Source organism: Lepidothrix coronata, unplaced genomic scaffold (genome assembly GCF_001604755.1).
Source record: "Lepidothrix coronata isolate B3197 unplaced genomic scaffold, Lepidothrix_coronata-1.0 Scaffold17, whole genome shotgun sequence".
Taxonomy (NCBI): domain Eukaryota; kingdom Metazoa; phylum Chordata; class Aves; order Passeriformes; family Pipridae; genus Lepidothrix; species Lepidothrix coronata.
In genome coordinates this window covers 8,953,821-9,236,099 of record NW_016690197.1, presented here as the reverse complement: position 1 = coordinate 9,236,099, position 282,279 = coordinate 8,953,821, and the positions used below count along the sequence as shown (strand labels likewise).

Below are 282,279 nucleotides of genomic sequence, written 5' to 3'. Positions count from 1 at the left end.
CGCCCCAGCCCCGCCGGGCTGGTGGGCGCGCATGCGCATTGCGGCGGCGCTGTCCGTTCAGCACCACGCGGAGCCGGGACCCGCCGGACCCGCCGCTGCCGGTGAGCGACGACCCCGCTCCCGCCAGACCCCCCTGCCCCCGCCAGACCTCCCGGCCACCCTCCCGGCTCTCTGCTCTCCCAGCGGGCTATGCCACCCCTCGCCCGCCCGCAGGAGCGGCAGGACCCCCGGGGAAAGGCCGGTGCCTGGGGCTTACCGTCCTCACGGCGCCCCCGACCGGCAGCCGCTGGCCCCGCTCCCCCGCCGGTACCGGGCTACCCCCACCCACCCCGGGGCCGCCCGCGGCCCGCCCCCCCAGCCCGCATCCTCCCGCTTTGCCAGCCTACTCCCCCCGCCTCGCTCCCCGCCGGTGCCCCGCCCGCCCCTGCAGCCCTGGGGAGCGAGCGAGGTCCGGCCCCTCGCCCGCAGCCCCCGAGGGGAACTGGCCCGGGCTCCTGCCCGCGCGGTCGCCATAACAACTCCGCAGAAACAGACGCTGCTCTTCCCTCCCCGCTGCCGCTAGCGGAGCGGGCACCCCCCGCTGGTGCGGCACTCGCACACCACAGCCTCTACATGGCCCTGGGCAGGTGACCCCATCTCTGGCTCGGATCTGAGCCCTGCCGCCTTGTGCAGCATCAAGCTTCTGATCACTGCTGGCATAAGCACTATAAAAAAATCCACCTGGCAAAAGAGCAAGACCCACATACAGTGAACGAGTCCCAAATACCCGTTCCCGAGTTCCCTGGGAAGCAATAACCTGTCTATGCAACTTATTGTGCTCATTCCCTCACAAGGCGTAAGCTGGTTTGCAGAAAGGTTTTCTCTCCCCAGTGCCTGTCCTCTGGGGGAAGCTACCCACGCTGTCTACCCTGGACATGTGGCTCCCCGAGTTAGCACAGTACCTTTCTCACTTCCAGAAGGACAAACAATGCAGGGATTTTAAATTTTATATGGGAGTTGAGAGTGCCCCCGGCCATGTCCTTCCTTCCCCTGGAGTGGGGGCACTCTGTTCTTAAGTTCCTGCTGAGAAATGTGCCAGCTGGCAGTCCCTTAATATTCCCCCTCTAAGTGAATGCCTGTGGCTGAAGCTGGCTACAAGGAGGGGTTTTGAAATAGTGGTCTTGGTCTGCGGACAAGGTGAGGGAGCACCAGCGAGTGAGGGATTGCAATGCTCAATTACATCTGACCTTTGCTGAAGGCTTTCTGTGCCAAAACAGACCTGGCTGGGAGCCTCCAGCTTTTGTTGAGTCCTTGCTTGAAGGAACTGTGCTGTGGATTGCTTGTTATCCTTCCTGAGCAATATGTGTGGCAAGTGGGACCTGCTCTGCTCCCACACTTACCTCTGTTTATTTTTTTCATTTCATCTGATCCAGCTGGGCTGGCTGAGTCACTTCCGCAGGAGCCTGCTGGTAGCAGGGCTCAGAGGCAGGCAGAGAGTCAGCCTAGGCAGATTCTGGATACCACAATGAAGTTGGGAGGCACTGTTATTTTAGAGGCAGAAGTGAGACGTGGTTGCATTTGTTTCACCTCCATGGTATCCCAACCCTTTCCTGGCTTGTGCTGCACATGCAGAAGGAGAAGACTCTCCTACCTTTAAGATCTGGTGCCAAGGCAGAGCCTCAAGGTTTGGTTAGTGCAGAGCCATCTTCACTGAGACACTCACAGCACCACTGAGGAATCACGCTTAATCCAGCTCACTTCAGCCTGCTTGCAGGACAGCATTCACCGTGCCGGGCTGGAGGACTGCTGCCTCTCAGGCTGTACTGACTTTTTTTTCAGGTGCAGCTCTCAGGGTCAGCATTGCCCTGGGAAACAGTGAACAGCTCTTGGATCTTGCAGCCTGAAAACTGGTTTCCTGACTCACCACCACAGCAAGTGCGGTGGGGTGCTTATTCTGACAACCCTCTTTAGCTCTTGAGTTCAGTGCAGCCCTGATTTTGCTGTCTCAACAGTTAGAGAAGTGCAAGCAAGGTGGGGAAGAAAAGGGTAAACATGCCAGCTGTGTCAGGGTATAGCAAGGGTGACTGCCTCTGAAAGGGCAGGGCCTCCCCAGACACAAACCAGTCATTCAATACCTGCCCAATAGGGGCAACTGAGTCAGGCCCAGCCTCATGATCAACAGGCAGGGTCATGATGATGGGGCAGGGCTGAGGTCCATCTAGGACACCAACCTACAGGGGAGGGTCCAAATCAACAGTGCCCACAGCCTAACATAAGAACAGCTTAGCTAGGCTAAGCTGGAGACCAGTGCTCCTATAACACTTAATGGAAGATAAGAGCCCCAGGCTGCTCTTAAACAGAGCCACTGGGCCTATGGGCAGGAGTGGTGGAGGCTCCAGGGGTGGCTGGTTAGGGCCACTAAGGTTTATTAGTGTCCCGAGAGCCCTGAAAACTGTTGGCCTGTGGGGAATTGATAGGCAAGCAGGCAGGCTACAGCTACACCTTCTGAGGCGTATGTACTAGGTACTAGGAATTACGAACACTTCCCAGCTGTGAAATGTGAAATGTTCAGATTGTTCTCTTTCTTCTCACCAGTTGTTTGCAGACGCAGAAAGAGCATCAGAGACTGTTACTGTATTGTAGAGGTGTGTGCTGAGACACAGCTTTACACCATCGGGATGTCCAGTGAAGCCAGAAACTTAGGACTACAATGGTAAGGATCCCAAACCACTACTGGTTTTACACTCATGTCTGTAAAGATTTCCTGTATGCAGAGTGATTGTGATGTAGCTGTACAGCACTGAAGTACAGGGAGTGGGGGGTGTTACCCACTGTAGCTTCACAGTGAACGGACAGCTCCAAGCAGACAAGCTTGAAGAACCAGAGCTTTGTTCTGCTCTGCTCAGTCAAGATTTGCAGAAAGCTTCTGCCTTTCTTGTGGCATATGCTTTGCCTAAGGTGGGTCTGCATTTTTCTTGAGAGGTGCCTGTAAGTTTCCTTTTTAAGCTTCAGCAAGATGCACGTTTGTAGTTGAGCCATAATACCTCAAACTGTCTGCCAAAACAGCTTTGAGTTGGCCCTGATGAGTGCTGGGTCGTGACACCTGCAGTCCTTGCAGAGCAGCTGGGGAAGTGTATTGTACAGGTACCTTAAACAAGCAGGGGACACTGGTAAGGTCCGTGGCTCTCCTGTTATCCCAGTGACCGCTGATGTCCTGTGAGGGAAAGCAGGGCTCCTGCGTCAGGCCTTGAGCTGATCTGTAGTAATGAGAGACCAAGTTGAGCCCTGGGGGGAGGAAACAGATTAGCTCACAACAACTGCTGCTGCAGCTTTCTTGTGTATTCCTTGGAAACACAGGGTGCTAGCTGCTCTCAGAGCCAGAGCATGGCATCTTCATCCTCATGAACATCCCCTGAAGTGAACAGAGGCTTCAACCAGCCTCACTGCTGTGAGGCAGTGCTGGTGCTATCTGTGCTTCTGAAGAGTCTAGAGGAGGAGTTTGCTCTTCACCTCATCTTTTGGGAAACAGAGGTGAGATTTAGGAAATTGGGGCCTGAAGGGAGGGGAATCTTGTGCTTAGAAGAGCTCACCTCAAGTCAGGAATCCCAGTCTTTGGTTCCCAGAGATGCTCCTGATTTGCTGGCTATCATAGGCGAGTCTTCCCCACTCATGCCCCTTGACTTTTCCCTTGCACTGAAAATGCAGTTATTTCCATGTCAGAGGTGTTATAAGAGGTTGGTTGGGTTTCCTGAAGTCTGCTGGGGTCTCCAGAAGCTGGTGCTTATTTTTAGGAGATCAGTACGGTGCCAAGCCAATATTATTCCAATGTCCTAAGATCTATCACCTCATATGATGGCTTGGCATCTTGCTGGCTAAACACCTTTGTCCTTGCAAAGACTTTGGGGGCATTTCCTTTACAGTTTTCTACTAGTCTGAAGTGGGGCAAGAGATAAGATCTTGTCAAGGATACCAGTAGCTCTGCAGTGTTCACTCCTTTAAGATGTGAGAGCTAGATGAATGGAGAATCACAGAAGTTCAGTAAAGCCTCTCAACACTCTTTTTTCCTTGGACTCTCACCAGGTTCTTTCAAAGGATCTGGCTCCATCTTTTCTCTGGCTGCAAGATAAGTCTGACAGCCTCCATCACTCTCAAGGCTGGAGTAGACCACAGCTGGACTTCTTGGTTGCATGGGAAAAGGTGTTGAGCTCACAGGGCAAGTTCTGCTGTCAATGAGTGCTGAGATTGCACAGTGCCACCAGAAGCCAGTTTTAAGCCGGTGAAACAAGAACACATGATGACTTCTGTTCAGCTCTTCCCTGTACATGCCACCTTCCTCCTTCTCTTATTGAGAAAAGACTCTGACTATACAGTCAGGGCTGAAAAAAATAAATAGAAGCAAAGCAAGGCCAAGTTCTGCAAGTCATAGATGAAAGAGGAACATGCATGAGAAGCTACACACAAATGCAGGGTTGTTCTGCAGCATGAATCTACTGCATTCAAGCTTTCAGTGTGTCCTCTGCATGTATCTCCACACATCTCCATGATGGCAGGTTTTGCTCAGTTTTCTGGATATACTTGTAATTATATATAATGATCTTCTAGGGTTTCCACGCCTTTTACACAATTCTGTATATGCTATGTTCTCCCTGTGCTGGGTCAGGGTATGTGTCTGGAGCTTATTGTCTCCTTTCTGCATAAAATGCTCTGTATTCATTACTCTTACTTCCCCTGACACCCTTTCCCCATTTGAATCTTGAGGACGAAGGTGTGAGGAAGGGATCACATCTTACTGCTGCATAGATTAGCTGGAGAGCAGCTCTAGAGATGCTGCAGCACAAGGGTGTCCTGGAAGGCTACACCAGAGAAGTGTGATTTGGGTTGCTTCAGACTAAATTTGTCTCTTTGATGCAGTGACTCATCATGCTGAGGTAGGTCTGGTGAATGACCTACTGGCACCCAGGAATCTCTGTCTTTAGTGGAGAGCCCACCTCACCAGCCAGAAATCTCCTGCTTTCCTTCAAGACCATCTTTCCCTGAGCATCTTTTTACCAAGTGATACTCCCACACGATTGTTCCCCTAACTGCTGTGTAGGGAGATTATTTATGGCTCAAGTTGTGCTGAGGCCCCACCTCCCACGTCCCCAGGACAGGTTTTATCATGCTGTCATTTCTGTCTTCATCTTGACAGAGCAATGCTGGTGCAGGAGGAGGCCCACTCACTGTGCAGGTGCTGCCTGTCAGTGGGACAGAGTCTAAGGAGATTTCTGTAATAGCAGGTGTTCCTGGGGCATGACAGAAATATTTTGTTACAGGCCACTCTGAGGATCAGCGCACAGCTTTTGACACCATCTTTCTATACTTCTGCTCTTTCAAGTCTGTGCTCCTCCTGCGAGAGGGTGAGCACCAGGTAGTGAGCTGGGACACTGAGTAGGGCACTGGCGATTGGGCAGGCAGCAGCTATCCCTCACGTAGGCTTTAGTCTGCACGGGTTCGTCTCTCTGGTAAGACATTTTGCAGTCTTCTAGAGTGCCTTTCACTCTGAAAAATCCTGTTGTGGTCCCACATGACTGCCCCATACAGGGAAGCTGCAAGAGGCACAAAACAGTGCACTTGTGCTCTCCCCAGCTCCAGGCTTGGGCGGGGGGGGGGAGCTGCTGGCAGGATCTCCAGTGCTGTCTTTTTACCCTGACTAAGCTGTAAAGCAGCATTTGTATAACAGACTGTCAAGGGAGGCTTTTTTCACTGTTTATCCTTAACCACCAGTCTGGTGGAATAACAGATAAGTGCATCAGCCCATTAAAGACTTGGCTTATGCTGCAGTGGCTTTTTTAATATACAGCTAGGAAGTGGTTGGGTGTTGGCATCAGAGGCAGAAGGCATTAATTAGAGCCATGTAGTTAAGTCTAGGCCCTGAGGGAACACATGCAACCTAATTGGTTGCCCTGGAGCCCTCAATGCAGAGATGAGGGGAGTTCATCTTCCCTCGCCGTCACTGGGACTCATCTACTGCAGGGCTGGAGTTGCTATTTCCATGATACTTCCAGTGAGCCTGGTGAGGAGAACCCATCTGCTGATGGAGTGACTGCCCCCACTTGCTGGGCTACAGTGTGCCCTGAGTCTACAGTACACCTGCACTGACTTTGGCAGCAGTGGGGCAGAATATGCCCTTGTGCCCTTGTGCCTTAAGCACAAACTGCTCAGGAAACAGCTCTGACAGTCCCCCTAGGCTCAGAGGAGCAGCCCTGGGGTGCACTGGGATGTTTACCCCCAGTGGAACTCGAGCTGCAGCTGCAGGAGAGGCACCTTTCTGGAAACTGATCTGAAGCAGATGTCTCTTGCAGGCATCAGCCCCTCCTGGAGCCAACTGCGGGAAAGAGCTCTTGTCTACCTCCTCTTCACCTGAATTTTATCTAGATCTGTACAGTTGCTGGGACACTATGACATCTCAAGTTGATCTCTCCCAAGCAAGAAGTTAATCACTGATGACACCCACACCCTTCTGGCCTTTGGGGGTGAAAACCGGGTTGCAGGCTTACGAAGACAAGCCAATATTGCAATAGTTAGAAAACTCTTGAAAGCTGTTGCAGAGCCCAGAAGGCTGAAAAGGATGACATGGAGCTGAGTGGACTCTAATGCAGGAAGGATGTGGTACCTGCAGGCAAGGACTGGAGGTGATGAAGTACCCAAGTGACAGTAAAGAGAGTTCCTAGTGCACTGCACTCCTGGCTCTCTAGCTAAGCCCAGTGGACTGGGGTTGTGGGGTAGAGCGAGGGAGACTCCTTGTCCCCTTCTGTTATCTGCCAGAGGGGTTCTCTGCTCTTTCCTGTCCTGAACCATCTGGGGAGGGATTCACAGCAAGGAGGGATCAGGAGAGCCAGGGCTAAATCCTGCTCCAAGCAGGGCTTATGGCATTGCTGGCCAGACCCACATATGTGGGCACATCTTTCAGGAGTTGTAAGGCTGTGGGAAGGTGAGCAGGACGTGGTAGGGAGAGCAACAGCTACTGCTACTGCAGGGTAAATGGATGTTTTGGACAGAAATGTATTTTCTGTGGATGGTCTGGATTTCCACTCAGGATGGTAGGAAAGGACCTCTCTCTTACCTTCTGCAGCTCTCAGCAGGGCTGCCTGCAGGTGCTGAGAAGGCACAGACATGCCTTGTCCTGGTATGGACACACTGGGAAAGCTCTGAGCTCTTCCACTTGGTTAAATTTGTCACTCTAGCTGTGGCTTAGAGAAAAGCCTTCCCTCTCCCCGCCCTCCTGCCATCAAGAAGCTGCTGAAGGAATCAGGTCGTTGATCCCGCAGCAGTGAAGCCCCTAATTAGCCCAGCTTCTTGGAGTCTGTCAGGAAAGCCGACTATGTGTGAGGCAGCTCTGAGACCCACGGTCCTCAGTGTGGAGGAGAGGGGCCCTGCGCAGGCAGAAGTCTGGAGAAGGAGAAAATGGCAGCGCTTTGATGCATTAAATATGAAGAGAGCCTGCCCAGCCTGATGACTTCTCCCCATGTTCCCATGCCTGGAAGGGGAGAAGGAGACACACTTTCTGGGTGACAGTGGGCGCAGGTGGGCATGGAGCTGGGCTGGCGCCGCAGGCGGGGAAAGCAGCAAGGAGAGGGAGCTCTTCCCAAATTCCTCTTGCAGGCATTATGTACACGTGAAGCCCCAGCTCCCTTGGGCTTCTCCTCTCATACACATTTAATAATGATTGCTGGGCTGGGTAATAAATTGCTGTTTAATAGCAAATCGATCTGGCAACCTGTGTGAGCACAAGTGCTGGCTGCCAGTCCCAGCGGCTGCCATACACGGAGCCAGCACACTGGCAGCACAGTGGCCTGGAGCCCAGCTGCAGCACCTCTCACCTTGGTACCCAGCTGTCCCATATGAGCTCTACTCGCACATGCTGCTGGTGCCAGCAGAGCCCACACACAGAGGCAAGATACAAGTGATAGGTGTTTTTCCCCCCTTGTAGCTAGGAGTGGTTTCCTGAGATTGGCGTGTCTTTTACCATCCTGGGGGTGCTGTGACACTGTGATATCAAGTCTCTGGTGTTTTGAAACACCTTGGCACACGTGGCTGTGGTGTGCTTAAGGTGATGTCCTTTGGAGAGATAAATCCCTGGCACAGAGCCTATGCTCTAAGGCAAGGACCAGCAGCCTGGGGATGTTGGCCAGTGGCCTAGGCCCCATGGTAGCCTTTATCTTCTCATCCTTGTGGTTCCCAAGCAGTGGCGGAGCACATGGCAGCCTGTACCCTTTGGCACAGGGCACAACACACAGGGCTGTGCATACTCACGCATGAGGACTATGTGCCAGCGGCCCCATAGTAACTTGCACGCTGCTGAGCAGGGACATGCCTTGCATGGTGATATGCACAACGATGAGCGCAGATGTGCACACGAGGACACTGGAACACACACGGCAGCATACGGGGTCGCACTGCCAGCGCACGAGGTTCACACCGGCACAGGGGATGTGCACACCGGGCCGGGGATGTGGAGGATGCTACACGGAGGGGGTGGACCCACCCTGCCGCACAGGGGACCTGCACCCGGCGGCGGCGTGGATTCGGCGGTGGCTCCTCGTGTGCCGGTGCCACCGCGCGGGGCGGGGCGCGGCGCCCGGTGGGGGCTTCTCATTGGCTGTAGGGGCTGTCAGCGGGGCGGAGTGACAGCCGCGGGCCGGGATTAGCGCGGCGGGGAGCGGCGTGCTGCGGTCGGTGGCACCGTATCGGACCGTGCTGTGCTGTACCGCACCGCACCGCACCGCACGGTACGGTGCCCGACGGGCCGAGCCGGGCCGGGCCGGCGGCAGCGGGAGCAGCGGCGCGCAGCATGCGGCGGCGGCACTGCCGGTGAGGCGCGGGGAGCGGAGCGGGGCGGGGCGCGGAGGGGACCGGAGGCCGGAGCGGGGCGTTGGGGGAGCGGGGAAAGTTGCAGCAGTTGTTGCGGGGACCGGGGCGGCTCTGCGTCCCTCTGGCAGCGGTGACCGGCGGGCAGCGGCACGGGGCTGCGGTAGCACCGGAGGCACGGGGCGGGGCCGAGACCCCCCCGCCGCTGTCGCGGAGCGGCCCCGGTGTGCCGGTGCGGCGGGACGGGCGCGGGGCCGCTCCCCAGGCAGGGAGAGCGCGGCCGGCGGCTCCGCGGGGGGAGCGAGCAAGCGGGAGGCTCCGCAGGCTCCCCTGGCCGGGGGGGGCTCCCTCCTTATCCGGATGGATGTCACATCCACTCAGGGCTGATCCTGCCGAGACGGGAGGTGCCGGTCAAGGGAGGCCGGGCGGGGGGTGTCGGGGAATGAAGAGCATGCTCAGCCTTAGCTCAAAGGGGGGGCACGTCCCCTGCCAAAACACCTCATCACGAAGGGGTCCCCTGTTTACCCTACAAGCCCTCGGACCGCCAGGCACCCCGTTTCGGTCACCTCTGCATCCCCCGAAACTGCTCCGTGTCCCTCAGGAGGGTAGAGTCATCTCCCGGCGGCCATCCCGCCCTAGCCCCGTCAGGTGGCCCGGTAGCCACAGCCTGGTTTCGCCAACTACGGCCCGTCGTGTGAATTCAGTCCCCAGCCCTGCACCTCTTGCTTCCGTCCCATCTCTGTCCCGTTCTTTGCCCAATTCCCTCTCATCCTCCTCCAGCTCCTGCGCGTTGTCCCCTCACTCCTGTGGCGTGGGTGTGCTCTTCCCCCGCAGCGTAAGCAGTTCCTGCTGGCTGCTGCCTTCCCATCGCATCACTCCGCCAGGCAAGCGCCTGCATGGGGACCAGCCATCCCCTGTTGCACCGGGTGCGGCTCAAAGCGAGGGCCGAGAGGCATCCCTGGACATCCCTTTGGCCGCTAAGAAGGGACAGCCAGGAGGAACAAGTTTCTTGTGAGATGTTTTATTGAACAAATTAAATCCCCCACTGATGTGCAGCTCCCAGCTATCACACTACAGCTCCCAAGTTTTCCTCTTTGAATGCATGCCCAGGGTTGTCCAAGCAGACACCCTGTGAGCTTTCATTTGCAGGACTTCTCCTGCCTTTAGGCAGCGGGACCAGCAAGGCTTCCTCCAGCCCACTGGTGCTTTACAGCCCAACCCATTCATCACAGTGATTTAAAGAGCATCCGTTCAATGCACAACTGAAATCAGCAAGCAGGAAGCCTTAGCTCCATCACTGGTTTTTCATCACAGTTGCATTTGTGCCTTTTACCTTTCATTATTAAAGAAAAGCTCACTCCACTGGATGGTGTAGCCATCTGGCTTCGGTGGGTCAAAGGCAGGCATGGCCTTTACTCTGAATTTGATAATTCTTTAATAACCAGAATGACACTCTGCTTATCCTGTTTATTCTAGTAATAACTCACATGCATCGAGATAGGCTGTTTTTTGTAGATTTGTTATGCTACAGTGAATGCAAACTATTCCAAGTGATAAGTTTTTTCCTTGGCATGTGTGTCAGTCTGCATTGAGATAAAAAGTGGAATTTCATTTGAAATATATAAACCCCGCATCTTTATTATTTATCAGTTAACTTCAGCAACCTTGAATGTGAACACAACCATAACAGGAGAAAAAGATTTTAAAAACAGTAACTGATAAATTAAACACGAGAGTATGTTTTTGCAGTGAGTGAAGTAAAAGATTGCTGCTGCTCAGCAGGAGACAGATTTTTTAGCAATGTGATAGTGCAGATAGATGGGCGCCTGTCCCACAGGTGTGATTTGGGCTATTTTATTAAGAGTTATGTCTCTGCATCTTTGGAGCCTAAACACTGTGGAAAATTGAGCCCCACATCCTTTAGGAATTTAATCCTGTCTGGTTTGCACTCAGAAACAGGGAGAAGAAATTATGTTTTCCTGTTTGCAGCTGGCATTTGGTTTCTCACTTTCAAATGGTGAGAGTGCAGGACTTAGTATCTTGGCATCTGTCAGAAGGCAAATGCAGCCAAGCAGAATCTTCTCTGCACATTAAGAATTCGAAGAAACTCAGGGAAGGATAAGTACAAGTTTTAGCTCCACTGGAAAAAAGAAAAATGTCACCAGCGGGGCTGATGGGGGCACTGGGTCCTGCCTTCCTCTGCAGCCACCCACCCATTGCTGTGGGGTGTCTGGCCCCACCTCTGGGTAAATGGTCTCTGGGCAGAGACAGGCAGGCAAGTGAGCTGTATGCAGGGCAGGCATGCCTTGTTCCCCCAGGCTGGGATTGTCTGTAACCACTGCTTTTTGGATCTACTGGTGTTGACAGCTCTGTCTGCGCCACCAGTAGTGGCTGCGGCATGTGCTGGTGTGACACAGTTTAAACCCAGGCTGACCTCCAAAGAGAGAGGCTCCTTGCCCTTGCTGCTCATGTTAAACTCATTGAGCAAGTGTAATTGGAGGAAGTCTCAGTGATCCAGTATATAATTTTTTTCCCCCTTCTTGAAGTGATTTTAGTAGGCTATAGGCTGTGGGTAGTAAATATATTCAGCCTAAAGCAGGATAAATGAAACCCATTTTATAGTGTGCTCTCACTGTGTCTGGGGTGCTGATCTGTGGGGTAAGTGTCTGAGCACCCTGGCACCCTGGGGAGAAAGCACACACTCTGGGTGCCTGGGGCCAAGCAAGGGACTGCCAGTGTCCCTGCGGTGGTGCCGGTGTAATGCCCTCAATGAACCTTGCCGGCTTCTTGCAGCAGGAGGGGATTTGCCGGGGGCTGTGTCACCTGGAGCATCTCTTGCTCCTGCCGCAAGGACAGGGCCACTTTGGCTTGTCCTCTCTGTGGCCACAGACTCTTTCTTGTGCCTTCCCTTCCCTAACCATCTCTCCTCGCCCTTGTTTCAGGGCTACCTGAGGATGCATCACCTCTCAACTCAGACATCTCAGGGGTGCCGGGAACCTGCCTTGCTGTGTCTGTGCCACCCTGCTGGGCTCCAGACCTGACACCTCTGTGCCCTCTTCCAGCAGGATGGCCCAAGCGGGGGGACCTGTCCGCTTCCACCCCGAGGAGGGCTGTGCTGCCTCACCCCCGCCATTTGCCCACAGGGTGAGCCGGCGGCCCTGGCTGGCGGGGGGGAGCCTCGAGGCTGGGCGGCACAGCCCCCCGCCCTGCCTCACCCCCAACCTCAACGCCGGCCGCCTCCACCTGCTGCGCAAGGGCCTGGCACCTGATACCCGCCGCTGCCCCCTCGGCCTGTACAGCAGCACCGGCTCCTTGGCCCGCAGGCCAGCTGAGGCGGCACCCTTTGGCAATGGGAGCTGCCCGGGCACAGGGCGACTGACTGCCCCCTGCACCCCACGGCGGGGCCGGCCTGGCCCAGCCATCGCCTCCCTGGGCAGACGCAGCCCACCAGTGGCGGAAACCCCAGAGGGACACAGCTCTGTTGTCACCTTCCGCTTCATTGAGAAGGCCAGTGTGCGGACCCTGGGGAGCCCGACAACGCCCCATGTCCGCTGGGAGAATGGCCCCTACAGCCTCAGCCGCAGCCTGGAGCTCACTGGGGACATGGGATCCCCCCAACCCCAGACCCTGCCCCAGGAGCGGCTCCTGCACACACTGAAGTTGGAGGCTTCCGCATCTGACCCGCTCCTGGCCGGGGACAGGACCCCAGGGGGGACACGTCCCTGTGGGAAGGAGTTCTGTGCCATCAACACCAGCTGCCTCTGCCGATCCCTCACCAATGGGCTGCCAGAGGAATTCCCTACATTCTCCAGAAGCCCCCTGAAGCCAGAGCCCCGTTCCCAAGTAGGTACCGGGGTACCCCACAGCGGGTGTGGGGCTCTGCCCTGGGGATCCATTGTCCACTCATCGCTCTTCCCTCTGCAGGGCAACGCTTGGCTGTACCCCCGGCAGAGCTCGGCCCATGCCCAGCGCATTGCCAAGGCCAAGTGGGAATTCTTCTATGGCTCCTCAGATGCCCCAAAGACAGGTAAGAAGTTGGAGGGGGATGCCCTTGGCTGCACCCACCCCTCCTTTGCAAGTCTGTATTGCTACCAGAACTCTCCCTGGGGCTGCCCATCCCTCGGGGCTTTTCAGCACCCACGGGAAAGCCAAGATTGGCCAGTCTGTGTCCTTCTGGGGCCAGATCCTACACACACCAACCTCCCTGCAGAGTCCCCTGTGGCCATGCAAAGGAGATGACACAGAGCCCATGGCTGCCTCTGCAGAAGGGCTTTTGGGTTCAGATGGGGGCTAAAGGCTGGCTGCGGATGCACTAGCCCTGACAGCAGCCTGTCTCTGCCTCTCACACTCTTTTTTCTTCTGCCTCCCCGTCACTGTTCCCCAGTGCACATCACATAGTGGAGTCACCGTCCCTGGAGGTGTTCAAGAAATGATTGGACATGGCACTTAATGCTGTGATTTAGTTGACATGCTGAAAAAGTTGGGAGGTTTTGATGTTGGTAGGAGGATCAAAGGTCGGACTCAATGATCTTGGAGGTCTTTTCCAACCTTAATAATTCTATGACATGTATCATGAATGACACATGAGTTCTTGGTGTGTGTGTCTGTGTGATGCTGCAGGAGTGGCTCCTCAGAGCTCTCCAGTGCAGCTCCCCATCACTCTGAATGCTTGGGCCTTCCTTGCAGGCTCTTCTGCCCCTGACTCCACGCCCTTGGCTGAGTCCCCCCACAAGTCTGTCTCCCCACTGCCTGCTAAGCCACCAGTGTCAGTACCTGAGCACAGCCTGAGCCACGTGGAAGTGGAGATAGAAGTGTCTCCTCTGGGCAGCCAGAAGCCTGGCTCCTGTGAGACTGGGATTATAAGGAGGACAGTGAAGTACTCCGAGACAGATTTGGACACTGTTCCACTGAGGTGCTATCGTGAAACCAACATCGATGATATCCTGGCCGAGAAGGAAGAAGTGGATTCAGCAATTGAGAGCCAGAAGGACAGTGAGAGCAACCCAAGCTTTGGGGGCACTCCAGGCAGAAGGAACAGCACACCAGAGGAGCCCCCCACCCCAGGCACTGGCTGCTTGAAGGATGGGCTGCGGGACAGGGACATGGACGAGGACAATGAGGTGTTTGCAACAATGAAGAAGGAGAATAGAGAAAGGTGAGGCTCTGCATGAGGGCAAAAAGTTCCTCTTACCCTCCTTATTATATCCTGCATGGCAAAATGGGCTCTGCCAAAAAGTGTCTGACACAAAAATCCCATTAGCTCCATGCAAGCTTTGTGTGTGGGTGAGATGGGATTCCTGGATTTCACCACAGGGACTGGGACTGGGGCTGGGACGGGGCCCTCACTGAACTATGGAAAGAGTAAGGCAGCACAGGTGATCCAGCCCTGTGCACTAGGCTCACCCCTGGGTGAGCCCTTGCAGCTCAGGTTGCCTGGCTGAGTCAAAGCTTCCCACCAGGTTAATTACATTCTGCCCCAGTGCTGCCAGGTGCTGGGGTGATGGTGTCAGGGTACCTGAGCACAGGTCGTGTCCTGCAGCTGCTCTGGACTGGCAGGTGCTGCCGTACTATCCTACCCTCCACATATGACTGTGCTTCCGTGGTGGGAGCGGTCCCATTTGCTTGGCCTCAGTAGGTATTTGCCATGTTTGGGAAAGAGTAGGGTGCATTTGCATTTGGATGCAAAAAGCTTTTTCTTGCCTTTTGTATGGTTTTTCACACGTGTGGCAAAACACCCTGTGCTGGGAGGCTGATGGAGTGGGCGATAACAAGGTTATCGTTCAGTTGCCTGCCCCTGGGCAGCAAGTGTGCTCCGAGCTGCTGTCTGCCCACTGCCAGGCATGGGCAACCAGGACCTATGAGACATGGCCCTTTGGCCTGGTGGCATGAGACTGCCCATGGAGGTTTCTCTGGAGTGGTGGTTTGGCCGTGAGAAATGACGAACATCACCTGCTCCAGAGCACTGTGTGGGACAGACACCTGGAGGGGAAAGGCCCTGGCTGGGAGTAGTAGATGCCTGTGCAGGCAGCGGCAGCCAAGGTCGTCTCCTGACATGTATTGTCAAAGAGTCTTGAGTGAGGTGAGAAGTCTCAGCATCATCAGCAATTGCTCCATGGGAGTTGGGAGAGGTTTCATCTGTGAAGCACAAAACCAGGGTGATGCCTGGGGTGCCGTGTGGCAGCATGCACTCACCCAGCTGTGCAAAAGGTAGATGGGGGGCATATAGATGGAAAAAAAGGAAAAGGGAGGTTTTGATATTGGCAGGAGGAAAAAAAAATGACAATATACCCCTCAGTGGTGCTGCTGCACTGGGAAGAAAAAAATGAAGGTGCTTGGCCGATAAAGAGGGAAGGTGTACATGCCAAGGGGAGCTGAGTTCCTGTTGAGCTGAGTTCCTCTGTTGGAGGGGACAGATACATCTCTTCCTGCCACCTGCCCTGTTCTCAAAACATTTGAATTCTAGAGAAAAGCTGAAAATAAGCCATTGGTAATGTACTTTTTTTTTTTTTCCAAAAGACGTTTTAAGTAAAATGTAAAGTTATTACCACTGCAAGCGAGTTCTTCAAGTTGCTGTAACAATTATCTTGCATAGTGGTATTTTTTTTCCAAATATGTTCTAGGCTACTACAAGTTGTGTGAGCTGTAAGCCTAGACCTGCTTTTTGTCCTCTGAGGCACCCTACTGTAGTTCCCCAGGTAGTGCTGAATGCTTGGATGTGTCCTTAAATGCATTGTTGCTCCTAAAAGATGATGCTCCTGGTATAATTACCAATGTGTAAATAGTGATGTCACGTTCATTTTGCTCGGCTTCTTTGTAGACCAGTGGGGTGCTTTTGCTTTGCAGCCCACTGAATATTCCTCTGGTAGGTGCAGACCCTGTGGGCAGTGTCTTGAAAATTATGAGGCTCAAATTGCGAGCTTGTTCAGTCCCTGCATCACAGCCCTGGATTTTTGCTTACACACTGTTTTGAGCTCTGCAGCTGCAGTCCTCATCCCTGTTTACCAGTCACCAGTATTGATATTTTCTACTTCAAGCTTTCTGCTTTGCTTGCTCACAGGAGCAGTGAAGCTGGGGCAATGAAGGAGCCCCCCCCGACTCCCTGGACCTGGCACCATTCAGCTGCTGCAGGAGGTGCTGAACCTCAAGCCTGTCTTGGTAGCTGGGAAGGGCCAACCTTACAAAATTATTGAAGCACTTTTGGATGCTGATTTTCAGTAGATATGTACATCTGTTTGACTGTCTAGCTCTAAGTATTTAGCACCCTCTGCAAGGGGAACTTTGGCTTGGTACTACCTTGTTGTACTTAGTATTCTGGCCAAAGGTCAGAGCCTTCTTTGGTGGTTTACCCTCCCAAACTAAGAGAGCATGCTAATAGCAAAAATAATCCAACACCAAATCAAACAAGGCATGAAAATCAATGGAAAAAATGGTGTCTTCTTCCAGCACATCTACTCTCTGAATATATTTAAAGTCAGATCTACTGACTAATGACTAGTCTAAGCCTTTACTGTCTTTATTCCCACTAGTCCCTGAGAGCCAAGACCTGTCAGTGAGAGCAGGCTCAATTCCCTTCCTCCCTGAGCATCAGCAGACGTGCTGGCTAAGCTGTAAGAAGAGCCTGGCTTGGCCCACAGTGTGGGTGCCTTGGGCTGATAAGAGAGAAGAGGCTTTGCTACGGGGTGCCCTGGTCTCCTGAGAGCACAGAGGGCTGATGGGAGGCAGTGATGCTTTTTCTCCCTGCAAGTAGAACAGCTTTGCCCAGGAAAGCCCTTAGATCTGCTGCTTGGGGAGCCTTTCCAGAGCTTTTGTGCTCACTGCTTAGTGGCAAAAAAATAGCTGCAGGGCAAGCCTTGTTGGAGATTAAAAAGATGGTTATGGCCTCAATTTCATCAAACGTTGAAGTAGATGCTTAACCTGCCTCAGTAGCCACTCTGCTGTGTTTTGCTGAGGTTGAGCCTCTGTCTCAGTCCAAACTCGCCATGGAGCCACTGATCGGGGTGATGCTCCTGCATCACATGGGCTTGGTCTGGAGGGGGGATGCTTGGGGTGATGTTGGCAGGCACCTGGCAGTGAGCAGGAGAGACGCCTGCAACTCTTGGGGAAGGACTGAAGACAGTGTGATGGCGTGGATGTGGCAGGGGAGTGTGGACAGTCAGGAGGAGACTGCAGTGCCTGTGGTCAGTACCTGTGCCTGAGCATGGGTCAGAGTTAGGACACTGAGCCCTAAGAGCAGGCTGCTGCCATGCTGGAGGAGTGCAAAGGAGCCTTTGGGGAGTGCAGGGAGCTGCTGGGGCTGGTCTGTATGTGAGCTTTTCTCAGAGAGGAATAAAACAAGGAGCTGCTTGATGGTGCTGTACGGTTTTACCTTCTCTGAACTGAGCGAAGATCCCCACACAGCGCCTGCTGTGCCTGTGCAGGCTGGAGGAGTGGAGCACGATGGGGGCAGTCAGCAGTCTGGAGGGTCATAGGAGCATTTGGCAGAGAGTGAAAAACACTGAGGGCCAGAGGAGAGATTTTCCCCTCTTCTTCCCCTCACCAGGGACAGCACAGCTCTGCAGCACCAGACAGGGAGGGCAGAATGAGTCCCTTCCCCTCCATCAGCCATCAGATGCAACTGGAGAAACCCGGTTGCTCAGATCCCCGTGGTCCCTATATGCAAACCTTTGCCTGAGGTGCTGCTGGCTTTGGCACTTACATGCAGTGCAGTAGAACCATCAGCCCCCAGCATCCGCTTCCTCTCTGTATCTGCCTGGCCCTCTTCTAAGGAAGGCTCACTGCTCCTCCCACACCAGCTCATGGCTGGAAACCTATTTGATCTCCCGCTGCCCGTCACCCTTGCACAAATGCTCAATTACAGCTTCTTAATCTCCTTCTTTCCTCTGCTCCTCCCAGCTGTGTTTGTCTGGCTTGGTGTCAGTGCACTGGCCATTCCTGGGGGACCGGAGCAGAGTGTGGAGGGGCTGGGTAGCACAACAGGAGCTGATGAAACATCCAGGTCTGAGCAGGCAGCATTGCGCATATGCTCCTGTGACTAGATCCTTCTGGAGCTGAATGGCTTTGTGCTTGATATTTTGAGGTGGAAAGATTGCTTCCAGAGCTTGGATGGTGTGGACAAAACCAGCTGTAGTTTTTTTGTGGCTTGGTGGCAATATACTTGATCACAAGAATGAGTCCAGCTCCCTCTCCTGGGAACAAGATTCCTTCCGTCTGCTGGCATTGTCTTCCCTGGCACAGCCCAGTCACCCTCTTTGTGGATTTGAGGTGCAAAACAGTCAGCAGCATTAGCTTGGTTTAATAGCATGCAGCTGGGTGTGGGGGATGGTGAATGCACATTCACATCCATAAAACATATCTGCAGATGTTAAAGAGGTCTCTTCTGCCTTGTCCTGCCAGAAAGCCGTCCCAGAGGTGGCTGCTCCTGGGGCTTCTACAGGAATGGTAAGAGTGTCAAGTGGTGCTGCACAGCCAGGGAAATGCTGGTGGATGGGCAAGATCAGCCTGGACCCTGCCTTGCTTACCTGTGTCTGGCTTTGCTGCACTTCTCTTGAAGCCAGCTGGCACTCTGGGGGAGTCAAGCTGCCAGCTCTTGGCCTGCTGAAGTAATCAGGGTGAGATTTTTGAGCAGCATGTGAAGGCTAATGAATGAAAATCATTTGGTGTGTGTAACAGCAACACATCTTCTGAGCCCTCTGTATGAAGCTGTTTGTTCATAACAAATGTTATGACAGGCTGGAGCAGTTCCTCTCCTTTAATCAGAGGAGAGAGTGGCATAACAAGTGCTTTTCCGCTGCTTTAATATAATGATAGCGGCTTATGAGTAAAGTAGGCTTTTAGGGCTGTGTTTGTGCTTGTACAGCTGAAGCATTGATGTTCCCTGGGTTGGAAATGTCCCTGTTGTCACGTGCTCAGATGGGTGGGTAGGCTGCACTTCACCTCATTTTCAGGGCTCCAGGGTTTAGAAACTTCTGTGTTGGGCTGGACCCAGACCAGCATTGGAGACAGGCTTGGCCTTTCTGTGGGGCTGACAAGATGATGAGCCAAGACCAAGCCTGGCATCTAGGACATGGGGCAATTCAGATCCCCAAGCCCAGAAATGGGTGTGAGGCTCCCTCTGTACTGCCTAGGGAAACCTGGGGCTCAGTATCGCTTTGTGCTCAGTCCCACATGTCTCCTGGGACTCAACATCACCTTATGATGGGTCCAAGACATCTTCTGGAACCAGCAGCAGACCTTGCAGATGGGTGTTGGTCATGCTCTGTGACCATAGTGCAGTGTTCATGGAAGAAAGTGTCACACTGTGCTGAGCAGCTTCAGGAGGAGCCTTCTGGGTGGTGGAAGCTCTGAAGGCTCATGAAAAATTCAGGCACTTCCAGATTTGGTTGGAAATGGAGCTGAACCACATCCTGCTTCTGGTGCTTGAGCCCTTTATTGGATCTAAGCTCAAGCCAAGTGATTGGGAGCAGTAGCCATCTCATAAGCTTCTTATGAGGATGAGCCACTGAAGGAACAAAAATCTGTGGCTCATTAAAGGAGAAGCATATGGCTGGAGGGAGGCCAGCCCAGTCCCTCTTCCCATGATGTCTTGGGCAGGTGAGGCATTTCCTTGATGGTCTACAGATGTTCAGAAGAGATTTCTGCCCTCCTCAGTTTCCTTTTGGAGCAGCATGTGGGCTTTTGTTTCAGGGCCTTGATCCCTTGCTCCTCAATGACCAGTTCTTCTCACTTTCTTTCCCTCTAGGATCATGGATCGAGACACACAGGGTATGCTCAAGTCTCCAGTGCCCTTCCTACTAGGGCACAGCCTCTCCAAGGATGGCATGGACTCTTTCAGCAAGCATTTTGAGACCATCATGGAGTCCCATCGAGCCAAAGGCACATCTTACACCAGCCTGGACTCCATTGACATCCTTTCCTCCCCAGCCCGCACCCATGGGACCTTTTTCACTTTTGACCTCCCAACTCTCACCCCAGAAATACAGGGACAAATCCGAGACAGCGCCAAGCTGATTGAGGAGAACTTTGCTCCTCTGGCTCATTTGGAGCCAGACTCTGGGACCAGTTCAGCCACAGATGCCCCCTGGACAGAGAGGGAGGAGGAGCGGGGGAGAAGACGGAAGGGTGCTCGGCACAGCCCTTGCCACTCAGTGGACAGCTTTGGTACTCCCTTGGCCTCCAACACAAGGTGAGTGACCAAAATTGCTTGCTGTCCAGCTGGACCACTACAGCTTGATGTGGAGCCTAATGCTGAGGTCTGTTTTGCAGCCAGAGTCTGACTTGTGTTGTTGGGAAAGTGTCAGGACTGTGTGTGGTGGATTTTCTGGGCAGCGGCTGATCAAGCCAGTGATCACCATGGTGTTGTGGTAGGCGTGTTGATGGGAACACAACTCCTTTTTCATTTTTGCCAGCTTTTTAGGTGCAAGAGGGCTGTAAGGTTTCCTCCAGCCAAGCAAGCAGGGAGTCCCAGGACTTCAATCCTGTGGTGGTTTCCATTGCAGGACAGTCCAGCATCCATGGTGGCTCTGGGGAGAGGCCAGTCAGAATTTAACTACCAGTAGAAATCTGACAGCCTTTCCCTACTGGGGGCTGTATCCCTTGCCATCTGAGTAGCAGCCTCTTGTTTCTTGAGCTGTTGTCCTGGCCTCCTGAACCCCCTCAGCCTTGTTTATTTTGGGAGATGAAGGGCAGAGATGAGCACAGCCCACCAGAGGCTCCCTGTACATTGCTCCAAACCTGCGTGCACCTGGGCTCAGGATGGCTGCCCCTTGCCTGGGGAGATCTCTGGTGGAGTGGGCTGGGGGAGCTCAGCCCCACCACTTCCAACCTGTCCCTATGTAAGTCCACGTCCAGACTGAGACACCTTCCTGCACTCCTCCCTCTTCCAGCAAGGTCTTGTGCTGAAGCACTTGTGATGTGGCAGTTTGATAGGCTGCATCTTTTCCACACTCATCTGGGGTGTGGACAGGTCTGGCTTGGATGTCAGATCCAGTCCAGTGGTGGCTATTGGAGTACCTGGTGTCTCATTCATGCCAGTGCTGACCTTCCTGTTTTCATTGCCTCCCTGCAAGGTCTCTCTGCTCAGTGACCTTTCTTGCAATGCCAGAGCATCCTGAATCCCTCATCTACTTTCTAGGCTTAGGCTTTGGTCTTTTCACCACCAAACTGATGTGACTCCTGGTCACAGTCTGTGCCATCCTTGTAAGGCTGGGTTTGTGCTGTAAAACCGGTCATGTCTGGGAGATACAAGGCAGTGAAGGGTGGCGGTATCCAGCCGTGGTGAGCGCTCTCTGCAGGAAGAATTGCTTCCTATTCCTCTGTCAAGGCAAGGGACTGAAACAGAGCACCCTGGAGAAACTGAGAGGACAGTATCTGACTTACTGTCCGTGGGATGCCATTGTAACACAGCAACAGCGCCACAGGGGCACAGGGAGATGTGAGGGTGCAAAGACGCAGCTAGCAGCAGGGATGACAATGAGGTGGCTTAACAGAGGTTATTCCTCCCTGGTTTATAGTCAGTGGAGCCCAGAGCATGCTGACAGTGCTGAGGACTCTGCAGCACTGTGCTTCCCTCCTAGCTCAGGCTTCAGAGCAGTGCTGGGCACAGGCTGTGGAGGGGTATGGTGTATCCCCCAAGCTGCCCTATATCTTTTCTGAGCCCACCTTTGCTGAACCTCTTGTCTTCTCCTCTTCCAACAGGACTACCTTTGGTGGCAGGGGAACGTAGGGTAAACCCAGCTGCAGGCCCCACTGTGCTCCCTGAACTGGGGACTCCAAGGCTTGGTCTTCCCATTGTACCATAAGCTCACTTCTGTTACACGTGCATGCAGAGTCCCAGGCAGCTATCCTTCCCCATTTAGAAACAATTCCCTTGGTTATCAGTAGGTCCCTGCATAGTTCTTAATTTTATCCAGTTCAGGCCCTGTTTCTTGCCAATCTCCTAGGCTACAGATGATGTTCAGACCCACCACGCTGCCCTGCAGCAGGTGAGCCAGTGCCCTGGCTCCATTAGAGGCTGCAGGAAAGATGATGAGAAATGAGATGTGGGAGAACAGAACCCAGCAAGGAGCAGCCCAGCTCTCTGCTCCCTGGTGTGGAGTGAGCCTCCCCTCATAGTCCCCATAGGCAATGGGGAGAGAGGCAGGTGTGGTTGGGATTTGCCATCTTGTGCAGTGGAAAGGAGTGGAGATTGGGACTGGGAACAGGAACTAGGCTGAGAAGGCATGTGGCACCAGGGTCTGAGACAGCCCATCATCTGCAGAGTCAGTACTCAGGACATAGGGCTTTCTGGCAAGGGAGAAGTCCAAGAAGTTTCCTCTTCCACATCACTGGTGCCATCAACTTTCTAGACTCTGAGTGGAGCCGACCACAAAGCTGAAGCTTCCCACTTAGTTTGAGGAAGAAGTGTCTGTGCTGATTGCTCAAAGGTTCTCGTGGGCTGGAACCAGCAGATCCTGATGTCTGGCAAGGCTGATCTTCTCAAGCAGAGAGTATCCTTGTAATGCTCCCAATAAGGGGTAGTTAATGGAAATTGCTGAGGAAAACTAAAGAACCTCTGCAGCCATTGTAATGCAACATTACCCATGCCAGCAGGGCCAGAGCAAGGCATTAGCCACTGCCCAGAGTCACTGCAGAGTCACAAGCAGTATAGACTGGCTGCCACCAGTGCAGATGAGACCTTGGGCAGGGGGACTCTGCGGTGGAGACTGTGCTTTACACTGTCTGTCAGTCTCAGGGTTGCCAGAGGTGCTTCAGGCTGCAGGGCTTTGGTATGAGTGATGTGGTGACTGGTGATGAACACCAGTGGGTCTGGACCTGTGCTGACCTGCAGTTGTCCTCCTTGTGCCCCCCAAAATCTTCGGTGTTCATTGTTGCAATGCTTGGGGTTGGGGTCTGGGCTGGAGATGGCCCTGCATCCTGTGACTTTTTGCCTCTCTTGGTGTCAGGGATGGCCAAGTCGGTGATGCCCTTGCATTGCTGGGGAAGTGTGGTGTCCCCTGCAGCCCATGGCCTTGGTTCACACAGCCTTGTTGCTCATGCCAAGGCTCTGGTGTCCCTCGGCACACAATAGTCTGAGACCACGCTTTTATCTTGACCTTGTATGCAGAAAGTATGTCTAAGTGCAGACCCAGAGACGCCTCCCTGGGTGCTGGGATGCGTGCACCTACTGCAGCAGGCTAGATTGAAAGGGAGGGAGCAGTGGCTGAACACCCTTGCCGTCCACCCCACCCCCCCCCGCGGGGCACCCCACAGTGGTGGGCACACCCCAGCATGGGGTAGAGGCTCTGTGAGTCGTTTATCACCCCATTTGGGCAGGAGGTGAAGGTGTGCATGTCCCCCACTCTGGCTGAGCAGAGGGCTGCAGTTAAAGCAGTCTGTTCCTATGGCTATGACATTGACCCACAGAGCATGTGTGGAGGCATAGCCCCCAAGGGCTGGGGGGGTCCCTCCGGACAGGCGAGGCTGGCCAGGGACAGATGCAGTGCTGGTGAGATGTCAGGGCAGGAGCCGGGACAACCCTGGGGACTGCAGGGAGTCGCTTCTGCGGTGGCAGCCAGACTTCTGCAACTGCAGGTCCAAATTGCAAGACTTGGCCAAGCTGCCAGGTGCAGGCAGGTGCCCAGAAGATCACCTGGCTTGCCCAGTCCTGTACACGGGCAGCCAGGGCTGCCGGCCCACAGGCAAGGCAACGCAGGCTCTGGGGCATCAGCACCGAAGGGATGTAAATGGGCAAACTGCATCTCTCTGGGAGTGTAAGCCCCCTGAAATCCAGCTGCCCAACTTCCATCCCACTCCCCTGGAGCCAGCCTTGGCCCGGGCACAGCCGTGCCGGTCCCTGAGGGGTGCCCGCGGAGGGAGGGGACGTGACACACCCCCCGAGCGGGGCAGGCTCTGCCGGGACCTCATCGGGGCACGCCTGCTGTGGGACAGGAGGAAGGGCAGGCAGGAGAGGCAGCATCGAAGACGGGGCTGCAAACCGCCTGGGGAAAAGGGCCAAGCAGCACGGCGAGGGGCAGCACTGCGAGGGGCAGCACTCCCGGAGCCTCGCTAGAGGGAGAGCTCATCCTTGGAGCTGCGGCTGCGTGGGAGCAGCGGGGAGCCCGCGGGGCTGGGGCTGCCCCGGGCGGAGGATGCGCCGCCACTCGGAGCTGCGTCCCTGCCAGACCGCGGCCGCTGGCGAGTGCTGGAGCGCGGGGCTTGCCAGACAGCTCCGCTGCTGTTCTTTATAAGGTCCCTTTTGTTACTGCAGCGGTCGGGGAGCCGGTGCCCCTCCCGGGGCCAGCGCAGGTCTGTCATCTGCCTGGGCTCCCAGGTGGCACTGGGCAAACTGGTGAGATGGTGCCCAGAAGGGCTATGCCCAGTTTGGGGCCCCGTGGGGTGGATTCAAGGTGTGATGCTAGAGGTTGAGGGGTGAGAGCTGAGCAGAGAAAGGAGGGCAATGAGGAAAGCATGGAGATAGGGGAAGGAAGGTATGGGATGGGCTGGAGTGGGAACACAGTAGAGGAATAAGGCTAGAGAACAGGATGAAGAGGTCTCACCACAAGCATTGGCACAGCAAGAAATTAAGCACAAGCCTTGGGGGGGTTTCCCCCATGCATTTCCATGTTAAACCATGAAGGCCAGCAGGAGCCAGGACATAGGATGCATTAGCCCTCCATGGCATAGAGGATGGGGACAGTGGATCCCAGGGATGGCAGTCTGCCTGCAGAGGCAGGAGCAGCAGCACATACCTGTGGGATGCAGCCCCATGTGTTAGGTGTTAATTCAAGTTTTCAGATCTGACTCAGAGCCCCTAGGCTGGGCTTGGCCCAAGAGTCTGTGTCATGGATTGAGGTGGCTGGGTTTTTGGTAGTGGGGGGGGGCTACATAGGGTGGCTTTGATTAGAGACCCAGGTTTTCCTGCACTGACCCCATGGCATCTGTGTCTCTAAAAGAGAAGACAACCCTTCACCCAGCAGGTGAGTAACTGGATTTTAAGGCTCTCAGCTGGCTCCAGAAATTGTTTGGTGGGATTGCAGTGTCAGTCCCTGTCCTCTGCAGGAGTGGTTGTGCCCCTCACAAGAGGAGCTGGTGGGATGGGGTGATGGAGGACAGGTAGACATCTCCAGAGAGGGCTAGTGCTGCAGAGGAGGTTCTGGAAGTCTGCAGAGAAACAGGACTGAGGAGGGGCACAGCTGCCCAAAGTTCAGTCCTACATGGATCTGTCAGCAGTAACACTGGTGGGTACTGCGCTGGCTGGGTGATTTGAGGACCATGTTGGACTCAGCAGCTGCCAGAAAGCAGCACCAGCCCCGCCTATGGTTAGAGGCTGGCCTGGCTGACCTTCAAGTGTCCTCCCAGCCCTAACTTCAATTCTGCGAGGAATGAACCAGCCCAGATCTTGGCTGTCATAAATCAAAGTCGCTCCACTGAGACCGATGGAGGGAGCTGCGTTTATTTAGCTCAGCCAAAGATCCGGTCTGGTACATTCTTAGCAGCAACATTAGGCAGGCTGGGTTCACTTGGCGGAGGCATTGGGCATCTAGCCCTGCATGTGGGGCTTTGGGAACTGAGAGCAGAGTGCTGCTCTGCCCTATGCATGTCTCTTGTGGACTTGCACCAGGCTCCTTGCCTTGTCCCTTCATGGTGCAGGATGAAACCAGCCTCATCTGAGGAGCAAGAGGCATTTGGATTGCGGTTGAAGGTCTTGCGTTTCCTACAGCAGGTGTCTCACCTGGAAATGTGGCAGGCAGGATCTGGACAGCCTAGGAGCTCAGCTGAGCACCCCCAGCTGAAACCAATGACTACTGGTCCCAGCCTGTTTCCAGGGAGTCTCTCCTCTCCAGCTCCCAGGGACAGATTGTTGGTGCAGGAAGGATCCCACCATGCAGGTACAGTGTGGGAAGAGTTCCACCATGCAGATACATTGCTGCTGGCAGCCAGGAGCTGGAGGTCAGCTCCCAGTCCTAGTTTTGCAGAGCTAGTGCCTTATGGCTGCTTCACATCCAGGGGAGAAGATTTGCTCCTGGTTGGTGGCAACCATGTGGTGCTGAGTGAGTTTAGTTGATGGTGTCAAGGTGGAGAGGATATCAGGACTCTTGCAGTGACACAGTGCATTGCAGCCAGGGAATGTGCTGTAGTCTGTGCTGCTGGGCTCCAGGATGTTGGCCAGAGGAGAAGTATGGGGGTAAGATGATGAACCAGCTCCAGGAAAGAAAGGAGTGTTTAGCCCTGAGAAGGAACATTTGGGCCCTGGACAAGCATCTGGCCTGGGAAAAGGAGTGTGTGTGGTGTGGTGGCCCTGAGCAGGACCATGGTCCTGCAGCAGCTCCCCAGGGCTGGAAACACAACGTGGTCCTTCTGCTGAGCTAGAGTGGGAGGTGGTCAGTGAAGAGCCTCTGTCCCAGGGCAAGCCCTGATCTGGACTACGTGCCTTCCTTGCAGAGCCCCCCAGAAGTGCCTCGCTGTGGCTGACATAGCGTGTCAGGGGACTTGGGCTCTCTAGCAAACACCTCTGAGGTGACAGGAGGACCTGTGCTCCAGATGACGTGAGTGGTGGCAGCGGGGAGAGGGATGAGCCAGCACTGGGTCTGCTCGGGCATGACTTATCTCAGTCTGAGGATACTTGTGCAATACCGAAGTTGATCTTTGTTCCTTAAGTGTGTACCTAATGTAAAAACTATTATCTCAGTGTTTCTTCAAGCCAAACTAGAATGTCACTTTACAAAGTACAGTAAAACAACCACCCTGAGACATTAGCTCATTGGCAAGAAAATTAGCATCATCTCAATTGCCTGAGACATGGACATGTCTCTTGCTCTGGTCTCCATTTGCTTGAGGATTGGCCTCTTGGTTTTCTCTCTGTTAAGCTGCACATTCTCCAAGCCAGCTGGGGCATTGAGTGGTGACAGACAGGTGCCACAAGGGGGGCACTCTGAGTCTATTGAGGCTGAGTGTCCATATTTAACAGCATGAGAGTGGCTTGAGTGATGGAAGAAAACCTATTTCATGGCACGATTGGGTTGTGCCTCATTCTGAGAGCAAGGTTATGTTTTATGATGTAAAACCCCAGATCAGTGTGGGGACTTGGTGAAGGAGGGAACAGCGGATCCCGCTGGTAGAGCTACTTTGAGACTCAAGCCTTGAGATCACTGCAAGCCCATTACAAGAAGCAAGGCAAGAATTGCAGTCACAGGTTGGGAGCCTGCAGGGACATAGAGGTTTTGAAAGACAAGACAGATTTTGTAAGTGGCCCCATGCCTGGATGCTCAGCACTAGGTAGAAAAGCTGAGGACCACAGATTGGGAAGAGAGGTCATGGGGGAAGACTGAGAGCTCTGGGTTTGTCCCTGGGGGCTTCAGGAACCAGCCATGTGAGGGAGGACAACTCTCAGGCAGGACGGGTGAGGTCCAAAAGCATACCAGGAGTTTTAATGATGGTGGTTGAGAAGAATTAAAAGATCTTCAGAGGGTGACTGAGCAGCCTCCTGCTCTGGAGGTACAATTGGGGCACGGGTGGCTTTGAGTTTTGTAGCTCAGCCTCTGGCTGGAAAAGCACCATTGGAGCCGCTGGGCTGGGAAGGGAACGGTGCCTGTGCCCTTGTGATAGCAGATGAAGAATTTTAGCAAAAAATATAGTCATCGCAGCCCATGGCTGGCAGGTGCCAGTTGCTGGAATGAATTCATCTCCTCTGCTTCTGGGAAGAAAAGAGCCTGTGACCTCTATCCTTGGTTGAGGTCACAGTGACTGCAGCCACACAAGGAGCTGAAGTGGGCCCGAGGTGTGTGCCCAGCACTGGCCCAGCAGCACCCAGCCTGTTCTGCTGTCGAGCACTCAAGTCAGCTTTGGCTCTGCCAGACAGTGTAGGCACAGCTGGAGGGCAGCAGGCACCAGGGCCCATGCCAGCTGCACCTTTGGATGTGGCTCTGTTTTGGGAGAAGAGTTTTTTAGGCAGGTTGGAGGTTTGCACACAGGATGGGGTGTGCTGGTGATGCAGACAGGGATGCTGGAAGCTGCCTGCCCAGCACAGCTCCTCAGAGCAGGTGGACTCAGACCTGGTGAGCTGCTAGTGACCTTGTGACCAATCTCGTGGCTGCTTCCCCCAGGATGGCATGGGGTGATGGATAGGCTCCCTGGAGAGGACTGAAGCCAAGTGGGCACAGATCTGCCCTGGGCCACCCATCCACATCTTACCATAATCACCGCCTGGTGCTGCTGAGCTCAGCAGTGGTCCGAGCAAAGTGCATCTCCCCAAGGACTTGCAGAATGTTGGAGTTGCTTTTGCCAGGGAAGTGCCTGACCCACAGGTTTGAGTGCAGTGCAACTTCCCCCACTGCACATCAGCTGGGGGAGCCCCCCAGGACGCTAACACGCCTGTCAGTGCTGTGGAGGGCTCCCCTGGGATAGGCAGCACTGAGCAGAAAGGAGGCTTGTCCTTCTTGAAAGAAGCAGAGCCTCAAGGAGATTGGCCTGGGTAATTGGCTCAGGAGAGCAGGCCTCTTAAAACTCAATTAGAGACTTTTAAAAATAAATCAGACTGGAACATTGCAAGGGCTGCCAGAAAATTTGGGCGAGGTCAGAGTTGCTTAACGTTCCTTGTTGATTAGATTCAACCAGCTTTTAGTTGGGATAACTTCTGCATGTCTGAGTCAGATTGCTTTGGGGGCCAAGCCAAGAGTGTCTCCTAACGTGGCCATTTAAGGCATGGTGGGCTGAGAGCTGATGGGTAGCCTGGAGAAGACAGTACACTCCACTGTGAGCTGGGAGGCCAGGGGGGGTTTCCTTCATCTTCATGCTCTGCCTCAGCTTTGCCGTCTGTGTAGTGCTTTGAAGTGAGTGAGTGGGAAAAGGTGAACGAAGAAATTACAGTTGTCTTGTCTCGGGTAGAAACTGTGCTTGAGAGCAGCACGAGGAGTTTGTCCAGATTAAAAAACGAGTGTGGATCTGTAGGACAGCATGTGATGTGCACATGTTTCTGCTCCAAGTCTCCACTACAGCTGAGCTTGGCAGAGCCTGAGCCCACACATACAGTTTCACAGGCTCAAGAGTGGGGGACTTTGGAGCAGTTGTACATCCAGTTTGGATGTGGATTTGGGTGTCTTGATCCTGTCATCTGTCACTGGAGCTGTTCCATCACCCCACCTCTCCTCCAGCTGCATCCCCAAACCTTCCTTTAGCTCCCAGTCCCAACCTTGGAGTGTGTCTGACCAGTGTTGTTCATTCTGGGTCCCAGCAGTGAGTAGTGAGTCTCCAAAGCAGGGTGAGGAATCTGCATTTCCTGAGAAGCTGAACAAGCAGAGGATCTGTAGGCAGGCTAATGTGGAGTGCCCCTTTCCATTGCAGTGACCACCCCCAGAGCCAGCTGGTTTCAGACTCGGAGTCGGAGATGGACAGCGTGGAGCATCTGGTCCTGGGCAGCACGGACACCCTTTCCAATGGGCACAAGGCTGACCTGGAGGCTGCCAAACGCCTGGCCAAGAGGCTCTACAACCTGGATGGCTTTAAAAAAGCAGATGTGGCTCGCCACTTGGGGAAGAAGTACGTGTGGGTATTAGCAAGGAATGTTCCGTTGTGCAAGGGTCTCACCCACAGCTGCTGCCCTTGCGGGGTGCCAGGCTGGCAGGGAACAGCTGGCAGGCCCTCACAGCCCACTCCCCATGACTGCTACATCTGCAGCAGGTGTTACCTCTGAAGGTCTTAAAACCTAAGAGACATCCAGATTTTGGTACCTTTCTATCATGACTGCATCTTGGATGCTTCAGTAGGGGGTTAGGGTAGGGGGATGGCTAGCTGACCTCTCGTGGGCCCTTCCAGCTCTAGTTTTTCCATTTTCTCTTACATACCCAGTATTCCTGTTGGATTTGTGGGTGACTTCTCCGAGTTTCATGGGATTGTGGGGTGTGTCTGTCCTCAGCACACCGTCTGCAACCCTGGGGAGTTCCCAGCCTCCTAGAATCCACCCAACTCCTGTGTGCCTTTGGCTGTCCCCACAGTTTAGTTGATCCCACTCTTACTCTCCCCCTTTTCTGTTTCAGCAATGAGTTCAGCAGGATGGTGGCAGGGGAATATCTGAAGTTCTTCGTGTTCACGGGGATGAGCCTGGACCAGGCTCTCAGGTCAGAGCTGAGTGTATGTACATGTGCATGTGTGTGGTGGCCACCAGAGTGAGGTCCCAACAGACCGTGCCCTCTACAGCTCTGCAACCACACAGAGATCTGCACAAGCAGGCTGAACCCATGACTCCCCAGCTGGAGATCCTCTTACGTCTTAAACAGGAGAGGGTGCTTCCCAAGGTGATCTCTCAGCCACACAATCAAGAAAGAGCATCCCCAGTCTTAACTCAATGGTCAGTGCAGTCGGATGACAGTCAGGTTCACCTAGGCCTGGCTTTTCAGGTCTTGAACTCGAATCCTTCTGTTGTTACCCCCACCTCCTTTCCCGGTGTAGCTCCTGGGACTGGCTGTAGGTCTCTGCAATGTGCCAGCAGGATATGGTGCTGTGGGTTTGGAGGAGAGTCCCACAGTGGGTTGGGAGGGAGGGATGTGAAACAGTGGGGCTTCATCCAGCACACGGTGGGGGGTCTCCAAACCAGAAAGAACAGTTCCATTCCTGCGCAAGGGGCATTGGAGAAACTGCTGGTGGGCTTCATGTGTGACCAACACTGCTGCTGCTTTTTCAGGTCCTTTCTAAAAGAGCTGGCCTTGATGGGAGAGACGCAAGAGAGAGAGCGAGTGCTGGCTCATTTTTCGCAGCGCTATTATGAGTGTAATCCCAATGCCATCCCTTCAGAAGGTAAGAAACTGTACATGTCTGTGTGTGTATTTCAAGGGAGTCTGTGTGTTTGTCAGCTCAGTCGAGATGCTCAAACTGAAACTAGAGAGCAAACTGAGAGCCTATAATGACACCTTAGAAGATAGCCCTGGTTACGGAGATGTCATTTCCCTCAAATGACAGCTGCTTAGATTTTTTTTTTTAAGTCTGCTTTGGTTGGATGATGCATAATTAGGACTCAAACCATCCTTACTTCTGACCTTGAGCAGATTAGCACAGGAAGCAAGAGATGGCCCTCCTCACCAAATAGACCTCAGCTCTCAGACCCTCAGCTCAGGGAATATCCAAGTGAGAAAACTCATGTACCTGGCACTTGGGGAGCACAGATACTCACTTTGTACTGTTTCATGTCTTTGCATCTCTCCTGTGTGTGCTCACTTGCTGAGTCTGCTCTGGGTTGGCTCTGGGACAGGTGAGGTTTGGGTTGCCTGGCTGGCAGAGGGCTGTGCTGGTCCTATCTTGCCATGCTAGTAGCTCTGCAGGATTAGCTACAGCATCACTGCCTGGCTGTAGGGGCTGCAGAGTTGGAAGGGAATTTGTATGCTCAGGTTTGGGGCCAGCTTTAATTCAGCGACCTCCTACCTACTTGCCCTCACGCTGTCATCACTACACTGACTGCTGTGTGCTCCTTGTGCCCGGGGCAGGAGGAAGGGGCTCAGGCCTATTTTGGAGGCTCAGAGCCCCCGTGCCCTGCCTGAGATGCCAAGGGTCTGGAGCACCAGCTGCAGGGCTGAGCTGGGGGCTCTAATTCCTGTCCTGTGCTTGTGCTGCAGATGGAGCCCACACCCTCACCTGTGCCCTGATGCTGTTAAACACAGATCTGCATGGACATGTAAGTTAACACTGCCACTGTCCCAGTCTGTCCCCTGTCTGAGCCCATCACCCTGAACCATAGGTGCTGGGGCAAGAGCGAGGACTTGCAAGGACAGAGCCACGTGAGCAGAAGGCATGGGACCCTGGGTCTGCAAGCACTGGTCACCCTTAATGTGTCTGGTGAGGAGAGAGGAGACAGGCTGAATGAGAGGAGGAGCTGGTGAAGGAGAGAGGGTGGCTTTGGGGGAGACTTGATGAGCTGGAAAATGTAGAGGTGGGATGAGGACAGAAGAGAAAAGTGGACAGGGAGGGAAGGTGGGAATGAGACTCCAAAACCAGCTGCCATCGGGAGTGGGGAGACTATTTCAAATTCTTGGAGTCTGTGTAAAGACAGCAGCTTCCCCATACCTGCAAGCAGCCTCCCTGATACCTGGCTGGTCCCTCACCCCTCTGCAGAGATGGGTGTCTGTTCCTGGGCTGTGGGACCTGCTCCAGCCACTATTGATCTCTGTCCCAAAGGTAACCCCCACATTTCTCTCCCCCTGGTTCCCCCAGAATATTGGGAAGAGAATGTCCTGCTCTGACTTCATTGGCAACTTGGAGGGACTCAATGGAGGCACTGACTTCCCCAAGGATTTGCTCAAGGTAAATTCAATTGTTCTCGCTGGCCAGCCAAGCAGGAGGAGCAAAAGTGAGAGCTTTGGGCTGGATCACATGGGGATACTATGAATCACACTTGGATCACACTGGGATGCTATGAATGCAAGATGCATTAACATGCAAGAACAGTGGTGGTCCCTGGGCCTACAGTTTTCCCCCTGCCTTGCTGAGAGGAACATGGGCTGTCCTGTTTCCCCAGAGGAACACCGGAGCTCTGGTTGGGATCCTGATTCCCTCACTGCTCTTGCTGTGCCGGTATCACAGGCAAGGGAGCCTACTCTCACAGACGTGGGGCAACTTGCTAAGGTTGGTTTGCCCAACTGCAGCCATCCTTCATGGCATCATCACAGTGGTACTCAGCCCTTTCTGACTCCCTGAAGCACTGGAGCCCAAAGCTTTGGCCAGGCCCTGGGACTGAAGCCATCTCTGGTGGTAGAGGTGACATGGGCAAGGCATGGAAGTGGGGATGGTGGGCTGCAGGTTAAAGTCTCGAAGCTGGGAACTCACCACACTGGTGTGACTGAGGGTATCCTGCCTTCTCCCTGCCTAACCCTAATCCCAGAGGGACTTGGCCAGGGAGGGCAGTGTTAAGCAAGCACCTCTGGCCTTGGACTGCTGTCCTTCTCTGGCATCGCCTGTTCTCAGGAGTGTGTTCTGCGCTGCTGTCTCCCTGTCTTAGACCCTGGGAATAGGCTTAGATCCCATGGGGTCTGCCAGGCAGAAACCGTTGCTGTTGGTGAAGCGCTACAGTTGGAAAATACTCATGATGTGGAAAATGGGTTCCCACAGGGTGCTGGAGCCACAATGGGGGGAGGTGGTTGAGGAAAAAAGGCAACAGAGGGTGAAAAGCTGAGCTCCCTTTTCAGCCTCTGTGGGTCTATTCCTGGCTGTGTCGCTCACCCCATCATTAAGGGGTTACCAGCAGTTCTCAGTAGGGCTGTCCTCCCTCTCAGCCCACGCTTCGCCAGTAAAAGGAGTTACTCAGGAAAAATTCTCCTATCATTTTAAACCCACCTCCAGAAAAGGCTTTAAGCACCCAAAATGGATGGAAACATCCAAAATGTGGACCCTGAACCCCTGCCCTTCAGTGCTGCTGCACTTTGGAGTATCCAAGCTCCACAGACCCCTTAGTGCATGCCCTTTTCAGCCCCTGGTGCCCCACAGTGGGCTACCTGCACTTGAGGCATTGCCCTATTCCTGTTAAACTTCACCCCTAAAAGTACCAGCAGTTTAAACACGTGAGATCAAGTTACCCGTCAGATCACTGGGAAATAGGATAGTGAGGAAGTGCCACAAAGCTACAGGCTTTCTCTTATAGGCAGGGGCCAAGACCTTTGCTGGGTGTAAGGGAGTGGGGGAGGCTGCAGTGCTGCAGCACAGCCCCGCACAGCTCTGCCCGCGGCCCAGCAGCTGGGAGGCTGCTCTGCTAAAAATGGCCTGTTCCCTCTGCAGCTGCGGTGCTTCCCACCGCCGCTTTTCAGCCGCCTCTGTACAGGAGCCATGCTGGGAAGGGGGAGTAAAAGGCAGTGTGAGAAACCTCACATGGGGCAGGCTGCAGCTCCTCACCTGAAACACCATTCCACTTGGGGAACCTCCTGCCTGTGCAAGGCGGAGTGGGGCCGCAGGGCAGGTGAGATGGGGAAAGTACTGTTGGCTTGTGCCAGGGGGAGGACTGGCAAGGAGGGCTTGTGCCTCTCTTGGGCAGCCTTTGCCAGGGTCAACCAGAGAAGACCCTCTTTCCCTTCTGCCCAGTGCTTTTGGCTGCTTGGTGCTCTGGTCCCCACACAGGCTGAAGGAGCAGACAAATGGGGACAGGCTCACTAGCCCTGTTACCCTGGGTAGGATGCTGCCTCCTTGGCAGACCTAGCTGGCGGGCTGTGCTTGGGGACTGAGGCTCCTGTGCAGGCGTGCCACACAGCTGTCTGGCTAATTTTAGTGCTCCAGGAGCACACGCATTTCCTAAGGGTAGCAGGAGAGAGGAAGGGCTGGCAGGCTTTGCAGAAGCTTCCCAAAGCTCAAGGCTAGGTCTTGGGCAGCTCCAGCAGCACAGAAGAAAGGTCCTGGGGGCTCTTCCAAGCCTGCCTAGGTAGATAGTGCAGGCTGCTACAGCACGAACTTCGAAGCTGGAGGGCTGGAAGTGGCTGTCATCCACAGGGAATCTCACCACCCGGGAATGGGGGCAGCAAGACAGGACCTAGGTGGCTGCAGGGGCACAAGGCTGCTGTCCCCTTTGACTCTGGGGACACCATCAGGAATAGACCCACAGGGAGCCTAAGCACTCCTCTTGTCTCTGGCTGCAGGGGGAGTCCCAAGACAAACACAGCGTGATGCCTGAGAGCTTGTGGCAGCTTGAGTCAGATGAGAACTTTATCTGCTACTAGCTAATACATGTAAACAATCCCAGTTTTATGCAGAAGCAGTGAAAACACTTTAAGAGCTTTCACAGCTGAGCACCACATCCCCCTCACTGACAGTGCTTCACCATACCGTGCACAGCACTGCTGCTGGAGCTAAGGCAGTGATGCCTTACTGGCACTGCTGCTGGAAACCCTTTCCTGTGGCTCTGGAAGCTCCTCTGGAGAACTATACTCTGCAGAAACGGCTGCCCTCCCTCCCTCAGGCATGGAGCCATGCCAGGGATATAAGAACCCATGTAATGCCATGCCTGAAGATGCCCGCATCTGCAGGCTTGGACCTGAACTCCTGTGGCCGTATGAAGGCACTGCCCATTCAGAAGGAAGGAGGTGAAGCAGGTCATCCTGGAATTAGTGGTATTTTGGTTAGCTCTTGAGATGTTGCTTTTCTCTTGACAGTGCGATTTTAGCCCAGGCCCCCTGGGGTTTCACTCACTGTTGCTGGTTGTCTGTTATATTTCAGATGTGGATTTGACCTTTACAAGATTGATCACTTTGTGGAGCCTTAGCTCATCCCCATCTTCCTTACTCTTTTAGTTTAACCTTGTGCTTTACTGGCTGGCAGAAAAGCAGTAGGACTAAATCAGGCCCCATTTCTCCCCGTCACTGCTTAGCAATTGCAGGAATGAGGCAAATCTGTGCTGCCTTCCAGCCTAGAAGCCCAGAGCACGTCACAGATGTTAATGAATTAAGCCTGACAATGCAGTCGGGTCCTCGGGGGAGGAAGGTAGGATGGGCCCCCACCTTCCAGCTTGGAGGCACAACAGCAGGGCTCAGACGCTCAGAGTGCTGGGTAAGTGATTAGCAATGTGGGAAGAAAGCCCTGGCTCCCACCTCTGAGCTATAATCACAGAAACGCTTGCTCAGTCTAATCCCTTGGGCTATTTTTTTTTTTCTGTTTCCCCTGGGAGCAATATGCCGCCCTGCCCTGGCTCCCTTGGCTCCCCTGGCTCCCCCCAGCCTCAGGGGCAGCCCAACATATCTGATGTGCCAGGCACCCATGCCCCCTCCCTCACAAGTTGTGCCCAGTGATCCTATGCCAAGCAGTTAGGATAGAGTGGAAAATTTCCCCCTCTCCACTGGCTGCCTCTCCTGCTCAGTCAAGCCTAACTAAATTACGCATCGATCCTCGCCTTCTGCAAGGATGCCCAGCTCTTTGCATCTTCACAGGAGCAGCTGCCTGAAGCATCTCCGTCCTGCCTGTAACCAGCTGGGTGGCTCTAGCTACTGCCTGACCTGGGAGGGACAGGCAGGAGTGTTAAGCTTGGGGTGGGCACTGAAGATGGAAGGTCTGAGCACATCTCCACTGGGCCCATCTCCTACCAGCTTTATAGGTCTCTGGGGTGGACAGGGCTGCAGCAGCAGCTCTGAAGCCTGCCCAGATGGAACCGAGTGGAGATGCCACCCAGCCCCTGGAGCCCAGGAGATGCCACCACCGCAGCCCCACAAGAGCCCAGGAGGGTCCAGCCACCTGCTGGACCTCCGCGGAGAGGAGGCAGGGACGGCCAGCTGATGCAGCGGGGGCAGCTCCATCAACTCGCGTGGCATTAGCACCAGGGATGCTGTCCCCGCGAGTGGGATCTGTCCCCGCGGGTGGGATGCCGTCCCCCCGGATGCGATCTATCCCCGCGGGTGGGATGTGTCCCCGCGGGTGAGATGCCGTCCCCGCGGGTGGGATGTGTCCCCGCGGGTGAGATGCCGTCCCCGCGGGTGGGGTGCCTGCCGCCAGCCCCTCGGCTCGGCCCGGCCCGGCCCGGCCGGTTGCCGCGGGTCGCCATTGGCTGCGGCGGGCGGGGCGGGGCGGGCCCGCCTCTGTCGGGAGCCGCCGCCGAGCCCGGCCCGGCCCGGCCCCGCTTCAACAGGCGGCGGCGGCGGAGCGGCCGCGGCGGCAGGGCAGGGCCGGGCAGGGCAGGGCAGGGCAGGGCCGCCGGGCGTCCCGCCGGGCGCCCCGCCGCCCCCCGCCGCCGGCGGCAGGATGATCGGCGTCAACAGCATCAACAGCAGCGCGGGGCGCATGCGGTCCCGCTCCATGTGCTCGGTGCGCTACGGGCGCAACTACCGCGGCGCGGAGACCTTCTGCTACGGCTGGCCCCAGCGCTCCCGCACTCTCAAGCCGGTGCTCTACACCGACCTGGTGGTCAGCCGCCTCCAGAACCGTCGCAAGAAGAAGCCGGTAAGCGGCGGGCCGGGGGAGCGGGTGGCTCCGCGGAGGGATGCGCAGCGCTCTGCGCCCCGGCGGGGACATGGGCAGGCGGACGTGCCCGGACAGCCGCCGTCCTGCCCGCTGGAAGAGCCTCAGCCCTGGTATGGATGTAGCGATCAGCCAGCCCCATCTCCCTCTCCTGCCTGCTTTCTGCGGAGCCGGGCCCCCACCAGCCCGCCCCTCCGCCCGAGGATCCCCTCCCCAGCCCTGCCGTCCTTCCCGCATCCGACCCCGAGCACAGGGGTTGCGGGAGCGCGGCAAGACCTGGGTGACATTGCGCCGCTTACCGTGGTCTGACAGCAACGCTTGCTCGAAAACATCGCTGCAAGAGGAATCCAGGACAGAGCCGTACCGCTGGGACCAGCCCTCCAGCTTAGCATAAGTGACAAGCTCTGCGGGCTCCCTGCCAAGGGTTGAGCTGCGCCGTGCCGTGCCGTGCCAGCCCGGCCAGGGCAGACTGGCACCCAGCTGGGCGGCGGGGAAAGCCGCAAGGCAGCGCGGAGGGACAGCGCCGCAGCCCCGGCTCCCAGCCGAGCGGAGCTGGAGAGAAAGGAGTGGCAGCCTGGACAAAAAAGGGCTTTTTACTGCCAAGAGCTTGCTCGCTGTGAGCCGACATCCGTTTTGGAGATGTTAGGCTGGTGCGCATCGGTCCTGGGTGGGAAGAAGCGAACAGGCTGTCTCTGGGCGCGTCCTGCCTCGGTTGGGTGCCTTGCTCTGGTGTAGCAGCGGGAGAAGAGTCTACATCGTCCCCCTCCTCTCAGGCAGGTTAGGGCAGAGCAGGCAGGGGTACCCCAGAGCTACCTGGGCCGCCCCCGTGGCCAGAACAAACCCGGTGGGGCCATCGGGGCCGTGCCGAGCCGCGATGCTGTCATAGCGCAGTACGGTCTGGGGGCAGCATTAAGTTGTGACGCACTCGGTTGGAAACATGCAGTTGGGAGATGCTCGGTCGCTGCTTCCCGCGCTGTGGGGCTGTGCTGGGAGGGATAGAGGGGTCTGCTGTCCTGGGAGTAATAGTTGCCTGGGCAAGGAAGGTTTTAAATATTTTAAAAGAGATTGGTGCAGCTTAGATGTTACTGAGTTGAAAGTATGGGGCTGGGATAGGCAGCTGTCCATTACTGACTGCAGCAGGGTGGAAGGTGATGCACAGGACACTGTCCCAGTGGCAGCCTATTCTACAGGGAAAAAAGTCTGTTCCCAAGTCACTCTGCTCTGTGCACACTGGAGCCCCTCTGCAGTGGAGGGGAGGAGGGACACACGGGATGTGCGCAGCAGGGGCTGGTGTGTGCCAGGTGATGAGTTGTTCTTGAGCATGGGTTGTGCGTGCTGTAGAGGCAGTGACGGTGTAGGGGGGGCTGCCAAGGTGAATTAGTGACCCAACATAGGTACAGTTCCATCTAACGTACAGCCCTGATCTGACCCTGCTGTTTGTATCTGCAGAGCTGGGGGGGTCTGTGTGCTTGGGGGACCTCACAGAGCTTTGTGGCTGGGTGTAGAGAAGATATTTTGCTAAGGAAAAGTTGGGGAAAGCCAGCAATTGACCTCTCGTATTGAAATGCTGCCATGCACAGAGAGAGGGAGAATGACTGCAGGGAGGGTGTTTGGTGGCTGTGAAGTCTGTCTTGAAGAATGTCATGCACCCGTGGATGGTCACAGGTCTGGCAAGAGGAAGGGGAGCCTTGACATGCACAGGGCATCTTGCTGCGCAGAGAGCTGAGCACTGTGTTGTTTAGCACAGGAACTAGCAGAGTGGAAAGGGACTGTGTCTGTAAGAGTTATGATGCATAAAAGAGGCACTCCAGATAGGGTTAAACCCTTTATCCAGATGCCTAAATTTCTGCATTAACCTTCATCTGTTACTTGAGTGCTGGGTTACAGCCCTCAGTACAATCCTGTGCCAAAGCTGTGTCCAGGCCAGCTTGTTACCCAGCTCCCCAAACCACCACTGAATCTTGTCTCTAGTCTGGTCTGAGCTGAGGAGTTGAAGGGGGCTGTCTTCTCCTTGCCCTGCTCACATAGGGCTGTCCCCAGCAGGGCTGGCACTATGGCTGGGCCGGAGCATCAGAGCCACCTGCCTCTTGCCCAGTGCAGCCCCTCACCTCTCCTTGAGACATTTGCTATAGCAGGACTCCAGGACATCCTCTCAGCCTGCTTTTTGGGAGTGAGGGCACCAAAGAAAGATGTTGTTGATTCAGTTAGAAATCCCACTGGGACAGTATATTCCTAGGTCTCTTCAGTATTGCGCATGTCTAGGGCAGAGCTGGCTGGCTGGCCTGGCATGCTGCAGCAGTGAGCTCATAACCCAACAATGGCAAAAAACCCCAATCATGCTTGGGGTCGTCCATAGTGGCATTTGGCCAGTGCCCAGCTTTCTCTTGGGCAGTGCTTGCAAGCGCAGAGATACCAAAAGGTGCTGTCCATTCGGCCCAGGAGGAATCAAACCACAGAGCAAAGAGAACCTGGAGAGAGGGACCTGCTGGTTTAGTGTCTCTGGTCTCTGCTGACATGGTTGTGAGTTAGGCTTCAGGAGCCTGCATATCCTGTGCTTCCCCAGCAGAAACAGTCTGTACACCAAAGAGCACAGAGTTCAGTGGACTGACGGGCAGTTGTTCTGGTACAGTACCAGAACAGCAGGGTGGGCATTGTGGCTGGAGTGCATCTTCTCAGCTAAGACCTGGGCTGAGTCCACCAGCTTTGTTCTGAGATCGGTGTTGGCTGGGGTTGGCGTTTAGCCAAGCAGAGTCTTGGCAGGATTTAAGTGTAGACATAAAGCTTTGCATTGTCCTCTCAATCCCCACAGTCTCCCTATTTGCTTCTCACTGTTTCCCTGCACAGGAGTGCTGAGCAAGCCCTGCTCCCTGACTCTGAGTTGGGGTACTTGGCAGCCCCTGCTGGACACGGGCTTGGTGGCATGCTGTCAGGGCTTGTAGCAGGGCAGCTGGAGCTTTTGAAAGCCGCAAGGCTGTTCAGCCTTTGAATTACTCGCCGACAGAGCCCAGGTTTTTGTAATGCAGTACTCTGCCAGGCTGTTATCCGGCAATGTGCCATCCAGAATTACTCCTCGAGCATCTTCTGGTATCACTTCATTCACTCTGCATTTAGCAGCAATCCTCCTGCAAGCCCTGCATGGGGCTGGGGTCCTCTCCAGTGTTGCACCTTGCCCTGCCCTCCAAAATCCCAGCTCAGCTGGCTCACATCTCCCTTCCTTGGGGGCAGGGAGATGACACCTCTCTGTATTGCCACTGAGCCAGGTAGAAGCCAAGCCATGTGTCCCATTCTGCCCACTCTTTCCAAGGTGCTTTTCTGCCATTTCCAGTCCCCACTTCTTTGTGCCGTTTTTTTTAGTCTCCTTTTTGTGTCCATTGGTTTTCGGCATTTTTCAGCTGCATCCGTGGCAGTGAGTAAGATCCCTTCCCTTCTGTTTCCCATGGTGACTCCTTATCATCTACATTGCTCTGAGATGCCTGCTTACCCCCCTGCTCCACTCCCAGGTTATGTTCTGCAAGGCTTTGGATTGTTTTTTTCCCTCCAGGCTCTTCTTTAAGTCTCTCTTCTCCTCTTGCTACCAGCCCACTGATGGGTACCTCCTGCTCACAACTCAGCATCCTGCCCCTCCAACACTGGGGCTGTGTGAATGGGGCTGGAGTCAAATTTTCTCTCAGGCTCTGAGGCCATAACCCTTCTATAGGCATCCTGCCTTCCCAGGAGACAACTGAACCCTAGTTTCTGCCTGCTAGACTAGGACAATCCCTTCCCTCCTCTGAGAAACAAACTGGTGCTATTGCCAGCATTTCCTCAGCAGGAAAGTGCAAGAGGAGCTACGTTCCTGCTCCGTCCTGGCTGCTGTGCCTCTTGGGAGTGATGGATGTCCCTTCCCCAGACACCGCTGGGGCCTGTGTGCTGGCCAGCATTCCTAGGCTCCTACACGCCTCCAGTTGTACTTTCTCAGCCACCAGCAAGATCTCTCAGCAGCAGTCTCCAGCCCAGTGATGGATGTTGACAGCTGCATGAACAGCCTGTGCAAGACTCAATTATTTTCCTCCGAGGATGATGCCTTCCAGATCGTGCTCCAAGGCCCTCTGTGAGCACTGTGTTGAAACCCTCTCTGGAGCCTCCCTGATTGCAGAACTGGCTTGCACCCAGCTTGGACCGAACAAACACTTGGGAGCAGGGCCCTGGAGCATCCTGCTGCAGGCAGGCTTGTCTTGCTCCTGTGCTGAAGTACGGGCATTGGGTCCTGCTTTGTTCAGCTTGGTGGTGTTTGGGTCCCCAAGGAAGGAAAGGTCCTTGAGGGTGCTGGGGAGGGGTAGGGCCAGGCCACAACCACTCCAAGCAGCAACAGCCTACCCTGCCTTGACCAGCCACAAGGTCCTCTGGGGGCCTCATGAATGACAGCATGCCAGGGTCTCTGCCAGTGCCATGCTGAAGTCTGTCCCAAAGCTGAAGTGTGCTCCTGCGAGAGCAATGCATTGCTGGGGAGTGCTGGGTGCTGCCATGAGCCCATCTCTGCTAGCCCAGGGCAGGTAGCTGACAGCAGCAGGGTTGCTGGCTATGGTCTGTTGTGTCATGAAGCTGCTGAGGGCCCTGGAGCAGACTGAGGTCCCACTGAGCGGGGTGAAGGCAAGGACCATCAAAGTCCATCCCAAAAGCTTGCTCTCCTTGGACTCAGGCCTCCTGAATGCTGTTGCTTTTACCAGCCTGGAACACCTTGTAGTGGGGAGAAACAGCTTTCCCAAGCACTTGGAAATGTTTGATGTGCCTCACCATTATGCTGCTAATGCTGTGGCACTGTCACAGGGAGGTAGAGTGGAAGGGAAAGAAAGGAGAAAATGCCAGGCCCATCCCCAGCACCATGCCTGGGATGTGCTTGGGGTTGCAGGTCCCATGGTGCCCAGGAGAAGCAGTATCTACAGTGATGTCATTAGCCCTAAAACAAGGTCCACCAGCTAGTCCAGCCAGGACAGGGCTGGATCAGGACAAACTGACGGGGGATTACCTTAACCTCCAGTACCCTTGAGCCAGTCTGGTGCGCCTTCTCTGTTCCCTGGAGCAGCCCCCCATCTTGGCACCACTCTCCTGCTGACCCCCCCGCTCTTCTCTCTGCAGGCACTGTACGGCTCCATCAAGAACGAGAAGCTGCAGTGGGCCATGTAAGTACCCCCACGGGAGGTGCTGCCGCCCGGCGCTGGGCAGGCAGTGAGGCCACCCAGCCCCAGAGGCCCCACGAACCATGATGCTGCAGTGCAGGTGCCCCCGTGATGATTTGGGAAGGAGAGGGAGCTTGGGATGGACTGGGCTGGGGCTGCAACACCTTTCCCAGCATGCTGAGAAAAAGCCAGCTGAGGCCAGCTTCCTGTGGCTTTGGTGTGGATTTGTGTCTTGGTGGCCATGCCCGTGGTGGGAGTAGGCAGGCTCTGGGGGTGCTGTGGCTGTGCCGGGGCCCCTCAGGGTGCCCGCACCCTCGCCCACAGCTGCCATCTCCAGCAGCAGAAGCGGCAGCGCCTGCGCTGCAGGGATTAATCAGCCCAGTGGTACCCAGCGCTGAGCGATGCACTCGGCCGCTGCCATGGAGACGCCGGCAGATGCTGAGGGGTTTAATTAGCAGCGAGTGGCTGAGGGAGGGGGGAGGCAGCAGCTCTGGGCTCCCACATCTTCGTGCAGGCTGGGGGGAGCAGCACCAGTGCAGCCTGCCCACAGCGAGGGGCCGTGGCCTGGTGGGAGAGAGCTGCCTACATACTGCCCACGCCTGCTCCTGCCCTCAACTGGTACTGCCCGAGGCCTTCCCACCACAGTCTCCCTGCACCCCTTCACTTCTGGCTTGGGGCCCCATAGTCTGGCTGCCACCCTGAAGGTGAGGGGACCACAGCCTGGGTCTCTCTTTGTGGGTCAGTTCCATTCTAAACCCTTCTTCCGACCAGCTGGTGACCTGTAAGCCTGTACACCATGGCCTGGGGAGTCCTGGTAATGCCAAGCCCTGGGGTGCTGCTCCTCCATGGCTCCTGGCTTACCAACCTGGCTGGTGTCAGTCCCATCCCTGGCCAAAAAAAGGGCTCCTCATTCCCTGGGGCAGGCAGGTGCCCCACCCTGAATTGGCAGCAGACACCGCAATGCCCTGTCTTTTGAGGGGCCAGGCATCACCTCAGCTGCCTAGAGGGACAGGGGCACATGGGCATGGCTGGGTTTGGGATGCTCACCAGTGGTGGTGGGAGACTGCTCATCCTGGCCTGCTTCTCCTGGCTTCCCTTTCAGAAGCCAGGCCTAAAGTTGGAACAGCCAGTGGGGAACTTGGTATTTGCTGTCCCCAGCAAAGTAACAAACTCTTTCCCCACCCAAATTTGTGATTGTCAGAGATGAGGAGGAGCTGAGAAAGTCCCTCTCGGAACTGGCAGACCCCAACCCAAAATCCATCAAGCGCATCAGCAGCTGCAGTAACCCCTTTCTGGACTTCTCCCAGGACTCCAGCATTGCCACCTACAAGCACGGGCTGTTAGTCCGCAAGATCCATGCTGATCCTGACTGCAAGAAAAGTAGGTGCCGGGGAGCCCGTGGGAGGCACTTGGGGCAAGAGGGCACCAGTGAGCTCTAGAAACTAAACAGAGCTAAGCAGGGCGGGAGTCACTGTATGATGTCTAATGGTAGCAGGTAGCATCATGCCAGGCTTCAGCATCAGCCCCCTGTGTCCTCTCTGTCTGTATGTGCCAGGCATAATTCAGCCCTCAGGCTGGGGAGCTGGAAAGCTTCTCCCTGCCCATTTGCCCCCACCATCAGGGCCAGGCAGAGGCCAAGCAGACGGGCAGAGCAGCCCCTGCCCAAAGCACTGGAAAAGGCTCAGGCAGGGAGGTGGGCTGGGGTGGGATTCCCGGGGTGCCACAGGATTGCAGGGATGGAGGAAGGTGTCCTGTGCTGTGATAAACAAGACACACAGTAGGCTGCTGCTGGTTGGGCACTGCCAGGCATGTTCACCGTATTCCCAATAAAATCCCCTCTAAGCCCTGGCCATCTAATGCCGCCTAGATCTGATTAGATGCAGCCGCCCTCCAAAGCCAGCATTACCTGGCAGGCAGCACCGCCTCGTCCCCCGCCCTGAGCGGGGAGGCAGTGGTGCATCCTAGCACAAGCAGCGAGGCGGGAGCGCAGCGGGCTGGCCCCGGGAGGCGGCAGGCGGCCCCCTGCCAGCAGCACCATCTGCCAGCCACGCGGCCGGCACGGGCTCAGGTGCGCGGGGACAGTCCTGGCGTGCTGCCCGTCCCGGGGGTGGGGGGACGTGCGTCGTGGCAGAGCCGGCTGGAGGAAGATGGGGGTTGCCTTCCCCCCACTAAATGCCGAGGATGATGTCTGAGCTGCTCTCTCCTCCCCGGCAGCACCCCGAGGGAAGCGAGGCTGGAAGCCCTTCCATGCCATCCTGAAGGGGATGATTCTCTACCTGCAGAAGGTAGGCGGCAGCAGAGCCACCTGTGTTGGCACCAGGGAGAGGGATTGTCTCCAGCCCAGGGGGTGGGTCATGGCAGTCTCCACAGCTGTGAGAGGGGCTCCAGGAAACAGCATTGCAAACCATAGCCTAAGCAAACTTGGCACCATGCATGCTTGAGCCATTGCTTGGGGATCTGGTGGCATCCCTGTTCCCAGGGTGGCTCAGCCTGAGCAGTGAAAGCAGCTGCTGACTGAGAGCCCTGCATGCAGGGGGCTTGGCTGGGGAGTCAGGGGGCAGTGGGGTCTTTGCCCTGGGTGGGAGGTTGGGCTGGACATCCAGTTCCCTGCAGGCATACATGCTGCCCAGCTGTGGGCAGTGGGGAACAGCCCCTGTGTTATTGCCAAGCCAATGCACCCAGGTTGTGCAGCCTCTCCCCAGGGGGGTAGGATGAGTTGGAAGCAGAGCCCGCAGCTGGCTGGTGGAGGGTGGTCTCTAAGACCTGCCACTGCCAGTGCTAATCTGCAGTACCTGAAACCTCACAGAGCTGACTCATGGTGGGCTGCATCCCTGAGCTGGCTCTGAAACTCCCCATGATTTGCAGGAGGAGTATAAGCCAGGGAAGGCGCTGGCAGAAGAGGAGCTGAAGAATGCTATTAGCATCCACCATTCGCTTGCCACGCGGGCGTCTGACTACAGCAAGCGACCCAATGTCTTCTACCTCAGGACAGCTGACTGGAGAGTCTTCCTCTTCCAAGCACAGTGAGTCCCTCAGGATCACTGGCTGGGCCCCACGCTGGGACGCAAGGGCTCGTCTGACTGGGGGGTAGGGTGGGGCTTAGGGCCACGTTGCTCTCTCCTGTCTTGGCCCTTTCTGGAAGGAAAGGGACCCGGTGTCAGTGCTGAGCTTTGCTCAGCTTCTCTTCTTCTTACCCTGCTGGGCACAGGATTGCTGGGGGCAGAGTCCCGGGTGCCATGGCTGGCCAGGGCCAGGTCTCGGGGACTTGGATCTTGTCTGCAGGGCAGATCTCTCTGTCTTTGGCACAGACAGCCCATCTGTGGTATGGCTTTTTTCCTTAGGAACCCGGAACAGATGCACTCGTGGATCACACGCATCAATGTGGTGGCAGCCATGTTCTCTGCGCCCCCTTTCCCCGCAGCCATTGGCTCCCAGAAGAAGTTCAGCCGCCCGCTGCTGCCCAGCTCGTGCACCAGGCTGTCCCAGGTGGGCCATGGTGTGGGACAAACCCCCTGGGTCTCCCAGTGGCACTTTCCCCTGTGGAGGGACCTGTGTGGTGCCATGCTCCCCACTGCCTCCCAGTGAGGTGCAGGGCCGAGGGATTCACAGAGCAAAGGGGTACTGAGGTTGTGGGCAGACAGTGAGGTCTTGTTCCCGGCAGTGGGGACCGGAGTCAAGCAATAGTTAGACCATGGAAGAGAACATGGTCCCACACCACAACCTGCAGGGTCCTGCCAGGGACCTTGAAAGGCAACTGGCTGGGGGGATTAGCTGGCACTCGTGCATGCCAGGGCAGATATTCATAGAGCAGAAAGGATTTAAAAAAACCACCAGCCTAGTTTTAGAGGGATTAAATTCTTCTGCTTTAAGACTGCAGTCAGCCCCTCCACAAGGTGAGAGCAGACAGCCCCCAAGGGCCTATGATTTTGCCTGCCATTTAGAAAAAAAAAATCAAACCCAGGAACAGCAGCTGAGATCTTGGCTGGACCTATAAGGGGAAAAACCTATTCTGTCCCTGGCCAGCTCACACTACCAGGGGGATAGACCAAGGCACTGACATGGTGTCACCCTTCCTCAGGAGGAGCAGGTGAAGAACCACGAGACCAAGTTCAAGACAATGTCAGCAGAGCTGCTGGAGCATCGCTCCTCACTGCCTGAGAAGAAGGTGAAGGGCAAGGAGTATGAGGAGCTAAAGCAGAAGGAAGAGTACCTGGAGTTTGAGGTGAGCTGGGAGATACCCCCCTCTACCCTCAGGCCCTCTGCCCCTGCCTGCTTGGCCGTTCTGAGCGATGGGTCCAACCCATCCCTGTCAGATGAATTGCACTGTGTCATTGCCACGGTCACAAGCATTCCCCTGCCCTGGGATGCTGGCTGGGATGGGTGGGGCCACGAGCACCCCCTGACATGGGGATGCTGTGCAGGGGACAGTACCCAGCTTGCCAACCTCTCTCTCTGCTGCACTGTGCCTCCCAGAAATCCCGCTATGGCACCTACGCCATGCTGCTGCGGGCTAAGCTGAAGGCTGGCTCCGAGGACCTGGCAGCATTTGAGTCCACCCTGTTTGACACAGCGGGTGGGGAGGATGATGGCCTGAAAAAGTCCCGCTCCAGCCCCTCGCTCAACGCAGAGCCCTCCAGCACGGCCACCAAGGTGAAGCGCAATGTCTCAGAGCGCACTGGCCGCCCCAGCCACCCCCAGAAGTCCTAAGGGAGGGGCATCAGCCGCCTGCGCTGCAGCTCCATTCCTGCCCCCCCAGCAGGGGGGTGGAGGCCGTGTGCCTGCCGAGACCCTGCATGTGTCCGTCTGTTTGCGGCACAAGCTAGAGGGGGTGACAGCCCTTCTGCAGCCGCCAGCACCAGCCATGCAGGGCCACGGCCCATCCACCGGAGATGATGGCAGAGCAGGACAGTCCCTGGTCCTTGCCTGCAGGAGCTGCCCGCACCATCGGCCCCATCAGACTTGTTCCTGCCCCTCCTTGTCCTGCATTTGGCTGCAGGACCTACTCTTCTGCCCCGGGAAAGGGGAACAACTGAAACCCACCTGCTGGCCTCAATTCTTCAATGGTTTTAAAAAAAAAAAAGACAAAATTGCAGCAAAACGAAGCCAGCGGCTGCTTCTTCTCCAGCTCCGTCGTGCCATGGGGGTAGATGGGAGGGGGCCAGTCCTAACCTGTCCCCTCTTCTGGGGCTGGTGGCCAGGGAAGCCAGGGCAATGGCACCTGGTCCCCTCCCTGCCACCTCAGTCACCTCTGCACCCTCCCCGCTTTCTTACAACTTTTGAACAGTTTTTGTGATACAGTTTTGCACTTTTTAGTACCAGATTGAGCTGACCACCAGGGAGGTTTTTTTGGGGCTACTTTTGATGCTTTTTGAGAACTGTTTAAAAAAAAAAAAACAAACAGAAACTCAGCCATTTCCTGTAGGCACTGCATTCTGGGGAAAAGAGGCTTTTACAAGGACCTGGGGCAATCCAGCTCCTCCCTGCCCTGCAGCAAGCTGAGCATGGGCTCCTGTGTGTGCTGCTGCTGCCTGCTTCCCCAGCTCCACTTTGGCACCAGCAACCCTTTGGGGAAACAGCCTTGTGGCTGCCAGCAACAAGGAGGCAGCCTTGGGATGGCAGCACTCATTGCTGCACTTGTGGCTGCATGGGATGCTGATGGGCCGGTGCTTCATGAACCCCATTCCCCCTTGGCAGTCTGGACAGGCCCTGTTTGCCATCTGGGAGTGATCATCGTCCTTGGGGCATGTTGGGCAGCAGTGTATAAGTACTCCCAGTGGGGCAGTGACCCCTGGAGCCAGGGCTGACATGTGGGTCCCCACTGCCCTATGGGTCTGGCACAGGCTGGAGCCAGTTTTCCTTCCCACACCTCTTCTCCAATGCATGGCCAAGGCCTCAGAGGCTGCCAGGAAAGCCTGGTCTGCAGCACTGCAAGGTCCTCAGGCTGCAGCAGCAGTGGTGCAGCCCCTTCCTCACCCACGGGCTCCCTCCTTGCCAAGGAGTGGGGCAGGCTGGGGTGGCCTCCACCACTCCAGGGTGGGCTGAAGGATGCTTGTCCAGAGCAAGGTGCAGGTGATGAAGCATGGCTTCAGGATTGTCCAGAAAGGGGTCTGGGGACAGCAGAAGGGCTGTGAGCAGGGGCACACACGCAGTTCTCGGCTGCCTGGGACCTGGCTGGTTTCAGCACTGACTTTGCGAATGTGTCAAACTTTTTATTCTGCTCTTTTGAGTCTATTGCAAAAACAAAACAAAACAAAACAAACAAACAAAAACAAAACAAAACAAAACAAAACAAAAAAAAAAAAAAAAAACAAACAAAAAAAAAACAAAAAAAAACAAAACAAAAAAAAAAAAGAAAAAAAAAGAAAAAATCCACCCTTGCCCCAGGTGGCTCAGGGGGAAAAAAAACCTTTGTACAGCTTCTCTCGGTTACTGAAGTAAAACTCGCTCTTCACTTCTTGTGTGTGCTGTGGTTTCTTCCCCACAGTTGGGAATAGCCCTGGCACAGAGGGATGCTGAGAAGGGGCTGGCAGCTGTCTCCTTGCTGCCAGACTCCCAGACCGAGGCAGAGTTCAGGAGGGTTAGTGCCCACTGACTCACGGCTGGGGCTGGAGAGAGGGAGGGCAAAGGCTAATGGAAACTGTGTATTTTTATTTAGAAGAGGGACCATTAAATAAGAGCAGAAAGGGGCAGGAGCCGGCTGCGTCCCATCCCCCTCAGTCCATGCAGCCGGGACCCCAAGTCCAGAAGGCACTTGTGTGGGCAAGGCAGAGGGCAGTGTGTGGGCACAGGGGCTACTGGCTCCTCAGTGCACCTGTGGCTGCTGGCTAGGGGGCAGCTCACCCCCCGGCTTCAAGGCCAACGTGGGCTTCTGCTCCTCCTCCACCGACTCACTGCCGTAGGCACTGTCTTCCTTCAGCTCTGCAAAGGAATTCCCAGGTGCTCTTAGCGATGGGGCATCAGGGAGGCAGCAGAGACACCCTCTGCCCGCCCAGCCCATGCTCTCTGTACCTGTGCTTTGCAGCTTCTCCAGTGCCTCAGTTTTGTGGAGCATCCTCACGGCGTTGTGGAGCCCCATAGAGTCCAATGCCTCCAGCAGTCCCCCCAGGCTGCCGCCTGCCAGCTGTGGAAAGAGGGCTCTGAGTGGGGCCGATGGCTGGGCAGGCAGGCGGGACAGGGGCACCTCAGCCAGGCACTGACCTCGTAACTGCGCAGGAGGCTGACGCTGGGCGAGGGGGTGTCCTTGTAGGTCTCCACGAGGCTGCAGAGCCCCAGGCGCTTGGCCAGCTCGATCCAGTCTGACCCACTGCAGTCCTGGTTCAGCAGCTGCTCCAGCCCCTGCAGTGCTTCACTGTCCAGTGACAGGACCTTCCCTGCACAGGAGAGGTGCCTCCATCTCATGCTGCCCATCCTTGCCCCCAGGAGGGTGCTGCCCTGCCTGTGTGAGGTGCTTTCGGGAGGAAAAGGGCTACTCACCTGGCTGGGGAGCGGTAGGCAGCTCCGCCTTGGGCCCCTGCTGGGAGGCCTGCAGCAGTATCTCCCGCACCTGCAGACAGACACAGAGATGTCAGCATCCCATAAAGCACTGCCCAAATCCCCCATCACCTCCTCACGCTATGGATCTCCCCAGGACACGGAGGGGCACCAGCATCCTCACAGGAGCATCTCCTGGAGCTCTGCCCCATCCATGCCATGGCCCACACAGAAATGCTCCCTGGGAGTTTGTCCCATGGCGTCACACACCTTCTGGCTCCGAGTCAGGTCCAGGGATGTGTGGCAGCGGCGCTGCCTGTGCCCTGCCTGCCAGTGCCCCTGCATGGGGAGCTTGGGGTTGGTGCTGTGCTCTGCAGCCAGGGCTGGCTCCCCCAGCTCCATGGCCAGCTCCTGCTCCTCGGGGTCAGTGTCCGTGTCGCTGCTGGCCTCTGATGAGGATAGGCTCATGGGCTCGTCATTCTCACACAGAACATCTGCCCCTGTTAGGGAAGGGTGGAATGAGCTCCCAGAAGGGAAGGTGGGCCTAGGGGTCTGCCCTGTGCCTGGCACCCCTCAGCACAGGCAGCCAGGGCTATCGAGAGGGAAGGGAAAAGAGAAAGGGCAATGACTTACCAGCTTTGAGGAGCAGTTTGGTGAGGGTAGGGGAGCCCAGGCCAGCAGCCAGGTGCAGGGGGGTGTTCCCAGCGAAAGTCCGGCTGTTGACATCTGCTCCCAGCTAACAAGAAAGGTGAGAGGCCATGATGATGGGCTGCCTAGGCACTTCTCCTCCTACATTCTGTTACCTGAAGACCTCAGGGGAGCCCCCACTTCTGCCAGGGCCCTGTAGGAGCTGCACCCCATCCCTGTCCCACAGCCACCACCACACCAGCCGCCCCCACACCTTTTTCACCAGGTGGGTAGCCATGTTCAGGTTCTCCATCTCCACAGCCAGGTGCAGTGGGGTCCTCCCGCTTTGCCTCTCCGCTGCATTCACGTCTGCTCCCGTCCTGACCAGCAGGTCCAGGCAGGCCAAACTCTTTGCCTTCACAGCCAAGTGCACAGGCAGGAGGCCTGAAAGATGGGGAGAGACTCAGAAGCTTTCTTGCAAAGCCCATGACGGCACCGATGGCGCTGCTCATCGTCCCTCAACCCCACTCACCATGGAAATTGGGCAGGCGGAGCAGGTAAGGGGCAGCCGAGCCCAGGTGGGCCAGCAGTGTCTTCAGCATCTCTTCATCGCCAGCCTGGAGCGCCAGGTGCAGCAGGGAATTGCCGTAGCGGTCCAGCAAGGTTGGGTCAGCGCGGGCTTGCAGCAGGAGCTGGACCACTTGGGGCTGCTTGGTGATGACTGCCAGATGCAGCGGCGTCTGCAGGACAGCAGCACACCCTCAGCAGCGCTCACAAGAGGAGCCAAGTCCTGCACCATCGTTCTCTCCAGTGTGGCTGCAACCTTGCTCAGATCTGCAGCCTCCCCTCAGCAGGAGCAGCAACAGGAGCCTCCAGGGTTGGGAAACAGGAGTGAGGAACTACTCCCAGCTAGAGGAGAACTGGCTGCTCTGCAAAACGTACCTGTTGCAGGTTATTAGAGATGTTGATGATCTGCTGGCTGGGGATGCTAACAATGACCTCGATCAGCTGCTTGATCACAGCTGTCTGCTCATGGATAATAGCGAGGTGCAAAGGCCTGAAAAGAGAGTAGAGTGGTCCCTAGCTCAGCTCCATGCTTCTCCAGGTACTCCATGCCACACCCAGAGCCCCCATAATGGCTCTAATGCCCAACAAAGCCCCCACACTCTCCCTCCAAATCCCTTGTGTGCTCACGTGTCTCCATTCTCGTCCTGTGATGCGGCCAGGTGCCTCTGCACTGCCAGCAGCATACGGGGGTCAGCAGTGACCGAGTAGTCGAGCAGGGCATGGGCATTGCGACGGGCTAGTGCCAGCATCCAGAGCTGGTACAGCTGGGCTGGGGGGCAAAGCAGGATGTCACCTCCAGGAGCAGCAGCCCCATCCATCCACCCTCCTGTATCCCCCAGGAGTGGAGAGCAGCACCCCAAAAGACCCCCAACCCATGCCTCCTCTCCTGAGTGATGTCCCCCAGTCCCCCCTCAAGCTCAGCCCCTCCTACCATGCTTCTGCAGCTCCTTGCAGTATGTGCTCTCTGTGGGTGCCTGCCTGTCGCTCCCGGGCCCCTCTGCCTCGGGGCCCTTCATCTGCACACCCCCCTGGTAGCTCCCCACAGGGTGGGGTCCAGGTGAGTAGATGCTGTTGTAGGGCAGCCCAGGAGAGTAGGGGAAGCTGAGGTTGCCACCTGCAGAGCAAGCAGGAGGACAAGTGAGCAGAGGGGAGCAGCAAGCCCCAAGGGTCGGGCCTTAGCCACCCAGGCAGGGAGGGGGAAAAGGCATCCCCACTCACCTCCTCCAGAGCCAAAGCCTCCGGCACCCCCGCCAGCACCCCCCATGTGTGAGCCCCCACCAAAGTGCTGGGGAAACTGAGGCAGGACTTTCTTGCGTTTCCTCTCCACTTCTTCCTTGTCTGCAGGGAGAGAGGGGCAGCGAGGTGAGGGGCAGACCCCGTGGCAAGAGACATGCTAGCATGCCTGGGGGGTGCTCACCTTCCACCACCGGGTAGTAGGTGAACTGCTTGGAGTCGCTCACGTCTCCTCCCCGTTTCCGCTTCAGCTGCAGGAAGACGGTGACAGGACGGTCGATCTTGGGCTTGTGGTAGGGGGGTGTGCGGAAGACAATGGCATACTGTGGGCAGGACACATGGATATGAGGTCCTGCTCATCCTTGGAGGTGGGGACAGGGCACCTGTACCCCACAGGGCACCTGTCTACCTTGGAGCACAGCAGGACACTCCCTGTCTCCCCTGTACCTGTTTGTGCACATCTGTGGGGGAAAAGTCCCCAAAAGCCTGCCAGCCGTTCTCGTCATCCTCGTAGAAACGCACCTCGATGTCATCTGGGGAGAGAAGGGAGCTGGCAGCGCCTGTCTCCTTGCCCCAGTCAGGCTCCAGGAACACAGACCCCTGGCCACCCAGGGGCCCCAGATCTCTCCTGCCACAGCCCCTCCAGCAGGTTTCGGCTGGAGGCAATGGCTTTTACCTTTCTGAACTTTATCACACAGCAAGTAGACTTCGTCCCCTCCCCGCACGGAGCCTGCTGTCTTATCCATTCGTGAGATCTTCAGGTTGGAAGCTCCTGGGGACTCTGCAGAGCAAGAGGAGGTGTTCAGAGCCACTGTGCAGACAGAGCATCCCTCACCTCCTTACCCCACCCTGCCCCGTACCCTCCCCAGGCTGGCCCCATGCTCACTGCTGTCGTGGATGGGGTCTGAGATGACAGGCTGGAGGGCCAGCGTGAAGTTCCCGCTGCTGTCACGGAGGTAGGCGGTGAAGCGCAACCGCACGATGCTCAGGTCCATCACCTTCTTCAGCTCCTTTGCCTCCAGCTCGATCTCACGCAGCTCCGCTTCTGCCAGGGCAGGGCGAGATACCGTCAGGCTGGGTGGGGGGATGGTGCTCCAGGTCCCCCCACCCACACACTCCAGCCCCATGCTAACCCCAGCCCCCCTGCTGTCACCCCGTGGGGCCGAGTTCTGCTGAGTCCCCAGGCTGCCCTCACCCGTCAGCAGATGGCTCCTGTTACGCATCTTCTGCTGCTTCAGCTTTTCCTTCATGATCTCCATCATATTCTTCTTGGTGACATGGAGCACACCCAGGTTGCTGAACCTGAAGAAGAGGGAACCCCCTGGGAACTCGGAGTGTCAGGGCTGGGAGTAGCCAGCCCAAAGGGGTAGTCTCCTGCAGCTGGGAAGGAGCTGAGCAAAGCACAGAGCAGTGCCACTCAGCAATGAGTCAATATGTGTGGGGCAGAAGAGGAGCAACCACAGAGGACAGGAAAGGAGCCAGGAAACTCTGGGCTCCACAGGTGACAAGTCCAAAGGGTTGTCAAAGACAAGACCAGAGGGACTGAAAGCCAGAGGAATGGAAACAGGACCAAGCCGAGCCAGAGCTGGACATATAAGAGCAACTGCAGTGGTTGCTGAATAACCCCATGATTCAGGCTGGCTTCAAAAGTCATCTGCAAAGCTGGGGAGCTGCAACCCAAGGACAGAAGCCCAAAATAAGGTGCATGTGCCAAAACCTAGATCTAGGCAAAATGCTCAGGGAACAGAGCTGTAACAATGAACTTGTCTAAACACACTCCTGGCCCCATCCAGCAAACCCAGCTCCAGCGTGCACTAACTCCCACCCTGTCCCCATCTCGTAAGCTGCAGGCAGCACCCACAGCCACCTCACAAAGGCAAGAGACCACCCCGGGTCCCCTCACACATACTGAGCTGTCATGTCCTTGGGTCCCACGATCGTGACACAGTTGCCAGCCTCGTTGCACTGCTTGCCCACCAGGCTGTGGGCATGTACACGAGGAGGGTCACTGTGCGTCACCAAGTCTACCTCGATCCGGGCCATCCCTGTGTAGTTGCAGATCTGCAGGGAGAAAGGAGATAGGTACAATATACCAGGAGTTTGCAGGACTCTCCACAAATCCCCTCCCCATAGCCACCAACCCTCTTGCCACAGCCCTCTCATCCCTCCAGTGCTGTGAGACACAAAGAGCTAATTATAAATTTCCTGTCCTTCCTTCAAGGCTCCCTCCTGGTGCTCGTGCACTGCTGGCTGAAGGTGCTGTTCCATCCCCTCCCCAGGGCAGCGCTCACCTTGACTGTGGGATAGGTCTTGCGCCCTTTCTCACTGGATGCTCCTGGCAGCCCCCCATGTGAAGGGCCCTCACAGCCGTACCGAAACCGGAAACCCCGCTGCGGAGGCAAAGAGAGGGTCAGCCAAGGGGGGCCAAAACCTGATGCCATGAGAGCAGGGGCTGACAGTTACACCCTGGGTGACATCCTTACCTGCTTTGGCTGCTCAATAATGACGAGGTAGGGACCTTCTACTGGAGAACAGAAAGGAGATGTACCAATGAGAAACATGGGATAACCAAAGTCCATGTTTCCCGCAAGGATGCTGGAGGTATGGGGACAGTACTGAAAGCGAGGTGACCCCTGTCTGTCCCATGAGGGTACTGAAGGCCCCCAGCCCCTCTGCTGTCATAGCGCAGCTGGGAGCAGCAGTCAGAGCAGTAGGGAGAGGAGGGGAAGGCCAGAGGATGCCCTGTCACATGGGGAGCAGGGACCATGAGGAGGTCACAGCTTAAGCTGGTAGTCCCTGGTAGACTGAGCAGCAGGGCCCATCCCGGTGGCACAGGACAGGGATTCCCAGCCAGCTCACAGTGGGGCCAGTAAGGATAAAGACTGTGGTGCTGCTGGGAACTAAGAGGTGTGAGTCAGCCTGCTGGGAAAACCCATTGCAGCTGGGGACCCCTGGAAGGGCACAGCCAGAGGGGCCCTTACCCGTCTCAATCAGGGGCTCCTTCTGCTCCATCATGTGGGAACCAAAACTGAAGTCATCGTACTCAAGCCCATCCAGGCACTGGGTGATGGGAGGGAAAATTCAGTGTGATGAGTGTGTTGGGGCTGGAATCCCCAGCTGCTCTGGAGAGTTGGCACAGACCCCCATCTCCCACCTTGGGCAGGTGATGGCAGTCTGGCACAGACCCCCATCAGGGCAGGAACAGATCCCCTGTCCCTCCCTGGGAAGAGGGGCGGGCAGGAGCAGATCCCTCACTGCCCATTCCGGGGGCACCAGCAGATCCCCTTTACCCACCCTGGAGGCTGACACAGACCTCCCATCTCCTACCCCAGAGGCAGGCACAGATCCCCACCTCCCACCCCACCCGTGGGGTCGGGCACTGCTCCCTGCCCAGCTACGGGACCGGGACCAGGCAGCGACACCCCCCTGGGCCGACCCGATCCGATCCGTGCCGCACTCACGGGCTGGAACTGCTCGTCCATGTCGGCGCGGGGCCGGCCGCCGGCCTGCGGGGAGAGGGGGGTTGAGCGGGTACCGGGGCTGCAGGAAGGCACTGCCGCTCCGGAAAGTCCCTAGAAACCCCGCCGAGCCGGGAAATGACGGGCCCGCGCGTCACCGCCCCGCCCCGCCGCGGCCGGGACACGGGGCACGGCCCGGGCACGGGGCACAGGGCAGGGGACACGGGGCTCGGCCGGGGCTCGGCACGGCCCTGCACGGCCCTGCACGGCTCGGAGCGCGGCCGCTCCTGCGCCCGCCGGCGGCCGCCCGGGGCTGTGGGACGAGCCGTCCCCTCGCCGCCTGGGGATTTTGGACTCGGAGCCCCGGGCGGGCTGGAAAATCCCGGAGCACGCCCGCCCGCCTCCCCCGGCCATCCTCGCCCGGGCGCTCCCTTGCAGCCCCGGAGCGCCACATGTCCCGAGTTTTCCCCCGGGAGCACGGAGGGATTTGGCCCTGCCGTCCCTGGCCGCCTGCCCCGCTACAGGCGCCGGTCCCCGCCGGGCAGCCATCGGCCCTTCCCCGGCAAGACTTGCAGTACAACACGGCTGAAACCACTCGCCCGCACCACAAAGCCCGGCAATAGCTCCTGGGTCCCCCAAGGTCCCAACACCACAACATCCCACCCCGATGATGTGCCTCCGGCCCAGGGATGTCTCCTCCAAGACCCTCTGAACTCAAACAGGAGCAGCCGTCCCAAAGCGCTGCCCCCAAGCTTGCTGGTCTCCCCCTGGCCAGGGGAAGCTCTCCAGAACTCTGCAGACCAAAGCCGGCACATGGCAGTCCCTTTCCAGGCACTCAAAGGGGTGCTTTCCCTCTCCCCCAGTTTCCACTTACACGGCAGCTCCTGCATCCATCCCACGGAGGTGGCCTGTGAGAGGCATTCGCTATCCGTGTTCCCATTCCCTCCTTTCCGCTTGGGAACATCTGCCTTCAAAGTGGAAGCGGCAGCCCCAGAGCTCCCTGTGGGAGCATATCCCACCACCCCAGCACTCAGCACTGCACGCTCCCCACCGACCCCAAGGCACTGCCAGCAGAAGGGGCCCTTCCTTGCCGCCCACGACGCTTGCACCCTCCTACTCACCGGGGAGGAAGAGGCTGGTCTCAACAACCCGTCCAGCCCCAGCATCGCCACAGGGACTGCGAGTACCACAGACAGGGGTTCCACTGGTGTCAAGGTCTGCCTGACCACGGAAAACCACCGGTGACTTCTAGCAAAGGGGCAGGATCAGAGCAGAGCCTCCGAGCACGCTCTCTTGCTCCACATTTCTTCTCACTAACCAATGAAAAGAAGAAAAAAGGCAAAAAAGCCCCTGTATCTGACTCCACGGTGCCCTCATACCATGAATTTCTGAATCAGTGGTTGCTGCAGGTCCCGCTCAGGGGATTTTGGGTGTGTGGGAGAAGAGGGGAAGGAAGGGGATTGTTCAACTCGTGCGTGACTCATATTCTTCAGAAGCTGAACAGAATCTTTTCAAGGAGATTTTTCAGCCACTCAAGTCCTCCAAAGGGGCTGTCCTGTGACCCCAGGCCTGAGGTTTCCCCTGGCTGGCCTGCCACCTGAGCCCTGGTGAGCTCCTGCAGCCCCTGCCCTGCCAGCCTGTGGGATGCATCCCAGACAGCAATGCAGCCTGGGACATGGAGTCTGAGGACCTGCAGGTGCAGCAGAGGGTGCAAGGAGGGAGAAGGTAGAGATCCAGCACTGCAAAATGAGGCAGGACCTTCCTCCTGCCATTCTGCAGGAGCTTCAAAAGGCCTAGGAACATGGACACAACCCCCCACTGGCCTGTGGGAAGCAGCACACCCTCCCTGCTGTTGGGATCCCACCCGTCATACCACCTGGGCAGCTTCAGCCTGCCACACCAGCCAGCCACCCCATCTGCTGGCACAGATTTTACAGAGAGGTGAAGAAAGGGACAAACATCCTTCCTCAGTGTGCTGGGAACAGCCACCTCGAACTCTACCTGCTGAGCCCAGCTGGGGGAACCCAGGCCTGAAGATGCTGGATAAGAACAAATTGTGCCCTTTGGATAGCACAGCTCCCCTTCTCCAGTGCCATCAGCCTCATCCCCTCTTGAGGGGTTTTCACAGCACACTCATTGCTGCCCAGGATACTTCCACTTGTTGCAGCAGACAGCATGACTGGGATGTCACAGAGTTGTGCCTGCATCTCCCCAGCCTGCACAGCTCTGGCTCTCTCGGGAGGTTGCTGGCCATATCCCTGCACACTGTGTGCTGGAGGAAGCCCACCTTGCAGCAGAGATGGTGTCATCACCTGCTTCTTTGTTCCTGGAAAAGCAACCTTAGACCTACTCTCAAGTAAGTCCTGCCTTCTGTGCCAAGCAGCCATGCCAGGACTCGGGGTTTCCCCTAGGAATGTAACACACCCAGCTTTTATCCCCCACACATCCCAGAAGGGAACCCATCTCTCCTTCCTCCATCAGTAGCATCCCCTGGTCTGTGTTACCCAGCACATCTGAGCTGGAGCATGATCTTGAACTGCAGCCCCCATTTGCTAATTCCTCCCCATCTTCACACCTTCCTAGGGCTCAGGAAGGATTCTCTGGGCATTGCTGGGAATGGGGGAAAAGAGCAGCAACCCAGAGGCAAGGCACTGCGAGGCACTGCGAGGCACAGCACCAGTGCCTGGCCCCGGAGCACAGCAGTGCCACAGCACCCTTGCCAGACAGCACAGCCTCCCTTGTGCCAGCCAGACTGCTTCAATTAAGGGCCAGCTGCTGGCAAGCAGCGTGAGCTAAAGCCATTCTTCCATGCCTGCAGCTCCTTGAACGTGACCTAGTAACGCAGGTGCTATTTTCTTTCCTCCCATGACAGTCGGCTGACTTGCAGAGCTGATGCCCCGCAGGCAGGAGGGAAATATACGTCAGTCTATCTGAGGCGAGAGTGTTTAGTAGCCATGGGAAAGAGTGCTCCAGAAATGCAGGAGGCAGCACGAGTGCAGCCCTGCTCCAAACTGCCCTAGTGTACAGCTGACATGTTCCAGCCACCCAGCTGGCTGCTCCTCTAACATACGATTCCCTGTGCATTTTGTTTCCCTTGGGGTCTGCTAACACCTGAAAAAGATGGCCCTAAATACCTGGCCTTGCTTTCTGCACAAATCCTGTGCTCTGCTCCATCCTAGGTGTCCCAACAGCTACTGGTAAGGGGCTGGCAGGAGGCTGCTGAGTCTCTCCTACTGTTTACAAGGACTTTGCTCTGAGACCCTTCCTGGAAATGAGGTCCTTAATGTGCAAGCACAGCAGAGAGAAATCCCCTCTCCCTGAAAGCTGTCCAAGCCTTCCCCTCCCAACAGCCTGCCTTCGAGCACTGAAGCCATTTGTATCTCTCTGCATAAAACGCCTTTACTCTCTTTGTGGCTATCAAGTTGGTTTTGGCAAACCCCAGCCACCCACTGATCTTCTGGTTTTCTCCTCTAGGGCCTGTAAATCAGCTCCTTTGCTGTTGTGTTATGAACCATCGCTCCAGTTGTACATCTGTGTGCCCTCAGAGAACTCCTCTCAGTGACAACCCAGCGTTTGCCATCTCTCACTCTCTCTGGTTTCCACTCTACCCACAATACCACTACCGTGTTGGCATTCACGTCTCCATTTGGGGTAGATCTTGCTGAGCCTGCGGGCATGGATCTCTTCCCCTCGGAGCAGGCAGGAAGCCAGCCCCGCTCCAGCGCAACAGGGGCAAGAGAGAGAGCAGCTCAACATGCAAGAGAGAGAGCAGCGGGATAGGGCAGAACTCACTGGCAACATAGAAACAGGAAAATAAGCAACTTCCCCACCGCCAGGGAAACGGGTGTAAACGCCAGCGCTGGGACCTGCTGCCTCCCCCCCACTCCAAGAGAGCAGCTTTCTCTCTCCATCCTGAATCTTCCCAACTTCCCCTACCCCAGCGAGCCCCATGGTCGGTCCAGAGGAAGCCAGGGACCGGCGTGGCTGCCGGGGCGAGAAGGAGGCCCAGGAGCGGCCGAGGGCCCTTCTGCAAGGATGGGCAGCCCTGGCAAAGGAACTTTAAACCTCTGGACTGCTCAGTTCCCTTTCCCTGGGAACCCTTCTCCCGCTGGCGCAGGCAGCCCTGCCCGCTGCCGCTCGGGCGCATCCCCCCGGCACCTCCAGATACCCCCACCCCGGCCCGGCCGCTTACCTTCATCCCAGCCCCAGCCCAGCCGTCGCGCCCCGGCCGCGGTACCGGGAAAGTCCCGTCCTGACTCCGCCTCCCGGGGCTTCCCGGGCCCGGCTCCGCCCGGCGGGACAGCGGCAGGGCGGGCCGGGGGACCCCCGAGGGGACAGGCAGCTCCAGGCTGCTGCATCCCGTCGAAACCGCCCGTCCCTCTCGGGTCAGGGCACCGAGCCCCGGGCTCACGGCTGTCCCCTGAGACCCGCAGGGCCACTCACCCCGTTCCCAAAGCCAGCTGCTACCGCGGCGGGGAAGGACCATCTCTCTCGCCCATGGCTGATTTTCACTTTTATTATTGTAAATTCACTGTTGTCTTTATATATTTTTTTAAAAAATATATTAGATATAAAAGTCAGAAATGCTCCTCTTTGAACTACATATACTGGTGGATTTACAGGCCGGTTTGGAAAGGTGGGCAAATAGGCAAGCCCAACCTGATCAATGCGCACAGCAGCAGCAGCAAATGCCCCTCTCCAGGGACAAGGGAAAATTTATATATATATATATATATGGGTGTATATATATATATATACATGTTTTTAGATCTATACACACACAACACACACACACAGAGCACTCATACCCCTCAACACCCCACGCCCCTGCGCAGGACACCCCGGGCTGCAGCCTGAGGATGCTGGGACTGAGCAGGATGGGCTCCCACCAGGCAGGTGCTGGCCAAGGCACCAGTGGACGGATTTGGGAGTCCTGGCAGAACAGGGCATGCGTTTATCTGTTCCTACAGAAGTGCCTCCCCTTTCTATGCCTGTGCTCCCTGGGTGGGAGGGCTGGTGGCCGCCCACCCCGGACTGGGACGCTCCCTCATGGGACAGCTTCAGTTGGCAGCGGTACAGGGGGGCAAATCTGCTGCTCTGCAGGCACAGTGTCTTGGTATGATGGTAAATTCAGACTCACTTCCCAAATTAGCTGGGAGCACGGGAATGCCATGACCCAGGAGGTGAAACTTGCCTCAGCAATTCTCAAAGCTGAAAAAAATGACAGGAAAGTCATCAACTGAAGGCAAGGAAGGCCCTGAGCAGCAAGAGCTCGAGAGGCCAGCGAGGCCAGCTAGGGCTGCGGGTGTCATCCTGTGGCAGTGCGAGGCACTGCCTCCACCCAGGAAGCCAGGCAGGGAGGGACCCCCTGCTGCCGTTCTCACTGGGGGTGCAGACAGACCGGCACTGCCATAACTTCCCAAGGAAGGGAAAAGGCACTCTGGGTTTTTGGCTCCTCTGACAGTCATACTTGGCAGGCTTGCTCTGCTGAATCTTCCCTGTGGAGGAGGGAAGAACAGAGATCTCCCTCCCTCCCAGCATACCAGGCTTGTGTGGTGAGGGAAGAGTGAGCCCCCTGTTCCTGCACATCGCTTACAGAAGGGGGCCTCTATGGTTGCCTGCAGCAGCCCCTGACTCAGACAAGGCTACCCCAGAGGCTCTGGGGCAGATCCTGGCTCTGTTGATAGCACGAGGTTGGCATCTCTGCACCCCAACAGTGCCCCCAAATCCTGTGGGCAGAGAGGGGGCAGCTCCTGCACGGGCACCAGCTGCCAGAGGAGTCCTGGACACAGCTCCTGCCAAGAGTGGAGGGCACCGCATGCCCACACGTGCACACACACACACACACACACACACACACACACACACACACAAGCACACCAAGGCAGCTGGGGTCTCAGAGACATTCAAGGTGGGGAGTTACTGTCAGAGCCCAGTTTGGGAGTCTCCACTGTGAGCTGCCTCCTGTGGGGGTCAGGCCATAGCCAAGCCCTCCACGTGGCTGTGGATGTGGGCCGTGCTGGACACGCTGCTCTCGTCTTTGTAACTTTTGGGAGCCCGGCTGGCTTTCAGCAGGACCAGGAAGGTGTCTGTGGAGATGGCCCCAAACTCAAAGGTGAATGTGCCGTAGAAGACCAGGACATCGATGATGAACATCCACTCACACAGTGCAGCCACGTGCTGCAGCACAAAGCTCTCCTGGATGAAGAACACACCGCCTGAGGGTATCTCAGTCAAGGAAAGCACAGATGGACACCAACCACCTCATGGAGGACCATGTCCCATTGCCACCGCATGCTGGGGTGGCTGTGAGTACCCACCCTTGCAGGAAATGCACCGCCACTCCTAAAACCCAGAAACCCAGCAGCACGAGGGCCCTAGCATGGGTGAGGCTGTGGCACACATGCCCAAACCAGCCTCAGTAAATCATGGGACTGATGCCAGGCTGGGATTTTCTGAAAAGGCCAAGGCAGGAGGAACTCAGGCTGCACTTCTCAGTGCAAGCCAGGTGCCCAGATGCCTCACCCTCCCCACACCCCTTGTCTCTTCCTCAAGCCAGGCTGACACTCCCCATCCTCCTGCAGGATGCCATCAAAGATGATCAGCACTCCATCCCCTAGGTAATGGGTTTTGGGCTGCTCATCCCAGCCCTGCAGCACCTCCTGTCCCTCTGTGCTGCAGGCTGGCCCATGCCAGGGAAGGGGCCTGCTCCTGCTTCTCCACGTCCTACTGCTGCCAGAGTTTCTTTATCCTTCTCTCATCCTCACCAAGGATCTCTAGGGAAATTTACTGCCAGAGCCACTGTGGGTGAGGGGAGAAGGCATCCCCCAACCCTCCAGGTGAAGCCTCCAGCAGTATGGTGCCTTCTGCCAGTGAGACCAAGATCTGTGAGAGCTGCAGAGGCAGGGACCTGACCTGTACAGTGTAGAGCCCTCTGCTCACTCCCCCCATCCCATCAGGAGAGATCCCAACCCTTTCCCCACACTGTCCACACCACAGCTCACTGCTTTCCCACTGCTAGTCCCCAGTCCTTACAGAGCAGGATGGCCACAGCAGATGGGCACCAGTCCTGTCTCCCTTGTCCTTACGTGCCCTTCCTGTCCCTCCCAGCTGGCATGGCCCTGCGGCACTCCTACCCTTCCCAGCTCCTTGCCTGATTCCCAGCCTGCCTGCCTGCTGCTGTGACAGAGCGAGACTCTCTGATATGTGCCAGGCCTGCCAGCACCCCCCAGTTTCCTCTTTGTGCTGCTGCTCACCTCAGCCAGACCCCAGCCAGCCTCTTTGGGACCCACGGACACTGGATGTTTTTTACCCTTCCTGCCCAATAACCACCACCTTGTTTCCCAGTTTATCCCCACCCTCAGTCCCAAACAAGCTCCTGGCTCCTTGGCCACACACTCAGGACCATTCTTCGAGCCCCAGTTCACCTGACACCGTGCCCTCCCTCCCTGCTACAGTGTTTGCAAACCCCAGTGCCTCCTCACCAAGCCCTGCCTCATCCTCATGGGCAGGTTGGCTTATGGGTGCCAGAGAGCCCTGGCTGGCAGAGGTGTTGCCATGCACCCACCCAGCACCTGCACAGAGTACTTTTGTACTCAGCTTTGGTCATACAGGTAACCCAGACACTTTGCTCAACATACCTTTGTCTCATGAAAAAAAAACCATCAGTTAACCAGCCCTGGCTTATGTGGAACTGGAGCCTGCAGTGGTGGCTGGGCTGCAGCAGCCAGGGCAGGGCTGGTTTGGGGCATCCTAGCACCCCAAAAAATGCCCACCAGCATCCCTTCCCCTCCTCAGCCCCTTCCCAGCCCTGAGACTGCTGCTCATCCAGCCTATACCTGCAGAGAGCTACCCACCCTCAGTCCCCTGCCCAGCCCCTCTCCTGGCACCATGCCTCACTGCCAGAGAAAAGGATGGAGAACACGGGGTGCATAACCCACCATGAGAAACACCTTTCACCAGCCCATCCCCAAACTTCTTCCCACACCTTCAAGATACTGAAGACGAGGGTGACAAAGGCCACAGTGGTGAGGATGCTTCGTAAGTGGCCAGTCCAGTACTGCCCTCGGGTTTTGGCCATGCGGTACGTGAGGATGGACTGCAGGAGCAGGAACAGCATGCTGGTGGGAAAGGCCACCCCTGCCCCAATGTAGTGCAGCACCTTGGCGTGATCCACCTGTGGGGAAGAGACCATCAGTGCTGGCACCCTGGGACACTGCCTGGCACAACACGGCTCTGCTCCAGGGGTTGGGCTCCTGCCCAGGTAGGGGTGCAGGCAGTGCCAGGAGCAAGTCCAGGCAGCTCACCCTGTGCCTGACTCCTGGCTGAAGAGCAGATTTGTACCCAGTATCTGCTGCTGGGATCTCAAAGCACTTTGTTTCTTTCATCTGTGGGCCAGCAGCCCTGCTGTGCCCAGGAGCAGGAGCTGCCCTCTGCCCTGAGAGGCATCTGGGGCCACCTGCACTGCCCCCCACGAGGGTCACAGCCCAGTGCTGCTGAGCCACAGCTGGGGCACGAGGGGGATCGAGGCCAGCAAGCCTCTCCTGTGGCTGGCGCCGGCAGCAGCCTCCTGCCAAGCAGGAGGGACCGGCTGCCGCAGGCAGTGGGCAGGCAGCTGCCGGGAGGCTGGTGCCTGGCAGTGTAGGCAGGGGCTGAGTGCTGCTGTGTGCTGCCAAGCCTGGGCTCACTTTGGTCATTGCCAGCACAGACTCTGTCCCGGCAGTTACCTGGCATCACCCCTGAACAGGAGCATCGGCAGCTTGGCACGGTCCTCAGCCCGACTGGCACGTCCCTGGCCCTGCACATGCCCATGGAGGGGACAGACCTTGGAGAGGGTCTCAGGTAAGGGTTAAACCAAACCCAGCAGCTTAATCTGGACCTGAACTATGAACACACTAGCAAAGAGGACTCCCATCACTCTGGGAAGCACAGCGCTAACCCAGCAGAGCGGAAGGATTGCACAAACAGAAACCACCACCAAACCACCCCAAACCCTACCCTGCTGAGCACTGCCACTGCCCTGCTCCAGCCAAGGCCCTCTCCCACCCTCCTGCCCATGGGGACTCCCAAGAAGATGCCTTACCTGGAAATTGCCAACCATGGTGAGGCCGGCAGCGCAGACCCAGCCAGTGGCCAGCCCCAGGGTGTTGAGGAGGGATGGCCCCAGGCGCTCCAGGATGTGGGCGTAGCGCAGCAGTCCCACCAGGATGACTGCAGGAGGGAGACACAGCTCCATCACATGCTGCTGCCTGCGGCCTCCCTCATCCCATTCCTGCCCCATGCTGGGGGTTTGTGCTGCAGGGCAGCCCACTCCCAGCCCCACTCCCCTGGCAGCCAGCACTTACCCATGAAGGAGCCCAGGCTGCAGATGAGGCTGAAGAAGCAGCTCTCGGGAGGCAGGGTGCCACATTTGCTGTGGGGACAAAGCAAGACCCAGGGAGCCCTCAGACAGGGAGCACTTGGCTGTGCGCTTGCTCCCCCCTCCCCAAAATACTCTCCTGGGTTGTCCTGGAGGGGTCCCAGAGCGGCTCTGCCCTGTGCTCCCACTCTGCAGCTGCTCACCTGACAAGGGGGATGTGATCCAGAGTGCAGCAGGAGCTGGGGCCGTCCATGTCACACGACTGATTGTAATTCCTGCCGGCAGCAAAGGGACAGGTTAGGAGAGCAGAGATGCTGCCTGGGACCCTCCTGTCTCCTGCCCACTAGCCCTGCAAGGGCAGCAGAGCTGCTCCCCAGTGAGCACAGCTCGACCCCAGGGATGTGCCCGCATCCTGTGTCAAGCCCCTCTAGGGAGCAACCACTGCCCAACAGGGTCCTCTGGTAGCATCACATCTGGGCTTCCACAGCCTATCCCCTGCCTCTGGCTTTGCTGTCCACCCGTAGCCCCTGTCTGTGAGGAAGAAGCCATGGTGGGGCAGAGGGCTGCACACCCTGTTGAGTGCACAGGCCAGGGTGCTGGGCTCAGGGGCTTCTGGTGGGAGCATCCACCTGCAAGCACCATCACATATCCCTGGGGTGGGAGCTGCTGATGAAGCTGGGCATGCAGTTACCAACAGCTCCAGGTTTGCAGGGGCCAGGTAAGAACACTGAGCTGTGTGGGGAAATGCACAAGCACTCCTGGGACCCGTACCAGGTGCCACCCGTACCAGGGAGGGAGAGAGTGACCTGTGAGGAGCTGGGAGGTGTTGCCTGAGGGAGGACATGACCAAAGCCAGCTGCCCGACACACCAGGAGGGCATCCCCCCAGGGGCCTGTTAGCAGCCCCCAGTACTGCCAGGCTGGGGCAGGGCTCTGGTGCTCCCACCCACTGCAGCTCCCTGGGAGTGTCTCCTGCGCCCACAGACCCCGTGAACATGGGGACCCTGAGCTCTTTATCAGCCTGAGACACCTTCCTGTACCACAACTGCTGCCTGCAACCCTGACCAAATTCCCACCATGGGCGTACACGCCCCCTCACCCTCACAGCTCTCCCAGGAGCTGGCACACATTCGGAGGTTTTTTGGGTGCCCCTTTGCAGCAGCATCACCCAGGCATCCAGCACCTCTACCTGGAATGGCTGAGTAGGATCCCCCTCCTCACACCACAGGCAGGGAGCCTGTGGTGTCCTGTGTTCCAAAGGGTTCAGATACCTCCAGCCCAGTGATGGAGATGGGAGCTGTGGGGGACCAGCCCTTCCCTATCCCTGTCCCAGCCTGACTATCCGCCACCTCCGGCCGTGCAGCAAGCGCACGGTTAAAAAATCCTTTCTGGAAAGGGCTGGGCTGGGCTCTGATGTTTTTTCAGTCTCCTCAGTTTACTGGTGGCTTTGTTTTCCAACCACTAAACCCAGGCAAGGCATGGAGCCCCACGGCCTCCTCAAATGCTGCTCTTGGGGCCGTGTTTGGTTTGGGAGGATTTTTTTTATTATTATTTTGTTTAAAGAGAGCAGCCTGAGGCCGGGAAGCATTATTCATCATTAAGGGCTGGCTGTGTGGCGGAGACAACCCGACACACACATTCTTCCCAGGGCAGAATCAGCCATCAGGCAGGAAATGGCAGCAGGTTTTTTTTTTTTCCCCTTCTTCAAACACTTTAGCAAGAATTAAACTAACATGGATCTCTCTGGGCAGATTTTTAAGGCGACACAGCAAGCCAAAAACCCTGCAGAAGTTGCCAAGAGACCAAACAGGGTTTCTTTTCCCAGTCCCTGCCTTCTCCACGCCTTGTCCCCCATATGGGGGAGCTGCAGGCAGCTCTGCTCATGGGGTGTCCAGGCGCCGCGGGGCCATCCCATCCCCCTGGCACTGCCAGATTTAGCCTCAAGCAAGCAAGTCGCAACCTTTTCCATGGAGACACACGGCCCTCTGTAATTCCCTGACCACTTATTTTCATACTTTCTCCACGCTGTGTTTTTTCAATGGCCTCCTTCTCTCTGCCTGGTTTGCAGCAGGGCTGGACTGTTCACCGGAGCAGCTGTAACCGCATGCGAGCCTGGGCAGGGGAGAGAGGGCAGTCCAACCCTGACAGTAGCTAGTCCCCCCAAAGCAGTTCTGCTCCTGAAAGCTACTGTGCCAGACAGAAAGCTACTGCCTACTGTGCCAGACAGGAGGCACATGCCCTGGGGCATTTGCACCCCATCGCTGTCACCAACCTGTCTGCTGAGGGTGAAGGTGGCTCTGAGTCATATTTAATGCTCCCACCTCTCCTGTCATCCCCAGCCCCATCCCCGGGTCAGCCTGATCCCCAACCCCCCTTTCAGCACAGGGATGGTGCAGGGGGTAGCTCAACTACCCAGTGGTCTGGCACAGAGTGGCACAGTTCAAGTGGGACAGGTCTGGAGGGGACCCGGCATTACAAAGCCTTTAACTGAGCCAGTGTGTGCCAAAGAGCCCCTGCCTCCCCCCAGGCCTTACCAGTTGTGGACAGGGCAGATGTGGTTGTTGGAGAGTGCCATGGCATATCTGGGGGAGAGACAACAACAGGGTTACTGCAGCCACCTGCCTCCCTGCACCCCTGCTCTCTGCCAGCACCCGGACCAGCCCCAGGGACCAGCTGAGGGAGCAGAGGATAAAAGTCCTCACTGCCTGGCAGGGCCAGCACTCATCCTACAGCACCTCCCAGCTTTACAAAGCAGGGAAAAGGAAAACAAGTGCATGAGCCCAGCATACGCTCTGTGGAGCTCCCGCTGCTGGGAGCATGTCCCCCTGCCTTGTACCCCCATCCCTGCTGAGAGCCACCTCCTGCTCCAGCTCAGTGCAGATGCTTCTGTGGGGCCTCTTCACCTTCATGCTGCTGTCTCTTAGGGACTGCTCTGCCACGGAGCCCCCGCCCTGGTACTGGGGCTCTCCACCAGCCCACAGCTGTGCCAGCTGTCACCTGATGGCTCTGCTGTGCTTCCCCCAGCTCCTGGCTGGCTAGTGCTGGAGCTGTAAATAGTCTGGATAAGTAGCTGGTGCATTGGCAGGGCATTTCGAGCAGATCAGCTCCATCAAGCACTTCACTGTGGAGTCACCCCTGCATCTCAGTCAGCATAACAAGGGGCTCATGAAACACATCCGGCTTCACCTCAGGGGTGCTCAGCCCTGTGGCTGCCCCAGCCATCAAGGAGCCCTCCTGCCCAGCAGCCACAGCAGCAGGCAGCACCATGCTGTTCAGATCACAGCCGTAAAGAGCTCAGGTTAAAAACAAGCCCCGACACCAATACGAAAACCCCTATCCTGCCCGAGCTGGCCACATAAAGCTGGGTTGCAAAAAGGGTGTTCCCACAAGAGAGGCAAAGAGCAGGACAACTGGGGGGATCCAAGGGGCAGCACTCTCCAGCAGATCCCTCACCCAGCTACTTCCCAGATCTCACCCAAGCACTCAGTACTCATCCCAGACCTCCATACCCTCCTGGAAGGGGGCAATTAGCCAACCGAAGCACAAACAGCACTGTCCTCTCCCAGAGGGATGTGCCCCTGCCTACCCTGTTCCTTCTCATGGCTCTGAATCCCAGGCATAGCTGATGAGCCCCCGTGTGGGCCACGCTCTCCACAGGCAACTGCTCGACCTCTTGCTGGTACTGCACTTGTGAGGGACACAGCATCAGGGGCTGCAGGACATGTCTGGTGCCAGGAAAAGGGCCTAAGAGGGCCACTCCCAGGGCAGCTCTGGCTGTGAGGACCATAAAGCAGCCACCCCCACCAGTGCTGCTCCACGCAGGAGGGGCATCTGCCCCTCAGGGTCACTCACAGGAGACAGACAGTGCTTTACACTGTGTCCAAGGGAAAAACTTGGAGCACAAGTTCCTTGCACCAGGGTCAGCATTCGGCTTTGTTGAAGGAGGACAGGGGATACCAAAGGGGGAAACACTTGGAGGGACCTGTAGGGTTATGGGGTGCATTTGCACCCTGGAAAGTCCCACCATCAATACTGAGGCTCTCCGTGCCTTTGGGAAAAATCCCTCATCCATTGCCCATCAGTGCTGAGGCCCGAGAAGGGGACTAGTGGGGTGGACTAATGCTGCTCACCCATGGGACACAGCCTCTGCCCCCAGCACAAGGCCCTTCCATCCATGGGATGGGTGCCCACGTACTGGCCTCGGCGCTGCAGGAGTTGGGCTGGTGGCACGGCTCCCAAAGCTGTTCCTGTGCCACCTGAGCATCAGCCGCACTCACGCCGGGACAGGGGCGCGCGACTCCACGGGATGTCAGGGATGTAAGGCCAGGGAGGCACACACCAGAGCTGCTGCAGGGGGCGCGGGGACCACGCAGGGCAGCTGCGCGGGTTCAGGGAGGTGTGGGAGCCAGGGAGTGTCCCGAAGTGCCCCAACTTGATGGGGGCCAGCGGCGCCCCGCAACCTCCTGCCTCGCACCATCCCACCCTGAAGTATCCTCCGGCCCCCCAGCCCACAGCATCCCGCAGCCCGGGCGCCCCCGGCCCCGCCGCCCGTGAGAGGGGGGCTGGCGGCGGCCCCGCGGCACTCACACGATCCACATCCCGGTGATGGTGAAGGCAGGCAGCGTGACGGGCAGGATCCCCCAGGCCGGCATCCTGGAGCCGGGCATGCCCCGCCGAGCTACGGGCGAGCGGGGCCGCCGGCAGAGCCTCCCTGCTCCCTCCTGCTGCCGGGCCGCCGCCGGGCCGCGCTCCCCATGGGCGGCGGGGCCGGGGCCGGGCCGGGCTGGCGGGCGGAGCGGGGTCCGGCCGTGCGGAGCGGCGCCGGGACAGCCCAGGCCGGCCCCGCCCCGGGGCAGCGCGGGTCCCGCTCGGCGGCAGCGCAGGGCCGGGCCCGCCCCGTCCGGCGGCGCGGGGAGCGGGACGGGCCGGCGCGGCCCCGGCGCCACGTGGCGGCCGCGCTGCCGGCCCGGGGGAGGGGGGCAGCGCAGGGGAGGGGGGCCCTGGGGAAGGCAGCCGACAGCCGGCGAGCAGGACGGCACGGAGCCTGGAACACCGGGCTCTGTGGGGCGGGCAGCCCCAGAGCGCGGTCGGCTGAGCGGTGGCGGTGGCGAGGGAGAGGTTCTTGTGGAGCCGAGAGCAGGGCAGGCACCGCTTAGCAGCGAACAGCCTCCCCGGGAGCCGGGGCCCGGAACAGCCTTTGCCAAGGCAGCGGCAGCCGGCTTTAGGGCTGGGGGCTCGCCCCCCTCCCGCTCCAGGTGATGCTGTCGCTGCCAGAACACCAGTCCTGGACCCGCGTCCGTGAAACTGGGCTCCTCCTGAGAGCGTGGCCCAAAGGCACTGTCACAGGGTGACGTAGGAGGTACCGCGACAGGTAGGGGCCAGGCAGAGAAGACCTCGCTCGGTTAACATGGGGCTCAGCCTTCCCTCCTGAGTACAAGGCTCTGTTCGCACCCCGACATTGACTGACCTTGTGCTCTCACTAAATGGCTACTGACACCTCGCATGCCTACACACTGGCAGCCACTGCCTGCCCACGCACTCCCGATCCGGTTAGCCTGACCTCTCTGTTCCCAGACACTTCCTATAACAAGGGATTCAGCTTAGCAGCCAACCGCCAACGCTGCTGCCCAGAGAAATTTACATTTTCTTACACGGAAAACTTGAGGAAGCATAACTTCCCTTGGCAAAGGAGCAGGGCTGTGGCAAGGTCACAGTAGCCCCATTTCCCTGTCGGGAACTCAGCAATAACCCGCCCTCATGGCTGCTTGCAGGCATGTATTTGCAAGTCCCAAAACATCCTGCATAGCCAAAGGGTGTTCACACCCCTCGGGCCCGGAGTGTCTGGTGCTCATAAAGGCTACACTTTCCCACTCCTGCAGAGAGGAGCTGCCTGGGAACAGCGCCGGCCCTGGCCTGTGTGGGAGGGGACCTCTGGCTGCCCACCACCTCGCCCCGGCCAGGGTGCTGGTTACACAACCGGAGGAGCAGTACTGCACACTGGGACTTGTAGTCCTGGGGGATTTCATCTTCCTCTGCATTGACTCGCACTCCAAGCAGCCTCCTCACAGGCCCAGCGGCTCTCCTTGCTGTTCAGCCCATCAGTTCCCCGACCCTTCGGGGCAGGAGTTGCGCTCCAGAACTTTGCTCCCTAGCCGGTTGTGCTCCCAAAGCTGCCCCGTGCATTCCTGTCCACCAGCGGGCAGCAGGCCTGCCCTGCTTCTCCCGGCAGCCCCCCCAGCACATGGATAGATGGCAGTGGGAACAATGCCGGCTGGCAACATTGGCAGGGCTCGGATCACTCCCTGGCCACAGGCGAGCGGCACAAGCCCCGTCAGGCTGCCTGTCATGCAGGGGGGCCAAGACAGCAGGGCACCGGGGCTTCAGGATATGTCAGGCTCCATAAGAGAGCCTGATTCTTCCAGAGATGTTCAACAGCTGGCGTTTATAGGGGTGAGGGTAACTTCTAAAAAAGCCAGCTCACTGTTGAAAGATACTCCATGGAAATCTTTCTTACAGACCAGGTCATTTAAATATGCTCAGATTCAGTTTTTAAATTGAAACTAAAAGCAACAGTGCTTGTGTTTCACAAGTTTCAATGCCAAATGTATGCCAGGGCTTATCATTCCATAGGGCTTCTCACACTAGGAAACTTCATACCAATGAGGAAAACTGACACATGCTAAATTCCAATACTTACTCATAATCTGTTTTAGCAGTAGAAATTCTTGGTGTACACTGCAACAGGAGAGGTAGGTAAATCCAAACTACAGTGATGTCTGTGCAGCCTCCTCTGGAAAATAGTGAGTCAGACTCGTAAAAATGAGAAAGAAGTCTAAGAATAGAGAAAGTATATGCTGGAACAAACATGAAGGATAGTGTGTGAACACTACTCCTCACCAACAGTCATTAGTAGTATGATTGGCTTTTATGTAATTTAAGTTACAAGTAGAGTTCAAGAAACTTATCAATAAACGTGTATCACAGCACACACTACCTGTCAGTTGATTCTGATATTTCGGTTCAACACTTTCCCCATTCTTTCTTTCTCTGTAATATGAAACCTTGATATTGCAAAATCCAACCAACGTTCAAAGATCTTTTTTTTTGGTTTTCCAGTCCATTCTTATTTACAGTCTAGTAAAAAATGTTTAAAGTGCACTTCCGTCTGTCTTTCCAGTCAACATTCCTTCCATTCCAGTCCCACTTCCTGCAGTTTCCTCGTGTGGCTTTTGCTTTCTGAATTAAGATGTTATGCTCTCAGTAGAAACTGGGTTTGCAAACACAGTTTAAAACATACCATGTGCCCAAAACAGGTATCTGAAGGCAGCTGGCAAAACTGAGCTTTACTATCAGCTGACACCACTCCAAAAAGTCAGAGGACCACCTGGGGATCAGAGGGCAGCAGTGCTGACATTGAGGCACTTGACAATTGAGCAATGGTTTACAAAGAGTAATCATCTGAAACTTTAAGCAAGCAGAAAAACAGAGCTGTAAATAGAAGTGGAGGCTCGGAAAGAAAAGACAGAGAGGGGACTGGATACAGAAGGGCCATGGGCAGCACAAGGACTAAAATACATGAATGAAAACATCTAAGGGCTGGAAGGACACAATCTAGAAGCAGTGGAGGGTGAGGGAGAGAAGGTTGTGGCAGCAAAAATATTCCAGGAATGGTGGAAATGGGGTGAGGGAACCAGGATTTAATAACAGGACTTTCCTAGTATGGACATTACTCTTCCATTATGCAATATTTAGACCTTTCCTCATGCAATTCAAACAAACTCCCAAGTTTTTAACCCCCTTATCAAGTCTGTAGGAGTCTCTTGGAATCCTTGTGATAGGGAAGGCATTGGTGCCTCAGGCAGCTCTAAGGACACTGTAGCACCGTATGGATCTTGCCACAAAACAAAGTAGAAAATATCAGGAGGGAAGTGTGGTTGTCCATATCCATGGCAAGCACTAGCCCAGGAGGAGCCCAGGATCTCTTATGCTCTCTCCAACTCCAACTCCTGTCTCTGGAAATGAGGATTTCTTCCTCATCAGAGAATTGCCAAAGTCAGGTGAGTTGTCACCGAGGTTATGTACTGGCTGCGTGGCCAGATGCGCAGAGCACCTGGTCCTCAGCCCTGGTCTCGGCTCTCAGTCCTGGTGGTGCGTGAGCACGCACCAATGTAACACCAGAAATTTTACAGACAACATGGAACTGTCGTCTTCTGCAAGAGCAATCTCGCTGCTAAAGCTCTGCTTTGTCCATGATGGGAACCACTCCTGCTTAGCCCCTTGATGGCCAATCTCCACTGCAGCCCCCTCATGAGTTGACCAGTTGTTAGGACAAGTCCCCTCGTGCTCTCCACAGACAGAGCGCTCTGTTGCAGGATCCTGGTATGTGGAACCAGGGCACAGTACCCTGACAAGTAAACTCCATTTTGCCCAAAGCTGTGAGCCACAGTTGTATGACAAAGGAGTGCAACACTGGAGCATTCATTTACAGGATGTATTTATTACACTGTAAAAAGTCCATTGGATTTGTAGCCATTTACTCTGTATGTACACAGTCATATTCCCACCCCAACCGCAGGTTCCTCTCCATACAGGACACACTGGGTTGGAGTCCCACCCATGCCCCTCCCAGTCACCAGGGGGATTTCCAAGATTGAAATTATTGAGAATTTAGCCAGCTAGTCGAGGGAGGAGGAGGGGGAACGGTGATGCAGCATTTGCCAGGCAGCCAGCTCTGCTCTGGCCACAAGGAGGGGGAAGAGCAGGATGTCCTTGCTGCAAGGCGGAAGCACAAGAATGACTACCAGGGCCTCGGCTGCAGGGGTGTCCTGGGGGGAGAAGGATGTGCGATCCCAACAACTAGAAGATGCACAAGGGTGAAATCTGTGCAGAGCCTCCAAGAGAAACCACTGCAGACTTGCTGGGCATCTGTCAGCAGGTGCCACAGATCCCCAATCTTCTCTAGCTGAAGAGGATGTTCTCCTAAGGAAGGGGGCTGGTCACCAAGAGGACAGTGTAGCAAGTGGCGAACAACACATTGCTGCTGTGTTGGAGTGGCCCCCAAGTGCTGTGTGAGAGATGGCCATGGTGCTCTGCTCTCAGCATTTCCTTCTCATTTACTCAACTATGCAGAGCATTCTGGATTTGCTCTCTCCAACCAGAAAGCCTGATTGTATCACAGGAGGAGGGAGGAAAGCCATGCTGCCCCTATCAGACTCCCCTGCTGCCTATTCCATATCTGGCATGGGGATTGCTGTCATCTGTGGTGTTGCAGAAGGAAAGCATGTGCCTACAGCAGGCAAGAAGCCCTATGTAGCAAACTGGGAGCTGCACTGTAAGCAATCCACATTTCTAACAAAATTCTTTACCTGCTGAACTCAGGCATGCCCAGAGCCCAGACAAAGCAGTGCAATCAGAGGAGTGAGCAGTAAAGCTAGGGAATGGCTGGGGAATTGCCCAGGGACTGGACTGAATAATCTTGAGAGGCAGCCCTGTACTGCAGCTCCTCTCTGGCATGACATCAATAACTTTCCCCTCTTTACCAGATGAACTGGTGGCAGCTTGGTCCCAGGCTGCTGGGTGTGAGTGTTGCCTGGCCCCTGAGATTGCAAAGGCAGGAAGGTCAGTGGAACTGGGCACCCCTTCAAGAAGACAGGAATTTGTAGGCAGATTTCTAGGTGATGCCACAAGAAGGGAGCAGGATCGAATATGCTCCATTGTGGCAGCAGCCCTTCTGCTCAGGTTAGCATCATCTAAAACAAACATGCCCACTACCAGAGAAATTGGCCAGCATCCTCCACCCACAGAGCCTCCTCAGCAGACAGTTCTCAGACACCCTCAAACTAATTGACTTCAGAGGTTGTCATGGGGTCAGTGGGCCGTGGAGTAGCTAAGAGGGGAACAGGAGAGGTGGCTTCAATTAGGGCTGGGTTGAGAATGATTGGAAGAGTCATAGGTGGCACTCCAACCTGCAGGGGAGATGCAAGAGGCTGCAGGATGAGTGGTGGCTGTGCTGTCGTAGGAGGTATGTCCGTAACGGGGCTTGTCTTTGTTGAAGCTGATGCTGGGAAAGAAGGAGAGGCAGAGGTGCTGATGGTGGGTGAGGCAGGTGCAGTGGGTCTCTCGGACTCTAGAAATAGGAAGAGACAAAATACGTCGTTACACAGGACCTGACAAAGTCACCTATTAGTTGAAAACTAAGCAGGGCTCAAGATCAACTCAGGGGCCTTTTGAGACTTGCCCCTTCATATGAGGTCGTGAGGAGCAGGGGCCAATCACAGGCATTCTGCCCACCCCAACAACCTCAGCAAGAAGGCCAAAAGCTATCCATCTGGAAGCACAACAGTTCAAAACACTAGAGGCCTGGTCACCCTAGATCATGCTAAAGCAAGGAAAAGCAGATCCATGCCACCATGCTGGGAACATGATTCCAGAAAAAAGAAAACAGGACTTACCACTGGCACCCAGTTCACAAGGCTTCTCCAAAGGAGCCAGGTGGGTGGTTGATCTCACATCCCCCACAGGAGAAGGGGGCAGGGCAGACACTATTGATTTCTGATGCTGCTGCTCCACTGGTATGTTCAGGACAGGATCTAGGAAGACAAAACATGCAGTGAGACCACACACCAGTTTGCTCACTCCTGGTACCCTCAATTTGCCCTTCTTGTGCCAAGCTCCCACAGCCTCCTGCAACTATCATTTCATCAGCTTCCAGGCACTATGGCAGCTGCGTGCTGGACAAGGTGCAAGCACTGGTCCAAACCTGTTTTCTTAAAATTTCCCAGTCCCTTGTACCTTGGATGACTGTCTGTTTGAAGAGCTCATCCCGCAGCCGAGGTAAGAAACAGTCAATGCGCTCCCAAGTGATCTCCCAGAGATCTGAGTATCCTGTCCGTGAATCAGCGCTGTGGAATATCCCAGCTGTATCCATTACGAGCAGCATATTCTTCAGAGACTCTGGAATGGCCTCCAGCTATAATCAGAGACACTCCTCAGGACACAAAGAATGGACATACAGCAATAAACAAAAGCTCAAAACAGCTGATGGGCTGCCTTGGAAACAGAGGCCAAGGTGAGAAATCATGGAACAAAATGGTTTGGGAAGGATTAAAAGGTTAAAAAAAACCCAAAAAATGCATCAAACCAAAACACCTTTCAAATTCAGAAGGTTAAAAGTGGTGAATGGTTGTCCAAAGCACTGCAGCACCACATTCAGCACCTTACCAGTAAGTCACTAGAGCCAGCATGCATGTACTTGTCCATAAAGTCTAGGATTGTGAGCCACAGGGCAGCAAAGGTGGTCAGTGAGAGCAGTGGGGAGAGATGCTGTAGGAACACCTAGGAAAAAACACAACTCCTGTCAACAATATGAGGGATGCTGCTCACATCTTGCAAATCCGGATTGCCTGTCCTTGTGGCAGGCTGGGAGCATGCACAGGCCTGGCCTGAGGGTGCCACAGGCCTCCACTCTTCTGAGCTGCACATGTGGAGGACTGGATCTTGTCTCCTTTGTGAGAGGCCCCTGCAGTCTGCATCACCATGTCTTCCAGCCCATCCAGACTCTGCCTCAGGTCAGAACTATCAGCTTGTGACATGCATCATTTCACCATGAGAACACACTGTCTTCAACTAATGTTGGGTGAAATACTTCTCTCTCTCTCCATTATAAAGTAATAAACTCTTTCCTGACAACTTTTCCAAGCCTAGGATCATGGATACAGTTCTGGAAAGAAGGCAGTTCCAGTAACAGAAGCTCATGGAGAAGCCCAGCACTAAAGACAGTCAAACTATCACCCTGAACCTATCCAGATCAGAGATGCTGAGAAGCAATCACAGCAAGGGTTTTCTTGAGCTTTCAGGCAGCAGAAGTGTGCTCACCTTGGACAGTAGTGTTGAGGCTCTCATCCTAGTTTCTTCCATCCCACCAACATCAGCTGGGCTAATGTTCTCAAGTAGCTTGGTTAGCAGTGGGAACAGCACCTGTTGGATCAGACACATGGATGTTTTAGAGCTGAAAAATGACTGATGAGATTTGCCCAGACAACCTTACAGAAAGGAGCTGGATTTGGGGACTGATGGTTTCCAGACAGAGACCATGAGAGAAGCAATGGGAAGTGGACATGAGTGGATCCACTTCAGTACTCCAAAAGGCTCTGTCAGAAACCTAAGCAGAAAGGAACTTTTCACAAGACCACAGTAAGGATCGTCTTGCTGCTGTGGTGAACCAGCTGCTGAAGAAGAATACCATTCTTCCACTCCTGCACACAGGTTTGTTCTTCATAACAATACTTTCCTGCCTACATGCCCAGCCCAGCCAGGAGGTTACCTTGTTGAAGCAGGACTCCCATTCCAGGGCATCCAGGGCCTGCAGGTCATGTACCAGGAGGGCCCGCTGCAAGTAAGTGAGTGCTTGCATCCGTATCTGGCGTCGGGCATCACAACACAGCCAGGCAATACCTGCAAGAGAGAGATTCAGGGAAAAGCCCACAGTGAAAGTGTCACATCCCTACTTTCCCAGTCTAGGGTAAAAAGTCTAATGAAGATCTGGGGGGAAAAAAAGTAAACTTGTTCCAGGCCACAGACTGGAAATCTACTGTCAGATCCAGAAACATGCTGGCAGCTAACTCATGCTAAAGATATCATTCAAAATCTGATCCAAATACTTTTTCAATTACAAGAGACTCTAAAAACAACCTCTGCCTGCCTTCTGCAGTTAGTTCTTGGCTCATCAACTTTCCTGCCATTATTTTGGAAATGTCTCTACTTGCTCTCATCACCAGCTTTACCCTGTAGCAAAGGACACCAGCAGTTGGACCACAGTGTTCGGGAATCCGCTGTGATTTTCCTGGCCGCCGTCTCCAGGTGTCGCTGCTCCTCCGCCCAGGAGCTGTAAATGCCGGCTGCTCGCGTGTGCAAGGTGTGCATGAGGTCCAGGAGCTGCAAGTACACAGCACGGTAAGAAACACACAGGACTTAAAAATCTGAAGCAACTCTGATCTCTGCTCTTCTCCAAACCAATGCTAAAAGGCTCACAGCTACTCAACCCTGCTTTCTGTATGTACCTACTCATGCACAGCTACAGAGATGGTGGCAGGCCCTGCTGTCTGTGCCCTCCTGAAGTGGTCAAGTGCCAGGCATTCAACAAGATTTGTTTCAGTTCAGTAGGCATGTCAATCCCATCTTTGAGAACCACCACTCCAGTCATGCCAAAAGGAAGAAGGGACTCTTTCCTGGCATAGAGCATTGACTCTCCCAGGCAGAGGGATAAACCCAGCGATTCAGCTATGCTGTCCAGAAACAACTCTCTGCAACTTTTTTTTTTAACAAAAAGGCATGAAGCATATGCAAAGTTCTCTCAGAACAGCTCCGTATGGGCACATGACAGCACTGTTTACTAATGAACTGAGGCCCAACAGCCTGACAGTCAGCAGGCCTGTGCCTTCACACCTTTCAAGTACCAGCCAGAGAGAAATTACTCCCTTAGCCCAGTCCTCTCTACTTGAAATCCCAGTGCTTCAGCCCACAGGGCTTTCCCCTTTCCACAAGCTCTGATACCCTGCCAGACTCCCTGCTAATCCTACATGAACCTTATGCCTCCAAATGCCCTTGGATTCACATCCATCTTACCTACTACAGTGATTCACAGCTTCAGACCTCCTCCTTGCTTTCCAGAGGACCTCTCCCTCCACTGCTATCCTGCTTTTGCCCGTACAAATTGCAGTCTTCCTCTTTCACTGCAGAACCACACATTGCCACCAGAGCCACCCTCTAATCCACTGTCATCCAGTGCCCACTAACCCAACGTGCAGCCCTCCCTTGCCCCATAAAGAATCCCAGTGATTACCTAGCAAAGCCCTAAGTATGGGAAAGGAGAGGAGGAAATCCTTGCTATACTTACGTCCTGACTAACCTGTAAAGACACAGTGTGGTAGCTGGCAGGGATGCTCTCATCCTCATCCTCATCACTGTGTGTGTGTGCCTGGTGCTGGCTCAAGACCCGGGATCGCCGTGTGGAGCTCTCCTTTGGCTTTTTTTTTAACCGACTGGATTTACTGTCATACCTGTGGCTCTTCCCTCTCTTTTCCTGGGACTTGTACCCTAGAAAGTAAAAGGCAGCAACATATCATATACACAGTCCACCACAAAATTTTCTGCCTTTCAACACATAGAGCAGCCACCTTTTGATATCCCCAGCAGAGGGCCCTGTCCTGTGAAATGACCACTACCTGCTTGTAGAGAGGACCCAGCACCCCTCAGGGACAACCTTCAAACAAGAGCTGATACTGCTACCTCCATATCAACTCCAGACCTCGCCTCCATCCCAGGGAAGAGGATAAAAATAAGGTCCCTGCTGTTAGCAGGAGCCAGGACACTCTTCTCATAGAAACCATTTTCTGGGGGTTGGGGACTCATTCCTTGACAATATACTTCACACTTCTTGCTGACTGGCCACCCTAAGCCCAGTCCTGACTGTCAAGTGAAGGGCCATCTCACCCCCATTCAAGCTCGCCTCCACGAAGATCCGTATCGTTTTGACGCACAGCTCGAAGTTCTCAGGTGTGACATGGGCAGCATCTCGCACGATGAATGACAGGGACTCCACACATTTCATGAGAGACTTCGTGTCATGTGGGCCCAAATCCAGCCCCACAGTCAGGCTGTACTGGTTGACGAGAGGAGATGGACCCAGCCTGCTGAGCCCAGCAGTGGATCTGGAGGTGTCGATGTCATCTTTCCCCACCTGCAGGGCACAGCAAGAGGGTAGCAGGAGAGGGTAGCACAGCAAGTAGCACCTCATGCACCTACTGAAAGGGCCTTTCTTCTGAAGTCAACAGATAATGGTTCTGTAGGGTCCATTTCCCTTTCTTCCTCATTTGCCTCCAACCTTTCTCCTCTCCATCTGTATTTCTCCCCATCCTCCCTTTATATTATCAGCTCACCTTAGCACTCTTTTCTACTGTCTTATTCTTTCTCCCCCTATCACAACCTCTGCTCACAGCCATGCTAGGAGTAGTCTTCTCTGGGCACCAGAAGCCCACTTGCTACTCACCACCAGCCAGCCACTGTTCATGACATCCACATCTGTCACCGAGCGATGCATCTTGCCAGGCTTCCCATGGTCTGTGTACACCTCTGAATCAGAGGTGTAGCCACGGTCCAGGCTCATGTCACTGGGATGATAGGAGGAGACCTCGCTGTCTGACTGAGCACCTGCAAAACAAAAGGCATGGGATTTAGATCACAGCCAAATCAAGAACTTGCAAGAGTAGCTGTGGATAAGGCAGAAGCAATCCAGATTAGTCAGATCAGCATCAGCCAGGAACGACTAGTGGGCCCTGGAAGAAACCAGCCCAGGCTTCTCTTCCTGTGAGACCTGTTTCTCCCCTGTAGGCATGTTTTGCTTTCTCCTCCAGAGGGAAGGAGCTTTCCATCCTCTCCTGTGTCATTTGTCAGCCCGACTGTGGATTTAAAAAGGGCAGAAGTCCAATACTTCAACCCTGAGGGAAGAATCAGATGTACCGTAAACTTTATCAACTACCAGAGGTGCTAAGTTCAGCCAAGACAAGTCCAAAAACACAGCATGGGATTACATGACTCACGTAGGAATACATGACCCCTCTGGGGACACTCAGCTCCACACTAACACTGGTCAGATTTTTCTCATGAACAGCAATCTACATTAGCATGTTCCACACCTGTCAGATCTACCTTCCCTGACATTTAAATTTCACATGCCCCAACACAGAAGTCTTTGCAATGGACAAATTAAAGTTACTGATATAATGTTATTTAGAAGGAAAAACCTCATTCTCTCCATCATTCCACACTATCTAGAAACTCACCAACAGACAGACAGACTTGCTGTGAACACAGTGCACCAAACATTTTCAGGAGGTAAAGAGGACTAATGTTCTGATGTGCAAGGTGCCAAGTTAAGCAGTTTGCTCTATCAGCAAGGACAGAAGCAGTAAAAAAAAAACAAACAAGAGAGAGATGGGAGAAGACAGCCCAACATTAACCCAGAAGGCAAATGCCATAAGTGTTTTACAAAACTGTGTTTCTCCCATCTGTCTAGCATAAAGCATAAGGATCTAGCAAGAAGTTCTAGAAAGAAAACAAAGCCTTCTGGAAAAATCTTTTCTTGCTCTTTGCTTTAGAAGTCTGAAGATATCAGTCTCAAATACATTGCCAGCTGGCTAAAGCAAAACAGAACAATTTGTGGAAAAGACCATCTTTTTAACACAGTCAAGAGAAGTGGGAAACGGTGGGTTGGTCTTGTGGGAATGGTTCAGGCACTGTTAATACAAATGGATTTGGAAATATAATTTTAAATAACAACTCCCTTTATGAGATCCTTAAAATGGGGACAGAAAGGAGTCAGTCCCACAAAAGAAGCAAGTATGACAGGAGCAGCAGCTGGGTTTACATTACATGCCCAGATGAGAGATTATAGTACCCAAGGCACCAGAACACAACCAGCAGAAAATGCTCCTTGGGTAGATCAAAGACCTTCTACAGCTGCTACAACTGATATCAGTTTTCCTCCCACTGCTCCCCCAGGGACTAGCACCTGGATTGCTGCTCACTGAGTAGGAAGAGACGGCAGAGTAGAGACAGGGACAGACCATGAGGTAGGAGTGAACAGCAGGTGCTGGTCTTTAATCTTGCTAATGTAGTTTAATATCAGCTTTGTTTTCTTGCAGTCCCCTTTGCTAATTGAAAAGCTCGAGGAAGCAGCTGCTTATCTGGCAGGCAGGCATCAGATTTCCTAGCAAAAGCTGGCCTGTCTTACCTGTGTCGTTATCTGCCCTTGCTGTAACCTGCAGGGCTGCAGGCGGCTTCACCCCAGACCCGATACACTCCAGGAGGGTGAAGAGTGTGTACCAGTCATCCCCAGAGTGAATGTTGGCAGCATTGGTCTTCAAGAGTTCATGGAGGCCGTAGGCAACCTCATGGCTAACTCTGGACAGCACATTTGGCTTCATCATAAGTAGGATACGTAACGAGAGGAGAACCTGGCCAGAGGAGAGGAGAATAACAGACCCTATTACTTACACTCCATTCTCCAACAAGGTACCCCTTCATTTATTTAGAGCTACTTACAACTGCTTTTTGTTGTCATCTGCAGCACAGAAAGTTAAATATGGGTCCACCTAATAGCAGCTGGTTTCCTGTGTTGCCAGGTGTGGCCACAAAACGCCCCCAGTAACTGCATTTCAAAAATCTCTTACCTGTGCACTGATTTCTTCTCGACGGAGGAGTCGAATGGCCAGTCTCAGCAGCCCCACCACTGCCCTCTCCACCAAGAAGCAGAACTCCATGGCATGGACACAGAGATGATACAGGTGGTCTCGGACAGTCTGCCAGACACAGGTCACACGGTCCCTAGCAACAACAAGGAGGAGGCAAAGGGTAGGATGAAGGAAAGTGAGACAAGTAGGATCCAGCTACCTCTCCCAGAACTCTAGTCAACCCAGTATTTAATATAAATGAAAAACTCCAGGTAGGAGATATAAGAATAGACACAGCAAAGCCGTCAAATTTCTTACTCATTACTTGCAAAGCAATCAGGTGGGAGAATTCTCCCTCTGGAATTTAGTTTATATTCTTCAGATTTCAGAATATCAAGCAATAATTCATGAGCTAACAGCCATTCTGTTTGCACATGCTAGAGTAGAATTGTTAAGCCCTGAAATTACAGCCACATGCTGCTTCAGCTGGCAAACCAAACACATAAGGAACTCATTCCCTGGACCCAGGCAGCAGCTGCAGTGAAGCAGGGATGCTACAGTGAATGTGCATGTATTTCAAGGTCGTACCTATTCTCTAGAACAATCCGCAGAAGCATCTCCAAGCAGAAGGCTGCATCCTCTTCATCATATGTCTCCTCATCAGGAGTCACAGAGATTAGAGCCTGGAAGAGCCAGGAAATTTTTGTGAATCACAAGCTCCCAGAAATGGGGGACCAACAGGTGAGGACCAACAGAATGCGTTGAGTCTGGGCAAAACTGCACTCCCCTGTCTGGTGAGGTCATGCACAGTCTATCAAAAATGCACTGGATAGAGGTCAAGCTAAATATATTGAAAAAATATATCTTTTTCATTATGCAAGATGCAGTATCCAGCAGCTTCTTTCTAATAACATGTGAAGCACAGAAAAAGGAGACATACGTAGGAATGACTACAAATACTGGAGCTATTTCTCTCAAGCTTGCATATGAAGGGAGAATTCCTGACATAATGGGAGTAGGAGCAAAATATTCCCCCAGAACAGAAATTACACTCTCCCAAGGAGATGAGCTACTCTAGCCCAAAGGCTAATGAGTCCAGTCTTATTACATTTCCCACAGCAGCCAGGTACCACACTATCTAGGGTCACATGGTCAAATATTTCTGTACAGCTCTGGCCACTAGAGTGGCATTTTAGAATGCTCTCATTAGGTACACAGCAGACCAGAAACTATGAAAAACTTTAAGCTCCTACACAGAATTACACATACTTTCAAACACTTGCCAAGAGTCCTCAAGGCTTTTAGAATGCATTCCACAATTTAATGTTTTCTTCTACTACCAACTTGTGTCTGCCAGCACAGAAGTTACTTTTAACAGCTGAACTAATGATTCGTTTCATATCCCAAATAGTTTCAAGACCTCCTCTGGGGACAGAGGAGCTAGGTGAGTACACGGCACATATCCATGATCATGCATAGCATACTTGTTCTATCACTAGTCCAGTCCCCTGCCCAGTATCTCCCTCACCTTCATGAGCTCCTGGAGGGATTCCAGTTGGAGAAATTTGCTTTCTGTGATCAACTTCTCAGGATCACATTGCTGCAAAAGACAGAAAAGAGGACTGTGCATCTGGAGAGTGTGGATGGCATACAAACAGATCCTCCAGAAACACATCATGTTCACAGAAAAGATACAGATAGTGGCTTTAACACAGTTAACTGGACAAAAACTCCTGCCAACTAGTTCACTGTTTAACATCAATTACTTTTAGCAGACCTGATCTGTGCTACACAGATTTTGATAGATAACTCCTCTAAGTCCACACACTGGTCAACTGCCAGGTTCAGATTTTGTTGGCACCATATGCTTTAACACTGTCTTGGAAAAGATTAGTTGTTTGAGAAGTCATTAATTTGTCTTCAAATATAGGACTATGATGCCAAGGGCAGATCTCAGCCTCTTGTGGGGAATCATTCCTGTTTTCATGTGTACACAGCAGCACATAAGACCATTTAGCTGACAATCCAGATATGCTTATCCATAGTTTCTTACAGTTCCCAAGTTACCTGTTGCCTGCAATACTGTCTAGCAGCATGTATATTTATGCTTCTGTGGCCTGTTACCCACATAGTACTGTCACCAAGAAAAAAAGCAGGTTGTTCTGCAGCCTGTATGTTACCTTTATGCATTCCAAAGCCGCTCGCTTTGCCTCCTGTGTTTCCGTAGATGGCCCTCTCATACCAGATTGCTCTGTCCCACTGAGGGTGAGCCAGCTAACAAAACTCAGTACTGTTGATTCACCACTGCAAATCAGAGGAGACCAGCATCAGCAAGAAAACAAGAGACCATGTTATTTTCCACCTTTGGTACCAAAAAGACTGCCTGGGACATCTACACCACTCACCGGTTAGATGGTGTCTCCTCACGTTGCAGATAGATTTTGCCATTAGGATCCACAAAGTCTTCAACCTGGAATACAGACCATGACGTGCATATGACCAATTATCCACCTCTTTGTAGCCTTCCCCCCCCACCCTGTGATGTTCCTCTTAGTGATGAAACACTACACCGAACTGCAGTATATGCAGTCAAACCAGCTCTTCGCTCCCCTAGCCCGTCGGTAAAGTGTCACTCTCATCTGGCAACACAAATGCTGTGCTTTAATACTTCATACCTATAAGCATGTCCCTCTTCACACAACACTCAAAATGTGTTCAAGTAAAATAAATGTTGGAATTTCTCAAATCCAATGTTTTTGTAAAATGAGAAAAAATGAAACCCTATGAAAGAAGCTTCACGTAACTCAAGCACTACACCCTTCACAGGCTTCCAAGCTCTGTACACACTTTACCAAAGCCAGGCCTTCACAAGAGCCTCCTCTTGGAACTGGCTCTATGAAAAGCCAGCTTCCCGCTCCTCTAACTCTTCAATTATTACCTCCACCATGGCCTTGGGCAGCAGCTCTGCTCGGAAAAGCTGTAGCATGGCCTCCATGATGTTTTTCCAGCCCTCTCGCAGAATGTCACCATGGCGATGGGCCAAGTGAAACACAGTCTTTGCTGCAATATGGGCCTTGGGATTACTTCCAAAAACAGTGGGCAGGTTCTCAATAGACTGCAGGAAAGAAGAGGCGGTGGCAATCAGTCAGAAAGAGATGCTTTCTTTTCAACAAAAATTAGGGCATATGCTTCAGAATTGGTTATGGGAAAGACAACAATTCTCTGTATGATGCTTGGATAACTCCTCAGCTCATATTCACTTTGCACAAAAACAAGGACAAGATGGGTTACCTGCTACAAGCTGAATCACTGAACCACCTAGACATACGCTCCCCAAGAATGACAACAACACAGAACATTTTGAAAGTACTTGCTGAAAATTCACTAATTATCCTGCTACAGGAACTCATTTCAGGATCAATGCCTTCTACAAAAAGTACTACATTTCCTCTGGAAGCAGCAACTACACTGCCCTGCTGTTAGAGAAGGAAACCAGGGCCAAAAGCATTTCTGACTCACAAAGTTAATCCTATCACTACTTAACAGCAAGATACAAGTAAGGTGATGGATCCTGACATACAGTCTCTGCTAATAATTGCTGGATCACACATCCTCACAATCCGTTCAACGCACTCACAGCTTTTCAAAATATAAGAAGTGTGCTATGTCATTGCAACCAAGCAAGCGTATGCTGCCAAAACAAGAAAAAACCTAGCAATCGTGAGCTATTATCAGACATTAACATGCTCCATGTTTCTGCAGTTACTTAAGGTCATTGCATTATTCCTTTTGACAAGAGATGGGCTTTGCTGTTCTCTTGCTTATGTGGACAAAATCCATACTTACTCCCCCATCAAGAATGGAAGTGAAGATATGAGATAGGATGGATTGACTCTCTCAATCTCGGATCTGAAGTTCAGAAAAACTAGCTCTTGCTTCAGCCAAACTGCTGGCCAAACTGTTATCAAAATGGGTCTTTGATCTAGAGGCAAACTCCATTAGAAGTCTAATCTGAAAATCTGGCAGAAATGTGACAACCAACTTGGTTGTCTGTTGGTATGAGGAAACCATATGAACACATACATCCCTGGAGTTTCAGAGTGCAAACAGCAATATGCCTGATTTTGCACTGTGCTAACAAGCCACAACCACTGAATTAAAACACACACACGTTTTGCTACTACTTATTCACTGAGTCAGTATGAATCTTAACTGTGGATCATGAAGAGGGGCACTTGTTCTCCTTAAATCACTTAATCCCCCTCCATGTTCCTTTCATTCCTCTTCTTTCAAACCAAAGTGGCCATGCATAGCAAATGCATTGCGTGGAGAAGATGCCTGCTCACCAGGATGATCTGACCTGGGAAGTGCTGAGCAGCTAAGTGACACTTTGATGTTCTCCTTTGTTTCCTAACAGCCGCTCTTTGCTTTGTCTACTCAGTCCTCTGAAGAAGGCCCCTCCTTCTCCTTTTCCACCAGACTGTCTTTAAAGTATTTCTTCAGTAGTCCTATTCCACTACTGTCTCCAATCCTTATAGGAATTTAGGACAGCAGAAAGTAATTGGTGTACTTGGAATCTGGCCAAAGATAAGAACTCAGCCTTCTGCAAGTCCAGAAGTCCTTTATTCTATGCCATCACCAAAAGACATGCTTGCTTAATTTACACAGACCTCAAACTGCTCCAGATTCCAGTCTCACAACTAGATAGGATGCAGCTGGCAATAGTTGGTGCATCTGAGGGCTTAGTCTAGTTGCTTCTACTGTGTAAATCTGTGTCAAACTGTTGTTTCCTGGCAGACATTCCTCTGCTTGTGTTATCTATTGGTAGTCTTGAGGTCTGGTATGCCTGGAGAGGATCAAGTATTGCATCTTTACTGTTGTGAGCTGTGGAGGAAGAGAGAATCTAAAACAACCCCGCTGCTTAGGATTTGTCTTTTAATAGTCAAACCAGTACTTTTTCACTGTTACAAATGCCAGAATGCAAGTGATACAAAACACTTGGCCCAAACCATTCCATTTCCCTGCAACCTAATTCCATCAACTGCATGAATTTGCAGGACTGTTCCCTTTCTCCTATCCCTTTAAGGGAGTTAAAAAATTCACCTGTCTTGGCCTTTTTACTCCCATGCTTTCAGTCTTGAATCATCTTGCTTCCCTTATGTGTGGCAATTCTGTTCTGCTCACTGTGGGTCTTGTGCTGGTTCTGAGAGCAATGCTGTGAGATTCTTTGGGAGTTTTGACCCTTTACAGGAGTTGCTGTCAACTTCTTAGTAAAAAACATGGTCTGCCATACACTGTCTATCAAACACCTTGAGGAAAAACAGGCTGCTGCTGTAACACACAAATAGATTTGGGCAACAAAAGCTTACACCAACCACTGCATCTCGAATTTATTCTCACAGTATAACCCAGGGAAATGGTCTTTAGGGCTTGCCAAAAGTGGGGCAGGCAGCCGATTTTATTACCAGACTCCACACACTAACTGACAATTCAAAGCATTTGTTTTTCTAATCTCTTTGTGCTTATGCTGTGAATCCACATACAGCCCCTACACTTTGGAAGTACAGCTCACAAAACAGTCCCTCTTGGCACTGCATAAGCCCTTTAACTAAATAGTCAGTATCTGAAATGTATAAACTTCCTTGGGATCACAGGGAGATTTGTCTCCTCACATCAAGCAGGTGCAATAAACACTTCTACATCAAAGCATTCTGTTTCTGCATAAACTGCCACTTGTGAGCGAGTAGAAGGAAATTTGCATATCTGAACCTGTCCTATGGCAGTCTCACTTCACTACACACTTTCCATTGCTTCCTCCAGAAACTCTAGGCAGGGGCTGATAGATACCTACAGATACCGCGATAACTAAAATAAGCAACTATTACTGGCTTAACACAGGAAGAGAGCTCCGATATACTGGAAGTCACGCTTCTTTCCCCTCCTTGAAAACTTACCTCACTGCTGAGGGCTGTAAACTTGCAGAGAGAAATGATGAGATTGTCAAACACATCGCTAAGGCCATAGTGGGCAGAAATCATTGCACATTTCCTGGAGAAAGAAGAAAACAGAAAATAATGTACTAAGCACAGAGGAGTCTGTCTGCAGGACAGCTAATCAGAGACCCTCATTCTTGACATTTTAGACCTTCCTCTCCACCTACCTACTCATAATGAATGCTGATGTATAGAAGTCTACTATTATCCTTCAAATAATCTCAATGCTTACCCATAGATCCTCATATTTGCCTGTGCTGATGCACGGATCACTTCAAAAAAGTGAGTCTAAACAGATAGACCACTTCCACCTGAGCATTATACCCAGTCTCTTGACCTAAGAGAGAGTTGCTGGGATTGGTAGTAGTGTTCAAGGTCTAGTTCCAAGAGATCATGGCTACAGTAGTGCATTAACAGTACTTAAGGCATTATTTGGTCTGGATCTAAGCATGACCAAAGATTGTTCCAATAGAGTTACTCATAGATGTCAAGTTTTTTGAATACTGGTCAGCTGGGAAAGAAAAAAATCCCCCATATCATTCAACCACAGCCATGACCTCATATACATGAAAGGTTTTGTTCATATACAGAGGTTTTGCCAACATCACTGTGCAAGTTAAGAGTGACTTCCCCCCTCCCCCAATTCTGAACAGCTCAACTATGTCAGTAGGTCTTTTAAATGCAACCATGTTGCAGTTTAAAAATATGTATCCCAGGTACTTTGATTTATTACAACACCACAGTCAAGCCAAACAGTGAGTGGCAACCAAGAGAGGGATGAATCGATACAAATGACAGAACAAAACTAAAGGACCGTAGGTCACAATAAAATGCTTTTCAATTGCTAGGAAAAGTAACAGTTGACATTCACTGTGACGGCTCCAGCACATAAACAGGAGACAATGGCCACACTTGTACTCTTCTGGGTCTTCACGAATGCAAGAGTTACCTGAAACCAGAAATAGCCTTCTGGATTATTGTTTCTTCTAAGCTCTTGTCAAAAACATAAGAAAGTGCTGCAATGGTTGGCCCCCATGTCATGGTGAAGAGATCATGGTCATAGCTTCCAGGAGGCACATGGAGAAATATTCCCTCATCAGTGGCACCACGATGTAGCAGGACATTCCAGATATAGTTTTCCTTCACCAGGCCCGTCTGTTCTTCTGGCATCACTATCTCATCATTTCTACAATGTAGAAAGGCAGAAAGGTTGAATTTTTCATTCTGAGCCAAACCTAACATTTACGCCTTTTTATTACTTGGTCCCAGAGATAAGCGATACCTATTCTGGAACAATTTTGCTAGCTCCTGAAACATTCTCTTCAAGCTTCCCTGCTTCTCCTGTCCCTCTTTGATATCTTGAATATAAAGTCTGGTGGCTCTCAGAAGCACCCAGCAGTAACAGTGTATGGACAGTATTAAGAAGCATCTACCAAACCCTACAAGTGCAAAATGCAACACAAACTGCAGTTAAATGATGAAAAATTTTGAACAGCACACTGGCATAGCTTCAACCCCATCCCAGCTCTCACTGTGTTAGAGTGCTCTCCCTATCTCATTATACTCAGACAAAAGAAAAATTGTTATGTCGCTGCAGTCACAGTCAAGAGTATCTTGTAAAAGACTAATGAAAATATTCATATTATGCAAAAATCAAATATTAGAAAGCCAAGTAGTATAAAATTAAAGATAAAACAAGAAGTCAAATGTATGATGGGTGATTTATAACCAGGGTACCACAGCTCCTTAATCTAACTTGGATAAAGCTACACAGTAATAAAATAATTATGATTAATGCCAAGTACTGCTTGCAATCACAGGTTAAAATATATCAAGCCTAAATACATACTCCCTAGACTCAGGTAACATTGCACAAGAGAAAATCCTCTGCAAATGACCAACTAATTGAACAAGAGTCTCAAAGCCACTAAGAATAGTAGATTGCAGTCAATTTGGAAAGTAAAAGCCTTTCTGCAGCAATCAAAAAACAATGTCCTTTACTGCCAAAGAAGCAATTTTCATGTGCTAATGACAACTATAAAAAATGCTCTTGATTTATGCATAAGTAATAAGCTCTTCTCAGTTTCAGGTGCTGGCATATTTTGACAAGAGCTATTAAAACTGAGATTATATAGGAAAGTAAGTTTGCAGTCAACAGCTTATTTTTTCTAAGAACTCATATTTGATTAATATTAACAGAAGCAAGTGAATGGGTTTACTTGGAAAGTCTCAGGACGTGAAATTGTGCTCAAAACTGAAATGCTGAGATCCTGAACAGATCATATACTACTTCATACAGATTTCAGTCTGATTTTTCCCCCCCCAATAGTACAAAGAAAACAAAAAGTTCCTCAATCTCAACTATGACACTGGGGCAGTCTGTCTGAGATGGAGCAATACTGAAATTAAATACCAATTGTTTTAGTCACAGAACATACTGAAACAGCTCATGTATCTGGTGAAGGGGGGATAAAGGGGAATAGACTGGGACAGAGGCACTAGGCAACAGAACAATATGAGGATACTCTCAGGTAACTATTCAAAACATTAAGGACATCCTCAGGGAAGAGAAGCCAATCAAAACTAGAGTTTTATTTGAAAGTTAGAGCTATCTCTTGAAGAACTTCTAGATATTCAGTATAGGCAGCAATCCCACCTTCCTGGAGAAGGCTCAAAAGGGAGGGTCAGCCTAATCACACTGCCCTGCTTCCAGCACAAGCTACTGCAGACAGAAATCAACAGAGTCAGTCACATCCTGTCTCCTCCGAGATGTAATCCGCTCAGCTTCGAACTGGCTGGGCTTTGATTTACTGATAGGCTAGATTTTTAATCTATTATTGAAGCTTAGTGCCCAAAGCCAGTCTGTGCACAAAAGGGTCTCAACCACCAGGAATTCTCCTCAAATATTGGTCAGTGTGTCAAGAGCTTTAGGGGTGGCAGAAGAGACTGATGCAGATAGCAGCCTCATGTGAAGAGCTCAAAAGCAGAATATATTAAACTGAGACCTGGACACATTATGTCAGGGCACCAGTGCAGTCCTGGGGATGAGATACTATCTCTCAAACCACATAAAAAGTTCTAAAAGAGTCTAAAGGCTTGGTCTGGAGAACAGAGCCTTCTTAGATACAGCATTCCATATGTGCTGGTCTTGCTCAGCTGTTCTTTTCCGTTTTCATAGAAGTAACATATTTTCTAACTTTATCTTAAGCTCTGTGGATTAAAATACCATGGAAAAAATCCAAAGATACAAATCCAAGTGTAATTGCTGTGACAGGCTTGTTACTACAGCCCCACATGGAGCTGGAATTTGGTCTGAGGCAAACAGGCACATGACTGGTGAGTTGCTTTCCATACTCTCCAGATATCTCACAGACCCAACAACTCTAGTTTGTATGCTCTCTGCATACAAGGAAATGACAGATTAATTCTTACTTGATGGCATGATACATGTCTTCCAGTATGTCCTGTTCAAAGTCTTTGCCTCCATTCACACCTTTCAGGTTCTTCCGAAACTCCTGAAAAAAGTTACACCAATGTCAATTCCTAGTATCTCCAATTTAAAACTCTTTGGCTAGGATCAGTACTCCACTTGTTTTTCATGGGGCCCGAATGAGATTTTCCTACATTCTTCAACATGCAGCCTCAAAATTTAAAGACTAAATGCTATTCTTAGAGGGAGTAGTGTCCAGCAACTCCTGTCTATGCTCACAAGGAAAGAACAGAGACACAACATAACACATGCTTAGCTAACGCTGGACATCAGAATGACAGGATTGACACTCACAAGACTCAAACTCTCTAGAAGCCCACAGCAGTACAACAATCTTACTATGTCTTCGTATACAGTTTGCTCACACAAACAAAAGCCTATTGATAAACACAGTAAGTTGTCTGCTAAGCTCATATTTCTTCAGGTTGCCCCTTGTCCACGACTCCCCACTCAAACTATACTCAACTTTGGTGCTGCACTCCAGCTTACTGTGTACCTGAGTGAAGAATGCCAAGCAAAAAAAGAGAATGCCATTAAGATAAAAAGAGTCACTACACTGTTACTAAAACCAGAGAAGACAGATGCCTAGCAGTGGTAGCACCCACCTCCAGAGTCATTGGGACGTTCTGCTTGCGGACATTGTGGTTGTGCTGGTCAGTGTTCAGCATAATAACTGCATAGGCCAGGGCAAAGCAGGCATCACTATTAGCAAATGGGGACCCGTTTGATTTCTGAAAGGCAAATATATGCACAAATTAGTCCTACAGGAGCAATGATACCAGTGACCAAGACAGCCATTTTCCTAACAGTACTGAATCATCTCTGGGACAAACAAAAATCCCAGGCTCTGGCTCCAGCTTCCAAAAAGCACCCCAGAAATCTATTTGCCACCGCCACCTCCTACAAAATAGCTGCTGCTTGCAGGGCACAGTAAGCTTATATAGGCAGATTGATCTGACATGTCCATCATGGCAAGCAGATGGTCACAGAAAAATACAGTTTTGAGCTTTCTGCCCACCAAGTACACACCCTCCAATGTTCTGTGAAGGCTTCTAACAGTCTCTGGATTACAGGAGCCTCTCCTGGTAATCTAAAGGCCTCTAGATAAAGTCGTAAAGCTTCATCCAGTCTTAAACCTTGGAAGCTGAAAGTCCTGCAAAAAGAATAAAATACAATGAGAAGCTGAAACAGGATGGGAAAGGTAAGATAATCTTACTGATTACAGTCTTATTTGTTCAGACAGTAAACAGAAGAGAGTGAGAAGAAAATAAATATACCATGAATGGGCAAAAAACAATAAAAGAGTCAACAATCCAACAATCCTAATCCTGATTATGTATGTAATTATCTGTCCAGTCTTCACAGAGACTGCCCTGATGAAAGGAGCTTGAATATCATACTATTATATGTATCTAAGGTGTTACCATATGCAAGAATTATGGCAGGCAGTACACAGAACCAAGTGATATAAATCCAATGCCTCCAGGAACTACTGTCCTATTGCTTTTTTTAAATTATTCTTAACTTTCACCCCTTCCTGACTAAAGAGATACAGAAAGATACTCACCCAACAAAGCTTTCCAGTAAGTCTATGTTCTTGCGGTCACTCACAAATTCCCCAATCATTTTTTTGTCAAGGCGAGGATTTTCCCGTAGCCACCTGGCCACTTCATTGTTGTCGATGGGGGTGGCAAGAAGGTTTTTCTCCTGCAGAAACTGTATCCCTTTCTTTGGCTTTTGGTTGAACTGCTCTGTGCCTGTTATCAGGAGCTGAAAGAGACATTCTGATAATTACAGCTTGAAGTGCATTTCTTACTTTAGATTGTTTTTAGCATTTGAACCAAAAACAAAATAGAAGAAAGATCAGTTTCAGCATGATCAAATTCACTGTACTGTGTAATCCAGGAAAAAGGCTAACCAAAAACAGAAAACCTGCATTCATCACAAGGATTCACTATCAAATAATTCTGGACAAAGCAAGCACGAGCTGCCATCTTTGAAAAGCTTTAACGTTTACCCAAGCAACAAGCTCTGCTATTCCAAATGCCTCACCTGCTCTAGTATGTAAACAGAGCAGATGAAGGTCTCTGATGAACCCTAGACACGTGGCAAGATCAACCCTACCCAGCTGCAAAGCAGCACTGCTCTATTGCCCTCTCCTGCCCACTTTGGCTCCAGGCTCTTGTAACTCTACCTTGCCACCAGGAGACATACAGCAAGAATCCTTGGCACTTATTCAGCAGGTGCAATGACAAAGTGCTGCAAAAGCTTAAACTAAGAACCAGAAAACATTCTGCAAGTGAGACACCGTCCCAAGAACATCTGGTATTCCAGCCTGACAAAGTTACCTCTAGGGTGGGAAGAGCAGGTGTTTTTGACTTTGAAGGGAAGTCAGCTACTCTGCCCTGCTAGGAAGCTAGGCTATACCACAGTGTAATAAAACAACTGACTAAGAAAGGGTTAACTGAATGTTCTTGGTGGTGTTCAGAAAAACCAAAAGCACAAACAATGGTATGAACTTTACTAAGGAACCAGAATAAATGTCAGTTCCCTGTTAGCTCCTATCACGATCAAACCGCTAGCAATGACCTAGTGAACTAAATTCGTGACCATCATGATTACTAGCTCCCCTGGCTTTCTCAGTACCACAGAAGCCACCAGCCCTCTGCTTTCTGCTTCCCCTGCCTGTGTGAACATACTCAAAATTGCAGTGAAACACAGATCCTGAAATAGCATGGAGTGTACAAGGACCCGGTGAGGACATAACAAAAGAATAACCATGTGCTGCCCTGGTCTAATAGGCCTGAAGGGACTGTATGACACTGGCAGCATTTCTGTTTAGCTGTAAATCCTGTAATCCAAGTCCTAGGGTATTCTGTGGACTGGCTAAGTCCATAGACTTCTTTAAAACCACTTGAAAGGAGACCAGACTGCTGGCAGTTTGCACTGCATTTATAATCATGTCATTCCTGTGCTTCTGAGCTCCTGGTCATTGCCTTTGGAAAAATCAAAGAAAACTTTCTGTTTGATGCATAATTTGTTTTCTGCTTTTATTTAGCTTTTTTCCTCCTTTCAGCTGTGGTAGTGTTCAGTACTTTAGAGGTTAAAGGAAGTAGAACGTGCTGGTGCCATGTCAGTGTCAGCATTACTAAAGCTCAGTGTTTAGTGTGCCCTGTTTCCAAGGTCAGAAAACAATTTTCCCTAGGCAAACTCAGAGATTTATGAACATCTTGCTTCCCTCTACTCTTGATTTCTTCTAACTTTTCCAGCACGGTAAAGCTAGAGTATCACCAAAGGTTTTCATTTAGGGCAGTGGAAGCACCATGCAAGCTCCCTTCTCAACAGTGGACTTCCACAGAGTCCATCAGCAAAGCTGCTATGAAAGCAAGATTTAACGCAAAGCAAAGGATTACAAATGAAACCGTAGCTAAACCAACATTAATTTCTTAGAAATTTATTAATGCCAAAACTCGGTGGTTCATTTGAACACTGTGCTGACAATCATTTCCCCCCACGGTTGTGGCTGAGCAAGGCAGTTATCATTATCCCACTGCAGCACCGTGTTGTAGGTAAAGAAACAATTTCCCAAGTACTGCAGCAAACCTCCTAGACAGAAACCAACGCTTTAAATTACACACAGATCCAGAGACTGCCAGAGTGGATCACAAAGCATAGGTTGGGCAGTAGAAAGAGATCTGTTGCATTTTCTTCAGTATTTTTGTTTAAGTAAGTTTAAACAAATACAACCACCAATTCCTTATAATAATGTGAAATAAAACCACCTTTGCTGGAGAGAGAAGCGAGAAGTCCTTTAGTCAGATACAAGTAAAAAACCTTTCTCTTTATCACCAATAAATCCTTCAAAGACATTAATTTCTTTTCCACTATATCATCTGGTTCCTTACCCCACAACTACTATGGCCAGTCATGTTTCATCCAGAATATGTGTCATTTTCATATTGAAATTTAGCAATCACTCACATCTGAGATAACCTTCCTCATGTATATGTTGTGCAAAGAGAACAAAGTCTGTACAAAGAACATATGTGAATGGAAAAAGACCCAACAAACCCAGAACAGAAACCCCCAAACAATCCCATGTAACCCATAGGAACTTTAGATGAAGCAGGACAGTACCTGATGTTTGACACAACACAGCAGATAAATACAAAGCCATTTAGTATGGAGCACCATTGTCAACACTAGACCTAGACTGGACCCACTCAGGGAATGGTAAAGTTGTACAAAGTTTAGACTGTAACTTGGATTAATGAGGTTCAAGGAAATGGACATCTGAAAACAAGGAATGGCTTTGCCACAATCATGACAATCTTTTTGGTCCTTCTTATGACAAAGCAAACACAGGAACAAGCAAATTAGAATAGCAGACTAGTTAATTTCTACCACAGGCCTCTTGGTACACTCCCCATTTACAGCTTTGATAAAGACTAGTGAACCTGTCCTTTTTGATGAAAGTATCTGATTGTCATTGTATAACACAAACTAGATCCAGAAACTTTCCCACCCAGAAATCAGATGGACCTAGCTTACAAACTGTGCCACAAAATTTCCCCAACACCTCTTGCAACCTTTAGCACAACTAAACCATAACAGGTAATAATCACTGCTGTCTCTGCAGTGCAGTGGGATTTTCAGTGACTGACTCTGTAATTCTGATCAGCAGAGACCAGAACCCAAAACTTCTGAGATATGAACAGTCATGCAAAGCCCACACGTGAGGGAAAATAAAGAGAACACTCAAAGATCCACTTGTAGTACATTTCAAATCATACCTTCTTTTTGTTCTTAATCTGCATAAGTTCCTGAGGGCTTGGAAGGATGCAAGAAAATCGAGTAGGCTTCCTGGGGATACTCTTCTCAGCTAGAAAGACAAAGTGTCATTACAGTCAAACCTACCCCCAGAGTAGCACTCAGGCATGAAATGTCCCACAATAGCTTTCAGTTATGGAGTTTTGCTGCAATGTGCTGTCCTGCAAATGGCAGTCACACTCCTATTTAATTACTAAATTCCTCCCACCCACATTTTTTCAACATAATTACATAGCAGCTTCTTGTCCCAGACAATTTCACACATCCCCAGGATTTAATTTTCTGGCTATTTTGACTACCTACACTACCGATTCCCTGGAAAGCCCCTAAATGCCTTCAAAACACTAAGTACTGGTATGAATTTCACACACTTTTGCCCCAGAGTGACCCACCAGATCTAACCCCTCCCATAAGAAATGCCAGTTAGTAGGCATATACAGTCCACATAAAAGAAACAAATGTTCACCATATAGTTTCTTCTGATTTTGAACACAACAGCTACAGTGGTCTACAGCATAGCAGAACTGGTCAGCAAATGTCAGGACCATTCTTAGCATATACACAGTCAGGGTACTGTGTCAGGGTACTGCAGAGACTATTACCTGCCTCACTTCCTCCTTCCAGTTCTGTGCAGCTCTCCTTCATCTGGTCAGCCATAAGGCATCCACTCGTGGGAGGACATGCCCCAGCTGTCTCTGAGACTGCACTGGAAGATTTTCTCTCACTGAATACTCTCTCAATACCTGTAGAAGTTAAAAAAAACCCCAACAAATGAACAAGCAAGCAAACAAAAATAACAAAAATCTCCAAACCCAAATGAAAAACCCACAGAGAAATAAACCCATAAGCCAAGAAAAAAAAGCCAGCAACAGAGAAATAAGGAATTGATCACTCAAAACTGAATATGTGCTTATTCAAAGGAGTTCCTGCCAGTAACTGTGACTTTGCAGTATCCTTAGAATTTTGCCTACACGAATTCCAAGGCATAGTCTCATTCTGTTGGCCTTTATATAAAGCTCACATGAGCGGTGTATTTTAATATCTGTAAATTTTACAAATAGCAAGGTATATATATATATACCTTGTGTAGTTATAAAACATGCAACAGGAAGACTGAAAACATGTATTTAAGCAGTTTACTATGTCAGCAACCAAAATGAGATCTCCAAGTTTAGCACAGGACTAAGCTTAATATTAAAATATTAGAAAAAGGGGTCTTACTATTGCTTGTTTCTTTAGTACTGTTGATGGTTTCTGGGCTGAGTTTGACAACTTCCTTCTCTTGTTGATGAATGTTACTCAGCACTTTGGCCTGGCAATGTGCTTCAGTGCTATCTATCACTGTCAGCAATGCTTCCAGAGACAGCAGATGAACAGTATACAGCTGTCCAGAAACTGGGAAGGCATTCTGGGAAATAACATGTCAGTATTAGTCAACTTTTGTGCCTCTCTCACCATAACAGGGAAAGAAAGTCTCCCCCCACAGCTTGGCAAAGCCCAAAGAATAGAACAGAACACCCTAAGCTTTTCATCCTAAGCTTTCTAGCACGTAGTTAATAGTTTATTTGCTCTGACATTATTTTAAAGCACCATGGCTATTCTTTTCTCTTCTGCCTCCAAATATTAAATGGCCTTGTTCATCCCTACAGCCTACTCACCCTGGATCTTTTGACCACTCCCATTCTTAAGTCCTGCATCTGTGCTCACCCTTGCCCTGTGGCTGCCCCTCCCTTCCCCAGCCACGGTTCAGCACCTTGGAGAGCAGCTTGGTGAGCTCCTCGAAGAGGTTGGCGCAGTAGTAGTCACAGTCATAGTTAATATACAGCTCGGTCACGAAACTGGGAATCCTCCACAGCTGAACGATGGCTTCCAAAGCCATCTCCTTCATTTCATAGGGCATCTTTGGGTTTTCCACAGTGATTATTTCCATCAGCTTCTTGATATACATCTGGCAAAAACACAGGGCAGCCCAGTTTAAGGAAAGAAAAAAGAAAGCAGGGCAGTGAATAGCTTTGAGGACTACCGAAAGAGATTTAAGCTTCATCTTCCCACATAACATTCCACCTTTAATGATGGCTCATTCCGAAGGAGGTTGTAAAAAGGTTTCAAGTAGTTCTACCATTTGGTGCACCTGGATTTCCTGTTCTAAAAAAACCAGTATGAAGGCAGGCAGCATAGTACACCAGTCTCAAAGACATCAGATTATCCAACAAGAAATGGCCTATACAGCCTATCCATAATACACTGAATCATTTATACAAAGGTCAGCTGACACTTAGACAGTATCTTATGGCCTAGCTATATGCATTCAACTGAAGGCCAATAAACTATTACTGGGCACCCAATGATATTCAAAAAACTCACCTCCAGCTGGAATTTCAGATGCTCTCTCATGCTCTCAAAGAGAAGAAAGCACACCCTGAGGGAAGCTGCGTACAGATTGAGCCTTTCAACACTCAGCAGCTGAACAAGAAACAAAAAACCCTTTAAAAATTACAAAGGCAAGTCATCACGTGCTATAAGTAGCAGTACTGTGGCACTGCAGGTATCACCTGCAATCGACCAGAGATCTACACATTGCCTCCCATAGCAATAGTATTTCAAAAAACAACCCCTTGTTCAATCTCCTGGTCTCACTTTTTGCTAGTGAGGATGAACATGCTTAATTCTCTTCTGCATGTGGTAATACTTTTCCTACTACAACTTTGTTCTTTTGCCAAGTCCACAGAGCCTGTTAGTGGTAAAGGAACATGGGAGAGAACCTGCCTCCGAGATGGCCCCTGTGCAGTTAACAACCTGGTACTACAAAAGTTCGACCTACAATTAAACTGGTAACTTGCATCCATAATTACCTCAAAACCAATTATATCAAAACACTGTGTTATCCCACAGTAACAGTTCGTTCAAATCACCTTCATCCTTCCAGGCCCTGGTCTGCAGAAAATAGTACATGACAATCTCTCTGGCTTTGCAGCAGCACTATTCAGTGCAATTCAGAACTCTCATTGCAGTGCAGCAGAGAGCTTGTTTGAAGACTGAGACCCGCCAAACCTCATAATGCTAAATTTCAATAAACTATTTGATGCAAATTAGTATCTGACTGCCCAGTGCCATATGCCAAGCTTGCATGAGCCAGACTCACTTGAAACAGATGCCGGCACAACTCCTCCTTCACAAGTCCCAAGAGGGACTGGCAGTTTGCAATGGGTGCTGACTCCAGGGCAACAGTTAGCAGCTGCAGCCCCATGTGGATCATCACCTCAGAGTTGTGGCGGTCGTGAGGGTTGGTGAGGGAGATAAGAAAGCGGAACAGTTCTCTAATACATGGTAACCCATATGGGACCAGAGCTGCTCCTAAAGGAAAAGCAGAGATTAGCAGTCTTAACTTTGGGTTTGCTTTTGCAGGTGCCTAGCAAGTGTTAAAAATTGAATTGTTACAGACTTGCTAAGGAATAGGAGCTTATCACCCTCTTAGCATAAAGTGAAACAGAATAGTGGAAAGGAGACAGGACTTTAGCAGCACTGCCCACCTCTTACCTTCTTTCTGGGAAGACTGAGTAAAACGTACTCCCCGGGGATTTACATAGTCCATGTCATGAACTGAGGCAGAGTCAGAATGTTCTGCTACAGATGTGCACTCCTCTAGGACCTCAGGGATAGACTCAACAGAAGCTGATTGGATCTTCTCCTCCCTCAGACTTTCGTTCTTCATTGAGAACAGTCATTTGAGAAAGAAACAAAACAAGAGTTAACAAGTACTAGATAAGTTAAAAAAAAAAAAGGTTTATATGTTTACAGTTAATTTGGAACTATTACAACAACATAGGTCACTAACGGAAGAGGATCTGACAAACAAAATTTAAGAGAAAAGAAAGCCTCTAGATAATCTGCAACCCTCTCTACCCTTTCACTTACATCTAGCTCTTATATGTTTTACATAACTCTAGGTTGCAAGACTAAGGACTTGACCTTAAAAATACTCCTATAACCTATCAGTTCTTACTGCCCCTGAGGTTAGAATTTGGCTTTTTTGTTTTAATTTCAGCACAGTACTTCTGTTTATGCCTTCCTAGCATTTTTACCATTCAAAGTATCTGCAGCTCTAATCCATCTTCTCAATATTATTACTGCTGTGGGGGGAAGTGATTATGCTGGGAGTTGAAACTTTTCTTGAGAAGTTATAACCACATACCTGGAGTTCGGGCTGATTTTGATTTTCAGTGACTTTGGCCTCGTTTGAAGGCATTCCTGCATGAAGTCCCAAAGAAGCGACTTGATCCAAGTCTGTCAGGTCTTCCTTGGAAGTTGTCTGGGAGGACAACTCCAAACCACTGTCTGTAACGGGGCTGACTGCAGATGAAACGTTTTCTGAGCTTCCAGAGGAGCTGGGAGAAGGAGCATCTATGAAAGCAACTCCACTTCCTGAGGAGAAACAGAAGCAAAGAGATCACTATTACTCTTTCCGTCAACCACAAATTCATATATTAAATACAGCAACAAAGAATTACTTTCATACTACTTCCCACTACAAAAGGTCTCAGTTATGCACTAATGTATATGACACAGATAAACTAAGATCTCTTTTGCTCGGTATTAATGAATTACACAGATGAACAGGTGAGATACTAGCAGTTCTCCAAATTAAAACACAATAGTTGGACTTTAACACTCAGCAAATAAGGAAAATCACATAGTTAGCTAAAGGGTGCAGAGGATTTACATAACTAAGAAGGAATCCGAAACTACTCCAGTACTTTCCTTCAAAGTGAGAGTTTTAAGTTAAATCTATGGCACAAGCTATTTCTTTAATTCTCCCTAAACAAAGGAAATTGCAATAGCATTCAAATGGGTCTGAAATGGAGCAGTGAAAAATTTTTACTATTTCTAAATATGAGACAGTGCTCCAAGAATCTAAGTTTTCCTTTTGAAGAAATTCACATATTTGGAGCTCTCACTGTTCTGAGGAGAACTTAAAAAAATATTTAAACCACAAATATTTAAAAAAGAGAAGATATAGTGCAGACCACAGTAATAAAGGCACAAACCAGAGCTATGAATTTAAGCATGAAATGTGTATAGTTTTGCACAGTGGTGTTTTATCACTGACTTGATTTTTGGAAATGTCTTGAATAAGTAGCAGATTGTTACTTGATTTTTAAGAAATGTATGACCCGTTTTGCAATCTTTTCTTCTTCACCTGCTAAGCCAGGATTCCGGCTTAAAAAGCACCATTAATGTATTACCTAACACTACAAGGTTAGAGTTAATGACACGTTTTGTAAAACAACTCAACTTACCCTCTGAAATGTTACAGGAGTTAAAATGCTCTTTGACAGATTTTAATACCTATTTGAAAATTTAAATACAATGATGATGTATGTAGAGATAAGTTCTCATCTGCATGGATGTTCTGACTTATAGGCAATTTGATCATATTTATTATTTCCTTAGTTTTCACTAATCATGCAGTAGTGTAAAACATACTTTGGATCTTTCACACTACATAGTTTCCTGTGATGAAGTAAGTGTCAGAACTACATCTTTTACATAGCTATTGTTTCTATTTTCCTGTCTGCTTTCTTTCACTGGTAATGTTTATGTCTGACCATCAAACTGTAGAGTGCATAAGAGACAGAGTACTTTGCAGCCAGAGGGACTCATTTATCCAGAGCAGAGTTTACAAAGTTATAACTATTTAGTCTATTCCTACACAACAATAAGATACGGAAGCCCCCAACATTACATCCTTAAGCTCACAGCACTAGTCACATATGGTAACACTTCTGCAGGCTGAATCAAAGCACGTGAATAAGGATTCAGGCATATACCCATTAGTTTTCTGCACACAATCCCCTTTCAGGTACTTTTGCTGTTTCCTCTGTTTTTTCCCTATATAACTCTTCAAGCCTCCTTACCACATCAAGGCCTCTATTCTTCCCGTAACAGTCATAAGCACAACCCCTATTTTCCTGTCCCTTAATGAGTGTAGCCTTTATTCAAATTACAGGGACTGTGTGTGTGCACTTTCACTCTTCACATCAGTAGTGAGAGGTATGTTCATTCTCTCATCTTTGACACCTAAGATGCTAAACATCCCTTAGTTCTACCTATATATCTTCCACAGTCACACTTTGCTCTTCCCTCTTTAGCACCACACTCACACCCTTTGGTAAACACTTCGGGAACATGGGAAGGAACATGCCACTTAAGTTAGCAATCTCCTACTAAAGGAAACCTCCTCAGCTCCATTTCCCTTACAGAATCACAGAATCGATTAGGCTGGAAAAGAACTGAGATCATCAAGTCTGACTGAACAAAACCATGTCAACTAGACCATGGCACTAAGTGCCACATCCAGTTTTTCCATAAACACCTCCAGGGACGGTAACTCCACCAACTGCCTGGGCAGTCCATTCCAATGTTTAATCACCCTTTCTGTGAAGAAATTGTTCCCCATATCCAGCCTAAACTTGCCCTGGAGCGGCTTAACACTATGTTCTCCTGTCCTGTTGCTAGTTGTCCTAAGGTCTCCTGTTGCCAGCATTCCTGTTCTCAATCTCTTCCACATATCCAGTGCATCCTCCCACTCCTCTCACCGCATGGCTGTCCATAACCTCAGCCACCTCTGCAGGTGCCCATTCCCTTTTGTACAAACTACCCTCATGAGGTATGCTGAAGGCAGATAAATGCTATCAAGTTATCCACAGGACCATGCCTTCCTCCAGCAATATGTATTTCCTGAAAACGCTTTCTCCTGGACCTGAAAAGCTATGATATGCTTTATTGCTACAGTCACTGAGAACTAATAGAAAAAAACTAATGCAAAACAACATGTTAAGAGAAATGCAATAAAGACAGATTCAAAAAAAGCTCTAGGACTGATGCTGTCTTGTCTCTCGAAACAGATTTCAACTTACCTGTGCTATTACTAGCATTGCCTGCTGACTGTTCTGTTGCAGGAGAGACCTTAGTTACATGTCGAGGAGGCCTTGGTGATCTCTTCTGCTTTTTCCATTTTGATGATTCACTCATTCCTCCAGCTCTCATTTTCAACTGAAAACCAATAATCATTAAGAATATCAGTATTGCAAAACCACATAACATAATGGATTACCCAAGCCAACCCACAAAGGCTATCTCAAAATCCTCAAAGTCAGGCAATAGCACTTAAATATATCACACAAATTAATCAGCACCTCAAAATCATGCAAACCAGCCCCTGACTCCCCACATATTAGCCAACAGTCCATGCCTGAATCAAGAGATAATTTACTGCAGTTACTCTGCTATAACATATATTTAACAGTTCAATTATGACAGCACTTCCATTTCCCTATCAGTATCTCCCAGCTTTGAATTAGGATAAAGAATTCTCTTGGAACTACAGGCACATCACAAATCTCTTCGCTTTAGCCAAAGCTTCCAGACTTCCAAAGGGCATCAATTAACGTATCTAAGTTAGGTTTGACACTCAACTAAAATTTCACCATCTATATATCAAGCTGAGAATGAAGCCCAAGCGCCCAGTCCCACGCTGCAGTCTGCAGCTCTGTCACTGATCTCTTGCCTCATTCACTCTTCATCTTTGTAGCAATGCCACATTCACTTTCCTCCAGATATCCTTCACTACTAACAAGTATTTCTCTAACACTTCACTGGCTGCTGGTGCATGTCACATTGCAAATACCACCCTAGAGATTTAGAAACAAACCTTATTCTGCTTTCACCTGCCTTCTGTCATTATTCTTCTTCAGATCTAAATCTAATCTAACTCTTGGCATCCTTCTTGACCAGGATCCTACTTCTAGTTCGCATACAGATATTTGATTGGACAAACAATGACACAGCAGGAGCAGTGCAGACTGTGTGGCACTTGCTGCAGAGTGCTGTCATTTCAGGCTTGCAGATGCTCCAGAAGTTCCTAAAACAGTATGATATTTATTTACATGGCTAAAGGTAACGGCAAGCCTGAAAACAGGTTCCTTATAAGGTAAGTTCCTCCAAGTGCAGGATAGCACCTACTCCTGTGTTTGGTAGCTGCAGTCAGCTTTTCTGATGCTGTCAGACTTCTTCAGTTTGGGTGCAAGTTTAAGCACTGATTAGGCACCTTGCATGTAGTGGAAACTATTCAGCAAGTTTCAGTACCGGTCCCTATTTGGTATTCTACTTTGTAAATTTATCACAGTTAAGTTTTATTTTAGGCTATAATATTCCTTATTTCTTATATTCCTAGAATCAGATTTCAATTATAGAGAAGACAGTTATATTCCTTAGTATCTTCCTTTTCCTGCAACTTGCCTCCTTTCAGCTACTACTTCTCTTAAATGCCAATAAACCTCCTAGGATCCACTACTGGTTTTCCTTCACTTTCCATTTTCCAGGTAGAATTCTAACTTGCTTTATGGGGCCTTGGCTTGTAATTCTTCTCATTTAAACAAAGCTTGTGAAAATGTTATGTCCCAGTGCAGTAAACCCTTTGTGTAACTTTTCTTTGCACCAAACTGTATTTGTTTTATGACTAATCCCCACGTTTTAGCTATGCTACAGTTTCCTTGAGCGTGTTAATTAACAGATTCAGAATTACTTTGCTGCTTGTTGTTTCTTCCAAATTTTGCAGCAACAATCTTCTTCTGAAAAACACTCATGTGACAAGCACATAGCTAAAAATAAAATTTGGTAGATTTCAAAATGTTTTACAATGCTTATGGATCACAATCCTGTCATATAAAAACTGTCAGCTCTCTCATCTTTCCTATTTACTACTTCATAGGGCTATATAAAATATGCGTTATCTTTGATTCTTGCCAATTTCTAAAATCTCTCTGAGTCTTAGATATTAAGTTTTATTCACTAAAGCCTTAACTTGCAAATTAGATCAGATAGTTTTATCTATCAACTATTCTAGAAATAGCCATATTATTTTTTTCTCCCTTTTCAGGAACTTATAAATTAAGATTTGAAGATTTATGGTTCATTGTACCAAACTACTTCAAGTAGGAAGAAAACCCGGAAGCATTACTGTTAAACCCATTAAAGTCTGTTTCACAGAATTTCAAAACAAAAGACTTTGCTTCTAGCTACTAAATCCTGTTGCCATTATTTGCCAGGTTAAAAGTTACTTGCAGCAGGATGCAAAACCGAATCAGCAAAATGGAGGCAAGATACTGATAAGGGCTACCCATGTCGGCACCACTCCTTTTTACCCTCAAGTCATGCTCTTGAGAAACACGTAACTTTTGGACCATTCTATCAGAAGATTCAAGCTGACAGTTTAATTAATATTTCTAATCTCCTCTTTCACACAGCACCAAATACCATCTCAGTTCAACACTAGTCCTTTCAAAAAAGCACTTTTTCTCAGACACAAAATCCACTCTTAGTGATTGTCCTGTGCTTTGTTTTAACCCTCAAGATTCCTCCTCTTGAGGTTCGTAAGATAAAGGCCCACCTGTCATCATCTTGATGAATCTGTGCCATCTTTCAGAGACTGAGTTACAACAACTTCACATAGATGGGAAAGCTTTTTCCCCAGCACACAATATGACTCACTTGATTTTTTAAAGAATTTAATCAAAGTATAAAGCATTTAGACCAGAATCTAAATTTATTTGAGCTTTTTAGGTGGTTTTTTTTTCTTGTTGTAGTGTTTTTTGGGGTGTTGATTAGGGGTTTTTTGGGGGGAGGAGGAAGGTGAGATTACCCAATAGATCTTCTCCATCTCACACCATCCAGTACTCCACAATCTACACAAACAGGTATCTTTTTATTAGAATTACCTAGGACTACCTCCCATATAATTTTGCCCTCCCTCCTTTTTTTTTTTTTTTCAGTTTTGCTTCTTCTTTCACTCCATTGTAGCAAACCATTGCATAGATTTAAAAAATTTGAAAAAGCAAACAGAAATGCTTAATCGAAATGTTTCATTGTCAAGAGGCTATATCCTATTCTAACAAATAAACACTGAGTTTGGGAATTCTAAAACAATGCATGTATCAAAGGACAGCAAAGTAACATCTTTCTTCCTGGATTTTGTTTTGAATTAAAAGGTAACAATCCCGTGACTCCTTGCTTTTAACATTTGTACAAAAAATGTAAAAAATACTTCTATGGTTTGCCTTTGACTAAAGGAACTATTTTTAAAGCAGTTTTTACCTTAAATTTCAAGGCATTTCCTGATTTCGCTAGAAAGCTTGGTTGTATTGTTAACAGGATGAGATCTTAAACCCAAAGTTGCCTTCTCGACTAAATGCAGCAGCTAAATAGCATTTAATAGATCATTAACATATCCTGAATCTTAAACATAATCTAAAACTCTCCTTCCCTCTCCAATGCTCAGTGATATTATAGTTGCATTAGTTTTCTAATTATCAATGTCCTTGAAATTAGATTAAGCTTGTACTTTTGACAGTAAAAACTACCTGAAGTTAGTATTTAAAAAATATTCTTTAAAAATCAGAGTATAGAGGGAGCTCAGAGCTACTGTTCTTTCATCTGGGAACGCAATACAAATTCAATTACATTTATATGAGTTACCTTTGGATAGAGAAATGTACACAAAATTTCAAAAGAAAAAAATTAGAAGATTCCAAATGCTTCCTTTGATAGATGAGGTTTTAACAATAAAACCCTGGCTAAGGTCTAGGAAGGTGAAGAAAAATGTAATACTAGAAGATTCTTTTTAAAGGGTCTGTGAATCTCATTTTTCTACAAGTCACCTTACCTGTACTCGTTTGTTTTTCCATAAGATACTGTAAGCCTCAAGAGAAAAGGGCAGGGGCCAATGATTAGTAATTAAAGTGATTATACTAAAACATGAGCTCATTCTAGATGCAGCATGGAACTGGTCAGCACACCAAGTAGCGTTCAAGACACAAAAGCATGCAGAGAGAACGCAGTCCACGATCCAAGTCCTGGAGACACCGATGCAGTCCAGTCATCTCACTTACATACATACCTGTACTGCAACAACTAATGAAGGTTATTTGGTGAAATGCATTTATGCATCTTAGGCAACTATGAACACAGTCCACCCCCAAAATATCTGAAAACTCAGATTTAGGTTCCTCGTGACCCACTGCAGAACCCAATGTTCTATTGCAAAGGGAAACATTTCGTAGCATTTTCTTCTTCTGTGTAACTCTGCATAAATCTGGAAGTCTTCAGCCACTGTCTTTTCAAACTATGCTGTTTGGATAACTATTTTGTCCTAGACACAGGACAAAGAACGGCATTTCTAAATATTCTGTTCAACTCTATTTGGACCAAATAATATTAATGGCAGACAAGAACTAAAGCTACATTAACTTTATGAACCAACATGGAAAACTGAGAAGGGTCCCATCTAAGTTAGTTTTTCAGGGTTTCTATAACTGGTCCAAACCCAATAATCTGCAGGCTACAGTAATTCTTTAGAAGTATTTTTTGGGGGAATTAGCAGGGATTAACACATTTTGTAAATCAGTTCAGCCCCACTCATACCCCATTAACAAATACTGTGCTGGGAAACAAAGTTAATTTCAGGAGAAACGTGGCCCAAAATGTTTAAAATGTACAGCAGTTTCTTTCAAAAAAGCTTTAGAGAGCATTGAACTCTGTGGCTCTGTACCAAGTAACAAAGCTCAGAGATTCACCTTGAATAAAAAATTTTAAGGCATGCTTGGTCAACAGACTCCTCAGGTATATTTGCTACATCTATAACCAAGATGAACAGCTAGGATACGCAACACTTGAGACTTCAGTGACCAATCTACACTTTTTAATGTTTCTTTTCTTTGGTTTTTCACTGTCAAATCTCACCCATGCCCTCCCACTCCTTCAGAGGATGCCGTGAGGGTATTGTAGGTGGCACTCACCAAGACACTGAATGCTTCAGTAAAACAAGGGTCTCTCCCTCCCAAGCCTGCCCCAGCTGCAGCCACAACACTGCAAAGCAACCATGGCATGCACTGTCCCCAAAAGCCATGCTGTGTCAAATGAGTGGAGGAAGATTCGCTGCACACAACGTCACTATCTCTCAAGTGGTGTTTACAAGAGAAGGAAGAGGGGAATAAGGTAAGAAGGGAGAAGGGAGAGAGAGACCTTCAGGTTCTTAAAGAGCAATACCCTCTCTAATTGGTTCAGAGCTTTGGCCTGTTCCCCACTACTTAGCTCCAGTTTGTTGAGGAGACATGGAGAAATCTGTGAAAGATAGGCAAATGCATGGTTTAAACAAAGCAAAATAAACCCAACGAGAAGAATAACCTGGCAGAGTGCAAGGCTGCAGGGTAAACTCCTGGCATGCACAGCGAAGAGACAGTACAAGGAACTGCACAGAACACAACAGAGCATCACTTAACCGAGCTGGGAGCAGCCATCACTCGGTAAGGGTAGCGTAGCCTTCCTAAATTCAGTCACCTTCACTTTTCACCTGTGCACAGACCATGACAAAGTCTAATACCTGCAGTACATTAGCCTGATCTCTTTTAGCTTTCCTTAGGCCAGCCTATCATCATCACAAATCCTGTGACTGTTCTCCCACAGCAAGGGAAAACAAGCAGTCATTAGGTACATACAAGAATTAAAGCCCCAGGCTAGTTTCAGATTCCTACAGCCAAGCATTCAATCTCTCAAAACACTGCTATACTGGCTCTAAAATGTACATTTACCTATGTTGCCCCTTTTCTCAACTCATTAAAATAAAAACAGAGTGGAAGTTATAAAAAGTATATTCAGCATTAAGTTCAGACAGTTATTTCTTCTCTAGCAATCTTCTCATCCTGTTGCTTTCAACAGTAGAATCCTTTACATTTATTGACATTCTTCATATGGAGGATAAAGAATACAGAAGTAGATATGGAGGTTCCTCAAGAGGACCTCCCTCCATCTAAGAAATTATTACATTAATAATCATATAAGGTCATGGTATTCATGGTATTTGAAATACTGAATCCAGCTGTTAAAACCCTCACTGTATTGAGTAAGATTGTGGCATTATAACCTCAGAAAATTGTGCATTTAGGAAAAGGAAGATAAAAAAAGAGTCTACTTCGATTTGTCTGCTAATAGATGGCATTGACCATGTGAACTAAGGTTTTCACTACACAGTGTACTGAAATCCACCAAAGCTTTTTCTGCAATAGCCCAATTTCATAATGCTTTCGTGCTGTTTCACCAGCCTCCAAAAGTTCCTTTCTACACACAAGGAACTGGACAAATATATCCCGAGAGCTCAGTATTAGACCTGCAGTGAATGAAGAATGAAGAGAAAGAAGCTGGAGAGAGAGCAGAAGACAGCAAATAACTAGACAATGTCACCATCAGGTCCCATAATTTGCTGGGGTTTTCTAGCCCAGAGCAGCTGATGGCTGTTCCCAGAATCCAGACTGTCTCACTTAGGCAGCAATATCATTAACAAGATTTGCTACTGGGCTTAATCCCACAGAATTAATGAAGCTATGTCCATTTATGCGGTTAAACATGCTCTTTCAGTGAACTAGGGACTTGCAGGAACAAAGAAATACAAGTGTGAAAACAAACAATATAGAGAGGAGCGCAAGCCCAAGACATGAGCAGAACAGTCAACACAGTGCTGAGTCTTACCTTCTTCATGTTCGTTCCCATGTAGCTTTTAGGCTCTTCCTTAAACTGAGGCAACCTGAAATGTAAAGAACAAGCCAAAATACATAAGCTTACTTGGGTTAACAAGAAGGGGAAAGAAACAGGCTGGTCTTTCCAGCAGATACTGCAGATACTAGAAAAACAAAATCAGGTTTTCTCCACAAAAAGAGATGCTCCTAGTTTGTTTTCCTGACAAAATCTGCTGAGGGTAAAAAACCCACACAAGTATGAGAGGTGCTTTGCATGCTATTACTACTAATGGCAGTTTTTCTATATTGATTTTCATGTCATGTAAGTACAGTTTATTTTCCTTTAGGGTGTTTTCAGCAGTGGACTAATTACATTTGTTCAAAACAAGTTTCTCTGATGCTGCTGAAAACAACTGCTGAGCCAGTGTCATCCACAGCAGGACTCTTGCAGTGTACATGTTATTACTAGTCATGGAAATTGTTTTCTTTGAGTTTGTAGAAACCCCAGTAGTTGTCTTCTGTTCTGCATCATATAAACACAATTGTGGCGCACAGTGGGTATAAGTTTAAGCTGAATGCTTTGACATAAGCAGTTCCCATCTCAGAATGATGCAGACTGCCCTCAAATGTTCTACCAAGTGACAACTCATACAGCTCTACAACTCCACACACTCTGCTCTCCCTTCTGTTCCTTTACTACAGTTCTATCTTTACTTGCTAAGGGGGAAAAAAGCCTTAGAGCACAGCTTTGGCTGTTTCTTTTTCTGGAAAGCAAGATGACCAAACCACCCCTGCAGTTGCCGCCTCTGCCTTGCTTCTCTACCCCTGTCCACAGGCACAGATGGTGGCGGTGTCTCTAAGACTTATCAAGAAGGATAGAGGAGAGGATACACAGTAAGTAATGAATAAGCACCAAGTAAAATTCACATATGTATTTTGAGAAAAAGTAATGTGGTCTCTCCTCTGTGAAGAGATTGATTCTGACTCTGTCCCACATTCATCCAGTGCACTGCATGCTGCAGGGTGCCCAGAGGAGAAAAAAACCTGAGCTCCCACTGGAATCAAGTGTGACAATGGAAAAAAAACATGATACGACTCTTTTCAGAAGCTGCCAGTTTTACTACAATCCTTTTCTCCTAGAAGTATTTCTGTATCTGCACATTTCCTTTTTACAATACCCAGAGAAAGTCTATGATTATTTCACTATTTAGAGAAACAGCTTTGAAGCTAAATAACTTAATTGAGTTCAAAAGAAGTAATCTTAATGACCTGAAGGGGGCTGAAAAGGGCAGAACATTTGTCCAGGACACATGACTTCAAGAGTTTAAAATTCTCTTTGACATGTGAGGTCAAAGCTCTCATCTTGAAATCAACATGTGGCTATTCAACACTATTTCTATTCTGAAGAGAGCTATATTTTTTAGAGCACTTTTTTTCAGTGAAGTTTGCATTCTCTGTCCTCAAACTGGTTCTCTATCCTAAAGCTCTTCATTACTTGGCTGTCCATCTCTCCTCAAAGGACACCTCAAACCAGGCAACCTTCTCTACCTCTGTCTCCCTGCAGTCTGACAGGGTCACCCAAGAGAAAAGTGCCAAATCCTTCATCCCCTTCCACCTCTAAATAATGACCATTTTGGATGATTTTTCTGAGGGCCCTTAAGTGGAAGTGTGGAATCCTTCTGTCCTTAGAGGGCCATCTTGGCAATGCTGAGGCAAACACAAGCAGGTTTACCTTGTGAAGAGCAGCTGCACCATGTCGACCAGAGTGTGCTCTGCAGATTTTCTCAATAACTCTGCGAAGACAAAAACAAATAACACAGGTGTCATTACTCAGTGTGATATTATCAAGAGGCTTCTTCAAGCAGACTCCCCTCCGAGTCTTGTTTACAGAGATTACGGCAAATTTATTAAAACCAGCTCCAACACCGCATTGCTGCAAATGGTCACGGCATCACACGGTGGCGCCACACAGCTGGGGAAAAGAGCAGCCCAAAGTTGCACGGTGAGCGCCTTACAAATTTTCCATGAAGTTGTAGAAAGACACAATAATATAAGGCTCAGCAGCTTTCCATGGATGCATCTTCTACAACAGAACTAGTTAATGCTGAGGAAAACCTGATCATTTCTTAGGTGCAGAAGCGTGAGCAAACCTACCGCTGAGTCTCATTTCGAAGCATATGCGGAAACAGGACTGCATGATCTCACACACGGATTCATTGGTGAGGTGGGCTCCCACTGGAGTGAGCAACAAGGTCCTTAACACCTGCAAAGAACAGCACCCGTATGTACCACAGTGCAATGACACTCGCATGCATTTCCAAGAGAAGGTTGGTTTCCTCGAGAAAGACTGCCGTGAGCAGAAAACCTAAGGGTTCTCCAGGACTCATTTCAAACTGAATGCTGTGCACAAGAAGCCCATTAGGAGACAAGAATGATCTCCTGACCCACTTCTAAAAGAGGCCTGATATGCTGCATGCTACCCAATATTTAAATTGAGGAACTAGGTATCTGCTCAAAAGTACACAGACAAAAGAGGTATACAGTTCATAGGTTTGTCTCTACAAAGATCTTTTCTCAAAAATAAATTTCAGAGCTCCATATGCTTAATTTACTCCCCACTAGCACAGACCATGCACAAGGTAGGATTATCAACACTACCACATTATCAAGCCTCTAATTTTAAAATCATTTAATTTAAGCTTTTAATTATTTTCATTTGGAAAAGCTTTTACCACAGGTATATGAGCCATCTGTTTAAAAATAAAGTCTGTCACTAAGCTCCTACAGAGTCAAAACACTGCTCCCTCCTCTTCATCTCCATGTAACAGGATATGTTCCACAACAGGCAGCAACCATTATGGTAATTACCATTTCTCTCCACTTACCTGTAGGATTTTCATCAAGACAACCTCATCGCTCGCATGATCTGTGCCCACAAATCGGGCATGAGTGACAGCATCTGCCATGTTCTCCATACCCTCTGCTGTGCCCTCATGGCTGGGATCTGAATAACAGAATAAAAATATGTGTCAGGAAACAGCCACCTACAGCCTACCACCTCTGTGGGGAGACATCTACACGGAGATACTGTGTGGCCTTCTGCTTCCTTAATTTGTGTGACTTGCAGGGAGTTGACCCTACAAGAGCAAAACTCATGTCCCAGTAGCAGAAAGGTTTTATAACTGGGAGCTTTCAGAAACACTTTATTAAGTTTTTCTATATTTGTAAAAAAATGTAACCTAACAGAGAAAATAATTAGAATTCAGTTGTTACTGGTTCTGTATGTTATTAGATATTAACTTCTAAGATTGTGTCCTGTTCCCTAATCTATACCACAATCAGCTGTTAAACACATTCAGTTCCTCCTTGGGGATAAAGAAAAAAAAAGCGCTTAAACATAGGGAACCTAAAATTTACTCTCATGATGAGAAAATGCCAAACAGGTTCCACTAGATTGAGAAGGGAAAATTGTTTCTTGTTCTACATCCCTCCCAAGGAATAAAAGCTGGGAAGGAATGGACCAGTAGCTTTCCCCAGAGAAAACAGCAGACAGACAGAATCACAGTTGAGGTATCAGAGTTGCAGGCCTCCCACTTCAATCACTCATCAAGGCTCCTTCTCTCTGTTTCAGTCTTTTGTAGCTACAAACAATGGTGCAGTTGAGAGAATATTTAGGATGAGATTGTTGTTAGTAACTGTATCTTGTGCTACATTACAGTGGCTTCAGAAAAGCTGCCTCTGGCTTTGATTTCATTCGCACTTAAAAATATGGCACTGGGCAAGAATCTTGATACCCTCTTACCTAAACAGTCATTAGACAAGAAAGGAGACAACCTAAACACGGTTAATACCTCATTAATTGGCAATGGGGCCTCTTGAACTCCAGCAAGAATAAAGCTGACAAAGGAATCAAGCAAGACCTTGTATGCTTTGCAGAGAAGCTTTGCAGACTCCCTCTTTGACTCCGTTAACATTCACACCTAGGAAGGGCTAAGCCCTAGTTATTAAAGAAAGCTGCCTTTATTGTGGTCAAAACAGAGCAGCCTCCACCATGCTGTGGGGATTCTGAGGGGCTGCAGAATAAGGAACTTCTAACAGCGCATAAAACTAAATTGTCATCAGTGTACTTCAGAATCCCATAAATCTGCATAGGAACAGCACTTCACCATCTATTACACATTCCTATTAAGAGCAGAGCTTATCTACTTTTGACATAGTTCACACACACATCTTGCATGGTTGAGAGTGAATTCCTCTCCTGGTTTGCTAGGCAAACCTCACTGATCTATCAAGGAGTCTGTTCTAAGACCAGCTGGTCTTTTTTTACCTGGTTCAGCAGCATGACCCAACAGGATACCAAACTGATATAGGGAAGCATTTGGTAAGAGGCCTGGTTGTCAAAGGCAGTTCTCTGTGTACCTTCAATAATGGCTTATAATCCTGTTAGAAGCTACCACTTTTCTACCAGAGGCAGTAAAATCGGTCAGATGTTGGTGTCTCATGCACTCTTATTCATAAAAGGAAATAACAGCTTAAACCACCGATGGTGATGTAGGACCATTCTGAATCGTCTTAATTAAATTAGGCAAAGACCAGCGGTGTTACAATGCCAGCACCTACGTTAGCATTACTGGTAACCAATCTCAGCAACTACAGTGGAAAGCAGCCAAGTGGGAATCAAGAGGAAAAAGCCACTTGCTGCAGAAAAGGCTCCCACAGACAGAACGCACAGATTCACTTCACTGTCACCTCTTCTAGTAGGTGTGAGTTGCTCGAAGCTTAGGGATACATTTAGTTGTAGTTATGGATAAATAGTATGTGTGAAAAGGAAATGCAAGCAAGTTGCACATATGCTTCTTTAACAGATCTATGAGTACTGCTTCACTGTTCTAGCCCCTACCTTCAACACCTCTCTCTCAACACACATCACGCCTGACTACTTCAGCTCTGGCTCCCTGCAACAGCACTGCAAATTCAGGTCAATTTATAAAGCCTCTTGAGTTCAATTAAAAGCACAGATACTTCTACTTGCAGAAACAAGATACAGAAAAAAATCAACCCGTTTCTTTGTTCCCTTGTGAGAAAACAGTACAGAAAGATATGTCGATGTCTGCTCAGAATCACTAACAAAAAGAAGTTTGTATGAGCAAAACACCAGTTTCAAAATTGCCACCTACAATGCAAAGATCTAGAGACCCCATCTAGATATACACATTTTATATGGGGTGCAGTCTTACAACAGGTGGGCAAAAGAACAAGCAGAAATCAGAAAATCCAGGCTCCAGGAAAGCCAGAAGGCTGTTCAGTATTACCTTTAATGGAACTAAAATAAATCACCAAGGAGACAGAGAAGGTAGACAGGAGAACAAGCTTTAAACTCCCTAAACAGCAAGTCATCTCACTGGAAGCTGAGCAACAACTACTTACTTACAGACACACAGTTTTCAGGAACATCCAGGAAAGCTAACTTAAGAAATAGAGCCAGAAGTTGCTGTGGACACACTGTGACAATAAAAAGAGCACACACCTTTTCTGAGGAAAATACAGAAAACCCCAGTTCTGAAATTTAGCCCCTAGTCTTCCAATAGCTAAAGTTTGAACTCATCAAATAGGCTGACAGCTCACTAGCTACTGCAAAACTGCTGAGTAAGGAAATAACTAATCTGAGGGATAAAAATCAATGGGAGTTTAGTATTGTCACACAGTTTTCTAGTACTTTAAAAGTTACTATGTAATTTATCTACTAAAACTCCTGTAAAAGCAGTACTTAGAGCAGAGGATAATCACTGTAAGGGTAACTATTCCTACTAAAACGGTGGATATCAAGTCGTTTTATCTAATTGAGCTGGGATTGCACAGTATACTATTACTGAATTTGCAATTCAGACTACTAGAGATCAGAAGTCTCAAAGCCTACTCAAGAATTATTCTTTTCTAACTGGTTTTAAAATATACCCTTCAGCAATATTGGTCTAAAAAGGAGACAGATAACTACCTGCTGACGTGTGACAGAACAAGAAAAACAATGAGACTGCACAAGGATTAGCAATTAAATACTTTGGAAATGGGAAAAGAAAGCCATTTTAAACATAGATATTTATCAGAGGAGTTTGGCCCTTTCACTGCAGCCTGGTTTTTGACCCAGCATGTACAGCAAAAGCCAACCACTCACAAAACAGACAGAGCTAATGTCACTTTTTTAAAAAGTGCTGTTTTCACCTGTCAGTTACACAGCCCCAAAATGCACCACAAGTATCTGCCACACTGCAATTTCCCCACCGTGGTTGTGCCAGCATCCTTCTCTCTTTCTTGTCCCATATAGTTTGAAACAGATTTGTATATTAAAAACAGTTTTAAGCTTTTACTATCTTTAGGCAAACAGTCTTTAGACTACCTTTAGTCTCATATTACAAAAAAGAAATTATAAGACCAAAAAGCTTTAATTTAACAACACAACCCTAGCCAGATGTTCAGTCAGCACCACTAATCCCAGCCTCACTGGTATCTGGAGCAGCACAAAGGACAAGGTTGCTCTGAATGTCACCTGAAGCAACAACGAAGGTCTCAGATTACAGGTTCTGTTCCACAAAAAAGCCAGGCAGAGAGGCTTTTCCACTGTCTGCTACAAAGACACACAGTCACCAACAGTTACAGGGATGCACCCTCGCTGGAGTGACCCAATTAATATTCTAAAAAACAAGTAGCTAGAGAAAGGTTACAAATTCTTAACCACATTTTTTCCTGTTTCTGCCTCAAATCAAGTATTTATAGATGGTTGCCTGTGCAGACATTTGCCTGGACAGCTGATACAAGCCTGATGTTCTGATCCCATATAGAGCATAAAAGCCTAGACGAAGAGTCCATCCCTCCTTCTAATGCTGAAAAGTCATATATTTTGCATTGTTGCTTAATCCTTCAGAGGCACATGTTTTACAGGCTTATTTGTGAAGATTTCTTCATTGTCCTAGGAAGTTACGTCATATTGCATCATTCTAGTTATATTTTTGCCACTTAATTATATCAAATGCTGTCCAAAAATTGATGTCTAAATACACTATATTTTCAATCAACTCTTAACATCTTTTTCCTGAAAGTCTCCATTTTTGCTCATTTTAATTCTGTGTCTTTCCCACAAAAGTGGTTTGCATGTACATAAACCCCTTTCTTTCTCTAACTTCCTAACTTGAAATAATGAAATATTTAAAACAACAGTACCAAAAATTCCATGGTGTTCACTTACAATGTGAGGGAGAAAAAGAACTGAGAAATCTGAACTTGGGGGGAAAGAATACTGGTAAAATGATTTTCTTCAAATGAGACTATGTATAAACAAACATAGATAAATTTTGTAATTCACACAGGTATGATCAGAAAGTACTGACAGAACTTACAGAGAAAAATCGAGCACCACTAACAACAGGATGACACACTGATGGCAGACAGAAAGCCAGCTAATGAGTTACAAGCCAGCTGAGCCATGGGAACTGACCACATGCACATTATTAGCTTTTCACAGATACAAAGGAGAATGTGCAGATTTGAAAGTGGCAGCAGCAAAACTGTCTCTGCCATGACAACTCTGGCAAGTGAAGAGTACTGGCACACCACTGGATAAGGTCTGGGACCAGGCAAAAAACCATCCTCACTCTAGAGCAGAAATATTAGTCCACAAAACTAAATAAATCCTACTGTGTTTCTGTATGTTACAACATTGTAATCCAAGCTGGTATTGTCCCCTCCCTGCGCCTCTTGCTCGGATGGCATTAAAAAGCAGCTGTGCCCAGCACAGTCCTGCAGCAAGCCATAAGCACACACAGCAGTCAGGGCAGACTAGAAGCTTTGGCTCCATCTCCAGACATTCTGTAGCAACATGAAAGATCAGCCAGTTTGATATTAAGAAACTGCAGATGCCTATTTCCCCAGTGTAAATGACAATTTTCCTATTCCCCCGATCTCCACGCTAAGACTGCAAGCATGTATCCTGGCCAAAGACACAGCTCACAGAGATACATTTGGCTGGCATTTTGGTAAATCCCAGGAAGTCACATAACATACCTATTAGTGCATATGAGAGGAACTTATTCACAGAGGTGAGAGCCAATCCAGTTATGGGACCTGTAGTGTCTTCAGAACGGATGACTTCCAGAAAAGGTCGAAGAAAGACATTGGGTTCAATTTCAGATAGCTCTGTAAAATAAAAAGAATTTTAAAGAGACATTAAATTAGACTTCATTCATTAGGATTAATTTTCTCTTTAAGAATCTACAGCAAGTTTCATCTCAGAGGAAAAAGGCCTGCTCTAGCTTACTTTTAGAAGGCTGGTGGGAAGGTCAGTGCTGCTTTTAAATATATACACACACAAACGCACATATATGTATATGTATATATATATATATTTTAAAAGCAATGGCTTGTGAAGTTCAGTTTCTTATGATCTTCAAAACAGCCTTCTGAAGCCTTCTAAAGTCTGATTGTATGAACACTGTAAATGCTACAGAGGCCACTGCTGCCTAAATTCATGTTTTAATTCATTGGGAGACACAGTTGCATTTTCCTATTACTCCTTAACTGTGTGATCCCATGAACTATCTCTGCCCCATCTCCTGCCATTTCTGTAACATCCTACTACAGATACAGCCTCATGCTCATTACATGCAAAGTACAAATGAACAACCACCAGGTTGGTTGAAACTCTTGCAGCTCTTTGCTTGAATACAAATTGCATTTCTGCAACACCAAATGTTTGCTTGGCAAAGACAGGAAAACTCCACAAGAGAAACTAATTTAAAAACTCTTCTGTCTTATTCTCAGAATACTCAGAATATTCTCGGAAATATATAAGCCTCTCAACCAAAGAAGTAAAAGGGGCACTCTTCTCTACTTGCTGCTTTGGACAAGAAGGATCCCCTCTAAAACTGCAGTACAAAAAGGCAAATGCACTGAGCTGTTGAGCTGGAGAAAAAACAACTAACAAGCTTCCTAAACTTTCCAAGACGATCAAGGGACACTTTGGGAATGAAAAAGAAATACAAAAGAGAAGAACCATAACTAGGAAAATTGATCAAAAAACAAACAAATCAAAAAACCAAACCAAGCCAAAATCCAAACCCAACCAAATAAAACACAAGGAATCAAGATAAGAGGAGCCCTGGGGGGGGGGATTTAGGAGAAAAAGCATTAAAAAGCAGGTGAAAGGAACCACAACACAGCCAGCACACAAGCATAGAAGAATGTATTAAAAGTAACCTGGATAATTCTGAGACCAGAAATATGTAAGTACAACACTTGGCTCAACTTGCTGAAACCTACCTTTTATTCCTAGTAAAAGTTAACAAGTCTAATGGCTAATAATGTGACAGGATCACTTGCATTTATACCATCGATAATCAAATATTGCACTTATCTGTCATAGGAGCTTCTTTGAGGCAGAGAAAAAAAAGACCGTACTTCCTGAATCCTTAGAAAAGCTGTTGCTTTTCCATCTACTAACATAATTCAATTATTTTACTGAGGAAAAGAAAAAAACCCTTATTCTAAGATAAGAGAAATTCCATTTTATCATATTGAAAAGCCTTAAGCATCAAAATAAAGAGCCTATCAGAAAGCGTGTTAATGTAAGTGTGACTATTGTAAGGAAGCAAAGGAGGAAGAACAATGCAGAGGTTTTTGTTTTAAATAGTTAAGAGCACAGAGAAGTACATCAAAGTGCTGTTAACTAAAGCAAAACTGCAATTAAAAAAAGGGATGCAATCTCTTACCTTTCAGCCATCAGTTCAAATAAGGCCAACACCACTAACTTGTGAGAGGTTAAAAGGAACCTGATGATTCAATCTTTCTGGCTTAAGAACAACTCCCCCAATTTGTCAGATAATATCCTGGTGTGACATTACAATTGTGTCACCTCTCAATAGCTCATGGACATGCAGAGGATCGTAAGACACGCTTTCATCGATGTTTATTTAAGTGTGCTTTATAGAACACTTGTCTGGTTACAACCCCTTGGACAACATTAAATATAGTAAGACTACTAGAGATCAAAACTCAAATTCTTCTTCCCCAAAACTGATCCTTTCTATAGAACAGACCACAATCCTGTCAATTCCTCCAGCCTCCTTCAAACCAGTGAGTCCAAGGATGAAAAAGCTGCACTTTGATTAGAAAGAAAAAAATAGGACTTCAGCAGATGTACATCGGTGCATGTGTAGAACGAGGCAATGAAGACAAACTTGCCAGCAGAGGATGTATAGGGTACCACACTAGCCATTAACACATTTTTGGGGACAAGAAATAGATATTTTCTTTATAAGAGCAGGGTGAGTTTGAGGTTTTTACTTTCAATAAAGTTGTGAATCTTGATGTGGTTAAAGATTCGATTCCCCTGTAGTCTCACTGAAATTCCCAACTTACGTGAAAATCACAAAATGGCTTGTCATAATTAGGATTTAATTTAGGCACATACCATTAATTATGCAGCAACTCTGGCCAGCTTCCCTGATATTCAGAGATTCCAGCTTTTATGGTAACACAGCATTTTACATTAAGCTCACTGAAATGGACTGTGTGTGCTGTAAAACTATTTAGAGTGGAGAGTTGGTGCTGTGTTATTGGAAAAAAAAATATACCAGACAAGAAGAGAGCATTTTTAGTGCAGGACTTACTCACTAAAGGACTACTGCCTGAAAGATCTAAATTTCAGTGAAACACCAATGACACTGCTAATTGCTTGCATCTGAAGAATATTCACTTGATTACTACAATGAGCTCTTCTTACCAGAGGCATTTGCAGGCATTGAGGACCTACAGGAGTCACCAGATCCCTTTTCAAAGCAGAACTTAATCTTGGTAGTGGTGCTTCCTTCAATGGGAAGTTTGGGAGCACAGAAAACCACTCATACTGTAGCTACTCTTGCTGTTACCTCTCATTGGCTGAAAAAGGTTCAGCTCTGAAAGTGGCACTAAAGCTACCTAGAAGTTTTTAACCAAGTAACAGTTTTGCAAAGAAGCCAGTAAATCAAAGATAAATCCTTTTCTTTTAACTCAATCCTGTTGAGCTAGCTCAGTGAAGTTAGTTCAGTAGCTCTTTCCCCAAAAGGCTTTCTTAGCTTTGTACATGGAACATGGCAGTGCCCAGGACCAACCTGCCAGCCCTTTTGGATCAATAACTACAACTGCAAGGTGCACTCCATGCTAGCTTTTCTACCACAGCTCAAGTTTAATCTAGAGCACAGAACCAATTAGCACTCTTTTCACAATACTTTGGTAAGGGGGAACCACAGCCTTTAGAGGGAATTGTTCTGCCCAGCAGTTAAACTTCATGAAGGAGATATTACAGGAAGTCTTGCCATCACCTAACAGTTTGAGCAATGCCATCTCTCCTGAAAATATCTAAGAACCTCAGTAACAGCAGTAAAATCAATTCTTACTTTAATAATTCCTTTGACAAAACAAAGGCTATATAAGATAAATATTAAATGTTTGGAGGGACAACTCCAATGTTGTTTTATAACAACATTAAAAAAAAAAAGCAGCTCTGAATTTTCAACTCTGATTCTTGCTCTGCCAGATTCAAGTTCAGGCATTACAAGTGAGGAAAGCATAACCAGTGAGAGAATTGAGAATTGTCAATAGAGAGGTTTCTCCAAGTATGTTTTCTTTTCTAGCAAGAGACATTTCTCAGCATTTGAACTGGAAAATATGGGATGGTTCTCTGCTTAGGTAACCACTTTCAACTTTGAGGAAAAAACCCAACCAAACAAAAAACCCACCTGAAAACCCACAACCCTGCAAGAATGATTTCAACCAAGGTTATTACAAGAGTTAAAACTGAACAAGTGTCCACAAGGAGAACAAAATTTCACAAGGGGCTCCTATACAAGCTGCCTCCTTTGCAATCTACTCAAATTAAAACATGATTCAGTCTTACATGCAGAGCCTGGTCTGTTTTGGGGACCAGCTGGAAAGCGCTTCCCATTTTCACACAGGTCCCTTCAACGAAATTTCAGGGAAGCAGAGACCAGCATCAGCATCACACCCAGAAATCCTCAGCTAGCCCAAAGCAGAGTATGGAGATTAAGAAGAAGGGAAAGAGTATCTTAAGTAGCATATCAGAAAGCCAGCTCTTCAGGCTGGCTATTTTAATGAGGACAGAATTTCTTTGAGACCACAGTGCTTTCTCATTCGTCCTATGGATTATTTGCACTTAGACACACATGTCTATAAAGATATTTAAACAACTAATTCATGTTTGAGCACCTAACTCCCATTTCAGCAATCCCATCCAGCCGTTCTGGCACTTCAGCAAACAAGCTGCATCAGACCTCCGGCGTCCCCTTTCTCCTGAAGAACAGGAGCAGGTCCCCTCGGAAGAGTTTTCTTATTGTTAGCACACTGTTGGCACATTCCTGATCTAAAAAGCTCACATAAGCTGCTTTCTCTGGCAGTTCAACTCTTCACTCCTGAATGACTCTTATCAGGATCGGCTATGCGTTCCGAATCAGAGTAAATGAACAAGAAAAAATTGTTTATGACAAGTTATTTCAACATCATTTGTCCCGAGGACAGGCAACTGCAACCCAAACCACATGACCTGGACTCCTCTTATGCAGCAGCTGTTGGCCTTTGACGCCCAGCCTTCAGAAAGGCTGTCTCAGTTGTATCCCACGCACCTCTCCAATGCAGACGAGCTCAGACAAGAGCAATGCTTCAAGCATGTGCTATTACATTCTCTGCTTACATATTGAACTGCAAAATGAACAGGCATTCTCTTTTCTTAAGGTGAGAAAAAGACAAAAATAACACTGTAACGGAGCAGAAATCCAGCTCTTCAGGACTTCTGCCTTGGGGTTCAATGAATTTATGTCACAGAAAACTGAGGTACCAGAAAGTGCTTCCTGGCTCATCCTCAAACCCACTTTCTGCAAACACTGTCATTCTGGCCTACATGATATGCACTTGAACTCTCTGTTCACCTAACACCAAAACATTTTGTCTTTTCACTTGAGGGAGAGAAGCCCCTGCAGTCTGTCTCAGCAAGTCAGAGTGAATAAGTTACAAGTAAAAAGGACAAAACTGTACTTGCCTTTTAAAACCAACTAAAAGTACTGAGTGGCCATACTGCAGAGCTCTGCAGAGCTTGAATTTGCTTTACATAGAGTAAGCTAGGTAACAGGCACAGAACAGTACATGCATACTGGTACTAGGTGCAAAACTACAATTACAGCAGCTCTATGGCCAAGAATGGAGGAGGAGCATGTTTTTCGCAACTCTGAAAAGAATTCTCTGGACTGACTGGAGCACATGCCACCCTGCTCCTGCAATGGAAGACACACTCTGGCTACTTCTAGCTAGCAAGTTTAGTCTGACATTTAACTCCAGTTCAATAACAGCCAATCAATGTTGGTTAACAAGTGTGAAAAAGCTAAACTAGATGATCCTGAGCTTATGTTCTCCTCTGCACAGTCCTGGTACAGTGTTTCAAGTGAAAAGAATCCTTTAAGGTGTCTCCCCTACAAGGGGTTTTTATTATTGTTTCGGTCTTGTTTTTCTTACAAGTTCTAGACCAGCCCTTGCAGCACAGTGCAATATGTAGCACATTGGTAGAGATTTTCTGATCTGAAAGGAGAACAGATGGCCGTAGATATAGTCTGACCCAGCAGCTAATGTGATGAGAGCAAGCTCAAGTTCTACTTCCTGAAAATAATTATGGCAATGTCCACTAAACTTATAAACAAGAGGTCACCAAAAAGTAACCACCAGACATTCGATCCAGGTTCCCCAAAATATCATTGTCTTCTCCCAACCTAAGCTCTTAATAGATGAAGAGAACAGGATTCTGCCAGCTAGGGAGAAGCTGAGGAGCCCAAAGCTTACATCTGAGTTTCCAGAACACATAAATACTGTAGACTATTTGACAAAGATGCAGAGATTGCACAACACAGCATACATACCAAGGGGATGTGTAGAAGCAACCTTTGTGTATCTCTGAAATCAGTACTTCACTATAATAAGCAATATCAAAAGCTTTATGTATGATAGAAGTAAATGTAAGCTGAAAAATCAAGGCTATTCAGGCCAATGAAGGAGAAGGGTGAATTAACTACAATCCTTTTCAGTATGTCTGTAAAATATACTCTTCAAAGCTAATGCCCTCTGAATTAAACTGGTCATTCAGGGGCCCAGGCCCACCATATCAAGAGGGAAACAGTGCCATTCACAGCCTCACATGAATGCAAGGCTAGAATTACAAATGCAGTTTGACAAGGGGAACCCAGAGCTGTCAAGCCTGTTCTGTTTGCCTAATTTCATTACAATGGCACAAATGCTTTCATTTGTCACACTCCAGCTTCATGTGTTTATCTCCCTTTCATTAAACATGACTTTAACAAATGATTGTTCCATAGTGCCAAGATCTCAAGCACTCCTCAGAACTGAGATTTTTATTTTGGGGAAGGATGACAGAATGCATACTGAGCATTTGACTCTTCACATCTTCTGGTCAGGGCAGCATAAACTCAACCAAAATACCATCTCCTATAGGAATTATTTACATCTACTAGTGAAGCAGAAGCACTGACAGTGGCACCAGTGTCAGCCACTAGTTATTAGGGGTTTCATCTAATGCCATGCTTCAAATTCAACTCTTCTGACTGACCATTAAAAACCCCTGGGCATTTTTTCATAAGCAGGTAACCTAGAGTATCTTCAGCCAAAACTACACTGTAAACTCCAGTTACATCTCCACTGTTACTTTAAGGGCTTTTCATCCAGTTGTAATATTCTGTTCTAGCATGATATTATGAGAAGTAGAAGATACTCACTTCAATCACAAGGAAAGCAAATGCCATCAATGGGAAGTATAGAGCTACACAAGGGGCAAGCTTTCATGGTTTCTATTCAGATGGGCTTAAAACTACAGACACAACTACTTGCTTCACCTTGAATTTTTAACGCCAGCCATGCAGACTGCTGAGTGTTGGGATACGAGGTTATTTCAGAAGTTGAAGTTGTTTAATTCTGCCCTTAATTCTTAGCACTGAGGAGACAGCAGAGATGGGTATAATCACGTCTTGACAAACTTTTTTCTGAGCTATGGTTTATATGTATTGGTCAGAGGTTGTATTCAAAAGACTGCTTCAAAAAAGGAATAGGTCTTAAAGCAAACTGATGGGTAATTTAGTATAGCAAGGTTGAAGGTCATCAGGAGATGATCTTGCTACAAATCCTAGAGTATTTCCTCCCATCCTGTGACCTGAACACCTCTGAAAGGACATAACTAATTCAGATGAAAGGCAACAAATCAATTAACTGTACATAGTAAAAGCCCACTGTTTCCCAATTGGTCTCTTATGAGTGTTTTGTGCCAGTATGAAGAGTAATAAGTGTAATTTCAATGTTAATCCATCTTTGTTTTTGTGAAACTTTTCCTCCTACATCATAGTAGAGGATGAGCACTAGAGCACCACTTCATTATGCTAGCACATTCCACAGTATGACTATACACATACAACAGAAATAAGCAAATTCAGAACTACTTAAATAATTTTATTATCTCCCTTACAGGGAAGGTGACCACTCTCAGGGAAAGGAGATGGGGGAATACACCTGACCTGAGCCTCTGACAGGTTCTGAAATATAGAACTACTTTTGTGGCTTTTACAGACAGACACAGCTCTAAACTGCTCATGCCAATTGTAATGGCACTTAATGCTACTCCAGAAAACTGAACTTCCTGATGGTCTACAAAAACTGATTGGAGATCTTATTCCTTTCCAAAGGGTTTTTTTTTTTCCTGTGTAAGTTGCTTAACATGAAGCTCTGAACAGCTTTCAGGGGAGAAAAATCAACCTTCTCATACACCCTCAGTGAGCTAAATCTCAACAAGCTTCTCTGGTAACTGGAAGATTAACATCTACTCTTAAAATAAAAAATGAAAAATCAAACAAAACTATCCCATTAACAACGGGGTGAGTTAAATGCAGGCAAGCTTCATCTTTTGTCTCGGTTCAGAACCAGATGAAATAGTTTCAAAAGATTTCTTGCAGAAAATCACAATGCACATGACAACAGCCAGTTCTTGTGATGAACCTGCACCAGCTCTGAGCTTCAGAACCCACAGGCACTCCTCCAAGCCAATGACATTAAACTCTAAATGAAATTACTAAACCAGAATAAACCAAACCGAAAAGCAGCCATCCCATGACAAATTCATCTACCCTTGACCAAACGCTGATAGTTATTGATCTGCTACGGTTGTGAATTAGGGCCAGGTTTCCCAAGGTTCCCTTCTAATACGAGGAAGAGAGCGTGGCCACTCTAACAAGACAGACTAGGCTAAATGAAACCTATGGGGAATTGCACACTACCAAGTCCAGAGGATGGACTGATCCGTTCATCTTACTGACAGCACAAGTTTGATGTATGTCAAGTTTAAGCAACCTTCTTCCTCTCTAAAAGAAATTGGCACATGTTGAAGAAAGAGCAATTAGGTTGTGACACTCTACAGAACTCTATTCTGTCTCTGGACTTGCTTCACTGTGATATTTTACATGTCTTGCACGGTACCAGGCCCAAACTAAGTAGGCAATTTAAAAGCCCAGGAGAAATTAAAACTTCTTCCCTGGTATTTTAAAGCACAGTAATTCTCCACAGCTTTGTGTGCCTACCATGCTATGAATAGAGCTCTCATTGCAAATTCACCACGTTGTGAAAAGGAAAGCTTCACTATTTCTAGGAAGCTGGAGAAAAAGATTACAGTTTTATCATCAATTAGCTGTCTGGATGTTACTCGGTTCTCTTTACCCTTTCCTCAAGGGAAGCCCATGAGAGCAAAGGGGAAAAATTAAAAGGAAATTGAAGAACAACAAATCCCAAACAAACCAAGACATTTCTTGTGTTGCCAGAGAATCTAAAAAGCATCAGTGAGACAGACAAAATCCAAAGAATGAAATGAAGAAAAGCCAAGAGGAAAGACAATCTTTTAATGACAAAAATCTCTCACAGGTTTAATGTACCTTGCTGTTATGATTTACACAAATTCTTCTGTTCAACCTGAACTAATCTAGGAGACATTGTGCCTCGCCATGTTATTATCAGAAAGTGAAATTCTCAAGTGCTAATGGCAAAATACAACTGCCCAGAGCTCAAAAACTCACATATTAAGTTCCCACAGATGCAAAATGGGAGACTCAGGGAGAGCATGATGTGAAACTCATGGGGATATTAGTTTCAAACCTAGAGGAGTAGAAAGAGAACAGAAGCAAAAGGGAGACGAGACTGGCCTGGTGGCAGTTAATCCAACTGCTGCCTTAAGACATTCCAATAGTAAAAACATTAAGCAACTTTTTTTTTCCCCCACAGCAATAATTGAAGCAATCAGTAACCTGTGCACACACATACACAAGCTGAAATTCAGACTGCCTACACTAAAAAGCAGCTCAATTCCTAGTATGATGACAAGTGAGTATTATGTTCTTGCAAACGGACTGGAGAAAGAAACCAATTTCTGCATACTGCAATGTGCTGAGCAGTCTACTGATACAAGGTACTGATGGTACATGAAAAGAAGCAGAAAGCTGAGTTTTAACACCCATTTGCAGTTGTTGCATCTCAAGAGATCTGTGAATACCATTCAACTTCAGTTATCACCATTTAGGATATATTTTAAGATAGGCATCACGGAAACAATATTACATCAGTCCCTAGCTCCATTAAATACACTTTTTTCCATGCCCTGGAATCACGCGTCAGCTATAAAACAATAAAATGTCTGTAAAGAATCAAAATCACCTAAAAATCTATGTGAAGAAATGAAGGGATTCCACACATTCATAAGAAGTTTGTTGCCCTTATTGCAGCCTGGACAGAGAAATACACAAGCAATTACTTTCTCTACTACTTGGGGGCCTATGCATTATACTTCACTATACTTGAACATGAAGACAGTAATTCAGCCTCCATTAACACATCTTATTAATTACTAGGGTCAAAGGACCACCCGAAAGGTCAGAGGTGGAAAAGTACATTTTGACTCCTATTCCACCTGCTTCTCAGATTCAGAGGCTCTATTACACCTAGTTAAATAGAGTTTCCCTTCAGCAGAAAAAAAAGGTACATGTAGTTCTGAATTATTCCTTTTCCAAGCAGGAGGACTTTGGTGCCATTTGGAGTTGAACCTGAACTAGCTGTTCCTCCAGCAAGAGATGATCTTTGTTGGCGAGGTCGATAATTTCTATTGTTAAACCAAAGCTAGGATTGTTTTGGTCAAGTAAACTTGCCAAGAACACTTTTTTCATACAGCCTATAAGATTAAATATTATTGATTGTGTTCCACTTGCACTGTCTCAAGAAGCTGGTGTGACAGAAACGAAAGAATTTTAGGATTTTCAGATTTCACATTGTGCCCCACCTCCAGTTCTATAAACTTACCCGGGATTCTGATGTGATTTCCATCAGGAGGTCTAAATAATGCTATAAATCCTAGGTATGCTACTATTTCAGAACACACACAAGTACAGGTAGGCTATGAATGCAACTATTTCTAACATGATACTCTGAAACACTAGACTGTGTCAAAGCTCCCTCTGCAACATCTTTGGCCAATGAACAGTTGCAGTTCAGGACAAAATTTTTCTGCTCTCATCTCTAACATTCCCAATTAAAAAAGTTTCCAAAGTTTTTCAGGGCAGAAAGAGTCCATGTACTGACAGTTCGTATCTCTCCTGGGAAGACTGAAAACACCAACTAAGGAATGAGGTACAGTATGGCTTGACATGAGCAGCCCATGGTCCTGCTCTCTATTACATCAGCCTCTCTGAAGCAGTCATTTAGCAGATGAAGGACGCCTGGCATCCTGAGAAGCAATCCTGTTTAAGGAGTATGAGTAACTCCTTGGTATACAGGCCACTGGCACTAACCTTAGAAACAGAACACTGGCCTCTAAGAAAGTGCCAAATAGATCTATTTTAGTCCATTGCTAATGGTTTTGATCTAGTAGATGCTAGACAGAAGAAACAACTTCTGAGTGGTTCAGAAGCTCAGCTGAGTGATCCTGATAAAGGCCATCGCTGACTACATGCTGTCCAGCAAGACTGACCTAAAAGTGACAGCACAGCGCAAAACTTCAACACACGGATAAACACAGCTGTTTGTTCAGGCCAGCCCACGGTTCACACACTTACACAGGCTTCTTCAATCCCTCTCTTGTCCCCTTAGGGCACAACACAGCCTGGCTCTCGAACTGGAATACACAACACACACTGAACAGGTCAGTGGACACAACTTTGCTTTAACCTCTCACCCCTGGCATTTCTGCTACCACGACCTCTGGAATAGAACAATTATACTTCAACAGTACTTGTTCCCAAGACGTGGTAAAAAGCCAAAGAGAGAAGAATTTCCTTTTGATTTTCAAGCTTAGACCTCCAGAATTTGCTCTGACAGGATATAAACACATATACAAATAAACTGACCATCAAGTGGTAGGAAGATCTTTGATGACAGATAGGCAAATCAGTCTACTCTCAGCCTCTGCCACTCATCTCCTCTTCATGCTCTTCATCTCTGCTTCAAACTCCTCATACGAAAAAGGAACATATTTCACCTTAACTGCCATGCCACTAGAATACCTTGATATATTATCAAAACCAGCAACTCCAAAAAACAGAAATAGCAATCCAATAAAAGCTTCCTGCTCTATCCCATGTTTCCCCAAAACTAAAAGTTAACTAAAACTCTTGGTGAAAAAAAGCTATTTTTCAAGTTGATATTTAAGTTAGGAAAATATGACAAGCACTGTAAAACACCAGTTAAGATCAAAATAATCTTTATAATTTATCAAATAGAAAACCAGTAGTTGAGTTTGTGAAATATCAAGGAAATTAACAGGGACAACCTGGGGGGAAATCCAGAAACAACTTGGCAGTGCTTGGCCACTCATTTTTGGGATGTCAGTGTTAATGAACTTGATAAAAAAAAGGCTACCTAATTTTCAGAGGAGCACATCATTTTCAGAGGAGCAGTTGAACTGCTAGTAACTTCTCACGGCCTTGTCAGAATGAAACCACTTCACACACAGCAGCATTTTGTTCAGCTTTGAGGCCAGTGCTTAAAATCAGAAAGTGACTCTAGGTAACAGAAGGACTTCGAGGGCCCTTCCAAAAACTTGGGATGAAATCCCAAAGCTCTGGGAGAGCAAGGCAAGCACCTGTTTTCCTGAACAGTTGATTTTTTTATGCTGCATACTTTACACAGAAGCTGCATTATTCTGGAGAAGCTGCATTCCAGCCAAAAGTGCACAGTTAATGTTTTTTGCAGCCCCCAGCTTCCAGTGATGGATGACCATTTTATAATGAAATACTTTATGCTCAATCAACTTACAAATAACGGATGTTTTATCACACTGAATTAAAAAGAATTTTTTAACCAAAAAAAAAAAAAGGAAAAAAAAAGAAGAAACAGACAAGAGGATCAGTGATGAGCAGAGGCAAAAGTTATTCCTGTTAAGGGTGAGTAAAAACATCCAGCTGATGTTTCACTTTAACTCTTTCACTGCTTTCCAACAACAAGTGGAAACGATGCACAAGGTAGTATTTGCCCTGAAAAGACCTACACATAAGTTCTGTTCCAGATCATCGAGACATGAGACTTGAAGGCTTCTACAAAAACTATTTGATCCATGACATCTCAATTAGGTTTCCAAAAACCTAAGGCTAATAACTAAGCACTGTCTGAAGATAAACCTTTCAAAGTGCTTTAATCTCTCATGCCCATTCAGCATTCCCAAAACCATTCCTCAGACAACCTCTAATCAGCTGTGGGGCTTTCTCCTCCTGCACTTCCACCTGTTAGTGCTGAGTGATACCCAGAGAAGTAAATGTCTTGTACTCAAAAGACTACTGCAATTCCTAGACCAAGTTTTGGAACCAAACATCCAAATTCAACTGATAATCTTAATCACGACTCAGAGGTTGCTGTTATACCACAACTGTTACTGTTGTTACACACTACAGGTCAAGAAATCCCAGAGCTTACAGGGCTATATCTGGATTAACAGAAGCCCTTTAAAAAGCCCACAGCAGAAGCATTCATTGTGCCTTTTCCCCCAAACAGCACACAAAAAAGCCTCTAAGCCACTCCAAACATGCCAGATCATATGAGAATGAAGAGACAAGCTTACGCTTTTAGGAAAAGCATCTCTTCTAACAGGAATAAAGCAATGCAGGAGTGCAGAAGAGTATGAGATGCAGCGGACACAAGCTACAAGGGGAACACCAACTAGATATTGTGAAAGATACTTTCTAAAGAAGGGTGTTCAAACACCAGAACAGTCTGCTCAGAGAAGCTGTAGAAGCTCCATTCCTGGAAATATTCAGAATTCAGCTGGCTTTAACTCTGAACACAATCTCACTTCTGAGCTGGTCCAGCTTTCAGCAGGGCATCGGAGCAGATATCTCCAGAGGTCTCTTCCTACCTAAATTATTTAAATTCTGCCTTGTCCTTATCAGAAACAAAAAGCTCTCTCTGATACTGTACATTTAGCCCCTCTAACATTCACTGAATGAAGAGCTTCCCTTCCCAGATCTTCTACTAGTTAGTAGCAGCAATAATTAAATACCAAGTAGGAGCTTGTTCCAGAATTATCCCTAGAAAACACTAATGAATTTCTAAATCGGTTTTCTAAACAGAGGCTGCAGACTCAGGCTGTAACTGATCTGGAAAAAGACAAACCAAACCAAACCACAAAAAAACAAACACACACACCCCCTAGTTTACCAAATTTGGAAACTTTGATAAAACTAGTAGAAATAGAGCATGTTGTTCCTGTTTTCCCTAAAAAAATACCACTTCTGCTGCAGATATTAACATCAATAAACAAACAGCACCCTGGCCCAGAGTCACAACTTCAGATCTAAAACAAGTCACAATGCTACCACCTCAAGCCCCATTAAGTTCAAAGTTAATTTATGGAGCTTTCACACCACTATTTGAAGCACTACAAATATTAATCTGTCCAAGATTTTAGTCACAAAATCCATTCTCCTCCCCTCCCCATTCCTCAGCTGAAGGCTGGCACTCAATGAATCAGACCAAAGGGAGAATAGAGTTTCCAGCACCTGCTTCAGCTTTTAAGTTTCCAATTGAAACTGCTGTGATCTGGCAGCAGGCAGTCTGGAGATGTCATTTTGCTGCTCTGTGAATGACTGAATCACAGTACAAAAAGAATCCAAATAGAGAAATGAGTGAAAAGAGCAGCAGTGGGCAAAGGAAGCCACAACATAACTTAATATGACCAAAGAGAAAGAGCAGCTGAAGACAGTGGGCTCCAAAGTACCATGTCCCCTCTACAACCGAGTACCTTATTCACCCTCTGTCTGCCTCATGATGTTACTGTGGGCAATGCTGAGAATGCACTACTTCCCACATTTCTGACAACGCTCCTTCAAAGAATGGTGTAAAATATGACTCAACACTGATTTATGACTTGGAAACACTTTACTACTAGACATTATAGACTATGGTTGTTTACCACAGTAAGATTTAAAATCTAGAAATACAGATTCCTGCTGCTGAGAAGCTTCTTTCTTTTACAGAAGGATGCACAGATAACTCAAAATATAATTCCATATATGCTTCTCTAGTGCAGAGAAACAATGTCAAACACATTTATTCTTCATTATAATAGGCTTCCAAAAACTGTAAAATAAACCTGCAAGCAGATTCCTTTCACAGAGAGGAAATGTTCTCACTCTCAGAAAAAACTCTGCTTAAAAGAAAGGCACTCCCTTTTGCCTTGGTCAATACAGCATCTGTACCATCTCCCTCAGGAATGTAATTTAGGCCTAGGAGTTAGAATGGCAAAACTCCTAAGATGAATGCAGCTTTACTGGGGTCCGAACTTTTACAACAGTATGGCAGCCCTCACATCAGATAAGCTGCACTTTCAGACTACTGGCAGCAGTGTAACTTCAGTTTAGTTTTGCCACTAGCATAGGACAAAAAATGGAGGGGTGCAGGGACTGTATAGCAAGTTTGCAAAAATACGGTTGTCTCAGTTGTTTTAAAGAAACTAAAAAAAACCAAAATAAAATCCTCTACATACGTCCCATCAACACCCAGCCTTACTTAACCTTATTCCCTTCTCCAATATGACCACTGAGAACTAATTCTTCTTCCAGCTCTCAAGGCTTCCTTGGTCACAGCAACTGTTCTCTGAAATCTCCCAAAATGCTGGAGAGGCAGAAAAAAGAGTGAAGAAAGGGTTAACCCACAGCTGGGAGAAAGTTTCCCTGGAAAATTAGAACACATGCTGTGGCTGTGACTAAATTTCACACTGGTTCTGTCGAGCACAAACATCCACAACTGTGTGCATTTGGGAGAGTAGGAGAAAATGAAATGCTCCTTATATATTAGCTTCACCTGCTAGGTTCCTTCAAATGGATAATGACATACTCAAGGGACCAGCAGAATCCTTCAGACTCACTTCTCATTTCAAGCAGAGATGAGGTTCTGGGGGGAAATGGAAGGAAGCAATCCTTCCCTTACCTGCTCCCACATTTTTTGGAACATACGGGAAAACCAATCCCATAGTCTGGCAGAGATAATTCCACTGTTTAAGACTAGATGTGTCAGCACAGAAGTCACCTAAGTCGACACTTAAGACATCTGTGCCATTCAAGTACATATAAAGAGGAATTGTACAGAGTGAACAGGGAAGAGTATGTGCATGTGCAAACACACGTGGATTTTAAAGATCAACTGATTATTTTATAAACAAACAGGCAGCACTTGGCTGATCAGACATAACTACAAAGGGAAGATGAAGAATTATCAAGATCAACCAGCACAGAACCACAGAAAGGTTTTGATTGGAAGAGTTCTCTGGAGGTCACTTACTCCAAACTCCTGCTCCTTCAAAGGACGGCTCTGGAGTTCTAAGGGAGTTCTCTTCCAATGAAATTAACCAAGACTCCAAGTAAAACAGACGTGATTCATCTCTAAATCATATCACATGAAAATAAGCTTATTTACTTAGGCTGAATTACAATCAGGTGTTTGCTTATTCTTTTACATATAATGACTTGTACTTCCTGTCCCAACCAGCAATAGATCAATATAGCAATGTATATTTGCACCTAATCTTTGAATTTCACAGATTATAGAACTGTAGCTAGACCCTAGAGGCCCTGATGATACATTCCTCTCTGTTTCAGAGAAGAGGAGCACCTAGAAGCTGGCACTGTTCACTGGATATTGTTAGACATTGGCTAAGAAACTGATAAAAAGATTTCTTTCACACACTATGGCAAACAAACCCCTTAAAAGATCCCTGTGTGCCAATCATGAACTTGATTATAAACAGGACAGAGTGCAAGTTCAGATTCAGGGGTGTGGGTGGGTAACTTCTAATAATTCAAAGTATCTTGATGTGCAGTCCCCATCCCTGAAGATATTAAAAAGCTGCCTGGCCACAGTCCTGAGTGACCAGCTCTGCACAGCCCTGCTTAAGCAGGGGAATTGACTGTGTGACCCCTGGAGGTCCCTTCCAGCCTCAGCAATTCTGCAATCCTTGCAGATCCAAAGAGAATCCTGTGATTACTTATTAGCATATCAAACTGCAGTCCTTATTCTTTCACTTACATGCGTGAATGATGATCGCTGTGGCTGCCTAACAAGACAGACTTCAGAAGATACCAGAACTTTTAGTTCAAGGTTTCAATATTTATTATTACCTCTGCCACCTGGGAAAGCTGCTGAAGTGTGTTTGATTTGGGGTGTGGTTCATTTTAATTTCAGGGATTTCAGGCACTAAAGACAACTCTTAGAAAGAAGAAAATGGAACTTGTCTTAACTATCTAAACCACCTTAACAATTTCCTCCTTCAATAACTATTATCTTCAGTGACCTTGTGGGAAGCAGTTTCTTATATTTTCCGGTTCTCCATGAAAGTGTAAGCAGCTGCCTTACTTATAAAAAAGCCAGATTCTTTTATTAAACAAAATTATTAAAACAAAACAAGAAATTATATTTTTATATTTGCTTTTAATTCTAAATACTTTTATTCAGAACACTATAGCTCATTTATTAACTGAATTTACAGGCATTCATTTGCCTTAGAAAATCTTTGGTGGGGAAATATCAGACCCCTTTAGAAATATCAGACCCTTTACATTTCACTTTTTTCTATACAAATTAATTGTATGATTGCATTCTAACAGAATTCAGCTGAGTTACCCCTGCTCTAACTGTACTAATAGTCACTAAGCCATGCTGTTACTCATTGCATAGTTCACAAAACGACTCTTCTTCCTCACTGTATTCTAAATAGCTCCTGCAGCCACAGAACAAACATCAGCATATACAAATATGCACTTTTTGGACAGCAAGCAAAGAGAATAAAACAAAGCAATTTTCACAGACTAACAGAAATAACAACTGCAGTCTATTTAAATTAAAAATTTCTGAGTTAAGCATCTAACTCAGAAATAATTTAACTAACGTAAGAACAGCCACCAGGTAAGATAACAAAAAACCCTCTCTAACTCCTCATTATTAGGCTTTTTAGAGCTATGTTCTGCTCTATATTAAAATTTTAATTCTAATAAGGCCTAGCAGTTTCATAGCTTTCTAGTATCTTTTCAGAGTAACAGTCAACTCAGCAATGCAGAAGACATGAGACTTATAGGAGGATCCACACATCCTCTGACATACTGGAATCTCACTGTCTTCAAAACAAATCTTTTGCACTGTCATTTTAGCCACTGAAGAGCTGTAGCAGTGCTAGGGAAGGGGCTTGGGGTGAAGGTACCTCAAAGTCAGAAAGGAAAAAACCGTGAATATCAGAAATCTATTACTATTACTCAGTAAAATCCAAAATCTAGATAAAATATGACAACATAAATCGATTTGATAAATTATTAACAGGACAACAATTACTTTGACAATCTTATATTTCTGTATCAGACAATCTTATTTCAGAACCAATGACAATATATAACAAAAAAACCCCAAATGTACAAGATCAAAACACACATTTCAGCAAGCTTCATATTTAGCATACTTAGAATTTCCTTAGCTACAACCAGATTTATTCTATCAGAAATTGTATATGGTCTCTGAAGAGCTAGTGCATGACCTTGCATCCCTTATGAGAAGTCACAGCTGTATTCCCACATTGACTGATAAAGACAACTGAACAGGCAAGGAAGTCCCATCCCATCCTTGAAACAGGTCAGACATTTAAACTCATCTCACTAAAAAAATTATTTGCTGCCATTATAATTAAGCATCTCTGGCTTTCTATTACATGGTTCAAAACAAAATGAATCACGCTTAAAGTGCCAGACAACTTCGTACTTGGATCCCAAACGACAAAAGTTATCCCCTTTCAAAGGCTAACATCCTAGCAACGCAGGTCTCAGTCTGGCCAGAATTGGGCTAGGTCTCAAAGAAAATTCAATTCAAAACCATAACTCTTTGAAATTGGGCAGAAATGACAGGTACAGAAGTTTTATAAAAAAAAAAAAAAAGGTAAGAATATGCAGGTACTGTGGAAGCAGCACAGGTGGTTAGAAAGGTTATAAAACTCAGGAGCAGGAAGAAGCAAAAAAAATCTTGGAAAAACTTAACAGTTAACATGACCAGTGTATCAGACTGATACTTTGAGCAACAGGCTGGCCCACAGTTGGTCAATAATACCTGTCCCATTGCACAGAACAACTAATCTGTCAAACACTAGTGCAATACAAAACAGATATCTTCCAAATCTGTGCCCAGGTAAGCATTTCAACTTGAAATGCAACTTTCTGTTCTTACTAATATTGAAGAAGTCAGTAGGACAAACCGCAAGTCTTCCTTCCACAGATATAATTCCTCTTCAGTTCAAGTAGTCTTTAAACATAGAACCCCATTTCTTTTTCTGAAAATTTAAGTGAAAAATAAAATATACTACTAAATCATTTCTGAATTTGTGTCAGGTACAGCACAGCAAGCTGCCTCTCCAGCCTGCAGTTCTGGTTTAAAAAATCTGTCCTTTTGCACCACATTCTGGGAAAGATAATCTGTCCATAACCTAGTTTACTTCCCAACCTGTTAAAAGCTACTGGTCCAGCCATGTTGGGTCTATATTTTCATCCTTTCTCCATGAGTGAGCTAGTGAAAGTATCTCAAAGAAACAGTCTCACAGAAAGCTTCACATTTTGTGGTTTTAACTAAAAAGATTTTAAATGCAAAGAGCAAATGATAGGCATAAAGAGCTTAAAATCTTTGCATACAGATTTTAATCTTTTCTTGCCAGCTTTTACATGGCTACTTCAGCTCACACAAAGGTTTCTTAGAGGATAAGTAAAGAAACGCGTATTGTTCACAATGCAGTGTCTTGCAGACTGTCAGCTTTAATAGTCACTGATTGGACTGAACTTAGATAATTTCCTAAACTCTCACAATTTTCTACCTCCAGCATCTAGAAACTGATAAATGTTACCTTTGATCTCTCTTCCCTACCATGTCAAAATGGGCATGTCACCAGGGCTAAGGTCAGGAAGTCATCCCTTTAGAACTATATACACAGACACTTCTTGCCCAGATCACTGTTTTTTGCTCAATTTCTTTAAACAATCCTTTCTTAATCAAAACTACTAAATAACCCATTAAAAACAATTCCACAGAGACATATGTGGAATTGCACATATGTGAATATCATGCATATATGGAAAAAACCCAGCTATTTTTCCAAACTGTTGCAACAGGACCCTCTGTTATTTTGAAATAGCAGGTTAATGATCATTAGCTTAGTACTAATTAACTGTCTTCTTATTCTACACCTTGAGTGTTTGCAGAGGGAATGTTAACTGGCACCCTGCATTGGGAGGATCAGAGCAGACAACAAAGAGGGTCTGCCATCTCCTCACAGCACAGAAAGGAGGGTGAGGAATTTCTGCTGTTGAGTGCAGCATATAAATGTATCCGCTCTTTCCCCGTTCTCTTAATTCCATTTTTTAAGCCTAATTTAGGCTGCAGTTACTTCTTGGCACATGTTGCGTCCAGCTAGAAAAATCATTACTACTAATCCAAAAAAGGTAAACTCCACTGAGCCGTATGATAAGTATCCCTTGCACTCCTGTTTCTTCCTAGCCTGTCCCGCAATTGTGTCCCAATCTGCCAGCATTAACACAGATACACAGCGGTATTTATTTGATGCCTATTCCACCAAGCTGTATTCACACTAAATCCTCCATGTGTATTTAATAAATCACACTAGTTAGGTGGGCAGGATTAGTTCCAAGTCACCTAATGACTATATCATGAGCTGCAGTATTAAAGGGATTAATATTAATCTTAGCCATTTCAATTCACTGCGAGAGGCCAGTCCCCGCTCCAACAGAAGCCGCAGCAGGCAGTGCAAGAAATTCTAAACAAGAGCATGAAGATTAATGAGGGCTTCCTCATTCTGCCTGTGAGTCTTCTCTACCAGGATACAAGGCAGCGAATCCCCAGCAAAGACAGGCTCATAAATAAACACACAACACCACAAATACTTTGAGCAGCTGAGCCCGGCACAGAGTTGTTTTCACTCGCTATCTGCTTCTCCTGTAACCCACACCTCCAAGCACACTCAGGAATTTGAAAGGCTTGCACAGCGGCCGATTTGTTTTCTTTCACATAAAAGCACACACCTCATTACTCATAATAAATTACTCATTTTAAACGAGCTTGTGGAACCAACAGCTAAAATGAGCTGTGTTCCGAGAGGATGAGAGCAGCAGGGGAATTTGAAAGGGTAACTCATTGCACTGAGGTTAAAAAGGATGTCAGACTCCAACAGATTTGACCTGCTTTATTCTTTGCAAGAACAATCATTACAAGCAGAAGGAGTTCTTAAAAATTGAGAGAATGCCCTTTCTGAAGTGTTCATGTTAAACTGAAGCATAACAATGGACTGATACAAACTGATCTTCTGACAGAGTGCTGCACTCCATAGCACCAGCAAAGATCCCACGTAAGGGTCTTGGCCTCATCGTCACTCACATGGAAGAATATAAAGTCTAATAATTAGAATAAAAATTCCAGAAGTTCAATATTGGTCTATTGCAAATTTAGATGTAGTTGAGTGTTGAAAACAAAGTAGCTTTTTACAGTTCACAGTTAATTCAGAGCGCCACAGAATGTACAAGAGTCAGTCAAACAGCTGCATCCTGGAGACTAGCTGGAAAAAACATCAGATGAAAAAAGGGGGAGTTGAGTCAGCAATATTTTCTGCCCTCACTGAAAAACTCTAGACCCTCAAAAAAATAAAAGTCAGAGATCAGTTTAAACTGGAGCATAGGCCTGTCACAAGCTATTAACAGCTCAGCAGGTCCTCCAGGCACAACAGCAGCCTCCAAAACTCAGTGTGGATATAGTGCTGAGCTGAATACAGTACATGCATTTGGAAGCAAGTGGCTCACAACCAACGGAACAGAAAAGAACCACTGCATTAAACATGATAGAGAAAAAGTCTTCAGCTTGTGTTACACTAGCATGTAAGTGATGAGAGGGAGTGGTGCCAGTTTATCCAAGTTTATACAGTAAATGTGAGCAAACAGACCAAAAGTGGAGCCACATCACATACAGATGAGCAGATAGGAAGGGATCCATTAAGCGCACTGCCCAACCCTTCCAGAGGCAGAATGGAGCAGATGGTCTTGACATTTTCTGTATTTGTAAACAATCTGCTGTTTTTTCATGAGAAATCTCTAGCAGCAAGGAAGTGCACAGCTCACACTCTTACACCTGTATGTCTTGTTTGTTTTGGGGAGTTGTTTGCTTTGAAGGAAAGGACACAGAAGGAAAATTCAAGATTCAACAAGGTGCAATGTGCACAAGTTTTATACTCCATTAGCCCTCAGCAATCAAACAGCTCAAGAACCCATGCACTTTTTAAAAGGTAAAGGTATGCTACAGGCCATGCATGTAAAAACTATTATAGATGTTAGAGGAAGGATTTTGTGTAGGGGCCATGCTATTTTGGAATGAATGGAACATTTTACATTCCAAATGCACATTCAGATATAGGCAGACCCTTGAACATATTTTTTAGGACAAGTAACCAGAAGACAATACAGCCACATAGATGTTTAAATGTTTTTAACTCTAGAATGGTTGATGTAAAAACTGACATATATTGAGTTTGATACTTAAACCCTCACAAAACTAAACTCTCAATCTCATGATTCAAAATTATTATTAAAAACAGCAAAACAAAAAAGTCTGAAGGTTTTAGGTTCACATTAAGCTATCTACAAACACCATTACAGTTAGTCCAACAACAAAGTAATATCTGCCAAACTTCTAAGACTGCAAGAGTCTAGAGCACTTGATGTTTTCATCTATGCACACCCTTAATACTGAATGTGCAGACTCCCAGGCAGAATACCAGCCAAAAGAAACAAAGTAGTAAACCTTATACTCTTGTGACCAAATGGGAGTCATTAGTCATCTTTGCAGATTTACTCTAGTCCAATCTGAAATAAGTACTCAAAAACTGTAGTAGCTCACTTATAAATTCTATTTCTGGTTCTCTTAAAGAAGGCAGTCTTCATCAAATCTACTTTTAGCAGCCGGGTTTCAGTCTAAGACAGCCATCCAGCTTGCAGCTTGCTGTTTGACCCATGAAAGATCTACCTCTGGTAACTTAGCTGACAATGCTGCGAGCAAAAAACTAGTGTTCTTCTAAGTTTCACTTCTAGAAGTTTTTGGTCTTTATAAACCAAAAATAACTGAATACTATTATACATTAAACAGCTTTTAAGTTGTTTGTTTTCTGTGGTTTTAGGGTTTGGGGAGAGGAGTATCTTTTAAAAGCAGAAAGCAAGCTATTGAAAATAGAGCCTTCTAAACTCAAACTCCACGTACTGCTGTGAAGAAGACAATCTGTAACTTTCACCTTATTTTACAAAACCAATAAAAGCAAACTCTTCTTACGGCTTCAGAAGGGGGGTAGATGGAAGGGTATTTTTAGTGCTTTGGCAGGGACAAAGACAGTCCCAGTACCAGACATTCTTGTAGTGCTAACAGGCTGCAAAACCCTCATACGAAAGATGCTATTCAGACCTGTGGACACTGTATAAATATAGGCGTATGTGAGAACTATTTCTGTGCACGATAGCAAATTTTTCCTCCCCATGGAGTCCTCTATAGATGAAGCCATTCTGCCTGCTGCTGTGTCCACAGTCCATTCTGCACACAAGGTCAGGCCCATCCAGTGGAGCTGCATCAGTCTCCTGGAATGCTGAAGTCCACATATTTGCCATTCAACATGAAAACTGCTTTTCAAGTTCAATCAGCTATAAATGTTGCTTTGTTTTAATTTTCCACTGAACTTCCTGGAACCCATTATCAGACTGTCAGGGATGTATATTTAGCAATGGCAACACGGCCTCTTTGCCGCTGCCCCACTGCTCATGTCACCTCCAATAAACAGAAAAACAATCCACCAGCAAATGACATTTTTTGCAGGCTATTTACCGCCAGCATGAGGTAGTGGGTAAAACTGAAAGTGCACGGGGAAGCCTTCATCCATTTAATAAAAAAAAAAAAAAATCATCAAGTGATTCCTAAGGAGAGAGACAAAAGGGAACATTAATTTACCACTTACACATGAGTCTCATCTACTGCCTTGAGCTAATACCCACAAGGCTCTTAGTCTAAGTGAAAAATGTTTGCGGAGAAAACCTGACTCAGTGAAAATACTTGCCTCCTACACCTCTAAATTTCAGAATGCTTTTAAATGGTCATGCATGAATTGACTGTATTTGCATAAATGATTATTCTTATATAGTACTGCTCAGGTACTAGAGCTTAAAAACAATAAAACCATAGAATGGTTTGAGTTGGAAGGGACTTTAAAGATCATCTTGTTCCAACCCCTCTGCCAAGGGCAGGGACACCTTTCACTAGACCAGATTGCTCCAAGCCCCATCCAACCTGACCTTGAATATTTCCAGAGACTAGGCATCCACAACAACTCTAGGCAACCTGCCCCAGTGCCTCACCATCCTCATAGTGAAGAATTTCTTCCTTATATCTAATCTAAACCTGCCCTCTGTCAGTTTGAAGCCATTGCCCCTTGTCCTATCACTACATGACCTTGTAAAAGTCCCTCTACAGCTCTCTTGTAGTCCCTTTAGGTACTGGAAGGGCTATAAGTTCTCCCCAGAGCTTTCTGTTCTCCAGGCTGAACAACCCCAACTCTCTCAGCCTGTCTTCATAGGAGAGGTGCTCAAGCCCTCTGACCATCTTTATGGTCTCCTCTGGACTCACTCCAACAGGTCTGTGTGTTTCTTATGTCGAGGACTCCAGAGCTGGACGCAGCACTCCAGATGGGGTCTCAGCAGAGCAGAGCAGACAGGGAGAATCACCTCTCTTGACCAGCTGACCACACTGGTTTTGGTGCCGCTCAGGACACAGCTGGCTTTCTGGGCTGCAGGCGCATGTTCCCCAGGTCATGTCAAGTTTCTCATCAACCAATGCCCCAAGTCCTTCTCCTCAGGGCTCCTCTCAATCCACTCTCCCGAGGGCTTGTATTTGTGCTTGGATTGCCTCAATCCAGGTGCAGGACCTTGCACTTGGCTTTGTTGAATTTCATGAGGTTCACACCGGCCCACCTCCCAAGGTCTGTCAAGGTCCCTCTGGATGGGTGTTAAGTGGAATCTTCACTGGACCAGCATGTATTCTCAAATATGACAGATAATGGTTTAGCCACTTCATCTGCCAGTTACCACAGGACCTGTGGATGCACCTCACCAGGTCCCATGAACTTGTGCACCTTCAGGTTCTTTAGTTGGTCTTGAACCCGATCTTCTCCTACAGCGGGCAGTTCTTCATTCTACCAGTCCCTGCCTTTGCCTCCTGCAGCTTGGGCACTGTGATTGAAGACTGAGGCAAAGAAGTCCTGGAGTACCTCAGCCTTCTCCATACTCATGGTAATCAGGTCTCCTATTTCCTTCCAGAGAGAGCCCCCATTTTCCCTAGTCTTCCTTTTATATTTACAGAAGCTTTTCTTATTGCCCTTGACATCCCTGGCCATATTTAATTCCACCAGAGTTTTAACTTTCCTAACCTGATCTCTGCTCCTTGGACAACTTCTCTGCATTCCTCCCAGGATACCTGTCCTTGCTTCCACCCTCTGTAGGCTTTGTTTTTGTGTTTAAGTGTCCAGGAGCTCCTTGTTCATCCATGCAGGCCTCCTGGCCTTTTTGCCTGAATTTCTCCTTGTTGGGATGCATTGCTCCTGAGCTTGGAGGATGCAATTCTTGACTATTAAACAGGTTTCTTGGGCTCCTCTTCCCTGCAGGGCTTTATCCCATTGTACTCTACCAAGTAGACCCCTGAAGAGGCCGAACTCTGCATTCCTGAAGTCCAGCCCAGTAAGCTTCCTGTGCACCCTCCTCGCTGCCCTAAGGATCCTGAACTCTACCACTGCATGGTCACTGCAGCCAAGGCTGCCCTTGAGCTTCATATTTCCTACCAGGTCCACCTTGTTGGTGAGTACAAGGTCTAGTATAGCACCTCCCCTTGTTGGCTTCTCTATCACTTGGAGAAGGAAGTTATCATCAAGGCACTCAAGGAACCCCCTGGATTACTTATACCTGGCTGTGTTGTCCCTCCAACAGATATTGGAGTGGTTGAAGTCCTCCATGAGGACCAGAACTTGTGAACGTGAGGCTGCTCCTGACTACAGAGGGCTTCATCTGCTCAGTCTTGGTTGGGTGGCCTGTAGCAGACCCCACTGTAATGTCATCTGTCCCTGCCCTCCCTTTAATCCTGACCCATAAGCTCTTGGTTGGCTCCTCATCCATTTGCAGGCAGAGCTCCATGCACTCCAGCTGGTCACTGACATGGAGGGCAATACACCCTCCTCGTCTCCTGTGGCTGTCCTTCCTCAAGAGCCTGTATCCTTCCATTCCAACACTGCAGCAGAGGAACCATCCCACTATGTCTCTGTGGTGCCAGTAGGATCACAGCCCTGCAGGTCTAAAATCCTAGTAGAAAATTAAGATAATGAAGTCTGGTTCACCTCCCTGATGAGACATTGCCTCAAAGAGAAGGGTTCTCACTCCTGTTTTGCAAAATAAATTTAACATCATCTATCTCTCTCAAAAGAAACAAGACATCAGCAACTGGGAAAGCAACATAGATACAAAACTCAAACAGCTAATGGACTGCAGTATATTGTTAGGATCTTTTATGATAGATTGCATGTTACATGAAGAAATGAGGAAAATAATAGTAATTCAAAGCATTTCACATGGAAAAGGAAGTCTGATTCAAGAAATCAGAAAATCACCAAATCAAAGTATTGAAACCCCTTGATATAACTAACATATGCATGTGACTCTAGAGTGTGAACCGTTAGTCTAGCCTTCCATTCTTCTATTTATGGCAATCTTGACATGAGACTTGAAAGAAATACTTCTTTAAGCCTGTAGAGATGCATAAAGCCAAGCTCTGAGATTTTACCTGTCTGTAGAGCTATTCACAAGGTTCTGCACTGGAAAAAAAATGTAAATTTCTAGTCTGTATGAACAACCAAAGGTTTAGGTAACCAATAACTGAAAAGTAATGAATTAAAAATTCTATCTTTCTCCACAATTTTGAGTACTTTGAATACCACATTAGTCAGAAATGTATCAAAAATTTCTATAAAATTTGGTACATGAATTCCAGAATTACAATTCTTGCATGCTGAAACATGTCAATTTTTAAATTAGTTTATTAAAAGACTTTTTACCAACACTATGAGCACAGATAAATCAAAAGGCATATAGTGAGGGAGTGCCACCTGTCAACTGTAAGTACAGGCACTCTCTTTTCCTTTCTCCCCTACTCAGTTGCTCCATGACACTTCTCAAGGATCCTCACTCAAACCAAGGGGCATCCTTCAAAATGCACACATAAAATTAAATCCATATGACAAATAATATGAAAAAGGGCAAGAAAGAAAAAGTTGCAACAAAAGAGAACAATGTAAAAGAAAAACAGCTGTCCAGCCACCCCAAGGCCATCAGTTGGCAGCCGTAAGACAGTGACCACCAAAACTTGTCCTTTTTCACCTGCAAAACCTTTGCAACAGAAAAGGCCAGCCAGCAAAGTTTTTAGAACAGTACACTGAACTCCTTCTCCCAAGGTTCTCTACAAATGGGAATTGTGGCCGCACAATTACCAGACAACCGAGAAAGAAAACATATACAACAGCTTAAAGCAAAATTTGTATAACATCTTAATACACCAAACAACTCGGCAGCCTCCTGCCATAAACAGCAATAGGTAGAAACTAATTAACAAAACATCTTTTTTACTAAAGCTAACAGTCATTTTACATTTACTGCCTGTTCTTCAGAGACTGGAACATCTTCCCTCTATTTTCTGTCAGACTTAATTATGGACAAATCAACAAAATTTAAAAAGCAATAGCAGCAAAATTTATTGCCTGAGGTCACTTAAGTGAATAAAATATAACCTATTAGACAAGAAAAAAAATACCTACACTTGTGAATTGTATAACAGTGAACTAAAAGACAAAAGTCTATTTAAGACTGGACCAAGAAAATTGTCATCATCTAGGGATTGTGATAAACTTCTCCCTAAAAGCAAGCTCTTGTGACACCTAGATGTTAGTTCTGCTATACTTGCTTTACATACTTCATCTAAAAAGAATAATGACTGATTTTTGCTAAAGAAGGAGGCTGAATATTAGGAATAAAACCCTAAGACTCAAGCTGAGGACTCCGAGCCTGGTAATTGCATTAACAGGTAAAGAATGACTCGGTGCTGAGAATATCTTACAAGCAAGTATCTAACACCAGGGAGATGTACACAGAGTCAATGGCCATCCATTTTCTCAACAGACAGTTGAGCATGGCAGACTTTTCCACCTCTAAAAACATCCTAAGAAAGACTGTAATAAATGTCTAGCTGCAAGTACCCTAAAGACGGAAGAATTAGATGAAACAGCCATTAAACATTAAATTATCGATAAATGAAAACCCCACAAGCCTAAACACAAATATTCATCAGCTTAATTTTAAGCAAATACCCAGATGTTCTCAGAACAAGGGTAATATAATGTAATCTCCTCAGGGCTTAAATTTATGACTTTACACAGCACCTGGGATGATCAGCCCTAATTTCTAACCGGGTTCTTTGAATGTTGTAACATTAAGTCCTACAAACATCCATCAAAAACATATACAACACAGCACAGGAAGACCCTTGTAAACATTCAGACTCAGTGCAGCCAGATCAGTCCATGGAAATTCTACATGAACTCTGAGTGGAATCTCTTTCCACCTTTCAAATAATTTATAGCTTAATGTCAGCTAAACATAGTAACTAATCCCATTTATCCACTGAAAGTAAATTCTTGGCTGCTCTTCCAATGTCATTGCAGACATTGCTGTCAATCCCCAAACTGTGGCCTACCCAATCAAAATGTCAGCACTTACCTGCTGCTCAACACTTCAGACACATGGGCTGTCATATCAGTCAGTGACTGATCAGGCGCAGAAATCAGATAGAGCTTTCTCTTGACAACCAGATATGATCAGAGTACGAGTTACGCATCAGTCTCCGAAGCCTAACCAATGCATGCTCAAGTTAGTAGAAGGCAGCTTTACTGTTTATGACATACCTGCCATCATCTCTGCAAATCCTTAGGGAGAACAGGCCAGTGAGAACAGCAATAGGTGCAAAAAACAACCCCCTCCTCCTTTTCTGTGTGTGATTAAGTCCAAAAATGCTAAACAGCCATTCCAGGGAGCAAAAGTTCTCTGCATACTCACAGAAGTAGTAAAAAACACAAGGATAAAGACTGACCACCTTAAGGCTGAATACCCACTACAAAGTCTAAATCCAGCAGTGAAGAAAGGAGTCATTCTTGAAGTAAGACTGGTCTTTCTTCAATGCATTTTAATTTTTAAACCAAGTGCAATCTATCAACTGAAAAACGACAGCAGAAACAAAATGGTATCACTCATCTTACAGAGGCTACTGAGTAGCTGAGAAAGAATTTTAATTTATACCTGTGTTTTTGGAGGTTCAGAAGGCAGTCCTGAAATTTAAATCTTGCACGTGCATCTTTTTTTTTTTAGCCACCTCTTTCCTTGACATTGACTGCATATGAATTTAGAATTTATATTTAGTATTTTAGATGCTTCCAGCATCTTGTGTTGTGTACTGTTTCTGTCTTTGCCAGGTAGGCCTCCACAGAAGTCTTCTGGCATGCTCATCTAGCGGGAAGAAGACACAGTCATCTTGTCAAGATGCCGTTCGCTCAAGGAGTCCACAGCCCCAAGGCAACACTGAGCAAATGCTGGTGAGGAGGTCTGACACTGCGCTATTTCTAGCTCACACCAATGACTTCGACACAAGCAACATGGCCCAACAAAACAGGTCCAGCCATTCCAGTACTAAGTTTATCAGTAATAATGTCAAAGCTCCACAAAACTTTTCTTCCCGTCACAAGTGCAAAAAGCCTATGCCGGTATGACCTTAGATTGTTTTTAGCTCATGAGTTAAGTTTGCCCAGTGCTGTCATCTTCTAATACAGAGCATGAGCCGGACAGCAGGAAATGACTGCAGAAGCCACAGCTGTTGCAGAGCCCAGTCTTCATCTTCCAGCCATGAGAACTACTCTATTTCCTTCTTTGATCAACATGCCCAATGACTAAAAACGGATTGTGGCCCAAACCTGCTAATAAAGAAATTTCCACCATTCCCATCACTACTTCAAAGGCAGAGAAAGTCTATAAAAGAACTGTTACTTCTCTATCCATCTGCTTAGGACCTGAAGTACTTAGAGACTATGCTGTTCTAGCATTGTGCATTCACAACACTATACCAACAAACCATGTTCAAAAGGCTCAGAAAAAATCAGTACAGTCCAACAGAACAGAATACAGATTAATACCTATTCCTTATAACAGAAATGTTTTAGAATAGAAGGAACTGACTGCAAATCCATACTGCCATGAAGACTTGATGCCGTTGGGAGTAATAAGATTATTAAAGGCTTTCTAGCCCATATTCAAAAAGAAAAGTTACTAAATTCCTCTGCCCACAACTCTCTTCCAGTTCTTTTCTCTACTTGAAGAAAATTACAATCTCAGAGAAAGAGGGGAGTAGAGAAGCACAGATGTCTGAACTTCATTCTAATTTCCTATTCTTAGTTCTCTATTTGGTTAAGTTAAAACATAAAATGAAAGAGAAAAGCAAAAACCGACAGTAAGGAAATCTTTCATTTCAGTGTACTTCAACAAGCCACATGTAAAAAGCTAGCTTTGCAGTTTGACACCTCATTAGATCTACAAGAAACACAGATATAATTCCTCAGGGTGTGTACAACAGAGTTCCTGAAGAACCCAGGAAGGTTAATTCTGTGTTTCAATACCTGTATCTGTAAAGCGGCAGCAATGTTTCCTGTCTCCTGCTCTGTGCCACTTTTAACTGAAACATTTATCCATGCTCTATGCTTAAAAACAACTGGCCTAACCATATTTGGAGTTTCTGAGAGCTATCAAAGTACAGATAATATTATTAAAACAAATACCTTAAAGCAGTAGCTCACACTTTAATCAATAGAATACAATTAGTAAACAGATTCCTGTGAACTATTTTCATTGAAATCCCTGTTGAATACCGTTCTGCATCCATTACAAACCTGTAACTGCTGCTTTTGATTCCAATGTATTATAACCAATAGTTTGAGAACAAATGGACTCCACTATATTGGAAACTATTCAACCCCTTAGCTTGAGTAGCATATGACGACTTTCTCCCAGAAGATGAATTCCTTTTCTATATAGTCCCTTCCTCCAAAAGCATATATGGAGAAATAACTGTTTTCATAAGGGAAACTTCCTCACAGTTAAGTAATTACTTAAAACAAAAAATCTAGGGAAAAAAAAATCCTTACCACTCCATGTACATTACTTTTATTCAAGTATATCCTCCAGTAACAGTAACTGTCTAATTTCTCCCTGATTATTCTGCTCCCATTAGCCTATAAAAATCTGCAGCTGAACCACAGTATGAGCAATAATTAGTCCCATATCAGAGCAATATTACTTCATGATTCAGAAACAGAACTACTTGGATATATGGCAAAGAAGTAGAATATCTGTTTCCCAGTTCCAGTTAAATCCCTCTAAGTATTCAAGAAGAGGAGGCATTCAGTCCTTTTTGCAAACAGTGGACATCAGAGGAAAGCATTAATGTACAAGTTGATGACCCACCAATATCTACTCAATCATCCCTTCTCTAAGCGAGAGGAAGGGATACAACCTAATGAATAAGAATGAGACATTCATTAGGGTTTTGTTTACACATTATTATTCAATACTAACGTTCAAAATGAACTATGATAAACAGAAGAAAGGTAATCTATACGTGGTATTATGCAGAAAAGCTGCTGTGCTTTAAAATCACCTTCTGCCTTAAAACAAATTAACATTTAAAGTATGGATGAATTTTTACTGGGGAGTAAAGTGATTGCTTACAGAAAGGGCTCAGGGTGGGGGGAATTACTTGCACACAATACAACAATAGTGCAAAGATAACACAAAACTGGGTATTTATTTTCATGCATAAATAAACATATTATTGTAGTACCCTCTGCATGACTTGCATTTGAACATCTAATTTAACAATAATCTTTAAAAACTCTACGAAGAGTGGAAAAAACAACACCTGTAGAATTCTAATTCGGGGGCAAAAGTACATACTTATCTTCACTTTTACATATTGTCCTTCATCTCACACTTTTCCCTTCATTTACTTAGTCTGCCTACCAATACATGTTCAGTGCTAGAAAACACCTTATCAACACTACAGACTAGAATGAAAATGTATTTCTATTGCCTGCAGGCTGCACACAGGCAAACCACTGACTCTGCCTAGCAAAAAAAAATAAAAATTAAATTAGGAAGGTACCCTTAATCAGTACCAGGACTGCTGGCCTCAGCCTCTCTTCTCTCTCCTCCACTTCATAATGCCTATTATCTAACTGAAAAGGAAAACTCTGATCCTAATGGTTTCTGACACCTGATGAGAATAAAGAAACACAAAGGGACCTGGTGATGTGTTATTTAACGCATGACTGTTTTAATAGGGCTGTCTAATTTTTGGAGGCACAGGGCCCATATCCAATGCCCCTCACAGCAACCCATCAGCTATTTGCCACATTCCATTCACCACATCACATGATTGCGTTACTGGCAGTTCCTGAAGGTTAGTTTAATCAACTTTTGTATACTACGATAATTTCCTGGGTTAGAAAAGGTTAATTAGAGGCAGAACTGAGAGCATAACAATTTGCTGTATTTCAACATTATGAAATTTTTACCGTTCACAAAAAATCTCAGAACTATGTATGAATTACAACCACTTACACAGTATTACTGTATTTTTCAACCTTGTGTCTCTCAATGGGTTACACGTTGGTGTCTTTAGTCTTATTTTCTCAAATGTGAAATTTAAGACACAGACTGACACGGTAGGTTTTCCAGTTTGCATTCCTCTAAATATCAATTCATTTAAATATCTTGTTGCTGGGTATATCCAAGGCCTTTAAACCAACTTGAAATTTCTGCATAGGAGTCAGCTGCACAGGGAGAGCAATTGATGCCTCCAGTGCTGTAACAGATTACCTCCACTGCTGTATCCATCCACATCTCACGCTGCATAAATTTCAGATCACTACAGGGTAATTTCTTTTTCAAAATCTATTTTTGCCATTTATGTCTAGGTTAGCTAGATTCCCTATTATCAATTTGGAAAAAGTAATCTTCCATTAAATCTCAACTCAGCTCAAGACAAAACCCTTACATCTCCATTTTTAACTAATTCCAGTGTAAAGAAGCTTACTGATAAATCCTCAGAAATCCCATTCTATACTTGTTACCCTACACATTCACAGACAACATACTGAATTTATTGGCACAAAGGAAACCAACTAAATCCTAGCCTTCATTTTAAAACTTAGCTTTAAGGAGGAAATTGCAGTTAGTATTTTTCCTGACAAAGCTGGCATGCTACAATTACTTGGGGTTGAAGTGGGAAGGTAGCATTAGTGTATCAGACAATTTTTTAACTTGCAATGGTAAGGCAGTAAAATAAGTACTTTGCTGACACAAACTGGTCTCATATTTCAGTTTTTAAACTGGTTTTTCCTACACCTAAAAGCAGATTAAATATAAGTGCCATCCAGAACCAGGGGATACACAACACAGCAAACAGCCACATCCAGGGAAGTAGCCAGCCAAGGTTAAAATGTGTTACAGAAGAACAGTGATCCTGTTTCACCACTGCTTCATCAACCACCATCAGAATTACCACCACACTCTGGTTTATACTTCCACCAAAGCCCCTGCAGCAGACCAATTGCTGAGCAATTGCCATTCAGCCTCTTGCAAACCCTACTGGTCAGAGTTAATCCAGCAATACAGGCTGCTGTTCAGAAGCTGGTTTTGTATCCTACACAATGCTTCTGTCAACACTCCAAAGACCCGAAACCTGATTAATTACATTTGCCTGGGACCCTCCATCCACCCAGCATATTGTTGAACGCTGTTGAAGCAGGGCAACAGTTGCAACCTCCTTCACCCCAGGCATAAACCAAACTTGTCATTCCCCGTTTAAAGTGCCATTAACTGGCCAGATTTACAGCTCCTAACCAGCCGCTTGGAGGCAGCTCATTGTAATGACTGCTACTAATCACTACAATTTGCCCCAAGACACGTGGAAACTTGAGAGTCTTTTCCTCCTTCCAGACTGGGATACACCAATAACAACATTTCATCCCAAAAGACTACCTCTCTGCTTCCAGCCACAGGTCACTTCAAAGCCCACACGAGGACCAAAACTGCATGTTTCTGGTAACACGAGCAGCAGCGGGAATTACGCTATCATTCCAATAATTTGATTTATGCATAGAAACTAAATGCTCAGTTATTAAAAAGCCTAAATGAAAAAAAACCAAACAGAACAACAAACAAACCAACCCACAAACTGCTCCCCCCCGCAATAAACCCCAAACATTTAAAAATGAGACCTTCAGTACTACATGGCTGGCTTAAAAGAAAATTCACTACTACCCTTTCTACATCTGGCCATTTATCAGCCTATGAATCCTGGAACAACACCCTTTAAACAAGAATTTACACCACATTTTTCTTTACAGACATGTATTACTAACAACAGAAAGGATCCATCAATGTGATTCAATATTCAAAAAGGAACAGAAAAATACAAGCTGTCCTTCAAACGCCTTCAATAGATGCAAGACATCTTCAAACAGGTAAGAGAAGTGACCAGGATGAAGGTGGAGATGAGTCACATCAGGCAGCCTGTGTAGTTACTTGAACACCAAGAAAACCTTCCCATCAGTCTTTCAAAGGGCAGTGGGTGGGAGTGTAATCCCAAACATTTTCCAAGAAAAAGAACAGGAAAAAATTACTCAAAAGAGATAAATTAAGTATGCATCTCACTGAAAGTGCATCCCACTTTCTAACAAATTAACAGATTAATCCCTTATTCTTCCAGACAGCCCATTATCCATGTAGAAATCTTCTTCTCTCCCATGGCTTATTTCAAGCCACATCTGGCCTATATTATTGGCACAATCAAGACTCTGCAGGCCAGGTTATCCATATAAAAGGCAATTACCTCTTGCTTTTTTTAAATTTTATTCATGCCTTTTTAGTTAGCTGTTACCTTAATGCCTGCCAAATGGCCTTCCCTATCACTCTGCTGAGCTCCAGAAAGTTGGGTGGACCACATCTAAATTGATCATTGAAAAGAAAAAAAGAAAAGCTTCTGAGATACCAAAGGCTCTTACTGCAGTCACCTAGGAGGGGACAAGCTTTATGCCCTTTACTTCTCTTCCATCTCATTCTGACTGATTAACCACGACCTGGTGTTTAAAATTGCTGCTTGGGTCAAACCCTTCTGAAGGCCTGGCTCATCTATAAAGCAACAAGGTTAACCTTCAACGGATTCCATTACAGTCCCTACAGCTATTCTAGCAATGTTGTTTGAACACGCTTCCTCCACAGACCAAGTCTTTTTCCAAGGTGGTGTTAGCTGCCTTGTAATTTTGAGAAAGCAGACTATGTCCTTCTCTTCAGCCCCCATACACAACCCTTCCCATCCAGGACAATATGGAACACAACACAGGTTTTGCCTGCTCCAAGAAGGAGGGGTAGAAACACAGAAGGACAGTCACTAAGCACAGTGAAAAACAGGTTTCCTTTTGCTGGTGTTGAGCTCAAGTCATCCTTGCCCACCATTATTTCACTTAGCAGCCAAAAGCCATTTGCACAGTAGAGCTGATGAGTTAGCACATTATTATAAGTGGTTGCCAAAATAGTTCTCTATTAGCCAGCATTTAAGCAGACCTTGCTTGGCTAGCAGACAGCGTAATAAAATAGTCTTGACCATCACCCTTCTGCTTCAGAGCACCGAGCTCAAGAACTAAATAGTATTCTAGCATTGAGGCCAGTCAGAGTCAAGACCTTTTTTCTAAACAGCAGCAAGCAGGCACAGCCTCAGAGGTCGGTCCCTAGGGCTCCAAAACAACTGTTTGCCACTCTCATCATGACACTGAGAACTTTGCAAGAAATAAGCAGTTAAGTTTGCACCTACTAGGCAATTTACATTTAACCCAGTGCAGAAACTCTTGGCTAGCTGCAGAACATCTCCAGAAAAGTGTCTTTGCAATAGCTTTAAAAAATATATATTAAATTAATATTTAATATTAAAGCAACCTAATAGTAATCTGTGCTAAAATATTCAAATTTTTTCTTTATTTTTCCCTAGCACCAGATCACAGTCTAACTATTTCTGCTATCTCAGGCATGTTAAATCCAGTAAACATGCTAAGTCATGAAAACAGCTCTGTAAACTCTCCTTCGTGGCCCATACTTGTGCATCAATACACAAAAAGCACACAGAAAAAGCATCCTTGAAGATATCTACACCGTGTCACTAGCAGTGATGGAAAGGAACTGTCAGATACAGGTTCTGAATATACTGCATACCTGCACTGTGTGAGTGTGTATATTGTATTGGCACAATTCAGCATGATGGAAGTTAACAAAACACCTTTGTACATAATGCTACACAAAACATGCTATGTAAGCAGAATGACTTCTGGACATCTAACAATCTATACCATAAATTTACATAAACGTAGTTACAGTGGTTATAGAACACAGTTCTTAGTCCCAGATAGCACAGATGTGCTGACAGATGTAAACAGCATAGGTAAAATTCAGTAGCAGACAGACTAGCTCTGGAGAATCCTGCTGTGATGAAATAAGCACTAAAGATTCTGCCCAGCCTAGACTTTGCAGCTGTCTGCTCCACCTTCCTCCAGAATTATCAACTGCTACAATAGACTTAAACAAATCAAACATATGGCCACTCCACAGCCATCTCAGTATGAAATCCACCAGATGATAAAAAGGTACAACCCCTGACCATTCTCCCAATCTGTTAACACAGATTTTTTTTTTAATGGGTAATTACACAACAAAAATTCCACCCTGCCAGCATAGCAGTTTGCTAATCGGAATGGTTTACAATATTGTATAAAACACCACAGTATGACTTCCCAGATCTCATCTGCCAACTGTTTTAGTCTACAGAAGTTATTCCGGGTAAGAAAAAGGACTTCCCACTCCTAAACTTTTTCTCTTCACCCACACCGAAGAAAGGCAAAGATGAGGACTTTACAGCTACTGAATGATGCCTATAACTAGCTCTTCAGGGAGCAAATCACTGTCAGTCATCCCTATAGAAAGGGGATACCTAGTCTTCATTCACACCCCAAAGATCAACAGCACACAACATGGCTTTTTCAAAGCTGAGTGGCATATAAAACCAAAATAAAAATAGCTTCAAGAGGATTTAACACTGGAGACTCTGTTAGTTCATTGACTGGATCAGAACAGCAAAGGCTCAAAAATTTTGCTGTTTCACCAGAAGAGACTAGTGCTAGATGAGCATGATCAGACACACAGCTCTTCAGTCTTAAGCCCTACACCCAGGAGCACCCAGGACAAGATGCAGGACACAGCTCTGCAGCTCAGAGGACCAGCCACCCTGTGAAGGCAGCCCACTCAATGACACAAAGAGATGAAATTTCTACCATGCACTCCCTGTGCAGTGCCAAAGGTTAATATTCAGATGGCAAGTTCGGTTTCAAAGAGATGCATCTCTGAATTGAATTTAGGTTCAGAAGGCTAGTACTGAGCTCTATGTGCTTCTGAATCCTGGGGTAACTCTTGCTCACTAAACACTGGTATTTGTATGAATAAAAATGAAGGGATTTAACAAATCTTGTTCCTGCACACAGTTGTCAAAAAAATCTGACCTTTAGAACAAGAAAAAGAGGGGGGATTTAAAGGTTTAAAGAGGAGGCAGTGGCTGCCTGATGTATAACAAACCTCTGAAAAATTATGAAGCAGTGAAAATCCCCTACAGGTCCCAACAAAATGTGTCCAATTTGCATTCCTGCAAGCCTTCCATACACACCACTCTTTGCCTGTGTGTACACAGGCAAATAAATCCCTAGGAATAATACAACTGGGACCTGAATCTGATCTCTGATATATTATTGCTCCAGAGCTCCATTCCAACCTTCACAAACGGCTTTTTTTTGTTCCAGATAACTAAATCAAAGCAGTCCTGATAAGCTTTCAAAGCAGGGAATGTGAGGAATGGTTTAATGAATGTTACAACTCAACCTATTACAGACTACAGAGCATTACAGAAGAAGAGAGGAGAAAAAAAGGCACATGACACTCATGTCTGGAGTCTCATAAATTCAAATCCAGAAGAACCTGCCTTTCTAAGTCCCTTTACGTTAAGCCCAACAAAAACTCAGTGCTAACTGTACAAAGGGACAAAAAGAATGGGAAGTGAGAAGAACTGTGTTGGACAAATATTGTTTTCCTATTGAAAAGTTACATTAGTTTTAACTTTGACACAGAAAGATAAGACTCTTAATGGCTTACATGGGAACAGACCAGCACAAAAAAAAGCATAAACAGAAAGTAACAGCAAAAGAGAAAAAGGGAACATAAGTCAAGGAAAACAAGGCTAAAAAATTTTGGAAAAGCATGCCCTTTTTGCAAAGCAGCTTCTGTGGCATTTACATTGCCCCTAAGTGCTGTTTGTGCACTACAAGAAACTCAGGCAGCTTCTTCACATATAAAACTTCACCTATGTGTACACACGGTACACTTGAAATGTCTGTAACCTGGTCCCAAGTTCTGTCTTGTTTTCACTGCTTTAGCTGTCTCTAAGCATTAAATCATTCTTCTCCCAAAACCAAAAATAAGGTTGCAGCATAAATATTTTACAACAGCCTGTTGTAGCTAATAAAGTTCTGTGCAGCTGAAGTTTGTGTGCTCGGACTGAAAGATTAAGTTAAGCTAATACTTCAGGTGATTTTCAAAAAGTGAAATTTCAGCTCAGAACACAGCAGAGACTAAAGTATTTCATGAAGGCAATGATCAATTCCCTTCCCATATAACTTACCACCTAGAAGGTGTTCATGAGGAGGTCCAGAACAAAGTAATTATGCTCCCATTTAGATAACATATACCTACATGTTCCTGTTTTCTCCTTTCATCATCTTATTATGTGCATTCTTGTCCCAGAATTAGTAGTTAAAACAGTAAAATAGTTTAAAGGTTTCAAATGAAACAACTATCTTCATACAATTAAATAGCGGATATTATCAGAACAGATTGGCAATTCAGCATTTACTCTCATAAATAAGGCTTAAATACCATAAGCTTTCAGTATTACCTAGACAGTTGTAACTGAATTGTAGAATGCAGAATAGTTATACTTACAGAGATTAAACGCTTCCTATTTACATGACAACACCTAGCAACACAGCTAGATCAGAGTTACAAGTAATTCTACAGCCATCCTGAATAAATCATCACGCAGACACATCCAGAGCAAAGCCATTCTTACCATGGAACAGTGGTCCTAGAACAAAATCCCTGCAGAAAAAGCTCCTGTAGAAGAGTTTCAAGTATTCTAGTCGCTTTCCTCAAAGCAGCAGGTCCAAAACCTTCTATAACTATTCCAGAATTGCAGTCTCTCTGCAGTTTTCTGGTTTTTACTTATTGCTGAATCTTTCTCTCTTTCCTTCCGATTTCATCTAGTACAAATTACATACTATTATTCTTCCTGCTTCACATCTAATCAACACTTGATTCTCTTGCAATGTTGCAGAGCACTCCATGCAAGAAGTATGTAATGACTAGCAGTAAGCAACAGAAATGTGTACATTTTCTACTTCTTTATTTAGTAACCTTCTTATTAACATATCAAAGAAAATGCATTGCTTGTCCTGAACTACATATACTTGGGCTTTCTGTTTCACAGAATCATAGAATATTCTGACTTGGAAGGGACTCATCAGGATCACAAAGTCCAACTCCTGCCCCTGCACAGGTCAGCACCAAGAATCACACCATGTGGCTGAGAGCGTTGTCCAAATGCTTCTTGAACTGTCAGGCCTGGTGCTGTGACCACTGCCCTGGGGAGCCTGTTCCAGTGCCCAACCATACTCTGGGTGAAGAGCCTTTTTCTAACATTTAACCTAAACCTACCCTGACACAACTTCAGGCCATTCCCTTGGGTCTTGTCACTGGTCACCACAAGGAAGTTGTAACTGCAGTGAGGTCTCCCCTCAGTCTCCTCTTCTCCAGGCTGAACACATTAAGTGCCCTCAGCTGCTCCTCATACGGCTTCCCCTCAAGGCCCTTCACCATCTTCATTGCCCTCCTTTGGACACTCTCTAAGAGCTTAATATCTTTCTTATATTGTGGTGCCCAACACTGCCACAATATTCAAGGAGAGGCCACCCCAGTGCAGAGCAGAGCAGGACAATCCCCTCCCTTGACCAGCTGACGATGCTTTGCCTGATGCCCCCCAGGACAGGGTTGGCCCTCCTGGCTGCCAGGGCACTGCTGACTCATATTCAACTCGCCATCGACCAGGACCCACAGGTCCTCTTCCATGGCACTGCTTTCCAGCATCTCATTCCCCAGTTTGCAGGAACATCCAGGGTTTCCCCGATCATCTCTTTATGTTCAGAAACATTGTTTATGGAAAATACTAATACACCACTACCCTATTTCTCATGCTTATTCAAACTGATACCCCTCTCATGTACCTCCCAGTACTATTCCATATTTCATTGCACACAATACCTTAAAATTTCAAAGCTCTTTACAAATAATTACCTTGTGCTTTGGTCCTTCGAGATTTCTCTCAAATTTATGTAACTGCAATTCTTTTTAATGCAACAGTCTGATTTTTTAACACACTTTTAATGCACTGTAGACAATTTCAGCTTCTTGCTTTGAGTTCAGAGCAGAACTCTGCCATTTTAAAACAAAATATAAATGTTCGGGGAAGAAACAACACCCTTTTATTCAATGCTGGTAGACATATAAGGAAAGATAATATATTCTGAACATATGTTAGGCTTGATTTAGTTTCTGTTGCTAGATACCTGATTAAAAAGTCATTTGTTGCCATACATATTGACAGCTGATGCACAAAAAAACAAACAAAAGTGTACCGGTACCAGATGATCACACAACACAGATGTCCTTTGATGTGAAATTTCACCTGTAACATGAAGTTCAGCCCTTTCAGTTTTATTCCAGGGTGAGACAGGCAAAGGAAAAATAAAATGGAATAGAGACCTGGATTAAAAGGGCATTGAGGAACAGCATCTGAGCTGCCTGAAAAGAAACAGAGACTTCTAAGGGACAGACTTCAAATCTCAATTGCTGGAAGCTGGAACACCTGGAATAAGAGGCATTCATGCAGGCAACAGTAAGATAAACACAAATTATTTTTGTTTAATGTACTGGTTCCTCTGCTTAAGTTTCCATTGCAAAAGGCCTAGGCAAGCCAGGTATGTTATGTAACATAACTAGTGAATGGTAACAAGTCTTGAGTTGGCACTGTGAATGTGAAACGACGAGGTTTTATCCCTGCCTACATTATGACAGAGTATTTGGACATAGTACCATCAGAAGAAATAATGAAGTAACCCTGAGGGCTTAGAAATATTTTTGAAGGACACTGTACACTGACAAAACAGTTTACTTAGTCAAGCAGGTTTTACTCAAAACGCACAGAATATCATCTCTTATCCTACTGCTAGGAACAACAAAGTTTTTGGACAACTCTAGTCTGAATCAGTAGCATCCTCCAGCAAACTACTAATTTTTTCCTAAACACCACAGAAAATTCCAACATCAGTTAAGCTCTTCAGACATCCAAGGATCAGAATTGAAGCTTACTATATGGAAATTTATGAGACAGTTTTTAGAACAGACTTCTTGCTCAGTGAAAATGTTAGCATTCATGTAACACTTTTAAAAACTACAGTTATTTACCCCCAATGTCCTTGGACACAAATTCTCTGCCTCCACATTCGTGTGGTATGCTGTGCACCTGTTGGCTGCTCACCCCACCCCAGACACAGTCACATCACAGGGCAGCAGACTGAGCAGTGTGAAGCAGTGTGTAAACCCCTCAGGACAAGCAACAGAATCAGTAACCAACCACAGGCAGCTATCATGCACAAAATTGTCAGGGTTTCCATCTTCCATAAATTCTCGAGCAAGCAGAAGAAAACAGCTCACTGCATTAAGAATATGCTGCAAATGGTACAGACTCCAATCTGTCATCATCTCCAACTTCCCTTGATAAATTTCAAACAGTCTGTAATTTACTGTTACATTTTCTACTGGTTTCATCTGTCAAGATTTTAACTGTCACTGTCCATGATTATGCCTTTCTGTATAAAATAGAGCCTATGCCCTTTTATGCTTGTATAGACTTCTGTAGGCCACTCTCTAATGCAGTTGGTTCAATTTTCTCCACAAACAGTATAATTTGTGTTGAGAATTGAATCAATATCACAATACTTCAAGAAGCTTTATGACTTTGCCAATCAGCTTTTACTGGAGCAAAGCCTTCTGATTGGCTTCTTCTATCCCTCCTCATCATCTACATATCAACTGCCAATAAAGACAAGAATTTTAGAATATGGGTTATCAGCCCACTTTCAAGGAGGGTGTTGGTGGTTTTTTGTTTGTTTTCTGGAACCATGTGGGCTAGAAACAATTTTGCACCTAAGCAAAAGTCAGGTTTCTTCAGTATAACCATGTCCTGAAACTCTGGGAGTTACTTTTCACATTTGATGTCCCTGCCTCTTTTCAAAGAGAGTTTAAACTAGGACAAAGTGTGTGCCACTACTATTTAAACACCATAGGAAATACTGGTATCAGTTCTCTATAGCTGCTCCTACTGATTTTACCATTTCTAGTAACACTCCCACCACAGGAGTTTATGACAACAGAAAACAGCAAGTATGTCAGAGCCTGCTGTTACCTTAGTTATGCTAAAGAAATAGGTATGTCTCAGAAATATAGGAAATCGTTATTCAGACAACAGACAGACAGCACTTCCTTTCCCAGAACAATCCGTCTCCTGCCCTGACAACCCATTCCTGCTATATTTACCAGACCAAATTTTGCCAGTGATATATTTCCAGATGCACTTGAGCCACATGTCCCTGTCAGTCAGATCAAGCACAGAGGAATCTGAGCAGAGAACAGCTCCTAGAAATCACTAGATGTTAATCCATGCTTCCTCTCTTGCTTGCCTGTAGAGTTAAAGGAGACAAAATGTGTAAAGCATTATTCCCGGTTTATTTTGGAAGCAGGGACAAGAGGTATGTCATTTGATACAGCTATTTACTTCATCTGCTTTCTTTATGGCTGACAGAGACACCTGAACAGTAAAAAAAAAAAAAAAATTAAAAAATGTGAAACATGAAGTTAAAAATAACTGCTGTTTCAACCAATTAATACTGGATATCTAGCAAGAAATTGTAAGACTATCTAAAAAATTCTCAGTGTTAAATAAGAAGCTTACTGCTTTAATCTGCCACGGGAGAACCAATTCCTCGTCCAGAAAAAAACGAACAGTGCCATCTTTGCTAGAGAAAAGCAACAGACATCAATTCTAGATTTCAGATAGTTCAATTTAAGAATGCTGATCAGGTAAAATTATTTGAGTTGTGGTGCAATAAGATCAGGATCTAATGATCTGAGCTAAGCTACTTCACTATTTTAAGTTATATTCTTCCTATGTTCTACCATATACTTCTGACCTCACACTATCTCTTCCAACCCTAACTACACAGCTAGGTTCTCTCATGTTCATAATTTTATAAAACACTTAACACATGACTTCTGAGCATTATCTTGGCTCTTGCTGAATTTCTCCCTGAGATCCTTTGAGCAAAGGAACAAACTCTCTTCCCCACTCCCACCTCCATATTGTTAAAAGATGCTCTTCACAGCTCCTACATTGATCAATATTGCTTCAACTCCGAAGTGCATTTTTTGAGATTAGAGCATTGCGGGAAAAACAAACCAACCCACCCCAACCTCCCACCCGCCAAAAAAAAACCTAAGAAAAAAAATCCACCAAAAACCCCCCACAGAACACCAGAGTCACCTCTCAGAATCTGACTAGCAAGAAGACTTTGTCATCACATTGGTGGCCAGTCAGTGGAACCAAGGTATTTCTTAGTTCTAGGTACTATGAGTCTTCCAGAGAGGGCAATGGGAGCTAAACCAGCGATGTAAGAGAAGGAGGTGAACAGAGCAGCTGAAAGGATTTTAAATTGTAAATATCCTTCCTTTGGCTCCCTCCTCCCCTTTTCTGGAAAGCGCAGACAGGCAGTTTCAACCTTTCCATCGTTTATTTAACTGGCTTAACAGAGGGTCCTAACAGGTCACAAATAAGCTTTTTAAATAAAAAGTACAAGTTGAAATCAACTGTGGATATATCAAAACTCATGGCCAGGCCAATTTTATACTCAAGGTGGAATTACAAACCACTGTAGCCTTCTTTTAATAGCAGATTCACATAACAAGACTTCTTCAAGTAGCTGGATGCAGATAGAGGTTCTTCAGAACAAAAGCACTTTGACCCATTCTTCTAAAACAAACAAACAGGCAAACACACACCTAGGTTTGTATTCAAAACTAGTATTGCTTAAGCACAAGTGCATCCTTTAAAACAGTCTAGATTATTTTCGTTACAGCATTAAAACTTGAAAATGTTTTTGCTAGAGAGATTGTTCCTGCTGCCTTAAACCCCGTACAGTTTGCACATTTTCTGGTATCCTTTCCTTTTCAAATCTGCAACACTTTACAAGCATGTGACTGGCACATCATACAAGAGTAGTGGAGACAAGCACGACAAGAAAGAAAATGAGCACCTTCTGGGTAGAATCGAAAGATATTAAAAAAAATGCTGGCCATGGCTGAGAAGGATCAAGAGAAATGTGGGCAAAATATGAACTGCATTACATGTTAGAGTTTATTAGCAGCCTCATACAGCTGCTCAAATTCAGGCATCTAATACAGAGATGTGAACAGCTGGTACCATCACCTGCTGTTCCTGCAGAGTGAAAGGGAGCGTGTGACCTTCCGCTGCTCCACATGGGTCTTGTGCATGTGAACAAGTACCAGTAAGGGCTGAGAAACTCCATAGCATAAGGAACTGACATCCAGAAAGAAACTACAATTTAAAGGCAGCTGAATGAGAATGAACTTCACATTCAGATTTTTAATGGATTGTTAATAAAAGTGAAGGGAGAAATTGTTTGCAAAATGCAGGTTCATGTTGCCTGTGACACAATGCTTTAATAGTCTATTACCAAACAACCACTAAATTAAGCATTCCAGGATGTCTGTGATGATCTCCCTTTTCCTCATTATTTAATAATATATTTCTTCAGCAATTTGTTTTCTCTGAAGAAAATGTTTTTTCCAATTCTTGAACTACCATTCAGCTACTGTTAAGTGTTTTTCTATTGCTTTCTACGGTGTCTCAACATTTTCATTTCTTCCTCTCCTGTGTTTCCAACACTCTTGGCAAAGCCCTTTCCCCAAGAAAACATTAGGGTTTTTTATTTACCAATCATGCATATTTCTTCCCTTATGTTGTTAATGAAACAGAAGCCTTCATGATGAAAGTATTCAGTTTCCTGTACTACACAAAGAAGTTACATGCTTTCAGAAAATTGTTGTTTAGAACTTATCTCTTTGCCAAATCAAATTCAGTACTCCTGTTTCAACTAAAAGAGTCTCTTTCTGTTGACCATATTTTAACAGACTGGTAAATATCTGAGCACACATATTTCCTACACCTTTGTGTTCATCATCAACAACGCCACCAAAGAAAATATTCCCAGGACTGTGTTCTGCCACTCCCTGTACCAACCTAATCACATCTGAAGTGCTAACTCTGCTGAGGCAGAATGTATTTAATAGAGAGAAGTACAGAAGTAAAATATGATAGTGTTTGTTAGATTTTAAGTTCAACCGAATATATTTGCACTTCAGATAGATAAACCTTTTCTTTTCAGTAAGAGCTGAATATGTAAAGAAAAACATGGTATTTCTGAATGACAAACCCGTCATTCAGACTGAAGTGAAAACCAGCTAATGATGTCTCCTCTATGCTGTCATGACAGTCATATTCATTATTACAGAACTATTACAGGCCACTATAAAGTGTCTAATCCCACTCTGAAGAACATCCAAGTTGCTAAGTGCAGTTACTAAAGATGCTTACATAAGCAAGCATATTTTACCACTGTCACTTGTTTTATTTCTAGAATAAAGCTCCTCCCCTAGGCTATAGCCAGAACTAACAGACCATTCTCTTTCAATATGCCGTGATCAAGGTAACAACCACATCTTTATTTATTTCAACAATTCCTCATGTTTACAACTTGCCACTTGAATTATTCAGGCAGTTAATCAGGCAGTAAATGGAATCTAATTCAACAGCCACTTTGCAGACTTCATCACTGTATCAAGAAAAATTACAATTTCACGAAAAGTAATAGGGCACAAAGACATCTTAATAAAATACTTCCTCCCAGAATCAAGCTAAACATGATTAAAAGTGAAAAGCATTGTTTTGAAGTATCTCATCTCATTTACATAGCACATGCTTTGACAATTATTTACAGTCATGCAAGCACTCAGACTCCTGCACCAAGCAAAGGCAGCTTACACTTTCTGAAAGACTGCTCTGTTTATAACTTACTGCTTCAGTATGTCTATATGTTTCAGCTTATTGCTACAAGGATAGAACTGGAAAACAGAACTTCTGAAGTGCTTATATTAGGCTACAGATAGAGTATCAAACAATCGAAGAACTACCCTCACTGAAGAATTTAACATATTCAGCTAACAAGCATTAATGAAGTGCACCCCTTGAGTATTCTAATTGTGTAATTGCAATTACAGTGCAAAATACATTAAAATAAGCTATTTATCAATCTATTCATTTTAACAGGATAGCTAAAGCCAGTGTCACCCCAAAGTTTAGTTCTATTGCATGTATGTGCAAGCTCTCATCTACCATACTTTATTTTCACATTTCTACCCATCTCACATTGGAGTTTTTTTGTCATAATGTCTTGCCTATTCCTCAACTGTCACATAACTATACACCTGCTCTTTCACAACACGTTGAATACAGCGAGAGTTTGAACTGGCAAGTTTTAACTTCCCAACTGCACCATGCAAAAAGCACAGACATACTAATTTCAGAAAGTTCAAGCGATGGGGAATCTATGTCTATCAGTGCCCTTAAACTAAACAAAAAATGTCCATACATAATTAGGAGTTCAAAGCAAGAGCAGGTTGCTCAAACACTTCCAATGGCATTTCCAAGTCACATGGATACAGTGCATCATAAAATACTAATGCAGATCTATCAATATTCTACAATGACCACTTGATAAATGTTCCCTCTCAAGATGGTTTTTTTATTTCCTACAATTTTGGGATGACATGTACTGATTCACTGTCCCTAATATATTCACATATATTTAACCCATGATTTAGCCTTCCTCACTCTAACAAAACCACAGATTTCCATTCACTCCCAAAGTTTTTCCCCAGAAAGTATCTGTTGATACAATCAACAAACTCATCCAGGACACTTCCATCTCTCTCTTCTCAGAATCCATCATATCACAAAACCTCAGACCCTACCTTTAAGCCACTGTATTGTAGACTTCATATGTCAAAATTTCTTTTTTTTGTAGCTTTTGTAGTTGCTGAAAAGCAAGTTAAAATCATATCATCTAAAATAACTGTATGAAGAGGACTGTATGAAGTTGTAAGTTTTCTCTCTCTTTCCTGGACAAATCTGCTGTCTTATATAATTTTCTATAGGCAAATTACAAAAGCCAGATCTTGACTATCTATCTGACATTTTTTTAAGAACTTACAATGAGAAGGTCCATAACATGTTGGAAAACTATTTTTTTTCCTGATTTAAAGAAAAACAACAACAACAAACAACAACAACAAAAAAAACACACAAAAAAACAAACACAAACTAAAAATAACCCTTCAGCAGTAGCCTATTCCACAACAATCAGGCAGCTAACAAGCTAGATTCAGTTACCTTAAAAAGCTCTTGCAAGTTTACCTCAAATGGGCAACCCAGCAACTGCACATCCCTCACTATTAACATTCCCCAACAAATCAATTTCCTATTTTAATAATAATGTTCTCTATTAGTCTCCTACTTCTACACTTATTTTTTATTCCCTGCTGTTCGACCTCTCTTTTTGCTGGCTTTTTTTTCTTCCATACTAATTGTTGAGAGAAGCAGTACTTTATCACAAAACCCTGCACTATTTCTGAAAAAAAAAGGACATTTTATCCAACTGTATCTTCTTTCAAACCTCTCTTTGAAACTCACACCTCGGTATAAACCATATCAGGGATCAGCCAAAGACAGCCTGTTTGAAGAACAGGTAATTGTTAAGAAAAATCCTCAAGTGTTTAACAACTTTGTATACTTAATGACTTCTCTCTGCTGCTACCCTCTCAAGCTACAAACTCTTTGAGATGAGGAATACTTCAGTATGTTTCTTGTGTATGCATGATGAACACTTCTTGGCAGTCCTATTACCTATTATGCAACTATATAAATATGCACCTGCACTTCCTGACACAAGTTATTGCTTCTTTGAAGTGAATCACCTTTGAGGCACTATTTTTAACAGGTTAGATGGCAGCAGTTCAGTGAGAAGACAGTTAAAAGAAGGAAAGGTGGCAGAAGAGCTATATATTTAATAAACTACTAGAATTCAGAAATTTCATGTACACTTCTACTTGCAGAGGGTTTTTATGGTAATTCAAATAGCCTTAACATCTCTTAATTGGCCACAATTCCTTTACACTACTCTTGACCAAAACAAAGACATCACCATCAAAAAAACTTGATATAAAACCTCCATGACTGACTTAAGAGGAATCTTAGCTTCTACAGAGCATCTGGTACTGCCTTTCCACCAAATCAAACTGCAATTTATTGCCCTCTAATGTATGTATATTAAGCCATTTCCTTTATGGCTCCACTTTACTCAGACGCAGTAACTGAAGGAAATAATGGAGTGCCCAACAAGTGGGAAAGTAATTGCTCAACAAGCGTGGAACAAGAGAGAGTCAGTTGCACACCACACACATGTGGCAGCTCTTCAGAGCCCAGCCCTGCACTGGTAACAGAAGGCTGGTGTTACAGAACAAGCCCACTGTGGGAACTCTTCCAAGCAAAAGCCAGGAGCGCTTGTCCATCTAAACCCTTGGGTCCTTAAGGATTAAGTGCCAGGAAACAATTCCTTCCAACAGCACCACCTCCTGCCTGTACCTGCCAGTCATTAGCCATGCACAGAAGGATGACTTTTAAGCTTCAAGCAAAGTCTTAAAAGTACACTCAAAGAACTTGAGTTGAAAGGATGCTTAGGTGGTATCATAAGGGTGGTTGCACTGGGCTGCAGAAGGGACGTTAGGAGACATACAGAAATACCTCGTGTGAAGACCATCTTACTGGGCTGATTGGTTTTTTTTTGCTCTAGATATTTCTAAATTCACTCAATTTCTTTTGAATTTATTCAGTAAGTTTCTTACTCAGAAATACAAAATAAAAGATTAACACAAGAGCTAAAAAGTTATCAAATTAAGGATGCTACACAACCACAGCTGTTATTCCTTTTTGCCTGTTCAGTCTGAAGTTATAAATCTCTCAGCTATAAGCTTCCCCTTCTCATGAGTCCCAGTTTCATCCAGTAACCTGTGTTGAAGGGCTCAGTGTACAATTCTACAGAATCATTTAGAGTGACACCATCCACACCTTATTCCTCACACACTGAATAAATGCTGTCCTGCACACAACAGAAAAGCCTTGAAAAAGGTTGTGGTGCTTGTCTTCATGCATCTATAAGCTTCACAAATACCAACAGTTATTCTTCATCACGGACATTCTTCCTTTATAAATAAACAAAATTTTAACATGACAATTCTGGTGTTAGTTTCGGGCTTGAGATGTTCACATCCCAGGTCTCTCACTGCAGCTACCATTCTTAGAGCACATCAGTGTAACTCCAGGAAAATCACTGAGAAAGTAAAGTACAAAGTAAGCAAGCACCTGGGAAAAGTCTGGTTTATAACACCAAGAAAATCTATGCCAAAAATATCAACAGAAACATACTCCCTGAGGAAAATTCAAACACCTCAGCCATAAGATGGTAATTTCACTCATTTGATGCTACAATGAGATTAAAAAGATTAGTCTCACTCAAAGAGAATATCTGGAACTACCTGCAGCTTCAAAGCAAAAATACTGCATTGGTTTACGTTCTCTGTACACTTGGAAGGATGCCTGCGTTCATAAAGACTAGAAACTTGCTTTTAAAATAACAACTTTTACTGTATTGCCTGAATACAATTGGCAAAAATGATGTCTGGATTCAATCTGTAATCAAAGCATCAAATCAAGGCTGTCACCCTAATCTTCATATTTCTTATAGTAGGAAGGTGAGAGAAAACATGAAGAGAAATAAATTACCACTTCTGTACACTGTGTCAGGTCATTCAATATGGACTAAAGTTGTATTGCCCTTCACTAATCAAAATGAGGTTGAGTTGAAGTTATGGAAGAAAACTTAACTCTGTCAATTTTACTCTTTCCATTCTTCTTAAAAAATTTACAGAGAATGCAAAAAAAAGCTAAATGCTAGCCTGAATTGCTTGGTCTTCCAAAATACCAAGTTAATATGTACAGATACCTCTTATTTAAAAAAAAAAATTCTTTTTATTTTTTTTTGTTATCACAAGAACAGATATAATCTAGGAGACCAGTGAGTCTTCTGGATCTTTTATAGGAACCTGATATGCAACAGAAAAAAAGCTTAGGTGATTTTTTTTTTTAATGTCTGGTCTAGATAACATTGCAATCCTTCAATGCAAACAATGGGAGAAATATCACAGCTTAAGGTTCATCAATATTTGTTATTTGCTAGTAACTCCAGGCACTTCCTACAGAAACTCGAGATATAAATAATAAATAAAATATGGTATTGCTGTTATCTGCAAAGGGCAAAGCAACAAGCATTGCAGATCTTTATGTATCACACATTCATATAATTTAATTCCAATAGTTCCTTATAAAAAGACCCAAACATGATTTTTTTCTGATTTCTTAACTTGAATAGGCCAGAATGAACATCTCATATTTTATTCAAAAGCACTTCAACAGCATTGAGAACAGGCCACACATTTATATTTACCACTGATTTACTATTTCTTAAAACTAGATCTTTCAGAAAAAGTTCAGGCATTAATCCCAAAATAGGATAAAATCCCTGTACTTTTTTATATAACTGCCAGATTTTCACAAAAAACTGAGTTTCCAGAGCTTAGACATGAGAAAATGAGTGTGCAATCAAGTCTACATACCAGAAAACTGATGGCTACAGTAACAAGTATATTAAGTCAGTACACTGGGCAAAGGTTCTCTTACGGTTACAGTCATTTGACCTTTAGCCAGCTCTTAATGCCCCAGCCAACCCTCTAAAGATGGAGATTTGCAGCAGCTTCTTGTCTGAAATAAGCCATGAAAAGATTCTTCTGAACCCACTGTACAAGCATTCATTTAAAATGTCATGAATGTGCATGAAATCAGAGTGCTTCTAACAGCTTACTTTGCAGCTTCTGTTTAAATGCACTAACTCTGAACCACCACAGGATAAAAGGACTCAAACCTTCCAGTCTGGCACTCATGGACCTAAAATATACACAAGCACCTCTTCACAGGTGTGTTTACCTAGTTTAAACCTTATTTAAATAGACTCTTGATGCACACACTTTCCACAAACACCTGCTTCTCCCACTGCAGTGATGACTTGTAGAAGGCAGTTGTATTCAGTCTTGTCTGTCCTAAAGCCATCCTACACACCAGTAAGCAGTACTTCAGGCACAAAAATCCTGGTTACTGACTCATCCCCCTGGTCAAAGCAAAGCATGAATTCTGCAATGAGAAGAATGACTATAGAAGTATCTGCTCTTACCTCTACACCATACCAGAATGGTCTGAAGGCTTCAACAGCCACAGCAAGATTTAAGGAAACCCATTCCTCATCAAATCATGGAAAAGCAGGCTTTTAATTAACTCAAATTACCAGTCATTTGTGGTTATAAAGCATTACCCTGGTGAGCTCGAGAGCATCCTAAGTTGGAAGCACTCATGAGAGAGACAATGCTCAGTTACCACTGGATGTCAAAAGGAACCTTCCTTTTGTTGACCTAAATCCAAAACAAAACTGACAAAATGAACAAATATTTCAACATCCAGACACACTTTTCAAGATACTCTGCTCACTTTACAGAGCAGTCAAATGGAAGTTGTGGTGACAGTGGCCCTAAATCCAAACTCACAATCCAGGCTTTCATCAGTTTTAGAATAACCTTTGAAGATGTAGCTGTATTTTAATTTTGCATGCATGGACAAAGCTTGATAGTCACTGCTTCCATATGGTCATAACTCAGGACACTGACTTTTGCTTTTTCTAAGCACTAGAAATACAAGACACCACATCAAGCTTACGCTTACAGTGCTTATCTCAGTATAACAGGCATTCAGCTATTGAATTTGTCTTGGATTATCTTATGCATCACCCAAGACAACAGAACCTCTGTTTTTCTGTTTTTCAGGCAACTATTATCAACAATAACCAAAATATATGCAACCCATGAAAGTGTAAAAATGGCATCCAATAAACCAAATGACAGTGGATCAGAGCAGATATGTTGTTCATTTTCAAATTATTAAACTCCTTATAAATCTACATAAAATGAAGTTTCTCTGTTAGAATTTGAAAGAGAAACTTCATTCCACATAACTCAGGTCCAAAGCCCTTAGCTAGGTATGCTGAACTGTAGAACTAAAGTTACTCTTACCATAATGATGGGATTTTTTGTGCTGATCTTCTCTAGATGCTTCTTCCGAGAATCTATTTAGACCAATGGGATGGGATACCACTACTCAGTTGCAGGCAAGCTTTTACTGTTTTGGTAATCAAACAACACACTGTATGTAATTTAGTTACTCTGGGGGTGCAACACTTTGAAACAGGAATCTTTAGCTGCTGGGGGTATACGGTACATCTTCATACCCTTGACCAGGGTATTTCAGCATCACAGTCATGACAGAGTTAATACCCACTAGCTCAGAGGAGAACAAAAGGTACTCCACTGCAACATGCCTAACATTTACATTGCCTCTCTTTGCTCATTAAACAGGTTTTGGTTAAATAATGAACAAACTGTATTACAGACTCCGATGAGAATTCCAAAATTATAAATCAACTGGTAAAGCCCAGAGGAGAATGAAGGGAGTGGGAGGGAAGGAAGGATAATATTGACTAATATAAAGGGCGCAGCTTGACAGTGGATATTCCTGCCACACCTGATCAAACATGCTCCATGGGGGAGGGGAAGGGAGGGAGAGAGCAAGAGGGGAGATGGGACAAGGCAGCCTGAAATTTGCATCCGGAACAGATTAAAATGGGTTCTTGGGGGATTGAGAAAATACATAATATATATTACTATAAATGCAAAATTGTACTAAAAGCTAACTCAAATGTCAAAGATTACAGCTTGAATAAATTTAAATATAAAAGCAATGCGTTTCCATGAGCTAATGAAAGAGACATGAAAGGAAGGTCTAAGAGAAAAGAAAAACAAAAAAAAAAACCTACACCAAAAACCCCTAAGCTTGGACTTTTCATTGCCTGGAAGATGAGGCAGGAGATCCTCTACGGTTCAAGGTACTGCTTGGGAACCAGTCCATGTCTAAAACTGAAAAAAATGGAGCATAGCAATGATGTTCTATCTCGAGACACTAGTTGGTAAATAGCAGTCACTGAAGCTGAAATTACCTATTTAAAAGAATCCCATGTAGTCAAACCAACACGCTATCATCACCACATATAAGCAATTATTATCTCAGCAGAAACCACAATTACATGATGACTAATACTCAAAGGGAGTCTCTGAATCTCTCAGTACATTAAAATTTGCTTTCTCTAACATAAGTAGATAGTGAACTTGCGTTTTTCCCCCAACAAGTCAACAGCACATTGAATCTAGCTGCTCTAGATAAATGGCCAGTCCCTGACATTTACTTATACTGCATGTATTTGAGCATCCTGACATTCCCTGTTCCTGATGATGAGGAGAGATATTTGCAATAATGGCAAAGAACTTCAGGAGTCTTATTTTAAAGAAAATTTTACCTCATAGAAAGGTGAAAAGGAAAATTTCCTGCCAAAACACTTTTGGCAATGCATGCCTCTCTTACACAAGGTGAGTGAGCTAACAAAAAACCCCACAAATTTAAATCATCACGACCAGGTACAAGCATAACATCCAGAAGAAAGATACTATCCAGACATGCAATCTGTGCAGGAGTTTCCTAGGATGTCATGACCTGACAGAAAAGTCCTGCTCACAGCCAAGGGAAGTTCACCTGGCAAAGAAAAGTAAAGCACTACATCTACGGGAAGCCACAAAATAAGAGGGAATAAGGGTTCAGAACTGGTACATGTCCTCAGCACCTCTTGTCAGCACCTGGAAGCAGCACTACTGTACTTGTAGGGAGTACACCTTTTATGGGATTCCAGGCTCAGCACTGACACAAGAATGAGCATGCTTCACAAACAGAAACACAAAAAGTTCACTTCAAACATAGGTTGAATGCATTTCTGAATACCCACTGTAATAAAGGGACCAGAAATAAAGCTTACTTTCAAATACTACAATCAGTAAGACAAATCCTGGGAAGAACCATCAGAATGCCACGTGGAGGTCAGGACTAGCCTCACTCCCAGACTCTCAACATATAATTAGGTCACACTTAAACAATCACTCCTGAAACCACAAACACAGAAAATGTGGGGGGAAGGGGAGAAAGATGGGTTGTGAGAAAAAAAATGGTCAGAATACACACCACAGTCTTGTGTTCTACTTGTGTAATAAATATAGATTTCCAGTTCCTTTCAGTGCAGGTGATCACAATGTCAGTCTTTCACTTAAGAGATCCAAATAGAAAGCAAGGTCTGTGCTTCACTTTTTAGTGATAACACAATGAAAACCAACAAGGCAAAGAATGTGAGGACAAAACAAAAGGAATGCTACTTTCAAAGCAAATTTTTCCCATCATTCACAGATCAGAAAGCATAAACAAAGCACAAAAAAGCCATGCATGATAATACACTAGATTTCATATATTATTACAAGCTTCTGTATATTGAAGAAACATGCATGTTTATATAAAAATATGTGTGTGTATACACACACAAGTATATATATAGTCTCATATATATGTATCTCTATATTTACAGTAGTGGTAGCAGTGGTATTTATATGCTAGCTTACATTGGTATTATTTGTCTAAAAGCATATACATATTTCTTCTTTTCTTGTTATTCAATTAATGACCTCTGGATAGTGAGTAAGACAAATAAGTACACCTGTACATTTATTTGCATATATCCTAGCAGGTGCACATACCTGTTGATTTCTGTATAAGCTTACCTGTTATATTATTCAGCACTTCTTTTAAGTTGCTAAAGCTATGTAGCAGGGGATCCCTTTCTTCATCCTATAGATTATACATAGGAAGGAAGTAATTAATGAGGCAAACATATTCCTGAAGACAAATCTTTATAATGGGTCTGTTAAAGACCTCATAGTCATATTCCCAGAAGTACTGTGGTTTGAGTTTATCACTGTCAGCCCATTTACACCATCAAAACCAAGGGAAGCGTTTTTATTTTCCTGCTAGTGCTCCCCAGTATCATACAGCTCAAATGTCAAACTCTAGGTCCAGGACTAAGCATTCTGGTTCGGTTTTATTGCCCTTAGAAGTATTTCTGATTAGCCTTCTGCTGTTCAATAAATTTCACAGCAAATCTAACTCATACCATATTGAAATGGCTCATCTGGATTTGCTATAATGTTAATCTATGCAGATTGTAATGGGAGCAGCAACACAATGACATTTGGTGCCATTAAAATAACTTGAAGGAAGAATCACAGTGCAATATTTATATGAATTAGCTGCATCCCTTAGCCTTAGTCTATCTTTATGATATTAAAATGAGGAGGAGCAGCAGTTTCTCCAAGCTGTGTACGGCCGCACCCACACCTTCGACGGGGAGGCAGAAAAAGGGCCCTGCCCTTTGACAAACTGAAACCACTGGTGCTGGATGACAGCCATCTGCTACTCATGTGACATTCTCAAGTGCACCACACGCACACATTTGTACTGTGGCAGCCATAAACTGACCAATGCATCGTTAGACCTGGAAACACTATTAATGGCTTTTATCAAAGCAGGTTTGAATCTATTAACAGGTTTTGGTCAGGAATGCAGCTAGCAGCAACAACAGAGCTGAAAAAAGATAGTATGCCATATGAAAATTAAAAAATAACCTATATATAATGACTTCCTCAATTTTTTTCATTTTGTTTCATGGCTTTCATGATGAGGACTGTCTTCCCTAAGAAGGCACAAAAGATATATAAAAACATTGTGCTAAATCAAATAAAATCATATATATTTAAATTCCCTGACATACAAGGCAATAAAAGTCTGAATGACATGATTCCCATGTGGAATACAATGTGGAATACCCTTTTACAGGGTAAAAAGGTAGATTTCCAGCTTTGTAGCTCTTACAGTTGCTGGCACATGAGAAGTCAAAATGTCGAAAGTTATTCCAACTTTACTTACAAAAGTACTGTAACGACTGCTACAAAAATTGAGGTACTTTTCTAAAACCAAGTAGTTTCTGCCATAGGTATTTCTACTTGTTGCCACAGGTAGCAAAACTTCAAGGTAACTTACCAGATGGGTGTGAGTGCTCCATCGGGCATTACGCTTTATGGCTCCCACCACTGCGTTGATTTCACCTTGTACAATGTAAATGTTCTTATCCACCATCCTGACAATCCTGAAAATAAAGGTAATTCAAATTAATCTCCTGCCCCTCAGAATCATTGTCTTCCTTAGATGAAACATAAAGTTGGCCCTAGTCAAGAGGAGGCCTTCAACGACGCAAGAAACTCTCAGATCTTTTTTTTTGCGTACACAAAATACAAGTTATTACATACAACAAATACAGTTATTTCATCAAAAAGAAGACAAAAGGAAGACACTTTTCCACAGTGTGTTTTCAAGACCATGAGAGCCGACAGTTAGTTATAACAGGACATTTGTGATGCTAGAGACAACTTTGTCAAGGCACATTCCTCATTTTTTTCCAGTCCATGTAAGTTCACAGAAAGATAAAGTGCTGGGGTCCCAGGACAGACATCCATGACAATGCAATAACATGCGCATCTCCAGCACTTTGGCGAAGTCCCGTAGTTCCACATGGAACACAAAGCCAACCTTGTACTCTGTTAAATAAGCATCAGTGGCTTGAATAAGCTGGCCAGGGCAAAACTCTTTGGGACTTAAAACATTGACAAAATAAAGTAATTTATAACAGATGTTGATTTCACACTTGTGTCACAAAAAAAAAAAAAAAACTTTCAAGGAAGCAGACAAGTAAAAAGACACGGGTAAGACCCCACAAAGAAATGAGCAAAACCAGAGACAAAATTGGACGAAACGTATGAAGCAAAAGTGAGAAAGCTAAAGGCAGAAATCTATTTGCCTATTTACATCTAAATTGATGTACCCAGAGAGAGTCAGAAGAGGGGGAAAAAATTAAAAGCAAGAAATATTTCTAATAGTCTGAGGAAAAGAAACAAAGAGTGAATTACTATGGGACTGTTGTCTCTATACTAGCTATAGTCCAGATAGAGTCAAGCCTAAAGAAATGAGTAAGAATGGAAGGGAATAAACAGACACAACTGCTTATAAAGAATAAACAGGACTTATAAAGAGGCCAGAGAGTCAGATGATACTATGTCTGCAAATAAGAATGATTTAGTGAAATGGCAGCCAAGTAATGGTACTTTTTCAGAAGAATGAAAGAAAAATGAGGACTCCAGCTTAAAATCACAATGGGTCATCCATAGGGAAGCAAAAGACTCTACTTTTAACATAAAAGAATCAAGATGGAAAAAGTTGTTAAACTCAGTCCTTCCCNGGGTAAGACCCCACAAAGAAATGAGCAAAACCAGAGACAAAATTGGACGAAACATATGAAGCAAAAGTGAGAAAGCTAAAGGCAGAAATCTATTTGCCTATTTACATCTAAATTGATGTACCCAGAGAGAGTCAGAAGAGGGGGAAAAAATTAAAAGCAAGAAATATTTCTAATAGTCTGAGGAAAAGAAACAAAGAGTGAATTACTATGGGACTGTTGTCTCTATACTAGCTATAGTCCAGATAGAGTCAAGCCTAAAGAAATGAGTAAGAATGGAAGGGAATAAACAGACACAACTGCTTATAAAGAATAAACAGGACTTATAAAGAGGCCAGAGAGTCAGATGATACTATGTCTGCAAATAAGAATGATTTAGTGAAATGGCAGCCAAGTAATGGTACTTTTTCAGAAGAATGAAAGAAAAATGAGGACTCCAGCTTAAAATCACAATGGGTCATCCATAGAGAAGCAAAAGACTGAAAACAGATGAAACATTGACCATAACAGTTCAAATCAGACAGGCTCATTTAAAAGACTCAGCTGGGGAGGGGAAGCGGGGGGTAAAAAACCACAGAGAATATGAGAAGGATTTTTGCCCATGTAGCGAAAGCAAAGCTGGAAGGAAATTATTTTGGTGCATTACTCAAGACCTCAGAAAGACCACCACAGAAATTTCAGAACATACATCCTGGATTTGTCAGACTTCATATTAATTAACATGTTTGATGTATCAACAATGCTTCAAATACACAAATATCCTCTGAAAGAGATTAATTTGTTTCAGGACTCCATAAATAACAGAAAGAAGGCAAAGTATTATAAAATGATACCTTATCAAGGGATGGCATCGCATTTCTTACTTTGTTTTTTCACATGTTGGCAATAGAATGAATCATCTTACTGCAAAATTGTTTCTTACTTTGTTAGATTAATTATATATAATGGTATTTCCCAGTGTAAGGACAAAAATATTTTACAATATAAGAACAGTCATAACAGACCAGATCAGTACTCTATCTCATTCACTACTAGATGGTTCAGAAAAATAAACAAATGAACAAATGAGGACTCCAGCTAAAATCACAATGGGTCATCCATAGAGAAGCAAAAGACTCTACTTTTAACATAAAAGAATCAAGATGGAAAAAGTTGTTAAACTCAGTCCTTCCCAAATGATAAACACAAACCTACAACACACACCTTTTCCTTTTAACCCGCTGGGAAACTGAATGTCATGATCCTTTCAAGCAAGGGTGCAAGAAATCCTTGTTGCTTGGCAAGGCTCTCCTGACATATTAAAACCCTGCAAAACTTCAGGGGGTATTTTGGCACTTATGTCCTGTCATTGTCAACTACCTGAGAAGACTTGGTGAGAATGCACTCCTTTCCTCACTGCCCATTCCATTAAATATAACTTTATTCAAAAGTACAAGAATTCACTTTACACAGGCCAACAAACTCACTGGACCAGTGAAACCAAACCAACCTATCGTGCTGGGGATGCAAATTCACTCTCAGTCTCTGAACATCAGACATACAGCCCACTTCTCCACCAACACTGGGTAGAGATGGGGGAAATACTGCTTTATATTTAAGCTTTCAGTTAACAAAGCAATAGCACACACATTCCAAAGTAAACCACAGCGAAATACTCTCACTCATGCAAAAGACCTTTGCAACTGTGTGCTGGAGAAGGAAACAGAAAATAACTACAGAGTGGGCAGGAAAGCCAGACAACTGTTTCCAGAGAGATGCACCTTGGAAGCTAAGCCCACCAAAAGCACCATCTATCCCTGTAAAAATGTAAAAGTTTCTTTCAAGTAATGGATATAGCTTCACTAAACTCCACACTTCCCAAAGTTCTTCCCCTTTTAAACCATTAGATAATGTCTGTATGTGTTCCTTCAACTGTATCTTCACCACAAGCAACAACTGATCACACTTTGGAGCTCAGTATAAGTGTACAATATTGAAAGAAGCTTTAAGATTGAAATTAATGCTCTGAAGCGACAGAGAAAAAGTTACATGAATTACCAGACCAGCACTGAACAATCATTTGGGTTTAAGAGAGCATGGTAAGAGTCAAGCAAAACCATTAAATGTTTGCTCAACTTACAGAAAAAAAAATTCCTAACAGGAATTCGGGCTTAATATTACACAGATATGGTCTGAAAAATGGGATATTGTACAACTGTTGGTTGGATGGGCTAACAGAACTACTAATACTGCAGATCATTAAAACTTGTAAAGAACCTCCCTAGCAAAGGCATGGTTCTGTCACCTCTTGATGTCTTCAGATCAAGATCAGACACCTTTCTTGAAAGCAATCTTTAATGTAACACAAGATAGTGCACTCAGTACAGAAACAAGTGGTTTCAGTTCTGTGGTCTTGAGTTAGGTAAAAAAAACCAGGAAAAGTACCTATCAAATTTCAAATGCTTTTTAGCTCCTTAACCCTTGAGTTAGTCCTACATAAACTCCTCTTTATTGCTCATGATAGGTTCACTCATTTGCTTAAAGCTGCAGACCAGTCCTCAGGTTGGCTCCTACACAGAACTTCAGCATTTAGAATGACAGCTCCAAACCAAGACAACGAGTTGCCCTGTTGGCACTTATAGTGGGAACACTGTAAGTAGGAAAAGGTCGATGGCTAAGCATGTCATAAAAGAACAAAAGTTCACATTCATAACCTTCTCAAAACCTTCAGCAATGTTCTATGGATAATAATTATCACTATTCTGAGATTTCTGAAAAGCATCACTTGTAAAATCTTCATATGAAAACAGCAACAAGATTTACATCTGAAAACGTTATCTCGCATGTGCACTGAGCATTCCATTGCTTAACCTTGGAACATGCTACCCCAAAACACCCCAGAATACAGGAACCCAAATTATTCCTGAGTATTACCATAGGCAGCCTTGGGTAGAGTTTTAGGAAACACTCCCTCCTCTACAGAGAAACGACCATAATTCTTCTGGAAACAAGCAAGAGTTAGCATCAGAAGTGGTAAAGTCTCTGAGACCTCCAACAAGTCACTTCTTCCTATCACTAACTTTAGCCTTCAGCTATGGCAAGCGACTGACTCGGTGAAACTACTCCAGTAAATAACAGTAATGAAAAACAACATAATCACAACATATGCAAGAAAGGTAGTATTTCAAAGTAAGCTTCTGCTGGCCTAAATTTGCACTGTTTATGACAATGTATGAATAATCTATGCAGTCTCTGACCTAGATGTGGCCACTCAAGTCCTGATAAAATACACTGCTACCAAAACACACAACCACGAATCACAAACAACTCTGCTTATCTCACAGCTAGCTAGGTTACCCAGAAGGCCAGCTGATAAGGAAAAGGCCCTCTTCTTCCTTCTAAACCGCATGTGGAAGGTACATGAACCTCTATTGGGAAATTTAACTTACTTGGGTTTTTCATGTAGTAACTACTCTGCAATAAGCATCACAGGCAGCAAAAGTTCAGAGAACTTAGGATGTTTCTCCAAAGGCTAGCTCCCAAGGCCTGGACAAAAGTGACATAAAAGCAATAATTTGTAAGTATGGAAAGGAATGTGCAGTCCAGTGGTGCCATAATTCTGGGCAATTAAGATAAACAGCAGCAACAAGGCACTGGTGGCACATCAGAAAGGGATGTGGGACAAGCTCCTCTACAAGCCTTCACAGTCAGCTGCAACAGTGAGATGGGCCTGGGAATCAAGCAGAAAAGGCAACTCACATTTTTCTGTCAAAACTGCATAGTAAACTCAAAACGTAAGGTTAATTGGCAAGGGGCATTTTCTTTCTTCCAGCTACTTCATACTGTTGAGACGAGAAACATGCCACCAGCTGAACTTCTAACATACACGCTAAGTGAGCTCTGAGCTTTCCCCTGCAGCAGAAAAAGGTTCTGACCGTATGCAGGGAAAGGCCCGTTTCTACTGATTTTATGCATCGAGCCCCCTGGGCGCACGGTGAGCGGAGCCTGTGCAGGTGCAGCGCACACCGGGCACCTCCCTCCGGCCCGGCCCGGCGCCCTGACCCCGCTCCTCCCTGACACCCGCACACCGCGGCAGTCGTGGCCGGGGGGCCCGTCCGCCCCCGCCCCGTGGGCACCGCCACGCGTGTCAGCCCCGGCCCGGGGCGGGGGGCGGCCGCCACCCCCACCCCATCCCCGCCCGCCCCTGGGGCTGCCCCGCGCCCGTCCCCGCCCCACGCCGGCCCCGCACGGCTCCCCCGCCGCCGCGTCCTTCCCGCCCACTCCCGCGTCGCGACAGCATCGCGACAGACGGTCGCTGCCCGGCACTGACCCCCGCATCCAAAATGGCGGCGCCTGCTCCCCGCGGCGGCGGCCGCTTCACATAACCGGGCGGGCGGGCGGCAGCGCGGGCGGGAGGGCTCGGCCCCCGCTCTGTCCGCCCTTCCCTCCCTCCCTCCCGGCGGCGGCGGTCGCGGCGAGGCCGCGTAGCGCGGGGTCCCGAGGCACGGGCAGGGACACCGGCACTGCTCCCTCGCACTGACGTGGAAACGGGCGCACCGTGACCTGCTGCCTGGTTACTGCGTCGACGGACAGCTCGTGCAGCCAATCCGCGCGCGGTGCGTCGCGTAGCGCCTCGAGGAGCCCAATGAGAACACGGTCTGGAAGGGAGGGGGCGGGTCCTACGGTGACAGCGGCAGCGAGCCAATGAGAGGTGGCAGGATAGAGCCGGCGGGCACGCTGGCCAATCGCGGCGCGATGCGGCGTCGCAGCCGCGCCCGGGCCGGCGCAGACAGGGCGGCCGGGCGGAAGGCGGCGGGAGGGTGCCCGCGCAAAGCACTGTGGGCCGGGCCGCCCTCCCGGCGGAGGGCGGGTGTTGGTACCGGGGTGGGACTGCGGGGCTGGAGGAGCGACAGTGGCGGGACTGCGCGGCATGTGAGGGAAACCAGCCGCGGGACTGCACAGTCTGTGCAGAGAAGCAGGGCCTCTCCACCGTGCTTTGCGAGTATTTCCCAATTTGCTCTACAGTATTTCCCAATTTGCTCTACAGTATTTCCCAATTTGCTCCTCCTCTGGAGCAGTCTGGGAGGTGGTGCCCTGTGGGCAATTTGTTCCCTCCTAGACACCTCCCTGTGTCACAGCTCTGCTGTTCCTGTGCTGGAACAGCTCATCCAGACCAGGCCCTGAGGGAGCAGGCAGGAGAATTCCAAAGGACAAAGCAGAATGTGCAGCTGTTAGGAGAACTCGTGTGACAGCACCCAGAGGAACACACGCAGCCTCTCCCCTCTCCGCAGTCCTGCTCCCCAGTAACTCAAACCTGGACACAACTGATGCTTTGCTCCAGTTGGGCTACAAGCCCTGTGCTGTGGCCTCAGTTCATGCAGCCCAGTGAGCCTGGCAGACAGGGACCACAATGGAGTTAAACTGCTCTGTGAAGCCACTTTATTGGCCTGCTCTTTGCAGCAAGAGCAATCACAGCTTTGCAGCCATACAGCATCTGGCAGAATGAATTCTTGGTGCTGCTCCGACCATCTCAGCCACTGTCTATGTCTCTGCCCCTGTGTCAATGCAGTGTACTTTATCAGCAGTAATTTGCAGGGGTCACTCTGCTTGTTCAAGCCTCTGCCCACTGAACTTTTGACAGAAGACAGAAGGTCCTTACAGTTACCTACCAGTTTTATAGCTCTGGCATCTTCAGCCAGGTCAGCTTAGGGATCGGCTGTAGCAGGTGTTAGAGTGGTCAAAATAACAGCTACCCCAAAATCTTATATTCTGTAGGGAAAACACAAATCACTGGAGACAAAGGAAAGGTGAAAGGATCAAAAACTATTCATTCACTCTTCTTATCACAACTTCATCTGCTGCAGTGTGACTGAAAGAGGGAAGTTCTCAGACAAAGGCCTGAGGGAATGTCCAACAGGACTCTTCCCTGGCTGACCAAACCCAAATCTGAGGCTGACTCCAATGCCACCCTAAAAGATGGCCAGACACCATCAGAGCTGCCCAAATATTGCCTGATCAAGATTCAGTGTGTCTTAGACTGACACTGCCGTTATGTCCCAACTCTGACACCTGGAGGCCTGGGGACCTTCTTCAGCTGGATGTTACCTGACAGCAAGTAGAAGTCTTCGGATTTGGAAGTTTTAAGCTGTAATTGCATTAAGCAGACACATTCTGCAGAAGTAGAACAAAAAACAGCATCTCAGTGGGCTAAGTGTAGGTCCAGCCTCTGCTGCAGCCATGGTATGTGCAGTTTTCAGCTTGAGCTTCTCAGCTATAAAACAGTGAAATACACACTGTGCACAGATTGCAAATGCCACCTAAGCAATGAGTGAAGGTTGACAGAAGTTACTAGTTACTAGTGCTTTCTTCTTCCCTTTTGCCCTACTAAAGCCTACAGCAACCACTAAAGCTCTGGTGGTATTTGCCAGGCATTTGGAAATTCACAGGAGTTCATCATTGCCACTCCATCCATCTGCTCCATGCTCTGGAAAGGAGATTTTGGGGGATTTCAGGTGCTGACTTGACCATTGTACACAGCACAGCTCAGTCCAGGTCAGTCACAAAGGGTCTGGACCCCCTTCCATGCCTTCTTGCCCCTTCCAGTGCCAGCTGTGCAGCTCAGGCTCCTGCCCAGTCCAGTCTGGTGAATTGGACCCTGCTAAGGGTTTACTTATGGAAGCCTGTCACGGTGTTTGAAACCAAGCCAGGCAGGAGCCTTCTGCTTCACCCGACTGCATCTTAGTGCATTAATAAAGAGCAAACATTGCAATGTGCTTTGCATTTTTACTTACAATCCAGCACTGCATTGTCTGGAGAGAAAAACAATATGGCATAGCCCCGTGCTGCCTGGGGAGGGGAGAGTTCACTCGCACGCGCTACGGCACTGCGTTCGTCAGCCCTCAGACAGCCCAGCACCGCCCTGGCTGCACAGAAAATCTGCTGATGTGACAGTGCAGCACCAACACCCCCAGCCTGGCAGCAGTGGGGAAACCTGGTTTGCCTGGACTGCTTGATCCAGCAGCGTTTGAACAGAGCGGTGCACAGCTGTGGGCAAGTGCAAGCACTCTGCACCAAAGGATCCAGGCGTAGGACCAGGACACAGGATGGTCCGTTGTTCTTTATTCCCAAGATAATGTACTAGTTCTTATACACAGCATGAACCAAAGATCAGAAAAGCAATCTGTGCAAATCCCCCAGGTCCCTGCTATCTAGTCAGGGAAGCTGGGCTTTATCGTCACTGCAAAGATACAGCTTTTCAGCAGTTTCTGTCTTGGGTATTCCTCCTTAGCTGCAAACTCACTGACAATCATTCCCTCAGGCCTTGCCCAGGTACCTGGTCAGCTCACCTGCTTTTATCTGAGATACCTGAGCAGCCAGCCCCTTGCAAAGAGCAGTGTCTCCATAGGGCACACCAACTGCCTGCCTTTGATGAGCCTGTCAGAAAGCCATGGTGCCAACTACCTGTGCCTCTGCAATCGGCACCAACCTTGTACAGTCCATTATTCTTGCTCAGCCCCTACCAGTTCACAACCATCTTCAGAGCCCAGATATCAGACCCATGGGCACTTGCAACACAGAAATTTTCCAGCAGGTTAAGTAGTCTGACAGAGGCTGAACTTCTCCCCCTCCTCTTGGAGGCTTTTGCTGTTTCTCAGAGGCTTAGTAAGGTCTCCAGAAAAGGAGCAGAAAGAGGGAGTTGTCTTAGAAGGTACAAGCAGTTGTCATGGCTAGAAACTACTTGCAGCCATTCTCCCCAGAGTTAAGCATCCCAAAAACGCTACTGAATGCAGAGCACAGTGTTTCCGAGCAGCTGCTCCTTTCTAGAGCAAGCTCAGGTAGAGGCTAGCCCAAAGCCAGCTGAAGGCTCTCCAAAGGAAAACTGATGTGCTGCATCTGGCACAACCTGCACTCAGGCTAGGACCTACAACTGAAGCAACTGAAGCAAAATTGAAACAATCAGAAGTATTAAACCCCTTCTGTGTAAACTATACAAACTATAAAAAAACTCTACTGCAGCCTCCTAAGGCTAAAATACCCTGCCAGCTGTTCTACATAGCCCGTGTCTCTGGAACACTCCTGCACTTCCCAGTGACATGAAATGCTCCTGATGAACTTCCCAATGTTTTCATTGCCTCTTCTTGGCCAAGGCAAGCCATGCCTTTTTGGCAGGAGCACCCCAGGCTCAGTTAGTCATATCTTCGTCACCTCTTGGCTAGACTACAACTACATAATACACCTGGGCATGAAGCCCACAGTGCTTGGCAAATGCCAAATAGAAGAGTAGACTGCAGTGGGAGCCCTGGCTGCCACAAGTGCATCAAACCTTACCTCTGCTCCCTAGATCACCTTCTGGCATGAAAGACAAGCCAAATTCAAGCCCGAGTCCCAATCTTTAAGGCATTTGATGGCATGGACCCAGCATGGCTGAAAGATCAGTTGAGACACAAAGATGGAAACCGTGATCAACAATCAACAACTCCGCCACTCTCCAAGAGCAGTGGACCCATCCAGCATGAGGACTGTGTTTTCCTGTGGCAGAGACAGGGTTTTCTCTGAGAACAAACTCTTCCCAGCTGGTGAAAAATGAAGGATGTCTAAGATGCTGAGTAATTCCCTCCTTTTGCGTATCCCATCTCTCTGCCAAGACATGGATCAAGTTCACTCTGGGTTTAGTTTGCTTTTTCTTTTCTTTTTCTTTTTTATTTTATATAAAACAGTAACATCTGTGTCCTGAACCCAGGTGAAGTTCTTGGTCTCTTCCTCAGCAATGAATTCTCCAGCTGGCAAGAGAAGATGCGCTACAGATAAGAGGTCTTGACACTAACCAGCAAGATCTACATTTCAATGACAAGCGCTAGAGCCCTCCCTCCCAAAGAGACCCTTCAGGGGTCAGTCCAGCAGTTGCATAGAAGATGCCTTAGTGACAGACTCCTACTGCAGGTCCCTGGATGGTCTAATCCAGCAGTCTTCACGCTGTGCTCCACAGGGAACAAACTTGTGACATAGTACCCAAGGGAAATAGCTAAAAATACATTTGTTTCATTATTACTTGTGAGTGTAAGCACTAACTTATTTGCTGCAGGCTACTGATGGTGAAAGGTTTGGAGGGAGAGGGAGGCAATTCAAAATAAGGTACCTTCATTGCTGCAGACCTTGCACAGGGTTTTCAGCTTCCCGGTGGCATGTGGTGATAGAGACAGACTGCCCCGTGGAAAGTGCTAGTGCTGTTACACTGTGTCTGCTTCTCTTGATGGAGACAAGCCTTTGCTGGGATGGATTAAAATCTGGGCTGGAAAAAGATGTGGTCTAGCTTGCTGTCATTTTTGGCAGACAAAAGAGCAGTAAGGCAAACACAAGCCCCAGATTACTACAATTAAAAAACCACGGTAATTTCTCATAAGTGTGTCAACATTTTGATTCCTTTTAAACTCTCTGTGTTTCTACTGAATTAACATATTTGTGCATGTTTTTGAACTGTAATCCATAATGCCTGTGTCTACCTAACCTCTCTTTACTTGTTGTGCTGCTTTGTGTGTATTTGTCTTCCCATGCATATCTATATGCCATGTTACGCATTTAGCAGGCTCCATAAATATGGCTGGTAAATCATCCAGGGTTAAAATTCACTTCTATTCTCACAACATTATTTCCTAATCTTTAAAATATGTCAGTGGAAGATCTTGATGGTGACCTTTGGCTTCATAAATCGGAGAGCAGGTTGACATGGGAATGACCTCAAGAAAATCAGACTGTAGAATCATGCATCCAGCTCCCTAAGAGCCTGGCAGGGATAAACCCTGGGCTCAGCATCCAGGGCAGGACGTAAAGACTAACCCCGGCTTCTACAAACTTTTCCCTGTAAACAGTGGGAGCAGTGTAAGCATGTTTAGAGTGAAATGTGTGTGCAAACACATTCAAGGCTTGCTGTAGCGGGAACAAGCACTTGGAGACATTCAGGGAGGGATCGCACCCTGTCCTCCTGCACCGGGATTTCGCCATGAACTTCAGTGGGAGCCCGGCTGGAGTCTAAGCTACAAGCAACGTTTGGGGTGCAAATCAACAAGCAACATTGGCGGGAAGGAGGGCGGTGTTCCCCGCACGGCCGACAGCCGCCGTGTCCGGTAGGAGCGGCACAGTATGGGCAGGGAAGCGCTTCTCGGTACCACCGAGAGCCGCAACAGTGCGTCCGGTAACTGGCCTATGATTAAGCCTCCCCTGCAACTGCTGCTCCATCGTGCAGGGGAACGCTTCCAGCAGCCGACTGCGGACTTGGTTTCCCCCAGAAACCTCTGGCTGGCTGGTGGCTCTAACTGCAAAGCCCGAACAGGCTCGCCGCGCCGGTACTGAGCGGAGCGGATGCTCAGCACAGGGTACCGGTGGCCGAGCACTGAAGGAGGCACGCGGTACCTGCAGCGACAGCAGCAGTGTATCAGTGCACACGCACATCTGTACCCTGCCCGAACAGCCCGGGTGGCAGCGCCGCAGCCCCGCGCGCGGGACCTGCCCCCGCACCCGCCCCGCCGCTCACCCTGCCCCGCTCGCCGGGACGGGGCGGGGCCAGTGCGGGGAGGGCGGGGCCTACCGCCCGCCTCGGCCAGTTCGAGAGCCGGGCTGCGCCCGTATGCAAATGAGGCACGGGACGATTGGTCGGCGCGGGCCGGGGGCGGGGCCGGGGCGGGCGGCGCTGGACGGGGCGGGCGGCGGCGGGCGCGCAGCTGGAATGGGGCGGGCGGGAGCGGGGCGCCCGGTGCAGCTGGCGGGGGGCGCCGGCCGCCCGCCATAAAGTGAATGGCCAGGGTGAATGGGAGGCAGTCGGCCGGCGCCCTCCGCCTCCGCCCTCCCCGTGAGCAGCGGGCCGGCAGCGAGGCGCAGAGTGGCCGGGCAGCCGGGAGGATTTACTTTCTGACAGCGGCAGAGCAGCCCGGGCCGCGGGGCGGGGGTCAGCTTCGCCGCTCTCTCAGGATTAAGACCGCCCAGCCGAGCACTCATCTGGAGCCGCTGTAAGTGCCTTTCCGTCCTCAGCCTTCCGGGCGGGCTTCTCCCCTTCTTTCTCCGTGAGCCCCTCCATGCTAGCCCGGCCGGCCGTAACCTTTTCGACGCTGGCACAGGGTAAGAGCATCCCCAGCGGGGCGGCTCGGCGTTCCCTGCCCGGCAGCACCGGGGCAGCCCCGCTCCCACGCGGGACCCGCCTTCCGTCGCCTCCCCGGGGGGCAAGGGGCGGCAGCCAGGTGCAAGCGGGCGGATCGTGCCCTGCCTTGCCGTCCAGAAGGGGTCCCGGGGCTGTGCGCGGTGCAACTGTCCCCCGTCGCTGCGGGGAGCGCTGCCTGCCCGACAGGGCGCGGCGATTCCACTGCTCTGTCCTTGTAGGGCCCGGCGGCCCCCCACTCGCCGCCGCCGGGTTGCTGCAGCCCCGGCCGTCCCCTCGAGGCCGTCGCAGGCCCCTTCCCAACAAGCGCAGCCGGAATCTCTTGCCGTTACTAAACTTAGTCATTTTCCACTCGGGCGAGCGGGGCAGGGGCTGTTTAAATTAGCCGGGGCTCGCTGTAAATAACGGCGCTGCGGGCTGCGGCTCAGCTGTCTTCAGGGTCCAGGAGAGAAGGGCGCGGGGAGCAGAGGCGGGGAGACGTCGCCGGGGAAAAGGAAGGCAGCCCGACGGCTTTTGGACAGTTGGATAAATGATATTTATGTAATGGGCTACCTCCTGTTTACAGCAGAGCCGACCTCCCTGTAGCGCCGGGAAAAGGCGAGCCGGTCCCCGCGGACGGAGCGAACCTGCCCCGGGACGCCGCTGGCTGCGGCGCGCCGGCGGAGGGTGCCGGGGATCCGACCGGGAATAACAGACCTGGTCGGGCCGCGGGGGCGGGAGCGCTGACCCCCGCGGCGGTTCTGCCGGGGACATCGAGCCGCCCTGGAAGAGCGCGGCCGCCCGGCGCTGGGAGTCTGCGGGCAGAACCGGCGGTCGGACCTCTGGGCGTTTGCACGGGCTCTCCCGCCTCCCCGGCGCCGGGGACACGGTGCAAACTGGCGTCCCTCCGCCCCGCTGTTGCTTGCGAAGCCCGGCCAGCTGCAGCGGGCGCCCGACGGAGACCGATACCGTCCGCTCCCCCGGCTATTCCCCGCTCAACGAGTGCGGCTCCGGGAGAAGGGTCAGCTAGCCAGCTCGGCACCCCCTTGTCCTTTCCCCCGACCTCCTCCTCAGAGCGGGAGTAAGGAACGGGTTCGTCCCGCGGCCTCAGCTCTGGCGGGGGAGGGCGGCCGAGGCGGGGGCCGATGCCCGCGCGTCGCCGCAGCTGCTGGAGCGGGCTCGGCGTGGGGGGGCGGCGGGCCTGGTGCCGCCGAGCGGGACACACCTGTCGGCCCCTCACCCGGCGCCCCCGCGGCTGGACAGCTGAGGGGACGAGCGGGGAGGGGGCTGGATTCCCCCCTGGCAGCGCCAGGGCCTTGCGGAGGCTCTGGAGGGAGTTCCCGCAGCCCCTCCGTCCCTGCTGGGGTTGGGCAGCTCGAGGCAGCGGTCCCCCGACCGCTCTGCGCCCCTTTCCCGCCCGGCCCGGGGGGTTACCGGCTGCAGAGCTCGGCAACGCACGGGCGGCCACAGAGGAACACGCTGCTGCAGGACGCCGGTGCCCGGCAGAGTTCGGGGGGGTGAGCACCCGGCCTCCGCACCCGGCTGATGCTTCGAGCTGGCGGCGCAGGAATCAAAACTAGTCTGTCTGTCATCTACCTCCCCGTTCCTTCACCTGAGAGGGAGGCAGCTTCCCGACCGACGGGCCCACGATCTGTCCACTTTCTAAGTGGAGTCTAGGGCTGAAGGCAAAGAGAGGAATTTGTCGTCCCCCAGACAAGCTTGTGGGTCTTCCACCCATGGCCTGTGACCTGGAGGATGCCAGGGATGAAATGGCTCTATCCCCTCTACAATTTCGGGAGATGCTAAAAGCAACTGCTCAGAAAGGTGTCTTTCAGGAGAGTCACCTCTGTTCCTGTCCCACCTTACAAAGACAGAGAAAGGATCACCTTTTTGGCGATGGGATCAGGGTCTCCCTGGCTCCCGGCACCACCTCCCAAGCCCCTCAGTCTGTCGGTGAGCTGAAGGGATGAGTGTTTGTGCAGGCTTTGATGGTGCCTTGCTGAGAGGGACAAAGGAGCCTGCGGGCTCCTGAGGGACTGTCAAAGCATGGTAGCTGCTTTCAGTCTCTGTAAATGTCTGCTGAAGTGGAGTAGGGTTTGATGATGATGATTATTATTATTATTATTATTATTATTATTTTACGTTAACAAATTGTTGCGCCATGCCCAGTACTCCTTACGAGGAACCCTCACAAGGGAGATGTCTTTCCTTGACAGCCTGGCGAGGAGTCTGGGTGAGGGTGGTGGTTTTCCTGCTATTACTGTAATTACTGAGTTTGCCTGACCTGCAGCCCAGGTTCTCCCCATGAAAGCCCACCTATGTTCCTGAGTTGTCTCCTGTCCAAGACACTAGTTTAAGAAGCAATATCAATCTCTGTCAGAGAAACTGTTGCAAGCCTCACTTAATATCTATTGCATTTCTATAAGGGCTTAATTCAGGCAATTAATAGATGTGCAAATTGTGATTGGGTTGCAAAAGCATTGGTTAATGTACCCTACAGAGAGGTGGCAAAAAAGAATGGCATCTTCCCTCTGTCAGATGCTACCCAAAACCTTGAGATTGAGAGGTAAGGCTGACTTTGGAGACTGCCAAAAAGAAAAAGCCAGAAACCTGATCTAGGAGACCGCTCCGAAAGGAAGATGAGATGAGCTGGGGACATGAGGTCTGTCTCGTGACCTGGCACATGTGCCCTGGCTTTGGGGACAGGGGAGGTACCTGGGCTGGGAACGAAGTCCCAGATGGGGAGAACTGCTGGTTTCATGCTATGTGCCCTGCATCAGGAAGGCAGCGGGATGAGACTATGGGGCTATGAAGGGAGGAGGGTCAGAAACAGGAGGCTGTGGCATCGCTGAACAGGCTTATCTATTTCTCTGGCTGTTTAAAAATGGGAGATTGCTATTTACTTACGGCCTGATGGCAGAGGGGGCAAAGCGCTCTCTCTCTTGCTGTGGGCCATCGGGGCTGAAGGCATTAGGCTGTGCCCAGGCCGGGCATTTGCTGTTGGCTGGGGAACAGCCTCCACCAGCTGGTGTTGAAGTTAGCACTGAGGCTGTAGGAAGAACCCTCTCTTGTCAACACCCAGCTGAAATGGGCTGGGGTTTCAGACAGCTGGAGAAAGAAGATTTCTGAGGCCAGTCCGCCACACTTCCCTTCCTCCCCTTTGTGTGCTGCTCCCCCTTGCCAGCACCCCTGCCCTCCTCCCACCTCACCTCTGAATATTAATGCCTCTGGCAGATTGGATAATAATGTGACTGGGAATTGAATGAAGCTGGTTATTAGCTCTGGGCTTCCTTGGGGCATTTAAGGGAGTCCACAGGCTGATCTTGGAAGCTTGGCAGCACAAGGGACCAAGGCCAGACTCAGCACAGTGGGGGTTGCTTCTGTGGGAAAGGTTTTGCTTGAAATCCTCATCTCCCTCTCACCCCAGAGGAGGACAGGTACTGCAGCCTAGCCAGAGCTACAAATTCCTGTGGGATGGTTAGCAGTGGATCTGTTGGTTTTCAGCAAAAATTAACTATTAAAAGTTGTTTTCAGGAAGGAACTAGGAGATCTATCTAGGCAGAAGCTGAGAAACATTTCTATTATGAGGCTTTGAAAAGAGGTGGAGAGTGTCAGAGTATTACCAAGCAGATTCAGGAAGGGGGCAATCCTCTGCATATGAACAGGAAATTTCCTGTTGATTGGCAGGGTACAGGTTCAAGCTCATAGCACTTGCTTCTGAAGACCTTCACCGTATGATCTCTCTTCTCAGGAGCCTCCTAGCCTTTCCATAGGTGGATCTCTGGATGCTGTAGCATGAAGGGAAATATCTCTGTTGAGCAGAGGAGAAACTGAGCTCTGGCAAAATTAGTTGATCTGCCCTAGAAATACAGTCTCTGTTCCCAGACCCTCAATCTGATGCTCTTTGCTATCTCCTAAACCGCAACTCCACCAGAAAATAAACATTTACACACTGTTGAATAGTGCAAAAGAAGAGGGAAACCAGAGCCGGGTTTGCAAGAAACTGCTATTAATTTTGTCCATCTCACTTTTCAACTGTTCAAAATGTTCAGAGATTCATTAATAGGGCTGTAGCAGCTACTAGGGATCTCAGCTGATCCCCAGGTTGGGTAAGCTGGGTCCTGCCTGAACTAAATTAACCCCTCAAAATCACCATAAGAACTACTGTGATTAGGACACCAGTTTGTAAACCCCTATCAAACAAGTTCCACAATCCCAAATCTGAGAACCTAAGAAACTCTGGCGGGAGGATATAGTACATATGCCACTCTAGATCTCATCGTCCTGGTTCTACAGGCTACTCTTTTTAAATAACTACATTTATTTGCTACTGGGGGAGCTTCAATTGTGTGGCATGGGCTGGAAGGCTCAGCACCTGCAAAAACTGAAAAAGTACAAAAATAGAATAAAATTAACGACTGGAGAGTTTGTAGTTACTTTCACCTCTCTCCCTCTTCATTCCTTCTTGCCATCAACCTCATCTAAAGCCGAAGCATCCTTCCCACCACCCATTGTCTCTTCTCCCCTTCCAGTGCTGCCATTTATGCAAGTCTAATTTTCTTTAGAAAAGCTGATTATAAATGACCATTGTGAAGCCTGAGGATTTAACTGTAAATCAAGTTGACCTGTCTGCATGTGGACATTTTTATTTACTCATTTTTTTGAAAAGCAAATAAACATAGAATCCCTCCCACATAAAGCAGCTCCCCACTTAGATTTGAACACACTTTAAAAGAAATCTCTTTTGTTTTAGCCATTTTTATTTCCTGTTTGTTTCTGAGCTTAGACTTGACAATGAAAACCACATGAAATTCCCTTTTTGTTCCATCAGATTTATTTTTGGTGCCACAATATCCCAACTTCCAGTTCTACAAGTTGGGATTTTTTTTTTGTTTGCATTTACTGCAAGGCTATTTTTTAAAGCAAATGTATGGAGCTTTTCTTTCAAAATAAAATAAGTAAGAATTTCTAGAAGACTGGATGTATCAGGATGATTTAAAAAAATTAGATCTTTATGGTAAATTAATTGAGCTGTAAAGGTCAGTACTGGTATGGATCCATAACCTAACCAGGGAGAAATACCGAAGTAGAATATGCACTTTTGTGTCCCGTTTAAAAGGGTTTCACAGCTTAATATGTGTTGGGTAGTTTTTAATAACGGTGTTTAAAAACACCAGTGCCTGAGCTCAGATACACCCTAGTCCCGGGCCAGGGTGGGAGGCTGGAAAGCCGTTCCCTCCAGTTCCTCCCTGCAGGAGAGGTTGCTCTCAGGGTGACAGGGGGCTGGGCGGGCAGAGGCATTTCTTGCTGTACGGCCCCATTCCTGGAGCAGGCTGCCCCGTCGGAGGGAGGTGGTGTGACCCAGGCAGCAGCGTTTTGAGACGGCTCACATCCCTCTGCCCCGTCCCTTTTCTCTCCGAGCCGCTTTGATGGGATCGCCCGAGGGCCAGACTGGCTGAGTAATTAGGGCTCTGCAGCTTCCTCTCCTACCCGCCCAAACTGCTTACCTCCCAAGGCTCCGCATGGGATGTGGCCTCGAGCAGATGGAAAAACTAAGGATTTGGCGGGGGAACCGGGGAGGGAAGAAGGAAAAAAAAAATAAAAGAAGCAGCAGACTTTGTACACTGTCCTCAGGCAGCACACTGCATTTCAGGATCCCCAAAAATCAAACCTCTTGTTTTTGCTGCTTGCAACGTCTGTCGTGCCTGTGGATTTAGGGACACGGGACATTTTGCCACGGCCCCGGGTGGGGCACCTGGGCGAGAGGCTGCGGGAGAGGGGCTGCCAGCCCCCCCTGCTTGCCCACCCGCCCTTCCTGTTCTTCGCCCCCGATACCCACGATGTCACTGGTCGCTGCGGGTGCACGGCAGGAAAATCCGGCGATCCGCGGGCCCGATCCTGCCAGATCAGACCCCGCGCAAAGCGCTGGAGGATCGGCCCCGACAGTGTTTGCTAATCGCCTTCCTCGGCCCCTTCAAACAGTGTCTGGGTAAACAGGCTGACCTTGGGGCATGTTGCAAGGTCCATAAAGACGGAGTTTGTGGGGGAGCGAGCTCCAGCATCCCTCCCGGAGCCACCCGCCTCCCGCCCCAGCCCTACCAGCTGTAGTATCGCAAGGAAGAGGGGAGGAGGGATACTGCGGGCTGAGATCATCCGCTTGTTTTATTCACAGCGGCCTTCGTCCTGCAAGGGTCTTCCTGCCAGAGAGCTTTAAAAAAATTTAAATATAAATTGCTTGGGGGGAAAAAAAAGACAAATCGTCAGGAAACTTTACAGTCAGACGCAGCAGACATCAGCTCCCTCCCGCGCTGTGGGTTTGCGCTGTGAGACAACACATCTTTCGGAGAAAGCCAGACGTTTCTAGGCTCTTGTTGCCTTAACCAACAGAGCTGCTCTTTGGCCATGGTGGCTGGTGGGGACATCATGGCACTCCTGGCAGTCACCCCTTCTCCCTTGGCAGCTCTGCAACCTTCTGGGCTCTGACAGGTTGTATTAAAACAACAATCTAGCACCACCCCTCCAAAAAAAGCTTCTTTCTAGCTGCCGATTTTGCCAAGTTTTGTCATAGAACAAATGTTTATGATCAAGTTGAACTTCTCCAGAAAGGATTTCCAGCAGAACTGCTGATGGATGGCGGACACTGGCAGTTCTACAGTGCACCAAGATCAGCCAGCCATAAGGGTGTGACATGCTGATGGCAGGGGATCTTTCCTGACCTTCAACCCTCCCGCATCACCCGCTTGATTAGGGGCTTTCTTAAGCATGTTTACTAATTGTGAGAATCATTTACATCTTCGATAAAATCTGAGTCATCCACTACCCCCTCCATCTGCATACAAATCTACTGACAGCAGCTGGAGTCACAGAGCTCCAGTCCTTGATCTTGCTATCTGGACCTCCCTAAAATGGGCCAACTTTACAGCCCCAGACTCTGCCCAGCTTCTGCAAGCACGGCCCCCACAGGAATTGGGCCAGTTTCCTTTGACTGCCAGAATAATTAGTCAAATTCATGCAATCGCCCAAATAAATACAGCAACACATACCGATCTGCTGATGCCAGGCCCTGGTGGCCTTTGCTGCTGCATGAGCAGCGCGTGTCCGGCCCTGAGCTGCAGGCAGGCTGCCTGCGCCTCTCATCCCTGCCCAGGATCCTGGCTTGCAACTGTCTCATCTCGCTCCTGGCTCTGCAAGAGTCCCTTGTCTGCTGTGGCTATGCAACTATTTCTCATATGCAGACACAGGCAGATCCCTCAGTGGTGGCACGGGTTGCTTTGGAGCCAGCTTGAGGGGGCTGCGGGAGTGGACAAGGGTAGGCAGGGACGAGTGGGGTCGGCGTGTTCAGGCCAGGCCAATGCTTTAGCAGGTCCTTTGTTTTAGTTACAAGATTTTCACAGGCAGAATTTCTTACTGAAATCAGTCTATTTTCCCCCTTCCCTAAAACAAAGGGATTAATTTCCCTGAAGGACTTTTCTTACCCTGTAACTGCAGACCATGCCCTCACTCCCAGCACTCCTGCACTGTGGAGCTGCACCGCGCCAGCAACTTTGTGCGATCAAAATTTGTTTGGGCAAAACTGAGTCTTTGCTGATTTATTTTGTTCCAGATGCCTAACAAACAAAATAAGCCATAACAAAGCGTAGCTTTATTAATATAGCTGCACAGTCTGTCAGAAAGAAAATCCTAGTCCTGGTTTAGAGAGCCGAGGTGCCAAAAGCCCCATAGAGGCTGAGCATCCAAGGGACATTGGAAACCCAGCTGGACACAGCAAGACCTGCTGTACAGTGCTTACAAGAATGCAAGAATTATGAATGTTTAGTTTAGGGGAAAAAACAACTTTGCAGAAAGTATGGCAGGACTTTTTCTTCTGTGCTAGGATTAGAAATTAATTTTCAAATTTTATGCGCTATTTCAGAAACTATCTAGGTAGGCTAAGGGCAGCACTGAGGTCCACAGATACTGATGCAAGTAACTTGCCTTAAGCCAAGCCCAAGCATGTTGCCCTGCCTCTGCAGAACCCCATGCTTTAGCTCAGCAGGGTCTGCACCAGTCTGGGGGCCACAGACACACCCACTGGGGAGAATGATGCACCATGTACAGGGCATGGTGGCATCAGGGCACTTCCACGGCACAGGAGCACAGTGTGGCACATCAAATAAGCGAACGGGACACATTCCATTGTGGGCTTTTTTTGCTGTGGACATGGGTATGGAGCTGTCAATCCTTGGGACATTTCCATTGTGATAATCCTCCGGAATACAGGCAATCTATTAACTCTCTGCTGCCCAGAGCAGAAGTTTCAGCCGTCACCCTCCTCTGCAGCTGGAGGTTCATGTCAAAGTGAAGGAAGTGAGTAGCTTGCTCTCACGTTGCAGGCTGCTGCCAGCCCCGGGGAAATGCATTAGGCAGTGTCCAGCAAGGCTGGGCATTTCCCTGACACCTCTTATCTGAGGATCTGAAAGCACTTTAAGGAATTTTGCTTCATTACCTTCACCGGCTCAGATATGCTCATTAACATGATTTCTGAGATGAAGGATAGAGTCTCAGAGCAGTCAAGTAGTTTTACCTACATCATAAACCAAGTCAGCTGCAGCACCTTACCTTCCCACTTCACATTATTGAAAACTTCTCCATAGAGCCATGCACGCAATGAGAGACAATCTGAACCCCCTTGTCAGAGAGCCAGCCTGTGCTGGCAGCTGTGGCTAGGAAGCCTGGCAGCAAGGGCCCGGGGCTGCTGCAGTTTGCATGGCACCATGCACTGCTGGCAGTGCTCTACAACCCACAATGTTTGTGGGGCAGTGCCAGGCAACTTGTTCTGACAGTAAAGATACTAAGTGCCTCAGGGAGCTTTGCAAATTCCTGCTGATGGGAGGAATAAACCCCCCAAATCATGTTCCAGGCTTCAAAGCAGCACACACTACTATGAAACCAGTGCCAGAGCTCAGGGGTTAGTGCCCAGCTGCAAGGACTAAATTGAGAAATAAAGTTTATTATAACCTGTGACTCAGCCCTTGCTGGAGGTCAGTGATCCACTTCTGAGTGTGCACCCGAAAGCACTGCTCAGCCAGCCTGGGGCTGTGCACAGCCTGATGTTTTTGGAAGCAGGCAGCTTGGCTCTCCTGTCCCATAATGGCCCTGTGCTCTGGGTCACCAGTTGGCTGCTGCTGTTTATCTTGCAGTGATTAATGGTCATTCTCGGTTCCTGCTGCAATTCCATTAAGATTAGGGACTTAAAGCTACACTGAGATGTTTAGCAGTGGGTGACCCTGGTCTCCCCATAGTTGTATTTCTATAATCTTGAGGAAACAAAGATTAACTCTTGTCCCGCATCCCATACTTTTTGCTTTCTAGCAGCAGGGAAAGAGCCCTTTGCAGACAGTGCTGGTGTTGGCTGGCAAAAAGACTCTCAAGTTGCTGAGCAATTCACGTGCTGTGCAGGTGTAACACTTGAAATCCCAGCCTGCAGGCACTCTTATGACACCATTCCCTGAACAAACGCATGTATCCAGAGAACAAAATGCTCTTCCAGGCGGGAACAGGCACAGCCTCAGCCACTTCCTCTTTGACAGGGGGCAGAGGAAGAGGCTGTTTCACCTTAGCTCAGCCCCTCACGGGGTCCAAAGTACAGAGGCAGATCATCTTCCTGAAAATGTGCAGTTAAATAGGGTCCCAAATATTTGTCTCTGCTAAAAGTAAGCCAGCACACAGGCAATGTGAGCATGGGAAGAGTGAAGCAATCAGCGACGCTCCATCAGGAACTGCAGATTCCCCCCAGCAGTTTGAATTCTGCGATTGATGGAGCAGGAAGAGACAGCTCTGACCCTAAGAATCTAGTGTAACATCATACCTTCACCTCAGGCAATGGAAGAAAGAAAGAAAGGACACTTCCCTCCAACTGATTGTGGAGTGCCTTTCAGCCTGAGGGATAACCCTGAACTCTTTGTGGAGATCAGTGATTCCAAACAGAGGATTCAGCTACCCTGGCCCTGTCCGGAGGTAGAGGCAGTGGAGGAAGCTCACAGGTCCACACGGCTGTGCTGATCTGCTGGAGATAGGCCAGCTTAGGGCTTCCCTCCTACCCTTGGGTCACCAGCGGTCCTTGTGCTGCTACCTAGGGACCTGAAGCATCAGGTCCCTGCTGAAGCACCCCTGTAAACCCATGGGAAGCCAATACTAGAGACAGCTTTTCCCTCCAGATCAACCTGCTGAAGCAAGTTCAGCAGGTAGCCTGCTCCCCAATGGTAGTGCAGAGTGTCAAGCAGCACACGCTTGTCAGTCTGAAAGCAGCTCTCAACAGGCAACATCCACATCACAAAAGCTGTATAATTAGCCTTACCTGGCTTGAGGTTAGCCATTATGTTTCCTTCCTGCCCCCTCAAAAACAAAAACCAACCAAACAAGCAAAGGCTTCTTTGCTACCAGGTGATGGAGCAGCATGATACTGAGAACCAGTAGAGGGGTCACAGGGACCCTTGTTTCTTTTTTTGGGTAAACAAGGTTGCCCTCCTCATGTAGGAGTGCCCTCCTTCTCCCACCCCAATAGCCCTGGCTTGGGCAGCTGGGAACTGACACAGATATAGAAAGGAGGTGAATTTAAAAGGAGAAAAAGCCTCAAGCCAGAACTGCTCTCCTGCTCTCCACCATGCCTGTAGAGCAGGGATGGCAACTCCCTCTCTGGCTGGAGGGTCTTGCACAGGTGGCCTCAGCACCTTCACGTGGGCACCAAGGGGAGGATGCACACAGGCAGTGAATGGAAGAAGAGGTGTGTTTGTTACGAGTTTGCGAACGTTTATCTCAGGAGCAGTAACATGTCGATGGAAAGAGTTACAGGTGCTGGAGCAGGCTAGGAGTCATGGCTAGTTTTACAAAACTGAAACCTCTGAGCAAGCATGGCTGCATGGTGCTGGTACAGGAGCTGTCCCTAAAGAAACTGTTCTTTTATGTTAAAAGAAAGTGAGATGAAGACTCAAATGGAGATGATAAGTTTGATTTTATCTAAAGGTGTTTTTGAGGTGCCAATTTCAGTAACTCCTCGAGACCAGACAAACAACTTAGTAGAAATGCCACAAAGGTTTAGTGTTGACTTTCTTAATGTCTCTGCCTAGAGTTAGATCTAGCCAATGTGGAAGAAAGCTCCTTTTTTTGAATCCAAAAGGGCTATATAATCTAGAATAATACCTACAGCCTTTTGTGTCAGTAGTATGAGGTTACCTTTGGGTAAATACATTGGTACCGAGCTCACGTGCTCTCCCCATCGCAGACTTTTCCTGCTGTTATAACCATGGTGAGCAGATCCGCCCCTCCCTTTGCTTTTGCTTCTCCATGACCTCCTCACAGCGAACTGAGAAGGCTTCCCTTGATGCCACCACATATGGCACATGCTATAGGTTATGTAATTACAAATATACATGCATCTCCTCTTTGAAATCCTCCTGGTTTTAAATTCAGTTCAGAAAGCAAACTTATGCTCAGCCACAAGTCCCAGTTTTATCTTGAATACTGGCCACACTTTAATACCAGTTTTAATCTAGGTGCCCACTGTATCTCTGAGGCAGGCCTAGCATGCTATGTTGCATCCAGCATCTTGGATCAATCTTGCAACTGCTGCACTGGTGCAGTCAAGAATGGGACATGAATTTTCAGTAGCAGGACTGGGTCTCCCTGAGCACTGTACCTTGTGTTGTCTTTTACACCTACGGAACCAGCTGTAAGATACCACCTCCTGTTCTTAATATTTTCACTCTAGTTCACACAGATGAAAGCAATGCAAGATGTGCAAAAAAAAGCATACAGGACCCTGCACAGAAGGACACTGTCCTTGAGTTACAGCAAGACAGGAATCTGAATTCCTCCTTAAATCTGGTCCAGTACAGAGTCAAGCCCTAGAAGAGAGGAAATTGTGCTTGACAGATGCAATCATATGCAAATGGCTGTAGAAGAGGGGAAATTATCATCTACAAACATTGGGCAGAAATTCCATCTGCTGCAGCCTCAAGAAGGGCTCTTAATAAATTCTGAGACAGCAAAGTGACACACATCTTAATCAAGACTTAATCCATGGAATTAATTCACTGTGTGTTTCTGCATAATTCTGAGAGTAATGCTAAAAGCCATGGCAATATCAGCAGCAGATGGACTCCCCCTACTCCATGCAAAGGTATTAAAGAAAACACAGCCCCTGTCACATCACTTTGTGTACGTACACATGGCAAAAAGCAACAGGGCTGTGCCCTGCTGCTGCCAGCAGCTTAACACAGCCGGCAGACATCAAAGGTCAGGCTCGCCACGAGGTGGAAATGGAAACCAGCCGCCTGGCAAAGATGGAGCCCTGCCACTTCTCTCCCATAGGAGAGGAGAAGCCCAGAGCAAGGCAAAGGTCTGGGAAACAGCACCAGGCCCCTTCATTAGATGCTCCTTCCAGAGAGCAGTGACTGAGGCTGGTGTTGAGACAGATCCTCCAGTAGCCGAGAAAGGCTGGGAGTGGAGACCAAGTGTAGGGGAGGGCAAGAAAAACTGCTAGGGGGTTTGTGAGTGAGATCAGTTGCAGAAGCGAGCCAGATAACCATTAGAAATGGCTCCCTGCCCTCTCACCGCAGTCTGGGAAGCACGCTGCAGGTATGGGGATCAGCCTTGCCAAGGGCCCTGGCGGCAGCCTTGCTCAAATTGACAGGAGGCTTTAGACAGCTCTGAAAATACATTCTTAGTCACTGTCATCCATCTCCAAAGGAGGTGCAACAGCTATGTGATTAATCTCTTGTTTACATGTCTAAACACTAGCACAGTCCAGACTGCCTTCAGCACGCTCCCTCCCTGACCCGCATGGATTTGAGGGGCTGAGCAATCCTTCACCACCTAGAATCCAATCTTTACAACTGACCTCCGCATGCAGTTTGAAAGTCCCAAACACCTGGTTCAAACCTCCCTAAACCCAGAGGTCCCAGATCCTGGCACAGTGCATTGGCTGCTGTTATGTTTTAGAGGGAGCGGATCCCTAGCTGGGAAGGTGAGGTATCAGCTGGAGGTGGCTGAAGCTTCAGAAGCTGCTGTGGTCCCCTCCAAGTGATCCAGCCTTCATAAACCATGCACTGGTGACAATGCAACATCCTGCATTTGCCAGGGTTATGATCCAAAACTCAAATTAAGGGCTAGCACAGGGCCAGCTCACCTTTCCAAGGGGATGTGGCCAGACTTGGAGCGCTTACTGCTTCACATCTGCCTCTTCATGAGCATCCAGTGTGGTCCAGAACAAAGTGGTACTCTCAGCCGAGCTCCTCTGGGCAATACAGGTAGAGGGTGGAGGGGCCCCAGGGAAGCAAATGAGAGAATAATCATGAGAATAATTGATCTTGAGACAGAGAGGTGAGGAAAGAGGTGGCAGAGGAGTCACAGTGATTCCTGCAGTTGTATGGAGCAGCACCACCAGCTTTCCAGTTGGAATGCTTTCATCTAGGGGAGATGCCTCACCAGTACAGAACAGTCACTTGAGGGGACATGGGGAGCCTTCAGTCAGGATGACCTAAGGTTGGAAGTGAACTGCTTCTGCAGCCAGGATCACTAGTTCCCAGGCACCCAAGGGCATGTAATGTGATTCCTGTGTTAATTCAGGTTCCAGAGGCCCTGATGTACCCCAAAGGAGTCCACTTACACTGCCTGGGTCCCTGCTTGTAGCAGTGGCTGTGCAGACAGATGTGCCTTCCTATCAGTGCCAGGCACAGGAGTGCTTTTCTTTTGGGATGTGTGCATGTAGTGCTCTCTGGACAGCTTTAATTGGGCTTGACCAGCTTGTGGAGAAGCAAGATAGAAAGAGGGCAGGGAGGATGGGAGAGGTGGGATGACTGGGGAAGGTGCTAACAGCCCTTGGCTGGCCCAGAACCACTTCCTCAGATCTCCATTACACAGCATGCTCCCGGCGTTGCTATTTCAGTCTGAATGTCACCTATAAATTGGAGGCTCTTTCTCTGAAGGCTGCAAATAGAAGTGTCACTAGATGATCTTTGATTTATAGAGAAGCTCAGCAGAAAGCCAGGTATGTCCATTTTCCAGCCAGGAAACTCAAAGGGGTCCAAGGATCACACAGGGATCCTTTACTTTTCCCAGACCTTTCCTCAAGGGTTGGCAAGTCCCTGCTGGAGGGTGTGGGGAGAGGTCACACACATAGATTCATCTCCCTGATCACCCTGTGACTGCTGTTTTTCAGATTCCTCCTCCTCTACCACCCATCCCTGCCCCATGGATTTCAACCTTCTGGCAGACGCGGAGGCTCGCAGCCCAGCCTTGTCTCTCTCGGACTCTGGAACTCCTCAACACGAGCACAGCTGCAAAGGGCAGGACCACAGTGGTGAGTGCAAGGCTCAAGAGGCATGAAAGACCCTGACCTGTCATTTTGGGTTGATCTGGTTCACCAGTGGCTTGCAGGAACCAGCTGCTGGGCTCCCAGGGATGCACGGAGCTTCCTGTTGTACCGGGAGCCAGCACAATGCTGTAGCAGCTTGGCTGTCCCAGCAAGCAGGGAGAAGGCATAGGGGTGCATATAGCGATGACAGCCATTGGGAAGGCAAGAGCACCATTCCAGCCATGGAGTTGCCTGGCCCTGGCTGCAGGTAGCCACTGCTCACAGAGGGCACAGCCCATGGCAGGCAGGAGCCAGGCAAGCCAGGTCACAGTCCAAGCAAGATTTTATTGTATTTGCCTGAACAGTATCCCCAGAGCAGTAGAGTTATCCCCACAATATAGGAAATCTTATCCAAGGCACAGAAGGCTACACCTAATTTTAAACTGCCTTTTTTTTTTTTTAACTGTTTAAATTGTTTAGGTTTAAACTTTCAATGCTAAAGGTAAACCATGGGCTGAACTTCCCAGATTCAGGCAATAAGACAGAAGGGAAGCACTGTCTTGCTCCTGTTTTGGCTGAAAAAGCATGCTCACCTGTGCCTCGATGCAAGGCTCTGCAGCAGGCTGTTGCTCTCTCCAGGAGGTGCCTCTGACCATTCCCAAAGGCTGAACAAACCCCAAGTCTGCTGCATTCTTTATCAGGCTCTGAATAAGAAACATCACCATTCATACCTGTTCAAAAATCAGCTACCAAATGCTATAGCTTCCCCTGGATTTTGCATCTATCCAGTGACTGCTCCATCCCTTGTCACTCTGGATGTGTCAGGACAGTGCAAAGCTGCTCCTGCTAGTGCCAGCATGAGGGGAGGTGAGGGCTGGGGACAGCCTACTGCTCTTCCTGTAGAGCCTCCAGGATCACCCATGTGCAAAAGCTAATGAGTATAATGATGCAGATTAACATTCCCCAGAGTAAGTATCATGAAGGGAGTTACAGTGGGATAACTATGGTCAGAGAATCCACCTGCCAAATTCCCCAATGCACTTGTACCTTAGTTGGGCACATCCCCAAGCTCAGTGACTCCTCGTCAGCTGCTTTGGATGCATGGCAGCGTCTCCATTCAAGTGGCCTTCCCAATCAAGCCCACCCTGGCATGCCACAGAACTGCCAATTTAGGCGCTGACTTTTTTTTCCATTAGGCATGAGCAGCTAATTCCAGCTATGACCACAGTCGTTTCATTGAGTGGGCGAACGTGCACAGGATTTATTCCACAGCCTATTCTGGGGTGACAATAAATGCTGGATGCCTGGCTACATCATTCCTCACTGTCTTAAATGGTCTAGAAATAAAATGGTTCTGGGAGGTGAGCGTTTTTCAGCTCTACCTGCACGCTGAGGCTGGCAGCTTGTGCCTTTGCACCACAGGCTGATGGCAGCCACACACCAGCAGTGTCAGGCAGAGCAGAGCTGGCTACTGAGGGCTGCCTGGGACAGGACAGGGCTGCACTTCCTTCTGGCACTTCCTCAAGAGAGCAGCCTCCCTACTTCTCTTTGGCCCTGTTTCATTCATCCACAGAGTAAGAGATCCTGAGGAAGTGGACACAAACCTTGCTTGTCTGAGCTCAGCTCTCAGGGATCTCAAGTGTTCTCTGATAGTATGGCATGGTTTGTGACACCCCCTTCTGTTGGTTTCATTAGGCAGCACAGGTAGGAGGAGAGCAAGGATGAGGAGCGAGGTGGGTAAAGAACTGCCCCACATTCCCCCATACTGTGCTTCTCAGCATGGATTCAGGGCACCCACATCCTTTGTGTGGGCTCCCTTCTTTCTCTGTATTGCCACGTTGCTGACCCCCACTGCAATGTCAAATCTCTGCCCCATTTACAGAGAGCACTTCTTCCTTGCGTAGAGAGAAAGCAGAAAAGATGACATTCCCTATAAACAATGCTCAGAAAGAGCCATAGGTAGCAGGTATGGAAACAAAGAGGACAAGATGAACTTGTAACTGCAGGAATTTTTCCAGGCTCAAAGTCAGGATTCCTACTTCTCCTTAGACTTAACAAGATTTATGAAAAGCTCTACACCAGAAGGTATTGAGAAGATGAATTGAATACCAAAGCAAGATACTTGGTGATCCTTTCCACCCAGATGCAGCACGTAAGCCAGTGCTACCTTCATTCCATTCTCCTTCCCTCTCGGTATAGTTTCTTCCTGCGTGAAGAAGGGCAGTCCTGAGCAGGAGCTCCTGATTAGGGCACAGCCTCCTGCTTCACAGCAGCCCCTTTGGAAACAAACATTTGTCAGGGAATGGTGAGAACATATCGCCTGTATGCATCAGGCTTCTAATTAACCCAGGCTCAGCAGATGAACAAACAAACCAAATGTTGTCAGTTCTTCTGTACTGAGCCATTCCTAATAACTAGCTCAGATGTGGTGGTATCACTCCCCTTTTAATGTTTTGGAGATGGATAATGCATGAATCTCCCTCTTCAAATACTAGTTTAGAGCATTCAGCTAGAGAAGTCAGATTTATATCCTTGTCAAGAACCACTATCAAAAAATTCACATTAAGAGCATGCTTCCAAGAGTCCTGCTAAACATGGGATCCCCACACAAAGACACTCATGGAAATGAGAAGAGTACCACAAGACCACAGCAAGCTTTTCGTTCCACTTTTCAATTCCTATGGCTTTGTCTGTTTCAAGAGTGCACTGTGACAGTTCTTGTACAGATACACCCTGGATGGAAACACAAGCTGGTCCCGGCACTGGGAACAGGACACGGCACCTTCCTGCTTGGAAGAACCAGCTTACATCTTGCTGCTGTGAACAATGGCCATCTCGCTCTCCTTGCATTCACATTCCTGCTGGTGGATAGCATTTGATGTGCCACAGAAGGAGAGGTGGGTGGTGAGGAGCCTGTGGGGAACCCACATTGCTTCAGTCAGTGCAAGACATACCCACAGAAGCAAACCTCTGACCACACTCAGGCCTTCCTCTGCTGAGAGCAAGCACCCCTTCTGCAAATGCTCCTCTGACTCCAGCATTGCTCCCTTTGAAGAAAGGCAAGTACAAGGAGGGTTTTCCAGGAACAGCAGGAAGATTTCTGAATTAACAGGCTGTCACAGGAATGGGGTAGCAGCACCAGGTTCCTGAGACAGGAGCATCTTCAAGGGCTGGGCTCCATTAAAGCACCTGCTGTTAGAACAGCACTGCCCTGCAGCAGAGTCCTTTCTCTGTTGAGGCTTAGATGCTTTTAAGTTTCCCCCTTATGCCCCATAAAAGCTAAACGGAAAAGATGGAGCCTATTTTCCAGAGCATACCCATCTGACTTGAGGAACCCTTTTTCTCCTCTCTCAACTGTATTCCACGCTACTGTTTTCTTGCCTCTCTGCTTTTCAAGGGAATGTACCAGATACCTTCATGCTCAGATTTTTCTGGACTTTGAATCCTTTTAAGATTTCCACTCAAAGAATCACAATCAAACAAAAATCTGAATTTCAGCAGAGTGATGTCAGCATTTTTTTAAAGGTTTTTCTTCTAAGTGGAACAGTTTGAGAGCTTATTTGCAGTAATTTTTATTTAGTTTAGCTCTTTCCCACTGTAAAAGGACTCTCCTCCTGCTGAAGACCTGATTTTCAGTTGGAAATACTTCACCTCGCTTCTAGATCAGAGGTAGGAGGAGTTGAACATCAGAAATTATTTATTTTCACTGGAATAATTTTCTCCTGTGGTGACTCGTTGTGATTGTCAGCAGAATTAAACACAAGCTATAGCTTTCTTCCATCATAAAAAGAAAATGCCCCATTTGAGCACTTGGGCAATCTATGGAGGACAACTACAGGGAAGATGCTTATGTTTTCATTCTGCCCCTGTTTGCAGAGTACCAACAGCATCAAAAGGGGCTGTGGCACAGGGAAGCACCTGGCTGCCCACCTCTAACCACGGCAGCCCAAAGCTCAGCATTGAGACGTTGTCTCAATGCCCAGGAGGAGGCTGAGCTGTGTGTTTCGGTTAGATACCAGTGTGAACGCTGGAAAGTTTTGAGATGTTCATTTAAGGGGCAACAAAATGAAAGACATTGCCTCTAGGAGAGGAGTCTCTGAGTGAAGAGACAGGCAGAGGCAGGAGGAAAGGGAGATGCTGGAGTACTTCATGATAAGGTCTAAGAGAGGCCTTTTCCTACTTTTTAAAAATCAAAATATGTGCACCTAAGTAAGAAGGTAGAGGAGCGAGAAGGGAGGAAGGGTGAAAATTTGTGTTTCTCAGGTTTAGTTAATTGAACAGCCTCAACTTGCTATCATTGGCAATTTGCCTTTTCCCATCACTTGTCCACAGCAACATTGCTGTGCCGTAAGCATCAATTTATCTTCAGTTTTTCTGGAGGGCACCTTAGGCAGAGAGTTTTAAGCAGAGTAAGAACCTGCTAACCTGGGTAAGTTCTGCCACTATCACCCATGTGAACTGCGACAGATGAAAACCAGAGACTGGAAGTTTGGAAAATCTAAATCCAGTCACTTGGAAGATAATAACTATTATGGCAGTTAAATGATGGCAAGCTGTGCTGCATCAAGGGGCTATTGTTTTTGGTGCAGGGTGGATGCCTGCTCACAAGGACAAGGGAGGGAAATGGGACCATAAGCGGTGGCTGAAGTGGAGGGGGACCTCACTGAGCGTACACTGATTGCTCCAAGGATAGGCTCCCCAGCTGCATCCAAGCCCTCAAGTTAACTCAGGGGATCTCTCCCATTTTTCTATTTCTCACACAGACACAGAGAAGTCCCAGCAAAACCAGACGGACGACTCCAACCCTGAAGACGGCTCGCTCAAGAAGAAGCAGCGGAGGCAGAGGACGCACTTCACCAGCCAGCAGCTCCAAGAGCTGGAAGCCACTTTCCAGAGAAACCGTTACCCAGACATGAGCACCAGGGAGGAGATTGCAGTCTGGACCAACTTGACAGAGGCACGAGTCCGGGTAGGACTGCAGCTCTTCCACCTTCCTGGGCATGAGTTTGTGGGGAAGAAGCTGGCTGTGCTACAAGGATAAAGCTGTCCCCAAATCAGGGAAGGAATTGGGAGCACTAGGAAATTTCCATTTTGGAAACACCTCACCAAACTCTACACTTGAGATTTGACACATCGAGCCACAAACGTATCACCCCATGCTGGTTGTGCCTTCCCCACCCAAGGCCACCTTGCCATTACACAGGAAGATACAAAGCCCAGGTTCTGCCCCACAGAGCACCACCAGCTGTCTGCCTCGACCTAGCAGACCCCTTCCTTGCAGTGCCATCATTCCCCAGTCCTAGCCTTGCTGGAGGGCACTCTCTGGGGTTCACAAACCACTGTCCAATCACAGGCATGGTATGGCATTGCTCCAGCTGGAATGAGAGCTTCTCCCTGCTACTAGAAATATGAGTTGGCAGCACCATGAATAGCCTTCCAGCAGCTTCCATGCTCTAGGAAGTTATATTGTTTGAGCCCCTCCAACACTAACAGATTTTCCTGTTAGGAGACAGACTTATAATACCGCACCCTGAGCTGGTCCTGAAGTAAAGTAAAAACAAGAGAGGTTATTTCCTCCATTCAGCAGCTCTCAAGACACATCCCCCAAATACTTTGCTCCAAGTCACACAGCCCCAACCCCACCTCCTGGCTTTGGTCACTTGGAAATACAAGAAGTATTTCCCTCTCTTTTCCCCATATAAAAGGCATCTGTTTGTTGAGTGAGGTGGGTTTTATTCTGCGTGTTGTGAAATGGCAGTGGTTGGAATTTGATCTAGGTAGTGATTCTTGCTGGGAGATGACTCTGCAGCCCAGACATCTTACTGAAACTCCTTCCTGATGTTCAGCCTCCCAGCTCCCTGGGAGCATCCCCGGCCCTTAGCTCTGGGTTTGCTGGGCAAAGAAACCAGGGCAAGGCCCCTTCCAAGGACAGCCCAGAGCGATTCCCATGCCCTCCTTCTCTATCTCTTGCAGGTCTGGTTCAAAAACCGCAGAGCTAAATGGAGGAAACGAGAGAGGAACCAACAGGCTGAACTGTGCAAGAACAGCTTTGGAGCCCAGTTCAATGGACTGATGCAGCCTTATGATGACGTGTATTCCAGCTATTCCTACAACAACTGGGCCACCAAGGGGCTTGCCACCAGCCCGCTCTCAGCCAAGAGCTTTCCATTCTTCAACTCCATGAATGTCAGTCCCCTCTCCTCCCAGCCCATGTTCTCCCCACCCAGCTCCATCACCTCAATGACCATGCCTTCCTCCATGGTCCCTTCTGCAGTGACAGGAGTACCAGCCTCTAGCCTCAACAACCTGGGAAACATCAACAACCTGAACAGCCCGAGCCTCAACTCTGCTGTCTCATCCAGTGCCTGTCCTTACGCCTCAACAGCCAGCCCCTACATGTACAGGGACACATGCAACTCCAGCCTGGCCAGCCTGCGGCTGAAGGCCAAGCAGCACGCCAACTTCACCTACCCGGCAGTGCAGACGGCAGCTTCCAACCTGAGCCCTTGCCAATATGCTGTGGACAGGCCTGTATGAAGGGCTGCCCTCTGCCAACCAGGGACTTGACCTTAGCCTGACAAAAGGAGACCTTTAGCCCTACAACAGCGTACATCCTGCAGAGAATGAGAGCGAACATGAGAGCATAAGAGGGAGAGGGAGAGAGAGAGAGAGAAGTGAGCAGGCAGACAAACCTTTACAAAGATTTGTCTATCGTATGGTGAATTTTGACTGTCTTTCCCCTTCAAAACCCCTTCCCTTCTTGCCTACTAAAACTCCTCCTCCTCCATAAAGAAACCAAAACACTCTACTGGAAGCCCTAGTGGAGAAATAGGAGCCCCAACATGCAGGGTGCCTGACCCATGGGCAGCAGAACCAAGTATGTTTCAATCTTCCCCTCCAAACTCCATAGGGGTGAGCCCCCCAAGTCCTTGGAACAGCATGGGCAGACACACTTCACCCCTGCAGGGCATAGCCAGAGACAGGACAATGTGGGTGGTGCCATTTGGTGCTTGGCTGACCCATTTTCTCTGCACATGTGCAAGACTTCAGTTAAAGATATCTTGCCCATTTATTTATCATAAGGATAATGAAGCCAGTAAGGAAGCCTTGTCTCAATTGATTGGCATCTCTCTTTATAATGCATATATACACATGGCCCTTCAGACTTGAAGTCTTTAGGAGCTGGGGGTTGTAAGAATATAAAATATGTGTCTGTATATATATCTTATATATATGCAAATACATATATAGACATTAAAATATGCTTTTTTGTTTTGTATGTGAAGTAACCTACAAAGTAGACCTTAAAACCAAAAACCCTGTAAAGGAAGCACATCCACTGAGGCAGTGTCCTGCCTGTCATGCTTTACTGCTTCAGTCATTTCCAGTCAGACACAAACACTGTTGCCAGTGTACATCCAAAACACCCCTTTTTGCAACCGTCAGCTCCTCCTTGCACATCTCCTTCCCTTCCCTTCTCCAAATCCCATTTCCAAAAGAGATAATAAAATAAAAGTTGGCACAATCCCTTTAAGCTTCTGCTTGTCTGGTTATTGAGAGCACAAACCTGCGTCTGAAGATTTTTAAATCAAGTGCCATCAGCCTGGCAAGAGTGAGCATCTTTAGGAGCACTAGCATGAGGCAACCCAAGCTGGAACAGGGGCTGAGTTTTGGAGGAGCCAGTTTCATCCATTCAGTGGATGAAAGATATGCCCGACTATGCAGAGCAGAAGGCCAACTCCAGCACGTTTCTCACTATTTCCTTTGGGAGCCAGTGGGGAAAAGTCAAGACTTAGTTTAGGTACTGATTTTTCAGTCTGAGGTTTTCTATGGAATTAACATTACTCCAGACCACTCTGATTTCTAAACAGGACAAACTCAGTCAGTACCCACACAAGGTAACTAGTACATGCCAGTGTGTGTGGCCAGTGGCTCTGCAGGCTGGCCTAGTTGTCTCAAGTTTCTCCTTCCCAGTGCTGCACTGAGATGATGTTGTGGTCTGTCTCTGCAGTCAAAGGTATTGCACCATGTAGGATCCAGACCAGGTGACAAACCACACGCCAGCTCTGGGCTGAGAGCACTTTGTACAGTGACCTAATGACTGATACAACCACATGAAAACCTTAAAATCTGCAGAAAACAGAGAAAGCAAATAACTAAGTAAGCAAGTTGGCAGCAGAGAGCTCTGGGAGAGGTCCCCTGTTTTTCAAATTCCAGCTGCCTTCCTGATGTACCTGGGCCAGTACAGCCTTCCACATTTGGTTCCTTTCCCATGGGGCCAGGACATGGACATCATGCTCTCTGGTCCAGCACAAACACAGCAGGTTTACTACATGTGTACTACAAACCTCCTCCAGGACCTCTCTCTCCCACACGTCCCCAGTACCTTCACAGCTATATCTTCTTAGTACTGCAAAGAAAGCAGGCCATTTTTAGCAGGGTCCTGCTTATTCTGAAGACCTGTTAGGCAGATAACTTTGTCACTGGATACTTCCCAATCTGCAGATTTAGCAAGTGCACATTCTCCTCCATCATCCAGGTCATTAGTGGAAATGCTGAGCAAAACCAGTCCTGGAACAGATGTCCCTGAACCTCACTCAACAGACCCCTTCCTTTTCAACAGTGACCTGTGGATACTTCTGGTTATAATTATTCAATGAGTTTTGTACCTACCCAATATCTCATCTAGATGGCAGCAAGAGCTCTTCTTCACCGTGCCATTGCTCTGTCATAAAGGAAATTTGGATTATTTTGACCAGATTCCGTTCTTGATGGGTCCATATACCTCCCACTCATCTCCACTGCTTACAAACAGTGAGATTATTTGTTCTAGCATTTTTGGGTGGTGATGGGGCTGGGATTTAACTATCAGCAGTCCCCGGCTTTTGGTCTCAGTCCCTGTTTTGAACAGGGGGTACAAAGCTTGCATTTTACTGTCTTTCCAAACTTCAGTGTCTCTCAGGAGTTCTCATAGATAACAATAACTAATTCTGGGATTGTTTTGTGTGAAGTTCACCACACCCAGATAGTCTGAAAAACTCCTGTTTATCTAAATACTCTCTTGCACTTTTCTTATTCAAGGACAGCCTTCAGCCCCCATCACCGGCATGGCTTGTGCTCTCTGTTTCCCCGTAGCTGTCCAAGTCTGAAGACTAAGGCAAAGTGCACCGAACAGTTGGGTGTCCTCAGTGGCTGCCGTCAGTGCTTCCCCTCCACCGAAAAGCAGCATAGCACAGACCCTGTTCAGTATCCTCTTGTTCATACAACGGGGGATGTTTTCTGACTCCCCTTGCTTGGTGCGTGCTGTCAGTAGAACCCCGAACTGCTGGGTGGATGCGAACCTCCGAGCCCCTGCTGCACGTGTTAACAACTGGGCTTACAGCTGTGAGAGGTGGCTCTAATTTCTGTCTTAATCGCCGTTTCGGACCCCGTTGCCGCCGGGCAGCGCGGGCGGCGGGTGTCACCTACCGGCGGGCAGCGGATGCCGGTGGGCGCCGCGCTCCTGCCACGCGCCGGAGGCCGGATAAAGCCTCCGGAAAAAAAAGCCCCTCTTGCTCCCCGCCGGCTCCCTAGCCTTGCTTCACCGGTTCTCGCAACCTGGGGCCCCGTCTACTCCCGCCCCCAGGAAACCTTCCTCTTCGCAGCACGTCCTCTGCCCGGCCCGTGTCAGAGCTGCAGGGCTGCTCCCCTGCATCCCGCAGCCTCCGTACATCCCTTCGGCTGCCCCTAAGCCAAGCTGCTCCAGCTGTGCAAGGGTCCTCAAAGACGCCTTCAGTGGGGACCATGGCTCCCCCCGAGCAGTGACTCCTGCATGAGAGGCAACCGATTGCTCTTCATTCCCTCAAAGAAAAAAAAAACAACCCCCCCCACCCAACAAAAATAGACAAATCCTCAAGACACATCCCCTCCAAAGCATGCCCACTGTCTGCTTCAGCTCACCAGCACACGTAAGAAGGACTTTTCTTCACAAAGTACCAGGAGGAGTCATTTCCAGAGAGCTTCAGGGAAATAGCACTGACCTGGGAGAGTGCTGTTATTAGCTCCCTAAGCCCCAGCAAGCACCACCACTTTACTCTCACCCACAGCTCAGCACTCCAGAAAACTTGCCAAACAGCAGCAATTAATATAAAACACATGAGAAATAGAAGTCTTCCCCTTCCTAGGTCTGGCAAATTTATTGCTATCTCTTGTTTAGCCAGAGAGAACAGCAGAGCAAAGGGGCAAATGCTGGGCTTGCCAATGGTGTGCATTCCCTGGGGAGCGTGTAGGGCAGGTGGGGCAAGGCAGCATTGGAAAGGGGGTACCCTCACATTCTGAGTGGATGGATGTGGCCATTTGAAGAGCTGCGGTGCCTCTTGAAGGGGGAGAGAGGGTCTCTGCAACACACCCTCAGCAAACCCTCCTTCTGCTGGGTTGATTCCTGCCCCACGAAAGATACTTCTTACCCAAACAGCATGCACGGATGGGCCTACAAAGAGCTCTTCCAGAGGTGAAGTCTTCTGGAGACGCAGAGCCCTGCCTCCAGTGCCCTGGTCTGCACTGCTGAGTGGGGCGGCACCAGCAGAGCAAGGGCAGTCGGGTAGCTCACTTATCCCACAGAGCATCACCTCTGAAGCATCAAAAACACGTCAGGCATTTTAGGCAGAAAAACAGTAACTGTGGAAACACCACTTTTCAGTGTTTTTGTCTGGATGAGCCCAGAGAGTTGTGGGGAATGGAGCTAAATCCAGTTAGTGGACAGTTGCTAGTGGTGAGCCTCAGGGCTCAGTTTTGGGTCTGGTCTGTTTAACATCTTTATTGATGATTTGGACACAGGGATGGAGTGCACCCTCAGTAAACCTGCAGAAGACATTAAGTTGGATGATCTGCTAGAAGGTAGGAAGGCTCTACAGAGAGACTTGATCAATGGGCTAAGAACCACTGCATAAAGTTCCATAGGGCAAAGTGCCGGGTCTTGCACTTGGGTCGCAGCAACCCCTTGCAGCACTACAGGCTGGGGGGTGAGCAGCTTGAGAGCTGTTTGGCAGAAAGGGACTTGGGGGTGCTGTTTGACAGCTCGTTCAATATGAGCCAGCAGTGGGCCCATGTGGCCAAGAAGGCCAGTGACTTCTCGGCCTGTATCAAGACTAGTGTGGCCAGCAGGACTAGGGAAGTGATCATCCCCCTGTACTCAGCCCTGGGGAGGCCACACCTCGAGTGCTGCATTCAGTTCTGGGCCCTCACTTTGAAAAGGACATTGAGCTGCTGGAGCATGTCCAGCAAAGAGCAACAAGGCTCCTGAAAGGACTAGAAAACATGTCTTGTGATAAATGGCTGAGGGAGCCGGGTTTGTTTAGTCTTGAGAAGAGGAAGATCAGGGGAGACCTTATCACTCCCTACAACTATTGGAAAGGAGGTTGTAGTGATGCTGTGACTGGCTTCTTCTACTGTGCCTGCAGTGAAAGGATTAGAGGAAATGGCCTAAAGCTGAGACAGGGGAAATTCAGATTAGATATTAGAAATTTTTTTTTCACTGTTAGGGTGCTCAGGCATTGGAATAGATTGCCCAGGCAAGTGGTGGAGTCACCATCCCTGGAGGTGTTTAAGAGACTTCTGGATCTGGCACTGAATGATGTGGCTTAGTGTTTTAGAGGTTACAGTGGAAGTGCTGCATTGAAGGCTGGACTTGATGATCTTAAAAGTCTCTTCCAGTCTTGATGACTCTATGATCTGGTGTTTGTGCAGATGCCTGAGACAGCTGAGGGAGCATTGCTGGGGCAGCTGTAGGCACATGTAAGGAGAGAGCTGGCAGTTGCCTCACCAGCACCACGCTTGTCACAGAAAGTGCCCCAAATAGCACCATGCAGGAGAGAGATCACCCCATTACTCCCATATGTTCACCATCCCCCTCTAAAGAGAGCTTCCAAATGTGGAAGGCAGTTTATTCCTATTCTCCAAACACCTCAGCTGACTGCTTCTGCATTTCCCAAAGCTGTGGAAGGTGCTGTTACACTACTACCCATCACTCTGGGAAGTCCAGAGTAGGAGCCCTTGTCAGGGAAGGCTGGGCAGGGCACAGACTGATGCCATCTCCTGGGGATAAAAGTGCAGCCCACAGCTCTGTGCTGGGTTTCTAGCCCACTGCCTCAAACAGCCAAATCCCATTCACCAGGTAGAAGCCAGCACACAACCAGAAGCTTGGACACTGGGGTGCTCCTGGCCAGACTCTGAGGCTCATCTTGACTTCATGAAGCACAGTGACTTTGAAAAGCCACATGCTCAGTTCAGATGGCAAAACAACAGCCTGAATTTTATCATCTCTCTCTCTCATTTCTAGTTCCCTCATGGTGAGCAAAGGGGCTCGAGAAGTAAGACCAGCTCTTGATGACTGCAGAAGGGGTAAGCATAGAGGGACTGAATCTGTCAGATACCTTGCTAACCCTCAGAAAGACAAAGTATTGAAACAGAGAAAGCAACGCTTCTCTCACAGTTCTGTACAAAGGTCAAGTACGAAAAAGACATAAAAAAAAAAAAATCAATCAATCAATCAATCAATCCATATGACAGCATTTATTAGTCATTTTAACACATCACACAGTGGCAGAAGTCCTCTGAGAGGAGGTCCCTCCTGGGACCCTTCTGCCTTCAGCCTGTACGGCTGGCCCTGGGCTGGGACCATTAGCAATGCCTGGCACAATCTGCAGGGCAGAGCTGGACCCTGCTCAGCTCCTAGAGTCTGAGACAGCAGCTAGTCAAGTTAAATAGATTGTTTAATATTGTACAAAAGGCACACCACAGATAACAGCCACGAAAGTTCACGGGATGCAGTTCCTCACGCCACAGAGAAGAAGGGAGAGCCTGGGCAGAGCCCCTCCCAATGCAACCTTACAAATCAGCAGGGATTTTCCATTTCAGTGCTGTTCCCACCAGTAACCTATGGCGGCTGCCCCACATGCAAAGTAGCAGTAGGTTTGGGCTCTGTTCTCCTGCTCTCCCCCAGAACCAGGGACCATGGAGAGGGTAGTGCTGTTTTGAGAGGACTTTCCCTACCTTTTTTCCAAGGAGAGTCTTGGGGCATGCAGGATCCTGTCAGTCCCTGGGAAGGAGGCGAGGCACAAGGCAAACCCAAGAGACACAAAGAGGAAAAAGCAGAACCACAGCTCCAAGGTCTCCAGCCCCCAGCTACTTCCCCCTTCTCCTGTTACCGGACTGGAACAACTCGCACCTCACTCTGGCATGCCCCCCAATGCAAGGCAGACACACCAAAGGCCAATGCACAAGTTAATCTGAAGGCTGTTATCCACAGTGATCTCTTCCTAACGCTCATCACACCCATCCCATTAGGCACCTGAGATCCAGACAGAAGTGAAAAGTTTCCCCTTTCCCTCTCTCCCCACCTCCACCCCCGTCTCTTCTTCTGTCCCTGGTTTTACTCCCCCTTGGATTTCCAGGTGCCACTCAGATAAGTTTTGGAGAAGTAGTTGACAAAGAGTATCAAAAAAGTGATAAAAACCCAAGATGAAGCGAGAAACAGTGGCCAGGTGGTGTGGCAGACCTTATCATCCTTCCAGAAGAAGATAAAGATGTTCATTATTACAAATCCCGTCATCTGCACCATTTGTGAAGTGGTGATTGTTATGGCGATGGACTTGGGTACCCGGATGCCCATGGCTGTCACAGTGTAGTAGGCATATGTGAGACCATGGACACTGAAGTTCAAGGCTGCAACCCAGCCATTTCCAGCTGCCATTTCATTATATCCATACCAGGTTACAACTGCTGTGCTTAAATGGTGATACCAGTGGAGAAAGATGAGCTTCTTTTTCCGGAGAACAATGAACACAGTGTCACCTTGAGTTGGGAGAGAGGTGCATTGTTAGTTTGGTGAAAGCACAGCAGTTGCACAAGTTTTCACATGATGCAGAACAAGCAAGCTTCAATACTGAAGCCATTATATGGCTTGATCCCACCAAAACCTAAGTTTACATTGAAATAGTCTGTATTGAAAAAGATCATTCAGGCACCCTACCTGCTGGCATGTTTGTAGTACAAGAGTCCCTTGCCCCAGGCTTGCTTACCTAGCTCTACCTACACAGCACTTCAGACCAGCTCTTCTTTACTTCTTCGGATTGAAACTGGGCGGAAAGCCCAGCCCTTCCCTGCCTACTTGTCTGCTGCCCCCTCACTGCAGTCATTCCAGGGCAGAATTGTCTAGTCCAGGCACTGGCCTGGGGATCAAACTAGAGTAATAATATCAGGCTGCAACCCCTTGGAGAGCAAGCATATCATCTGAGGAAGCAAGAAAACAAGTGACAGGTACAAAGCTAAACAACCAAGTAACAGTAACAAACACACAGGATAAGAAGTTTCAGACTCACCCATTTCCACATATTTGCTCATTACAAATAAAAATAACCAAAGCCTGGAGACAGGGTGAACATAGACAGATTGACTACACACTGATTGCTTAAATCCCTTGTTAAGAAGGACGAAGGCCATTTGCTTCCAGACCCGTGAGGCTGCAATGACACTGCAAGAGAATCAGAGAAGAGCTGAACACTGTTCCCAGGGCCCACCAGAGCCTCTGACACCTCTGCACCCAAGGATATTCAGCTAACTCAATCTTGATACCCAGGGTAGTCTCAGGGACATCTAAACAAACTGTTGTCTTCTTTTACTTCCCAGAAGGTTTTAGCTCTCTGTTTGCTGGGCACAGGCTTGCCCGACACCTTTTAGCCAGGATGTTCCTGCAGTGAAAGGCTGCTGGTCCCACCAGAACAGCAGCAAGACACAAGGAGTAAGTAGGTTGTGAGACACCAACACAGCCCTTCAGCTTGCCTGGTGCCACCATGCTGCTCCTGGAGGGTGGCAGCAGCCAAGGTCTGAGCATCAAAGAGTGCTCCCTTGTTACACTCTCTGCTTCCACTGCTTGAAGAGGCACTTGAGCAAAAGCTGCCATGCTGATCAGAAAAGGGGAACAATTGTCCTGATGTCCCACCTCTTGACATGGGCCCACAGGACATGCCCAGGGAACGTTTACAATCTCCTGCAGGCAGTTCCTACAGCTTATGAGAAATACCACTTCTTCTTTGTTATCAACCTGCTTCATCTGCATGAGCTTGTCTCTGTACAGACCATGAACAGTCATCCCCTGACCTCCCCTCTCACACAACCTGTGATTTTACAGACCACTGCCATGCCCAGCCCTAACAGAGGATAACCAGTGTCCCTTTGAGTTGATCAAAGCCAACTGGAGTTAGAGGCAGTAGTCTAATTTCTCTCTGTCTCACGAAACAGACAGAAAGAGGTGTGGAGATAAGGGGAATTTTTGAAAATTGACATCTGCTTGTTTATAGTTACAGAGCATGGGCTGATACAGTCTCACGGCCACTGCAGGAAACCAGTACTGTAAGACTGGACAGTTTGAAAACATACATTTTAGATTAATCTTCTATGCTTCTGTGAGCTTGGCAGAATTTTCCCCACCTCCTACACAACAGGATTAGAGAAAGGTGGTGGTGGGAAAAACAATTTTAAAGAGTAATAAATCTCAAATCAAACTTGTAATAAGTAGGAATCCTTTGAATAAGGGAGGATCTCTGTTTTGTTTTTTCAGGCTTCACATTCATATCTACCCACGAATGATTTTCAAGCACAGTCCCCAGTGGTCCTTCTGCAGCTCATTCCACTTGCTGGAATATTTCTGGTGAGAAACAAATTACTTGTACGAGCAGGTCACTTCCCCTAGTTGGAAAGGGCCTTCATGGGGAAAAAAATAGTTTATTTCCTTAGTGACATCATGGATATCCAGAACTTTCCATCAATCCAGTGCGTAGGGAAGATCTACAGCTGTCTCCAGTTTTAGTAAAGGCTCTTACCTGAACAAGGTCAGACTGAAGGACCACAGGGTCAGTGGTGTCCGCAGGTGGAAGGCTCTCCGTTCCTTCATGAAATGCTGGATTCCAAAGACCAGGATCAAATAAATAGCACTAAAAATTAAAGGCTTGTCCCTGCAAGTAGAGGAGAGGGAGCCATCAGGAAAAGACCCAAACTGACCTATTTTCAGCCAGACTTCTGTAGCCTCAGTGAAGTGCTCTCACCAAGAAAAAAAGATCTCCCATTTTTATGTTAAATTTGGGCTTGGAAGAAAGTCTGCCCTGAGTAGAACTAGCAAGGAAAAACTATGGGGACTGCAGAAAAGAAAGTGAACTGCTACATCATGGAGGTTTCCACAAAACCTTGATGGGATGAGACAGGTTCTGGTAGCCTATGAGCAGGATCCCAAGCAAACACACCATTACATTTTATCCATTTACACATGAGACTCTATAGGCAGAGGACGCCTATGCAGGATGTCTAAAAAGGCCAGTTGCACCAGTAAGCTAGAGCCTCAAGCGCCTTGTGTTGTGTCCCACTCCTTTCCAAGGCTTTACAGCAGCATGTCAGGGCTCAGTACCCTTTTTGCCGGTGCAAGGGCTGCAGTGGCCATCCGTGGCTGCTCTTTGCCCTCTTGACACATCACCACCTCCCTACAGGCTGCAGCACCACCTGGACCACTGTTTGCTCTGCCCCATGCACTGCTGCAGCCCTTCCTCAACAGCCTGAGGTGTGCAACCAGAGCCCTCCAACCTCCTCCTCCTCGGAACTGAGGACCCCCACACCTGTTCTGCTAGAAACAGCAGGACCCGACGGAGCTACCCGGGGTCCAGGGTGCATCGGAGCTGCAACCTCCTCTCCTCTCACCGATTTTCCATCATCCATTTCCTGGCTGCCGTCGTATTGAAGTCCTTCTCGAAGTCATACTCTCCCAGCAGCTGCACCTCCGACGGGTCGATGTTCGGTTCCATATCCAGCATCTCTGGGTGCAACCCAGAATCAGCCGCTCCCCGACCTCGCGCCGGCGGATATAATCCCGGGAATGCGCTCCGCCCCAACATCACACCGGGGGCGGGGGCGGGACTGGGGACCTCCCGGGCCGACGGGGAGACCGGAGCCTCCCACTCCCTGTGCTGGGCAAGGAGCTGGAGGCTCCGGTCTCCCCGTCGGGCTCTGGGGGGCCCTCCCGCTCACTAGGTACCTGGCCCACCCATCCCAGCTCGCCCCTCAGCAGATGGGCAGGGTAATAACACACAGGCAGAAACACCCTTACCCTGACTGCGGTAGCTGTTGTGCCTGCTTCACCATAGACTGCAGCATCTGGCCATTGCTGCTGCAGATTAAATGGGCTCTAGGCAATCTCCTACTTAGCTTCCTGCAGCTGAAAATGGTTCCAATATAGTCAAAATCCCCTAAACACAGCATATCTCATTGCACCCTCTGGTCACTTCACTCAACTTGGTATTTCACCCGAGTATCGTGTGTTTACACGTTCAACAGCAGCACCCTACAAAGCTCACAGGCTTGGGGATACTTTTGCCTCATGCAGGCATCAATGCACTTTGTACACAAGTCGTCTGGTTAACTGCTGACTCTTCAAACAGGAGGCGAATGTTTCCCTCAATGAGACATTTCATAGAATCATAGAATGGTTTGGGTTGGAAGGGACCTCAAAGATCATTTAGTTCCAACCCCTCCATTGTGAGCAGGGACATATTCCACTAAACCAGGTTGCTCAAAGCCCCATCCAGCCTGGCCTCGAAAGTTTCCAGGAATGGGGCATCTACAATTTGCTCTGCTTTTGACAGTGCACTAGTGTGAGAAATGAGGAAGAATTTGACATATAGGAATTGAAATCCATTGGTGATTTTTGCACCATCCTGACTTACACTCTCTGTTTTGTAGAGCACTTGCAAGTTTAAGGTCAGCCTATACATGTCAACAGCAGTATTTTCCCCATATCATGCACAGGGAGAACATCCTGCATGTAGCATGAGCTCCCACTGTGCCTTGCACAGCTCTCACATTAGTGTTTCCAGATCCCAGGAGGTCCTGCCCCTTCCAGAGGACTGCAGCTCAAGGACTGTACAGTCCCAGGTCACTTGTCTTTCATCTTTCATCACCTGCTTTGGGCAGTAGCATCACTAAGCAGAATACTCAGGTACATGCTGAAGACAACTTTCATCTGCTGCAAGGGCTTCTACGCACCAAAAGACTAGGTGCAGCCACACAAGCAGGGTACTTTTTGCACTAGCTTCTAGTGCTTACAAGTTGACGTTCAGTCTCATTATTCAGCAGCAAAGCCATGTTGGGGACCCTCTCCATGCTCTGGACAATGGTTTCACTGTTGCTGACTCCTTTGCCTGCATATTGTCTGTGGATTTGCTGTTCTCAGATGGAGTACAGTGGGTAGCTGCTTGAGGCACAACAAGTACAAAATACCTGCTTGTTTGACCTACGCTTTAGCAATTGTTAAACAAGGTCTCCTTTATGTAAGACACCATATCACAAGAGAGAACGCTCTTGGGACATGCAAGGGTAAATTGGATTAGTTGAGTAGAAAAGGTGTTGATACTGACATAATTTTTTATTCCTAACCTAATCCTTTGTTCAGTAGTTAAAGTTTTCATTTTGAAACTGCTTCATGCCACATGAACAAGAACATTGCCTCTCCTAGAGCAGGTCTGTCCACCCATCTCTGAGGTGGTGGCATGTTCAGTTACAGGAAGAGCTCATGACTTCAGCTGTTTGGTGCCACCTGAGAAGGCAGCTGGTGGAGAGCCCTCCCCAAGTGCATCTTTGGCAGAAGGGAACAAGAACAACATGTGTAAAGAACAGAGGCAGATGGAAAAGATGAGGCTCTCAGCATCCTCCAAGATCCCTGTCTTGCTTAGTAAGGCAGGGCTTTCTCACGGACTGAAAGCTTACCTGAGCAATCCAGATGGAGTTGTGACATTCTAATTATCCTCTTGCCTCCACAATGTCAAATACACCTGTCTGCACTCCCAGATCTGGGTGGGCTAGCACGCAGAGAGCTGCCAAGTCCAGTGCCCAGACACTGGCACTGTGCTCAGAATCACTGTTGGACTCAGGGTGCTTTACAAGCTGATATGCAACATGGACATCATAGTGACTTTTAAATAAACACATCACAATAAGTTGTACAGAGCTCAGATCCTGCAGGTGAGGAAGCAGAGGCCCAGCAACACTTCACAGACTGTTGGCACATCAGGGCTGCAATCCTGAATTAGTGGGAGAGGAGCACTACATTCTTCTGTCCTCCACATGAGTGGGGAGGAGACAGAGACTATGGAGCAGAAGCCTCCATGCCTTTATTCAGAGGCCACAGTGGCTAGGTAGGACCTCAGAGAGAAAGGACAATTTTCTGAGGACCATGAAATAAGGTTGTGGATGCTTCTGGAGAGCGCGTTTCCCACTAGACTGCTTCTACAGCGTTCCAGAAATAGTTCTTCTTTGAGGTAGCCCTAAATAAATTTAATGCTCAATTAAAGCTCAAATTCCTATTTGCAACAAGAGTTTCAGTTTTCTGGTAGAGACTCACTTTTTCACCAATATATACAGAGGGAGGACTAGTTTCTGATATGCATCACCTACAGTCCGATTTGCCCTGGGGTTGAGATTACAAGATAATTGATTTTTGCACAAATGTCACATTTCAGACTCCAAGTGTTAAAATAAATTTCCTATAACAGGAGAGTAAACAACAAACTGACTTAGTGGTAGACAACATGTTCACCTTTCTTCAAGACTGAAGAGCATGTAGCTGTTTGTGAAAGACTCCAGGTACCGTTCAGGATGAGTAACAGCATGCCAAATCCTGGTAGGATCCAAAATTCAGGAAGTGGTTTCTATAGAGTAGGTAATCATCTTCCTAAGAATGTCACAAATCAACAAATCCAAAGCTTTAGGATAGGTAAAGGGCAAGAAGCACTTACAGTTCCCTGGCCTTGCAGATCAACCACTTCCATAGCACAGGTCACAAAAAAGACTGTACAGAGCAGCTTGCAGAAGGACTTAAACACAGTGGACATGTGGCAGGAGTCAAGAGAGCAGCTACACCAACTAGGATGGAGCTAAGCATGATCATTGTGGGGGACAGGAGCAGTGTGTCCACCACACCCTGCTGGTTGGCTAGCTGACTGTCACTGTACTGCCACCAACTACCTACCTGCTCCACGCAGGTGGGGACAGGGAAAAGAGGATGCAGAGTGGTTGGTCTTTTTAAAAAAAATTATTTAATTCCAGGTAGGATATGCCAGTTCAGGATGGCCTTAAATACAAGACCCCTGACAGACTCTACAGAAAAAGAGTGAGTGTGCACAGAGTCAGCCTCACTCAAACAGGCCCTTGCTGATCTGAGCTACACTGCCATCCCCATCAGTGCAGAGGACAGACAGTTTTCTGCACAGGAGGCAAGGCCGAGCAGGCTAAGATGGCACATAACTACCTCCAAATCAGCTTGTTGTACTGCCTGTGATTGTTACTTGTGATTTACACATCGGAGCAGAGAAAGTCATTGAAGGATCTTCTTGCACAAGCACTGCAAGGTTTCATCAAAGCTTAGGATTGTGCCCTGATTCATATGTCCCTCTTGACTGCAGAGCATATGATTTCATACATGGGCCATCCAGGGGCAGCTTCTTCGCCACATTGACCACACTACAAAAACAACAACCTTCACATTCTTGATCAAAAGATCTTTTAACCCTTTTGACACCAACAGAGGTGGCATAGCAGAGGTGGCATTTGTTACACATACTGCAGTTTGGCTTAAGTAGCTTCAATAGGTGGGAAGACATGGTAAGTATAAGGAAACAAACTTTCTCTCCGGATTGATTCTCTAACTTTGGAAAGGAGCCCATGTTTAACACATTGCAGCAAGAGCTTGATGGAAGGTGCTGGAGGATTTACCCTGGGCTGTTAGGCTTACATTCAGCTAATATAAAGTTTATGCCCACGTAAGTGGTGAAACAGTGAAAGAGATTGCCCAGAGAGATTCAAATATTCAAAGCTGAACAGGCCTCTGAGCAACTTGATTTAATTGAAAATGTGCCTGCTCTTTTTCAGAGGAGTTGAGACGGGATGATGTTTAAAGGTCTCTTCTAACCCAAACCATTCTATGATAATCCCTAGCTGTTCCAAATGAGGTATTATTTAAATTTTCCGGCACTTCAAATGAAGAGGTTTTTTTTAAAAAAGGGCAACAGCAAGTATTGCAACACAATAAATAGCATAGCTGTTCAAAAGTCAAAGCTTTGAGCACATGAGCACGCACATTTTTGCATAGATTGAGGCTTCATAGAGATCAGCCTGCAGATTTGCTAGTTTGGGTAAAACCCGGGCAGTGGATCTAACTTGCTCCAAGGAGAGGGAAGAGCTGCAGTGCAAGTGTCAGAGGCAGAGAGCTTCTGTCGGGGATGTAAGCAGGAGGGCACACTGACTCCATGAAGATTGAGACTTGTGCAGATTTATTGATATGCCTTCACTGCTCTCTTTCCCAAGTTTAGCTGTGACACCTTCTCCCAGCACCCACGAGACAGGTGCATTTCTTTGGAGATGTAACAGAAAACAGGATAAAACCCAGCAATCAGAGCTGTGGAAAACCCCACCCTGAGGCAGTGCTGGGTAATTGTGAGCCTGCCTGGAGCACCCTCTGGCACCAGTCACCACAGCCTGTGACATCATGGTCTCCAGAAAAGGCGCCCTCTGAACTTTGGCCATTAGAGGGGAGCAAAAATGAAGTGCAGGGAGACACCACCTGCTGAGCAGAGCCCTTCACTTCCCAAAAGCAAGAGCAGGCAGAAGGTTTGCTTTGCTCCTTCCTGACTCTCTGGAGCTATTAGCTGTCCTCCCTTGGGGAAGCAGGGCCCTCAGGCCCAAGGGGAAGAGAGGATTCCCTGCTCCTTGCAAGGAGTTCATCTATCTTCCTTCTGCTTCTCCAGCGAGGAGGTCAGCTGCATTGCCTTGCAAGAGTCACCCGAACAGGCTGATACAAAGAGTTCAAAGTTTAATCTCTGCACACTATTAGAGGTAATAGTCCTTCCTCGCATCTCTCTGCCTGATGTTTGACTAGCAGTCATTAAGCAAAACCTCTTCTTTGTACCCTGGCAAGATACAGCCATAAGCAGCAGCCCTCATACCTGTATCAGACCTTCAGTGTTTGGGCATGGTCCTTCTGAAGGATGTGTGTGATGATCAAGCAAGCTGGTCATTTGAGAACAATTTTGCATAGAGCTAGACAGGGTATTGTCCCTTCATGCACACACACATACTTTAAAAGATGGCTTCTGGGTAACATGCTGGATGTGTCTGCTTTCCCTCTGCCAGGCATGACTGTTTTTCAAAAAGGAAAAAAACAAAGCAGACCCACTGAATTCAAAGATGAGAGCTCTCAGAAGGGACTACTTGGAGTCCTTACTATTGCTCCAAGTTATTTTTTGCCCTCTGACCTAGTTGCTCTTACACTGTGAAACATCTCCAAAGGGAAAACTACATAAGGGTTAGCTAATATCCTAAGGCTTAAACAAAATGATGGTGACATCAGGAGCTATTAACCCAAAGATGTCATAATCTGCAATCACCCTTCAAATAAAGGCTATCATGGCTCTAATCACATAATGAAAATCACCTCTAAGGACTTCTCTTGTGGTAGAATGTACCATTTACAAACCCTTTTGTTCTCTAAAGCCTGTAAGTAGGCCCACTGGTTTTGAAACAGCAGTTAAAACAAGTACATTAGGTGAGCTCCTGGGCTTCTGCCTAGAACTGCTGTGTCTTCAAACTTTGTTCTGAAAAGAGTGGTTGAATACACATGCAGAATCCAGAGAACATGAGATTAGGAGAAAATTTGTCAATTTAATTCATCAGTGTCTGTTTTCACAGTTAAAAATTTAGTGGCTGAGACTAGTCTAACTAACAAGTTCTTGAACAAATGTGTGTACAAAAATCGAATTGAAGGACTTCTGATTAAGATCAAAGGTATCCTTTGAACAACCCGATCAGCTATGCCTTTAGCAAAGAAGTCTCAAAACTCAGGCTGAGGTTGAGAACCTCTAAGGCATTCATGCATGCACCTATTTGTGTTTTCTGAACTGTTCACTGAAGAAAGACTTTGTGCAAACCAAATAGCCAGACCTATTCAGCCAGAATAGGTCCAGTGTTTTAAACAAGAGTAAAATAAACCATAGCACAATAACAACATTATTGTATTAGCAAAATTTCCATTGTGAACTGTTGCTTACATTGGTGGTGGTGTGTAAGAGCTCTCCTCCCTGCATTCTCAAAGATAGAAAGCACCTCCTCCATCGCTAGGCTGAGCAGAATCGTCCCAGGGTCAGTCTCAGCCATACTTTGCCAATGGCTCTGTGTTGGCCCCTCTCCACTTAGTCATTCTCCTGCTCCAGACCCCAATTGAGTCGTCTGCTCTCAGAGCTGGTAGAAGTTATGCCAACACCAGACACACACAAAACACCACCTCTTTCCTCTGGTTGAAGTCTAACAAGGCTGCAGAGTCTAGGTCTATTTGCCGATCCCAGGCAAAGCTGAGAGCACAAAACTGAAGTTCATCACTTTGCTTTGTAAGAAGCCCCTGGCCAGAGAACTGGGACTAAAATGCTATTCCTGTAATCCCAGAAGGAAGTGCTTATTTCTGCCTTTTAACTAAACTAATCAGCATTCATTCTATTTGAGTCTGTCTTGAGACTGTTTTGATCCCCAGTAAAGTTTTGCTTGCCGCCACAAGTTACTTGCCCCTTTTTTGCAGCTTTTTGGATAACCCCTTGCAGAACCCCAAAGAACATCTTTGCAATGAGACTCTACACTCCTTTACCCAGCTCTGAACCGACACAGTCAGAGGATTCTTTGGTTGGCAAGATATCACCTGCAAGGAGGACAGTCTTCAAGTCTTTGTTCAACATTTGGGGTTTTTTTAAACCCATTTGGTAAAGGATTTCTGTAAAGGAACTTCCCTGATCAGTCCCAATCTCTTCTTACAATATAGGTGCTCACTTCATTTGCCACTGGGCAGTCCTGACAAAAGGTGAATGGGATACAATTCAAACACACAACTGTGAAAGGTGTTCCCGTGCTGCCCAAAAGGCCTGCAGTCGTTTCTTCAGCTCCCCACCACTTCCTAAACCAAACTACAGGCAGGGGAAGGATGGGCCATTTGACTCAGAGGAGATAAGGCTGAATGAGAAGACAGTTTTGCATCCAAAGCTGGGGCCTAAGGGAACACACATAAATCTGGAGGTAGGGGTATTATGAAAACATGTTTCTTCTGAAACAAGAATATGGCCCAGAGGGCCACCTCAGACAGACCTGGGACAAGAATGGAGAGGGGGTTTTATAGTTAGAGAGTTGCAGGCAGGGGCACAGGGCACAGCTCATGTATGGCTTGAAGGGCTCCCTTCCCCACCTGCTCCAGCCCTATGCTACTTGTAACTTCCCACCCCAGTGCTTACAATTAATTATTCCAGACTTCCTCCAAGGTGCCTCTAGGCCTGATCCTAATTCCACTATTTTTATCTATATTATTTACTCACATCTTTGTTCATTTGTCTCCTGCCAAAACATATCTTTAGCATCATCTCTCACTCTGTTGGTCCAGGGGGCAAGTGAGAGAAGAGAGTAAAGCAATTAATTTTTAAACTCAGCTTTTACCAGTTTTGTCTTCTGTTCTTGCAAAGGCCTCAGCTTCTTCCCAATTTAGTTTTAATGAAAATTAACCATTCAACTCTCCTTCCCAGTTAGTTTAGCTTTTAAAAAGACTGGCCTTAATAGCAGCCCATGCAGATCATTGGTAGACTCAGGGCACAGCCATTATTACTTCTCTGCCTAGAGACCAAAATGCAGCATTACCACTGTTTGAACCGATAGATAACCTTACCCAAAACTTTGCAGGAAGGGCACTGAAGCTCAACTCCAGTCAAAACCTCTGTTGAAATCTGTTGGCATTACAACACTGAGTTTGCCACTTGCAGAACATTTAATGTTCTTCTTTTTTTTTTTTTTTCCCCAGCAATATACACAGGTTAATCTGTGTTGCTTTCAAGAATGCTTTGGATATTATGCTTCTTTTTATTGACATACTTTTCTAAGAGCAGACATTAGATACATGGAGCTGCCATTACCCTTGTGAACACTACCATTCTGTTTTCAATAACTCCTCAAACCTTCTTTGTTATCTTGGATTTCATAAAAACAACTTCATTTGAACTGATAAATGGTTCTGCGTATAACTATGAGCACACTTATCACTTTACAATCAAGCAGGGTCCCCCTGTTTTTCCAGGCTTGCAAATAACAGAAGAAAACTCAACTCTGCACAACTCTTTACTAAAATAGCTGAGTTTTGCATCAGTACATGGTTTGATCTTGGAAGAGCTTACCTTACAGAAACACTTATAACTGAATTCAAAGGAGTAAGGGATTATGTTAGTCAACAGCATCACTACCATAACACTAGCAGAAATTTATCGAGTAGTAACTCAAAAGTTTTCCTTAAGAAGATTGCTACACAACCATTCTTGCTATAGGCAACATAGAGGGTAGGGGTAAGAAGCTGAAAAGTAACTGGCCCCAGCTGCATCCCATCCAGAGTCTTTTATAGCAGCAGGTAGAGTGGTCCTACTGGGAGTAAACAGGTTTAGCTGGAAAGGGAGAAGCATCTTAGCAGCAGTCTCTGAGAAAGGGGGAAGAAAGAAGCTGAGGAAGGAAGGAGGAGCTTTCTGAACCCCAATAGATCTGTCAGCTATTTGGAGTGATTGGCTGCCCTCAGCTGTCTTGAAAGGCATAATGCTCAGCTTCTGGCTGGTATGTAATGTTTTCTCAGTGTTTGCAAGGCTTTGGGGAGCCCTATCTAAAGCACAGCTTGAGAAGGACCATGGGCCTTTCTGTTTTTTGAGATCATGCCTTGCCTAAGTACTTGGGAGGACATCTGCTTTTCATACACTGCCTTCAGGACTCGCTTCCTTTTGTCTCCAGGTGAGCAGAAGCTGCTACAAGTGCCAGGGCCTTGCACAAGCTTCCCCCATCCTGCAGTTTGTCTGGCTCTGACAGGGAGGTGCTGCCCCACTGACCTTGCCATCACATTGGGCTCTCTGAGCCTTGCAGAGCAGCTGGTCCTTCCCACACCCTGACAAGGAGTAGCCCATTTACATACCCCCCTGCACCGCTAGGATGATGCACATTGTGACCTATAATTTATGGTCGACCCTCCTCTCTGAAAGGCATCAAATTTGATTTACAAGCCCCAAAGTATCATTGCATTCACTAAAGCCTGCCAAAAATTCATCGTATCACTGTCCAAAAGTTTTGCCCTGTTTGCAGGTGAAATTTCTTTCACTTCCATTACCAGGAGAGGGCAGAGACCACCTAAGGAGTTGCTGCTGCAGGGTGACCAATCAGACTTCTGCCATAAGCCACCCACAGAGCAGACCCCAACACCACCGTGCCTGGTGCTGCTTTGCATCTCCCCTCCCTGCCCAATGCCACTGCCTAGGTGGGACAGTGAGAGTGCTCCTGTCGGGTACCACTGGTGGCTTGTGTCACAGTGTTCCTTATGCACATTTCTGGGAGCTTGTGCCAAGCTTAGCAGCTGGCTTTTCTCTGCCAGGAATGAGGAATAGTAATGTGCATACTGATGCTGGGGAGAGCAGTGCTATATTTTGGAATATCCTTTCCTATGTGTTGCCCCTTAGGCTGACACCACAGGAGCATGAAGGCAGCATCACTAAAGATGACTTGTAACTCCAGTGGCCCGGAAGACTCCAGCCTCTGAAACATGGCTGGTGAGTCAGGTAATCCCCAGGGCTGAAATACAGCTCATCCCCCCAAAGAAACCTCCCTCCTGAAATAAATCAGGGTTGGAACCTTGGCACCAGTCTGATAATTCCCTGCTCCCAGGAACAGGAGTAGTTATTGGTGATATTCTCTGCTGTGCAGCTCCATCTGCTGTGACACAGGCCCAAGGAGGTCCTGGGGGGTATGAGGGGACCCGCTCTAACAGTGGTCTCAATGGCAAATGGCCACTGCTGGAGACTGGGCACCCACAGAGCTTGGGCTCCTTGCTTTCCTCTGTGGGAAATATTTGTAATATGGAAGCATCAGAGGAAAGTATTGCCCATGATCTCAAGAGTGTCAGAGAGGTGCATGGGGGCCATAAGGGAGATGTCCATGGGCAGACCCTGCCTGTCAGGGGCGAGTGGTTGGGGCTGAGCCACGCACAGCCCCCTACATCAGCCAAAGGGAAGGGATTTCCTGGTGGAGAGGTGCGCTTTGTTCGCTGTCATTGAATGGTGGGGTGAGTCAAAATCATTGTCTCCTCTAGGCTTTCCTCTCCCAGATGTAGTGATCTCACATTCGCCTGCAGAGGGAGACGCCTCCTCTTTATTAGCTAGATTTTGTTGACACAGTTTGGTGCTGCCACCTTACCAGGCTGGAAAAACCAGCCGCGGAATTGACGTGGCCCTCCTGCAGCCCACGGCCAGGCACTCCCGTGGAGCTGCTGCCAGGGATATGCGGGGACCCTCCCAAAGCCAAGCAGCGGGGATGAGCAGCAGTAGTTTATGAGCTGGTTGCAAAGTCCTCAGGGGAGCAGCCTCTGAGGCAGTGCCGGGCTCCGCTGTGTGTTCCAGCAATGGTGCAGCCACCGGCGCTGGGCTAAGGAGGAGGGTCATAACAACAGCCCTGCGACCATGTGGCTTCACCCCTTCCCTGTCCTCGGCAAGGGGCTGCTCCCAGCAGAGGAGCTGCCCCCAGCCCAGGGTTTGGGCAGAGCTGGACAGCCATCACCTGGAAAACACACTCATTTCCAAACCAGTGGAATGGCTCCCGATGTCAGGGCCTGCTGTTCCTCACGCACAGAGCAGGTTTATGAGGAGCTGTGGGGCCGGGTGAACCTGAAAAGCTGGCTCATGCGTGCCCTCAACACCTCCCTACCGCAGAACCACTCGGGGCCCTCGCAGCGAGATCTGCACACAGCACCGAGATTGCTGGCACTTCTGCATCCTGCTCAGGCTCTCCGTGCCTTGCCGAGAGCAAGACAGAGGGGCAGAAGGCGGTTTTGCACTGAGCAGGGCTCAGCTGGGGTTGCAGCTCCTGTGTGAGGCTTCTTCAGCCTTCTGAAAAGTATTGACTCATGTTCTACTTTTCCTTGCGGGGAAAAAAAAGAAAAAGAAATAAAAAAGGTTTGTTCCCTGCTTGCTGCCTCATAAACCACAGTTTTAATTTCCTAAATTGCGCCACAGCCCTACTTGCCCACCTCAGTACCTGTGACAGGGGAGAGCACTCAGTAACTGAGAGGCACTGTGCCCAGAGATCGGGCACCAAGATGAAGGCAGAGCTGCCAGAAGGATAAAGCTCACCTACATCCCTTCCCCCACCAAGGCTTTTTATGTGTGTGACAGGCTACTGTCCTAATTTAACTTAATAACTAGCTTAATGCCTTGTTATACTTTCCTTCTGTGTTCAATACTGAAAGAATAACAAGGAGAAAAGCAAAGAGAGCAAGCTATGTGTTTAGTAGGAGAAGATTTACAGAGGAATAAAGCTGGAAAAGCTAGAGAAGCCCTCATCTTTAATGAGCATATTCAATACTTCCATAAAACCACCTCATAATTTAAAGAATGGCTCCTGACAGTTTCTAAGCCTGTACACAGCTTTTCACGGGGAAGACTCTGCATTTCAGGGGTGTTTTTTGAATGTCCTCTTCTTGCTCACAGGGTCCTTGGGCAGGTTAGTGCTTTACTCCATTAGAAGTAGTTCTCACCAAATTGTTGAATAATTTTTTAATATACTACATGTATTTTGACTGCCTGGCTAGGCATGCCTCCTAACTCTGCAATACCTGTGGAAATGATAGTCATGAGAAGTTCAAGGAGTTAAGGGCATATCTAATAGCAGATAACATGCCAATGCTGCACGTGGTGCTGGCTTGAACTTCTTTTTGGAATTGTGAGTAGCGAGGAGGCAGCATAGGAAAATAGTCTCACGTTTTTGTAAGCCCACACAGGCTCCTTGGGTCTCAAACATCTTTGTCTGCTCTTTTGTTTGCAAGCAAAGCAGCAGGAAGGTCTCTATCCCCATCAGGCCACAGTGCTTCTGTTGGTGCACCACTTTGCAAACATGATGCCTTTGTCCTCTTCCTATTTTTCTTACAGTTCAAAACAATCCAGCACAGTTACCAAGCTACAAGCTTGCCAGCTCTCTTGCTATATTCAGCCTAATCTGAACATCCAAACTCTCATGTAGGCAGCAGTAATGATCTCCTTCTTCCACCTCAGAAATGACAAAATGCTCCACCTCCACCCCCTTGTCCACACTCATCTGCTAGGAGATGACAACAAGGTCACCATAGTGCAACAGGCAGGAAATGCTGAAAACTTGTGGCAATATCTTTTTTTATCCAAAAATAAACCCCAAATCCCATCAGCCTTTAAATTTCAACTTGCAGATAGAAAGGTGTCAGGCAAACAATGTTTCTACCACTTACCTACAACACCCATTTTTCCCCTAATATCTCTTAGCAGCTCACCTTGCTCTGCTCTCCCTCTGTCTCCCCGTAGGGACATTTAGACTCCACACCCTCAGCTCAGAGGACGTGAAGCCACAAAGGGCTACTACAGAGCAAGACTTAAGGGTTGCTGTGCCTGTCACTGACTATTGTCAGGCTTGGGCATCTCAGGGGGGCAGTAAGAAGCTCCAGGAAGGGCAACTTCTGTCATGAGATAGTTACAGGTCCCAGATAGTCATAAGTTAGGGCTATGGGCTCTTCTCATCTGTCTTTGATGGCAAATGAGATCCTTGTCCAAAGGCACCCTCACCACAGCCCCTCTGCACGCTGAGGGCTGGGGAGGGAAGACAGTGCTGCCTGGCCTCCTAGGGGCCCCTGAGTCACAGGTAGGCAGTATCCCAACCTAGAGCATCCCAGGAGCCCAGCCAAACTGCTGTTTCACTGGGTTGCAGGTGGTAACACACTTTTTATCCAGAAAGAGAAACACATGCAATAGCAAGCAAGAGCAGAGCCTGGAAACAGTGCTGAGGGCAGACAAGGCAGTGAGGTTACTCTCCAACTTGTGCCAGCACTGCAATGGCCCCAGCTGGGAGCATGGAGCAGAGCCCTTGATCCTCAGCATGGGACAATGCCAGTGGGACCATCAGCCAATGCTGTGGGTGGGTTGTGCAACTGCACCGAAGTGTGGGTTTGCCTTAAGAGTCCAGAGTGCGTAAAAACACATTAGGTATTGCTCTATACCATGTCCCCAAGTGCGGCAACAGTATGCCTGTTCAGATCAAAATGAGAAAGCTTTTCCCTTTTCTTCAGAAAGACCAGAGTTTTCTACTTCTATGTACATGCAGTATGGCCCATATGCCTATGACCAGCTCTCCGAGCTATTGGCTGCTCTTCCTGTGGTCCTGGCACTTGCATCTGCTCCAGATTCTTCTCTCATCACAGGTTTAGAGATGCCATGGGCATGGGTGTATGCCACACACTGGCAGAGGAGGGAAGGCACTGCATGAAAGCCTGTGGAAAGGCCAAAAAATTGCTGATGGAAGTATGCAGAGATGATAGCAGCAGTAATGAGAAGGAAAAAGCACTTTAATCTAGCTTGAACAACTTCCTATTACATATATCACAGGTTTACATTAAACCAAGACCAGAGAACTGCCACACAGGAGAAAGAATATAACTTTATTTTAAAAAATAATAATTTAGCTCCAACAAACAGGATCGCAGAGGGTCAATTGAAGCAGGAAGGTATTTACCCACAGAATTTAAAACAGACCAATTTTGCTCTCTTGTAGATGATATTTTTAGTGCCCTTACCTGTCCACAGCTCTACTTCAGGTCCTCACCTGCACATAAAGGTATCCTGACTCCTGGGGCTCTTAGTAACAAGGCAGAGAAATGGTGTCTGCCCCTCACGAAATGCTGTTCCCACCTCCAGGCCCTCCATGATCCAAAAAGACAGAAGGGCAACACCAGCATTTAAACCAATGTGCAATACAAAAGGAACAACTTGCACTCCTCCCTGGAAGTCTACCCATGCCCCATTCCCAGCGTCCTGGCCAAGTGCTCCCACCCACGCCTGAATTTGCCCCCCCGCCCACAGGTGCTGTACACAGAGGTGTGCACACAGGCCTTTGCAATACTCCTCCCTCCCCACTCTCTTCTCATCCAGACCCACGGATCTTTCACCTCTCTCTGTGCCTGCGTGCCATACATTTCTTGGCACAGCAGCAGTTCGTTTCACAGTGACAGGATTCGCCCTGGAACACCCTGAGCCACTACTGCAGTTTTTTCTCTTCTGTGTAGTGGCCTTTCATGCAATTTCCGTTCTGATACACAGGACTGGCCCCCTTCCTTCTGCACCACACCACAGATTTGTAGACAACAAATCCAGTACCGGCCAGACACAACAAGAGGAGAGCCAAGATGTCCAGGCAGAAGTACTCATATAAGGAGAGGTCGTAGACAGCAGGACGAAGATAGGATGCCCCATCGTGACGAAGGATGTACTCCAGCCAATACACTGTCCTATTGAGAGCATGCATCGGTCTGTCCAGGTGCAGAGCCGAGATGAGCTGGGCTGCTTTTCTGTAGCTGCAAGGGAAGAAGACAAGAAGTTAACCTTTTGACAGGAGCTTAATTTCTGAGAGCGATCCGAGATGTCTAGTGATGCTTTCAAGTCCCAAATAATACCTTTGGAGAAGGGAAAATTTCTTCCATTCTTCTTCTGAAAGGCACTCTGATGGCAATTGCTAGCCATGGAAGCACAAGCCAGAGTGTATTTTATTTTGTGTTTTGTTAACAACACAGAGTTCAACTTGCAAGTACCTGTTCAGTGAGTTCATGTGTACTGTACTTTCTGAGGGGAATTTGCACCCAAAACCTCACCCAGCATCAAGTAAAAGCTATACACTTGATGACTGGCCAAATCCTTCAAGGTACCAAGTTGCAACACCTCCTAATAGGTAAGAAATATAAAATATTAAAAAAAAAAAATCAAGCTCTCAGGCAGCATTTCAAGCACTGGCAGTTGTATGTCCCATTAGAAAATGGAAGCCCTGTGCCACTCTGCTGCAGCAGTTCCAGGAAAGGGCAGAGTACCTGGCTGTCAGAATGAATAGATGGAGCATTACCTGCAGTCCCCTCTGTGTTTCTGCAGAAAGGTGTTTGGACAAGACCAGGGATATCCCAAGGTGAGGTTGTGATCTCACTTTCCCTGATGACAGGCTGGCATCAAGAGAAGAGGTCTGTGCCCCAGCATCTCAGAAAGCTTTCTAAGAACATCGCAGTCAGAATCAAACAGGACTAGATCACACTCTCTAACAGCAAATGCTGGAGTATCTCCTCCTGAACTGCATCTAAGCATTTCGAGGCAGTAACGCATCTGGCCAGCTGAGCAATGCCTGCAACTGTGCTTCGTCCAGAAGCCAGTACAGGCTGTGTAGGGGTCAACACAAAGGCACAACTGGTGTCTACACACAGTCTGCACCAAGGAAGAGCTTGATGTTTCCAGATGCCTCACCTGGGGTCAGAGATGACTGTGATGACAGCCTGGTAAAGTTCCTCTTCTTTTACTCTGCTCCAGTCCATGAGGATACCCATGCCCTTCGCCTGCACTCTGGTCATGATGTCGAACTGGTCCCCATAGAAAGGAAATCCCACCACTGGCACACCGTGATAAATTGCCTCAAATACACCATTCATCCCACAGTGGCTGACGAAGGCTTTCACGTTGGGGTGGCCTGCAGGTAAAGAAACGGCAGCAGGTCAGTGCCTTCCATGTTGAAAGAGGACTACCAGGGGCTACACACAGTGTTGATGTATGTTTAGGGAAAACCAGGCATGCTGAGCAGAGAGGATGCTACCCTTTGAGAACACAGCTGGCTTTTGGCAGCCCAAAACTGGCTGAGTAGCGCCTGGAGGAGAAGGGAGATAGGAGCCAAGCAGCTTCAAGCAGGTGTTAGGTGAGGACCATGTTTTGTACAGATCAGACTCACAAAAAACAACAGACTTAGACCCACAGAGGTGCTATTGTCCTTGTATGCCTCTGCTGTGGTTTGGGCTAAATTCCAGGGATGTTGCTAGCAGCACACACATACACAGAATCCAGCCTTACCTAGCAGGTCATTCTGGGGCAGCCAGCCCATCATCAGTGTATTCTCACCCAGGTTTCTTGGCTTCTGACCAAAGTATCTGTGGGAGGAGACAGAGGAGGGGAAAACAAAGAGAAGAGAAACACACAGAGAACAATAATAAATTCAATCAGATCAAGAGATAGAAAGCAAGTTCTGTGTTTTGAAGTTAATCACCCCTCAACATTGGTTTTCATCCAACTCAAAAGGAATCCTATTCCCTCCTCACCTCCACACCACCCTTTGTGGGAGGCGAGCAAACGCGCCAGCCATCTTCTCCACCAAATCGCTTGGAAGAGCTCGGATCCCAATGCCAAAGGAGACAACAACTACACCTGCCTCTGCTGCTTCCACCCAGAGACGCAGACCCTGTGGGCAAAACACACACAGCTGCCTTGAAGTCTTGATGGAGAAAGGCCCTTCCCACTCTTGCTTCTGTCAGTAGAAAGCTGTCTACAGAGAAGATGAAGCCAAATCCACCTGGAGCACAAAACTACATGATTTTCACCAGGCAACGAACTCTAAACTCACTGTGATTTCTGCACCCAGCCAGGTAGAATTTCCTTGAGCACCTGCTGATCTTTGGAGCTTCAGGGAGGTATCTAAAACTTGCATTTCATAGCATTACCCCCTGCGTGGGAGGCAACACAATTACCCTTTGACAAGAAAAGTTCTGAAAACATAGGGCACATAGAAAAATCTGAGCAGACAAGGAAATTGGAGTAAAAAGAGGGAGGCTATTTTCCCATCACCACCAAGACAGGAGACCAATATAACAGACAAAACATCGCACAGTCAGGAACAACATCTTGCTGGAGATTCCCCACAAACTCTGCAATGTCAAAGGCTCCTGGAGGTGGCAGGTGGCTTTGCTATCTTGCCAGGAGACTTCTACCTATCCTTGATAGCTACTTGCAAGCAGTAGATTTAGTTTTTGATCACTAGGCGGAGAGGTAGCTACAGATCCAGTAAAAACCACAGTTACGTATCCTTCATTTAGAGGCTACCTGTAATGCTACATAAACAGATGTATATCTAGAACAGAGTCTGTACTTTTTGCAACCAAGGCCAAAAGGCAGCAGGGAGAAGAAATCAGCTACCACATCTGCTGTGGAGCAAACATAGACTATTCTCTTTTATGTCAGGCTGGGCTGAGTCTATTTCTCACTATGGATTCTGTCCTGCTTCAGGTTTCCCATGTATCCCAGTCAGCAGCATTTTAGGGAGGTTTAATAAAATCTGTCTTTGAATATGAATACTTCCCTGAAATAAGCATGTAGGAGAACATGAATGGCAAAAAAAAAAAAATCTTTGTTATTAAAAGAGAAAAATAAAGTGATTAATTCAGAATGTTAATAGCAGTCTATAGGTTAGGGGATCATAGTACAGAAGAGTTACAAAGCACATTTTAGTGTTACTCTCTGGTGATATTTTTCCTTTGTTGTATGCTTCAGAGACTCAAGCCTATCTTTGCAGAAATGCTTAAAATGCCCTAAAACAATCCAAGAATCAAAAAGTTTACAACTGAGAGGTTTTTGGTTTCTCTATTCTCTTGAGTTTCACATGCTTTGAGAAGTACAACCACTGAAACTGCTACAGAAGAGAAAGTGCTAATTTTACTTTTCTAAATAAAAGTACAATGACTCACAAAACAGATGATTATGTTATCCATTATAATTGGACCTTAACATTTGACTTTCACAAACAGCATTAAAGTTGCTAGGGAAAAATGGTTGACCACCAAACATTCTCACTATCTCTCAAATACATACCTGTATTTCACCATATCCTAGTTAGAAGAACTCAAAAACCATAGTGTTTCAAATAGGAGGAAATAAATACTTTAATTGCATAATGCTCCAGTTCAGATGAGACATTCTTTAAGCTACACCTAGACCTACAGAGGCCCTCTCTTCTGTTGGTTCCTGTAACCTGGACACGGACATGCCTACCTGCTAGCATGACAGCCACCACCTACTGCAGGGCTCTGGACTTATCTCCATAATTCTTTCCTTAGGCACCCTAGGATCTGTCCTGGAAGCTGTGAAGCACATGAGTAATGCCCTAGCAAACTACTCCCTTCTTTATAAGGCAGGTATGTACACAGGCAGATTGGACCAAGCCAATGTTTTGCAAGAGCTGTGACACAGAGCTCTCTGACACAGCTTTGGGAGCACCCTACGTGCCTTTCATTACCTGCATGCCATGCCACATGGGAAAGGCTGATGTGCATACACATCTGGAGAACTTCTTTTCTAAGGCACCTGATCTTACTTTTCCTTTTTAACTGAAAAATACTGGCATCAATTAAAGCTGCCATCAGAGATCCTAACAGGCCTTTAATAATTTGAAAGTTGAAACCTTGTCATCATTTCAGGCCTTTAGTCAGAAAACCAGGACAGCTTCGCTGCTCAAGTTTTATTATCTAGGTTTATTTTCCTCCAGTGTTTGTAAAAGTGGTAAGGTAAAAAGAGGAATGGCAGCAGGTCCTGCTCTGTTCCAATACTGTCTTCAGGTGGAGGCTTTCAGAGGTCATCCCTCTGAATTTATTATTCGCACCAGTGAGGTATAGGCCAGAGAAAGCCTCTGGGATGCCTGAGGAGTTTTCTCTTAGGGCTGAACCTTGAGAAAAAGGGGATGATGCCCCTCAGTTTAGTACACTTTGGGATTCCTCATGGAATTTGATGAGGGAACAAGGACAGCTCTCCCCTATGTGTTCTTATGACTACAAGCTCAAGGGCAGAAATGCCCTGAGAGAAATAGGGTGAAGGAGGAAATTCTGGATTAACATATATCAGTGATGAAGCAAGGAAGATTAACTGTTCTTCCCATTTCCGCTTCAGCATAGGAGCAAACAAACTACTCATAATCAAATCCCAGGAGCAACACTTCCATCTTAGGAATTCTACACACCACTTTACTTGGATGGTGAAGCCAAATCCCACTTCAGAGTGGACAACTTAATTCTACATCCTCCCTGCAGCCAGACAGCCTTCAGTGTTCTCTGTCTCCCTGATGCACCCACAAGCACCAAAACACAGCAGCTTTCCAGACTTCTGGGACACTAGCACTTTTACAAGGTTCTTCAAAAGAAGATCTGTACTGAATAACTCCCTCAGTTGATGTGCAATCATAGCTCAAAGCTTTCCTGCACTTACCACTGGAAGGGGCTTTGCAGGTTCAGCGAGGATTCCCCCTGTGAAAATGACATGGGGGAGTGTTGGACGGGGAAAGTCTAACACCACATCATTACACAGGAAGAAAAGACTAGTTCCATGAACAAGGTCCAACATGGATGTCTTGGGCTCCACCCTATGCTTCTCCATGAGACGTTCAAACTTGGGCAGGATGACCAGCTTTGTAGCCACACGAGTGATCATGTAGACTAGAAGATTCCAAGTCCTACCAAAGAAGCCCATCCTGTCTGTCATCAGGGAATTGAATTCAGGGACGTAGGCAATGGGGGAAGTGGCCCCAATCTCTGCTGGGAACCAGAAACCTGTGGAAATCACAGCATATTTGACACGTAGGATGTGAGCCAGGATAAATCCACACATCTCATTGGGGTCCACCAAGAGCAGGTCAAAGCGCTCACACTGGAGTTTCTGCAGAAGGGTAGAGTTTCCCAGTACTAGGTCACAGTTTTCCAGGTACTTCTCCAGAAAGGAAAACATCTCCAGAGAAGTCATCCTCCCTTGAAAGACACGCTTTATCTTCTCCTGCACCCAGTCATCTGCGTTCTCTGTGCTGAAGATGCCCCAGTACCTCTGCACACGGAAGGCAGGCAGATAGGTTTCCATGTCCCGACCTTCATGAAGGAGTAGCACAGGGTCATGGCCCCGATCAGTCAGTGCCTCTGCCACTCGCATGAAGACTCGCAAGTGGCTGTCAAAGACTATGGTGGGCATGATCAGCACCTTGGCACAGTGAGATGGCTCCAGAGTGAATGCAGTCACTAGAAAAAGAGCAGCGGGCCACAGTAGCACCTTCATCATCTTCATCACTGCAAGGAGAGAAACATGCCATTATGTAGTATGAAATGCTCTGTCCTGCACTTGGGCAACTAACAGCTGTGATTACAGCTGCAAGCCAGCAGCTCATTATCTGGGAGAGGAGAGCAGTCTGGAGTTCTTCACTGGGGAACATCCATCCCCATCCACCCTGCCTTCCCCTGGGAAAAAAAAAAAAACACACACAAAAAAAGCCCAACCAACAACTAAAGTTAGATATCAAAGTGTACAAAGAGAGTTTTCCAGAAAACCTCTTCTCTGTGCTCCTAAGACTCAAAAACTAGCAGACTGGCTTGCAGAGAGTTAGAGTGGCTGGAGAAGCTCTGCTGGGTCACAGCACCAGCAGGGACACTTGCTGCTTAGTCCCTGGTTACCGCTACTGAACCAGCTCAGCTGGATTTCATTTCTATTTCTGTCCAGCCAGAACAGCTGGTTCCCTCAGCCCTTGATGTCTGTGCAAACTCTCAGAAGGATCTGCAGAGCTTGATGGGAACGCCGAGAGATACGCTCTGGCTTTGGCCCTCACATGGCTGGCAAGGCATCCTGCTCAGCATAGACAGGGCAGGAGCAAATCCAGGTCACAGCAGGACCTGGTCAGAGGAACCACAATCACTGAGAGCACAGCAGGGGTCTGGACAAACAGCTGCTCCACTGTGGATCAGTCATGGGAGGCTCCAGGGAAAGGGCTGGGAAGAGAAAGCAGGCACCATGATACCCATCCACTGGAAAGAGGCAAACCCAGAAAGCAACCCCAGAGATAACACGCAACACCCGTGGCACACTGACGCCCCTTAGTCACGCTCCTAAAGCTGTCATCCCCTCCTCAGTTTGGTGAAACACCCAACATTTCTGTTGTGTAAGGGATGTTGCTACATCACTGGAAGCGAACGCGCCTCACCCACACCTAACATTATTTTGGGAGAAGAATTACATGATAATTATTTGGGAATACTCAGAAGTAGAGTCGTTTTCTGAGGACCCTGTTCAGACATGCTAGGAAGTGGGGGGGAAGGGGAAGATGTTACGATGGGAACAATTAGAAGTGAATTTTGGATGGCCCCGCACACTAAGCCCTGGGGGGCCATCAGGGACATGGTAGAGGAGGATTTGGTACAAGATTTTCTGGCACAATATCAAGCTTCTCCAGGAGTGCTTGATCAATTAAGAGGTGGGAAAGGAAGTCACAGACAAGATCCTGCTAAATACAGTCTTCAGATGACCCTCAGCAACTGGGCTATCTAGGCAAACTAAGCAGTAAAGGTGAAGAGAGTGGAGAGCAGAAGTGCCGTATTCCTCCTCCATTGCTTTCCTGTCCCACATGAGGACAGGACATGGGAGAAAGAAACAGCAGCTGCTGATTGGGCCCCTCCCCTGTTTCAGAGGCAACTCTTACTAGTGCTTGGACTCCCACCCTTCCCGCCCAGGGTCAACCGTGTGGCTGTGCCTGCAGGAGTGGTAAGAAACATGAGACACACTAACAAATACCAAGGGGGTGGCTGGACCCACAGAGCAAGAGCTCTGGGAGAATGGAGACAAAGGTGATGGGCTAGAGAGAAGAGAGCAAAAGCTCTGCAAGAAAAGTAAGGATCTGCCCAGCATCCTGCCTCCCTACCAGTGGGAACAGGCTGGCCTGTGACAAAGTGTTGGTCACAACAGAGCTACAGCCCACAAAACTGGTCCAGTTCTCAGCTTACTTGAGAGGCCCAGAGGGAATTTATCTTTCTCAGCACCAGGGAAGGTAATGTATTTGGCTATGACATTGTGCAGCAGATCGAGAGCACATGCTGCTTCCAGGCAATGAGGGAAGAATGGCAGCCACGTACTCCTGGTCTTCTCAAGGATGGCAGGGAGCTCAGGACAGGAGCGGGTATAGGCTTGTCCTGGGGCACCCCGTGGGTCATACACACACATAAGTATGCTGAGAAAAGTAGAAGAGGTTTTATGTGTGGGATAGGGTGTTTTCTCATTGGGCAACAAGTAAAGGTGAAGAAATAGTGCAGGTGAAAGGAATAGTTATTTAAAGAAAAAAATTGTCACCCATTTTCAGCAAGAACCATATTCTGCCATGGACATATAGGCCAGGCATTGCTGTGACCCTCAGCTCAGCAAGGACCCTCTGGGGGGGCTACAAAAATCCAAATGTCAATCTCAGCCCTCAGGTCAGGGGCAGATGCTGACACAGCAAGACCTGCAAACTGCTCTTGGCAGCTTCATCCCTTCCAACATCAGGAGGAATCCCTGAAGGTGCTGGCTCAGGAACCTCTTCTCCTTGCCAGGCAACAAGGGAGGCTGTAAATCTTCCTAAGTGGCAAGAGGATGCCAGGCTGCAGGAAGAGACCTCTTTTCCTACCCCAGCTCAATACCACCAGAGATAATCTCTGCTCTGTCCATGCCCAGAGAGGTATCCTGGCCACAGCTTCAGTCCTAGTGCTGTGCTGGATACACCAGGCACATCCCTGATTTTTAGTGCTCCTGGGATATAATGAAGGCATAGCTACCAGCACAAAAGGCAGTACTCTGCTCTCTGTCCCTTGTTCAGCAGCCAGTCACTGTTATGATCTCAGGTTGATAGTAAAGGGTAAAGAAGTCCCAGACCTAGACAAGGGCTAAATGGCCCAGATGAGGGAAGGCTCAAATTCCACCTGCTCACCTCCCTGCTTTACCTTACTGACACTGAACAACAAAACTGCTCCATGAGCTTTGCAGCAGGGTCCTCCAGCAAGGGCAGGTGCTGTGGTGGGTGGTGTGGTCAGTGCAGCACCATCCATAGCACGAAGCACTGGCTCAGCCCAGCTCTCTGGCTATGGGACCTCAGCTGCCTGCACCCACTGCGGGCTGCAGGCAGATAGTCTTCAACAGAAACCTTCAAAAAATCTGGCATTCTGTGGGGAGGTGAATTCACAACTTGTGCCTTGACAGAGGTGCAAAATCCAAATTAATGACAGATCCTATACTAGACCTGAGAACAGAGTAGACAGAACCACCTCCTTGTTTGTGATCTGGAAGTCCTGGGCAAATGGCTAAATCACATAAATATTGCAAAAATAACCCTGTCACTGCAAGGAGAAAGCTTGTGAAGACAGACCCTTCCCTATTTTCATGAAAACGGTTGGTGGAGCCACACCAAATGGCTGATTTATGCAGAGCAATCCCCCTGACATCACAGTTAACACTGGCAGCCAGAGTCAGGCTTCAAGGGAACTGTCAGAAACGCCCGTGCCACACAGGCTTTGTTTCACCGCTGCAGCACGCAGAGCGGAGCAGAGCAGACACCTCAATAAGAGCAGAACCAGAGCCTCTCGCAGGGGGAAGTGAGACTGCCACTGCGGGCGGCAGCAGCATCCCCCCCTGCTCCGCATACCTGGCTACACTCAGCTGCCGGGAGTTGGCTTTCAAAGCCATAGCAATGCACTGACATCGAAATGGGAGGCAGCAGAAACAGAGCAGAGAGAGTGCAGCCCTCTGAAACCTCTTACCAGGCTGAAATTTGCCCCATGATTTTGCCCTGTTTAACATGTTTGACAGATTACAACTTTGGTATTAATGAAAAACTACATCAATTAATTTAAGTGAAATAACTGAACAGCTACAGCTCTAATTTAATTCAGGTGCCTTTTATAAGGTTGAAGTACTAAAACCTCTGACAGCAAGCAGTCTAGGCAGAGAACTCCACAAAGAAAGGGCAATGAATAGTTTCAAGTGCAAGGACTCTGCGGTTTACATCTCTCCCTCTCAACAGTATTTTGTATTACCTTGTTCCTGCCTAGGACCTGGAAGCCCATACCCATGGGGCTGAATTATTTCCCCTCCTGCATCCTAGTCTCTATGCAGCTTTTGCCCATAGTAAGAAATGTTTTCACTGCAGACTTCTCAGGAGTTAACAAAGCAGTGGAATTCATTTAAAAGCAAAAGACAGCTTCCCTCAGAAGCTCAAAGCTCTTCCTGGAATAAGATACTGAAGTTTGCCTGTTCTGTTGAGTATGATCAGGAAAAACCAGGACCATCTGCTACCATCAAGTTGATGGCAGCCAACCTAGTTGTGGCTAATTTATGGAAGCCAAGACTCCATGCAAGCAGGCAGGTATGCAGCTCCCAGAGCAGTTTTGTCACTGCAGGAAGATGTTGCACTACAAGCATGAGCTGCCCAGGGGAATTTTTAATAAAAACCTAAAAGATACAATACTGTGCAAAGTAAACTTAATAAAGCATAGGTTAAAGCAGAACAATCTAACCATAAATCATATCCAGCCCAGTGCTTGGTGACTTTCTAGGCTCTTGTTTTGGTTTATCACAGACTCCTGCTTCATCAGAGTCACCTGGGTAAATAACACTAACATTAAAACACTAATATTATCATTATAGTATAGTAATATTAGTATTACAGTTTACCAATATTAGTATTAATATTTTAGTATAGAAAAAAAATGAGCAAGAAAAAACCCCTCCCCCTCAAATGTAAGCAACCCTTGGCAGGCTACAACCCTGAGTTTTTTAAAATATTGTTTGCACAGAGTGAATAGTGCACAGGTGTTCTGTTCAAAACACCCTACCTTTTTAACATTTTTCTTTCCACATATTCATGGCAACCCATTACAAATACAGAGAATGAAGAAAGTCCAGATCCCCAAAGGACCAAAGGGAACAACCACAGCAGTGATCAAGTCAGCATCAGAATAATCCGTACTTTGCACCACATTGGTGCTACTGCTGCCACAAAACAGCATCAGAAGTGCTCTGGCTCATCTGTTTTGGACAAAGATTGATGTTCCAAATCAGTTCCAAACTTTTGGGACCTTGGACCATTTTTAACATCCTTCCTATCTCTTTAGAGTTATATGGAGAACTGGCAAGGTGGGAATCTGTGGGCTAGCAGGAGGCTGGCATTCCATAGATCACTGCTAAGGAACCACAGTATTAAAGGCAATACTGGTCCATAACAACTGAGAAAAAAAATAAAGCTCTATATCTCAGCTTATTGCAGCACTTGAAACTACACACATCTTCAAGAACTTGACCTGGGGAATGGTGTCAAACACCACACATCTGCTTCCCCACTTAGCCTCTCATCACACATTAAATCTGTCTAGGTGGTGAGATTTCCCTCATTCCATATCCAGAGGCTTCCTGTTTGTCTTCTGAAAGGAACAGAGATGGTTTTTGACACCAGGGTGCCCTGCAATAGCAAGTTCTTCCGGATGACCTTTTCCTCTCACTTGCAACACAGTTGCAAGACCAGCAGCTGATACGAGACTGTGCTCCTCGTGAGTGGTCTGAAGTCTGTAGCGTAGCAGCACATCAGAACATAATTTGTAATCCCTGGATGCAAGAGACAGAACAGCTTGGGGCCATATCCAAATAGTCAGATGAGCCATAGACCTCAAAGTGAGGGCACATGACAGTGCAGTGCACGTTTTGGTCTTAAGAAGGAGTTATATCTGCACAGTCAAGTTGAAGAAGTTCTTCAGATTGCAGAGAAAACTGGAGAGATACAAGTGGACCAAAATTTAGAGAAACAGTAAAGAGAAGTGGGGAGGAAAAGTCTCCCTATTTACTGCCCTTTCATTTCAGATTCTTTCTGCAGAGAAGCACCATGTTAAAAGAAAAATTATTAAACACCCCAGGAGGTTGTGAAATCTTGTGTAGAAAGCACTGGGGACTGATAAAGTCCTGACAGACAAGTCTGATCACATTTGACAAAGTTATAGGAGAAGCTAAGGGTGAGTCTTATCTTCAATGAAACAATTGACGCCCTCATGTAAAAAAAAAAAAACAACAAAAAACCAACAAAACAACAAAAAAAGCCCACAACCAAAGCTTAGAGCTCCTTGGCTCTGAGCACACCAGAGGAATGAGATCTGGCTGAGCTGCAATAAACAAAGGTTGAAGAGGGATGCATAGGAAGAGGAGGCAGAACAGGAGAGGGAAGACATTCCTGAGATGTAATCTCCTAAGGGAAGATGAAGCAAGTTACACAAAAGCGCTCTGAACCTGCCAAGGCTCTGGCCCTACGCATTGAAGCAGATGCCTAACTCGCGCCCATCAGCTGCCTCTCTGAAGGGACCCAGCCTGCACACAGGCGTCCGGGTGAGCCGGGGCCAGGCTGGCAGCCGGGAATTCGGACCGCTTCCCTGTCCTCGTCCCCGGGCAGCGCTCGGGTACCTCTGCCATCAGCCCGGGAAGGGCAGCCCAGCCCCGCAGCGCTCACCCGGAGCAAGGCTGGCACCCACCGCCCTCCGCCCGCACACCCGCTGCCCCGCGGGGTGGAAGGGCCCTCCCCGCACGGCAGCCGGGCACCACAGGGCGGCGGCGGGGCAGCGCCGCAGCTGCGGGGCCGAGAAGCCACCGCGGCGGGACGGGGCGAGGAGTAGCGGCCGCAGCTCCTGCCGGGCCGGCTCCTCTCGGGCCGCCCGCCCCGGACCCCCCGCGTGGTGCCGGCACCCACCTGCAGCGAGTCCCGCTGGAGCGCGGCCCGACTGAGAGGCGCGGCGGCGCGGGAAGGGGAGGGAAGAAGGGAGGGATGCAGCCGCCGCCCGCCCGCCTTCCCCTTTCAGGCCGGCGGGCGCGGGCGGGGCAGGGCGGTGCAGCCCCGGCCCACGGGCCGCACCCCGGGCCGAGCCGAGCCCGGCGTTGTTGCACGGAGTCAGGGCGAGCAAGGGGCCGGGGACACTGAGATCCGCACCTGCCGTCCCGGCAGCTCGAGCAGGCAGAGGGGCAGCGCCCGTCAGCTGCCACTTGTGCCCCCGGCCAGACCAGTGTGCCTAAAGGGCGTCAGAGCATCTCTCCAGTGACCTCTCCTGGGCCCTACTCGAACACCCCCAGGGCCAGGACCCCCGTGAGAGGAGAGAAACAGGAACACCTTAGTCTGGACAGCAAAAGGGAAATGATGGTGCCCAGGGGAATTGCGATGTGAGGGACAGTGTTCCAGGGTACCCATACAGGGACACACCAGATGGGGAAGTCCTGTTGATCCAGTTCCAGCACTAACCACAGCTGAAACTTCACCAGTGTTGCACAGCGAAAAGAAAGTACTCCTCTACACCAGGACAGCAACAGAGAGCAGGGATATAGGTTAAGCCTGCCTAGCAGCTGCAAAATCTTATGAAAGGAGCAGTTTTTCCCAGGACTGTCAAGTGCATAACTTTGAGAGTCTCACAGACCATTTCCCACCTCAGCACTTGTTGCTCTTGCGTAGTCAGGTGCTGATCTCCAGCGAGGCTAATGACATTCTCTGCATCCTCTGCTGAAACTTCAGCTAGGGTTACACCTTCTCCTACAACATTATGTTCAAGGTGGAAGGCTGTGGCAAAGACCATTGGTTACAGAGCAAGTGAGTGCCGGATGGACCTGGTGATTCATCCCAACCTTTCCATAGAGGTACAGCACAAGGAGCAAAATTGAGCATTACAGCACTCAAGATCTCCACAAGGCCCTACCTATTAGCATGTTTCTTTTCCTTGCATACATGATCACAGAGGAGGAAGAAATCTACGAGGTTACAGAAATTACTTATTTTAACCTGGTATATACAGGATTTTTCAGTTATGCCTATTCTTTCTTATTCCATATGCTGGTGCCTCTTATGAGGCCAGCTGCCATACTGCTAATTTGGCAGCAATATTTGAGAACTCAATACTCTAGTGGAAAGGGACTTGAGCATCCTCAGTTTATCTTGGTATACACAAATACTCTTCTAGAATTTTATCCAAATTCCTTGCACTCCACAGACAGCTGCAGAGGCCCCCTTTCACTTCTGACGGTCTGTCACATGACTACAATCATGTAAATAAGACAAGTGGATGTAGACAGTGCTGTTACCCCCAGCACTGGTACCCTCCCTTTTCCCACCTGCCATTCTCTATCTTTAACTACCAGATCCACTCAGACTACAAAGGCAGCATTCTTTATTTTTTGACACATCAAATTCACACTTTAGACTTTTTTAAAAACTCCAAAGCATAAAAGTATTTAAAAGAGTTCCAAATATAAGTTCCGGATAAACAGAAAAAAAGAGGGCAAACGACACACAAGATGACGTTTAAGTCCTTATGTAGAAAATACTCTTCCCACCTTCCTTTGGCCTATAACCTTTATTTTCTTTAAATAACCACGGTCTCCTGGGCCCCTCTGCACTGTAGCCTTGAATCCAGGCACCACAGTGATTGTGCAAGCCAGAGGGGAAGACATGAAAAAGGCTCATTTGGAAAAAGCTGCTGCTCACGTACATGGGGGTGGCTCATCAAGTCTCATCCAACCCTCAATTAGGCGACACTGCTTTGCACACTAATGTAGCTTCCTGTAAGAAGGCTGCTCTCATTGGCAGCCTTTAGGGAGGGAATGGAAACATGGAAATCAGGCCCCGCACTCTCAGCGGCTGGCAGCTTCACCACAGCCCACTACTCCGTTTCCCAAACATGTAGTACCATTGTTAAATTCACACTGGTTGTGGGCTCAGCCAACTGCTCCACAAACTAGTTAACCTGAACCCCCTAACAGGAGGCAAAGTATTTGGGGGAACCAAATATAAGCTGCACCGTAAGTAAGGAGGCAGTGACACAACTGGATGGAAAGCAAGCCTGCCCCTCACCAGCAGTAAGCTTCAACTAGTCTCAGTTTTGGCTGCAAGTTTCCGAACTTTTGGCTCCCCATACTGAACATGTACTTGTAGCTAACACTTCAAACCTTACCACACTAGGCTTTATTTGCCTTAGTGCTAAGGGAAGCTGGCATTTTACTTCTCAAGAGGGATTTAACAGATGGAAAACGGCTCAAAGAGCAAGTGATCCAACCCAGAAGAAATTTAAGGCATTAATGATACATTCATCTTGAGTCCTACCACGCTGCAGCTCACACTGCTGGCAATAAGCATAAGCTGGCACATTATATGTTCAGAGAGAACAAGGAGTAATGCCACTGCAGTCAGAGTCTCTGAAACAAAAACACAGTAAAAAGCAGAGCTGGAAAGAGGGCTTTATCTCTTCTGCCTCCCTACCTGATCCCACCAAGTGAAACATCCACGCAGTCAAGTTTCTTCACAACTCCACTCCCCAGCTACACTCCTAATGGAAGTGTTGACAAGATTGCCACAGCTGTACCTTGGTCTTTCTGCCCCCCACCTTGCAACTGCAAGCAATACTGTTATTAAACCACTAAGATGTATTTAGATGCTGCTTCTCCAAGTACTCTGGTTAGTAGCCTCAACAGGAGTGCAAGGAAGAGGAAGGTAAGTATTTATTACAAGGTAAAACCATAAAAGAACACAGAAAAGAGGAACTCTCACACTGCAAGTGTGAATTTGAAATGTCAGGTGGGGTTGGGGATTACAGCCAGAGGGCTCGAATCAGTTGTTCTTACAGTAACTAATCAAAGGCAAGTTACAATACTTGCCTTTTCACAGGTATCAGATTTAAACTGGCTGAAAAAGAAATGGGAGGTTAAAATACAGGAGAATGATTTCTCTTTCTTCTATTGGGCAGGAAACCAAAACCAAAAATCATTGCCAGCCTTTTAAAATAAGACTGTAGAAAATATAAGCCTTGGAGGTCACCCTGGTGGTGCTAGTAACACCAGCTCAAGGATGGTTCCAAATTAGGAGACTAAACCAAAATTAGAAATAAAAGGGGGAAACATCCAGCCATTCTCCCACATCCCTACACTGGAGCTGCCTGTACCACGCTACTAGGGGAGGTAGTGTTCCAGGCAGGCTTGATATCCACAATGTTCACATGCCCATCCAAGATGTTCTGGTGAGCAGATGGTTTATGAATTCCAAAGGAAACATTCTCAGTCACTTTCAAACTTGACGGAATTGACTTGGGTTGATATAGTGCCCCCGCGGTAGCTGCCTCGTTTTTTCTTTGTCTTCTCATGGCGGAAAGATTTGCCTTTAGTGTATTTCAGGATATTGTTAGCCTTCTCACCCCAGTCACCAGCTGCTCCTTTCTGTGAGGGATGAGAGGGGAGAAGAAAAAAGAAATTCAAGTCAGTACCCAAGAGAGTAAAGGCAATGCTTTGCAATTTACCCTACCCAGCGAACACTAGTACATTAACACTGGAGCTGATACCACTCTCCCATGCACCTCCTGCCACTGCTCACATGCTTCTTAACAGCTCCTCCTGGTGGAAAAAGTTCTCACCAGAAACACTCCTCACAAGCACACCAAGGCTGCTCTGCCGACATGTGCTTTCAGAGACCGTGTTACCACTCTGGACACTACCTAGCCCTACCTTTGCTTCAAATGAGTTATCAGCAACACGGGCATCCACCTCAATCTCTTCTTCCCTTACACGGCGGAATGGAGAGGCTGGCTGTTGAGAAAGAAAATGAGACGGTAAGCACATGCAAACACACAACATTCTTTTAGTGACAACCTCCTTCCTTGCCCTGCAAATAGGCGGCCCTGTTCACATCACCTCAATCTTTAAGTGTTTCTCATGGTTCTTTCCCTTCTTCACATCAGGCAGCTCAGGGATGCTCCTGTGCAAGCATATCCAAGCAGCTTTTGCCAAAATAATACTATGCACATATGTGCACTCCCCCTAGGGTTCTCCAGACAAGGTTTAAGTGCTTGAAGAAGGAATAAAAATACAAATAATTCTGTGGCCCAACCTCCCACAAAATCCCCAAACAATCCTAGTTGTTTAGGAGACAGATGCCTCTTCGGCCAGTTGCCACAGTCCACCCTCACTTACCCGTTTCACCTTGGGAACTGTGTGTGGTGTTTTGGCTTTGACCTTTGCTTTTTTACTGTGTGGTGTCTCTGGCTCCTGAACATCTTCCCTCTTCTGTTTCTTCCCGATTGAACCTGTTAGATGTACAGCAGCAAAACTTTAAAGGGAGTAACTGCAGTGTTGGGAAAGGTAATGGCATCCCTCCCCCAGAAAGCTAAACCAATGTTGACATAGGTGTGAGAATTGGTCTCTGCATTACTTCACCCAGAAAACAGACTGCGGTACCAGACACTAAAAGCCATTTTGGGTCAGCAAGGATCTTCCCATCCTATCCTAAGGGATAAAAATAATTTTATGGAATAGGGTACCTGTATATTAATGATTTTGCATACTTGAGAGAATTCTGTTGGTCAAAGTTTGCCAGGTTTTGGAGTCATACCATATGCACTTGCACACATCATTAGGGCATCACTAGTTTTCCTCCTGGAGGGTTAAAGATTGAGATTGCGCATTGCGGCATCAACTGTGGTGTCCTACTCCACATGGACAAGGTCCTCCAGCAGTCCACTTTGCTGTCACTAAATCTTGTGCATGCACAGATGGCAACTGGCAACAGCTATACAGAAATGTGCTTCAGCATTACCACAAATTCTACTGCCAGCAGCTGTGCAATACAGACAAAAAGGATTCCATTAAATGCAAAACTAGCCCTTCCCTCTCAGTACTGCACCAAATGGCATAATCCAGTAACAGAGATTGGACTGAATATTGTTTAAGAAAGTCTTCCATTCATGTTTGGCTCAGTAACACTGTCTGACAGACCCACTTCCCAGACTGTAGGTAATAATACCTCCATTAACTTTTCCAGTTTCTTCTTCAGAGCTGCTTTCACTGCTACTACTACTGCCACCAGCTGGCTTAGACTTCATGTTGTTTGCTGCTGTTGAGGATGCTTTCGCTTTCTCTGTGGAGGCAGTGGCCTTAGAACCATTCTGTACCCCTTTTGCCACCTTTTTGGGTTTCCCATCCTCTTCACTGGAACTATCTGATGAGCTGCTGCTACTACTAGAAGCAGCTGCCTTCTTCCCCACAGTTGCTTTTGCTGCCCCTGTAGATTTAGTGGCTGGTTTCACTGCTGGCTTCTTTTCTTCCTCACTGCTTGAGCTATCAGAGTCAGATGTGTCTGCTTTGGAAGCTGGAGTAGAAGGTTTGGACACTGGCTTAGCCACTTTGCCAGCTAATTTAGCTGGAGGGGCTTTCTTCTTTTCCTTCTCATCCTCAGAACTGCTGGAGCTGCTATCTGAATCAGAGCTGCTTTGTGCTTTCTTTGTGGCAGCTTGTGACTTCTTTGTTGCAGGGGTTGCTGCTTTAGTTGTGGGCTTCACAGGAGCTGCCTTCTTGTCAGAACTATCAGAATCTAGAATGGAAAGAAAAAAAAACCAATCAGGCTAAGTCCCATTCCTTCAACACAAAGCTAACATACAGATTTAATGTTGATACACACTGCACAGTGTTTGAAACAACACTGTAATGGGTATTCCTGTCCAACCACACCCTCCTACCCTGCCTAGAAACACAGAGGTCTGAGCTAGATCAACATGCATGTAGAAATTCTCCTTTTCTCCTACCCCAATACCTGAGCTGTCTGAGGAAGAACTGGAGTCTTTCTTTGCTTGTCCAGGCTTGACAACTACTTTTGCTGGTTTGGAAGTATTCTTTATCACAGGTGGTTTAGCTGGGAGTTTACTCCCTGCCTTCTTTTTGTCATCTTCAGAGCTGGAATCTAACAAAAAAAAATGTTTTTTAAGTTAGCAGGATTCACGTGCAAGCTACTTTAGCAATAACATGTATATAACTCACAGGGAAGTGAAAAGCAAAATGGCTTGTGGCTCAAGGCTGAGCCACTAGGCAACTAGCAACCAGCAGCATTTGATAAACACTTGAATGGTTTTGGCTTTGTTGGGAGGAAGTGAAAACAAACAGTTTAAGTTCTTCACAAATACATGCACAAAGAAGAAGATATTTGGAGATTAATGTAGGAGAAGAGGTACAGAATAAGGGACTGGAGAAAGTACCAGTATCACCAAGACTAAACTCAGGAAGAAGAAACACTGGGGAAAGAAGATATGCAGTAAGGATCAAAAAACATACAAGAAACTAGGAGATAAAGTTTACAAAGCATTCAAAGTGAGGCAGTGACAGCACAGTATCTCATTTTAACTACTTCCTGTATGAGATGAGTTTAGCAGCAGTCTGAGGATGGACTGGAGACTCCTGAGTACAAATACAGCTTTGTATTGTGTGTTACAGGAATCTGGAATACTAAACCTGATCTTTTCCAGTATTTCTGAAAACTTTATTAACAGCAACCAAAAACTTGACTATTTTGATAGAAACTAGGCAACAAAACCAGAGAACACAACGCCTGACACTCACTGCAGTGTCACACAATCTACTGCTAACTGTTCACAACAGACAGGCATCTGCCACCCACAGTCCCTGCTGTGGCACCAGAGATGTTGAGATACACAACAGGAGCACCTTGAACTTGGAGGAGAAATGTAGCACATAGGGAATTTACATGGGAAATACAGCCCTGCAAACCTCTGAGCTGATGAACAGGAGCTACAAAGCACACTGTCCCCATTTCTAGGGTCACATGAGGAGAAGGCATCTTCTGAGTCTATTTCAGACTTTGTATGGTGGTTACATTTTTATCTCAGAAACTTCTCCCAAACACAATGGGATAACAGAAACCAAAAACCTTAAGACACAGATCCTCAAAACGTTTAACCATTAACCTTCCTCGAGAAACCTGATACGTGATTCCCCACCCTTTCCATCGAGCAATACAAAGACCCTTCTGCGCTTGCCAATGGTCTCGTTGTCTCATGGTCAGACTGCACTCTGCATAGCAGGCTGCTGCTTTTCACTTTCACATCTTGCTAGCCCATACACTAAAGATCTCAGCAGATACATCACTATACAGCAACCTGGTCAATAAAAACATTAACACAAAAGAATCAAAACTTTATTTCTTGAATTACCTGAGTCACTGTCAGAACTGGATTTAGCCTTCTTGCTAGTCACAGCTTTGTTTTGGGGGCCAGAGATTGTTTTAGCTACTACGGCTTTGCCTGCAAAAGGAAGTCAAAAATTAACAGCCACATCCACACCAAACCTTTGTCCCAAGATCTAAACCTTTCCAGACGTTAAAAAGCTCCATTCTCGGTGTATCAGATATTCTCCAAGTATCTTCTCAGTGTATCAGCCAGCAATTGGAAGCCAAGCAAGAACTTGGCTTATTCCCACTAAACCAGATCCTGATGACTTTTCAAACCACCACATGTAAAGTAATCTAACCTGCATACAGTTCAGATCCACAAGTTGTACAGTGTTGTTTGGGAGGCCTTCGAATTAATCAGAAGCTTCCAGAAAAGTAAACAGCAACACAGACCAAAGGCAAATGCCCTTTCCAAGGAAACCAGGACATTGCCAAAACTGTTGGCTCCATGTAGCATGTCCTCTGCAGCCTCCCCCTCTCACAACATACCTGTTGCTGCTCCCTTTGGGGGCACCTGCTCTGCCTCATCACTACTGTCTGAAGAGTCACTGCTCTCAGCCTTTTTTGCAGGAGCCTTGGCAAGGCCTTTCTTTGTCTGCGTTCCCTGAGGAGGTGGTACAGCACTGTACTGACCTATGAAGAGAAACATAGCGTTCAGATACCTGCATGATAATGTGAGCAGCATGTGAGATGTTTGCTGTAGTTAGAATAAAGCACTTCTATTCGGTTCCATTTATTCCTCTTCTGTAACTACAACCAAACATACCAGTTTATAATTTGAAAGGTTATACCCATCCCACTGCTACCTCCCTGTTTCTACTGTGGGTTTAACTCTCCTCTTGGGGTTCAGCTAACCCAACCATCTCTGTGCAAGTTTTCTCTGCACTTTTAGAAGAACAGGAGATTGTTGCCAAACTTTTCCAGAAAAGAAAAGAGATATGTCATCTGTTCATAGTTTTCATTTACTGCCTTCTCAAATCCTCTGGTTAGAGTATCAGACTAACCTTTGATGATTTGACCCTCCCCTCAGACCAGCTCTCTACTGGAACCCTAAAAGCACACCGACCAGAGCCAATTTAGCCCATCAGCTGGACTACAACTGAACAGCCCTGGATACTTCACAAAAAATGAACCCTAAAAAAGCTTAAATTGCTGCAGATACAGAATAATCAAACCACTTGATATCTACTTCCCACATCTTGGCAGACAAGAAACATGCAAAGAACATAGTTAAAGGCTATCTGACAGGCAAACCAAGCAGGACACCACAGTTTCTCTCACTCACCATCCCTTGGTGAGGGAGGAGCTGAACTGTAAGTCCAGCCCAAACATCACACATGAAAAGAGCTGCAGCATCTCTGTTTCATGTTACGACCACCAGCACCTGGAACCTTGTGCGCAGCAGGGCTTGCCTGTGCCCCATATGCACTTCTCCCAGGACAGCAGGACTAGCAGAAAGTATCCTCCCACACAGCAGCAATGGCATTTAGTACATACCAGACTTTGGCTTTTGTTTTGCAGGTGGCTTTTCATCATCTGAGCTGTCAGATGAGTCGTCACTACTGGAACTTTCCTTGGCACGTTTGTTTTTCCCTGGACATGCTTTAGCGGCTGCAGGTTTCGGCAGAGGCGATTTCTTGGGAACAACCTTATCATAAGAAATAAACATTAAAAAAAGGAAGTTGCAGACATCTTGTGGGGACAGCTGGATGTGGATTTTGTTTAACTCTACACTTCACTTAAGAGAGCAAATTCTGAAGACAAAGGGAGAGAGATTAATAAATACCCTCAAATACAAATTTTAGGAAACACATGGGCATTATTATCTCTATGGCCACTCTTCTACTGTTTTCTGCTGCATGAACCCCTAATCAGGAGCTGCTCTTGACAAAGGGGCTCAGAACCAACTGAAATGGTAGCAACTCCCACATGATTATTTTTGTGTTGAAGAAAACATTTTTAAATACTCCTTAGTGGAAAACTCAAAGTTACAGTCAGCTAAGCACAAAAAAGTCATACCAAAGTGAATATATAATGGAGAATACAATATAGTTAAAACACAATGAGATGTTTTCCTGTTAAAGGATGGAACAAAAAAAGCAGTAAGGAGCTGGTAGGAAAGAATGCAGTGCATGAAGCAGTAGAGGTATGTACAGAAAACATAATCCCACTGTATAAAGGGGAAGGAGATATAAGAGGTATGCTGAGCACAGCATCTATAGTCTGTGCTTGCAAGATGATACATTCAGTCTTACTAGAGTTCTACAGTGTTCATGAAGTTTTTCATGGTCTAATTTACCTTTTTTGGTGCAGCCTTTTCCTCATCAGAATCTTCACTACTGCTGCTGCTACTGCTTGCTGCTTTTCCATTGACAATCTTGGTAGCTGCCTGGGCAGCTTTACTTCCTTTTGAGAGAAGTACAAAGGAACATTACAAAACATGCCATGGCAGATGAAGGATAATTACATTGAGCAGAAAGCATCATAGAGAGAAAAGAACCACAGGAAACCAACAGGGCAGATGAAGGTAGTACTGCAAAACTGTTGGTTTATCCTACTGCAAGCTTAGAGAAAGTTTTCTGAAAACTGTCTGTTCTAGCTGATGGGACATTCCAGGACTAAAGGCTAAGGTAAAGATCTTCCCTGCTTCTTCAGGGGAAGACACTGGAAAAAGCAAAACTTCAGCAGTTAAGGCTGCTGACTACGGTCACCTATTCAAACAATGACGCATTCAGGACCAGATGTTTTATTTGCAATCAGTTCTACCCCTCTTCTATGTCAGAAGCAGACTGGACTGGAGTGCAAATGGCAGTGACAGCAGATTTTCAGACTGCTATGTTAATAAATATGCCTTTGCATGTGGATACAGTCCCCAGCACTCCTCCCCTGGCTTTTCTGGTTTTGCTTTATCACTTTGACACGTGATACGCAATAAGAGGTACCCGATTTAGGTGTTGCTAGTTTTGGTGGCTGTTTCTTTGGTGCTTCTTCATCTGAGCTGCTTGAGTCAGAGCTGGAACTCTCTGCTTTCTTCTGCGGCTGGATTTTGGTTCCAGCTGGTTTCACCACAGATTTTGCACCTTTCTAAACAACGGGAAAAAAAAACTGATTAGCCTTCATAGTCACGAAAAGAAAATGAGGCTAATAAGTGGGACACATATAAACACCTACCTTTCAAAGAGGTTATCATTTTGATTTGAAAACACCACTCTGCCTAATGGCAAAAGTCTGAAAATCTCTGTATAACAATTCTGCTCTGGAAAACCTCCCAGAAACCCATGGGAAGCTTCCTTTGCACCTCAGTCTTGAGTTCTGCCTCCTCAAAATGAGGCAGATCTGAGGCTGGCACCTTCTTCCTTCTACAGATCACACTAGTTTGAAGACTGAAAATACTGAACTGGGCAACTCTGGTCAGTGTCCTTTGGTGTATACTAACACTATTCTTCCTCCCCCCAACTTTTCAAGACCACGACTGCATCAAGAAAAAGGAAAGAGAAGATTCTCTTTCTATATAAACACATATATATAGAAAAAGATCAAATTTATTGTAGCAACTGCAAATAAATCTTTCTCTGCAAAAAAGTAAGCCCTAGCAGTCTTAGGATAAAAGCACAGAGCAGACTTGGATATGAAACAAAGTGAGTTCTGGACAAGAAATTAATTTTTCCTGAGACCAGTCCAAATGGCACAATGTCCATTACAGAAATGTCTTGCATTGCACCCTGCTGCAGCCTAGGCACTTCACCGTTCAGGAGAAGTGAGCCTAATTTCAGAGAGCATTCTGTTGGTCAAATTTGCTATTATTTATCACTGTCAAATATGCATCAAAGAGGCTGGAAAGAAAAGCAAACCTTTGTTGGCTTCTTCTCCTCCTCCTCCGAGTCTGAATCATCACTGGAGTCCTCACTGCTGCTCTCTGCCTTCTTGGCCGGAGGAACTGCTTTTGCTTTGGGAACAGCTGCTGCTTTTGCTGCAAATATGGGACAGCACACACTGATGACAAGTTAACTCACAGTTTGCACGTACCTATATCCTGCACTAGTAGGTATCAGGGTAAAGGATACACGAAGGTCATTAAACCACGACTGAAGTTCACAACGCTGACTTTACTTCTTGAGCAGCATGTCGCAAACTACTCCAAAATGAGTAAGCAAGAGGATAGAACCAATTCTAGATTTTATCTTTCTCACATACACATTTAAGTGCAGGCTTCTATCACCAAAAAGGAGAGCCCACAAAGAAAGATACCCCCCAAACTGAGATAACATTAACTGGGTCTGCACACCAGTTTCAGTTTAAAGAAACCTGCTGAACAAGCACAGACTTGTGCTTGCAAAAGAGAGCCACTTTCTGTGGCTAAAGTCCCAGACGCTTGAATGCGTTTTAGCCAAATCTACTTCCTGGTTACTGATTGCTTTTTAATAATGTGGAGTAAAAGAAATCATTTTGGATCACACTATATTTGCAAGTGTCCTTCCTTATCAAATAAAAATCAGATCTAAGTTCAAATTCAGCTTTAGGATGGTTTTAGTTGAAGACCAGTTTTCTTTCTGTCTCTACCTCTCCCTATTTAGTCCTTATCCCCTGCAAATTTCCTGCTAGATACACACATCTTACATACAGTGTAATTAAGGGAAGATATAAGAACAATTCCAGGTAAAAGGGAAAAATGCAGCTCACCACATACCAGAATGCAATGGAGAGATGTATTTTGTGATAAAATTAGTACACAAGCTGGAGAGTTAAAAAAGGATAGTAACCTCCCACAAGCAGCAGTTGAATAAGGATGCCCGGCATTTCTCTGGAATTCAAGCATACCCCGTGCAACTGCTCTGCAACTAACAGGTCATGGTGTCCACCAATACAGAGGACACTGATAAACGTAGATAAATTGTAGCCATGCAGGAGTTTTGTCAAATTATGAGTATTTTAACAACTGTACAAGCATTTGTAAAACCTAAATTGATTCTCCTACAAAATCAAGACGAAAAATCATTCTATGAAGATCTTAGTAAGAGAGTTCCTAAAAAATAATGAAAAAAACACCATAAGGTAGCTTCCTCCCAGTACCTGCCCAATCTGCATACTCTTAAATTCCAATTTCACCCAGTATTTAAAGCAACACATAATCTGAAGGTGTCAAAGCAAGTAGGTATAATCCTGCTGAGATATCCTAGTGAGTGTTTGGAAAGTAGAACTCCAGTCTAGACGAGGTAATGAAGGTGCCACTTAACAGCATCTTCAAACTCAATACAGCCCAATGCCTTCCCTAGGCTCAGCCTAAGGAGAGAAAATGAATGGCCAACACCTTCTAGGGGACACAAACTCTGATGTGTCTAAATTATAAGATGATAAAAAGATTACCCTTAGTTAGGATGAACATATCTTACGTGTCATGGGCAAAAGACCTGCCAAAAGCGAGATCAGTCAACACAAGCCCCGATAGCTGCTGTACGACCTCAAAAGAGCTGCTGACGCTGGACTCTACGTGCAGGTGAGGAGAAAACATCAAACACAACCCCAGCCTACTCCAGGGCCGCTCACAAACCCCACCTGGCTTCTTGGCCGGGGGCTTCTCGTCCTCCTCGCTGGAGCTGCTGGAGGACGGCTTCCTCTTCGCCTGGCCGCCGTTCGGGACCAGCTTTGCCTTCTTGGCCGCCGGAGATCTGCGGGCAGAGAGTCTGAGCGGGGCCCTGCGGCGGAGGGAGCCCTGCGGGGCACCCGCGCAGCCCCGGCCCGGGGGGCGAGCGCGGCCCCGCGGTGCGGTGCGTGGGGGAGGCACTTACCGCAGCCAGTAGGTGAAGATGTCCAGGAGGGAGGCCGCGTTCGGATCCTGCTCCTTCTAAACCGAGACAGGCCGCGTCAGTGAGCGCGCCCCTGACCCCATCCCGCCCCTCTCCCGTCCCCGCTCCCGTTCCCCGCTCACCGCCGCCGCCTCTCTGGCGAAGGCGCGCGCGGCGCCCTGGCAGCCGCTCTCGCGCAGGAAGGCGAGCACGAGCGGGAACAGGTCGCTCGGCACCGCGCGCCGCTCCGCCATCATGCACCGGGACACGTGCTGTCTGCGCGCGCGCCACCGCCTGCCCGCGCGCCTGCGTGCGTGCGCGCGCACCGTGACGGGGCGGCCCCGCCCCCGCCCCGCCGCCATATTATCCGGGCAGCGGCGCCTCGGGGCGCGGTGGCGGCATCGGGGTAGGGAGAGAGAAGAAGGCCTTTTTCGTGTCGGCGCTCGCTTCCACGCAGTGCGGGACGGCTGCCCAGGGTGCAAAAGCAGGACCTGGGAAGAGAAGGGCCTGGGGACCCGGCAGCGCCCATACGGCACTGGAAGACTTAAGTCCACCTAAGACCGATCAGCCTACTTGTAATCCACTTTAAACGCCGTCACTGAAAGTACAATGCTAGGGAGCAGGAGTAAGGAGCTCGGAGAGTCCTGGGGAGCAAGAGTGAGGCTGTTCCAGGGAGGAGAACATGCCAGTGGCTGTGGGCAGCCGGTACTGGCAGAGCCCTCACCGACGCGGCGCAGCCCCACGTGGCTGGAACACGGAAGACAGAGCTGGCTACTGATAACGAGATTAATCGGTAGTCTCAGGAAAAGTGAGCTATAATTCCAAGCGCAATAATTCTCCATTGTTCAGTAATTTTACACGGGTGTTTGCAATGTAAGTTTCTGTAAGGGTAACTGCGAAAAAAGCAAGTTTATGAATGTTTTATTTAAAGTAGTGGTAACACGAGTATCCAGTTTTTGATAAGAGATGCTGAACAAAGACGCTCTATAACCGGCTGTTAATGCGCTGCTCAACGGACAAGTCCAAGTGAAGTTCAAGTTCCAAACGACCACCAGAGACCCCTAGCGACCAAACAAGGCCTTCCGAACAACTTAGAGCTAATTAACATATGTTTGAACTTTATGAGAGAAGTCGTGAATAAGTAAGCCATTTGATGAATATGTAAAATTGTAAGTAAATATTAGCTGTGGGACACACACAAGATTAGAGGAGCTATCCTCCCTATGTGTTCCATGCTGATGATAAAGGGTGCCTGCTTCCTAATGCTCACAAATTGAGTCTTAGGGGTTTCTTGTTTGACAGTTTACAGTAACAAACCAGGTCTGGGACACCATAATGAATCCATACAGGAACAAGGGGAAATGGTGCTAGAAGAAGGACTAAGGTAAAAGTAACACTGTGGTCCTAAAGCGACAACCTATAAGAGAGAGACAGAAAGGGAGTGTGAATTAAGGCTGCTTACAATAAAGGCTTGAAGAGCTTCAAAGAGGCAAGGTTAGAAACAGGGCATGAAACAGGTATACCTCGAGCAAATGCTGAAGACCCAGGCCTGAGCTTAGGTGGAGCTTTTGGGAGTATGGGCAAAAGGTGGCTGTGGCTTTAAGTTAGTCATTTCTCCAGGGAAGTGTTTTTTTCTGTAAAACTGAAGGTTTGCTCTGATGGTTGTAGCTCTCTGTTCTCCTTGTCTTTGTGATGAGGTTTTTCTTGATTCTCTTCGATAGAATGTGCTATAAAACTTGCTGGGAGCAAAGGAAGAAGAGAGTCCTGTGCTGAAAGTTTTGATTTAGGGCTGCTAGGGTAAAAAAAGAGCAGTAGTAAGTAGGAAGCATTATGCTTTTACATTTCCCCTACCTAGCGTTCTGCACTTCACGATCTCCAAAGATTGCTGTTCCTGCTACGTGGGGTTCTGTCCCTCTCCTAGTGCCTGATGAACACACACACTTGGGTGGGGCTCTGTGCTCAGCAAAGCATTCCTGTTGCTGGTGTCTCTGGAAAGTGCCACGTTTGCACTCATGGGGAAGTAAAAGTCAGCTCTTGTAGTGGTATTTTATACTGTAAGATCCTGTAATTTTGTACAGGTGCTATAACCTGTGGTGTAGAAAAAGGACATTCAGCTGAGAGCTGGTTAAATGTGTGTGCTTGTTTTCAGATGTCCCTGACCTGACCTGACCTGCCCCTGTTCTGTATGGAATAACACGAGGCTGTGTTGCAGAAAGGAAACCGTTTCCAGGAACTAATATTTCTTAGTTTTTCTAGTTTCCATCTACAGTAAGGTACAGCTGCAAGCTTCATCTGCAAAGCTCAGCAAACTTGTGCTTTTGTCTGCATCAGAAAGGAAGACATGCAGCCATTGCTGGTAAACTGTCCTTCTTTTAAGTCCTGCTGTTTGAAGTAACTGGTGTGAGGAACCAGGGAAGTTACTGACTGTTTGCTTTAGACTCCCTTTGCTTCTCATCTGGTTAGGATCTCCCTTTCCTGCCTGGCCTTTGCCAGTAAAGGTCTGTTCCCTGTGCTGTGTAGCAGCTTCTCTTCAGCAGTGTGTGTCTGTCTAAGTGTGTTCCCCTGTGTTGTGCCTGCAGGTGTTTAGATGACCTGGAAGGGAAAGCTGTTTTGTTCTTGAATTCCCCAGGGCAGTAGGGGGAGATTCTGGGATCTAAAAAGCAAGCAAATCCGGATGCTATTGCTTGTGAATTCCTTTGCTCCACTCACCTGTTCCTCATAGGTCTTTTCAGTTTTCCCCTTGGCTGCCATATCTCTTTTGTTAAGGCTGCAGGGTGACCTGTTCATCTTGGAAGAGAACATTTTCGTGAGAAGTCTCTGCTCTTCCTATTTTTTTTGTGGCCAAAAAAAAAGTGAAGAGAGATAGCGTGAGTATTCAAACACTTACTGAATCCTTTCATTGTAACCCCTCATAAGTACCTAGCAAAAAAGCAATGTCTTTAGAAAAAGCAGTCTAGTCCTTTTCTTTGGACAGGGATAAGACAGACTCTTGAGAATAATGCTGCAAATGCAGCTGTGGTTACATGCTGCAGTCATTTGAAGTGAGGAAAGAGTTGCACAGTCAATTTCAGGCAAGGGAGGATGAAAAGCTCCCTCTGTTTCCTCCTTTTTTTCTCCTCTAATCCATTTGGATTAGTGGCAGTGTCCCTTAGGCCAGTTTAATGTTTTAGGGTGTGAAGGAGCTTTTCCCTTGATTTATCATCTGAGTTTTTAGGTGGAGGTTGCTGAAACAACATGCTGGCAGTTACTTCACTGCCTCATTTGTGGAGACTCATTAATTTGACTTTAGAGACTTGGGAAATTTAAAGAGGTTTCCTGTGGGCTTGCATTGGTTAAATAAAATGCATGGCATCCTAAGTGACGCTGATACCTATGGATAAGCCCCATGGGTTCCCACGAAGCAGGAAGGTAACTCTGCCAGCCCTTTGTGTGATACTGCAAGACTTTAAAGAGAGAAAGAATTTAAAAGCTCATTTCATAAGATCATGTTGAAATCCTCATCTAACATCAGAGAGATGATTTTCTTTTTAACTTTTTATATTGGAATTTAGAAGATAAACAGCTTTACAAATCAAATAATGTGGAACAATTATAAAGTCATACATGTGGTTATCCATCTGTTTCAATAGTTTTTAATATATGTTTACTATTCCATAATAGTAAATTAATTTGGCTAGAGACTCTAGTTTTCATTTAGTTAACTTTTGTCCTTCAGATAAATCCCAAGTAGGTTCTGCATTGGCACGTTTCTCCAGTGCCCATGTGTTCTTTATTCTCCTGTGTGTTTTTAGGATGATTCAGATGGGAAAGTTACGGTTTCTTCTTTGCATACCTGAAGTTTCTCATGAGGCTGTGCTCAGACAGTGCTTTCTGTCCTGGTTTTTCCTTATCGTGAGAGCAAACACTGATTTTGGAAGACAGGCTGCGGCACACAGTTCGTAAACTTAAAATGAGTTTTGAGTAAAGAATGATTTGGAGGTAACAAGAGAGTTTGACCAACTTCTAAGAGTTGATTAGTAGAAGAGTTGGTTCCTTTCTGCTCGTAGCCAGCTCAGTTCTCACATTGGTGTTGGTGACACTAAGCTGCATTCAGAATGTCCACCTGACTGCTTGAGAATGACTGCCTTGACTGGGAAAACAAATTATAAGGAGTCTGCTTTTGCTGTGCTAAGTGCATCAGTGGTGCTTGGCAAAGAAATGTTTTGGAATCCAAATCAGTGTGAGTGTTTTTTCTAAATTTGCAAAGGAATAGGCAGAATTTGTGCTTTGCCTCCAGCAAAAAAATTAATAAATTGAATCTTGCTTTTTGACTCTAACAGTGTCCTTCCATTGCTTATTTTCTATGTACTCAAACATGAGCATAGTCATACAGAATTTGGTAAATCTAATTTGAAAGGCAGCATCTTCTAGATGAAAACCCATAACATCAAGCTGCTTCGTTCTACATGGAACAACTTGCTTTTCCCCTAGGAGTTTTCCTTGCCCATTAGAGACGGAAGTCAAAACCTAAGTTAGCAGTATGCATAAGGCAGGTTTCGCTTGTTCTTTTCCACAACTCTTTCTCCCAGTTTCTCGTGACTAAGGATACGGAGTTTCTGTATCACCGTAACACATAACTTTTCCTCGTTGTAGCGCTGTTTCCTCGGCCACCTATGGACAATGTGCCTGGCCATCTGGGAAAGGCAGTGTCTTTCCCTGCTTTGGGAAGAGTCCCTCCGAGTCCCTGGAAGGCGACGCGCGGCCGGGCGGGAGCGGCCCGTGCCCGGCTCCGCAGGGGGCGCCCCCGGCGCGGCGGGTGGGCGGGAGGCGGGGCCGGGAGGGGCGAAGGACCGGGCCGAGCCCCCTGCGAGCGGGGGCGAGGACGCGCCACCACGGTGGACGCTCTGCGCCGCTCCGCCGGCGATGTAAGGGAAGGGAAGCAGCTCTTTCCCCGCCAGCTCCGGACCATGGCGACCCCCGGTAGGTGCCGCGGCTGCCGGCCCGGTAGCCGGGCGGAGCGGCGGGGCTCGTCCGCCCGGTCCCGCCACGCTGTCCGCGCTGTGCCCGCTGTGCCCCGGCGGGCCAGGGCTCCCCGCGGCCGTGCGGTGCGGTGCGGTCCGGGAGCGGCTGTCCCCGCTCGGTGCCGGTACTCGGGGCGTATCGGAGCCCTGCCCGCTCCCGCCGGCGGGGCGGAGCTGCTGCGCTGCTCTGCGCGCCCCGGGCGCCCCGCTGCTGGGGAGAGGGGAAGGAGGGTCCGCTCCCCGAGGTCAGGGGAACCCCGGGGCTCTTCGGAGCAACGCTGGCTCCTTTGTTCGCTGTTTTCTTTCTACCTTGCCTTGCTTCACTTGGCTTGAGTTCAGGGCAGGTGCTGGCAGAGCTGTCCTGCGTCTTAAACGCACTTCGGGTTGGCAGATCGGCGAACTCTAAGGGAGGGTGTTCTGTAGAGGAATCTGTCCCGGTCCGTCTTTACTGCTCATGTATTTCTCTGTGATGTTTTATAGATAAGTCAGTTCTTCCTAAATACGGCTTTATCCCCCTGCACTGCGCTTCCTTTTGGGGGTATGACTTGGTGCCCCTTGCGATAGTGTCTCAGGATCACAAACTGAGCTAGGTTGCCATAATTGAAAATGTTTTAGCTAACATATGTGCAGGCAAAGCTACCTAGAACAGAGTTGTAAACTCAAGGGGACAAGGGGTTTGGCCTGTATTGTGTAAGTCTTGCTAATGCCCAGTGTGCAAGTTCCTCTTCTTGCAGGGAAGTGTATGTTTTCTCTAAAAAAGGAAAAACGTGCCATTCTCAGGGTGTGAAGTAACGTTTGCGTTTCACTGGCCCGTATCTCCTTGTGATGTAAAAATAAACTAAACGGAGGCCTCAGGAGACTTGTGGGCAAAACTACTTTTCTCCTTATAAATGGAAGGTGATTTCACAGAGACTCTTAAAAATAGAACAACTGTAGATTAACATATCATATGCAAATCTCGTGTTCCTATCGCTGAAGTTTGGTTTGCAGAAATTTTATCTGCTTTGATTCTGCTATTTCCTCTTGTTTGTTTGCAGCACTTTATTTAAAGTGAAGGTTTTCTATTCCAGTCAAGGTAAGAAGTCTCACTAGGATGTTAATAATTATTGCAAGTGATCACTATTACTTTGCATTCCATCTATGCAAAGAAGGCATTTATTTCCTCATACATCACTTAAATACACACACTTCAGACGCTAAAATATGAAAGGTGCTGAGGACTTCTCTTAATGGCCCACCAGTAGTTTCTATCACCTCTTGGAAGTGCTCTCTCTTTTAAAGAATTTTATTATTAAGACACCTTATTTATACCATAGGCAACTGCCTTTCATGAAGAGGGATTTTTATTTTGGACTGCAATATTTGTGTATTTTCCACACACGGTAATCTCAAACCAAACTGGAGCAGGCTGCATAATGCTTTTCTTATGTAGTAGAATCGGAGGTGGCTTTTTTCTAGCAGATGAAAATAGATTTGCTCACCACCGTATGTGATCATCTGAACTGGAGTAAAGGATTTGTGTCTCAGTTTTTTACCTGATCTGTGGACAATGAGAAATCATGATCTACTTATGAGAGGTATGTGAAAGATGACACAGAAAAGCTGTGTATTATTACAGGCCCTGAATTTTCTTTATGGGACCTACAAGTACAGTTGAAAACTTTATGATCTGTAAATTGAAAAAGGTCAAACCCTTTGGCTTGTGGAATGAAATAGTAGATAATAACAGTTGATATTGTAAGATGTAGTCTTACCCGGAGCTGATATGCCAGCTTCCCGCAGTATTCTTTATCTATTTCAATGGTAATCAGAACCTTATGATGTGGCCATAAACCATTATCCCATGTGTGCTCTTAACCTGAAGACTGTTACCTTACTACTCTCAGACATAGTTTGAAGATGAGCTTGATTTGTTTGCTTCTCAGGGAGGGACTATGAGGGCATGACACAGTCTATCACTATAGGATACGTCTATTCTTGCCATGGGCTCCAGTGATTTTTACTGAATTGTTTCATCCTCTTCCGCTCTGCATGCAGTTTGTAAGCTAGGGAAAGCTTTGTATTGTGTTCTTTGTCTGTGGGCCTTACCCCTCAGTTAGTGGTCTTAGGCATTTGTACAATATTGGCTTGTAATCTCATCACTCTGTTATTATTGCTGTATAGTAGAGTGTGAAACTAAGCACTGAAGAGGCAGTTACAGCTGAAAAGGAGTACAAAGGTTATGGTTTATCATTGCAAACTGCAACAGAACTGCATCTTCATGATTTTCTATGAAATAAATAAATATGCCCTGCAATGTTATTAATAGTGCTGATACTTTGTAAATGGAGGCAAAAGTAATTTTAATACCCTAAGTTTAGGAGTGTAGAAATAAGGTATTGTTAAAATTTAAACTAGATTATTCTTGAGAGTGTGAAAGATTATTGAGATAGTCAGCTGGCACAAGTCTTTCATCATCATGCTATTTTATATAGTTTTCATATATTTCTGACTTTAATTGAAAACTTCCTTCTGTTTGTTTTTCCAAAACCATCCTGTCAAAAGCATTGTCAAAGCATCTAAGGTCAAGGTTTAAGGAAATAAAATGGTTGGTTTTCACCTAGGTATTTCCCTATCTGTGTACAGTAGGCAGAGTATACATTGTGCTTTGAACTGTGCTCTGTGAATTTTTCTGTAACTGATGTGTGAAGAATTGTGGAAAAAAATGTTTTGTATTCTTCATTACACTTTTCCATGAGGACTGGACAGTAGTTGGTGCTGCAAAGGGAGCAATTTGGTTAGACAAATAATAGCGGGATCCAGGAAAGTGACTCCTGTGTCATCTTTCTTTTAAAAGAGAATGTTGCAATTGAAGTTATTTCTAGATTTTTGTTTTATTTGAAGCAGTTCCAATGCTGACTAAAGGTTATTTAGCTCTGCAAGACCCACTTCCAGTATTTTTACTTATGAACATAGAGTGTTTCTTTGGCTGTAAAGATGGAGTCAGTAATTTTATTTCTCAGTTCTCCTTTTAGGAGCACTGTTCCTCAGTTTGTCATGTAAGTGTAGAAGGCTGTAGGAATTGACGTAAGAGGGCCTGAGGAGAGCTGGCACAGCTCTGTTAAGGGGAATGGTGCACCCGTAGAGCAGCATTAGTTAGGGAATCAGTACCTTTCCTAAACACTGAGTGAAGTTCCTTGCTGCTGAATGCAAAGGCTGCACTGCTCTGGCAGGGAACTTGCAGTGAGTCTGTCAAGTTTGCATCTTTTGTGTACATAGCAGAGAATGGAGGCTTTCTCGGATACTTAGTGCCACTGCAGTGCAGTGCATTTTTAAAATCAGTGGCTCCTCCACCCTGTCTCCAAGCACAGCTGCTTCCTTTCATTGAAGGGCTGGAGAAGGGCCTGTTGGCTAACAGGTTTAGTTGTGGAAGCTGTGCACTTTTTAAAGACGAATGATAGGATTAGGTGTTCCATTTTACAGAACATTAAAATGCCTGGGAGGCCACTACTGATTTTCCCAGAGACTAGAGGTGAGACTTCTCCCAGAGAGTGCTGGGGCAGGACTTTAGGAGCCTTGGGCACCCCTCAGAGGGTCACTGTGTGGCCTCCCCATCTGTTGAGGTTGGGCTTGGCTGACCATGATGCAATGCATGGGCTCCATTCTCAGCAGACAGTTGTGCTGTCCTTTCCCTCCGTACTGCACGTAAATCAGCACATGACTGTGCAAGCAGAAGTCTGTGGAACATCTCCCTTTCTAGAATAACACTTGAATTCTGCTTGATTTTCTTGTTTTTGCTCATGTGATTCTGTCATCTTTGTCAGGTGGTGTTCAGCCACCATTGTGATATTTTGTCAATAGTGGTGCACTCACTGGTGTGAAAGCCATCTTTTTTTTCATAGCAGTTCTGCACTCTTAATTTAAAGGTCCCAAGGTTTTGAGTTCTTTTGGCTGCTTTATGAGTTTGCTGGATTCCCTCCTTTGGGAATGCTGTCTCCTACAAGCCTCCATCTGGGGTCAGGAGCTGTGTTTGCTCAGAAATGTGCAGTGGTCCTAGTGAATACTAAAGAACTGCACTGTCCATGTTCTCCATAGCTAGGACATCATCCTTTCACTGTTAGAGTCTTCCCATTTATGCAGGTAACCATAACACTATTTGTTGAGCACAGAGCACATCTCCATGCTTTACTTCTCAACTGTATCACTTTTGTTGAACTACAGTTTAAAGCTGCTAATTGTATAGTTTAGGGCTGGAGTCCCTCAGCCTAGACATAATTTCAGCCTTAATTTCTTAATGAAAGTTCTGGAGAAGGTGGTAGAATAAAGTCTTTGGAGGCTGTGCAATTTTGGTTGGATTTTTATATGCTCACTGCAAAACTGTCATCTTCAGTTCTGGTAAATTCACTCTCTGCAGGTCCTCTTTTTGGCATGCCAAATTTTAGGCATTGCCTTTGACTTTAATTAGAAAAATCTGCCTTTGCTTGCTTCTGGATGGATATGGGTTGGAAATGACACTTTTAAAGAGTCAAACTGGAATTAGAAGAAGACAATTTGCTAATAAGATTTGTAATGCTCAGCTCTGAAATCTACCATGGGACTAGAGCTGCAACCTCAAATTTGGGTAAACTTCTTCCCAGGTAAATGGGAAAATTAAATTTAGACTTAAAGGTTTTCCTGGGATTGGTGGGAGAGCACTGCATCATGTCCTGCTGGTTCAGTCTGCATCTGCTCTTCTTAGCAAGCTGGTAGCAGTTTTAAAAATGCTTTTGTTCCACAGCACAGAAATGTATGAGTCTGTAGGTAGAAGCCAGCTCTAGAGAATTATGGAAGAACTTAACTTTGGTGATGATATTTTGGGCTGTGTTATGACCCCACTATTGTATTTATTCTTTCCCTCTGAAGAGAGGGTTTATCTTGCCAAAATTGTTGGGAAACCATTGTATGACAGCTCTGGGGGAAGGACTCTAATGCAGGCTTGCAAAATGCCTGAAGGCTGAATGACAGAATTGCTACTCTGTGAGCACTGGGGCTGGTGTACCGTAAGTTGCATGTATACTTTGCAGGCAGTTTGCTTTCTGCTGCAATGAGAGCAAATGTCTAACACCATGGAAGCCATAGTGACTTCCTGTACGCATGGTGGGACCTCATTTAAATAAAGGACTTTCTTATTTTAGGTGTGTTGTTTAGTGTATGCTCCACTTAATCATCTAATTGATCATGTAATGAGGATGGTTGCAGTTGTGTTGCACAGAGCCTCTCCTTGCCTAAAATGATTTAACTTTGTACACAAAGGTGAACTCCCCTTTTCAAGCTAGTTTGTTTTGGAGGTCTGGTTTTTGTGGTTTTTTATTTTCCATCAACATGCTTTAAATCTGTAAATCTCGACATGTAGTTTGCTTCACTTGAAACTACATAGGAAACACTCTTCTTTGTAGGAGAGTCTTTTGAGAATGAGAAAACTACTTAAATGTTGGTGGAGTAGATGCAAGTAGGAGTTCATCCACCCTTAGAATTCCTCTGTTTCTGTGAACACCTCACTTTGGATAGAACTACTGTTCTTTTGAAGTGCTCTGTAGCTTTTGACAGGAATTATAGAGACAGAGCTGTGGGGATTTTGTTGCAAAGCTGTGGGTCAGTTCATGCTTTGAATTTAATCTTTTTTCTGTGGTGATCTTGCCTCTGTACAGGAACCCCTGGAGAATATGATGTGCTGATTGTGTATGCAAGTGACGCTGCTGAATGGTGTCAGTACCTCCAGAACCTCTTCCTCTTTACTCGGCACATTCGAAAGCATCGGATTCTGACCTACCAACTGGAAGGCGAGTCTGCCATTTCCCCCCAGGAGCTGGATTTGTTCAGCAGAAGTCGGAGCATCATCCTTTTGCTTTCTGCAGAGCTCGTGCACAGTTTTTATCTTCCTCACGTCCTGCAGAGCCTTCAGGAAGCTTTATGGCCCCCGTGCAAAGTAGTCAAGCTGTTCTGTGGTGTTACGGACTGTGACGACTATTTGACCTTTTTCAAGGACTGGTCTCAGTGGCAGGAACTCACAAATGATGATGAGCCTGATGCTTACCTTGCAGCTGTCAAGAAGGCTATTTCAGAAGGTAAGATGGTAGCCATGAAGTTGTGCTTTCTGGTCAGGAGTTGGAGGAGGGGATACATTGTTCTTATTTTAACACTGTTAATGTTCTTTACTGAAATAGAAAGCTAAAGCACATTGTGCAACTCTTGTAAACTAGGAATTTTTACATGCAGATTTTTCTATGCCTGGTCAGTTGGTGCCTAATTCAGAAAAGTTTACCAGTGACTCACAGAGAACTTCAGAAGTTGAGGTTGTCATAGGTGCCTAGTTTTGAAAGCAAATAAAAAATTAATACTTTACCTTTAGTGTTCTGCCTGTAAATATTGTGCCCTGAAATTTATTGACCCAAATTACTGGAAAAATGTCTTCTATGTATTTAATTTAAGGAAAAGAATTATCTTTTCCTTAAGACTTACTTTTCTGTCATACCAGAACCAAAATAAGGTTGTCTAATATGTATTCTATAGCAGTGGGTGTAAAATCAGAGGTGTAACCACATGGTAACAGATTAGCTTGTTACCTATGATGGAAAGACAGAGATTAATTTGAGAATTGCACTGATGGCCTTAAAAATAATACAACCAGTCTGAAAGTGATCGCCTTGTAACTAGCACAGAATTATTAACAGCTGGAGATTATAGAAGCCCAGTGTACTGAGTTTTAATTGATTCGGAACTTTCTAAAACTCTATTAGAGCGTGTAGTATTTCTTTCTGTTTCTCTTGAAATGAAGATGGAGAGCTCTGGGGAGTCGTCCTGGTCAAGGTGTTTTTATGACATTACCATATGTAGGTTTATAGTATTCTTTGTCAGCCTTAGTAAGGTTGGAATCTTGCAGTTACATCTCGAACTAAGATTTGTTTCTGGCATAAATGAGGCAGTGCAGTCTTCTAGTGTGTCTAGTGTTTTGTGCATAAAGATGCTTTATGCTGGGATAACAAGTAGAATATCCACGATAAAAAATTTATCACTGTAAAAATAAATTGTGCAAGTCGTGATCTTGGCCGAAACGGTCCCCCTGAAAGAAGATAATTTAGGGATTATGCTGTAGATGTCATTCTCAGGTAACTAGATCACAACATATTTCTTAGTAAATTTTAAAAATCTGCATAAACTGAAGTTTGCATTTCTCTTTCACACACCTCTAAACCATCTTGGATTCCCAAGGTATAGCCTAGAACTAAAGTAGTCTGGCTCCTTTGCTTTCAGTCTGGAAGAAAACAAAAAACAGTGGCTGAACTTTTATACTCTGAAAAATAAAACTGAACAGAGATTAAATTAGCTTTTCTTTCACTTTCTAGCAAAAGCAAAAGTTTACGTACTGTTTTTCTACAAACTTGGAGCATGGCACTAATGTTTTATTGATTTTTCAATATGCTATTCAAAGTTGGGGAGGTTTAAACATCTCACTGGATGTGAGTGTTAGTGGCTTTACTTAATATGTCTGAGGATTGTCAGAGTTATTTTATGCCGGTCTAGGAGTAAGTTCTCATGTAGTTGAAGAGTGTGTGAGAATACAAAGGGATCTTGATCCTGAAATCTTTTCCCAGAGCTAGCTCTCACCAGTCTCTTCAGGCTTGCTGCATTTTGAGCAGCAATTTAGTGGGCTGCCTGTCAGACATCTGTGTCAAAACTTCTTTAGGGAAAGGCTCTACAGTCTGACTTTTCACAGTTGGACGTAGAGTCCTTCTCCAGAGGTGCTATCCGTGCTGCAAGTTAGCATGTGCTGAAAAGAACTGTGCTTTAGCTTTACTTAAATGCTGTTTTGAAGGCGAGATTGTGCTTTGGATTTTTGTTGTTGTTTCTACATAACAAAAAAAAAATCAGCTTATTTTCTGTTTTCTCACTTTAATAAGCATACATTGATCTCAAACTGACTTCAGCGAATCTAGAAAATATTTGACTGAGACAAAAAAATAAGATAAAACCAAACTCGTTTGCTGTGGAATCTACTGTAGCATGTTCCAGATAGTTTGGTACACAAAGATTCAGAATTTCTGGACTTCTGTTACTGTTATGAGAGTCCCACCTGATGAGAGCTGTCACCTGCCTGCACCGTGCACAAAAGAGCAGTTGCAAAGGCAAACCATCTGGTCTCATGCTGACTCTTGTGAAGGAAGAACCTAATAAAGATGGACTACTTTCATGGCCAAAGTACTTGGATGAATGTATCAGATCCTACTTCTGTGTAGGGAAAAAAATGACTCTGTGACCTCTTCCATTTTATGATTCTACAGACCACGTTTTGTGAATGGCCTCAAATGCAAATGTTTTGATGTTTCCTCTGAGGAGAAGTCAGCCCCAGGTGTACATAGTTCCCTTTTTGGGTGAAACTGTGAAAACTTTCTTCTTGTTTGGTAATAAAAAAAAAAATCTGCCTTTCGGTTTGGTTGCAGCCAGCCCCAGCATGAGTGACTTAAGGTACAAGTGTTTGTGACAGCAGACCTCTCCCAAAGAGAAACACAACCTGTGCTCTGCTCCCAGGACTTCATTGTTAGGATTTTAGAGGAAGTCAGGGGCTCTTAGAAGGTCTTAATTAAATCACAGCAGACTGTGAACTTTTCCTGAGAAAGGCAGCCCTCAGTTCTTACAGTGCTTAGCAGAGAAAGTTTGACGTTATTTGGAGCTGGTTGTCTTTCTCTGGGAAATACTTCTCTTCACGTGTGTTCACCAGTACTTCTAACAGCAGTGTCAGCACACACTGAAAAACTAAGCCTGATGCTAAAATGGCTGAACTTCAGCTTCCTAATTGCTGAATCCTGAGCTTTTGGGGCATGTGAGACAGGATACAGTGAGGGCAAGTTCTGCTGAGGCTGCACACTGGCCCTGCTCAGGCTGTGCTGTTGCCTCTAGTACAGCTGTTGGTTGCAGTTTAGGGCATCATGGGAACATGACACCCCCAGACATCACATGCTGAAACCTATTTTAATTTTTATTAGTTTGATATGAATTCAGAAATGAGGAAGCACTCATCTAGCTTTGTTGAAAACTGTGCTGACACTGACTCTTGCTGTCTTGTTGATGGGATATTTTCAGTTCTACAGTTTCTCAATTCTGGCAAAATACAGAGGGCACGAAGGTTTGCATTTGCAGGCACTCCTGTTATCTCTGGGGAAGTTTTTCAGGTTATGCAATAGCTGTGCTAAGGACATGGAAATCACAGAATTATTAAGGTTGGAAAAGATCTCTGACATTGAGTCCAACCATTAACCCAACACTGCTAAGTCCACTACTAAACCATGTCTGTAAACATCTACAAGTTTCTTGAACACTTCCGGGAATGGTGATCCCACTGTTTCCCTGGGAAGCCTATTCCAATGCTTGACCACCCTTTCAGTGAAGAAATTTTTCCTGGTATCGAATCTAAACCTCCCCAGGTTCAACTTGAGGCTGTTTCCTCCTGTCCCATTGCATGTTGCCTGGGAGAAGAAATCACCCCCCACCAGTCTACAGCCTCCTTTAAGGTAGTTGTAGAGAGTGGTAAGGTCTCCCCTGAGCCTCCTTTTCTGTAGATGAAACATCCTTGCTCAGGATGTCTCTGTACAAGCCAGCTTGGGTCTGGCAGGGTGTAGTCACCAGCCAGGTGCAGTGACTACCCTGCTACTTTATCCCTCTTGTCTGGCCTGTGATATCACACCATGCTGTGCTGTGTGCATTAAGCAGCTGGGAATCTGTGCCACACAGTCGAAGTCAGTGACCTTTCTCTTCCTCATGTATTATCAAAGCTCAGTTGACATTTCAATTGCTTCTGTTTATTTCAGCCACATACCTATGTTGTCTTGAAACATTTCAAATTTCTTACTTTAAAAGCTGATGTTTCCAAAGCATTTATTAATTCATCAGTGACTTTGAACTTGTATCCAAGCAGATTCTTGCAGGTAAAAATACAGGGAAGTCGTCATCTGCCTGAGATTGCCAAGGTGATACCTGAATGTGACAGCAGCTGTGCACTGTGCTGCTGAAGGAAAAGTGCAGCCCTGGCTGTGCAGAGCTCTTGTGCAGTGAAACAGACAAGAACAGAAGATGAGTACCAGCAAACTTTTTGTGGGTCAGAAGTGGGTAAAAGGAGTTGTATGGTGAATATGGAGGACAGCGGGCAGTTAGAAGGAAGATGAGAATTTTTCCAGAGCTCTGTAGATCAGGAAGAGCTGGAATGTTGCTCCACCTAGTGAGGGGCTCACTGAGAGATGCCAGAGACCAAGGCAGTGAGCTTTTTTGAGAGGGAAATGACATAACAAAAATTGCACAAGCTGTATCATTCTCCCTCCTGTTCATGTCAAAGAATTTAATTAAATCCCTGGCTTTCTTCTGTTGCACTGATGAAACCACAAATGAAACTTGAGAGCATATCACAGAATCATTCAGGTTGGAAGGCACCTTTTGAGATTATCTAGCCTAACCTTTCTGCTCAAGCATGGTCAGATAAAGCAGGTTGCCTGAGACCATGTCCAGTTGGGTTTTGGATCTCTCTGCAGGTGGGGACTCTGCAGGACTTCCCAACCTCTCTGAGCAGCCTATTCCAGCATTGACCACCCTCAAGACTAACAAAGTGTTTTCTTGTGTTCAGATGGAACTTCATGTGTTTTAGCTTGTGCACATTGCCTCTTTTCCTGTCAGTGGGCACTATGGAGAAGAGTCCGTGTACCTCTTTTTCACTCTCTCCTATCTTATCAATATAAGATCCCTCTGAGTCTTCTTTTCTCCAGGCTGAAGAGTTCCAGTTCGTGCAGCCTCTCCTCTTATGAAAAATCCTGTGGTCCCATAATCGTCTTTGTGGTCCTGTGCTGGACTCAAGCTGTAAAGATAAAGCAACCTTGTAATAGGCTACTCGGAATTTAAGGTCAGGTTGGACAGATGCATGAAGTGTTCTCAAGTGTGTCTCAGCCCAGAGGGATGAAGTTTTAGTATGCAGGAGATTCTCTTCAGCCTGACACTTCTGTAATTATTTGATTGCTAACTTTTGCTAATAGCTGCCATTTAGGACTAGAGACTTAAATTCACAAGGAATTTTTAAGTTTGGCAGGAACTGCCATTTGGTGTTTACTTCTGGCTCTTAGTGCTCTGTGGAAGAATATGTTCTGAGTAGTCATATCTCAGATAATTACGTTCAGCATTTATTTCTGCCATCTTATTGCAATGACCTTGAAGACATGAGGTAGTATGCAGTCCTCCCTCCATTGCCCCCTTTTTATCCCTCTTTGAAGGGGAAAAAGTGAGTTCTTAAAACTGTATTTTTCTCTGTTGTGTTGAAACAGAAGGATACACTTCTTCGCCCCTGCTCTTTGAAGAGGAACGGGTGAGGTATTAGTCAGCCCTCTGGGTGCAAATGAGAGTCCGCTTTGTTATATGGGAGCTCGGCAGCCTGGCTGGTTCTCACTACCTGTCAAGGACAGGAAACTCTGATGCCCTTGCACAGGAGTTAAGGTTGAGAGAACATGCTGGTAGCATGCCTCTCATTGCAGATGCTTGTGTGGGTATAAATGACTGATGCTGGGAACACAGAGACTTCAGAGATCTGGTTAAAGCAACTGGAGAACCCTTAACTAAGTCCCCAAGCGATACTGAGATAATGTGTGAATGTCCTTATCCATCTGTAGCAAATGGGATCAAGCAGTTGAAACAGTCTTCCCAGCTGCAGGATGGATGAACTGTTTGTCATCAAGGTGTTTCATAAAGTCCTAGTTTATGCACATTAAAAGCAGTACTTCATGGCTTGTCTTTCATGACAGTATAAAGTTCAAGCAGTGCTAGCATAAGTGCATACAAGTTTTCTAAGCAGAGACAATAAAATGATAGCCCAAAAATAGTAAAGTACAGAGACTGGTGTGGTTAGGAAGTGTCAGGCTATAATAGTCTTCATGCACATCATAAATACTAATATTTCTCTGTGGCTTGTGGTTCTGATAATCTTCTCACAGGTTGCTTTATGGTAGTGTCTAAAACCAGTTCTGGGTATCTGCCAATGTGAACTGCAAGGCTTTAAAACACTTGCCCAGTGACCATCACTGATCACTTTCTTTCAAGTCTGGAACAGCTGCAGTGATTTCTGAAAAATCTTTGCAGAAGTGTGTGGTCAAACCAAAGATGCTTTACAGAGCGGGTCTGAAGAGATCCGTGGAACAGAATTCAGGTTCAAAGACCTTTGTTGGGCGCTTGGATGGTTTCTTGTTTCCAGGACTGCATTTTGTAGCATTTTCATGGCTGTTTGTTATTACCTCAGAAAATTTTTGACATGATTTTCAAAGGTGACTTGAGAATAACAGTGGATCTTGAGTTTCCCAGGGGGAAGTTTCATCAGTGGCATAGGCTGACCTTAGCATGGAGTGCTGAAAAAAAGTGGTCTGCCTCATTCTCCACCTTTCATCTGTCTGGATAATTAGGTGTGGCATTGGACTGCAAGGGTGGTATTCCAAGAGAGACAATTTGAAGGAGAGGGAGAGTGGGACTTCCGTTTCAGTAATGTGGTTTTAAATCTACTGAAACCATTTGTAGAACCACACCTTCAGTCAAACAGTGATCTCCTCATTGAATGTTTCCAAAGCAGCTACCCACCTCTCTATGGTGGAATTCCAGCTTTGAAGGCTTTTACAGGGAGTGTTTTTTCTGTCATTCAAGTGTTACACATTCTGCTTAAACTGAAACAAGGAGATATGACAAGAAGAGATACTGAATTGGCAAGTTGGATGTTCATGTTTCTTATCTGTGGCTGCTCAGGAAAACTTGAATCAGTGGTGGATGTAATGTGATTCTTGGCACTCTCAAAAGTCATGCATACGCTTTGTCAGTATGTGTTGTCTCCTTCTGGCATAGGTGAGGGAAATTAACTATTCCAGCCTCTCTTTCTTTAGATTTTGGTCATGTACTCAATGTGTGTTGTTTGGGTGGCCAGAACCCTGCTTCCTCCTCAGAAACTCTTTCCCGCCTCTGTCCTGTTCCTGTGCACCCCAGCTAGTTCTTTAGGTTTGTACACATAATCCTGTCATAAATTGACCACTAGACCTGTGAGACCCTCAGCAGAACTTTACATAGTAAAATATACCTTATTTCCTGATGGTAAATGAGAAATAGTTTATTGTAGTTTCCAGCTTTACACGACATATGAAACATGACCATGTTCTTTGTAGAACTGAAAATCTGTTTGTAGGTGCTGTGCTGCTGCTTGGGATGAGGGGTTTGGAGAGAAGGGGAAGTTTTACAAAGTCTTACATTTTCCTGTGTTTTGTTCTTCTCAATTGCTGCTTTTCTGCTGTTTCTTTCCATTCTGTTGAAAGGGGAAATGTTGCTACAGTATAACCCAGTTTTGAGGGCTTATCACAAGATGTTTCACTCATGAATGTTTATCTCCTTGATAAAGAGGTTAGCATGATGAAACATAACTTTCCCTGCTTTCCCTGACTTTCTTTTTGGGGGGTGCTCTGCCTTCTTCTTGCAAATGCAGCTCGCGTTGCTCTGGGAGACTAGGTCCTTGTTAGCATTTGGAAAAGGAGACTGGCCAATTGCAAGCTTCAAGTAAAAGCAGAAGCTCTCTTTGAGGGCCTTCCATCTTGCTCTGGGCATACTGGGGTGAAGTCTGAGGCCTCATGAGAGGTAGTTGTCTCACCTGGTCAATGGACAGAATGGGAAGTGTTCATAGATGCCAGCTGGGAGTTGGTCCACACAGGCAGAACTTAGAGACACACTGTTGCCCAGTTGTGCCATTTGCATTGTCTGGATGACAGAGTGATCTGGACAGACTGCTGACTCCTTCCAAGCATTCACGTGTCCTGTGGTGTAAGGGCTGACTTGTGAAAAACCACAGCTGCTGGCTCCATGCCGATAGCCTGCCAGCTTAGCCAGGAGGAAATGGATGATAGAGCGAGCTGTGCGGGTTCTACAGCAGCAGGCCAAAATAACTGGCTGCTTCATGTTAGCTTCTAAAAGTGCTAAATGGCTCTTGAAACACATGTCCATGCCTCCATTTCCCCTGGGTTTTTCTCTGGGGTGAGTTTCTGCAGGGCAGCTGTGCAGGGAGCTCTGCAGGGTGGGCAAGAAGGGCGTGGGGCTGCTCTCTGCAGCTCAGCCACTGACACTTCCCGGAGGGGGGCATGTTCTTCAAGGGGAAATGTGGTTGGGTTTTTTGGACCGCATCTCCTCCGCTTGCTGCTTGTTCTCACAAGTATTTCACAGACTGTCAAGTGAGGCCTGAGGTAGCCTCCATTTAAAGGGGAACAGAAAGGCAGAGCCACGAGCTGTTGACCTACAGCACCTGCTCATGGAGAAGCTCAATTCAGGTATTCGCTTACCTTTCTAATAAGTCTGTTGATCTCCTCAGTGATGGCCTCTCCAATATGGGTATTATTGTAATAATATAATTGCTGAATCTGTATATGCAAATAGGTTGTGATTACTCAAGTATCTTATTGAGTGGGAAGCCTGATCTAACAATGCTTTAGAGCATGGATATTATCGAATGTAATGGGATGGTTTCCTCTTCCAATTCTTGCAGGTTCATGAGTCAGTCAGTAGTACGTGATTGGAATTTGCAAGATGAATCATAGGATCATTTCACTGCTTATGTGGGAATTTGGTACTTTGCAATTTCAGTATTTTCTGAATGAAAAAACAGATGAGTAATTCATACCCGAAACTCAGAATGCCTGTTCCTTCAGCTGTTAATCCAATTACTGATTAACATTGCTTGTTTCTTCCTGTATTACCTAACAGCTCTGTGCTCACATATGACCTCTGGGTAGCCACCTCTGTTACAAGAATGTGGAAGTGCAGGACAGGGTCAGGCAGTGCCAGAACTTCCTAAAAGCTCTAGTTATTCTTTATCTGTTAATTTGTTAATTTGTTTCTAGTATCAAATAACATCATTAAAGCAGAGAGACCCAGGGGCTTGTTCTCTCCTTGCCCCCTGTCTTCTCCGTGCTTACTGTAGATGTTGTAGCTGAGATCCACAGCTTGAGGTTTGATTTTTCTCTGAAAAGGACCATGTTGGCCAAATGAGGTAAAAATTACCACACTAATGGTTCCATATCGGGTTGGGGATGATACCCTGAGGATCAGGATGCTGGCAAGTGTCCATTTGTGCATATGTTGCAAGAACATTAATGTTTTGTTGTAATTTGGTCATCACTAGCTCTCTCATCTGCTGTGAGCTTAGTCGTTCTGATTTAGTCATATTGGAAGAAACCAACAGCAATTACAGAGAGACTATTCTAGTAATAGTTGCCTCTTCTCCTCCCCAAAATACATGACATCTTGCTCTGCATATGCCAAATATCTGACGTGATAACTATAATGTAAGGGAAGGATGTTGGACCAGTGCTGTATTTTCTCCTGTGTGCAGCTGGGCAGCCTGGTATTCCCAGGTGGGAGTAGTGCATGTTTCTCTCAGAGAAGGGTTCCCAAAATGTGTATGGCTCTTGCAGCTGATGACTTTGAACAGTATAGATTAAAATATTGAGTTAAGGAATATAAAGCCTTAGTTATGTTCTCTAATACTTGGTACCACTGTTTAAAAATCTGAAAGACCACGTTCAGTACAGCCTTTAGCCTTGTGTCAAAGTAGTTGTTTAGTCAAATCTTCAGACTTGTGTTGGTGCAGTATTAAAATCCATTTGCTAAATTACATGCATTGTTTTAGGTTTGTTTAAGAAATGTCAATATTAGTGGTGATGCCTTACTTGAACTTTAGAGCTGTAAAGTTTTGGCTCCATTCTTTCTACAGCAAACATTAAGGCAGCAATCTACTTGTACTCATGTGAGTAGGCTTAGTTGCTATGTGGAGAGTTTCACATACTTAAAATGTGTGTGCACCACTGTTTGTGACAAAAATTTCAACTGAATGATTTGCTAAAGTTTTGTGGCTTAAAACTTGTCTCCAGAAAGTGAAGTTGATTTATTATAAGTCCTAAAATCCCATTTAAATGTATAGAAAATATATATTAAAAAAAAAAGTGTGTGACAAAGAATTTCAAATATCTTAAGTTTAAGTCTTTGATAATAATAATAATAATAATAATAATAATAATAATAATAATAATAATGAAGAAGTCTAAATTTAAATTCCTGACTGACTTCTAGCTTCAATGTTTGAAACAAGGAGGACATGAACTCCTAGTGGTGGCCTGCTTTTACTAACTTTGGCTCTCTTGATTTGTGGAAACTTATTGTACTTGGAGGTTGAGAGATTCTGAGTAAAATCAGAATTCTTGACAGCTTCACGCTGTGGATGCCACAGGTTAGACAGCATGGTTGGTCACTTAGGTCTTTCTCCTCAGGAGTGAGCATTTTAAATAGAACATTTCTTACTAATGTAAAAAACTCTGTCAGTCCAAATCTGAGGTTTTATCTAGTAAATAATTTGTACTGCTTTTTACAGATGTGTTTTTATACTAAGTAGTAAATAACAAATAACTTCCAAAACATTGTCTTAAATTCTTGACCGCTCCACAGTTTTCCAAAGTTTGGGAAATTTTGGTCATGGGAGATAGTTTTAAGAATTCATGTCAGTCTTCTGACAAGGCGAAGTCAGTGACTTTCACCCCATGTTCTGGGAGACAGAGGGGAAAAAACCTGGTGGGAACCATGTGAATCAAGAAGTAGAAACTAGCTAAAAAAGTGTTCGCTTTGTTTCCTTTCTCTAGTTGAGAAAAGTATTTCCTGGCAGGGGTAAGTAATCTATTTTAGTTCTGGCTAGGGTTGTTGTTTTTTTTCCAGTCAGTGGTATCAATTCAGTTTGTTTGCACTTCCATCAATATCCATGCTGGTTTTGGGAAATGGGAATGAGAACATTGTTTTGTACACACTTATTGTAGGCTTACATGCGTTTACTTCTTCTTCTACTCTTGAGACTATTCAGGTAAAGTGCTGTTACTTTTGATGCAAAGGCTCTGGTACATTTCAGCTTTGCTCTTGTATAGATACTGGAGCTTATAGTTGTTGCTCAAGAAACAGAACCCCTTCATACTACTGCCTCATGTTGTATTTTTTTATGCAATAATGAACTTGGGAGTTTGGGTGAGCAGCATAAGCAGGGTTGAGAAAACTAAAGATGCCACTGAAATGACAGAAAAGTTCGTTTTCATCATTTACTTTAGGAAAGGAAGACTAAAGGCTGCTGGCCATCCTACAGTGTATCAGAGTGCAGCTGGAGTCAGCTGACGATCATTCTTACATTAGACATTCACATACTAATTTTCCTATCTAACATAAGAGGGGACTATGCATCTCAGCAAAGAGTGGCATTGTTGTTTGTTTTGTAAGCATATTCAGTGCTATTCCACCACTTTTATGTCTTTGTGAATCTTCCCTGGAAAACCTCTTAAGGGAAAAAAGAGGAAGCTCTGTAGTTTCCCTTTCTTCAGCTAGATCCCCTTTTATCTTTGAGAGAAATCCACCCTACTAGCTCCCTGGCCGTTTCTCAGGATGGATGTGTGTGATAGGCATTTTCAGCAAAGGGGAGTGATGTAACAAGACTCTCCATGCTTTATTTTAGACTCCGGCTGTGACTCTGTGACTGATACAGAAACAGAAGAGGAGAAGAATCCAGCTCACTTCCACAGACTTGCCATGAGTGAAGAACACAGATCATCCAAGAGCACTGGGGACCACCCAGTGGTGCAGCCTGACCGCATACAATGTGGGGTACTGTATGTCTGCTCCTTGGGCTATGTTCTTACCGTGTGTTGTGTCTCCAACCCATTATGCTGCTCTGTAATGGTCAGCTTTACAGGCCTGGGAATTAGTCCTGAATTAATTTTCTGTCTCCTTCCCTCTCAACCCCCTGTCCTCAATGTCTCTGTTTCATGAGCTTGGTTCCCTAGGCCCAGGAATAACTTGGTAACATGGAGTGCTCAGTGCAGTGGAGGCTGCAATGTCACTGGTTGACAGTCTCATTAACACAGATGCTTGGCTTGTGTGCTGCGAGGCAGATTCACACTCTTCCCTTCCTCTGTTCTGGTGGCAAATGGAGTAAGGTGATTGTAATGAACAAATTAACTCCACAGCTTGGATGCAGTCTAGTATGACAGTTCTGGTGTGTGCCTCATAAGTGACTCTGAAGAGCTTGGATCAGGGCTTCTTGTCTGAAAAACAGCACTTCTTAGTATAGCATCTCCCCAGATGGAAAGAGTCTAAGTTTCTTCTTTTGTTTCTGTTTAAAATGTAGCTGTGCTGCTTGAGTGAAGAGACTGATAGAGCTGAAAGTAAATAATTTTATAAATCTAGCTTTAATCAGTTTATAAATCTATCTGATAAATCTAGAGTTTTATCTGTTAATTGCATATATCTGTGCTGGTGCAACCTGTAACAGAAGCCACCTGCCCAGTTAGTCCATGGCTAGAAGGTGCTCCTGAAAACCATTCAGGACTGTGAAAGTGACAGATGGTAATTCATGTGTTAGTTGCAGTGACAACAAAATTCCAAGAAAATGGACTTAACAAAGTAAGTATTTTTATGTTATTGAACCTGTGTGTTGTAATGCCCTTTCTCTTAGGTGCAGACAACAGTTTATATTATCATGAAATGTAAACTAGATGGTGAAATGAAAACTGAAGTTGAATTCTCTCCAGAGAATGCATCCTCTGTGCGTGTGCTGGCCGAGATGGAGAATGAGTACACAATCTCTCTGAAGGCTCCAAGTAAGCTGGACTGAGATTTTTCCCCACCTCCTTCCTCCATTGCTTCCTTTCTGTCTCAACCTGCCTGTCCTGAGAAGTGCCAGAGGGGCAAAGGTTGCAATGCAGAAAAAATGGAGGCCAGAAAATCTTGAACTTGCATTCTCATCTTTTGTGATACTTTTGTGATGAGGAGCTGAGAGATACTATTGCCTGGGGGCTCTGTTTTCTCCCCAGCAGCAGTAGGTTGCAGTATGGAAACACCTTGAAGCTGATAAAGCACTTTGAACTTAACTGTGTGTGATGACCACCACCACATTAGCATTGGCAGGGTACCAATGTGCTAGTTAAATAATTGCATGACTATGACACCTTAATGTGTAATGATCTCTGTGATCAAAACTGAAACTATTCTGGCTTGCCTTTTAATTTATGTATGTTCTGTCACTCTAGATATTTACATTTACAAAACTGAAGGTTGTCTAAACTTTAGGTTTACTAAACTTTAGGGGCATGATTTCAGAACCTTAAAGATTGATAGTAGTTTCCCAGTATTATTTTATTTAATCTACTTTGCTCTGTCCTCTTGAAGAGTCATTGTTCTAGCTCTGAGAATAGAGACTAATAGTCATTATAGCAACTCCCATAAAGTCAGTGAGGTGGGTTGATTTAAAGAAGGTGACCTCACCCACATATAAAGGTTCAATTTAATCTGCCTTAAATCAAGACTTATAATATAAACACAGACCTTAAAACCAGCTTGTATTTGAATTATAAACATGATGGAGTGTACAAGTGAAGCTCTGCAGTTTCTAACAGTAAGAGAAATAATTTTTAATTCATTTCTTGTGTGATTGTAATCGTTTCATCATTTCCTGAGTTGCTAACAGGGAAAGATTAATTTCAGTGGGATTCAAAATATCTGTGTTTCAAAGAGAAAGTCCAGACTTATGAATACACACTAGACAAAAAATCAAGAAGCTCTCAAAGTGCAGGTAGAAGAAAATCCTATGCATGGATAAAGTTGCAAAGCTGGAATTCTTTTAAATTGATCTTATTCAGACACTAGTGAGGCTGACAGATGTTGCAGAATTCTCAGTGACTTTTCAGATTTCTCTACCTTCTCTTGTATTTTATGGCATGGCTTTAAAGAGATCTCCAGAGAAAGCCAGGGATGGAGAGATGTGAGGCTTTCTAATTTGAGGTGAAGTACTGCTCACATCAATGGTCCAGTCTACTGTTAGCAGATGACTTAGCAGGTCACAGGCTATGTGCATTGACATAGATATAAAGAAGGTAGTTAAGAAGTACTTTTCTACCTAGTGTTCAG

At 47.1% G+C, this 282,279-nt stretch overlaps 10 protein-coding genes and 1 long non-coding RNA gene across 28 annotated transcripts in view; 4 read left to right on the top strand and 7 right to left on the bottom strand.

The window, feature by feature from the left end:
* FBXL15 (F-box and leucine rich repeat protein 15) overlaps window positions 1-279 on the bottom strand; it is a 4,838-nt gene extending 4,559 nt beyond the window's left edge. The window contains exon 1 of one of the 2 annotated variants that reach the window (XM_017806986.1): window positions 257-279. The gene's annotated coding sequence lies outside the window, so the exon portion shown is untranslated. Of the gene's footprint in view, window positions 38-256 lie in introns of those variants that run through there. The other variant, XM_017806985.1, reaches the window with a different exon arrangement.
* A 2,297-nt stretch (window positions 280-2,576) lies between these two features.
* On the top strand, window positions 2,577-48,142 carry PSD (pleckstrin and Sec7 domain containing). Of its 2 annotated transcripts, XM_017806964.1 has the most exons (17): window positions 2,577-2,692; window positions 11,769-12,669; window positions 12,751-12,853; window positions 13,513-13,981; window positions 19,565-20,008; window positions 29,143-29,337; window positions 29,835-29,915; window positions 30,479-30,591; window positions 31,404-31,462; window positions 31,999-32,088; window positions 41,824-41,867; window positions 43,066-43,244; window positions 44,079-44,149; window positions 44,730-44,887; window positions 45,206-45,350; window positions 45,943-46,086; window positions 46,338-48,142. In XM_017806964.1, the coding sequence occupies exons 2-17, from the start codon at window positions 11,893-11,895 to the stop codon at window positions 46,569-46,571; spliced, it is 3,306 nt and encodes a 1,101-aa protein (XP_017662453.1). In that variant the 5' UTR covers window positions 2,577-2,692; window positions 11,769-11,892; the 3' UTR covers window positions 46,572-48,142. The 2 variants fall into 2 exon arrangements, with proteins under 2 accessions (XP_017662453.1, XP_017662454.1); XM_017806965.1 differs by lacking the exon at window positions 19,565-20,008.
* Window positions 48,143-48,492: 350 nt separating this feature from the next.
* On the bottom strand, window positions 48,493-59,470 carry NFKB2 (nuclear factor kappa B subunit 2). 3 transcript variants are annotated; one of them, XM_017806966.1, is made up of 24 exons: window positions 59,412-59,470; window positions 56,341-56,532; window positions 55,223-55,333; window positions 54,743-54,821; window positions 54,245-54,285; window positions 54,053-54,151; window positions 53,671-53,822; window positions 52,957-53,063; window positions 52,648-52,806; window positions 52,438-52,542; window positions 52,209-52,294; window positions 51,946-52,084; window positions 51,747-51,866; window positions 51,460-51,642; window positions 51,156-51,297; window positions 50,904-51,018; window positions 50,494-50,701; window positions 50,236-50,405; window positions 49,968-50,070; window positions 49,605-49,834; window positions 49,338-49,407; window positions 49,062-49,234; window positions 48,873-48,984; window positions 48,493-48,782 (listed from the first exon to the last, which is right to left on the bottom strand). In XM_017806966.1, exons 2-24 carry the CDS (start codon window positions 56,383-56,385, stop codon window positions 48,667-48,669), a joined length of 2,865 nt encoding a protein of 954 aa, XP_017662455.1. In that variant the 5' UTR covers window positions 56,386-56,532; window positions 59,412-59,470; the 3' UTR covers window positions 48,493-48,666. The 3 variants fall into 3 exon arrangements, with proteins under 3 accessions (XP_017662455.1, XP_017662456.1, XP_017662457.1); XM_017806967.1 differs by having other exon boundaries at window positions 54,245-54,282; XM_017806968.1 differs by having other exon boundaries at window positions 48,667-48,782; window positions 55,223-55,267.
* A 1,668-nt stretch (window positions 59,471-61,138) lies between these two features.
* TMEM150A (transmembrane protein 150A) lies at window positions 61,139-69,334 on the bottom strand. The gene is made up of 7 exons (XM_017806992.1): window positions 69,164-69,334; window positions 67,111-67,158; window positions 64,781-64,852; window positions 64,564-64,631; window positions 64,302-64,429; window positions 63,218-63,395; window positions 61,139-61,437 (listed from the first exon to the last, which is right to left on the bottom strand). Exons 1-7 carry the CDS (start codon window positions 69,241-69,243, stop codon window positions 61,193-61,195), a joined length of 819 nt encoding a protein of 272 aa, XP_017662481.1. The 5' UTR covers window positions 69,244-69,334; the 3' UTR covers window positions 61,139-61,192.
* Window positions 69,335-73,053: 3,719 nt separating this feature from the next.
* On the bottom strand, window positions 73,054-179,709 carry GBF1 (golgi brefeldin A resistant guanine nucleotide exchange factor 1). Of its 6 annotated transcripts, XM_017806960.1 has the most exons (43): window positions 179,618-179,709; window positions 178,737-178,833; window positions 174,060-174,165; window positions 172,745-172,811; window positions 117,738-117,869; window positions 112,568-112,686; window positions 111,837-111,945; window positions 111,415-111,475; window positions 109,696-109,750; window positions 108,220-108,294; window positions 106,838-106,873; window positions 103,035-103,170; window positions 100,310-100,539; window positions 99,655-99,823; window positions 99,260-99,471; window positions 98,482-98,580; window positions 97,871-98,065; window positions 97,339-97,525; window positions 96,720-96,860; window positions 96,081-96,169; window positions 92,855-93,057; window positions 92,317-92,440; window positions 91,893-92,018; window positions 91,230-91,312; window positions 88,747-88,983; window positions 87,759-87,852; window positions 84,743-84,919; window positions 84,210-84,274; window positions 83,985-84,108; window positions 83,333-83,404; window positions 82,393-82,487; window positions 81,805-81,958; window positions 81,366-81,588; window positions 79,623-79,783; window positions 79,067-79,313; window positions 78,471-78,670; window positions 77,359-77,509; window positions 76,899-77,029; window positions 76,451-76,552; window positions 75,797-75,910; window positions 75,368-75,545; window positions 75,028-75,165; window positions 74,416-74,702 (listed from the first exon to the last, which is right to left on the bottom strand). In XM_017806960.1, the coding sequence occupies exons 3-43, from the start codon at window positions 174,153-174,155 to the stop codon at window positions 74,416-74,418; spliced, it is 5,694 nt and encodes a 1,897-aa protein (XP_017662449.1). In that variant the 5' UTR covers window positions 174,156-174,165; window positions 178,737-178,833; window positions 179,618-179,709. The 6 variants fall into 6 exon arrangements, with proteins under 6 accessions (XP_017662447.1, XP_017662448.1, XP_017662452.1 ...); XM_017806958.1 differs by lacking the exon at window positions 178,737-178,833 and having other exon boundaries at window positions 73,054-74,702; XM_017806959.1 differs by lacking the exon at window positions 178,737-178,833 and having other exon boundaries at window positions 73,054-74,702; window positions 78,483-78,670.
* A 6,406-nt stretch (window positions 179,710-186,115) lies between these two features.
* PITX3 (paired like homeodomain 3) lies at window positions 186,116-207,530 on the top strand. The gene is made up of 4 exons (XM_017806980.1): window positions 186,116-186,287; window positions 200,610-200,750; window positions 205,508-205,713; window positions 206,718-207,530. Exons 2-4 carry the CDS (start codon window positions 200,642-200,644, stop codon window positions 207,279-207,281), a joined length of 879 nt encoding a protein of 292 aa, XP_017662469.1. The 5' UTR covers window positions 186,116-186,287; window positions 200,610-200,641; the 3' UTR covers window positions 207,282-207,530.
* A 6,622-nt stretch (window positions 207,531-214,152) lies between these two features.
* On the bottom strand, window positions 214,153-217,972 carry ELOVL3 (ELOVL fatty acid elongase 3). The gene is made up of 4 exons (XM_017806867.1): window positions 217,873-217,972; window positions 216,602-216,733; window positions 215,102-215,253; window positions 214,153-214,574 (listed from the first exon to the last, which is right to left on the bottom strand). The coding sequence occupies exons 1-4, from the start codon at window positions 217,917-217,919 to the stop codon at window positions 214,153-214,155; spliced, it is 753 nt and encodes a 250-aa protein (XP_017662356.1). The 5' UTR covers window positions 217,920-217,972.
* A 4,353-nt stretch (window positions 217,973-222,325) lies between these two features.
* LOC108493489 lies at window positions 222,326-224,575 on the top strand. Its single transcript, XR_001873492.1, has 3 exons — window positions 222,326-222,425; window positions 222,563-222,650; window positions 224,383-224,575. It is a non-coding gene; the product is annotated as an uncharacterized LOC108493489 (long non-coding RNA).
* Window positions 224,576-231,780: 7,205 nt separating this feature from the next.
* LOC108493474 (2-hydroxyacylsphingosine 1-beta-galactosyltransferase-like) lies at window positions 231,781-244,305 on the bottom strand. 2 transcript variants are annotated; one of them, XM_017806920.1, is made up of 6 exons: window positions 244,215-244,305; window positions 236,921-237,765; window positions 233,992-234,131; window positions 233,747-233,823; window positions 233,153-233,372; window positions 231,781-232,224 (listed from the first exon to the last, which is right to left on the bottom strand). In XM_017806920.1, the coding sequence occupies exons 2-6, from the start codon at window positions 237,761-237,763 to the stop codon at window positions 231,909-231,911; spliced, it is 1,596 nt and encodes a 531-aa protein (XP_017662409.1). In that variant the 5' UTR covers window positions 237,764-237,765; window positions 244,215-244,305; the 3' UTR covers window positions 231,781-231,908. The 2 variants fall into 2 exon arrangements, with proteins under 2 accessions (XP_017662409.1, XP_017662408.1); XM_017806919.1 differs by lacking the exon at window positions 244,215-244,305 and adding an exon at window positions 240,858-240,914.
* Window positions 244,306-245,650: 1,345 nt separating this feature from the next.
* NOLC1 (nucleolar and coiled-body phosphoprotein 1) lies at window positions 245,651-257,556 on the bottom strand. The gene is made up of 14 exons (XM_017807102.1): window positions 257,431-257,556; window positions 257,291-257,346; window positions 257,058-257,170; window positions 255,356-255,474; window positions 254,447-254,588; window positions 253,804-253,910; window positions 253,002-253,152; window positions 251,994-252,137; window positions 251,488-251,577; window positions 250,077-250,223; window positions 249,291-249,857; window positions 248,462-248,574; window positions 247,997-248,077; window positions 245,651-247,711 (listed from the first exon to the last, which is right to left on the bottom strand). The coding sequence occupies exons 1-14, from the start codon at window positions 257,542-257,544 to the stop codon at window positions 247,553-247,555; spliced, it is 2,103 nt and encodes a 700-aa protein (XP_017662591.1). The 5' UTR covers window positions 257,545-257,556; the 3' UTR covers window positions 245,651-247,552.
* A 76-nt stretch (window positions 257,557-257,632) lies between these two features.
* PIK3AP1 (phosphoinositide-3-kinase adaptor protein 1) overlaps window positions 257,633-282,279 on the top strand; it is a 44,655-nt gene continuing 20,008 nt past the window's right edge. For 3 of the 8 annotated variants that reach the window (XR_001873513.1, XR_001873512.1, XM_017807095.1), the window contains exons 1-4: window positions 257,633-258,095; window positions 267,954-268,370; window positions 279,830-279,978; window positions 280,829-280,973. Coding sequence is in view for 6 of the 8 variants with exons in the window: in XM_017807095.1 (XP_017662584.1) it covers window positions 257,897-258,095; window positions 267,954-268,370; window positions 279,830-279,978; window positions 280,829-280,973 (910 nt within the window). In the remaining 2 variants the exon portion in view is untranslated. Of the gene's footprint in view, window positions 258,457-262,139; window positions 262,247-267,953; window positions 268,371-276,529; window positions 276,618-279,829; window positions 279,979-280,828; window positions 280,974-282,279 lie in introns of those variants that run through there. The other 5 variants (XM_017807101.1, XM_017807099.1, XM_017807098.1 and 2 more) reach the window with 5 other exon arrangements.

What these genes read in the sequence shown, in the direction of transcription:
- PITX3 (XM_017806980.1), top strand. Translation starts at nt 200,642, where the DNA reads ATGGATTTCAACCTTCTGGCAGACGCGGAGGCTCGCAGCCCAGCCTTG. An exon ending in CAAAGGGCAGGACCACAGTG is followed by an intron (nt 200,751 to 205,507) that starts GTGAGTGCAAGG and finishes TTTCTCACACAG; the next exon opens with ACACAGAGAAGTCCCAGCAA. An exon ending in TGACAGAGGCACGAGTCCGG is followed by an intron (nt 205,714 to 206,717) that starts GTAGGACTGCAG and finishes TATCTCTTGCAG; the next exon opens with GTCTGGTTCAAAAACCGCAG.
- PSD (XM_017806964.1), top strand. Translation starts at nt 11,893, where the DNA reads ATGGCCCAAGCGGGGGGACCTGTCCGCTTCCACCCCGAGGAGGGCTGT. An exon ending in CAATGCCATCCCTTCAGAAG is followed by an intron (nt 30,592 to 31,403) that starts GTAAGAAACTGT and finishes CTTGTGCTGCAG; the next exon opens with ATGGAGCCCACACCCTCACC. An exon ending in AAGAGTACCTGGAGTTTGAG is followed by an intron (nt 46,087 to 46,337) that starts GTGAGCTGGGAG and finishes TGTGCCTCCCAG; the next exon opens with AAATCCCGCTATGGCACCTA.
- TMEM150A (XM_017806992.1), bottom strand. Translation starts at nt 69,243, where the DNA reads ATGCCCGGCTCCAGGATGCCGGCCTGGGGGATCCTGCCCGTCACGCTG. An exon ending in ATCTGCCCTGTCCACAACTG is followed by an intron (nt 64,853 to 67,110) that starts GTAAGGCCTGGG and finishes TGCTGCCGGCAG; the next exon opens with GAATTACAATCAGTCGTGTG. An exon ending in CAGCCTGGGCTCCTTCATGG is followed by an intron (nt 64,430 to 64,563) that starts GTAAGTGCTGGC and finishes TCCCTCCTGCAG; the next exon opens with TCATCCTGGTGGGACTGCTG.
- GBF1 (XM_017806958.1), bottom strand. An exon ending in GGGAGTCCTGCTTCAACAAG is followed by an intron (nt 76,553 to 76,898) that starts GTAACCTCCTGG and finishes CTGATCCAACAG; the next exon opens with GTGCTGTTCCCACTGCTAAC. An exon ending in TTGTGAACTGGGTGCCAGTG is followed by an intron (nt 74,703 to 75,027) that starts GTAAGTCCTGTT and finishes TCCTATTTCTAG; the next exon opens with AGTCCGAGAGACCCACTGCA.
- LOC108493474 (XM_017806919.1), bottom strand. An exon ending in CTGCAAAGCCCCTTCCAGTG is followed by an intron (nt 234,132 to 236,920) that starts GTAAGTGCAGGA and finishes TTTTGCCCACAG; the next exon opens with GGTCTGCGTCTCTGGGTGGA. An exon ending in GCCCCAGAATGACCTGCTAG is followed by an intron (nt 233,373 to 233,746) that starts GTAAGGCTGGAT and finishes CTTTACCTGCAG; the next exon opens with GCCACCCCAACGTGAAAGCC.
- ELOVL3 (XM_017806867.1), bottom strand. Translation starts at nt 217,919, where the DNA reads ATGCTGCAGTCTATGGTGAAGCAGGCACAACAGCTACCGCAGTCAGG. An exon ending in CAACAGCTACCGCAGTCAGG is followed by an intron (nt 216,734 to 217,872) that starts GTAAGGGTGTTT and finishes CTCTACTTGCAG; the next exon opens with GGACAAGCCTTTAATTTTTA. An exon ending in GAGCAAATATGTGGAAATGG is followed by an intron (nt 214,575 to 215,101) that starts GTGAGTCTGAAA and finishes TCCCAACTCAAG; the next exon opens with GTGACACTGTGTTCATTGTT.
- NFKB2 (XM_017806966.1), bottom strand. Translation starts at nt 56,385, where the DNA reads ATGCTGGGGCTGGACGGGTTGTTGAGACCAGCCTCTTCCTCCCCG. An exon ending in CAAGGAGCTGCAGAAGCATG is followed by an intron (nt 51,298 to 51,459) that starts GTAGGAGGGGCT and finishes TTTGCCCCCCAG; the next exon opens with CCCAGCTGTACCAGCTCTGG. An exon ending in GGAGAAGCTGCAAAGCACAG is followed by an intron (nt 48,783 to 48,872) that starts GTACAGAGAGCA and finishes ATTCCTTTGCAG; the next exon opens with AGCTGAAGGAAGACAGTGCC.
- NOLC1 (XM_017807102.1), bottom strand. Translation starts at nt 257,544, where the DNA reads ATGATGGCGGAGCGGCGCGCGGTGCCGAGCGACCTGTTCCCGCTCGTG. An exon ending in AGGAGAAGAAGCCAACAAAG is followed by an intron (nt 254,589 to 255,355) that starts GTTTGCTTTTCT and finishes CCCGTTGTTTAG; the next exon opens with AAAGGTGCAAAATCTGTGGT. An exon ending in AACTGGAAAAGTTAATGGAG is followed by an intron (nt 248,575 to 249,290) that starts GTATTATTACCT and finishes TACATCTAACAG; the next exon opens with GTTCAATCGGGAAGAAACAG.